General features: G+C 64.8%; 8 protein-coding genes across 9 annotated transcripts in view; 4 read left to right on the top strand and 4 right to left on the bottom strand.

The window, feature by feature from the left end:
* The first annotated feature begins 13,766 nt into the window (after positions 1-13,766).
* PLEKHG4 (pleckstrin homology and RhoGEF domain containing G4) lies at positions 13,767-111,046 on the top strand. Its single transcript, XM_054170292.1, has 26 exons — positions 13,767-13,804; positions 34,096-34,348; positions 39,888-40,682; positions 40,759-40,935; positions 48,319-49,534; positions 51,397-51,635; positions 54,312-54,523; positions 56,602-56,695; positions 61,352-61,438; positions 63,718-63,834; positions 65,554-65,652; positions 68,327-68,475; positions 70,780-70,918; positions 75,763-75,882; positions 78,202-78,393; positions 94,987-95,414; positions 95,553-95,936; positions 98,750-98,999; positions 101,669-101,758; positions 102,781-103,005; positions 104,079-104,249; positions 106,427-106,604; positions 108,838-108,954; positions 109,036-109,308; positions 110,275-110,384; positions 110,972-111,046. The coding sequence occupies exons 1-26, from the start codon at positions 13,767-13,769 to the stop codon at positions 111,044-111,046; spliced, it is 6,228 nt and encodes a 2,075-aa protein (XP_054026267.1).
* A 4,012-nt stretch (positions 111,047-115,058) lies between these two features.
* CIAPIN1 (cytokine induced apoptosis inhibitor 1) lies at positions 115,059-122,070 on the bottom strand. The gene is made up of 8 exons (XM_054170148.1): positions 121,877-122,070; positions 120,921-121,073; positions 119,635-119,711; positions 119,237-119,405; positions 118,319-118,392; positions 117,446-117,561; positions 116,815-116,884; positions 115,059-115,977 (listed from the first exon to the last, which is right to left on the bottom strand). Exons 1-8 carry the CDS (start codon positions 122,031-122,033, stop codon positions 115,867-115,869), a joined length of 927 nt encoding a protein of 308 aa, XP_054026123.1. The 5' UTR covers positions 122,034-122,070; the 3' UTR covers positions 115,059-115,866.
* A 3,229-nt stretch (positions 122,071-125,299) lies between these two features.
* On the top strand, positions 125,300-138,668 carry COQ9 (coenzyme Q9). The gene is made up of 9 exons (XM_054170149.1): positions 125,300-125,426; positions 126,558-126,723; positions 129,109-129,244; positions 129,611-129,753; positions 130,904-130,988; positions 133,435-133,539; positions 136,618-136,773; positions 137,968-138,021; positions 138,633-138,668. Exons 1-9 carry the CDS (start codon positions 125,369-125,371, stop codon positions 138,666-138,668), a joined length of 939 nt encoding a protein of 312 aa, XP_054026124.1. The 5' UTR covers positions 125,300-125,368.
* Positions 138,669-139,035: 367 nt separating this feature from the next.
* POLR2C (RNA polymerase II subunit C) lies at positions 139,036-145,770 on the top strand. Its single transcript, XM_054170141.1, has 9 exons — positions 139,036-139,177; positions 139,422-139,471; positions 140,188-140,256; positions 140,984-141,036; positions 141,814-141,942; positions 143,642-143,693; positions 144,319-144,487; positions 144,984-145,058; positions 145,609-145,770. The coding sequence occupies exons 1-9, from the start codon at positions 139,092-139,094 to the stop codon at positions 145,751-145,753; spliced, it is 828 nt and encodes a 275-aa protein (XP_054026116.1). The 5' UTR covers positions 139,036-139,091; the 3' UTR covers positions 145,754-145,770.
* Positions 145,771-149,373: 3,603 nt separating this feature from the next.
* DOK4 (docking protein 4) lies at positions 149,374-158,011 on the bottom strand. Of its 2 annotated transcripts, XM_054170181.1 has the most exons (8): positions 157,924-158,011; positions 156,621-156,728; positions 155,567-155,681; positions 155,351-155,470; positions 153,976-154,165; positions 150,870-151,008; positions 150,647-150,770; positions 149,374-149,784 (listed from the first exon to the last, which is right to left on the bottom strand). In XM_054170181.1, the coding sequence occupies exons 1-8, from the start codon at positions 157,987-157,989 to the stop codon at positions 149,660-149,662; spliced, it is 987 nt and encodes a 328-aa protein (XP_054026156.1). In that variant the 5' UTR covers positions 157,990-158,011; the 3' UTR covers positions 149,374-149,659. The 2 variants fall into 2 exon arrangements, with proteins under 2 accessions (XP_054026156.1, XP_054026157.1); XM_054170182.1 differs by lacking the exon at positions 155,351-155,470.
* A 3,742-nt stretch (positions 158,012-161,753) lies between these two features.
* CCDC102A (coiled-coil domain containing 102A) lies at positions 161,754-173,882 on the bottom strand. Its single transcript, XM_054170184.1, has 9 exons — positions 173,822-173,882; positions 171,004-171,604; positions 168,675-168,877; positions 167,720-167,828; positions 166,492-166,608; positions 166,180-166,389; positions 164,767-164,937; positions 163,879-163,982; positions 161,754-161,920 (listed from the first exon to the last, which is right to left on the bottom strand). Exons 2-9 carry the CDS (start codon positions 171,544-171,546, stop codon positions 161,791-161,793), a joined length of 1,587 nt encoding a protein of 528 aa, XP_054026159.1. The 5' UTR covers positions 171,547-171,604; positions 173,822-173,882; the 3' UTR covers positions 161,754-161,790.
* A 14,209-nt stretch (positions 173,883-188,091) lies between these two features.
* Positions 188,092-209,825, top strand: LOC104305625 (adhesion G-protein coupled receptor G1). Its single transcript, XM_054170179.1, has 14 exons — positions 188,092-188,172; positions 198,951-199,032; positions 199,496-199,921; positions 201,082-201,205; positions 201,290-201,437; positions 201,524-201,649; positions 202,368-202,484; positions 203,001-203,046; positions 203,800-203,900; positions 203,982-204,097; positions 206,728-206,999; positions 207,615-207,726; positions 209,342-209,610; positions 209,711-209,825. Exons 2-14 carry the CDS (start codon positions 198,993-198,995, stop codon positions 209,821-209,823), a joined length of 2,010 nt encoding a protein of 669 aa, XP_054026154.1. The 5' UTR covers positions 188,092-188,172; positions 198,951-198,992; the 3' UTR covers positions 209,824-209,825.
* A 6,498-nt stretch (positions 209,826-216,323) lies between these two features.
* LOC104305624 (uromodulin) overlaps positions 216,324-223,431 on the bottom strand; it is a 19,737-nt gene continuing 12,629 nt past the window's right edge. The window contains exons 6-8 of the mRNA XM_054170291.1: positions 220,875-221,034; positions 219,018-219,147; positions 216,324-216,436 (exon numbers count right to left, since the gene is read on the bottom strand). Coding sequence (XP_054026266.1) covers positions 216,324-216,436; positions 219,018-219,147; positions 220,875-221,034 — 403 coding nt within the window. The remainder of the gene's footprint in view (positions 216,437-219,017; positions 219,148-220,874; positions 221,035-223,431) is intronic.

Below are 223,431 nucleotides of genomic sequence, written 5' to 3'. Positions count from 1 at the left end.
CTCTCCCCAAGCCTCACTCCTCTAATTGCCAGCTGAGGCTGTCTCCTGGCACAGTGCTCCTCTCCCCATCAAACCAGCCCTTCCCAGTGCCATCCAGGAGCCTTCCCATCACCTCTGGAACTGCAGTCAGCAGAGCTGGCTCCAGCCTGCCCTGGGGAGAAGACCCTGCCCCCCCAGATGCTATTGGCCCTCTGCAGAGTGACTCAGAGCTCGGCCTGGAGCCTTGCAGAGCAGCTCTGTTGAGACTGAGATGGAGGAGACAGCTCTTTCCCCTTTGGTACCAGCTGGGCAAGGCTGGAGGGGAGCAAAGCAGGTCTCTCCTGTACCAGGGCAGCCCCATCACTTAGCTCTGAGCAGGCTGCCATTCCCTTGCTGGAAATACCAGCAGGGTTGGCAGTGCTTTGGGAAGCAGCCAGGGGACCCACCGTGGGCCTGGCTGAGTTCAGTGGGCAAGGGCCCAGCTGCTGCAGGCCATGGGAGGGCTGGTCCCAGGGCTCGCCCTTGGCGCTCTGGGAAGCCCTGCCTGCATGCCCACAGCCTGGGCTGCACCTGGGGGCTCTTGCTCAGCCCCAGTCAGTGCTGAGCTAAGCCAGCTGCAGGCTCTGGAGGAGCACACTGCAGGCAGGTGAGAGCTCTCCTTCTCTCTGGAGAGGCTCTGCCATGGCAGAGGGGGCGGCAGGATCTGCTGGCATCTGCTGGGAGCAGGCTCTGCGAGCGCTGGCTGTGAGTCTGGGGTCTGCAAGGGGCCAGGGGCTGGGGGCTGGGTGGGGGGTTGGCAGAGCATGCACCCCAGGGGACAGCAGTCCTGGGGAGCAGGGCTCCTGGGGCAGAGCGAAGGAGGTGCTGGTGGTCCCTGGCTGCCACCCTGGGCGCCGGCCCTCGCTCTGCAGGCCGGGGCAGAGCTGCAGCCAGCGGGCAGAGGAGGGGTCCCTGCTGCCCTGGAGTGGGGGGCCAGAGCTGGAAGCCCTCCTGGCAGCACACAGTTGGAGGTAGGTTGCTTTGGGGATGAGAAGGGAAGGCTCTCCAGCCCTTGTCTGGCGATGGTCGGTGCTTAGCACCTGTGAGAGGCGCTCCGAGGGCTGTCCCTGCTTCTCCTGGCGTGGGCTGGGGGGCAGTCTAGGTGCTGCTTGCTCTGCTGTGAGCTGGGCACAGAGCAGGGACACAAGTGAGGGGCTGCTGATGGTGCAGTGACACGGAGGGAAGTGTCTGTCTGTCCTCACAAGCCTTGCTCTGTCAGGCAGAGCTGGGAAGAGCAGCAGGCCCTGGCAGCTGGCGTGGGGGCTGCAGGGGCTGTGAGAGCCTGAGCTGCACACCCCCTGTGTCTGTGGGAGAGAGGCTGGGCAGGAAGGGTGGAGGTGCCCACTGGCATGTCTGGCTGGGAGCTGAGCATGCAGCTGGGAGCACAGCAAACACTCCACAGCCAGGGGGAAGGTAAACAGATGACTGTCCTGCAGAGGTGGGAGGCAGCCTGCTCCAGAGCCTCAGCTCCCTCCTGCTGGAGAGCTTCTGCCTCAGCTCCACTCTGACCCTGCTCTGCCTCAGCTCCAAACCCTTCCCCCCTGGCCTGGCTCCAGACCCCCCTCAGCAAAAGTCTCTCTGCAGCCTCCCTGCAGGATCCCTTCAGCTCCTGGCAGCAGCTCTGAGCTCCCCCTGGAGCCTTCTCCTCCCCAGGCTGCACAGCCCCAGCTCCCTCAGCCTGTGCCCACAGCAGAGCTGCTCCAGCTCCAGGTTTGGGCTGCTCCTCAGAGAAAGCCTGAATCTGTTCATTCCTCTGCTCAGAGGTGGTGCTGAGGTCTGAAGCAGCAGCCCTGAAACCACAGGAGGATGCCTAAGCCAAGGGCATTTTGTTCTCTGTGCCTGAGCCGCTCTGGGCTGGCTCTGCATCCCCAGAGGCCTGGCTCAGTGTCTGCCACCAGCTTCCTGGGGAATCTGGGGGTCTTCTCTCCAGGGTGGTCACATCCTGCCAACCACTGCAGCTGCCTGATGCTCAGAGACCCAGCCCCTACCCAGGGGAGTCCACCCCAGTTGGGGGGACAGCCCAGGAGGTGTCTGCTGCAGAGCAAGTGTGGGGGGGGGAGGGTACCTGACCAGGGCAGGAGGCCTGGGGTCAATCCAAGCCCAGTTCCTACCCCACACAGCATTCCTGAGGCCACTCTGCAGGAAACTGCTGTGGAGGTGTTGGGTCAGGTGCCAAGGCCTGGAGCTCCCCCCCCCCAGGAACTGCAGTCCCAAACTGCTCAGCCCCAGGCAGAGGTCTTGGGCAGAGGCACAAAGGTGCTGTGGGGCCCTGGTGGTGCTGGGCTGTTGCTGAGCAAGACCCTGGGCACCAGGGGATGCCTGGGGCAGGCCTTACATCAGCAAGTGCTCTGCATGTGTTGAGTCCAGCTGGCACTGTGCTGGCACTGTGTGCCATCAAGGTGTGCCTCCCCAGCTGCCCAGAGAGGCTGCAGGGCTGGCATTGCCCCCTTGGGTTGCTTCACAGACCCCCAGCAGGGTTGCAGCTGGGAGGGAGCCCAGCCCAAGCCCTGCCCCAGCAGGGCACCCACAGCCCAGTGCCCAGGGGCACAGTGCCCAGGGGGGGTTGGAAGCTCTCCACACCAGGAGACTCCACAACCTCTCTGGGCAGCCTGCTCCAGGCCTCCAGCAGCCTCACTCCAAACAACTTTCTCCTCCTGGCTGCCAGTCTGTGCCCTCTGCCCCTTGGCCTGGCCCTGGGCACCCCTGAGCAGAGCCTGGCCCCAGCCTCCTGCCCCCCACAGCTCCTTCAGCTCTTGCTGAGCATTGCTCAGCTGCCCCCTGGGGCTGCTCTGCTGCAGGCTCTCAGCCCCAGGGCTCTCTCAGCCTCTGCTGCTCCCAGAGCTGCTCCAGACCCCTCTATAGCTTCCAGTGGACTCTCTGCAGCAGCACTGAGCAGATCCTCCCCAGGCTGCTCTTCTCCAGGCCCCAGGTCTCTCAGCCTAGCCTAAGTCTGAGGGATGCTGCAGTCCCCTCATCTTCAGAGCCTCTGCTGGACTCCCTCCAGTGCTTCCCTGCCTCCCTTCAGCTGGAGAGCCCAGAGCTGGACACAGTTTCCTTCTGGGACTGCACACACTGAGCTTCCACACATCCTGCTTTGCACTCCCTGCCACCCTCTGGCACACACATGGGTGTCTGAGAGGCCAGAGTGGAACCTCCCTGACTTCAGACTTACAGAACCTCTCCTGTGAAGGCTCCTGCCTGCATGTGGCACTGAACAACAGCTTCAAGCGTGGCTGGAGCCCCAGCAGCTGAGGTGCTGCTGCTCCTTGCAAGAGGTGGAGGTGCTGGAGCATGTCCAGAGCAGGGCCAGGAGGCTGAGCAGAGGGCTGGAGCTGCTCTGCTCTGAGCACAGCCTGAGAGAGTTGGGGTTGTGCAGGCTGCAGAGGAGAAGGCTCCAGGGAGACCTTCTGGTGGCCTTCCAGGAGCTGCAGGGGGCTGCAGGAAAGCTGGGGAGGGACTTTGGAGGGGGTCAGGGAGGGACAGGACTGGGGGGGGATGGAGCAAAAGGAGAAGTGGGGAGCTGGAGATTGGCTGTGGGGAAGAAGTTGTTGGGCAGGAGGGTGGTGAGAGCCTGGCCCAGGCTGCCCAGGGAGGTGGTGGAAGCCTCCTGCTGATGCCTGGAGGTGTTTGCAGCCAGGCTGGAGGTGGCTGTGAGCAACCTGCTGTGGGGTGAGGTGTCCCTGCCCAGGGCAGGGGCTTGGAGCTGGCTGAGCCCTGGGGTCCCTGCCAGCCCTGCCAGCTCTGGGATTGCAGGTGAGAGCACTGGGCAGCAGCTGCTGTGGTGCAGTCTCTCCTCCTTCCTTCTGGGAGCTCACTCTATGATTATATTCTTGGCTTAAGACATTCCCTGCTCCCCCCACCGGCCCTCCACCCCCCCAGATCAGAGAGGGCCTCTCAAAAGAGGTTGCCACTTAGTGCTAATTACTTGCTTTAGAGGCTGAAATGTCTCCCGAGGATTGCAAACAGGGGATTAGCAAATTAATTAGGTAAGGCAAGATGTGCTCCTGGGCAGCCAGGGCCTCCTGTCCTTCCCATCTGCAGTGAAGCTTTCAGTGTCATTGCCCTGCCCACAGCCTGCTCCTCTCTGCCCCATGGGGAGAGAGCTGCTGCTGCTGGCTGCTGCTTCCAGTTGGGGCAAAGGGCTGCTGGAAGCTCTCCCTGGGGCTTGCCTTTGCCCAGTCTGTTTCAAGCAAATATATACTGCTGGCCTCGAGGCCCCTGCTTGTGCTGAGAGGGGTCTCATGCTGCTGAGAGGGATCCCATGCTGCTGAGAGGGATCCCATGCTGCTGAGAGGGGTCTCATGCTGCTGAGAGGGCTCCCATGGTGCTGAGAGGGGTCTCATGCTGCTGAGAGGGGTCTCATGCTGCTGAGAGGGCTCCCATGCTGCTGAGAGGGCTCCCATGGTGCTGAGAGGGCTCCCATGCTGCTGAGAGGGGTCTCATGCTGCTGAGAGGGCTCCCATGCTGCTGAGAGGGGTCTCATGGTGCTGAGAGGGCTCCCATGCTGCTGAGAGGGGTCTCATGGTGCTGAGAGGGCTCCCATGCTGCTGAGAGGGGTCTCATGCTGCTGAGAGGGGTCCCATGCTGCTGAGAGGGGTCTCATGCTGCTGAGAGGGGTCCCATGCTGCTGAGAGGGGTCTCATGCTGCTGAGAGGGCTCTCATGCTGCTGAGAGGGGTCCCATGCTGCTGAGAGGGGTCTCATGCTGCTGAGAGGGCTCTCATGCTGCTGAGAGGGCTCCCATGGTGCTGAGAGGGGTCTCATGCTGCTGAGAGGGGTCTCATGCTGCTGAGAGGGCTCCCATGCTGCTGAGAGGGGTCTCATGGTGCTGAGAGGGCTCCCATGGTGCTGAGAGGGCTCTCATGCTGCTGAGAGGGGTCCCATGCTGCTGAGAGGGGTCTCATGCTGCTGAGAGGGGTCTCATGCTGCTGAGAGGGGTCTCATGGTGCTGAGAGGGGTCTCATGCTGCTGAGAGGGGTCTCATGCTGCTGAGAGGGGTCCCATGGTGCTGAGAGGGCTCCCATGCTGCTGAGAGGGATCTCATGCTGCTGAGAGGGGTCCCATGCTGCTGAGAGGGGTCTCATGCTGCTGAGAGGGGTCTCATGCTGCTGAGAGGGGTCTCATGGTGCTGAGAGGGGTCCCATGCTGCTGAGAGGGGTCTCATGGTGCTGAGAGGGGTCTCATGCTGCTGAGAGGGGTCTCATGCTGCTGAGAGGGGTCTCATGCTGCTGAGAGGGATCTCATGCTGCTGAGAGGGGTCTCATGCTGCTGAGAGGGCTCTCATGCTGCTGAGAGGGCTCCCATGGTGCTGAGAGGGGTCTCATGCTGCTGAGAGGGGTCTCATGCTGCTGAGAGGGCTCCCATGCTGCTGAGAGGGCTCCCATGGTGCTGAGAGGGGTCTCATGCTGCTGAGAGGGGTCTCATGGTGCTGAGAGGGCTCCCATGGTGCTGAGAGGGGTCTCATGGTGCTGAGAGGGCTCCCATGCTGCTGAGAGGGCTCCCATGGTGCTGAGAGGGGTCTGGGGCACAAGGCTGGGGAGGGGTCTGGGGCACAGCCCTGGGAGGAGAGGCTGAGGGAGCTGGGGTTGGAGCCTGCAGAAGAGGAGGCTCAGGGGAGACCTTCTTGCTCTCTCCAACTGCCTGAAGGGAGGTTGTAGCCAGGTGGGGGTTGGGCTCTTCTCCCAGGCACCCAGCACTAGAACAAGAGGACACAGTCTCAAGCTGTGCCAGGGGAGGTTTGGGCTGGAGGGGAGGAGAAAGCTCTTCCCAGCCAGAGAGATTGGCCCTTGGGATGTGCTGCCCAGGGGTTGGTGGAGTCCCCAGCCCTGGGGGTGGATTGGATGTGGCCCTTGGTGCCATGGCTGAGTTAGGAGGTGCTGGGTGCTGGCTGCTAGGTTGGACTGGATGAGCTCTGAGGTCTTTTCCAGCCTGGTTGCTGCTGTGGTTGCAGAAAGACATGTGCATGCCTCTGGGCTGGTGGATGGGCAGGGTGGTGAGAGGCACAGCAGGGCAGGCAGGGAGTCAGAGTGCAGCTGTTTGACTTCTGGGCACTGAGGATGGCATCAGGGCTGTGGCCATGGGTTTTACACTCACAGGGGTTGCAAGGAAGCCACCAAATGCCCCAACACAAGGGAGCAAAGTGGCTGCTGCTGCAGGGCTCTGCTTGTGACACCTGTGGAGCTTGGAGAGACAGCTGCTGGTTCTTCTTCTGGAGCAAAACTGGAAGTGGGGAGATTGAGATTGGCTGTGAGGGAGAAGTTGGAGCTGCTCTGCTCTGAGCACAGCCTGAGAGAGTTGGGGTTGTGCAGGCTGCGGAGGAGAAGGCTCCAGGGAGACCTTCTGGTGGCCTTCCAGGAGCTGCAGGGGGCTGCAGGAAAGCTGGGGAGGGACTTTGGAGGGGGTGAGGGAGGGCCAGGACTGGGGGGGATGGAGCAAAAGGAGAAGTGGGGAGCTGGAGATTGGCTGTGAGGAAGAAGTTGTTGGGCAGGAGGGTGGTGAGAGCCTGGCCCAGGCTGCCCAGGGAGGTGGTGGAAGCCTCCTGCTCAGCCCTGGAGGTGTTTGCAGCCAGGCTGGAGGTGGCTGTGAGCAACCTGCTGTGGGGTGAGGTGTCCCTGCCCAGGGCAGGGGCTTGGAGCTGGCTGAGCCTTGGGCTCCCTGCCAGCCCTGGGGGTCTCTGACTTCCCTCTGCTGTGGTCCTCAGCACTGGGGACTTGTGAGTTGCTGCTGAGCTCACATGGGCTGCAGGAGGATGTTTCCCCACGAGCTGCTGGAGTGCAGCTCTCACTGAGTGTGCATTGCACAACTTCCCTTGGGTCAGCTGTCCTCATCTGGCACCTACAACATCTGCCCTGTGCCTCTTCCAGCACAGCTGAGTCCTGCTGGTGGGAAAGGCATTGAGCTGTCCCTGTCTGACACACAGCTGGAACCAAAGCACAGCTCTGCCTGTGTGCCGACTTCTGAGCAGAGGTCCTTTGCAGGCTCCTACCTCTGCCTCTCCTCTTCCAGCTCCCAGAGGCTCCAAGCTGTGCTACCACCTCAGGAGGCACTTGAGGAGTCCTGCAGCTCCAGACAGCACACTCAGTGAAGGGGGAGAGGGTGGGAAGAAACACAGGGCTGAGGTTACAAGCCCTGGAGTCTCAGGTGTGCTGACCACTCTCCCACTCCCTCCTCTTTCAGCTCTGGGGAGCTCCCACAGCCTTCAGACTTTGGTCTCTCATCCTTCCTGATGCCTTTTGCCATGTAGCACAGAAGTACAGATTGCATCAGGTTGGAAGGCAGCCTCCAAGGGCATCTTGTCCAACCCCCCTGCAGGCAGCAGAGCCAGCTCCAGCTGCAGCAGGCTGCCCAGGGACACAGCCAGGCTGAGCTGGAAGGGCTGCAGGGATGGAGCCTCCACCACCTCCCTGGGCAGCCTGGGCCAGGCTCTCCCCAGCCTCATGGGGAAGAACTTTCTCCTACTATCCAGGCTAAATCTCCCCTGCTGCTGGCCCAAACCATTGCCCCTTGGCCTAGCCCTTCAGGTACTGGAAGGCTGTTTTAAGGTCTCTCTGCAGCCTTCTCATCCCCAGGCTCTTCTAAGGTCTCTCTGCAGCCTTCTCTTCCCCAGGCTGTTCTAAGGTCTCCCTGCAGCCTTCTCTTCCCCAGGCTGTTCTAAGGCCTCCCTGCAGCCTTCTCTTCCCCAGGCTGTTCTAAGGTCTCTCTGCAGCCTTCTCTTCCCCAGGCTGTTCTAAGGCCTCCCTGCAGCCTTCTCTTCCCCAGGCTGTTCTAAGGTCTCCCTGCAGCCTTCTCTTCCCCAGGCTGTTCTAAGGTCTCCCTGCAGCCTTCTCTTCCCCAGGCTGTTCTAAGGCCTCCCTGCAGCCTTCTCTTCCCCAGGCTGTTCTAAGGTCTCCCTGCAGCCTTCTCTTCCCCAGGCTGTTCTAAGGTCTCTCTGCAGCCTTCTCATCCCCAGGCTGTTCTAAGGTCTCCCTGCAGCCTTCTCATCCCCAGGCTGTTCTAAGGTCTCTCTGCAGCCTTCTCTTCCCCAGGCTGTTCTAAGGTCTCTCTGCAGCCTTCTCATCCCCAGGCTGTTCTAAGGTCTCTCTGCAGCCTTCTCATTCCCAGGCTGTTCTAAGGCCTCCCTGCAGCCTTCTCATCCCCAGGCTGTTCTAAGGTCTCCCTGCAGCCTTCTCTTCCCCAGGCTGTTCTAAGGTCTCCCTGCAGCCTTCTCTTCCCCAGGCTGTTCTAAGGTCTCCCTGCAGCCTTCTCATCCCCAGGCTGTTCTAAGGTCTCCCTGCAGCCTTCTCTTCCCCAGGCTGTTCTAAGGCCTCCCTGCAGCCTTCTCTTCCCCAGGCTGTTCTAAGGCCTCCCTGCAGCCTTCTCATCCCCAGGCTCTTCTAAGGTCTCCCTGCAGCCTTCTCTTCCCCAGGCTGTTTTAAGGTCTCCCTGCAGCCTTCTCTTCCCCAGGCTGTTCTAAGGCCTCCCTGCAGCCTTCTCTTCCCCAGGCTGTTCTAAAGTCTCCCTGCAGCCTTCTCTTCCCCAGGCTGTTCTAAATTCTCCCTGCAGCCTTCTCTTCCCCAGGCTGTTCTAAGGTCTCCCTGCAGCCTTCTCTTCCCCAGGCTGCTCTAAGGCCTCCCTGCAGCCTTCTCTTCCCCAGGCTGTTCTAAGGCCTCCCTGCAGCCTTCTCTTCCCCAGGCTGTTCTAAGGTCTCCCTGCAGCCTTCTCTTCCCCAGGCTGTTCTAAGGTCTCCCTGCAGCCTTCTCTTCCCCAGGCTGTTCTAAGGTCTCCCTGCAGCCTTCTCTTCTCCAGCCTGAGCAGCCCCAACTCTTTCACCAGGCTGTGCTCAGCAGCCCCCAGCTGCTACCACCGGCAGATACTGAAGTGCTTGCCCAGGGGCAGCACTGCCCATGGGGCTCTGCCAAGCAGCTGGCTCTGGTGGAGGGGAAGCTGGAGCACCCAGAGGCCTGGTGGCAGAGCTGGCTGAGAGCAGCCTTCTGCTGTGGCTTCAGCAAGGAAACCAACCCAGAGGGCAGCGCAGGCCTGGTGCGAGGAGCTGCTGCTGCCAGGAGACAGTGAGGGCCTGTGTGTGGGAACAAGGAGGGCATTGTTGTCAGCCCCAGGCAAGGCAGGCTTTCTGACACCCACTGAAGTGCTGCCTACAGCTGTCTCCCCGGTGCTGGGGCAGGAAATGGATCCAGGAAAGGGCCACTTTGCTAGGACCCAACCCCAGAAAGCTCTGCTGGGATAGAGCCAGGAGTGAGCAGTGAGATGGTAGAACCTCAGGGCTGGAAGGGAGCTCAAGGCTCAGCCAGCTCCCAGCCCCTGCCATGGGCAGGGACACCTCACCCCACAGCAGGTTGCTCACAGCCACCTCCAGCCTGGCTGCAAACACCTCCAGGCATCAGCAGGAGGCTTCCACCACCTCCCTGGGCAGCCTGGGCCAGGCTCTCACCACCCTCCTGCCCAACAACTTCTTCCTCACAGCCAATCTCCAGCTCCCCACTTCTCCTTTTGCTCCATCCCCCCCAGTCCTGGCCCTCCCTCACCCCCTCCAAAGTCCCTCCCCAGCTTTCCTGCAGCCCCCTGCAGCTCCTGGAAGGCCACCAGAAGGTCTCCCTGGAGCCTTCTCCTCTGCAGCCTGCACAACCCCAACTCTCTCAGGCTGTGCTCAGAGCAGAGCAGCTCCAGCCCTCTGCTCAGCCTCCTGGCCCTGCTCTGGACACCTTCCAGCCCCTCCAGAGCCTTCCTGGCACAGAGGCTGCAGAGCTGGGCACAGAGCTGCAGCTGTGGGCTCAGCAGAGTGGAGCAGAGAGGCAGAATCCCCTCCCTAGCCCTGCTGGCCACACTTCTGCTGCTGCAGCCCAGCACTCAGTGTGATGTTCCTCAGTTCCATGGCATGGGAAACTGCATCACTGCCTCCAGCTGGCATGGGAGGCAGCTGAGCTTCTGCTCTGCAGCCTGCAAATCCTTGGTGCAGGAAGGTGCTCCTGAGCTCTGTGTGGGAAAGGGAGAAGGTGTGAGGCTGGGCCTGGGGCTGCTCTTGGGTCAGGCAGCTCCTTCCCTCTCTGTGTCCACAAGTGTACAGAGTCACAGACCAGCTTGGGTGGGAAGGGACCTTTCAAGCTCATCCAGCCCAACCCTGCAGCACTCATCAGGGACAGCTGCAGCTACAGCAGGCTGCTCACAGCCCCAACCAACCTCTCCTGCCATGGTGCCAGCCATGGGGCAGCTCCCAGCTCCCTGGGCAGCCTGGGCCAGGCTCTCCCCACCCTCAGGGTCCAACATTTCTCCTTCTCTCCACTCTCCATCTCCCTCTTGCAGTTCAAGCCATCACTCCTGGCCTGGCACAAGTGGCCTTGCTCCAAACCCTGTCCCCAGCTTGCTGAGAGGCTCTTTGAGCACTGCAAGGCCACCAGAAGGTCTCCCTGGAGCCTTCTCTTCTCCAGGCTGACCAAGGCCAACCCTCTCAGCCTGGCCTTGCAGCAGAGCCCTTCCAGCTTCATTGCTGTAGCCTTTCAGTGCCAGGCTGCCCAGAGAGGTGGAGCTGCCCCATCCCTGGAGCCATGGCAGGAGAGGTTGGTTGGGGCTGTGAGCAGCCTGCTCTAGCTGCAGACCTCTCAGCTGACTTGCAGGGGTTGTGCTGCACGACCTGGGAAGGTCCCTTGCAAGCCCAAGGGGTTTGTGGCACGTTTTGACCTCCCCCCAGCAGGCAGGGCCCTGAGCAGTCCCAAAGCCAAGCCCTCAGCCCTGCTGCCCTTGCTGGGGGCAGTGCTGGCAGCCCCTAGGGGCTGGCACTTTGCCCTCCTGCAGAGATGGCCTCCCCAGAGGGGATGTGACACCAGCAGGGCACCAGAGCTCAGCAGCTGCCTCGGTGCTTGCCTTTCAGTCACTGCTTGCCAAGCCTTCCCCATGAGCTCTTGGCAGCTTAGCACTTTCTCCCCACTGCAGCACCACAGCTGTGAGGACCTCCAGGCCATGTCAGGTGAGGGCAGTGGATAATCCCAAGCCTCCCTCCCAATGCACAGCCTATTGGCAGCCCCACACAGGCACCTGGAGAAGAGGAGGCTCAGGGGAGACCTAACTGCTGTCTGCAGCTCCCTGAAGGGAGGTTGCAGCCAGCTGGGGGTTGGTCTCTTCTCCCAGGCAAGCAGCACCAGAACAAGAGGACACAGTCTCAAGCTGTGCCAGGGGAGGTTTAGGCTGGATGTTAGGAAGAAGTTCTTCACAGAGAGCGAGAATGGCCATGTGCTGCCCAGGGAGGTGGTGGAGTCAATGTCCCTGGTGGTGTTTAAGAAGAGCCTGGATGAGGCACTCAGTGCCATGGTCTGGTTGATCAGTTAGGGCTGGGTGATTGGTTGGACTGGATGATCTTGGAGGTCTCTTCCAGCCTGGCTGATTCTGTGATTCTACCTGGCTGTTGTCATCCCATGACAGCTGAAGAGATTGGGGGTCTTGAGCCTTTCTTCCCCCCATATTTAACAGCAGCAGGAGAAGGAACCCAGCAGGCTTAGCCCCCAAGAGTTCACCATCTGACAATGAGCTGATGGAGCTTATCCAGAGAAGGGCAACCAAGGTGGGGAAGAAGCTGTTCCCCAGGAGGGTGGGGAGAGCCTGGCCCAGGCTGCCCAGGGAGGTGGTGGAAGCCTCCTGCTGATGCCTGGAGGTGTTTGCAGCCAGGCTGGAGGTGGCTGTGAGCAACCTGCCGTGGGGTGAGGTGTCCCTGCCCATGGCAGGGGCTTGGAGCTGGCTGAGCCTTGAGCTCCCTTCCAGCCCTGGCAGTTCTATGATCAGCAAGGGTAGCTTCAGCTGGTGGTGCATGAGCCCAGCCTGGCTCCCACCAGCAAGGAAGTGCAAGGGGTGCCCACCCCTGTCACAGCCAGGAGCTGCTGGACTGGCACAGCTCAGCCCCTCTGGTGGCTCTGCTTTCCCCAGCAAGGGACATCTCTGGGTGGTGGGGATGCAGTGCTGTGTGGTTGGTCCTCTTTGCCCTCTCTGGATCATCAATAGTGTGGGCAGCAGGAGCAGGGCAGGGATTGTGCCCCTGGAATGGGCACTGCTGAGGCAACACTTTGAGTCCTGGGCTTGGTTTTGGGCTCCTCACTCCCAGAAGGACCCTGAGGAGCTGGAGCAGGGCCAGGGAAGGGCAACCAAGCTGGGGAAGGGTCTGGAGGAGAGGGCTGGGGAGGAGCAGCTGAGGGAGCTAGGGGGGTTTGGTGTGGAGGAGTCTGAGGGGAGACCTCCTTGCTCTCTGCAGCTCCCTGAGAGGAGGCTGCAGTGAGCTGGGGTTGGTTTCTTCTCCCTAGTCTCAGGTGATGGAAGGAGAGGCAATGACCTGAAACTGTGCCAGGGGAGGCTTAGGCTGAAGATGAGGAAGAGTTTATTTGCTGAAGAGAGCGGTCAGGGATGGGAAGAGGCTGCCCAGGGAGGTGGTGCTGTCACCGTGGCTGGAGGTGCTCGTGAAAGGTGTGGCCATGGGGCTTGGGGCCAGGGTTTGATGGCCGTGGTGAGGGAGGTTGGCATTTGCTGCCCAGGGAGGTGGCCGAGTCCCCAACCCTGGCTGTGTTTAAAGATCATTTGGAGGTGGTTCTTGGGGCTGTGGTTTAGGGGTGCACCTTGCAGAGTAGGGTTCTGGGTTGGTGATGCTGAGGGCCTTTTCCAACCTGAATGTGTCTGTGATTCTGAGTGGGTGATGGTTGGACCAGATCAGATCTTGTGGGGAGCTTTCCCACCCCAAACCGCTCTCTGATTCCGTGTGGGTCCCCGCCGAGGAGGCAGCTCCTGCTCCCAGGCCACGCACCTCTTGCTCAGGGCTGGGAGGCTTTCCCCCCCCGGTGTGTCACTTCCCACCCTGCTTCCCGTCGCAGAAACCCTTTGTGTGTCGGCAGCGCCCGGGCTGGCCGCCCCCCGGCACCTGCCTGCCTGCGCCGCGGCTCAGCCCTTTCCCGCTGAGCGCTGCCGGCGGCTGCTGCCTGCTCGGTGACCTCCCCCAGCGCTCGGGCAGCACTTTGGCCCCTGGCCATTGCAAACAATTAATGGTGGGGTGGGGAAGCTCGGCCCATGGCAAATTGCTTCCTCCTTGGGGAGGGGGTGAGGTCTCGTCCCGCCTGACCGCCGTGCAGTTTGTGGCCGCCGCCTGAAGCGGTCACTGCCTCCCTCTCTCCTTCCCTCCCTCCCTCCCTCCCTCTCTCTCCTGTTTCCTCCCAGAACTTGGGGAAAAACAACCTTCGAGCGCACTCGTTGCCTTTATTTTTGGGCGTGCTTCGCAGCTTTTCGCTCCCCCTCGGCGGCCCAGGGCGTGGAGAAACTTCTCTGGACTTAAAAGCTCAGCTAAGAGGAGGCAAAGCGGGGAAGGGGGAGGGAAGGATTTTGTCGGGAAGCTGGAAACCTTCTCGGGATGCCTGCCGTGGGGCGGCTCTCCTTTAGCAGCTCTCCAGCTCTCCCCGGGCCGAGGCGGCTGCCCGCCCCGCAGCGTGGGCGCTGAGGGGCTGCGGCGGGGCCGTGGCCGAGCGCTGCTGCGGGCTGGGCGCTGCGGCCGTCAGGTGCCGGCGGGCCGGGGGCAGGCGGCGCCCTGCGGTGCCCCCCGTGGAAGTTGGCTGTCAGAGAAACCTTGGAGGTCCCCTGCGCGGCCCCGGGTAGTGTCATGAGTTAGATTAGTTGGAAGCCGTGCTGGGGGCGGTGAGGCTTGGATTACAGGGCCGGGGCTCCGGAGTGCTGCGCGGAGCAGGGCAGAGCGGAGCAGAGCGCAGGAGCCGCCCGCCCGGCCTGGCCGCACGCATGGAGGAGGAGGAGGAGAAAAAGCGCTGCCCCTGCGAGTGAGGCCGGAGACAGGAGCCCGGGAACATGGTAAGGAGACCTCTGCCCGGGCTTCTGGCCCTTGGGCAAGGGCTGGGCTGTGCGGGTGGAGTCGCTCCCGGGGCAGAGAGCCTGCCGCCGGCTCGGGTGGCACCGCTGCGCCCCTGGGTGCCAGCCCCGAGCGGCGGCTGCGGGGCTCCGCTTGGCACTGCGGGGTGCAGCCCCGCGGTGAGGAGCTGAGACGGGGCGGGCAGGGCCCCCTCCTTGGGGCTGCCTGGGTGCTGAGCTCTTCTCCTGCCTCCCGCTCTTTGCCAGCCTGGCGCTGGGGCTGTGGGCACTGTCCCCTCACAGCAGCCTGGGGAAGGCGACAGCCTCGGCTTCTCCCTTTCCTTTCTGCCAGGGTGGGCGTCCAGGGGTTTGGAGAAAGCCCTGGAGCTCTGCAGGGATCCTTCCCTCTGTGTGTTGAGCTCTCCACCTGGGAGCCCATGTTTGGGGAGGGGAGAGGCTGGAGCAGGGACCCCATCTGACTGGCGCTGCCCTGCAAACAGAGGTGGCCGAGGCTGGAGGGCATCGCTGGCCCTGTGGTGAGAGCCCAGTGGGCACCAGTCTGGCTTCTGATGGTTTGTGCCTGGGCTCAGGCTGGGATCCGTGTGCCCAGCAGCCCTAAATCTCCTGGATGTGTCCTGCTGTGTCCTGGGCTGCTCCTCCAGAGCAGAAGGAACAAAGTCCAGGGGGGGACAAGCAGCTTGCATGGCTGCTGTGCCTGGCAGGGACTGGGTAGTGCTTAAAAGTTCAGCTTCTGGGCTTGGAGAACTTTGGCTTTTGGTAGGGGATGAGTTGCTCAACTTTTGGCTCCTGCAAGCTGGGCTAAGCTGCTGGAGCTGTCTCTCCCTTCCCTGCCACCTTCCATCTCCTCTGCCATGGGGCCCCTGGCTCTCTGTACCCTCCCATGGCTGTGTCAGAGCCCTGCTGTGCTCTGCTCTCCCATCCTGCTGTGGAGGCCTGCAGGCATCTCACTGCTTCCCCTTCCCCACCCCAGGCAGGAGAGCTCCTTCCCTCACTCTGTGGCTGGTGTGTTCCATGTGGCTGGTTTTGGTCCATGCTGGTTCTGGGATGAAGCTGAGGTGGGGGCTGTGCAGGGTGAGGGCTGTGCAGGGTGGGGGCCATCCCTTGCAGGCCCATGGGCTGCGTTTTGCCACCTCTGAAGCTCTGCTGCAGGGGATCTGAGGCAGAGACTTCTGCTGCTGCTCCCTTGCTCCTGCAAGCTGGAGGTGGCTCCCAAATGCTTCCCCTCCAGCTGAGGTCCTCCTTCACCTTGTGCCAATGTGTGATGCAGAAGCTGTCTGAAGCAGGGGCCTCTGTGTGGAGCAGTGCCATGGCCAGGCCAGGTGCCAGGGTGGCTTGTGGGCGTTCAGGGACCAGGCTGCTGAGGGCAGATGTGCCCCTTGGGTGCTGAGGTGAGGACTGGAAGTGGAGCCAGGCTGCCACAGAGCCAGCAGTGGGTTCTGGCCAGCTCATGGGCATCTGCAGTCTGTGGCAGGTGTTCCCAGCACTGTGGGGAGCACTTTTGGGAGGTGTGATCTGTCAGCAGCCCAGTTGTGGCTGTAGCTCCAGGAGGCTGCTTTGTTGGGGGTTGGTTTTGGGTGTTCCTGCAGGCAGGAGCTTTGGACCTAAGTGGTTGCAGGTCAGTGTGAGGCTTCCCTGTGGCCTCTGGAAGCCTGCAGGACTCTTGGAGGCTTGGCTATTGCTGGAGGTCTGGCATGGGGCAAGGGCTGCCTGCCCTGTTCTGCATGGGGCAGGTGGTTCCCCTTCAGGCTGTGGTGGGGATGATGTGGTGTGGGTGCAGCTGGGAGATGTCTACACCACCAAGGCTGTTGGATACCTTAGGCCAAAGTTTTCCATTTCCATCAGAGCTGACTTCTGCAGCTCTGCAAACCCTGTGGTGGGAGCAAGGCAGGAGCTTGGCTGGGCTGTGCCCACCCAGCCCATCATGCCAGGGCCCTTCTGGCTGGGCACCTGGCAGGGATTTCTCCACCCTGGCAGTGGGCTTCACCTTGCCTGGTGCCTGCTGCTGGATGGGGCTCAGGCCAGGCCACACTGTGTCCAACTTGAGGAGCAGCTTCCAGCCCAGCTCTTGGGTGGGAGCAAAGCAAGGAGCAGCCCCACTGCATGGTGCAGGAGTCTGTTGCCAGCCTCTGTTGCCACATGCTGAGGGACAGCTGCCCCCCAGGAAGTCACTCAAGCTGCAGTCGCTGGCCAGGGACCCCAGGGCTGCTTTGCCACCCTCTCTGGGGTGACTGCTGCTGGCCTCCAGCGGTAGCTGGGGCACTGTGGAGCCAGCAGGTGAATGCAGTGAGTGCATCCCAGGGACTTGCCAGACTTCTCCTCTCCTGGTGCCTGTCTGGCACAAGCTGTGCCGATGCTGCTGTCACCTGCAGCGCTCAGGTGGCAGCACCGTGCTGGTAGGGTGAGGCTCAGCAGGGGGAGGGGGGATGCAGCCTTTCCTTTGTCTTCTGCTTGGGTCTTCTCCCGGGGTGGGAAGGAAGTGAGGCTGGGAATCACAAGGAGCTTTAAGCATTGGGGATCTTCTGCCTTTATTTCTCTGCCAAAGCCATGAGCAAGATGTTGGAACAGTGACAGCACCCAGAGATGTAATCCTGAGCAGATGGAAGTGGTTTGAGAGCATCTTCTCTGGGGGAGCAAGGATGAGAGCTGGTGTATGCTGCCCAGCAGCACTGGCCAGGTGGAGCATGCTGCCCATGGGGGCTAAAGGCAAGGCAGAGGCCAACTGAAGCCATGCACCTCCATCCAGCACTGTGTCCCAGGGAGCAGGTGGCAATGCAGGACAGTCACATCTGGAACACTGAGTCCAGTTCTGGGCCCCTCATCCAAGAAGGACCTCAGGGAGCTGCTTGAAAGGGTCCAGCCCAGAGGCACAGAGCTGCTGCAGGCAGGGGAAGATCTCCCTGCGAGCACAGCTGAGGCAGCTGGGAGCAGAGCAGCCTGAGGGCTGGGGATAAAGCTGTGCAGGGCTGGAGCCAGGCTCTGCTCAGGGATGGCCAAGCACAGCACCAGGGGCACTGGGGGCAAGCTGGGGCAGAGGAGGAGCCACAGGAACAGGGGGAGAAACTTTGTCCCTGTGAGGCTGCTGGGGGCCTGGAGCAGGCTGCCCAGAGAGGCTGTGGAGCCTCCTGCTCTGGAGCCTTTCCAGCCCTCCCTGGATGTGTTCTGAGTGACCTTCTCCAGGTGACCCTGCTCTGGCAGGGGCTTGGACTGGGTGAGCTCCAGAGGTCCCTTCCATCCCCTAATGTTCTGTGGGTGTTCATGGTCAGGGGTTGCAGCTGTCCAAGGAGGGCTCTGTGCTGCCTGGAGCTGCTCATCTCCCAGTGAGGCTGGGGAGAGCCTGGCACAGGCTGCCCAGGGAGGCTGTGGCTGCCCCCTGCCTGGAGGTGCTCCAGGCCAGGCTGTGGGGAGGGGTCCCTGCCCATGGCAGGGGGTTGGAGCTGGATGATCTTTGAGGTCCCTTCCAACCCAACCCATTCCAGGATCCTGTGGCTCTTGCTGCAGGTCACTTCAGCAGAGCAGCCTGCTGCTGAGTGCTGAGCACAGGCAGGGCTGCTCAGCCCCTGGGCCCCCTGGCTTCACCTCACACCTAACCCTCTGCAGGATGGAACCATCCCAGTGCTGTGAGCACAGCCTGGACCTCAGCATCACTGCTGGCTGTGCCTGGCACTCACAGACACAGGGGCTACAGCCCCTGCAGGCTCGTGGAATGGTTTGGATTGGGCTGGAAGAGGCTTTTGAAGGTCATCCAGCCCAACCCCCCTGCAGTCAGCAGGCACAGCTAGAGCAGGTTGCTCACAGCCACAAACAGCCCTGGGGCAGCTCCCAGCTCCCTGGGCAGCCTGGGCCAGGCTCTCCCCACCCTCAGGGTCCAACATTTCTCCTTCTCCCCACTCTCCATCTCCCTCTTGCAGCTCAAACCATCCCCCCTTGGCCTGGCACAAGTGGCCCTGCTCCAGACTCTGTCCCCAGCTTGCTGAGAGGCTCTTTGAGCACTGCAAGGCCACCAGAAGGTCTCCCTGGAGCCTTCTCTTCTGCAGGCTGACCAAGGCCAAGCTGTAACCCACTTTAGTACCAAAATGCTGAAGAGTCTCTGTTAAAACAGCCAAGGTGCCTTCTGCAGGAGCTTTAAGCTTACCCCACCTGAGTGCACTCAATATCAGAGCCCCCTGCCAAGGGCAGGGACCCCTCCCCCAAGCCCAGGCTGCTCAAGGCCTCATCCAGCCTGGTCCTGAGCACCTGCAGGCAGGGGGCAGCCACAGCCTCCCTGGGCAGCCTGGACCAGGCTCTCCCCAGCCTCCCTGCCAACAATTCCTTCCTCCTCTCCACTCTCCCTCTGCCCTCTGCCAGCTCCAAGCCATTCTCCCTGCTCCTGGCACTCCCAGCCCTTGCCCACAGTCCCTCCCCAGCTCTCCTGCAGCCCTTCAGCTCCTGGCAGGCTGCTGTAGGGTCTGCCTGGAGCCTTCTCCAGGCTGCACAGCCCCTTGCTGTGGCTGGCTGGTGGTGTGCAGAGCTGCAGGAGCTCAGGTGGGGTGAGCTGGGTGCCCACCTCCAGCTCTGCAGCCTGCCCTGGGCGTGTGGGACTGGCAGGGGATGGAGCTGCCAGGCTTCCTGAGCAGGTTCCAGCGGGAGGATTCCTTCCTTGAGGCTGCTCCTTGCTTCCCCACGCAGTCCTAGGGCTGGGGAGCCTCCCCCAGTGCTTCAAGGCTGTGGATGGTTTGCTGCCTGTTGTCATCTCCCTGAATACATTTACCTTTGGAACAAGGTCCTCCTCATGGGCATGGGGGGCTGGTATGCAGCCCCCATTGATGGATCAAGGGGGGAAATGCCTCTGGATGCATTCTCCTTTGTGCCTGGGCTTACCACCACCACCCCCGGGCTGGCATCCATCCCTCCCCTGCACAAAGATGTCTTTTAGCAATGGCTGCTGGAGTCCCCACCCTCCTTTGATATGTGTGGCAAGAATGGGGCTGCTGCCTGGGGGGAGAGGGAAAAGAGCTCCAAAGGCAGCAGCTTGGGAAGCCCAGGATTGCTCCTGCCCAGCTCTGGGGCTTGGCCAAAGCCAGGCCCTGACTTCATGCCCCAGGTGCCCAGCTCTCCAGGAGCCAGGTGTTAGAGATGCCTCTGAAGGCAGGGCAGCAGCAGTGTGACCAGCAGGAGGGAGGTGATTCCCTCTGCTCTGCTGTGGAAGGACCCCACCTGCAGCTCTGTGTGCACTTCTGCTGCCCCCAGCACAGGAAGAACCTGGAGCTGCTGCAGAGGCTCCAGAGGAGGCCACAAAGATGTTCAGAGGGCTGCAGAACCTTCCCCATGTGGGGCCAGGCTGGGAGAGTTGGGGCTGTGCAGCCTGGAGAAGAGAAGGCTCCAGGGAGACCTCAGAGCAGCCTGCCAGGAGCTGAAGGGCTGCAGGAGAGCTGGGGAGGGACTGTGGGCAAGGGCTGGGAGTGCCAGGAGCAGGGAGAATGGCTTAGAGCTGGCAGAGGGAGAGTGGAGAGGAGGAAGGAATTGTTGGCAGGGAGGCTGGGGAGAGCCTGGCACAGGCTGCCCAGGGAGGCTGTGGCTGCCCCCTGCCTGGAGGTATCACCAAGGTTGGAAGAGACCCCAAGGATCATCCAGTCCAACCTGTCACCACAGACCTCATGACCAGACCATGGCACCAAGTGCCACATCCAATCCCCTCTTGAACACCTCCAGGGATGGGGACTCCACCACCTCCCTGGGCAGCACATCCCCAGGGCCAACAACTCTCTCTGGGAAGAACTTTCTCCTCCCCTCCAGCCTAAACCTCCCCTGGCACAGCTTGAGACTGTGTCCTCTTGTTCTGGTGCTGATTGCTAGAGACAAGAGCCCAACCCCCACCTGGCAGCAAGCTCCCTTCAGGGAGTTGCAGAGAGCAAGGAGGTCTCCCCTGAGCCTCCTCTTCTGCAGGCTAAGCAACCCCAGCTCCCTCAGCCTCTCCTCACAGGGCTGTGCTCTCTCAAGGCCTCTCACCAGCCTGGTTGCCCTGGTGTCCCAGGCACTGGATGATGTCTGAGGTCCCTTCCCATCCAACCCATTCTGTGAATGAATGAATATGAAATGTTTTCATCCCACTCAAAGTTCCAGGCTTAGCTGCTCAGGGCCAGGAGAGCCACAGCTCAGCTCCCTGTCTCTGCTCCTTGGGAGCCAGAGCTCAGCTCTCCCTGTGTTCCTCAGGCAGCAAACCTGTCTCCCTCTGACCAGGCTGCTCAGGGCAGTGGTGGATTCTCCATCCCTGGAGGGGTTTCAGAGCCCTGGAGATGTGATGCTGAGGGCCATGGGCTGGTGGTGAGCTGGCAGTGCTGGGGTGAGGCTTGGACTGGATGATCTCAAAGGGTCTTTTCCTACCAGGGTGATTCTGGGGTTAGAGGAGCTGTGGCTGGGCTGTTGTGGGGGCCTGGGACCACAGGGTGATAGCAGCTCCCAGCTGAGTCCAGCAGCTCTCCAGCTGGAACAGGATCTTTTCTCAGTGCTGTCTGCCCTCACTTATGGAGGTTGCCTTGGCAGGGAACTCCCTGGTCCCCGTGGGAGTCTGTCCAGCAGGTCCTGCACCTTGCAGAGGCAGGAGTTGGACCTGAAGGTGGTGCAGGCACAACCTGGGGCCCTGGAGCTGGGCTGTCCATAACAGTCCAAGTGCCTGCCCTGTGCAGCTCACTTCTGGCCCCTGTCAGCTGTCCTGTTGCAGGATTATCATCATCTTGAGGCGTGCAGGAGGCTGCCCATCTGTTGGCAGATGCCCCCAGATGGGTGTCTGAACACCAAGTGTTGGCTGTGGCCTCTTGTCTCTGACCAAAGTGTGCCAGAATGAGCTGAGCAGGTGGCCCTGAGCTCACCCAGGCTGCTTTCAAGCTGGCATAAAGGTATTGTTGTCTGGAGCACCCTGGTACTGGAGAGGTGTTGGGCCAGATGGGCAAGGGGACAAGGTCCTGCTGCTCTGGTTGGTTTCTCAGGTGGGTGCCAAGGCCTGAAGTTGAGAGTGGAGCAAATGCTGTAGCTAAGGAAAAGGTCAAACAGTTCTCTGGGGTAGCAGAGAGAAAGGATTTGAGGGCAAGACAGGGAGTCTGCTGTCATGGCCCAGGATGGGCAGAGCTCAGAGCAGCCATCCGGGAGCTGTAGGGGCTCCAGGAGAGCTGGGGAGGGACTCTGGGCAAGGGCTGGGAGTGCCAGGAGCAGGGAGAATGGCTTGGAGCTGGCAGAGGGGAGACTGAGAGTGGAGAGGAGGAAGGAATTGTTGGCAGGGAGGCTGGGGAGAGCCTGGCACAGGCTGCCCAGGGAGGCTGTGGCTGCCCCCTGCGTGGAGGTGCTCAGGACCAGGCTGGGTGAGGCCTGGAGCAGCCTGGGCTGGGGGGAGGTGTAGTGGAAGAGTAAGAGGTTTGCAGCTCTAGAGGGGTCTCTCAGGGGGCACAGCTCTGCCCCAGGGCATCTTGAGGAGGTGCCTACAGCTAGCAGGGGGTGATGGATCCCAGCCCCCACGTGCTGAAGCTCTGCCCTGGCCAGGCTCTCTGAAAAGCACCCAAAGCTCTGAGTGTTAATTAATTGCATGGTCAGAGGTGTCCCAGCCCTGAGTGAGAACCAGCTCTGAGCTGAGACACTTCTTCCAGATTAAGAGGCTTAATCCCTTGATTACAGCAGAGTAAGCTGCTCTCCAGCTGCAGGCTTGGTGTCTTCTCCTCCCTTCCCTGGCTCTCCTTTCAGCTGTTTAAGGCCAAGCTTTGGGCTGCCCTCTCAGGTGCCCTCTCAGCACCTCTCTCATCTGGCAGATCAGTTGCTGGTCGAAAGTCTTACAGGCCCCTGGGGGGCAGGAGCCCTGGGTGAGATCCACCTTCTGCTCAGGTCACTGAGAGCTTGGTGATGGGCAGCACATGTGCCTGCGGGCAGAGGCTTATCTCCATCTCCCACTTCTGCTCCTCTCTGCCTCTAAGACGACATCCTTGGCTTGTGGGGCAGTGTTTCATCCCCAGTTTGGCCTCTTTCATCTGCTCAGCAGTTGGCAGCAGCTTTTCTGATGTGTCCTGCTTCAGAGGACCTGGAGGATGAAAGCCTGAAGGAAAGGGTAGAGAGGAGTAAGGTGTCTGTGGCAGGGATGAGTGCTGGGGTGTGCTGAGAGCAGGTTTGCTTCTTGTGTTGCTGTATCAGACCTGGCTTACATCCAGGTGCTGAGGGCTGGAAGGGCTCTGCTGTGAGGCCAGGCTGAGAGAGCTGGGCTTGGGCAGCCTGCAGAAGGCTCCAGGGAGACCTTCTGGTGGCCTTGCAGTGCTCAGGGAGCCTCTCAGAGAGCTGGGGACAGTCTGGAGCTTGTGCCAGGCCAAGGGGGGATGGTTTGAGCTGCAAGAGGGAGATGGAGAGAAGGAGAAATGTTGGACCCTGAGGGTGGGGAGAGCCTGGCCCAGGCTGCCCAGTTTGCTGCTCCATGGCTGGCAGCAGTGCAGCTGAGGCTTCTGAGAGCAGCCTGCTCTGAGTGCAGGGGGGCTGGGCTGGATGAGCTTCCAAGGTCCCTTCCCACCCAAAGCAGTCTGGGATTCTGTGACTCTCTGGACTCTAGTTCCAGAGCAGGAGGTCAAACTTTCAGAGCAGTCTGGGATGTCCCCCTCAAGTGAAAGGAGAGCAGCCCTGGGGGGCTCCCCCAGCTCTGGGGCTGCCTGTCACTGGCTGAGCACCCCCAGCCCTACAGCCTGGGCAGAAGCAGGACCTCAGAGCTGGAAAGCAAGGCCCTGGTTTTCCCCTTTGTTTAATTACAGGAGAGATCATGAGTTAATCAATTCCAAGCTCTTGTTTTCCTGCAGGGCCTGGAATGATAATCCCAGCTGCTGCCCAGCAGGAGCTGCCTTGGCTGCTGCAGCCTCATCCAGCCAGGGAAGGGCTGGAGAAGAGAGGGAGGCATCTGGAAATGATTCTGGGAGCTCCTTCTGTGGAGCAACCACTCCCTGCAAGGCTGCAGCAGCTGCTTGGGTCCCAGGCTGGAGGCAGCTTGCTGCTGGGGCCGCAGCCCCTGGGTGATGCTGCAAACACTTCCATGGAGTCACAGAGTTCCAGGGGGGAAGGGACCCCAAGGACCCTCTGCTCCAAGCTTTCTGGGTGATGGTGGAGTTGAAATGAGCTGGCCCAGGGCCCTGGCAAGCTGAGCCTTTCAGCTCTCTGATGTAGGGGAATCCACTGCTGCCCCTGGGAGATGATGTCCTGGGGAGACTCTGGCACAGGCTGCCCAGGGAGGCTGTGGCTGCCCCCTGCCTGGAGGTGTTCCAGGCCAGGCTGGATGAGGCCCTGAGCAGCCTGGGCTGGGGGGAGGGGTCCCTGCCCATGGCAGGGGGTTGGATCTTTAAGGTGCCTTCCAACCCATTCTGTGAATCCATGACTGCAGTGCCTGGCTGTGCTCATTGGGAAACACTTTCCTCTGGAGTCCAGTGGGAACCTCCCCAGCACTAACCTGGCCACAGGGCTGCTCTCCAGCCAGGCAGATCCCAGTCTGAGCTGCACTCCTGGGCTCTGTGTTCCCAGCTCCAAGACCCTGCACTTGTCCCTGTTGAGCTTTTCACAGTTTGCATTGTTTGGAAGGGAGCCTCCAAGGGCCCCCTGGCCAAGCCCTGCAGGCAGCAGGGCCAGCTCCAGCTGCAGCAGGCTGCCCAGGGACACAGCCAGGCTGAGCTGGAAGGGCTGCAGGGATGGAGCCTCCACCACCTCCCTGGGCAGCCTGGGCCAGGCTCTCCCCAGCCTCCCTCTGCACAGCTTCCTCCTCAGCTCCAACCTAACTCTGCCCTGCTCCAGCTCCAAACCATTGCCCCTGGGCCTATCCCCACAGCCCCTTCTCAGCAGTCCCTGCCCAGCCTGCCTGCAGCTGCCCTGCAGCTCTGCAGCTGCAGCTCTCAGCTCTGCCTGCAGCCTTCTCTTCCCCAGGCTGAAAGGTTCTTGCCAGCCCACTCCTTCAGCCTGTCCAGGCCCTCCTGGAGGGTGGCTCTCTCCTTTGCAGCCTCCCCACTCATCTTGGTGTCAGCTGCAAACGTCCCCAGGGCGCTCTTGGTCCTAACATCCAGATGCCCTCCCGGGAGGAGCTGGGTGCTGTGCTTCTTGACCTTGGAAGGCCTAAAGCAAGAGCTCAAGAGAGCAGGTAGAGCCCTCCCTGCAGCAAGGGGAATGCCTCCTTCTGCAGCTGCTCCACTTCAGGCCTTTGTTGTTTGAGCAGCACCTTCCAGAGGCAGGCAGGGTGCCGAGGGCAGGCTCCCTCCTCCAGCCTCCCCCCTCCGCTCCCAGTCAGCAGCAGGCAGGGGGGAGCTGGCACTTGCTCTGGGAAGATTTTTTCCTCCCTTGGACTCATTGCTGTTGTGATTAGAGCTGCTCAGGAAATGGGGCTGGGAGGGTCCTGCTGCCTGCAGAAGCAGAGTGGGAAACCTCACACCGGGGCAGGGAAGGGCGAACCCAACACCTCCCAGGCTCCTGCCCAGCCCGGGAGCTCCGGGCCTGGGGCTGTGGTTTAACGTCCGGGGTCCGAGGGCAGCGCAGCCTGGCTCGCAGCTCCCTGTCGGAAAGTGGCGAGCCCAGAGGGCTGTTTTGACTGGAAATGAGGTTTTTCACGTCAGCTGCGAGCCCGGCAGCCCCAGCCAGGCGGCAGAGCACCGCAGAGCAGAGCGCACGGAGCCTGCTGCTGGCGCCGGCAGCAGCTCAGCCCCTGCTCGGCTCCCCGGCTGCTTCCCCTCCCCGGCCCAGCGCTGGCTGGGGGCCAGCACCAGGCACTGGGCTGTGATGCTTGGAGCCCTGCCGCTCCCCCAGCCCCCCCCCCTCCCCCTCCCCCGGCTGATTCTGCTTCCCAGCCTGGGCTGTGGGAGGGCTGGGCTGCCTCTTCCCCTCGCCTCTGGTCTGCCTTGGCACTGCCTGGCAGCGGGTGGGCAAAGGAGAGGAGAAGGAGGTGGGTGCCTGTGGGCAGCCAGAAGAAAGAGGAGAGAGGTTTGGGAGCTGCTGGCAAAGCCTCCCTGCTGAGCAGCAGCCGAGGTGCTGGGTGGTGACTCAGAGCTGGGTGTGCCCTGGGCACTGCTGGCTGCTGCTGGCAGCCTCTCTGCTCTGCTGCTCCTGCTGCCAGGCCACAGCCAGGGCTGGGCTGCGCTGGGGCACCCTGGGATGTGTAGTTCCACTCTGGCTGCTGAGACTCACAGATTGCATCAGGTTACCAGGGACCCTCCAAGGGGCCAGGCTGAGCTGGAAGGGCTGCAGGGATGGAGCCTCCACCACCTCCCTGGGCAGCCTGGGCCAGGCTCTCCCCAGCCTCCCTCTGCACAGCTTCCTCCTCAGCTCCAACCTAACTCTGCCCTGCTCCAGCTCCAAACCATTGCCCCTGGGCCTATCCCCACAGCCCCTTCTCAGCAGTCCCTGCCCAGCCTGCCTGCAGCTGCCCTGCAGCTCTGCAGCTGCAGCTCTCAGCTCTGCCTGCAGCCTTCTCTCCTGCAGCCCCAATCCTTCCAGCTTGTCTGTGCAGGAGAGGTGCTCCAGCTGAGGGCCTTCAGCTGAATCCCTGCTGCCAGCTGCATCCTCAGTGTGTTACAGCACAGAATCATGGAAGGGTTTGGGTTGGAAGGGACCTTTTAAATGTCATCTGGTTCAACCTTCTTGCCATGGGGCACCTTGCACTAGCCCAGGCTGCTCAAAACCCTGCCCAGCCTGGCTTTGGGGATGGGGCATCCTGTCTGGACAGCCTGTGCCTCACCACCCTCACAGTGAAGAACTTCCTTCTGCCTCCTCTAAGTCTCAGTTTGAAGCCATCACCTTTTGTCCTATCACTGCCTTCCCTGATGAAGAGTCCCCAACTTCCCTGCAGGCCCCCTTGAGGGTCTCACTTCGTTGGGCCAGTGCAGCCAGCTAGAAAGGAGAACTGCCCACTACAAGCCATGGCTTAGTCCAACACTCTGGTCTCACCATATCAGCTCTTTAGGAGTCTTCAGACAGCATCTGGGCTGTCAGCAGGGGAACACTCTGCCTCTTGATGTTCTCCTTGAGCAGCATTCAGTCTTTTGTAGACCATGGAGTCAGCGTGAGAGAATTGGGGTTGTGCAGGCTGCAGAGGAGAAGGCTCCAGGGAGACCTTCTGGTGGCCTTCCAGGAGCTGCAGGGGGCTGCAGGAAAGCTGGGGAGGGACTTTGGAGGGTGCCAGGGAGGGACAGGACTGGGGGGGGATGGAGCAAAAGGAGAAGTGGGGAGCTGGAGAGTGGCTGTGAGGAAGAAGTTGTTGGCCAGGAGGGTGGTGAGAGCCTGGCCCAGGCTGCCCAGGGAGGTGGTGGAAGCCTCCTGCTGATGCCTGGAGGTGTTTGCAGCCAGGCTGGAGGTGGCTGTGAGCAACCTGCTGTGGGGTGAGGTGTCCCTGCCCATGGCAGGGGCTTGGAATTAGATGATCCTTGAGCTCCCTTCCAGCCCTGGGATTCTAGGAAAAGCCTTGAGCAAGGCCCTGACTTCTCAGCAGGGTGCTTGGGGGAGTTGTAGGGGAAATGCTGCCCAGGTTTTGTGGGCCCAGGTGGCTCCAGCAGCAGCACTGCAGCTCCATCCTTGCACTGCCTCCTGTTGTCCCAAGCCACTTGGGTTGCTGTCCCTCGTGCTTGGTGTTCAGGCCCTGCCCAGGGTGTGTGTCCTTGGAGAGCTCTGCTTCCTGGGCAGGCTGACTTCTTGTTCTCCAAACCCATAGGAGGTTCTCCAGGCTTCACACCTTAACTGGTGAGCAGCAGGTCCCAAGGAGGAAGAACCTGAGTCCTGAGTCAGAAAGAAATGCAGCTTGGCAGTTCCCAGCAGCTGGAGCTGGAGTTTTCAATATGCAGGGAGATAGGGAGGAGTACCAACAGAACCTTCACCTTGGACTTCCGGAGGGCAAACTTCAGCCTCTTTAAGAAACTTATTTGTAAAGTTCCCTGGGTACCAACCCTCATGAACCGAGGGGTCCAGGAGGGTTGGACCTACTTCAAACAGGAGCTCTTGAAGGCACAGGAACTGGCGGTCCCCATGTGCCGAAAGATGAGCCGGCGGGGAAGGCGACCGGCCTGGATGAGCAAGCAGCTCCTGAAGGATTTAAGGGAAAAAAAGAGGCTGTATCACCTTTGGAAGGAGGGGAAGGCTTCTCGAGGTATGTTTAAGGAAGTGGTTAGATTATGTAGGAATAAAATTAGAGAGGCAAAGGCCCAGTTGGAACTGAAGCTGGCCACTTCTGTGAAAGATAATAAAAAGCAATTTTACAAATATATCAATGCTAAAAAGAAGGGCAAGAAGAACCTCCACTCCTTACTGGACCTGGAGGGGAACATGGTGACCAAAGACGAGGAAAAGGCTGAGGTCCTGAACGCCTTCTTTGCCTCAATGTTTAACAGCAAGGTAGGAGTCCAGGATGAGTGGCCTCCTGAGCTGGGTAATAGGGTCGGGGAGCAGTGTAATGCCCCAGAAATCCATGAGGAATTAGTCCGGGACCTGCTGAGCCACTTGGACACCCATAAGTCCATGGGACCGGATGGGATCCATCCTAGGGTGCTAAGAGAGCTGGCAGATGAGCTGGCCAAGCCGCTCTCCATCATTTTCCTCCAGTCCTGGCTCACTGGAGAGGTCCCAGGTGACTGGAAACTGGCCAATGTGGTCCCCATCCACAAGAAGGGACGGATGGAGGAACCTGGAAACTACAGACCAGTCAGCCTGACCTCAGTGCCAGGGAAAGTGATGGAGCAGATTATCCTGGAGGCAATAACTGTGCACCTGAAGGATGGCCAAGGGCTCAGGTCCAGCCAGCATGGATTTAGGAAGGGCAGGTCCTGCCTCTCCAACCTGATCTCCTTCTATGATCAGGTGACTGTCTGGTGGATGTGGGGAGGCCTGTGGATGTAGTCTATCTGGACTTCAGCAAGGCCTTTGACACCGTCCCCCACAGTAAACTGCTGGCTAAGCTGTCAGCTCGTGGTTTGGACCACAACACTCTGTGCTGGGTTAGGAACTGGCTGGAGGCTGAGCCCAGAGAGTGGTGGTGAATGGTGCCACATCCGGCTGGCGGCCAGGCACCAGTGGCGTCCCCCAGGGATCAGTGCTGGGCCCCATCCTCTTTAACATCTTCATTGATGATCTGGATGAGGGGGTTGAGTCAGTCATCAGCAAGTTTGCAGATGACACCAAGTTGGGAACAGATGTTAGTCAGTTAGAGGGTAGAAAGGCTCTGCAGAGGGACCTTGACCGACTGGACAGATGGGCAGAGTCCAATGGGATGGCATTTAATAAGTCTAAGTGCCGGGTGCTGCACTTTGGCCACGGCAACCCCATGCAGAGCTACAGGCTGGGGTCAGAGTGGCTGGAGAGCTGCCAAACGGAGAGGGACCTGGGGGTGCTGATTGACACCCGCCTAAACATGAGCCAGCAGTGTGCCCAGGTGGCCAAGAAGGCCAATGGCATCCTGGCCTGTATTAGGAATAGTGTGGCCAGCAGGAGCAGGGAGGTCATTGTGCCCCTGTACTCTGCATTGGTTAGGCCACACCTTGAGTACTGTGTCCAGTTCTGGGCCCCTCAGTTTAGGAAGGACATCGAGACACTTGAACGTGTCCAGAGAAGGGCAACAAGGCTGGTGAGAGGCCTTGAGCACAGCCCTATGAGGAGAGGCTGAGGGAGCTGGGATTGTTTAGCCTGGAGAAGAGAAGGATCAGAGGCGACCTCATTGCCCTCTACAACTACCTGAAGGGTGGTTGTAGCCAGGTGGGGGTTGGTCTCTTCTCCCAGGCAACCAGCACCAGAACAAGGGGACACAGTCTCAAGTTGTGTCAGGGGAGGTTTAGACTCGAGGTGAGGAAAAAGTTCTTCACTGAGCGAGTCATTCGTCATTGGAATGGGCTGCCCAGGGAGGTGGTGGAGTCGCCGTCCCTGGAGGTGTTCAAGGGGAGATTGGACGTGGCGCTTGGTGCTATGATCTAGTTGTGAGGTCTGTTGGAACAGGTTGGACTTGGTGATCCTTGGGGTCTCTTCCAACCTTAGTTACTGTGATACTGTGATACTGTGATAGCTCTCTCTCTGCCCACAAAGGCAGGCAGGGACCTCAGTGCACCCAGAAAAGCCCAAGAAGCTCCAGGATGCCCCTTGGCAGCCTCCTCTCCCATCCTGCAGCAGCTGCTTGCAGCAGGAGAGGTAGATGTGTCCTCTGAGCAGGGCTGAAGGTGATCCTGGGCTCTTCTTCCTGCCTCCTGCTTGCTGGTCCTGGCTTGGGGCTTCTGCCCAGGGACTCATCAGCTCATCAGCTGCCTGCCCCCTGGGTGCTGCTGCAGCTTGTGATGGGCAGTAGAGCTTTACCACCACAGTCTTTGTTGCTCTCTTCATTCCTCAGCCTCTGTAGCTCCTGTTGAAGGCAGGGGAAGGAGGGCAGCCCACCCTCACTCCCCCCCAGCCCACCCACCCCACTCATTGCTGCCCCTCCTCGTTCCCTGCCAGCAGCAGAGCCCTGCTGGGCTCTCCCTGCTCCTCTGCCCTGCTGGGTGGGACTGGTTTGGGTTGTTCCCATCACACCTCTCTGCCCAGGGAGCCAATTTAGTCTCCCTGTGCTGCTTTCCTCTTCCCTTGCTGGTGTCCAAGCCCTGCTCTGGCAGCCAGCTCCTGGCCGGCCCTGACCTTAACCTGGGCTTTATTTAGTGCCTTGGCTTCCAGAGGAGCTATTTTAAAAGGCTGTTCCTCCCCTGGGAGGTGTGGTGAGAGTGTGGTGGAGTGGTGGCAGCGAGCTGGAGTTCAGAGGTCCTGCTGTGCTAGGTGACAAAGAGGCATTTGAGTATGGAGCCATAGTTTGCCTGGGGAGATGCTCTCTGCCTTGGCTGGAAAGGGCTCCTGCTCGTGCTGGGAGCTGGAAAGGAGCAAGGCTGCAGCAGCTTCCCTGGGACAGGGATGTGGCAGTGCTGTTGGGAGCAGGGAAGTCTGAGACTTCCAGTCCCTGGAGGAGGAGGAGGTGGTTTCTTTCTCCAGGAGGATCCTCTGCTGGGCTCTGCCCAGCTCCTTGGGGCTGCTTTGGGCTGCCTGAAGTGGAACAGTTCACAGCTTCACAGATTGCTTTGGGTTGGAAGGGAGCCTCCAAGGGCAGCAGGGACACCCCCCAACTAGAGCAGGCTGCCCAGGGGGCACAGCAGATCTGATCTTGAATGTCTCCAGGGATGGGGCCTCAACCACAGAGCTGCTCCAACCCCCTGATCATTCTCATGGCCTCCTCTGGGCCCTCTCCATCAGCTCCAGGTCCTTCCTGTGCTGAGGGCTCCAGAGCTGGATGCAGTTCCTCACTGCTGGCCTCTGCTGTGGTTCTCCTGCCTTTCCTGGAGGAAGGTGGCTTGGGTTATGTTAACCATGGGAAGGGTTTCTGACTGGCTGCCAAGGTTAATAGCTGCCCTGTGAAGGCTGTGCTCAGGCAGCAGGAGCAGTGTGAGAGCCTCCAAGCCAGGAGGCTCTCCTGGCTCCTGCAGACACTTTGCTGTTGGCTGGTTTGCTCTCCTGGGCATCAGCAGTTTCACTGGGGGAGGGGAGGGAGACCTGAAGTAATTGTGCTCAAGCCTGGGGAGAGGCACAGGGGTAGAAGACACCACAGAGCCCCTCCCAGCTGCTTTTGACTGAGGTTTTTTGGACCTGTGGGTCAGAGGGAAGTGGTTGTGAAGTGGTCCCAGCTGAGGTGGTATCCAAGCTCTTGGCTGGGCTCCCTGCAGTGGCTGCTGCTGGGGGGGAGAGCTCCTGTGTCAAGGGCCAGGTTTGTCTGGCCAGGCCACAGACACTTGGTGGGACAGGATGGTGTCCCCAGAGCTCACTGCAGCTGTGCTTGGCCTTGCTTCACAATGCTTCAGCCTAATGGCTTCACAAGAGCACAGGAGTGATGGACATGCTGAGGGACCTGGGCTTGTCCAGCCTGGGGCAAAGGGAGGCTGAGGGGAGACCTTCTGGCTCTACCTGAAAGGAGCTTGAGGTGAGGTGGAGGTTGGCATCTTCTCCCAAGGGACAGGTGAGAGGATGAGGGGAAATGGCCTCAAACTGGATCAGGTTTGGGTTGGACATTAGGAGAAACCTCTTCACTGAGAGGGTTCTCAAACCCTGCACCAGGAGCCCCAGGGAGGTGGTTGAATCCTTGGAGGTACTTAAAAGGTGCAGAGATGTGGTGCTGAGGGCCATGGTTTGGCACCAGCCTTGGTAGTGCTGGGTTAATGGTTGAACTTGATGGTCTTCAGAGTCTTTTCCAAGCAAAACAGTTCTCTGATGAACTCTCTGTCAATGTTTAGCAATGTTTAGCACAGGGAGGCTGTGGCTGCCCCCACCCTGGAGGTGCTCAGGGCCAGGCTGGATGAGGCCTTGAGCAGCCTGGGCTGGAGGGAGATGTCCCTGCCTGTGGCAGGGGAGATGGAGCTGGAGGGACTTCAGGGTCCCTTCCAAGCCAAACTATTCTGTGACTCTCTGGCTATTAGGTGGATGTCTGGGGACACATTTGCCTGCCCTGCAGCCCTTCCATGCCTTCTGTGGCAGCTCCAGGATGTAAGGGGAACATGTCTTCCTGGAGCTGTCATCTTGGCCAACTCATCTCCTCTTCTGGTTTCTGAACTCTGCTGTGTTCTCCCCTGACACCCTGCATGGGGATGGTCTTGAGCAGGGCTGTGCAGAGAGCTGCAGGCTGTCAGAGCTTGGCAGCTGTCTCTTGATCTCAGTGGTCTCTAGAAGATGTTTCTTTGAAGGGCTGTTCCTGCAGAGAAGGAACTTCCAGGCTTCTCATTTCAATTCATGGAGCTGTGTCTGAGTGAGAAGCAGCTTGTTCCAGTCAGCCTCCTCCTCCTGCTTAGGCCTGGGGTGTCCCCCTCTGCTTGGCACTGCTGAGGCCACCCCTGCCCTGCAGCCTTCATGGGGTGGTTGTGCCCCGAGTGCAGGACCCAGCCCTTGGCCTTGTTGAACCACCTAAGCCTGGCCAGGGCCCTGTGCAGAGCCTTCCTACCCTTCAAGCTTGTGTGAGGAGCAGCATCTCTGCTCTGGCTGCTGGACAGTTCAGGCTTACTCTGAGCCTTGTTTTCTCAAGGCAGTGGAGGTGTCTGGAGCAACGCTGCCTTGGAGGGCAGGGAGCAAAGCAGTTTCCTTCCTCCTGAGCCCTTCACCCTGCTGGTCCCTGGGGATGGCACAGGCTGCTGTGGCCCTGCTTTGTTTGGCTTTCTCCCCCAGCCTTGCTGTGGCACTGAGCTATGTCTTCAGGCATGTCCAGCTGGCCCTTCCTGTTCTGCAGGAGGCTGCAGGGCTGCTGGGCCAGCCACCAAATGCTTTTCTTGTCTTCAGTGAAGGTGGATTTGGATCAGAGGAGGATCTGGCCAGACACCTGAGTAAACTTTCATTTGGGTGTGGAGCAAAACTCCCTCCCACAGCTTGTAGGCTGGCCAGAGGGGTCCATTCTAAAGCAGAGTGATCCTGGTCCTCTTTTTGATGGGTTATTTTGATGAGGAGGATGATTGTTTGGCAAGGGCTTTTGATGTGCATCTATGCAAACAGAGCAGAGTTGGGCCTCCAGCGCTGGGATTGCTCCTGGCCCCCATGGGCAGGCTGTGGTTGACAAATGGAGGTGGAAATAGGGAAGCCTCTGATCCCAGGGCAGGAAGTTTTGGCATCCTCTGTATCAGTGGCCTAGCTCAGGCACCAAAGCCCACACAGGCTGGTTGTGAGGCAGAAAATCCCTGGCTCCCAAGGTGAGAAGCAAACAGCTTTGGCTAACAAGGAACTGCAGTGAGGAGCAGCTTCCCTCACTGCCAACCATCTCCAGCAGCTAACCCTGTGCAGAAGGTGAGGAGCAGCTTCCCTCACTGCCAACCATCTCCAGAAGCTAACCCTGTGCAGAAGGTGAGGAGCAGCTTCCCTCACTGCCAACCAGCTCCAGCAGCTAACCCTGTGCAGGGGGTGAGGAGCAGCTTCCCTCACTGCCAACCAGCTCCAGCAGCTAACCCTGTGCAGGGGGTGAGGAGCAGCTTCCCTCACTGCCAACCAGCTCCAGCAGCTAACCCTGTGCAGAAGGTGAGGAGCAGCTTCCCTCACTGCCAACCAGCTCCAACAGCTAACCCTGGGCAGGGGGTGAGGAGCAGCTTCCCTCACTGCCAACCATCTCCAGCAGCTAACTCTGTGCAGGGGGTGAGGAGCAGCTTCCCTCACTGCCAACCAGCTCCAGGAGCTAACCCTGTGCAGAAGGTGAGGAGCAGCTTCCCTCACTGCCAGCCAGCTCCAGCAGCTAACCCTGCTCAGGGGGTGAGGAGCAGCTTCCCTCACTGCCAACCATCTCCAGCAGCTAACCCTGGGCAGGGGGTGAGGAGCAGCTTCCCTCACTGCCAACCAGCTCCAGGAGCTAACCCTGTGCAGGGGGTGAGGAGCAGCTTCCCTCACTGCCAGCCAGCTCCAGCAGCTAACCCTGTGCAGGGGGTGAGGAGCAGCTTCCCTCACTGCCAACCAGCTCCAGCAGCTAACCCTGTGCAGGGGGTGAGGAGCAGCTTCCCTCACTGCCAGCCAGCTCCAGCAGCTAACCCTGGGCAGGGTCAAGAGTTGAGCTGGGACTCCAGAGTGTGTGTACTTGCATCGAGGAGCAGCTTCCTCCACTGCCAACCAGCTCCAGCAGCTAACTCTGTGCAGGGGGTGAGGAGCAGCTTCCCTCACTGCCAGCCAGCTCCAGCAGCTAACCCTGGGCAGGGTCAAGGGTTGAGCTGGGGCTCCTCAGTGTGTGGACTTGCATTGAGGAGCAGCTTCCCTCACTGCCAACCAGCTCCAGCAGCTAACCCTGTGCAGGGCCAAGAGTTGAGCTGGAGCTCCTCAGCGTGCTGTAGCCCAGCTCCAGCTCAACTCTTGCCCCTGCAACTCCCCTGAGCCCACCGAGGAGCTTAACGCTGCCGGCTGAGCCGGAGCCGAGTGCCAGCTGGCATCTCCAGCGCCAGGTAGGCCAAGCCGTGCCAGTCCCCATGGCACCGTGGCTGGCCTGCACGCACTCACGTGCTGTGGTAAGGCTTTAATAGCAGCCCCACCCAGCGCAGCCAGGAGCAGGACTTGCTGCGTAAGCGAAAAGCTGGGGAATCTCTGCCGAGCTCTGCCCTGCTCGCCGCCGCTCGGCGAGAGGGCTGGCCTGGGGCTTTTGCTTGGTGTCATATTTATTGGGGGGGGGGGGGGGGGGGCTGCTGTTTTTTGGGCTTCACCTGGAAGCCCCCTCCAGCCCAAGAAGGACTTGGAAAAGGAGAGCAGCATGCTGCTTCGGAGCTGCTCTCCGCCCTGGCGGGCGTAGGGCTGGCGGGGGGCAGCGGCGTGGGCAGCGCCTGAGCGCCTTCTCTGCCCGGCAGGACTCGGAGTCGCTGGACGGCTGCATCCAGAGCACCTTATCGGCTCTCTACCCTCCCTTCGAGGCCACGGCAGCCACCGTTCTGTGCCAAGTTTTTGATGTGGTGGAGAAGACGTACCGTGGGGATGGACTGCGCTACCTCATCGACTTCCTGATCCCGGCCAAGCACATCCTGCAGTGCATTCAGCAGGATGCCTGCGTGAGTACGCCCAGCCTCTCTCCCCGGGGCCGCCGCTCTCCCTTCTTGCCCGGTGAAAATGGCTGGCCGAGAGACAAAAGTGCTTGCAGGCGCAGGGCTGCCCGGCTGGGCAGGACAGGGCAGGCAGGCCGGGAGGGCGCAGCCGGGAGGCTGTTACCGGAGCTTAACGGAGCAGGGCTCGCCCGCGGAGCGAGCGCTGCCTTCGCCCGCTGCCGGCGGGAGCGCCGAGGGCTTGAGGGACTCGGGGGAAGAGGTCCTGGCAGAGGGTTTTGGATATGGCTGCCTGGGTGGCTCCTGAGCCCTGTGGCCGATGTGGAGCTCCTGCTGGTGGCAGGCGGCGTTTCCCTAGAGCTCCGGCTCCCCTCTGATGGCTGCTGGAGCCGCGGGGGCAAGGCTGGAGAGCCTGCAGGAGTCACCTTACACTTGCTGCCAGAACCACCCCAGACCGAGGTCTGCCTTGCTGCCTGGGACTGGGAGCGATGACTCAAAAGCCTCCATCGCAAACCTGCCTCAGAGTTTGCAAGATGGAGACAGCAGAACCCCAACCAACCAAGCCCCAACGCTCAGCCAAGCCCAGCACCACAGATCTAGGGCTGGTTCTAGCCTCCCTCTCGCTGAACCTAGAGGGTGTGTGCAGCCAGGCTGTGGACAGGTGTCCCCGTGGGGGAGGACAAGGGGCTCCAGAAGGAAAAGCTTTGCCTAGAAGCTGAGCTGGCCTGGTCCTCCTGTGTCTCAAGGAGGTGCAACGCTGGGGGGGGGCACCCATGGATCCACAGAACGAGCCCTGGGAGCTGGTGACATTGCTTTGGTGCAGCCTTTGCCCCACCATGCCGTAGCCAGCCCCGAGCCTGGTGCCAGGCCATGTGCTGGCGAGTCCTGGCAGAGCCAGGGCTGTGCAGGAGGATTCTGGGGGGCAGGGCAGGAGCAGGAGGGTGCCAGTGGTGTTCACCTCCCTGCACCTCCGTGCACAGCCTGGCTTTTCCCCTGCGAGGCCACAAAAGGCTTCCAAGAGCTTGTGTCAGGTGGTGATTGCTGCGAGGAGTGTCGGAGCTCTTCCCCCAGGCCACCTCCTTCAGCCGGGCAGGGCGGGGAGGAACTTCCCTGCGCCCCCAGCCCACGGCAGCGCAGCAGCACCTGGGCAGGGGCGGCGGTGGAGGGCGGGGAGGCGAGCCGGCGAGCCGAGCAGCCCCTGCCCGCCGTGGCGCGGTGGGAGCTGGGCCCACGGGAGTGGCGGGAGGGCAGCGGCAAGGGCTCTGTTCCCGCCCGGGTGGCCGAGCAGGGGCCAGAGCCCAGCGCCCACCGCAGGCCGTGGCCGCCCTGGGGCAGCCCGGGGGCACAGGCCTCCGGCAGCGGGGAGGGCTCTGTGCTGCCCGGCGGCCAATGGGGGCACAGCTGAGGCTGCGGCAGCCAATAGGAGCGCGAGTCTGCCTTGATGGGCATGGCGGCCGCGGCTGAGCTGAGGGCGGTGGGAGCGGGAGGTGCTGAGGCGGTGGGGCCGAGGTGGGAGAGACGCAGGGTGGGAGGCGCCGAGATGGGAAAGCTTGTGGGGTGGTGGGTCCTGGGGGGTCCCTGAAGTGAGAGAGGTGTGAGGGTGGGGGGTCCTGGGGGTCCCTGAAGTGAGAGAGGTGTGAGGGTGGGGGGTCCTGGGGTCTCTGAGGTAGGAGAGGTTGTGGAGGGGTCCTGGGGTCCCTGAGGCAGGAGACGTTGGGGGGGGGGGGGCAGTCCTGGGGTCCCTGAGGCAGGAGAGGCTGGGGGGGGGTCCTGGGGGTCCCTGAAGCAGGAGAGGTTGGAGGGGGATGTCTTGGGGTCCCTGAGGCAGGAGAGGCTGTGGGGGCAGAGGGCACTGGAGGGGCACAGGGTGCTGGCATGAGCCTGGGAGGCAGGGGGCTGCTGGTGGCCCAGGTGTCCCTCTGGGGGGGTAGCAGTGTGGTGGGGCTGTCCTGCGTGTGCAGCACTGTGGGGGGAGGAGGAGGGGCAGGAGCTGTGCTTGGAGCCACATCCTGCCAGGGGCCTAGGCATGGGGGAGAGCTCTCAGTCCTGCCTGGCACTCCCTGGCCTGGCAGTGCCCGCGGGGGGGGGTGTGGGGCAGACACCTCCCGTGAGGGCTGGCCAGGGCTCAGCAGTAGGTCCCAGAGGCTTTTGGTGAGGTGTGATGTGTCTGGGAGGGCAGGCAGCAAGAGGCAGAGCGCAGGCACAGGCCCCACAGAGCACAGCTTGGTGCTTGGAGCCTTTCTTCCTTCTGGCCTTGACTCCTTGTGACTTCAGTGTGGCAGTACAGGGAGATCGAGGCAAGCTCCAGGCACCTTGTCCTGCCTTTAGTGCTGGGCCCAGGCTACTCCACATTTCACTGGGAAATCTCTTGGCTTGCATTTGTTGTGGACTCCTCCAAAGCTCCCCTGTGTGTCCCTCCTCCTGTCCTCGCTGCCCCACCTCGCAGGACTGTGTCTTGCAGCCCAGAAAGCCAAACACATCCTGGGCTGCAGCAAGAGAAGCACAGCCAGCAGGTCAAAGGAGGGGATTCTGCCTCTCTGCTCTGCTCTGGTGAAACCCCACCTGGAGCTCTGTCCAGCTCTGCAGCCTCTGTGCCAGGTGCTGGAAGGTGTCCAGAGCAGGGCCAGGAGGCCGAGCAGAGGGCTGGAGCTGCTCTGCTCTGAGCACAGCCTGAGAGAGTTGGGGTTGTGCAGGCTGCAGAGGAGAAGGCTCCAGGGAGACCTTCTGGTGGCCTTCCAGGAGCTGCAGGGGGCTGCAGGAAAGCTGGGGAGGGACTTTGGAGGGGGTGAGGGAGGGACAGGACTGGGGGGGATGGAGCAAAAGGAGAAGTGGGGAGCTGGAGATCGGCTGTGAGGAAGAAGTTGGCCAGGAGGGTGGGGAGAGCCTGGTCCAGGTTGCCCAGGGAGGTGGTAGAAGCCTCCTGCTGATGCCTGGAGGTGTTTGCAGCCAGGCTGGAGGTGGCTGTGAGCAACCTGCTGTGGGGTGAGGTGTCCCTGCCCATGGCAGGGGCTTGGGGCTGGCTGAGCCTTGGGGTCCCTTCCAGCTCTGGGGTTCTTGCTGCTTGTGGGTGAAAAGCTTCATTTGCTTTTGAGAGTCTGGATGGCAGCAGCAGCATTCCCTCAGTTCAGCTGCTCCAGGGGAGCTTTTCTGGAGAGGGGGAAGAAAGGTGACCCCTGCCTGAGTGGCTGCTGTAGGAAGTCCTCAGAGAGCTAAATCTTCTCAGCCTCTGCAGTGTCAAAGATGTCAGTGGCTCCCTGGAGGCTTAGAGCAGCTGGGGGGCTTCAGCCTGCTGTGTGGCAATCCACAGCCTGGGAGATGAGGACAAGTTGAATGAAAGCTTACAAGGCCAAGTGTGGAGTGTTCAGCCTGGGGAAGGACAACCCCCATGGACCAGGAGAGGCTGGGGGCTGAGCTGCTGGACAGCCACGGAGGGGAAGAGGGCCTGGGGGTCCCAGTGGGCAGAAGGATGCCCAGGAGGCAGCAGTGTGCCCCTGTGGTCGAGCAGGCCGAGGGCATTGCTGGGGTGGGTCAGAAGAGGTGGAGGGAGGTTCTCCTTGCCCTCTAGCCTGCCCTGAGACCACATCTGGAATATTGTGTCTGGGTCTGGACCTCAGGGAGCTGCTTGAGAGAGTCCAGCACAGGTCCAGGAAGATGCTGAAGGCAGGGGAACATCTCCCTGTCAATAGAATAGAACAGAATTAACCAGGCTGGAAAAGACCTTTGAGATCACCCAGTCCAACCTCTCGCCCAGCACCATCTGATCAACTAAACCATGGCACCAAGGGCCTCATCCAGGCTCTGCCTAAACACCTCCAGGGATGGGGACTCCACCAGCTCCCTGGGCCAGGCTGAGGGAGCTGGGGCTCTGCAGCTTGGAGCTAAGGAGCCTGAGGGCTGCCCTTATTGCTGGGGATAAAGATGTGCAGGGCAGTGTGGGGAGGCTGGAGCCAGGCTCTGCTCAGGGATGGCCAGGACAAGGGGCACTGAGGGCAAGCTGCAGCAGAGGAGCTGCCATGGGAAGAGGAGGGAAAATGTTGTCACTCTGAGGGTGCTGGGGCCCTGGGGCTGGCTGCCCAGGGAGGTTGTGGAGTCTCCTGCTCTGGAGACTTTGAAGACCCCCCTGGATGTGTTCCTGTGTGCCCTGCCCTGGGTGCCCTGCTCTGGCAGGGGGCTTGGACTGGGTGATCTCCAGAGGACCCTTCCAACCCCTCCCATGCTGTGATGCTGTGACCAGAATGGGGATGCAATAAGGTCTGGTGAGGAGAAGAGCCTGGCTGCTCTCCATCCCAGAACGTGGGAGAAGTTGCCATGGAACACCAGAGCCCTGCTAAAAGGGATTTGGATTGAATCTGTTAAGTCAGGGCTAGCAACAAAGCAGAGAGAACAAGCTGAGCTCACAACAGCCTGCCCTGAGCAAGGCCTGAATGGCCTGAGCCAGGGCAAAGGGCATCACCCTTCCTCATGTGCCTTGCTCCAGGCACAGGTAGTGGCACACTGGGCTTTTTCAGCTCTTTTGGGGCTGATTCTCTCTGAGCTCCTCCACAAAGGATTTGTTATGGAGTCTTGTAGGAAAATGAATTGGCTGCATCAGAGGGCTGGAGGTCTGTGTGAGTGCAGCAAAGGTGGGGGGCAAGCTGCTGGCAGAGGCTTGGAGCTGCCCTGAGCTGGCTGCAGGAGTCACAGCTTCACAGCTTGGCTTGGGTTGGAAGGGACCTTGAAGGTCAGCTGGTTCCAGGGACAGCTCCTGCTAGCCCAGGTTGCTCAAGGTCTCATCCAGCCTAGCCTGGAACACCTTCCCCAAGCAGAATCCTGTTCAAGCTGAGCTCAGTTCCTGGTGCTGGAGCGTAGAACCCTGGAACTGCCAGGGCTCAGCCAGCTCCCAGCCCCTGCCCTGGGCAGGGACACCTCACCCCACAGCAGGTTGCTCACAGCCACCTCCAGCCTGGCTGCAAACACCTCCAGGCATCAGCAGGAGGCTTCCACCACCTCCCTGGGCAGCCTGGGCCAGGCTCTCACCACCCTCCTGGCCAACAACTTCTTCCTCACAGCCAATCTCCAGCTCCCCACTTCTCCTTTTGCTCCATCCCCCCCAGTCCTGTCCCTCCCTGGCCCCCTCCAAAGTCCCTCCCCAGCTTTCCTGCAGCCCCCTGCAGCTCCTGGAAGGCCACCAGAAGGTCTCCCTGGAGCCTTCTCCTCTGCAGCCTGCACAACCCCAACTCTCTCAGGCTGTGCTCAGAGCAGAGCAGCTCCAGCCCTCTGCTCCCCCTCCTGGCCCTGCTCTGGACACCTTCCAGCCCCTCCAGAGCCTTCCTGGCACAGAGGCTGCAGAGCTGGGCACAGAGCTGCAGCTGTGGGCTCAGCAGAGTGGAGCAGAGGGGCAGAATCCCCTCCCTGGCCCTGCTGGCCACACTTCTGCTGCTGCAGCCCAGGCTCTGCTTGGCTCTCTGGGCTGCAAGTGCTCCCTGCTGGCTGCTGCTGAGCCTCTCCTCCCCCAGCACCCCGAGGCCCCTCCTGCAGGGCTGCTCTCACCAGTCTCTTCCCTCCACAGGTGCAGTACTGCGGGCTGCTCTTCAGGCACCAGGGCTGGCCGCTCTGCGTGCACGACAAGGTGGTAGTGCAGCTGGCTGCCCTGGACCGGCGCCTCCTGCGGCCGGGAGACTTCTACCTGCAGGTTGTGCCCTACCTGAAGAAGTCTCCGCGGATTGTCCTGAAATGCTTGGCCAGGGACGAGCGCAGCGTGGAGGAGGTGCCGATCCCCGAGGTTTCCTACACCTCCATCTTCACTCTGGAGTGGCTGAGCGCTTTCAACGGCGAGCGGCTGGGGGCGGCGCTGCAGAACTGCCTGCTGACCGCCGCTGAGAGGATCTTCCGTGTGCCCTGGGACAGCCTCGTCCGCCCCGAGTTCATAGAGGAGCCCGAAGGCCTCGCAGCCGGCAGCCTCCCTGCGCGGCCAGCAGGGCGAGGCTCCCGTCCCTGCCTCCCCGCGGGCGCTGCCCAGGGCGGCTCTCCGGGGCTGGGCTCCGGGGGGCTGCCGCACGAAAAGCCAAGCGGGGACGGCCCGGCCCTCGGCGGCACGGCCCTGGTCAATGGTGCCCCTGCAGGCTCTGTGCCTCAAGAGGACTTGAGAGGTGACCTGGAGGGGGAATACGTTGAGCTGGCAGAGGTTTCGCTGCCCGGGCTCGGGCCCCGCAGAGCTTCCCTGCCCCGGCCGCCGGCGCTGAGCTACCTGCCCCAGCCCCGAGCGCCAGTGGATGTGTCCCCAGGCCTGCACAGCTTCCTCCTCGCTCAGGACAGCCCCAAGAGCCTGGCTCAGGCAGCACTGATGCAGGAGCAGCACTGCCAGGTGGATGCTTTCAGGACTCCTTCCCCTGAGGGTCTCCAAAATGCAGTTCCCCTGGAAAGCAGCAAAGTGATGGCAGGCGGAGAGCCGGCCCCGGGAGAGCCGGCCCCGGGAGAGCCGGCCCCGGGAGAGCCGGCCCCGGGAGAGCCGGCCCCGGGAGAGCCGGCCCCGGGAGAGCCGGCCCCGGGAGAGCCGGCCCCGGGAGGCCAACTGTGGCCAGCTGCCCCTGCAGACACCCCCCGGAGCTCTGCCGTGGGTGCATCCCCTGCCTGCAGGGCAGAAGGGCTCTCTGCAGCGCAGGAGAGCTGCGGCGGAGGCTCCGGCGGCCGGCAGCGCGCTCGGCGCAGCTGCGGCGCTGCTGCGGGAGCCAGCTGCATAGCACAAGTGCCTGCAGCTCCTGGAAGGCTGGGAGGAGCAAGTGGTGGTCCTAGTGCGAGTCTGGGCGATGAAGCAGCAGAGCAGAGCTCAGAAGCAGTGCTGGGAGACGCTGCTGCTGCAGAGGAGGTGGTTCTGGAAGGGCCTGGGGAGCCGCTGCCCGGGGGGCAAATCCAGGAGGCGCAGAGGGAGGTCTCTCCTGGGTCCCCCCTTGGGCCTTCAGCGCCACACTCCACGCTGCAGGAAGGCTCTGGTGCTTCTTGCCTGAGTGTCAGTGATGTCACACCAGGGCCTCTGGGCTCTCCTGAGAGCTCAGGTGGAGCTGTGGAGGAAAGGTCTCCTTCAGGGACCACGGTGGCTGTGGCAGCAGCCAGCCCTCGCTGCAGTGAGCAGGAGGCAAACCTTAGTCCTCCCTTAACTCCTCCAGAGCAGAACCAAGGGGGAGCAGATGAGGTGGTGCTGGGAAGTGCAGAGTCAGAAGAGGAGATTGAGCAAACACTGGGTGTGAATGAGAGGCAGGCTGGCCACAGTCACTGCTGTGCCAAGCTTGGGTCAGCAGGGGAAGAGCAGGAGCTGTCTGCCTGCCAGCATGAACCAGCTGAAGAAGCCCTGCTGGTCCCACCTGCTGCATCAGGAGAGGGTGACCAGGCAGCAGAGCAGCTGAACAGCAGTGACTCTCTGGGCCCTGATGCACCAGCAGAAGGCTCCAGTCCATCTGCAGGCCAGAGCTCTGGAGAGAGGTGTGAGGAACCCCAAGGACAGGTGGAAAAGCAGGGCTGTGAAAGTGAAGAGAACTCTCTGCTGAGCCCTGTTGCAGCCCAGGGTTTGCAGGGAGGGGAGGAGAACCCAGGAAGCTTTTCTTGCTGGGAAAAGGCAAAGCCTGTAGCCTTGAAAACACTGGAATCCATTGAGGAGGAGCTGGAGGTTGGCCAACTGTCCTCAGGACCTGCTGAGAGGCACCAGGAGCCCACCACTCTACACTCCCACCAGGAGGCAGCTTCTGGGGCTTCAGCTCCTGCAGGTACAGCAATGGGGTGGTGGTGTTCTTCTGTTTGAGAGCCTGGGTCAAAAGCAGAGTCCTCAAGTACCTGCCAGGACCCTCTGCTGGGAGGCTCTGGGGTGGCAGCAGAAACCACAGGGCCAGCTGGCATCATGTTGGTGGCTTGGAAGCAGGTCTCTGCTCACAGGTGGGGTGGTGGTGGGTGTTTGGGCTGATAGCTCTTTGCAGATCTCTGGTGGCACAGAACAAAGGCTGAGAGACTTCACCTGGCTGCTGCTGGCCTCCACCCATGGCAGCCAGGGCTTGGATAAGTGCCCTCTGCACTGGATAAGAAGCTGGCTGATGGCTGGGCCCAAAGGGGGTGGGGAATGGTGCCCAGTCACCAGTGGTGTCCCCAGGGCTCAGCACTGGGGCCTGCACTCTAATATCTTTATCAATGATCTGGATGAGGGCATTGTGAGCCCCCCCAGTAACTCTGCAGGTGGCCCCAAGCTGGGGGCTGTGCCCATCTGCTGCAGGGCAGGGAAGCTTTGCCCTGGGAGCTGGAGAGGGCAGGGCCAGGGCCTGCCCCTGGCTCACAACCACCCCCTGGGGAGCTCCAGCCCTGGGGATGTGTGCTTGGAGGCTGCAGCCTGCAGAGGCTCCTGGGGGTGCTGCTTGAGAGGGGACTGAACAGGAGGCAGCAGAGCCCAGGGGGCCAAGAAGGCCAAAGGCCTTCTGGCTTGGGTCAGACACAGGGGGGGCAGCAGGGGCAGGAGGTGACCATCCCCCTGGGCTCAGCTCTGGGGAGGCCACAGCTGGGAGCTGGGCTCAGCTCTGGGCCCTCCCTGCAGGAAGGACACTGAGGGGCTGGAGCCTGCCCAGAGCAGGGCAGCCAGGCTGGGGAAGGGTCTGGAGGAGAGGGCTGGGGGGGAGCAGCTGAGGAGGCTGGGGGTGTTCAGTCTGGAAAAACAGAGGCTGGGGGGAGACCTCCTTGCTCTCTGCAGCTCCCTGAAGGCAGGGGGCAGGGAGCTGGGGGTTGGGCTCTTCTCCCAGGTAAGAAGTGGTGGGGCAAGAGGAAAAGGCCTCAGGCTGCAGCAGGGGAGGTTTGGGTTGGACATTCCCTGAAAGGGTTCTCAAAGGCTGGAAGAGGCTGCCCAGGGGGGTGGTGCAATCCCCACCCCTGGAGGTGCTCAGAAGAGGCAGGGATGTGGTGCTGAGGGCCATGGTTTAGCAGCAGCCTGGAGAGAGTTAGGGAATGTTGGATTTGATGGTCTTGAGAGTCTCTTCCAGCCCAAACAATCCTCTGCTTCCTGCCCTTCCTCTCCAGGATGCTTTCTGCTGGGTGGCTCTACTGCAGGCAGAAGCTGTTCAGCTGGAGTGGGAGAGTGCAGGGAAGCTCTGGCTGCACATCTGGCACGCTCCACTGGAGTCACAGAGTGCTCCTGGGGGGAAAAGACCTTTGGGAGTGTTGAGTTCAAGCATTCTCTACCTCTGCTGAGGTTGGTGCTAAGCCATGGCCCTCAGCACATCTCAGCAGCTTGGAAACACCTCCAGGGATGGGGATCCAGCCACCCCCCTGGGCAGCCTCTCCCAGGCTTTGTGCAGCCTTTCAGGGAAGAAGTTTCTTCTAATGCCCAACTTAAACCTCCCCTGGTGCAACTTGAGGTTGTTTCCTCTTGTCCCACTGCTTTTCCTGGGGGAGGAGAGGCTCAGCAGCAGCCAGCAGGGAGCACTTGCAGCCCAGAGAGCCAAGCAGAGCCTGGGCTGCAGCAGCAGAAGTGTGGCCAGCAGGGCCAGGGAGGGGATTCTGCCTCTCTGCTCCACTCTGCTGAGCCCACAGCTGCAGCTCTGTGCCCAGCTCTGCAGCCTCTGTGCCAGGAAGGCTCTGGAGGGGCTGGAAGGTGTCCAGAGCAGGGCCAGGAGGGGGAGCAGAGGGCTGGAGCTGCTCTGCTCTGAGCACAGCCTGAGAGAGTTGGGGTTGTGCAGGCTGCAGAGGAGAAGGCTCCGGGGAGACCTTCTGGTGGCCTTCCAGGAGCTGCAGGGGGCTGCAGGAAAGCTGGGGAGGGACTTTGGAGGGGGTCAGGGAGGGACAGGACTGGGAGGGGGTGGAGCAAAAGGAGAAGTGGGGAGCTGGAGATTGGCTGTGAGGAAGAAGTTGTTGGCCAGGAGGGTGGTGAGAGCCTGGCCCAGGTTGCTCAGGGAGGTGGTGGAAGCCTCCTGCTGATGCCTGGAGGTGTTTGCAGCCAGGCTGGAGGTGGCTGTGAGCAACCTGCTGTGGGGTGAGGTGTCCCTGCCCATGGCAGGGGGCTGGAGCTGGCTGAGCCTTGGGGTCCCTTCCAGCCCTGCTAGCTCTGGGGTTCTTACCTGGGAGCAAAGACCAACCCTGGCCTTACACCAACTCCTTTCATCTCTTCAGCCCAGCTGTGTTGAGGCACTGAAGAAGGAACCCAGCAGGCATTCCAGGTGTCTCAGGCTCCTGCAGCAGCCTGTAGGCAGGCAGTGTGCAGCCACAAGGCTGTTGGTGCTGGCTGTGCCCAGCCTGGGCTGAGCCTGGGGAGCTGGGGCTGGCTGTGCCCAGGCTGGGCTGAGCCTGGGGAGCTGGGGCTGGCTGGGCTGAGCCTGGGGAGGTGCAGGTGGCACCCTGGGGTGGGGGTGGCTGGAACTTGCCATTCCTGTTTAGCAGCTCTCATTCCCTGAGACCCCTGGCTAGGCAAACTCCCTGGCTTGGAACAGCAGAGCAAGGGCTCCTGAGAGAGTGGGAGGTGCAGAGCCACCTTGCTGGGGCATGCCTGACCCTCTGGAGGAGCAGATCAGAGCCTGGGATCCTTGGGACAGTGCAGTGCATGCACAGGTCCCCAGTGGTCTGGGCAGGAGCTTGGGGCACTGCTCAGCACTGCCCTGTGGGGCTGCAGCACAGCTACTGCCTCAGGTGTCCTTGGCAGGGAGGCTGGGGAGGGCCTGGCACAGGCTGCCCAGGGAGGCTGTGGCTGCCCCCTGCCTGGAGGTGTCCCAGGCCAGGCTGGATGAGGCCCTGAGCAGCCTGGGCTGGGGGGAGGGGTCCCTGCCCACGGCAGGGGGCTGCAGCTGGCTGAGCTTCGAGGTCTCTCTCAGCCCAAGCATTCTGTGAGTCTCTGAGCTGGTAGCTGGGATGTTCAGGGCTCTGCAGCACAGGTCTCTGATGGACCCCCTGGGCTCTGTGGGGAGTGTCCCTGGGGAAGAGCAATTCAAATGGTTTGGGGATTTGGCTGTGATCTGTGCTGCAGGCTGAGGGAGCTGGGGCTGTGCAGCCTGGAGAGGAGAAGGCTCCAGGGAGACCTTAGAGCACCCTGCCAGGACCTGAGGGGGGCTACAAGAAAGGTGCAGAGGGACTGCTCCCAAAGGCCTGCAGGGCCAGGCCCAGGGGCAGTGGCTTCAGACTGGAGCAGAGCAGATTGGGATTGGATGTGAGGAACAAGTTCTTTACTCTGAGGCTACTGGAACAGGCTGCCCAGGGGGTTGGTTGTGGCTCCAGCCCTGGAGACATTCCAGGTGAGGCTGGAGAGGGCTCTGGGCAGCCTGCCCCAGCTGGGGATGTCCCTGCTGGGTGCAGGGGGTTGGACTGGGGGAGCTCTGGAGCTCCCTTCCAGCCTGGGCCATGTGCTGGTTCTGTGCTCAGCACCCAGCTGTGGTGAAGTTAAGCTTCAGGCACTGCAGTCAAAGCCCCAAACCATCATCTCAGAGTTTGCAGAGCAGAAGCAGCAGCCTGGAGTCATCAGGAAAAAGCCCCAGAGCAGCCAGCCAGCCTCTTGGGGCCCAGGGCAGCTCAAGTGGAGCAGGGTCAGCCATTCAGTCAGGCTTGATAGCCCTGAGCCCCACACGGAGCCATGCCCTGCTCTGGCCTCCTGAGGCCACACAGCTACCAAGGGAGCTCAGCCCCAGCTGAAAGGGCAGCAGCAGGTACCCTGCTCTCAGGCCTCCAGATGGATCCTTCCCCTCCAGCCCAGCACAGACTGCCAGAAGAGTTTAGGTTGGAAATGACCTCAAAGCTCAGCCAGCTCCAGCCCCCTGCCAGGGGCAGGGACCCCTTCCCCCCAGCCCAGGCTGCTCAAGGCCTCATCCAGCCTGGCCTGGAGCACCTCCAGGCAGGGGGCAGCCACAGCCTCCGTCCCCATGTGCAGTGAATTCTCTGTCCCTGGCTGTGGTTGGGGTAGTTCTGCTCCTGTGGTGTTTGGTGCCTCAGTAAGAGCAAAGGCTAAGCTGGGTGGGTTCAGGCCCCCAGCAGCAGTGGGTGAGCTGCAGGAGCCTGCCTGGTGTGCAGGGCCTGCCTGAAGCCACAGCAGCCCTCCAGAGCTGGGGCAGCCAGGCTGGCTCTGGCTCTGGGTTTTTCCCTGCCCCTCAGCTCTTTCCCCTTCCTCCCCCTCCCACTGAGCTCATTTTCTGCACAGCTCTGATCTAACTTGGAAAGATTTTGAGTGGGATCTGAGCTGGTTTGAGCTGGTGGCTGAAGAGTTGGAATCCTGGGCTGGAAAGTTGGAAGAGACCTCCAAGATCCAGTCCAGGCCTTGACTCAGCCCTGCCAGAACACCGCTGAGCCGTGGCCCTCAGCACCCTCTTTCCATGGCTTTGAAGCCCCTCCAGGGATGGGGACTGCCCTGGGCAGCCTGGGCCAGGCCTTGGTCACCCTTCTGGGGAAGAAATTGTTCCTCATGGCCAACCTAAACCTCCCCTGGGGCAACTTGAGATCCTTTCCTCTTATCCCACCACTTGTTACTAGGGAGCAGAGCCTGGCTGCAGCCTCCTCTCAGGGAGCTGCAGAGAGCAGTGAGGTCTCCCTCAGCCTCCTCTGCTCCAGGCTGAACAAACTCAATTCTCTCAGCTGCTCCTCCCCAGCCCTCTCCTCCAGACCCTTCCCCAGCTCCTCAGAGTCCTTCTGGGAGTGAGGAGCCCGAACCTGATCCCAGGATTCAGGCTGTGCCCTCCCTAGTGCCCGGTCCAGGGGCACCATCACCTCCCTGCTCCTGCTGCCCACACCATTGCTGCTCCAGGCCAGGCTGCTGGTGGCCTTCTTGGGCACCTGGGCACACTGCTGGCTCATCCTCAGCTGCTGTCAGTCAGCACTCCCAGGGCCTTTGCCACTGGGCACTTTACAGCCCCTCTGCCCCCAGCCTGGCCCATCCCTGGGGTGGTTGTGCCCCCAGTGCAGGACCCAGCCCTTGGCCTTGTTGAACCTCATCCTTCTGTCCTCAGCCTGTCCAGATCCCTCTGTGGATCCTTCCTACCTCCCAGCAGCTCAGGCCTTCCCTGCAGCTGGCTGTTGCCTGCACACCCCAGGGTGTCCTTGCCTCCTGCACCCAGCCCTCTGACAGAGCTCCTCCTGGCCCCGGGCCTGGGGGGAGCCTGTTGGCAGCCTGCTGCCATTCCCAGCTCAGGGCACTGCTGCTGTTCCCCAGGGCTCCAGTGTAGCTGCGAGTCAGCTGGAGGCTCTGCAGCTGTGGAGAGGGTTTGTGGCCTTTGGGGGCTGGGAGGTGACCTCAGTGCTCAGGCACTGGGCCCCACCGGGGGTCAGGTGCTGGGCTCAGCAGCCCCTGCCCGCGGCACTGCCTGGGTGATGCTGGCGCTGCCCAGGTGCTGTTGGCACTGCCTGGGTGATGCTGGCGCTGCCCGGGTGCTGTTGGCACTGCCCAGGGCGCTGCCTGGGTGCTGTTGGCGCTGCCTGGGTGATGCTGGCGCTGCCCGGGGCGCTGCCCGGGTGCTGTTGGCACTGCCCAGGGCGCTGCCTGGGTGCTGTTGGTGCTGCCTGGGTGATGCTGGCGCTGCCCGGGTGCTGTTGGCACTGCCCAGGGCGCTGCCTGGGTGCTGTTGGTGCTGCCTGGGTGATGCTGGCGCTGCCCGGGGCGCTGCCTGAGTGATGCTGGCACTGCCTGGGTGCTGTTGGCGCTGCCCAGGGCGCTGCCTGGGTGCTGTGGGCGCTGCCCGAGTGATGCTGGCACTGCCCGGGGCGCTGCCTGGGTGCTGTTGGCGCTGCCTGGGTGCTGTGGGCGCTGCCCGAGTGATGCTGGCACTGCCCGGGGCGCTGCCTGGGTGCTGTGGGCGCTGCCTGGGTGCTGTGGGTGCTGCCTATGTGATGCTGGCTCTGCCCAGGGCGCTGCCTGGGTGCTGTGGGTGCTGCCTATGTGATGCTGGCTCTGCCCAGGGCACTGCCTGGGTGCTGTGGGCGCTGCCTGGGTGCTGTGGGCGCTGCCTGGGTGCTGCCGGCCCGGCTCGGTGCTGCCGGCCCGGCTCGGTGCTGCCGGCCCGGGGCAGAGCTGCCGGCACGGCTCGGTGCTGCCGGCACGGGGCAGAGCTGCCGGCACGGCTCGGTGCTGCCGGCCCGGGGCAGAGCTGCCGGCACGGCTCGGTGCTGCCGGCACGGGGCAGAGCTGCCGGCCCGGCTCGGTGCTGCCGGCCCGGCTCGGTGCTGCCGGCCCGGCTCGGTGCTGCCGGCCCGGGGCAGAGCTGCCGGCCCGGCTCGGTGCTGCCGGCCCGGCTCGGTGCTGCCGGCCCGGCTCGGTGCTGCCGGCCCGGGGCAGAGCTGCCGGCCCGGCTCGGTGCTGCCGGCCCGGCTCGGTGCTGCCGGCCCGGCTCGGTGCTGCCGGCCCGGCTCGGTGCTGCCGGCCCGGCTCGGTGCTGCCGGCCCGGGGCAGAGCTGCCGGCCCGGCTCGGTGCTGCCGGCCCGGCTCGGTGCTGCCGGCCCGGCTCGGTGCTGCCGGCCCGGGGCAGAGCTGCCGGCCCGGCTCGGTGCTGCCGGCCCGGCTCGGTGCTGCCGGCCCGGCTCGGTGCTGCCGGCCCGGCTCGGTGCTGCCGGCACGGCTCGGTGCTGCCGGCACGGGGCAGAGCTGCCGGCACGGCTCGGTGCTGCCGGCACGGGGCAGAGCTGCCGGCCCGGCTCGGTGCTGCCGGCCCGGCTCGGTGCTGCCGGCCCGGCTCGGTGCTGCCGGCCCGGCTCGGTGCTGCCGGCACGGGGCAGAGCTGCCGGCACGGCTCGGTGCTGCCGGCACGGGGCAGAGCTGCCGGCCCGGCTCGGTGCTGCCGGCCCGGCTCGGTGCTGCCGGCACGGCTCGGTGCTGCCGGCACGGGGCAGAGCTGCCGGCACGGCTCGGTGCTGCCGGCACGGGGCAGAGCTGCCGGCCCGGCTCGGTGCTGCCGGCCCGGCTCGGTGCTGCCGGCCCGGCTCGGTGCTGCCGGCCCGGCTCGGTGCTGCCGGCCCGGCTCGGTGCTGCCGGCCCGGCTCGGTGCTGCCGGCCCGGGGCCGCCTCTCTGAGCCGCGCTCAAGCTGCTCCTCCTCCGGCGCTTCCTCCGCCCGGGGGCCAGGTGGTTCCTGCCAGCGCGGCAGATGCGGCTGGCCCAGCTCTCCGCCTGCCTTTTGATCTGAGGCTCCGCCGGGGGAAGGGCCTGGCCCCGGACTGCCAGCACCCAGGGGTGTGCTTGGGCCTGCCCGGGGAGAGGTGGGGCCGGCAGGGCTGCGGCCGGGCCCGGGAGCGTGGGGAAGGGAATGTGCAGGCAAGGTGGCCTGGGAGCTGTGGGACTCCAGCCAGGTTCCCAGCACAGGGAGTACTGAGTCCAGTTCTGGGCCCCTCGGCCAAGAAGGACCTCAGGGAGCTGCTTGAAAGGGTCCAGCCCAGAGGCACAGAGCTGCTGCAGGCAGGGGAAGATCTCCCTGCGAGCACAGCTGAGGCAGCTGGGAGCAGAGCAGCCTGAGGGCTGCCCCCAGTGCTGGGGATAAAGCTGTGCAGGGCTGGAGCCAGGCTCTGCTCAGGGATGGCCAAGCACAGCACCAGGGGCACTGGGGGCAAGCTGGGGCAGAGGAGGAGCCACAGGAACAGGGGGAGAAACTTTGTCCCTGTGAGGCTGCTGGGGGCCTGGAGCAGGCTGCCCAGAGAGGCTGTGGAGCCTCCTGCTCTGGAGCCTTTCCAGCCCCCCCTGGATGTGTTCTGAGTGTCCTGCCCTGGGTGAGGCTGCTCTGGCATTCCTAGCATCCTAGAGCGGGTTGGGTTGGAAAGGACCTCAAAGATCATCCAGCTGCAGCCCCCTGCCATGCCCAGGGACCCCTCCCCCCAGCCCAGGCTGCTCAGGGCCTCATCCAGCCTGGTCCTCAGCACCTCCAGGCAGGGGGCAGCCACAGCCTCCTTGGGCAGCCTGTGCCAGGCTCTCCCCAGCCTCCCTGCCAACCATTCCTTCCTCCTCTCCACTCTCCCTCTGCCCTCTGCCAGCTCCAAGCCATTCTCCCTGCTCCTGGCACTCCCAGCCCTTGCCCAGAGTCCCTCCCCAGCTCTCCTGCAGCCCCTTCAGGTGCTGGGAGGCTGCTCTGAGCTCTGTCTGGAGCCTTCTCCAGGCTGCACAGCCTCAGCTCCCTCAGCCTGTCCCCACAGGGGAGTTTTCTCCATCCCTCTGATCCTCACCTTGGCCGCCTCTGGACCTGCTCCAGCAGCTCTGTGTCTGTGGCAGCACTTTGGGCCCAGCCTCAACCACTCAGGCTCCCTTGCTGCTGAAGCTTGTGTTGGGAAGCCACTTCAAGGAGGGCTTTGTTCCTGCTCCTGCTCTTTAATGAGGCATTGGAAGCTGTTGGTAAATAAACTGAGTCAGGAGGCAGCCTTGCTGCTGCAGCAGGGGGCAGGATGCTGGCAGCCAGTTGGAAGCTGCAATTACAAGGTCTGAGCTGGCAGCAAGCAGCCAGAGCCTGCCTGGGGAGCTGGGGGCTTGGTGGCAGGGGTTGTGCTGTGCCCTGCTGAGCCCACAGCTGCAGGGCTGTGCCCAGCTCTGGGCTCCCCAGTTCCAGAGGGACAGAGACCTGCTGGAGAGAGTCCAGCAGAGAGCTGGAGGGCCTGGAACAGCTCTGCTGTGGGGAAAGGCTGAGAGCCCTGGGGGTGTTTGGTCTGCAGAGGAGAAGGCTGAGAGGGATCTGATCAATAGCTGAGGGCTGGGGGCCAGGATGGAGGTGCCAGGCTCCTTGGGATGGTGCCCAGGGACAGCACAAGGACCAACAGGTCAGAGCTGGCACCCAGGAGGCTCCACCTCAGCACGAGCAGAAACTTCTTTGGTGTGAGGCTGCTGGAGGCCTGGAGCAGGCTGCCCAGAGAGGTTGTGGAGCCTCCTGCTCTGCAGAGCTTCCACCCTCCCCTGGATGCCTCCCTGGGTGTCCTGCCCTGGGTGTCCTGCCCTGGCAGGGGGCTGGGTGCTGTGGTTCCCAGCCGAGCAGGGGGTGGTCTGCTCAGGGACAGCAGGATGGAGCTTACAGCCAGCATCATGCTGCTGCAGAGGAGCTGCGGGGGGGCTGGGGCCGTGCCCCCTCCCCAGGCCCTGGCCGGGGCGGAGCTGTGCTCCAGCTGCTGCTTTCTCTTGCAGGGCTGCCGTCGGAAGCGGCCGCGGAGCCGGCGAGCGCAGGCGCTGCCCCGCGGGGAGCCTCGGCGGCTGCCGCTCCCCCGGCCCCCCCCGTGCCCGCCTTGGCCTGGGGGGCTCGCTGCGCCCCTGCCATCGGCAGGGACGTGCACCCCCAGGTGCTGCGCAGCGGCGTCGCCTGCCTGCCCGGTGAGTACCTGAGCCGCAGCCTGCCTGCGCGGGGGGCAGCGCGGAGCAGCCTCCGAGTGCGGCGCTGCGGGCGGCTGCCGCCTCCCTCCCTCTCGCCCCAAGCTGCTGCTGAGGCTCAGGGCTGGAGTGCAGCTAGATGAGTGCCAGGGGCTCTGCACCAAGCCCTCTGCCTCCTAAAGGGAACAGGGGGGAGAGGCTGATGGGGTGGGAGAGCAGGGGAGCCAGCTGGCATGGAAAGAAGAACAGGAACATGAAATAGGGACAGAGACACAGCCCAGAGTGGAGCCCAGCCCCTGGGGGCAGTGCTGGCACCACTGGCACCTCTGGTGCTGTGGCAGGCACTGGGACAGTCTCAGCCTGGACAGGAACCAGATTCAGGAGCTGGATTGTGGGAGTGGATCCAGGAGCAGAGGGATCAGGATGGAAGGCAGAACAGGCAGAGTCCTGCTGGGGCTGCAGCCAGTGGAGCAGAGGCAGGACCCTGCTGCTCCCTCAGCTTGCTCCTGGAGATGCCATCCATGGGCTGCAGTCCCTTGGTGGGCAGCTGAGGGTCCCCTGTGCTGTCTGCTCCTTCCTGCTCCCGAGGTGGGACACAAGCTGCGGCAGGGCCCTTGGTGTGCAGAGGAGCAAGTGCAAGGCAGAGCCCTTCTGCAGCCCAGCCCTTGGCAGGGACTGTCCCCAGCAGCTTCTCCCTGCTCCTAGGAGCAGCCTCTGGCTGTGCAAAGCTGCCCTGAGCTGCAGACAGTGCCTGAGAGAGCAGAGCCTGAGCTGGGGAGGGACAGCACTGACCAGAACCAGTTCTGGTCTAGCCAGGACATTCAGGAGCAGCACCTCTTGAATCCTCTGAAGCTCCTGGCTGGGAAGGACAGGAAGCAGAACTTCCTCTCCTGAAAGCCACATCAGCTCACCTCCCAGGAGCCTCAAACCCTTAACCAGGCAGCTGTGAGTCAGAAATGCCAACCCTGTGGCCTCATAACTGGAGTTCAGGAAGGGAAGAGTGAGGGTGCAGCTGATGATGGGCTGCTGGGTCTGCCCTCAGACCTGGGCCAGGCAGTAGGAGCTGGAGTCACTTGGGAGCTAATTAAAGGACAGGGGTGCAGGAGGGGCTGCTGGACAGCACTCTCTGGAACCAGTTTGGTTCGTGGCTGATGAGCTCTGGATGCCTCCTTGGAACAGACTCCTGGAGACCTGCAGTTCAGGTCAGGTTTGTCAGGGTCCTGGACACTGGGACTGAGGCAGTCTCAGCAGGGCTGCAGCTGGCACCAAGCTGTGAGGTGCTGCTGGCACAGGGGAGGGAAGGATCCAGACAGAGGGACCTGGGCAGGCTGCAGAGCTCAGCCCAAGCCACCCTCATGGAGTTCAGCAAGGCCAAGGGCAAGGTCCTGCAGCTGGCTGAGGGCAATGCCAAGCACAGAGCCAGGCTGGGGCAGGAGTGGCTGAGAGCAGCCTGCAGGAGAAGGCCCTGGGGGTGCCAAGGTGCCCAGGAGCCAGCCCTGGGCCCTGGCAGCCCAGAGCCAGCTGAGTGCTGAGCTGCAGCCAGAGCAGGGAGAGCAGCAGCACAGGGAGGGGATTCTGCCCCTCTGCCCTGCTCTGCTCAGAGCCCCCCTGCAGCACTGCCTCCAGCTCTGGGGCCCCCAGCACAAGGAGGACCTGGAGCTGCTGCAGAGGCTCCAGAGGAGGCCACAGAGATGCTGAGAGGCTGCAGAACCTCCCCTGTGGGGCAGGCTGGGTTTCAGAGCTGTGTGGATGCAGTCCTTGAGTCCAAGAGGCCAGTCAGTGAGCCCTGCCTGATTTCTCTCCCACTCTGCCAGCATGGCAGGAGTGGCAAAGCCTCCTCCTCAAGCACACAGAGGAAGGCTTTGTCCCTGCTGTGGCACAGCTCTGGGGGGAGGAAAGCTCTGCTCCTGGGTGCTGCCCATCTGTGCCTGGACCCCTTCTGCAGCTCACGTCCTGGGAGCAGACTGGGGGCACCCCAGGGTGCTCTCTGTGCTGGGGGGCTGGCCAGCTGGGTCTGGTTTACCCAGCACCTCACAGCCTTGTCCCTGGGCTGGGGACAGGGGTGGTCCAGGGCAGTAAGTGGGACAGAGGCAAGGGGAGAGAGCTTCCTCCTAGGCTGTGGCTTTGTGTTGTGCTTGGGATTTCCCCTGCCCCTGGGTCTATGGCAGGAAATGGCTCCTGCTGCTGGGAGCTGCTCTTCACACAATAGAGGAGCAGCCCCTGCTGCCTTGGGTCCCCTTCCTGCTGGTGTGCTGAGGGCTGGGGCAGGCTCACTCCAGGGCCCTGCCAGCTTTGGCATGCTGCAGGCAGCACTGGCTCTCCAGAGGGGGTCCACTGCTCTCTGCCTCTCCTGCTGAGTGTCAGTCCAGAAATGGCTCTGTTGGAGCATCCCAGAACCACTGAGGCTGCAAAAGAGCTCCAAGATCATTCCAGGAGCTGAAGGGATCCTGCAGGGAGGCTGCAGAGAGACTTTTGCTGAGGGGGTCTGGAGCCAGGCCAGGGGGGAAGGGTTTGGAGCTGAGGCAGAGCAGGGTCAGAGTGGAGCTGAGGCAGAAGTTGTGCAGCAGGAGGGAGCTGAGGCTCTGGCCCAGGCTGCCCAGGGAGGCTGTGGCTGCCAGACTGGATGAGGCCTGAAGCAACAAGATCTGGTTGGGAGGTGTCCCTGCCCACGGCAGGGGAGGGAGGTAGATGATCTCTGAGGTCCCTTCCACTCCGAGCTGCTCTGTGCTCTGCAGGCAGGTGCTGGGGGGGTGGAGCATGAGGCAGTCACAGCTGGCAGCAGGCTCTCTCTGAGACTCTTCACTTTGCCCTCCTCTTCCCCAGGTACCAGAGACAAGTCAGGACGGGCAGTGGTCATCATAACAACCAGGAGCACAGCCTGGCTCAACCCCCACTGCAACACCACTGAGCTGGTGAGGCTTCTCCTGTACCTGCACAGCATCCCAAGGTTGGTGACCTCCTGCTGTTGTCTGCTCCTTGCCCTCTGAGCAGGTGAAAGCTGGAGCAGGGACTGGGACAAGCTGACTTTCTTCCCCTAGGAACCTGGTGCAGGCAGTCCCCAGAGTGCCCAGCTGGGGATCTCCTGCCAGGGTGCAAGCTCTGGGCTGTGCTCTCTGTGCCTTGGGTATGTGGAGACATGGAGTTAGGTACAGACTGCTGGAGAGGCTCCAGAGGAGGCCACCAAGATGATCCAAGGGCTGGAGAACCTCTGCTTTGGAGGCCCAGGCTGGGAGAGCTGAGCCTGTTGAGCCTGGAGAAGGCTCCAGGGAAACCTCAGAGCAGAACTCCCAGCACCTGAAGGGGCTGCAGGAGAGCTGGGGAGGGACTGTGGGCAAGGGCTGGGAGTGCCAGGAGCAGGGAGAATGGCTTGGAGCTGGGAGAGGGCAGAGGGAGAGTGGAGAGGAGGAAGGAATTGTTGGCAGGGAGGCTGGGGAGAGCCTGGCACAGGCTGCCCAGGGAGGCTGTGGCTGCCCCCTGCCTGGAGGTGCTGAGGACCAGGCTGGATGAGGCCTGGAGCAGCCTGGGCTGGGGGGAGGCTGGGCTGGTGTTGGCTCTGGCTGAGCTTTGAGGTCCCTTCCAACCCAACCATGCTATGGCTCTCTGGCTCTCTGTGCTGAAGGTCCCCATGCCCTGCAGGCAGTCCAGGCCATCCTTGCCTGCCTGAGCTCAGAGGATGGGGCTGGGGGCTGTGCTGGGGCAGGCATGCAGCAGTTCCACCACAGGCTGTGGTCACCTGGTAGCTTGGAGCCAGGACTCCCAGGCTAGGGAGAAGGCAGGGCCTGGAAGTGTGGAGAAAATCTGTGCCTTGCTCTGGCTGGCAGCTGGGCTTGGAGGCTGTGGGCTGCAGTTTGCTGCTCTTCCTTTCACTTCACATTCTCCCTCAGCTCATCTGGGGCTCTGCTGAGGCTTTGGTTCACCTCACAGGGTGGGAGGGGTTGGAAGGGACCTCTGGAGAGCTGCCAGTGCCAGCCCCTGCCAGAGCAGGAGCACAGCACCCAGCCCAGGGGGCACAGGAACACATCCAGGCAGGGCTGCACAGGCTCCAGAGCAGGAGACTCCACAACCTCTCTGGGCAGCCTGCTCCAGGCCTCTGGCAGCCTCCCAGCCAAGAAGTTCTTCCTCCTGCTGAGCTGGAAGCTCCTGGGCTGCAGTTTCCAGCCCTTGCCTCTTGTGCTGCCCCAGGGCACAGTGAGCAGAGGCTGTCCCTGGCCCTCCCTTCCTGCCCCCCAGCCCTCAGCTCTTGATGGACATTGCTCAGCTCCCTCTCAGTCTTCTCCTCTGCAGCCTGCACCCCCCCAGGGCTCTCAGCCTCTCCTGCCCAGGCAGTGCTGCAGTCCCTTCAGCAGCCTTGCAGCCCTGCCTTGGCCTCTCTGCAGCAGCTCCCTGTCCCTCTGGAGCTGGGGAGCCCAGAGCTGGAGTCAGGATTCCAGCTGTGGCCTCCCCAGGGCAGAGCAGAGCAGAGGGGGAGGAGAAGCTGCCTGGCCCTGCTGGCCACACTTGTGGCTGATTACACTAACCAGAGGTCAAGTGAACTCGCTGCCAGTTCCTTCTGGTTTGGTTTGAAGCTCCTCCAGCACTGCCAGAGGGAGCAGGCTTGAGCCACGAGCAGGTTGCTGCCGCTCCTGCGTTGTGCTTCTCCCTTCACCTCGGGTGTGCAGCTCCACAGACGCTGGGTCTGGCCCAGCGTGGTGGAGCAGCGTGGTAGGACCACTCCTGTCCCTCAGCACAGCTGGCAAGGCCTGGCTTTCCTGTCTGGATCAGCCAGAGCAGCTCCCAGCTGTTCTGCCATCGGTGAGCTGCGTCCCAGGCAAGGGGAGGTTGGGGAGGCTGAGGGGGCAGGGGCAGAGCTCCCCCCGGGCGGCCCAGCGGTGGTCTTTTGCTCAGGAGAAGGTGGCCACCCAGTCCCCTGTCCTTGCCTGATGGATTGGGCTCCCCCCACCCTCCTGCCAGCTGTGGCTTTCTGTTTCCCCCACCCTGCTGCTGTTGACTGGTGACAGCTGTGCCCTCTCTCCTGTGTCCTTGCAGAGCAGAGTGCCAGGCCCTGGGCCTGACGGTCCTGGTGGATGCTCGCCGCTGCTCGCCGCTCCCTGCTCTCTTCAAGGCCTTCAGCATACTGCAGGTGAGCCTTGGCCTTGGCCAAAGGGCCACACTGGGCCTCTCCTCCTTTCCACCCCCTGCTTGTGTCTGCATCTGCTCCCTGCCTTGGGGAGGTGGAGGGATGCAGCCAGCCCTAGCTGAGGAGGGGGACTCGGGCTCACACACAAAGCACAGCACTGAGGCAGGGATGAGCCTGGGGGAGAAGCCTCCTCTCGAGCCTTCAGATTTGCTGAGAGCAGCCTGTGCCCAACCCTGGGCACTGTTAGGACATAGCATGGCTGGAGATGGCCTCTGCAGGGGGCTGCTGTGTGAAATGGGAGGGGAGGGAGGGCCCTGCTGCTGCTGCCCGCTGGGAGAGCGCCGGTGGCGGTGTGGCCCCGGGCGGGAGGTGGAGTCGGAGGTGCTGGGACTCTGGCCTGCTGCAGGCCGGAGGCAGCCCCGGGGAGGGCAGGTGGGCTGCAGAGAGGCTGCCCAGGCTGCGGGAGAGCCCAGGAGGGGCTGGGCCGGGGCTGTGACCGTGCTGCAGCAGGTGCTCCGTGGGACTCGGAGCTCAGGTCCTGCAGGGCTGCAGCCATGCAGCAGGGCTCCGGTTGCGGCTGTGGTGGCTGTGCAGCGGGGCTCCGGCTCTGCCAGCTGCAGCAGGGCTCCGGTTGCGGCTGTGGTGGCTGTGCAGCGGGGCTCCGGCTCTGCCAGCTGCAGCAGGGCTCTGGTTGCGGCTGTGGTGGCTATGCAGCGGGGCTCCGGCTCTGCCAGCTGCAGCAGGGCTCTGGTTGCGGCTGTGGTGGCTATGCAGCGGGGCTCCGGCTCTGCCAGCTGCAGCAGGGCTCCGGTTGCGGCTGTGGTGGCTGTGCAGCGGGGCTCCGGCTCTGCCAGCTGCAGCAGGGCTCCGGTTGCGGCTGTGGTGGCTGTGCAGCAGGGCTCCGGCTCTGCCAGCTGCAGCAGGGCTCCGGTTGCGGCTGTGGTGGCTGTGCAGCGGGGCTCCGGCTCTGCCAGCTGCAGCAGGGCTCCGGTTGCGGCTGTGGTGGCTGTGCAGCGGGGCTCCAGCTCTGCCAGCTGCAGCAGGGCTCCGGTTGCGGCTGTGGTGGCTGTGCAGCGGGGCTCCGGCTCTGCCAGCCGCAGCAGGGCTCCGGTTGCGGCTGTGGTGGCTGTGCAGCGGGGCTCCGGCTCTGCCAGCTGCAGCAGGGCTCCGGTTGCGGCTGTGGTGGCTATGCAGCAGGGCTCCAGCTCTGCCAGCCGCAGCAGGGCTCCGGTTGTGGCTGTGGTGGCTATGCAGCGGGGCTCCGGCTCTGCCAGCCGCAGCAGGGCTCCGGTTGCGGCTGTGGTGGCTATGCAGCGGGGCTCCGGCTCTGCCAGCCGCAGCAGGGCTCCGGTTGCGGCTGTGGTGGCTGTGCAGCGGGGCTCCGGCTCTGCCAGCTGCAGCAGGGCTCCGGTTGCGGCTGTGGTGGCTGTGCAGCAGGGCTCCAGCTCTGCCAGCCGCAGCAGGGCTCCGGTTGCGGCTGTGGTGGCTGTGCAGCAGGGCTCCGGCTCTGCCAGCTGCAGCGGGGCTCTGGTTACAGCTCTGCCGGCCACAGCGGGGCTCCGGCTGTGCCAGCCATGCAGCTGTGCCAGCCATGCAGCTGTGCCAGCCGTGCAGCTGTGCCAGCCATGCAGCAGGGCTCCATGCAGTGGGGCTCCATGCAGCTGTGCCAGCCATGCAGCGGGGCTCCATGCAGCGGGGCTCCAGCTGTGCCAGCCATGCAGCAGGGCTCCATGCAGCGGGGCTCCAGCTGTGCCAGCCATGCAGCAGGGCTCCATGCAGCGGGGCTCTGTGCAGCTGTGCCAGCCATGCAGCGGGGCTCCAGCTGTGCCGGCTGCAGCGGGGCTCCGTGCAGCGGGGCTCCGTGCAGCGGGGCTCCATGCAGCTGCACCAGCCATGCAGCGGGGCTCCATGCAGCTGCACCAGCCATGCAGCGGGGCTCCATGCAGCTGCGCCAGCCATGCAGCGGGGCTCCATGCAGCTGCGCCAGCCATGCAGCAGGGCTCCATGCAGCTGTGCCAGCCATGCAGCGGGGCTCTAGCTGTGCCGGCTGCAGCGGGGCTCCGTGCAGCGGGGCTCCGTGCAGCGGAGCTCCATGCAGCTGCACCAGCCATGCAGCGGGGCTCCATGCAGATGCACCAGCCATGCAGCGGGGCTCCATGCAGCTGTGCCAGCCATGCAGCGGGGCTCCAGCTGTGCTGGCTGCAGCGGGGCTCCGTGCAGCTGTGCCAGCCATGCAGCGGGGCTCCGTGCAGCTGTGCCAGCCATGCAGCGGGGCTCCGTGCAGCTGTGCCAGCCATGCAGCTGTGCCAGCCATGCAGCGGGGCTCCGTGCAGCGGGGCTCCGGCTCTGTGGTGTCTCTGCGGTGTGCGTCAGTGCCACGCCTGAGGGCTGGGGCCGACTCCCAGCTCTGTCCTCCTGCTTCCCGGGCTGGGTGGCGCTGGCAGCTCTGTCAGGCTGCTCCTGGGTGGTGCAGGAGTGCTGCGGAGTCCTGGCTCCCTCCTGCAGCAGGGACAAGCAGATAGCAGTGGGGGGAGGCTGCCGGCGGCGGGGGGGAGGCTGCCGGCGGCTGGGGGGAGGCTGCCGGCGGCTGGGGGGAGGCTGCCGGCGGCGGGGGGGAGGCTGCCGGCGGCGGGGGGGAGGCTGCCGGCAGCTGGCCAGCATTTCCTTGCCAGTAGAATCACAGAGGGTTAGGGCTGGGGAGGGATCTCTGGGGATCCCCCAGTCCAGGCCCTGCCAAAGCAGGGTCACCTAGGGCAGGGCACACAGCAGTGCCCTGCTCAGAGCTTCTGACTGCCCGCAGAAGCACAGGGGTGATGCTGAAGGCCAGGGGCCCTGCTCCTGCTCCAGGGGGGTGGTCCCTTTGAGGCTGAAGGTGGTGCCTGGCAGCTGTCACATCTGCACAGCTGTTCCTGGCAGCCTCACGCTGTGCCAGTGGTGTCAGGCCTGGCCACGGCCTTCCCTGTGGGGCAGGAGGCCAGAGACTGCTTGAACCTCAGCCTGAGAGGGATGGAGGGAAGTGTCAGATTTCTCTCTTTGAAGAGGATGAGTATTGACCTGCTGCTTTCTGAGCCCCTGCTGGTGGAATCCTGGAGTCATTTGGGCTGGGAAAGCCCTTTCAGACCCTCAAGCCCAGCTCTACCAAGCCTGGTGCTAACCCATGGCCCTCAGAAGCACACATCTCTGCCCCCCTCTTCACATCCCCCCCTCTCTTCTCTGCTGTGCCTGGTTTAGGAGGTGAGGAGTGCACCCAGCAAGCCTGGAGCTCGTTCTTTGCTCCCAGGTGAAGCAGATACTGCTTCCAGATAGGGCTTTGCTGAGCAGGGAGCTGCAGGAGAGCTTCCCCAGGCAGCATCCTGCTGCTTCCAGTTTGGATTGCTCCAGCAGTGCTGGATCAGGCTGCTGCTCAGCTGCTGGAAGGGGCAAACACATGGTGCAAACCTCTTGGAGTCTCTGGATGAGTCCTTGGCTTGGAAGCCTCTGGACCCCTCCCCAGACAGCTTTCCTTCTGGGTGTTTCTCCAGTTTCTCTTTTCAGAAGCCACAAGGAAGGGAAGTGAAGGTTTTGGCTGCTGCTGGGACCCTGTGGCACCATCCACTGCCTTAGCCCTCACTCAGAGCACACATTTCCTGACTGCTGGAGGAGGAGAGGGGTTGTGAGAGAGTAGATGGAGTGAGGCTCTTGAAACTCTCCAGCTGCCAGTTCTTCCCAGCAGACAAATTCAGGGCTGCTGGGCCAGCTGGGAGGCCTCCACATCTGCTCTGCAGATCAGCTTCAGCATGTCCCTCCCTCAGCCTCCTTGGGCTTGGATCCTTCCTGGCCTCTGGAGCACTGCTCACACACCAGGGGACACTCCAGGCCAGTGGGAAGGACTTGCTGAGGAGAAGGAGATTGGAGAAGGCTCAGTCAAAGCTTACAGCCTTGGAAGTTGCTGCAGCTGGGATTCCTTTACCTGCCTGCTCAGAAGCATCCTGGGTTTGGAGTGGAGGAGAGAAAGAGGAGAGGAGAGGAGAGGAGGGGAAAGGAGAGAAGAGGAGGAGGAGAAGAGGAGGAGAGGAAAGGAGGAGGAGGAGGAGGAGAAGAGAGGAGGAGGAGGAGGAGAGGAAAGGAAAGGCTCTGGATCTTTGTGCTCCCTTCCTGCTGCCACTCTTCTTCTCTTCCCTCCTCTAGCAGGAGAGCTGCTGCTGGCTCCCAGTTTGAAGCAGAGCTGCCAGCTGTCCCCTGGGGCTTGGAGTCTCTCTTGGGTTCAAGGGCAGCTCCAGGATGTCAGCCCCTGTTTGGGAGCTGGCAGCAGGGAGCCTCAGCTTTGGCCCTGGGCAAACACCCAGCTTCCTTTCAGCTGGGAAGGGTGAGCAGGGAAGTGGGCAAGGAAACACTTGGACACTGAGCATGGCTCTGGGGTTTTGTTGTGCTCTTTTCCTCCCCTGAGACATTTCCTTGTGTGGAAGGTGGAGGTTGGCTCAGTGCAGCCCAGAGCTGACCTCTCTCACTGCTTCTTTAGATGCTGCAGCCCAGCCTGATCTGAAGCAAGGGCCTTGGTGCCCTGCAGAGTGGGCTCTGTGCCTGCTGTGGGCACCTGGCAGGCTTCCTGGGGCACCTCTGGAGGATCAGTGGTGTGGTGCCAGGCAGGCTGGGTGATGGATCTGTGCTGTTCTCTTGCAGGACCTGGACCCTCACTGCATCCATGGAGTGCTGCTGCTGGTGGAGAGGGATGTCACCTTCAGGCTGGAGAAGCCCCCAGCAGCACAGGTACTGGCACCACTCCTCCAGGCCTCTCTGGGGGCTCTTTGCCCTTCCTTTAACTCTCTGCCCACACCTGGAGGCTCTGCAGCTCCTCTGTGGTTTGCAGTTGTGGACTCCTAGGGGGTGGTGTCCATGGGGCTGTGAGGTGCAGAGGAGCTGAGCAGAGCTCTGTCAAGCTCTGCTTGATGCTGGGAAGGACATCAGTGACATCTGAACCCTAAGGGTGTCAGTCAGCTGGGGCCCTGCAGACACAGAGGGGGGCTGAGCACACAGGGCTGGGAGAGGAGGCCTGCAGAGGTGACAGTGTTAGAGGTTCCCAGCTGCACAGCTGGCACTGGGCTGGCAGGGAGCCTCCAAGGGCCTCCTGCCCAAGGCCAGCAGACAGCAGGGCCAGCTCCAGCTGCAGCAGGCTGCCCAGGGACACAGCCAGGCTGAGCTGGAAGGGCTGCAGGGATGGAGCCTCCACCACCTCCCTGGGCAGCCTGGGCCAGGCTCTCCCCAGCCTCCCTCTGCACAGCTTCCTCCTCAGCTCCAACCTAACTCTGCCCTGCTCCAGCTCCAAACCATTGCCCCTGGGCCTATCCCCACAGCCCCTTCTCAGCAGTCCCTGCCCAGCCTGCCTGCAGCTGCCCTGCAGCTCTGCAGCTGCAGCTCTCAGCTCTGCCTGCAGCCTTCTCTGCTGCAGGCTGCACAGCCCCAACCCTCCCAGCCTGGCCCCAGGGCAGAGGTTCTGCAGCCCTCTGAGCATCTCTGTGGCCTCCTCTGGCCCTGCTCCAGCAGGTCCCTGTCTGTGCTGAGGGCTCCAGAGCTGCCCCAGCCCTGCAGGGAGGCCTCAGCAGAGCAGAGCAGAGAGGCAGAATCCCCTCCCTGCCGTGGCTGAGCCCGGGGCCCTGCTGGGGCTGTGCTGGCAGTGCTTGGTGCTGGCTCCTGTCCAGCCTCTCACCCACCAGCACCCCCAAGTCCTCTTCAGGGCTGCTCTCTAGCCCCTCCTCCCCAGCCTGGGTTGACCCCCAGGGAGGTGGGAGAGCAGGCTGCAGAAGCCATGGAGACACTGAGCTGAGGCAGAGTGTGGGGGAGGAAGCAGAGCAAAGGCTCCCAAGGCCACAGGAGGAGTTGGAAGCATGATCACAGTGTGTGTGGGGGTGAAAGAGCTGCACCTGAGTTCCTGCTGCCTGGGCTGCCTTCCATGCTCCTGCAGGAGCTCTCCTCTCTTGTCTCTGGGCCAAGATGCAGGGAGCCCTTAGAGCAGGAGGCTGCTGTGTGGGTGGGGAGCTGGGCCCCCTCTCCTGGGCTGTGTTTCCAGGCTGTGAGGTGGGGAAGCCAGGGCTGGAGTCAGCCTCTCAGACCCAGCAAACAGCTGCAGGCTGCAGCAGGATGTGGGGCAGGGAGAGGGAGCTGTGTGTGGAGGCTGCAGGCACTGCTGCCAGGCTTCCACCCCAGCTGCTCTGCTGCCTGGGCAGCGTGCTGGGGCCTGCATCCCCACAGGCTGCCTGCTCAGCTGCACAGCAAGCTGCTCTGGGAGGGGGTTCTTGGTTGTCTCCTTCCTAGTGTGGGGCCAGGGCAGATCCATGTGCCACAGGGAGCAGGGGGCTGCAGAACCTCCCCTGTGGGGCCAGGCTGGGAGGGTTGGGGCTGTGCAGCCTGCAGGAGAGAAGGCTCCAGGGAGACCTCAGAGCAGCCTGCCAGGAGCTGAAGGGCTCCAGGAGAGCTGGGAAGGAACTCTGGGCAAGGGCTGGGAGTGCCAGGAGCAGGGAGAATGGCTTGGAGCTGGGAGAGGGCAGAGGGAGAGTGGAGAGGAGGAAGGAATTGTTGGCAGGGAGGCTGGGGAGAGCCTGGCGCAGGCTGCCCAGGGAGGCTGTGGCTGCCCCCTGCCTGGTGGTGCTGAGGCCCAGGCTGGATGAAGCCTGGAGCAGCCTGGGCTGGGGGGAGGGGTCCCTGGGCATGGCAGGGGGCTGGAGCTGGCTGAGCTCTGAGCTCCCTTCCCACCTCAAACCTCTTCCACGGATCTTTGAACCCAGCCCAGGCCCTGCCCCAGCAGGGCACCCCCAGCACAATGCCCAGGGGCACAGTGCCCAGGGGGGGTTGGAAGCTCTCCAGAGCAGGAGCTCCACAGCCTCCCTGGGCAGCCTGCTGCAGGGCTCAGCAGCCTCACCCCAAGCAGCTTCCTGCTGCTGCTCAGCTGCAGCCTCCTGGGAAGCGCCGAGCTGAAGCTGCTGACCTCCCCTCCCCCTCCTCTGCTCCCCCCCTGACTCCTCTGTGCTTCTCTTTCCTCTGCCCCTCTGCAGTTCGAGGTGCTGACCTCCATGAAGGCTCTGCACAAGCACATCGACAGCTCCCAGCTGCCCCTGGAGCTGGAGGGCAGCTTCCCCTACTGCCACCGCGACTGGCTCAGCTTCCGCATGGTGAGAGCGGGGCAGGGCAGGGGCAGGGCATGGGGGCAGGGCATGGGGGCTGGGCATGGGGCAGGGCAGGGGGCTGGGCATGGGCAGGGCATGGGGGCAGTGCATGGGGGCAGGGCACGGGCACCGGGCAGCCCTTAGGAGCTCAGCCTGGCACTGCTGAGGGCTCCTGTGAGGGCTGAGAATGCAAATCTGTGCTGGCAAAACAACCTCCTGCAGCAGGGCCCCAGGAGGCCACAGAGGGGCGAGGGCAGCCCAGGGATAGCAACCCAGGAGAGGAGACTGAGGGCAGCCCTGCAGGGAAGGCCTTGGGGGTGCTGGGGCTGGGGGGGCAGCTGGGCAGGAGCCAGCACTGGGCACTGGCAGCACAGGAGGCCAAGGGCAGCCTGGGCTGCAGCCAGAGCAGGGTGGCCAGAGCTGGAGAGAGAGGATCCTGCCCCTCTGCTCTGCTCTGGGGAGACCTCCCCTGCAGGGCTGGGGCCAGCTGTGGGAGCCCAGCACAAGAGAGACCTGGAGCTGCTGGAGAGGCTCCAGAGGAGGCCACAGAGATGCTCAGAGGCTGCAGAACCTCTGCCCTGGGGCCAGGCTGGGAGGGTTGGGGCTGTGCAGCCTGCAGCAGAGAAGGCTGCAGGCAGAGCTGAGAGCTGCAGCTGCAGAGCTGCAGGGCAGCTGCAGGCAGGCTGGGGAGGGACTGCTGAGAAGGGGCTGTGGGGATAGGCCCAGGGGCAATGGTTTGGAGCTGGAGCAGGGCAGAGTTAGGTTGGAGCTGAGGAGGAAGCTGTGCAGAGGGAGGCTGGGGAGAGCCTGGCCCAGGCTGCCCAGGGAGGTGGTGGAGGCTGCATCCCTGCAGCCCTTCCAGCTCAGCCTGGCTGTGTCCCTGGGCAGCCTGCTGCAGCTGGAGCTGGCCCTGCTGCCTGCAGGCCTTGGCCAGGAGGCCCTTGGAGGCTCCCTGCCAGCCCAATGCAATTGGTGACTCTGTGAATCCACATCACAAGGATGCACAGCACTGGCAGGGCTGCAGGAGCTCCAGTTGGAACTGCCTGAGCTGCACTTTGGAGGCTGCCAGGGAGGGACAGGCCTGGGGGGGATGGAGCAAAAGGAGAAGTGGGGAGCTGGAGATTGGCTGTGAGGAAGAAGTTGTTGGCCAGGAGGGTGGGGAGAGCCTGGCCCAGGCTGCCCAGGGAGGTGGTGGAAGCCTCCTGCTCAGCCCTGGAGGTGTTTGCAGCCAGGCTGGAGGTGGCTGTGAGCAACCTGCTGTGGGGTGAGGTGTCCCTGCCCCTGGCAGGGGCTGGGAGCTGGCTGAGCCTTGAGCTCCCTTCCAGCCCTGGGCTCTGTGATTGGAAGCAGAGGTATTTCAAGGACCTCTTGGATGTTTTTCACCTCCCAGATCCATGCAGTGCTGAACCTTAATGGAGAGCTGCAGAAGGAGCCAGAGAAGCTCCTGGGGCAGAAGGGTTCTCATTCTCTGTTGGGTAGAGCAGGGCCCAAAGCAGCTCTCAGCATGCAAGTGTCTGAGGCCCTCCCAGGGGCCTTGGTTCAACATCTGAAGGCTCTGGGGGGCTGGGGGCTGCTGCAGCCTCCCCAGCTGCTGCCCTGGGGCTGCTGGGTTCCTGGGCCAGAGCCTCCCTTGGTTCCTGGGCCTGCAGTGTTCCTGCAGGCTGTGCAGAGGCTGCTCCTGGAGCTGCAGGCAGTCAGCTCTGCTCTGCTCTTTGCCCCCTGCAGAAGCTGGAACATCTGCTGCAAGGATGCCAGGGTGCTTGTGCCTTCCTCCAGGGAGCCATCCAGAGAGTGGAGGCTGGAGACCTCCCAGCCAGGGCTGAGGTAAGAGACAGAGACAGACTGCTTGGGGTGGGAAGAGACCTTTCAAGCTCAGCCACTCCAACCCCCTGCACTCAGCAGGGACAGCTGCAGCCAGAGCAGGTCCCTCAGGGCCCCCACCAACCTCAGCTGCACTGCTGCCAGCCATGGGGCAGCTCCCAGCTCCCTGGGCAGCCTGGGCCAGGCTCTCCCCACCCTCAGGGTCCAGCATTTCTCCTTCTCTCCATCTCCCTCTTGCAGTTCAAACCATCTCCCCTTGGCCTAGCACAAGTGGCCCTGCTCCAAACCCTGTCCCCAGCTTGCTGAGGGAGCCCTGCAGCCCTGCAGGGCCACCAGAAGGTCTCCCTGGGGCCCTCTCCAGGTTGAAGATGCCCAACTCTCTCAGCCAGCCCCAGCAGAATGCCCTCGCCTCTGATCAGAGGTGGGCCAGGGACAGAAGAGAGCAGCAGAGCTGTGGCTGTGCAGCTGTGGCAGCAGGGTGTCCTGAGTGCTCCCTGGCACTGTGGGGCTGGCAGCACAGAAGGACCAGGGGAAGCTAACCCAAACTGGGCACAAACTGGAGCCCAGGAGGCTGCAGCTGAGCAGGAGGAGAAAGTTGTTTGGTGTGAGGCTGCTGGAGGCCTGGAGCAGGCTGCCCAGAGAGGCTGTGGAGCCTCCTGCTGTGGAGAGCTTCCAACTCCCCCTGGGCACTGTGCCCCTGGGCATTGTGCTGTGGGTGCCCTGCTGGGGCAGGGCCTGGGCTGGACTCAAAGATCCATGGAAGGGGTTGGGTTGGAAGGGACCTTAAAGCTCCTCCAGCTCCAACCCCCTGCCACAGGCAGGGACCCCTCCCCCCAGCCCAGGCTGCTCCAGGCCTCATCCAGCCTGGTCCTCAGCACCTCCAGGCAGGGGGCAGCCACAGCCTCCCAGGGCAGCCTGTGCCAGGCTCTCCCCAGCCTCACTGCCAACAATTCCTTCCTCCTCCCCGCTCCCAACCTGCCCTTCCCAAGCTTCCCCAGAGGTCCCTCCCAACCCTGCTCAGCTGCTGGGATGCTGCAGTGCTGGAAGCTCCTCTGGGGGTCAAAGCTGCTCCTGTGCTCCCCTCAGGATCACCCAGGAGACCTTCAGCTGTGCTTGCTGAGAGCTGCTTGCTGCAGCCTCAGTGTGCAGCCTGCAGCTGCTCCTGGCTTTGGTGTCTCCAGAGCTGAGCTGTGCTGCCCCAGCTTGGCTTCAGTGGCCTGGAGTGAGGCTGGCTGACAGCACAGACATTGTTCACTAGGCCAAGGCTGTGCCCTGGGCCCAGCTTTGCTGCCCCCACAACAGAATCACACAGAGCCACAGGATGTGAGGGGCTGGAAGGGACCTCCAGAGCTCCTCCAGGCCCAGCCCCCTGCCAGAGCAGCAGCACCCAGAGCAGCTCCCCCAGGAACACATCCAGGGGGGGTTGAATGTCTCCAGGGAGGGAGACTCCACAGCCCCCTGGGCAGCCTGCTCCAGGCCTCTGGCACCTCACAGGGGAAACATTTTCCTCCTGTTGCCATGGAGCTTCCTCTGCCTCAGCTTCCACCACTGCCCCTGGTGCTGGCATTGGGCAGCCCCCAGCAGAGCCTGGCTCTGGGCATCACCCTGCACAGCTTCAGCACCAGCAAGGAGCTCACCCTCAGGCTGCTCCCAGCCCCAGAGCCCTCAGCTCCCTCAGGCTGCTCCCAGCCCCAGAGCCCTCAGCTCCCTCAGGCTGCTCCCAGCTGCAGAGCCCTCAGCTCCCTCAGGCTGCTCCCAGCCCCAGAGCCCTCAGCTCCCTCAGGCTGCTTCCAGCCCCAGAGCCCTCAGCTCCCTCAGGCTGCTCCCAGCCCCAGAGCCCTCAGCTCCCTCAGGCTGCTCCCAGCCCCAGAGCCCTCAGCTCCCTCAGGCTGCTCCCAGCTCCAGAGCCCTCAGCTCCCTCAGTCCCTCCTTGCAAGGAAGATCTTCCCCTGCCTGCAGCAGCTCTGTGGCTCTCTGCTGGACTCTCTCAGCAGTTCCCTGAGCTCCTTCCTGACCTGAGGGCCCAGAGCTGGACACAGGATTCCAGCTGTGGCCTCAGCAGGGCAGAGCAGAGGGGGAGGAGAACCTCTCTGACCTGCTGCCCACAGCCCTTCTGACCCACCCCAGGCTGCCCTTGGCCCCCAGAGCACATGGAGGGTTTGGGGGTGGGCAAGGGGAGGAGGGTGCAGACCTCCTTGCTGTGCTGGGCAGGGGTTCCCCATCCTGGGAAGCTGCTGTGCCCCTGCCAGGGGAAGGCAGCAGGAAGCTGCTGCCAGCTCTGCACTGAGGCTGCCAAGAGTGGAAGGTCTCAGAGTGGCCTCCCTGAGCCTCTCCTGTGTGCCTCTGCCCTCTCCAGGGCCACTTGGTCCCACAGCTTGGAGCTGTGCAGGTGCCAGGCTCTGGGAGCAGCAGGGAGGCAGCTGGGGGTGGGCAGCAGGGCTGGAGGAGCTCAGCCTGTGTCCTGCCAGGGGAATGTGAGCAGTGGTAGGAGCTGGGCTGGGGCTGGGGCCTGCTGGGCAGCCCCTCAGGAGCTGCTGCTCACTTGGGGCTGGGGAGGAGCAGCTGTGGGACCCCTCCTGCCCCTCTGCCAGGGTGGGCCAAGCTGGGGGTGCTCTGTGTCTGGGGGGGTGCCCCCTGTGCCTGGGGGCTGCAGTCAGCTCTGCTGTGCTCCCTGCAGGAGGCAGCTGTGCTGCTGAGCAGCTGCAGGCAGCTGATGAAGAGCGTCCTGGAGGACTCCAGGCTGGTGAGGCTGCAGCTGGAGGGGGGAGCACTGCTGGCCAGGCTCAGGAAGGAGGAGTCTTGTGTCACCCTCACCCAGGACTACAGGTGAGCCCCCAGGGTGGGGAGAGGAGGTGTGGGAGCAGAGCAGCACTGGGAGGCTCTCTGGGAGGCAGCCACAGGCTGGGAGGGACCCCAAGGGGCAGCTGGGCCAAGCCCTGCAGGGCAGGGGGGAGCTGCAGTCAGCTGCCCTGCAGCCTGGCAAGCTGGGCACTGAAAGTGCCCACTGCAGGGCACTCCTCTGCTGCCCCTGGGAGCTGACCCCAGTGCCTGGCTGTGCCCAGGGGCAAACCTCTCCTGCTGGAGCCCAAGGGGAGTCTCCCCAGCAGGAACCTGCCCTCCTCAGCCCTGCTCTCCTCCACCTGGTGCAGGCCAGAGAGCAGCTCCCTGCAGTGAGTTGTGCTGGGGGCAGCCAAAGTGAGAGGAAGGCTGAGTTGTACTCCTCACTGCTGCTGCCTCAGACAGAAGCTCCTCTGGCTGGGCTCACTGAGCTGCTGGGGACTCCTCTGCCAGCCACAGCAGCCCTCTGCAGGGGATGGCTGCAGGCTCTTGCCCCTGGTGGCTGCTGGCTGCCCCTCTGCCACCCGAGCTCTGTGGGGGCTGTGATCAGGGCTTGGCTCCAGGGCTCTGGCCCTGGGCACTCCTCACACCAAGGGGGTCTGCAGGCATCCTCGGTGAGGAATGCTGCCACAGGCCTCCTCAGCCCTGGGTGCAGCTGGCAGGGCTGGCACAGGCAGCAGGGCCCACGGGAGGGCAGCTGTGGGCAGTGCCCAGGGCATTGCACAGCTCCTCTTTGGCCCTGCTGCAGCACCTGGAGCCTCTCAGCCCAGGAAGGCCTCTCCAGGCAGAGCAGGGCTCTGGCACCCAGCAGCTTCCAGCCCCACAGGAGCTGAGCCCTGGGGGTGGGGGGCAGGGGGTAGTGGGGGGCAGGGGGGCAGTGGCTCCACACAGCTCAGCCCTGCTCTGCTGCAGCTCCCTGCTGTGGGGACAGCTGGAAGGGCTCTGGGGCCAGGCTGGGAGGGTTGGGGCTGTGCAGCCTGCAGCAGAGAAGGCTGCAGGCAGAGCTGAGAGCTGCAGCTGCAGAGCTGCAGGGCAGCTGCAGGCAGGCTGGGGAGGGACTGCTGAGAAGGGGCTGTGGGGATAGGCCCAGGGGCAATGGTTTGGAGCTGGAGCAGGGCAGAGTTAGGTTGGAGCTGAGGAGGAAGCTGTGCAGAGGGAGGCTGGGGAGAGCCTGGCCCAGGCTGCCCAGGGAGGTGGTGGAGGCTCCATCCCTGCAGCCCTTCCAGCTCAGCCTGGCTGTGTCCCTGGGCAGCCTGCTGCAGCTGGAGCTGGCCCTGCTGCCTGCAGGGCTTGGCCAGGAGGCCCTTGGAGGCTCCCTGCCAGCCCAGTGCCAGCTGGGAAGCTGTGAGGGCCATGGTTCAGCCCCAGCCTTGGTTGGAGGGGATCAGCTCAGAAGTCTCTTGTAGTTGCAGTGCTTCTGAACTGCCTCTCTGCAGCTGCACCTCAGGGCTCCAAGGTCACCTGCAGCCCAAGCCAGGGCTGAGCAGCTCTGCTGAGGGCCTTGGTCTGCACCTCCTGCAGGGCTCCCAGTGTTTTACTGGCTGCCTCTTGCCCAAGTGCTTGGGGTGCACTAATCCTATGATTAAAAGGCAGAAGGCTGTAAATGAGTTGCAAAATGAGGTCTGGTTTGGGCTGGGCACAGGACATGCTGAGGAAGCTGAGGCTGCTGCTGTGGAGCACAGCAGGAGGAGGTTGGGGTCTTGTGTGGTGCCTGCTGACAGCTGGAGAGCTGTGTCCAGCTCTGGGCTCCCAGCTCAGGAGGGACAGGGAACTGCTGGGCAGAGCCCAGGGCAGGCTGCAGAGCTGCTGAGGGGCCTGGGGCAGCTCTGGGAGCAGCAGAGGCTGAGAGAGCCCTGGGGCTGAGAGCCTGCAGCAGAGCAGCCCCAGAGGGCAGCTGAGCAATGCTCAGCAAGAGCTGAAGGAGCTGTGGGGGGTAGGAGGCTGGGGCCAGGCTCTGCTCAGGGGTGCCCAGGGCCAGGCCAAGGGGCAGAGGGCACAGCCTGGCAGCCAGGAGGAGAAAGTTGTTTGGAGTGAGGCTGCTGGAGGCCTGGAGCAGGCTGCCCAGAGAGGTTGTGGAGTCTCCTGGTGTGGAGAGATTCCAACGCCCCCTGGGCACTGTGCCCCTGGGCATTGTGCTGTGGGTGCCCTGCTGGGGCAGGGGCTTGGGCCTGGGTGAGCTCCAGAGCTCCCTCCCAGCCCTCCCCACACTGGGGGGCTGGAACTGTGTTTGCATGGGGTGCTGGTGGTGTGAGCCTGGTGCCCAGGCCTGAGCCCCCCCCGTGCCCCTTGCAGGGACAGCCTGGAGGCTGCCAGCCTGCTGTACAACCGCCTGGACGAGGACGTGCACCGCCTGGTGCTGCGCTGCAACCAGCGCCTGCAGCGCCTGCAGCTGCTGCGCGACTGCCAGCAGGTGGCGCAGTGCCTGAAGGAGGTAAGGGCCAGCCGCCCCCAGCCCCGGCCTGGCGCCCCCCCCCCCCCAGCCCCGGCCTGGCGCCCCCCCAGCCCTGCTGCCCCCCCAGCCCCGGCCTGGCGCCCCCCCAGCCCCGGCCTGGCGCCGTCCCCCCCCAGCCCCGCTGCCCCCCCAGCCCCGGCCTGGCGCCCCCCCCCAGCCCTGCTGCCCCCCAGCCCCGCCCTGGCGCCCCCCCAGCCCTGCTGCCCCCCCAGCCCCGGCCTGGCGCCCCCCCAGCCCTGCTACCCCCCCAGCCCCGGCCTGGCGCCCCCCCCCCAAGCCCTGGCATCCCCCCCCAGCCCTGGCACACACACCCCCACCAAGCCCTGCAGGCCCTCCCCCCCCAGCCCTGCTGCCCCCCCCCCCCCCCAGCCCCCCCAGCCCTGCTGCCCCCCCCCACCCCCCCAGCCCCCCCAGCCCTGCTGCCCCCCCCAGCCTTGCAGCCCCCCTCCGGCTCCTGCCGCCCCCAGCAGCTCCCGGGCCTGTTGTTCTGCTGTGTGAAGCTGCAGGGTGCTGCCTGCAGAGCCAGGACAGAAGGCAGCTGGGGGAGGAGAGGCTCCCCAGGAGCCAGCAGGGAGCACTGCAGCCCAGAGAGCCGATGTGCATCAGGAGAGGGGTGGCCAGCAGGGCAGGAGAGATCCTCCCCCTCTGCCCTGCTCTGCTGAGCCCACAGCTGCAGCTCTGTGCCCAGCTCTGCAGCCTCTGTGCCAGGAAGGCTCTGGAGGGGCTGGAAGGTGTCCAGAGCAGGGCCAGGAGGCTGAGCAGAGGGCTGGAGCTGCTCTGCTCTGAGCACAGCCTGAGAGAGTTGGGGTTGTGCAGGCTGCAGAGGAGAAGGCTCCAGGGAGACCTTCTGGTGGCCTTCCAGGAGCTGCAGGGGGCTGCAGGAAAGCTGGGGAGGGACTTTGGAGGGGGCCAGGGAGGGACAGGACTGGGGGGGATGGAGCAAAAGGAGAAGTGGGGAGCTGGAGATTGGCTGTGAGGAAGAAGTTGTTGGCCAGGAGGGTGGTGAGAGCCTGGCCCAGGCTGCCCAGGGAGGTGGTGGAAGCCTCCTGCTGATGCCTGGAGGTGTTTGCAGCCAGGCTGGAGGTGGCTGTGAGCAGCCTGCTGTGGGGTGAGGTGTCCCTGCCCATGGCAGGGGCTTGCAGCTGGCTGAGCCCTGAGCTCCCTCCCAGCTCTGGGGTTCTCTGATTCCAACATGAGAGCCTGGCCAGGCAAGCCCTGAGCCAAGCCACTCTGGCCTGGCCTCTCCTGCTGCTGCATAATACTCTGCTGGCTGCTCTCTGGGTGTGGCTCAGCCCAGCCCCATGGAGTCCTCTGATGTTTTTCCATGCTCAGATGACCCTGGGCTGGCCCCTGGGGGAGAGGACACTTGGGAGTGGAGCATCTGCCTGTTGCTCAGCAGGAGCATCCTGCCAGCAGGGCTGTGAGGAGAGCTTCATGCTCTGGCCAGTAGATCCTGCAGGCCCTGCCAGCATCCAGCTGCTGGATGAGCTCCACCTCCTGTACCCCATCCCTGGGCTCGACCTGTTGTTTGGATTCCTGCTCTCTGACAAGCCCCAAGCTCTCTCTTGCCCCCCTGGGTGCAGCCCTGGGTGAGCTGCTGCCCCCCTGGGTGCAGCCTCAGGCTCACTCCTCCTCCCCTCTGGGTCCAGCCCTGTAAGCAGTCTCCAGGCTGGGCCCCAGCCCCTTGTCCTTGCCCAAGAGCCATTCCCACCCCCACCACTCCCCTGCACCTGAGTGGAGCTGAGACTTCTCTTCATGTGGTGCTCCTTGTAGCTCCCTGCAGCTGGGCCCTAGCTGAGGCAGACAGGAACCTGCTCCCAGAAAGGCCTTTGGAGCCTGGACAGTGGAGAGACCTTCAGAAAGCCCTAAGGGAGCTCAGGCTGCCTGATGGTCCCACAGGATCCAGGGGATGGAGCAGATTGGCTGTGAGGAAGAAGTTGTTGGCCAGGAGGGTGGTGAGAGCCTGGTCCAGGTTGCCCAGGGAGGTGGTGGAAGCCTCCTGCTGATGCCTGGAGGTGTTTGCAGCCAGGCTGGAGGTGGCTGTGAGCAACCTGCTGTGGGGTGAGGTGTCCCTGCCCATGGCAGGGGCTTGGAGCTGGCTGAGCCTTGAGCTCCCTGCCAGCCCTGACCCTGCCATGGTCTGCTCAGCCCTTGCAGGCCCCAGATGTGCTTCCTGAGCCTGACCTCAGGCTGGAGGTTTAGGAGCCCCCAGAGTCCTCAGCCAGGAGCAGCTCTGGGTGCTGCTGGCTGTGTGCACCTCAGGAGCCTTCACCCTCCCAGCTCAGGAGCAGGGCCAAGGTTCAGCACTGCTCTCCCAGGGCTCTGCCCCTCTGGGCAGGGCTGCATTTGCAAGGGAGGCTCTGGGCTTGCCTGGTTGTTTGGCCAGGCCCAGGTGGCTCCAAGAGGTTTAATGACCTCCCATTTGTAGGTATGGAATGGGATTAGAAGAGAATTAAGCAGGCTGGAAAAGACCTTCAAGGTCATCCAGCACCACCCAACCAGCTCAACCATGGCACCAAGGGCCTCATTCAGGCTCTTGCTGAACACCTCCAGGGCTGGGGACTCCACCACCTCCCTGGGCAGCACATCCCCAGGGCCAAGCTCTCTGGCTGGGGAGAGCTTTTTCCTCACCTCCAGCCCAAACCTCCCCTGGCACAGCTTGAGACTGTGTCCTCTTGTTCTGGGGCTGGGGGCCTGGGAGAAGAGCCCAACCCCCACCTGGCTCCAACCTCCCTGCAGGGAGTTGCAGAGAGCAAGAAGGTCTCCCCTGAGCCTCCTCTTCTGCAGGCTCCAACCCCAGCTCCCTCAGCCTCTCCTCCCAGGGCTGTGCCCCAGACCCCTCCCCAGCTTTGTTGCCCTTCTCTGGACACCTTCCAGCAGCTCAACCTCTTTCCTGACCTGAGGAGCCCAGAGCTGGACACAGGACTCCAGGGGTGGCCTGAGCAGTGCTGAGCACAGGGCAGGATGAGCTCCCTGCTCCTGCTGGCCACACTCTGCCTGCTGCAGGCCAGGCTGCCCTTGGCCTTCTTGGCCAGCTGGGCACACTGCTGGCTCCTGTTCAGCTGCTGTCCACCACTCCCCCCAGCTCCCTCTCTGCCTGGCAGCTCTCAGCCCCTCTGCCCCCAGCCTGCAGCACTGCCTGGGGTTGCTGTGGCCAAAGTGCAGCCCCTGGCACTGGGCTGCCCTGGGCTGTGTGTGCAGGACATGAAATGTGATGCAGGAGCCTAGGGAATACTCTTTGAGCACACAGGCATGAGGAGGACCCCAGCACAGGCCCTGCCCCCTGCCCTGCCTTCAGCTGGCCTTGCTCTGATGGGACTGAGCCACACTTGGCTGCTCCCAGCCTGCTCTGCACCAGCACTGACAGCAGCCTGCAGCAGCTCCTGCAGCAGCAGTGTCCCTCTGCAGGCTGGGACACAGCTTGGGAGCCCAGTTCCACCTTCTCCTCTTGCTGGGTTTGTTCCACCCCAGCCCAGGAGGGGCTCTCTGAGCCCAGCCCAGCCCAGGAGCTTTTCATAGAGTCACAGAATGGTTCAGGCTGGGAGGGACCTCAGAGCTCATCAGCTCCAAGCCCCTGCCATGCCCAGGGAAGCCTCTGCCCCAGGCCTGGCTGCTCACCCAGCCTGGCCTGGAACACCCCCAGGCAGGAGGCAGCCACAGCCTCCCTGGGCAGCCTGGGCCAGAGCCTCAGCTCCCTCCTGCTGAAGGACTTCTTCCTCAGCTCCACTCTGACCCTGCTCTGCCTCAGCTCCAAACCCTTCCCCCCTGGCCTGGCTCCAGACCCCCTCAGCAAAAGTCTCTCTGCAGCCTCCCTGCAGGATCCCTTCAGCTCCTGGCAGCAGCTCTGAGCTCCCCCTGGAGCCTTCTCCTCCCCAGGCTGCACAGCCCCAGCTCCCTCAGCCTGTGCTCCCAGCAGAGCTGCTCCAGCCCTGGCAGCATCTCTGTGGCCTCCCCTGGCCTCTCTCCTCTCTCTATGGCCTCCCTCTCAAGCCCTGGTGTCTTCCCTTGCTGTGGGGCTGAGCTGGGCCAGGGCTGCAGGTGGCAGAGGGAGGCAGGGCACATGGATGGTAGGAAACATGCAGCTGGTTCCCTCCCCCAGCTGCAGCTGTGCCTGCAGCAGCTGAGCTTCCTGGCCTGCTTTGCAAGGCAGGGGTGGAGGAGCTGCCCTGTCCTGCCTGGCCTCTTCTCTCTGCTCTGCCTTTAGGGCACTCCTGTGCTCAGGGCTCTCCCAGTGTCTGTGCACAGAGCCAGAGCTGCAGCAGTGGCTGGGCTCTGCCAGGGGCCTGCACTTGCTCCAGCTGCCTTCAGGAGCCCCAGAGTCAGGGAACTGGGCTGCAAGGGACCTCCAAAGGTCACTTGTCCAACAGCCCTGCAGGGAGCAAGGACTCCTCCACTGGCCCAGGCTGCCCAGGGCTGGAGCAGGGCTGGAGCCTCCACCACCTCCCTGGGAGCTGTGCAGCTGGGGAGGGTCCCTCAGAGCACTGCCCCTTGCTGGAGCTCCTGTCCTGCCAGCCAGGGGAGGGAGGTGGGGCAGGAGCTGTGGCAGCAGGGGAGCAGCAGGCTGGCAGAGCTCTGCTTAGAGCGTGGCTCAGCCCAGGCAGCTCCTTGGCCCTGGTGATGCCCCAGGCTGGTGAGCAACAGCAGAGCCCTGCAGTGACTCAGGGGGCTGCAGTGGGGCTGGGGCAGAGCAGTGCTCACAGCATTGCTGCCCCTAATGAGCTGAGCGAGGCCGGGGCAGCACCTCCCTGCCCTGGGCACAGGAGGGGCTGAGCCTGCTGAGCAGCACAGGCTGACTAACTGCAGGCTTTCTGCTTGCCTCCCAGGTCAGCAGCTGGATTGAGACTGTTGGCAGGAGGAGGCTGCAGGAGACCATCCTGGATGACTCTCTGGAGATGCTGCTCCAGACTCAGAAGCGCTTCAGGGAGTTTGATCTTGTTGCCAGTGTAAGTGCTGCTGCTGGAGAGGCTTCCTCCAGGGGCTGTGGGCCCAGGCCTCAGCTCTGCTGGGCCAGGCCTGGGGGGCTGAGCTCTGCTGGGCCGGGCCTGGGGGGCTGAGCTCTGCTGGGCCGGGCCTGGGGGGCTGAGCTCTGCTGGGCCGGGCCTGGGGGGCTGAGCTCTGCTGGGCCGGGCCTGGGGGGCTGAGCTCTGCTGGGCCGGGCCTGGGGAGCTGAGCTCTGCTGGGCCGGGCCTGGGGGGCTGAGCTCTGCTGGGCCGGGCCTGGGGGGCTGAGCTCTGCTGGGCCGGGCCTGGGGAGCTGAGCTCTGCTGGGCCAGGGCTGGGGAGCTGAGCTCTGCTGAGCCAGGCCTGGGGAGCTGAGCTCTGCTGGGCCGGGCCTGGGGAGCTGAGCTCTGCTGGGCCGGGCCTGGGGGGCTGAGCTCTGCTGGGCCAGGCCTATGGGGCTGAGCTCTGCTGGGCCGGGCCTGGGGAGCTGAGCTCTGCTGGGCCGGGCCTGGGGGGCTGAGCTCTGCTGGGCCGGGCCTGGGGGGCTGAGCTCTGCTGGGCCGGGCCTGGGGGGCTGAGCTCTGCTGGGCCGGGCCTGGGGGGCTGAGCTCTGCTGGGCCGGGCCTGGGGGGCTGAGCTCTGCTGGGCCGGGCCTGGGGGGCTGAGCTCTGCTGGGCCGGGCCTGGGGAGCTGAGCTCTGCTGGGCCGGGCCTGGGGGGCTGAGCTCTGCTGGGCCGGGCCTGGGGGGCTGAGCTCTGCTGGGCCGGGCCTGGGGAGCTGAGCTCTGCTGGGCCAGGGCTGGGGGGCTGAGCTCTGCTGGGCCGGGCCTGGGGGGCTGAGCTCTGCTGGGCCGGGCCTGGGGGGCTGAGCTCTGCTGGGCCGGGCCTGGGGGGCTGAGCTCTGCTGGGCCGGGCCTGGGGGCTGAGCTGGCACTGGAAGAGGTTCATCACCAAGGCCAGCACTGGGCACTGGCAGCACAGGAGGCCAAGGGCAGCCTGGGCTGCAGCCAGAGCAGGGTGGCCAGAGCTGGAGAGAGAGGATCCTGCCCCTCTGCTCTGCTCTGGGGAGACCTCCCCTGCAGGGCTGGGGCCAGCTGTGGGAGCCCAGCACAAGAGAGACCTGGAGCTGCTGGAGAGGCTCCAGAGGAGGCCACAGAGATGCTCAGAGGGCTGCAGAACCTCTGCCCTGGGGCCAGGCTGGGAGGGTTGGGGCTGTGCAGCCTGCAGCAGAGAAGGCTGCAGGCAGAGCTGAGAGCTGCAGCTGCAGAGCTGCAGGGCAGCTGCAGGCAGGCTGGGCAGGGACTGCTGAGAAGGGGCTGTGGGGATAGGCCCAGGGGCAATGGTTTGGAGCTGGAGCAGGGCAGAGTTAGGTTGGAGCTGAGGAGGAAGCTGTGCAGAGGGAGGCTGGGGAGAGCCTGGCCCAGGCTGCCCAGGGAGGTGGTGGAGGCTGCATCCCTGCAGCCCTTCCAGCTCAGCCTGGCTGTGTCCCTGGGCAGCCTGCTGCAGCTGGAGCTGGCCCTGCTGCCTGCAGGCCTTGGGCAGGAGGCCCTTGGAGGCTCCCTGCCAGCCCAGTGCCAGCTGTGAAGCTGTTCTTAGCTTCCCTGCTCTCCTCTTGCAGCCAAAGCCTTCAGCTCAGGTGATGTTTGCCAGCCCTGAGTAAAACCACAGCTGTCCTGCAGCAGCTTTGGAGTCACTGCCTTGCTGTGCCTGTGGCACTGGGGGATTGCCACAGAATCAGAGTGCTTGGGCTGGGAAGGGACCTTAAGGGTGCCCTAGTTCCACCCCCCCTGCAGTGAGCAGGGACACCTCCCACTGGAGCAGATGGCTCAAGAGCCTCCTTTTCCAACCTGGCCTTCAGCACTGTTCCAAGTCTGACTCCTTGGCTGCCCCCTGGCCTGGCTGAGGAGGTCCTCAGCAGCTGCTGTGTGCCTGCCAGGAGTCCTCCCAGGGGTCCTGGCAGTGAGCACAGCCCTGCAGAGCAGCAGGAGGGGCTTCCCTTCCTGTAAGCAGTACTGGAGCAGGCTGCCCAGGGAGGTAGGAAGCCTTCTCTGGGGACATTCCAAACGCTCCTGGGCATCTTCCTGTGTGACCCCCTCCAGGTGACCCTGCCTTGGCCAGGGGGCTTGGGCTGGATGCTCTCCAGAGGTCCCTCCCAGCCCCTACCACTCTGACTTGCCCTGGCTGGGGCTGACCTTGAAGGCTGTCTAGGGGGGGTTGGATTAGCTGCTCCTCAGGCCCCCTTGCAGCCCAACCCATGCTCTGATCCTCTCTCTTGTCCCTGCCAGGGCTCTCTCCTCACAGCCAATCCCATTGTTCCTTTCAGGAGTACTGCAGAAGGGGGCAGGAGGCCCTGAAGAGGATGGCTGCCTGGGAAGACTTCCCCTCTGGGGATGTGGATTCCTACAGGGGGCAGCTGCAGAGCCACAGGGAGCAGCTGGAGGAGTTCTGCACTCAGCTGGATGAGACCAGGCACCGCCTCAGTGAGACTGTCAGGCTCTATGAGTTCTTTGACAAGGTGAGGGAAGGCAGCTGCTGCACACAGGAGGCTCTGAGAGCCCTGCCTGGGCCTGCTCCACAGCCACAGCTTCTGTGTGGAAGGTGTGAAATGAGCTCTGTGTGCCCCAGCACTGGGCTGTGTGTCCCAGGGCTGTGTGCCCCAGCACAGGAGCAAAGGCCTGGGGTTCCCCTGAGAGCTCAGGGCAGCTGAGCAATGCTCAGCAAGAGCTAAAGGAGCTGTGGGGGGCAGGAGGCTGGGGCCAGGCTCTGCTCAGGGGTGCCCAGGGCCAGGCCAAGGGGCAGAGGGCACAGCCTGGCAGCCAGGAGGAGAAAGTTGTTTGGTGTGAGGCTGCTGGAGGCCTGGAGCAGGCTGCCCAGAGAGGTTGTGGAGTCTCCTGGTGTGGAGAGCTTCCAACCCCCCCTGGGCACTGTGCCCCTGGGCACTGTGCTGTGGGTGCCCTGCTGGGGCAGGGGGTTGGGACTGGGTGATGCCCAGGGGTCCCTCCCAGCCCCAGCCCTGCTGGGTTGCATGGGGACAGGCAGTGTGAGGCCCTGTGGGCTGCACAGGCTGGAAGCCCCTCTGAGAGCTTGTGCCCTGTCAGGCCCACAGCCACCTGGCTGCTCCTGCCCTGTGCTGAGCTGTGGCACAGAGCAGGGCCTGCAGCAGCCCTGGCCTGAGAGCCAGCCCTGGGGGGGCTGTCAGGGAGGGTAGCACTGCCCTGGGGGGCTCTCAGGGAGGGTAGCACTGCCCTGGGGGGGCTCTCAGGGAGGGTAGCACTGCCCGGGGGGGGCTCTCAGGGAGGGTAGCACTGCCCTGGGGGGCTCTCAGGGAGGGTAGCACTGCCCTGGGGGGCTCTCAGGGAGGGTAGCACTGCCCTGGGGGGGCTCTCAGGGAGGGTAGCACTGCCCTGGGGGGGCTCTCAGGGAGGGTAGCACTGCCCTGGGGGGCTCTCAGGGAGGGTAGCACTGCCCGGGGGGGGCTCTCAGGGCGGGTAGCACTGCCCGGGGGGGGCTCTCAGGGAGGGTAGCACTGCCCTGGGGGGCTCTCAGGGAGGGTAGCACTGCCCTGGGGGGGCTCTCAGGGAGGGTAGCACTGCCCGGGGGGGGCTCTCAGGGAGGGTAGCACTGCCCTGGGGGGCTCTCAGGGAGGGTAGCACTGCCCTGGGGGGCTCTCAGGGAGGGTAGCACTGCCCTGGGGGGGCTCTCAGGGAGGGTAGCACTGCCCTGGGGGGCTCTCAGGGAGGGTAGCACTGCCCTGGGGGGGCTCTCAGGGAGGGTAGCACTGCCCTGGGGGGGCTCTCAGGGAGGGTAGCACTGCCCTGGGGGGGCTCTCAGGGAGGGTAGCACTGCCCTGGGGGGCTCTCAGGGAGGGTAGCACTGCCCGGGGGGGGCTCTCAGGGAGGGTAGCACTGCCCTGGGGGGCTCTCAGGGAGGGTAGCACTGCCCGGGGGGGGCTCTCAGGGAGGGTAGCACTGCCCTGGGGGGGCTCTCTCTGGGCTCTGCTCCCCCGTGGTCCCTTCAGGGGCATTCCCTGCCTGCCACCCTCGGGCCCCATCCCTCGGGGGCCGTCAGCCTGTGCTGCTGCCCCTGCTGGGCTCCAGCCGTCCCCAGCCTCTGCGCGGTGCCGGCCGGGGTCCCGTCCGCCGGCAGGGGCTGGGGGAGGTCCGCGCCGCCGGCAGGGGCTCGGTCGGTCCCCGTCCGCCGGCAGGGGCTGGGTCGGTCCCCGCCGCCGGCAGGGGCTGGGTCGGTCCCCGCCGCCGGCAGGGGCTGGGGGAGGTCCCCGCCGCCGGCAGGGGCTGGGGGAGGTCCCCGCCGCCGGCAGGGGCTGGGGGAGGTCCCCGCCGCCGGCAGGGGCTCGATCGGTCCCCGCCGCCGGCAGGAGCTCGATCGGTCCCCGCCGCCGGCAGGGGCTCGGGGGGGTCCCCGGGCTCGGTCGGTCCCCGCCGCCGGCAGGGGCTGGGGAGGTCCCCTCCGAGCCCAGCCGCTGCTCCGGGGCTGTGCTGGGGGCAGCAGGGCTCTGCCCAGCTCCTCCTCACCTGCGCTGGAGCCCTGCTGGAGCCGCTCTGCCCCTGCCCCCGCAGCGCCTCCTCCTCCTCCTCCTCCTCCTCCTTCACTTTGTTCTCTGTGGCTTGCAAAACAAAGCCCTGGGCGAGTGAGGGAGGCGCCCGCCCGGCCCGGGGGAGGGCTGCTGCCCTCCTGGGCTCCTGGCAGCGCCTCCCCATCGCGGCCGCGGGAGGCCAACCCTGCTGTGCTGCGGCCCCTGCGCCAGCGCTGCCGGCCCGGGGGCTCGGGGCCCTTCCCCCCGCCGCCCCCGGCCCCTTCTCCGCCTGCCCCTGCCCGGGCGCGGCGGCGGACGGCGCGGCAGAGCCTCCCGGGAGCGCCCGGCCGGCCCCGGCCGAGCTGCCAGGTGGGTCGGGGCGGGGGGGAGCCGGCGGGAGGAGGCTCCCGGGCGCCGAGCGGAGAGCTCCGGGCGCCTGCTGCCTGTGCCGGGACGGGGCCCCGGCGGCAGCCCTGCCTGCTTCTCCTTCCCTCTCTGCAGAGCTTCCCGCCTGGGGCTGCCGGGGGGCTCCAGCCACAAGCTGCTGCCGGGGGGGCTGTGTGCTCCCAGGGCTACCCCGGGGGGCTGGCTCAGGCTTCTCTGAGAGCTTGTGGACAGCACAGGGAGGAGGCTGCTGCCCCCCGCTGCTCAGAGGGCTGCTGGGCTCCTGTCCTGAGTGAGTGAGAGCCTGCTGGCTGGCACAGTGTGCCCAGCCCTGGGAGGAGCAGCTGACCTGAGGGGTGCCAGAGAAGGAGAACTGCTGAGAGGGAAGGGATTGAACCCTGAGGAGGGCAGACTGAGAGTGGAGAGGAGGAAGGCTGAAGGTGGGGAGAGCCTGGCACAGGCTGCCCAGGGAAGCTGTGGGGAGAGCCTGGCACAGGCTGCCCAGGGAGGCTGTGGGGAGAGCCTGGCACAGGCTGCCCAGGGAGGCTGTGGGGAGAGCCTGGCACAGGCTGCCCAGGGAGGCTGTGGCTGCCCCCTGCCTGGAGGTGCTCAGGACCAGGCTGGATGAGGCCTTGAGCAGCCTGGGCTGGGGGGAGGGGTCCCTGCCCCTGGCAGGGGGCTGGGGCTGGCTGAGCTCTGGGGTCCCTGCCCCTGGCAGGGGGCTGGGGCTGGCTGAGCTCTGGGGTCCCTGCCAGCCCAAGGGCAGGGTGGAGCTGTTTGTGCCACCCTGCAGTGTGACCAGCAGCAGGGGCTGGGCTCTGTGTCACCGCTGCTGTCCTGCTCACAGCCCTGCAGCTCAGAGGGTGGCTTTGGGCCCAGCAGCCCTGAGCAGGTGAGGGCTGTGCTGGCACTGCAGGGGCTTGGCACCTCTGCCTCCTCCAGGCCTTGGCTTGGCTCTTCTGGGCACAGGCTGCACAGCATTCCCCACTAGCAGCTTCCAGCAGCCTGGCCCTGGTGATGAGGGTGATGAAGGTCATCTTGAGGGGTGAGGGACTTCTGAGGGTGCCAGGGAGGGACAGGACAGGGGGGATGGAGCAGATTGGCTGTGAGGAAGAAGTTGTTGGCCGGGAGGGTGGTGAGAGCCTGGCCCAGGCTGCCCAGGGAGGTGGTGGAAGCCTCTTCCTGATGCCTGGAGGTGTTTGCAGCCAGGCTGGAGGTGGCTGTGAGCAACCTGCTGTGGGGTGAGGTGTCCCTGCCCATGGCAGGGGCTTGGAGCTGGCTGAGCCCTGAGCTCCCTGCCAGCCCTGCCAGCTCTGTGCTGCTGTGGTAAGATGCCAGGGGCCTGCAGGGGCTGGTGCTAGGCCTCCCTGCTGCTGGGAGCTTTGCTTTCCAGAGCCAAGGAGTGGCTCAGGTTGCACCTTCCAGCTCATGGAGTGCAAGCAGCAGCCTCACAAGTCCTCAAGAGCAGCCCCCAGCCCCACATCTGCAGCCCCCCAGAGGCTCTGCAGGGCTGGGGGCTGCAGCAGCTCCCTGGGCAGGCCGTGTGGGCTCAGCAGGGGCTGGCAGCAGCTGGCTCAGCTCTGCCTCCTCTCTGCCTCCTCACTTTCCCTGCTCAGGTCGTGCCCTGGGCAGCCTGATTTGCTCTCCCGTTGCAAGGGTGTCCTCTTTCAGCCCCGGGCTGCAGGGGGAGGGGGAGCAGAGCCCCCAGGGTAGCAGCTCCATCTTCTGGCTGAGTTCATGCAAGGTTAATGCCTGAAATCTCTCCCTCTGCTTCCTGCCAGGGCTGGGCTGGAGCAGCCTTCTCCCCCGGTGACTGAGGCTCTGCTGTTTGTTTCCCCCCCAAGGGTGTTTATGGATCAGGAAGTTTCTGCTTTCCCTTGCAGCCTGAGCTGGGTCCCTGCACACCAACAGCTGCAGCTGAGCTGGGGCAGCTCTGCCCTGCTCCTCTCTCTTCCCAACCTGCTGAGCTGCAGACTGGGTTGGGAATTCCCCAGGGATTCACTGCTAGAGCACAGAGAGCCTCAGCCTGGAAGAGGCCTCAAGAGCTCCAAGCCCCTGCCGTGCCCAGAGAAGGCTCTGCCTGCCCCAGGCCTGGCTGCTCACCCAGCCTGGCCTGCAACACCCCCAGGCAGGAGGCAGCCACAGCCTCCCTGGGCAGCCTGGGCCAGAGCCTCAGCTCCCTCCTGCTGCACAACTTCTGCCTCAGCTCCACTCTGACCCTGCTCTGCCTCAGCTCCAAACCCTTCCCCCCTGGCCTGGCTCCAGAGCCCCTCAGCCAAAGTCTCTCTGCAGCCTCCCTGCAGGATCCCTTCAGCTGCTGGCAGCAGCTCTGAGCTCCCCCTGGAGCCTTCTCCTCCCCAGGCTGCACAGCCCCAGCTCCCTCAGCCTGTGCTCCCAGCAGAGCTGCTCCAGCCCTGGCAGCATCTCTGTGGCCTCCCCTGGCCTCCCTCCACAGCTCTGTGGCCTCCTGCTGCTGGGGACAGCAGAGCTGGAGGCAGGGCTGGAGGGGAGGTCTGAGCAGAGCCCAGGGGCAGGATCCCCTCTCTGGCTCTGCTGGTGCCCAGGCTGTGTGCTGGTGCCCAGGCTGTACCTCCCCAGTGTGTGCCTTGGCACCAGCAGGGCCCAGGCTGTGTGCCCAGGCTGTGTGCCCAGGCTGTGTGCTGGTGCCCAGCTGTGTGCCCAGGCTGTGTGCTGTGTGCCCAGGCTGTGTGCTGCTGCCCAGGCTGTGTGCTGCTGCCCAGGCTGTGTTCTGCTGCCCAGGCTGTGTGCTGGTGCCCAGCTGTGTGCCCAGGCTGTGTGCTGTGTGCCCAGGCTGTGTGCTGTGTGCCCAGGCTGTGTTCTGCTGCCCAGGCTGTGTGCTGTGTACCCAGGCTGTGTGCCCAGGCAGCAGGAGATGCTCCTGGTGCTCCTCCCTGGTTGCAGCCCAGGCTGTGCCCGGTGTTGCAGGGCAGCAGGCAGGCAGTGAGGGCCGGGAGCTGCTGAGGCCGAGCAGTGTGCAGTCGGAGGGAGGGCTCCAGGGGCTGGGCCGCTCCTGAGCTCCTCTCCCAGCCCTCAGGCCCTGCTGCAGGGCGGTCTGAGGCCCCTGGGGTGTGCCTGGCGTTGTGCAGGGAGCGAAGCCTGGAGCTCTGCCCGGGGCCCTCCCTCCTGCTGGGCTGGATCCTGCCCTCGCTGGGGGCACAGCAGCAGGAGGAGGCCCTGCAGAGCCAGGGGAGCGTCCTCTGGGGAGCTGAGGGCAGCCTCTGCCCTCACCCTGGGCAGGGAGGGAGTGCTCCTGGCTGGCCTTGGCTGCCTGTGAGCATCACTGACAGCTGGCTGGAGGCAGGGGGCAGCAGGGGCAGGCAGGCAGCAGGGGCAGGCAGCAGTGGCAGGCAGGCAGCAGTGGCAGGCAGGCAGCAGTGGCAGGCAGGCAGCAGTGGCAGGCAGCAGTGGCAGGCTGACAGCAGTGGCAGGCAGCAGTGGCAGGCAGCAGTGGCAGGCAGCAGTGGCAGGCTGACAGCAGTGGCAGGCAGGCAGCAGTGGCAGGATGACAGCAGTGGCAGGCAGGCAGCAGTGGCAGGCAGCAGTGGCAGGATGACAGCAGTGGCAGGCAGGCAGCAGTGGCAGGCAGCAGTGGCAGGCAGCAGTGGCAGGCAGGCAGCAGTGGCAGGATGACAGCAGTGCCAGGCAGCAGTGCCAGGCTGACAGCAGTGCCAGGCAGCAGTGCCAGGCTGACAGCAGTGCCAGGCAGCAGTGCCAGGCTGACAGCAGTGCCAGGCAGCAGTGCCAGGCTGACAGCAGTGCCAGGCTGACAGCAGTGCCAGGCTGACAGCAGTGCCAGGCAGCAGTGGCAGGCAGGCAGCAGTGGCAGGCTGGCAGCAGTGGCAGGCAGGCAGCAGTGGCAGGATGACAGCAGTGCCAGGCAGCAGTGGCAGGCTGGCAGCAGTGCCAGGCTGACAGCAGTGCCAGGCAGCAGTGGCAGGCAGCAGTGCCAGGCTGACAGCAGTGGCAGGCAGCAGTGCCAGGCTGACAGCAGTGGCAGGCTGGCAGCAGTGCCAGGCAGCAGGGGCAGGCAGCAGTGCCAGGCTGACAGCAGTGCCAGGCAGCAGTGGCAGGCCAGCAGCTTTTCCTGCCAGCAGGCTCAGCCCTGCTCAGCTGAGCTGCACCTGGGGGGCTGGGAGCTGCTGCTGGCAGAGCTCAGCTGCCCCCAGCCCGGTGCCCCTGTGCAGGCTGTTGGCTGTGGGTGCTGGGCTGGCAGTGCAGGCGGTGCCAGCCTCTCCTGAGTGCTTCTGTGCTGGCATCCAGCTGGCCGCCGGCAGCCCCCTGCGGGCTGCAGTTGCCTGCGGTCAGGCAGTGCGGTGGAGCCGCTGGGAGCAGCCTGGAGGGGAAGCTCCCCCGGGGAGCACAGATGGGGCTGGGGCTCACAAAGGCTGCATCTGCATAGCAAAGGCCTGGACAGATGGACAGAGCCCTTCCCGAGCCCCCCTGCCTCTGCCCCCCCTTGCCTCTGCCCCCCCCCCGCCTGTGCCCCCCCTGCCTCTGCCTGGGCTCTCTGGGCTGCTCCACAGTGTTGGATCCCCTGAGTACCTCCTTGAGTGCTCCTGAGCTGGGGGTTGTATCCCAGACCCCCAGAGATGGCAGGGCTGGAAGGGACCCCGAGGCTCAGCCAGCTCCAACCCCCTGCCCTGGGCAGGGACACCTCACCCCACAGCAGGTTGCTCACAGCCACCTCCAGCCTGGCTGCAAACACCTCCAGGCATCAGCAGGAGGCTTCCACCACCTCCCTGGGCAGCCTGGGCCAGGCTCTCACCACCCTCCTGCCCAACAACTTCCTCCTCACAGCCAATCTCCAGCTCCCCACTTCTCCTTTTGCTCCATCCCCCCCAGTCCTGGCCCTCCCTGGCACCCTCCAAAGTCCCTCCCCAGCTTTCCTGCAGCCCCCTGCAGGGTGCCTGGCTTCAGTTTCAAGGCAGAAACGATCCCAGCACCTCACTGAATAATTCAGTGGCCTTTGGCTCAGCTTGTCCCAGGGGAAAGGGCACTGAAGGCTACAGAGCAAGCAGCCCTGCTCCCCTCCCCTGGCCCAGGGCCCTGTGGAGCTTTCACAACCCCCAGCTGGGCTTGGAGGACCTCATTAGCAGGGAGCCAGAGCAGACAGGAACCACCTTCCCCCTCCCCTGGAGCCAGCTTAGCCCAGCCTGGCCTGGGGAGGCTCCAGCCCCAGCCCCAGCCTGGCCTGGGGAGGCTCCAGCCCCAGCCCCAGCCTGGCCTGGGGAGGCTCCAGCCCCAGCCCCAGCCTGGCCTGGGGAGGCTCCAGCCCCAGCCCCAGCCTGGCCTGAGGTCTCAGGCTGTTTGTGCAGCACAGGGCTGTGGCTGTCAGGGCAGAGTGAAGCTGGAGCATGCAAACCCCCAGCCCTGGCCCTGCCATGAAGCCTCCTAGCCCAAGGGGTTGGTGCAGGGGTCAGGCTGCTGGGGGGCAGGGTGCCAGCTGTGCTGACTCCTCTGCCTGGGACTGGGTCCTGGAGCTGGTGAGGTGAGGCCTTGGCTCTGCCCAGAGTGGAGACTTCTCCCTGTCACGAAGAGAAGGCTGCACATGTGTTGCCCTTGCCCTCCTCTTCCTCCTGCCCCCAAGCTGTGTCAGCAGCCCAGAGGGGCAGGAGGGCATCCAGAGGGACCTGGGCAGGCTGAGAGGTGGTGCCCAGGGGAACCTCCTGAGGTCCAACAAGAGCAAGGGCAGGGCTCTGCACCTGGGCCAGAGCAATCCTCACTGGCAGGGCAGGCTGGGGGAGCAGAGGGGAGAAAGCAGCCCTGAGGAGAAGGCCTTGGGGGTGCTGGTGGGGGAGAAGCTGGGCAGGAGCAGGCAGGGGGAGACTGCAGCCCAGAAGGCAAATCCCAGCCTGGGCTGCAGCCAAAGCAGCACTGCCAGCAGAGCCAGAGAGGGGATTCTGCCTCTGCCCTGCTCAGACCTCCCCTGCAGTGCTGGGGGCAGCTCTGGAGCCCTCAGCACAGGGAGGGCCTGGAGCTGAGGGAGAGGCTCCAGAGGAGGCCAGGAGAATGCTCAGGGGCTTGGAGCAGCTCTGCTGGGAGCACAGGCTGAGGGAGCTGGGGGTGTTCAGCCTGGAGAGGAGAAGGCTCCAGGGGCACCTCAGAGCTGCTGCCAGCACCTGAAGGGATCCTGCAGGGAGGCTGCAGAGAGACTTTGGCTGAGGGGGTCTGGAGCCAGGCCAGGGGGGAAGGGTTTGGAGCTGAGGCAGAGCAGGGTCAGAGTGGAGCTGAGGCAGAAGCTCTCCAGCAGGAGGGAGCTGAGGCTCTGGCCCAGGCTGCCCAGGGAGGCTGTGGCTGCCTCCTGCCTGGGGGTGTTGCAGGCCAGGCTGGGTGAGCAGCCAGGCCTGGGGCAGAGGCTTTGCTGGGCACGGCAGGGGCTTGGAGCTGATGAGCTCTGAGGTCCCTCCCGAGCTGAGCCACTCTCTGATTCACTTCCTGAGTCAAGAGGTTGCTGCTGGAGCTGCCCCGGGGCTGCCTGCAGGGGAGGGAGGGAGGGAGGGACACAGCGTCCTGAGCCGCCCCCGGCCCCGGGGGCTGTGGGCAGGAAGGCAGCTGCAGCTCCCATCCCATCCCATCCCATCCCATCCCATCCCATCCCATCCCATCCCATCCCATCCCATCCCATCCCATCCCACCCCCTTCCCTTCTCCTGTCATTAGCCTCTGCCGGCCCTGTCCGGCCTGGCTGCCCCCGGGGGGAGCAGAGAGCTTGCTGGGCTCCGGTGGTGCTCACCCAGAGAGCTGCTGCAGGAGGCTTTCCAAGCAGCTTGCTCTGGTGAGCATCCTACGGCGGTGTGCTGAGACCCCCTGCCCTGCCCGGGGCTGCCTCCCCCCTCCCCCTGCCCTGCCCGGGGCTGCCTCCCCCTCCCCCCTGCCCTGCCCGGGGCTGCCTCCCCCTCCCCCCTGCCCTGCCCGGGGCTGCCTCCCCCCTGCCCTGCCCTGCCCAGGGCTGCCTCCCCCTCCCCCCTGCCCTGCCCGGGGCTGCCTCCCCCTCCCCCTGCCCTGCCCGGGGCTGCCTCCCCCTCCCCCCTGCCCTGCCCGGGGCTGCCTCCCCCTCCCCCCTGCCCTGCCCGGGGCTGCCTCCCCCTCCCCCCTGCCCTGCCCGGGGCGGCCTCCCCCCTCCCCCTGCCCTGCCCGGGGCTGCCTCCCCCCTCCCCCTGCCCTGCCCGGGGCTGCCTCCCCCCTCCCCCTGCCCTGCCCGGGGCTGCCTCCCCCCTCCCCCTGCCCTGCCCGGGGCTGCCTCCCCCCTCCCCCGGGCATCACAGCATGGGAGGGGTTGGCAGGGGGCTGCAGAGATCAGCCAGTCCCAGCCCCCTGCCAGGGCAGGGCCCCCAGGGCCACATGCAGAGGGTGCTGGAAGTCTCCAGGGCAGGAGGCTCCACAGCCTCTCTGGGCAGCCTGCTCCAGGGCTGCCTCCTGCCCTGCTGTGGCCATCTCAGCGTCGTCCTTCCTCGTCCTGAGCTGCAGGCAGCTTGCAGCCTGCTCCTGGCCCTGCTCCCTGGGCCTCCTGCAGTGCTTGCACAGCCTCTGGCCCTGCAGGAGTGCAAATGCAGGGCCTGCAGTGTGTGTTCCTGAGCAGCTCCTGCCGGGCAAGCTGCTGCTCTCAGTGGCCTGGCCTCCCTGGGGGGCAGGGGGGAGGCCCTGGGGGCTGCACAGCCCCTCAGAAAGGCTTCAGCTCTTCATTCCAGGAGGGCTCCTGGTGTGTGGGGCCAAGCTTCTCCCAGCTGCATCCCACTTAGGAGGCACTTTGGATGAGTTTTGGGTTCTGCTGCTAATGGATCCCAGGCAGGGCTGGGGCCAGCTCTGGGCTCCTCACTCCCAGCAGGGCCCTGAGGAGCCTGGGGCAGGGCCAGGGAAGGGTCTAAGAGGAGAGGGCTGGGGAGGAGCAGCTGAGGGAGCTGGGGGGGGTTCAGCCTGGAGCAGAGGAGGCTGAGGGAGACCTCCTTGCTCTCTGCAGCTCCCTGAGAGGAGGCTGCAGGGAGGTTGGGGCTGGACTCTGCTCCCCAGGCTCAGGGGATGGAAGGAGAGGACCTGGCCTGGAGCTGTGCCAGGGGAGGCTGAGGTTGGAGAGGAGAAACAATTCCTTTGGTGCCAGAGGGGTCAGGGCCTGGCAGAGGCTGCCCAGGGAGGTGGTGGAGTCCCCATGGCTGGAGGGGTTGCAGAGCCCTGTGGCCATGGCACTGGGGGCAGGGGTTGGTGCCCAGGGTGGGGTTGGTGTTGGGTTGGATGATCCCAGAGGGCATTTCCAACCCAAAGAGTTGTGTGACCCAAGGGAAGCTTGGAGAGGCAGCAGCACAGAGAGGGGAGGCAGCAGCACGGAGGGGAGAGGCAGCAGCACTGCCTCCAGCTCTGGAGCCTCCAGAACAAGGACCTGGAGGTGCTGGAGAGGCTCCAGAGGAGGCCACAGAGATGCTGAGAGGCTGCAGAGCCTCCCCTGTGGGGCCAGGCTGGGAGGCTTGGGGCTGTGCAGCCTGCAGGGAGAGCTCAGAGCAACCTTGCAGGAGCTGAAGGGCTGCAGGAGAGCTGGGGAGGGACTGTGGTCAAGGGCTGGGAGTGCCAGGAGCAGGGAGAATGGCTTGGAGCTGGCAGAGGGCAGAGGGAGAGTGGAGAGGAGGAAGGAATGGTTGGCAGGGAGGCTGGGGAGAGCCTGGCACAGGCTGCCCAGGGAGGTGGTGGAAGCCTCCCACCCAGGCCAAGCCCCTGCCCCAGCAGGGCACCCCCAGCAAGCTTGCCCAGGGGCACAGTGGCCAGGGGGGGTTGGAGGCTCTCCAGAGAAGCCTCCCCAAGCTCTGTGGGCAGCCTGCCCCACTCCAGCAGCCTCCCACCAAACAAGCTTCTCCTTGATGAGGTGATGGGCTTGGGGGTGGCACCGTGCTCCAGGGGAGCTGCTGGCTCTGCCTTGGGGCACAGCAGGGCCCCAGAGGCCCTGGCTCCCTGGGGCAGCCTGGCAGGACCAACCTGTTGCTGACTCCTCACTCAGAGCTGCTGGATGGGGTCAGCCCTGGGTGTGCAGGAAGCAGCTTTGTCTTCAAGCCTCTAATTGAGAGCTTCAGTAACTGCTTGGCTGTAAAGATCAAAAGCTGAGGTCCAGGCTGCTTCCTGCCTGCATCCAGAGCCAGCTTCCCAGCAGAGAGAGAGCCTCCTGTGGGGTCCCAGCACAGAGAGAGAGCCTCCTGTGGGGTCCCAGCAGAGAGAGAGCCTCCTGTGGGGTCCCAGCACAGAGAGAGAGCCTCCTGTGGGGTCCCAGCACAGAGAGAGAGCCTCCTGTGGGGTCCCAGCACAGAGAGAGAGCTCCTGTGGGGTCCCAGCACAGAGAGAGAGCCTCCTGTGGGGTCCCAGCACAGAGAGAGAGCCTCCTGTGGGGTCCCAGCACAGAGAGAGAGCCTCCTGTGGGGTCCCAGCACAGAAAGAGAGCTCCTGTGGGGTCCCAGCACAGAGAGAGAGCTCCTGTGGGGTCCCAGCACAGAGAGAGAGCCTCCTGTGGGGTCCCAGCACAGAGAGAGAGCTCCTGTGGGGTCCCAGCAGAGAGAGAGAGAGCCTCCTGTGGGGTCCCAGCACAGAGAGAGAGCTCCTGTGGGGTCCCAGCACAGAGAGAGAGCCTCCTGTGGGGTCCCAGCACAGAGAGAGAGCCTCCTGTGGGGTCCCAGCACAGAGAGAGAGCCTCCTGTGGGGTCCCAGCAGAGAGAGAGAGAGCTCCTGTGGGGTCCCAGCACAGAGAGAGAGCTCCTGTGGGGTCCCAGCACAGAGAGAGAGCCTCCTGTGGGGTCCCAGCACAGAGAGAGAGCCTCCTGTGGGGTCCCAGCACAGAGAGAGAGCCTCCTGTGGGGTCCCAGCACAGAGAGAGAGCCTCCTGTGGGGTCCCAGCACAGAGAGAGAGCTCCTGTGGGGTCCCAGCAGAGAGAGAGCTCCTGTGGGGTCCCAGCAGAGAGAGAGAGCTCCTGTGGGGTCCCAGCAGAGAGAGAGCCTCCTGTGGGGTCCCAGCAGAGAGAGCTCCTGTGGGGTCCCAGCAGAGAGAGAGAGCCTCCTGTGGGGTCCCAGCAGAGAGAGAGAGCTCCTGTGGGGTCCCAGCACAGAGAGAGAGCTCCTGTGGGGTCCCAGCAGAGAGAGAGAGCTCCTGTGGGGTCCCAGCACAGAGAGAGAGAGAGCTCCTGTGGGGTCCCAGCACAGAGAGAGAGCCTCCTGTGGGGTCCCAGCAGAGAGAGAGAGCCTCCTGTGGGGTCCCAGCAGAGAGAGAGAGCCTCCTGTGGGGTCCCAGCAGAGAGAGAGAGCCTCCTGTGGGGTCCCAGCAGAGAGAGAGCCTCCTGTGGGGTCCCAGCACAGAGAGAGAGCCTCCTGTGGGGTCCCAGCACAGAGAGAGAGCCTCCTGTGGGGTCCCAGCAGAGAGAGAGAGCCTCCTGTGGGGTCCCAGCAGAGAGAGAGAGCCTCCTGTGGGGTCCCAGCAGAGAGAGAGAGCTCCTGTGGGGTCCCAGCACAGAGAGAGAGCCTCCTGTGGGGTCCCAGCACAGAGAGAGAGCTCCTGTGGGGTCCCAGCACAGAGAGAGAGCCTCCTGTGGGGTCCCAGCAGAGAGAGAGAGCCTCCTGTGGGGTCCCAGCACAGAGAGAGAGCCTCCTGTGGGGTCCCAGCACAGAGAGAGAGAGCCTCCTGTGGGGTCCCAGCACAGAGAGAGAGCCTCCTGTGGGGTCCCAGCACAGAGAGAGAGCCTCCTGTGGGGTCCCAGCACAGAGAGAGAGCCTCCTGTGGGGTCCCAGCACAGAGAGAGAGCCTCCTGTGGGGTCCCAGCACAGAGAGAGAGCCTCCTGTGGGGTCCCAGCACAGAGAGAGAGCCTCCTGTGGGGTCCCAGCACAGAGAGAGAGCCTCCTGTGGGATCCCAGCACAGAGAGAGAGCCTCCTGTGGGGTCCCAGCAGAGAGAGAGAGCCTCCTGTGGGGTCCCAGCAGAGAGAGAGAGCCTCCTGTGGGGTCCCAGCACAGAGAGAGAGCCTCCTGTGGGGTCCCAGCACAGAGAGAGAGCCTCCTGTGGGGTCCCAGCACAGAGAGAGAGCCTCCTGTGGGGTCCCAGCAGCTCTTCAGCTGTGCAGGGGAAGCTGTAGGGCTGTCTGCTCCCCCAAAGCCTCCCAGCCCCCTCCTGGCTTGGCTGAGCATGGTTTGGCAGCCCCCCAGGCCAGGGGTGACAGCAGCAGCCCTGCCTGCATGAGGCTGTTCCCTCCTGGGTGTCCCCTGCCTGGTCCTGGAGGAGCTGCCATGCCAAGGGCTGACAGGAGCAGGATCCTGGACTCAGCCTCTCAGAATGGGTTGGGTTGGGAGGGGGCTCAGAGCTCAGCCAGCTCCAGCCCCCTGCCCTGGCCAGGGACCCCTCCCCCCAGCCCAGGCTGCTCCAGGCCTCATCCAGCCTGCTCCTCAGCACCTCCAGGCAGGGGGCAGCCACAGCCCTGCTGCAGGTGGCCCCACACAGATCTGCAGGGCTTCCTAGATGGAGGAGAAGCCTCTCTGCTGCCTCCCTTCTGGGCAGGGAGGGCCCCAGCCCCAGGGGAGGCCTTCCCAGGCTGCCTGCCTTCCCCTCTGGCTGCTGTCAAGGCCAGGCTGGGGCTGCTCTCAGCACCCTCACTCGGGGTCCTGTCTACCTTTTGAGCTCAGCTCTTCCTGCCAGCGAGCAAGGGGGCTGCAGCCTTGGCCTGGGACCCCCCATCCCTCTCTGCAGCCTGAGGGCTGAGATCAGAGTACCAGAGAAGGGTTTGGCTTGGAAGGGACCTGAAACATCTCCCAGTTCCAACCTCTGGCAGGAGCAGGGGCAGGGGCAGGGACCTGGGGCAGGCTGCTCAGGGCCTCATCCAAGGTTGTGTCTCCTCAGCCCACACTGTGGCCTTGCTCTGGGCAGGGCTGGCAGGGGCTGCCCTTGGCTGGGAGGGGGCAGCTCCACACCCCCAGCAGAACAGAGCCATCTGCCCCTGCTCTGTGGCTCTGCTGCACCTCCCCTGATGGCCTCCTGCCTCCAAGGGAACCTTCCTCATCAGGCATTCATCCTCCTGGGGCTTCCTGCCCAGGCTGCCATGGCCTCTGCCCACCGCTTCCCACCCCAGCAGTGCCCAGGGGGCAGGAGAGGCAGGTCAGGGGCCTGGTGCCATGCTTGGCAGGGTGATGGCAAGAGAGGGAGCTGCTGCAGAAGCCTTTTCCCCTCAGCAGCTGCTGTGCTGTGTGAGCAGCTCCTCTCAGCCTGCATGAGTAATGCTGCTGGCTGCACGTGCCCTGCAGCTGCAGCTCCCAGCAGCCATGTGCTGAGAGAGCTGTGCTGGAACCTGGCCCTGCAGAGACTCTGCTCAGGCTGCAGGCTGCTGCCCCTCCTGTGCTGGCACTCAGCTCCCACCCACACAGCAGTGGTGGCTCCCCTGGCTGTCCCCAGCCCAGCAGCTGGGCAGGGGGATGCAGGAGCAGGCAGGAGGGTGGTGGAGCAGGCAGGAGGGTGGAGGAGTAGGCAGGGTGCTGGTGCTGGGGCAGGCAGGGTGGTGGAGGCAGGCAGGGTGCAGGGGCAGGCAGGGAGGTGGTGCTGGGGCAGGCAGGGTGGTGCTGGGGCAGGCAGGGTGCTGGTGCTGGGGCGGGCAGGGTGCTGGTGCTGGGACAGGCAGGGTGGTGGTGCTGGGGCAGGCAGGGTGCTGGGGCAGGTGCTGGGGCAGGCAGGGTGCTGGTGGTGCTGGGGCAGGCAGGGTGCTGCTGGGGCAGGCAGGGTGCTGGTGGTGCTGGGGCAGGCAGGGTGCTGCTGGGGCAGGCAGGGTGCTGGTGGTGCTGGGGCAGGCAGGGTGCTGCTGGGGCAGGCAGGGTGCTGGTGGTGCTGGGGCAGGCAGGGTGCTGGTGGTGCTGGGGCAGGCAGGGTGCTGGTGCTGGGGCAGGCAGGGTGCTGGTGCAGGGGCAGGCAGGGTGCTGGTGCTGGGGCAGGCAGGGTGCTGCTGGTGCTGGGGCAGGCAGGGTGCTGGTGCTGGGGCAGGCAGGGTGCTGCTGGTGCTGGGGCAGGCAGGGTGCTGGTGCAGGGGCAGGCAGGGTGCTGGTGCTGGGGCAGGCAGGGTGCTGCTGGGGCAGGCAGGGTGCTGCTGGTGCTGGGGCAGGCAGGGTGCTGGTGGTGCTGGGGCAGGCAGGGTGCTGCTGATGCTGGGGCAGGCAGGGTGCTGGTGGTGCTGGGGCAGGCAGGGTGCTGCTGGGGCAGGCAGGGTGCTGCTGGTGCTGGGGCAGGCAGGGTGCTGCTGGTGCTGGGGCAGGCAGGGTGCTGCTGGTGCTGGGGCAGGCAGGGTGCTGGTGGTGCTGGGGCAGGCAGGGTGCTGCTGGTGCTGGGGCAGGCAGGGTGCTGGTGCAGGGGCAGGCAGGGTGCTGGTGCTGGGGCAGGCAGGGTGCTGCTGGGGCAGGCAGGGTGCTGCTGGTGCTGGGGCAGGCAGGGTGCTGGTGGTGCTGGGGCAGGCAGGGTGCTGCTGATGCTGGGGCAGGCAGGGTGCTGGTGGTGCTGGGGCAGGCAGGGTGCTGGTGGTGCTGGGGCAGGCAGGGTGGTGGGGCAGGCAGGGTGCTGCTGGGGCAGGCAGGGTGCTGCTGGTGCTGGGGCAGGCAGGGTGCTGCTGGTGCTGGGGCAGGCAGGGTGCTGCTGGTGCTGGGGCAGGCAGGGTGGTGGGGCAGGCAGGGTGCTGCTGGGGCAGGCAGGGTGCTGCTGGGGCAGGCAGGGTGCTGCTGGTGCTGGGGCAGGCAGGGTGCTGGTGGTGCTGGGGCAGGCAGGGTGCTGCTGGTGCTGGGGCAGGCAGGGTGCTGCTGGGGCAGGCAGGGTGCTGGTGCTGCTGGGGCAGGCAGGGTGCTGGTGGTGCTGGGGCAGGCAGGGTGCTGGTGGTGCTGGGGCAGGCAGGGTGGTGGGGCAGGCAGGGTGCTGCTGGGGCAGGCAGGGTGCTGGTGGTGCTGGGCCAGGCAGGGTGCTGGTGGTGCTGGGGCAGGCAGGGTGCTGGTGCTGCTGGGGCAGCAGCGCAGCTGAAGCGCTGTCAATAAGGAGCTGTTTGTTGTGCGCTGTCAGAGCCCCATTGAGGAGGGTCCCCCCCGCCCGGCTCCTCACCCCCGGGGCCGCACACTGCTCCTTTCTCCGGCACCCAGCTGGGCTGCCCGCGGGCCGGCCCCGCTCTGAGCCGCCGCTGCCTGCGCTCTGTCCCCGCAGGCCTACGAGTGGGCGCTGGAGGGGATGCGGCACCTGGCCGGCGTCAGCATGGAGGAGTGCGGCTCCGCCGAGCGCTGCGCCGCCGTCCTGCGCTGCCTGCAGAGCTACAAGGGGCAGCACCCCGACATCAGCGACGCCCGCTTCCAGGAGATGAAGGAGCTGGCCTGCGAGCTCAAGAGCGACCGCGGCCTCAAGCAGTGGCAGTTCGCCTGGGCCAAGTGCCAGGAGACCAAGCTGGTGTTCGAGAAGAAGCTGGAGGCGGCGCTGAGGACCAGGCGCTCGCTGGAGCGCGGGGCGGCGGCCGGGGAGCAGCCCGGGGCCGCCGGCGAGCCCCGCGGCGCGGCGCGGCGCAGGCACTCGGAAGGGGCCGCCCCCGCCGCCCCCTGGGACAGGACTTCCAGCGCCGCGGGGTCCCCCTGCCACAGCAGGCCCGGGGGCTCCCCAGGGCGGCCGAAAGAGAGAGCTCCTTCCTCCTCCTCCTCCTCCTCCTCCCTCAGCTGCCCCGGAGAGGTCCCTGCTGGGGAGGAGCTGCCCTGCCAAGCTGCTCCCGGCCCGCTCGCCGGCAGGGTCCCCTCAGCCTCCAGGTCTCCCAAGCTGCCCGAGGAGAAGCCAGACCTGGAGAACATCCTGGAAACGCTGGAGGTGAAGCCCTGCTGCGTGCCCACCCCAGCCCCCGGCAGGCTGCCTGCCAGGAGGGCGCTGAGGAAGGCGCAGAGCTTCGACCTGCCCTGCGGCGAGAGCCTGTGGCCCAGCTGCCAGCGGGCGCTGAGCGAGCCGGCCAGGTACGGCAACACCGGCGTCTTCATCAAGGGGCTGGAGGTGAGCAGCACCGAGCTGGTGGACAGGACCTTCGCCCTGAGGCAGCCAGCTGTGCACAGCTGGGCTGCTGACTGCCTGCTGGAGGGACAGAGGGGCTGCCCCCCCGCCGCCGAAGCCAAGAGCTGGGGCAGGTGAGTGGCCGGCAGGCTGCGAGCGGCTGAGGGGCAGCGGCTGAGGGGCAGCGGCTGAGGGGCAGCAGCTGGGCCCCCATGGCCTGGGACCCCGGGCAGGAGGCAGAGAGCAGATCTCAGGCAGGAGAAGGGAGTCTCTGAACACAGAACCACAGAATGTTAAGGGCTGGCAGGGACCCCAAGGCTCAGCCAGCTCCAAGCCCCTGCCATGGGCAGGGACACCTCACCCCACAGCAGGTTGCTCACAGCCACCTCCAGCCTGGCTGCAAACACCTCCAGGGCTGAGCAGGAGGCTTCCACCACCTCCCTGGGCAGCCTGGGCCAGGCTCTCACCACCCTCCTGGCCAACAACTTCTTCCTCGCAGCCAATCTCCAGCTCCCCACTTCTCCTTTTGCTCCATCCCCCCCCAGTCCTGTCCCTCCCTGGCACCCTCCAAAGTCCCTCCCCAGCTTTCTTGTAGGCCTCCAGAAGCAGCAAGCTGTGGCCCCCTCACTCTGGGACATGGTTTGGTAGCCATGGTGCTGTTGGGTTGATGATGATCATCTTGGAGGTCTTTTCCTACTTGAGAGTCCAACCCCACTGCCAGAGCAGGAGCCCCTGGAATGGGTCCCACAGGAATGCATCCAGAGGGGCGTTGAATGCCTCCAGAGCTGCCTCCAGAGCACTGCTGGCACTGGAGGGCCAGGGTTTGGGGTCCCAGCAGACCAGTGGGATGGTTGCAGTGGGAGAGCAGAAGCACAGAGCAGCATCCTGCACAACTCTGGAGGGGGCTGTGGGTGGGGGGCTGCTGCCCCAGCAGCAGTGTTTGTGTTGCCCTTCAGGACTGACATCTTGCTGTGGGTGACCAGCAGCTGGCTTGGCTCTTCTCTCTCCTTTTGAGGATCTCAGCTGCCTTGCTGGTCTCAACTGCAATGTTGCCCAGGCTAGGGAGAGCCCAGGGGTTGGAGGTGTTCCTGAGGGCGGTCACCAGGCAGGGCTTTGAGCTGCTCTGGGTGGAAAGGTAACCAAAAATGAAACAAATCAGTGGCAGGGATGAGAAATGGATACTGGATTTGGGGGGGAACCACAAAGCTCCTCCACTGCTTCTGCTCTGAGCAGGGTTGCTGGGGACAGGGAAATCCTCAGCACAGGGAGGACCAGGAGCTGATGGAGAGGCTCCAGAGGAGGCCAGGAGAATGCTCAGGGGCTTGGAGCAGCTCTGCTGGGAGGCCAGGCTGAGGGAGCTGGGGGTGTTCAGCCTGGAGAGGAGAAGGCTCCAGGGAGACCTCAGAGCAGCCTGCCAGGAGCTGAAGGGAGCTACAGGAGGGATGGAGAGAGACTGTTCCCCAAGGCCTGCAGGGCCAGGCCCAGGGGCAATGGCTTCAGCCTGGAGCAGAGCAGATTGAGACTGGATGTGAGGAACAAGTTCTGCAGCAGGAGGCTGCTGCAGCCCTGCCACAGGCTGCCCAGGGAGGTGGTTGAGGCCCCAGCCATGGAGATGTTCAAGGTGAGGCTGGAGAGGGCTGTGGGCAGCCTGCTCCAGCTGGGGATGTCCCTGCTGGGTGCAGGTTGGCCTGGATGAGCTCTGGAGCTCCCTTCTGGCCCGGGCCCTTCTGTGGTTCTGTGTCAGGGACCTCTGCAGTCCTTCCCCTGAGGCTCATCCCTTGCCCTGAGGTGGGAGCACCGCTGGGCACTGAGGCAATCCTGCTGCTGGATCCTCTGGCTGGGGGGAAGCCGAGAGGCAGGGCAGGGAGGAACACCTCGGAGTGGTTGCTGTGTGGTGCTGCACTGCCTCACAGTGGAAACCTCGAGTACCTCTGAGGGATCCCTTCAGAGGAGCTGCTGGGTGCTGGGGAAGCCACAGCAGCTTTGTTTCCCCCACCCCCCCGTGACTGGGACAGACCCAACAGCAGCTGGCCCCAGAGCCTGGGGTCCCCCTAGGCCAGCACCATCCCCCACAGCACCCCCAGACACCAGGCTGCCTGGCTCCTCCCCAGAGAAGTTCTGGGTCCTGCAGGGAGTGCAGCCCTTTGTGGGACACTGTTGTGTGTGGAAGAGGGGCTGGGGGGGCTCAGGTGTGTGTCCTGCTGAGGCTGGGTCAGGACCACCCCCAGCCTGGCTGGCTGAACAAAAAAGCCTGGCACAAAGTCCTTGGAGCAGCTCTGAGCTTTGCCAGTGCTCAGGGCCACAGCATCATAGAACAGTAGGGGTTGGAGGGGGCCTCTGGAGATCATCCACTCCAAGCCCCCTGCCAGGGCAGGGCACACAGGAACACAGCCAGGGTGGCTTGAAAGTCCCCAGAGCAGGAGGCTCCACAGCCTCTCTGGGCAGCCTGCTCCAGGCCTCCAGCAGCCTCACACCAAAGAAGTTTCTCCTCATGCTGGGGTGGAACCTGCTGGGCTCCAGCTCATCCCCAGTGCCCCTTGTGCTGTCCCTGGGCACCACCCAGAAGAGCCTGGCACCTTCATCCTGGCACCCAGCCCTCAGACACTTATAGCCATTGATTATAGACATTGATCAGATCCCTCTCAGCCTTCTCCTCTCCAGACCAAACACCCCCAGGGCTCTCAGCCTTTCTCCACGGCAGAGCTCTTCCAGGCCCTTCAGCATCCTCACAGCCTCTGTGGGACTCTCTCCAGCAGTTCCTTGTCCCCCTCGGGCCAGGGAGCCCAGAACTGGACAGGGCACACCAGGGGCAGGCAGCTGGGCTGAGGGATCGCCCTCCTCCTCCTCCTCGGTGCTGGGTCTGCGGGAGCGCCTCCGCAGGGGCTGTGGCTCGGCAGGCAGCGCTGTGCCGCCGCAGCCCCCCGCCGGCTTTGTCTCCCGTCTGCAGCAAGCTGCGGCACATCATCGAGGAGATGGTGAGCACGGAGCGGGAGTACGTGCGCTCCCTCTGCTACATCATCGACAGCTACTTCCCCGAGATGGAGCGCCCGGACCTGCCGCAGGACCTGCGCGGCAAGCGCAGCGTCATCTTCGGCAACCTGGAGAAGCTCTACGGCTTCCACAGCCAGTACTTCCTGCGGGAGCTGGAGAGCTGCTGCAACCACCCGCTGCGCGTCAGCCACTGCTTCCTGCGACACGTAAGCCCCGCCGCTGGGCTGGGCTCTCCGGGGCGGGGCGGGGCGGGGCTCTCCGGGGCGGGGCGGGGCGGGGCTCTCCGGGGCGGGGCGGGGCGGGGCTCTCCGGGGCGGGGCTGGGCTCTCCTCGGTTGGGCTGAGCTGTCCTCTGGGCTGGGCGCTCCTCGGCGGGGCTGGGCTCTCCTCGGCGGGGCTGAGCTGTCCTCTGGGCTGAGCTCTCCTCGGCTAGGCTGAGCTGTCCTCTGGGCTGGGCGCTCCTCGGCGGGGCTGGGCTCTCCTCGGCGGGGCTGAGCTGTCCTCTGGGCTGAGCTCTCCTCGGCGGGGCTGAGCTGTCCTCTGGGCTGAGCTGTCCTCTGGGCTGAGTTGTCCTCTGGGCTGGGCGCTCCTCGGCGGGGCTGGGCGCTCCTCGGCGGGGCGGGGCTCTCCTGGGCGGGGCTGGGCGCTCCTCGGCGGGGCTGAGCTGTCCTCTGGGCTGGGCTCTCCTCGGCGGGGCTGGGCTGTCCTCTGGGCTGGGCTCTCCTCGGCGGGGCTGGGCTGTCCTCTGGGCTGGGCTCTCCTCGGCGGGGCTGGGCTCTCCTCGGCGGGGCTGGGCTGTCCTCTGGGCTGGGCTCTCCTCGGCGGGGCTGGGCTCTCCTCGGCGGGGCTGAGCTGTCCTCTGGGCTGGGCTCTCCTCGGCGGGGCTGGGCGCACCTCGGCTGGGCTGGGCTGGGCTTGGCTGGGCTGAGCGCTCCTCGGCGGGGCTGGGCGCACCTCAGCTGGGCTGGGCTGGGCTAGGCTGGGCTGGGCTCTCCTCTGCCTGGAAAGCTGGGCACTAAAAGTGCCCACTGCAGGGCACTCCACTGCTGCCCCTGGGAGCTGATCCCAGTGCCTGGCTGTGCCCAGGGGGAAATCTCTCCTGCTGGAGCTCAAGGGGAGTCTCCCCAGCAGGAACCTGCCCTCCTCACCCCTTGTCTCCTCCCTGGGGCTCCTTGCAGCCACCCTCCATGCACTGCTCCGTGCTGATAAGGTCTCCCCTAAGCCTTCTCCTCTCCAGGCTGAACCAGCCCAGCTCCTGCCAGCCTGAGCAGTTTGTCCCCTGGCAGCTCAAATGCTTGGTGGGACTGGGATGGCTTTGCAAGGCTTTGCCTTCACTGTTGCTGTTTGCTGCCAGAGAGACACTGCCAGGGAGGCCAAGTGTCTGCTCCTTAGAGCCCAGCTGCCTCTGCAGGGCCCTCCTCACCCTGGCTGCTCTCTGTGCTGTCCCTGTGCAACAGCTCTGAGTGGAGAGCTGCAGACCTGCTGCCCTTCCTGGGCAGGGCTGCTGGGGGGAAGCCTGGGGCTCTGCTCTTGAGCTCAGCTGTTCCATGCCTTGGCTGCTACCAGCTGAACAGCTCCTGTTGGGCTGCTGGGGGGGCAACAGAAGAGTGGGATCAGAAAGTCCTAATTGCTGCAGCAGCAGGAGGGCAAAGACCACTCCCAGAAGGAAAACCACTCCTGGTATCTCCCAGGAGCAGCCTGCCCAGGGCAGAACGCACTACAGTGACCCAGCCAAGGCCATGGCTGCCACTGTGTGCTGGCTGTGGCCCACAGCGGGTGGGGGTGGCTGACAGGGGGTGGCAGTGGCTCCCAGGGGGTGGCAGTGGCTCTCAGGGGGTGGCTGTGGCTGACAGGGGGTGGGGGTGGCTGACAGGGGGTGGCTGTGGCTGACAGGGGGTGGGGGTGGCTGACAGGGGGTGGGGGTGGCTGACAGGGGGTGGCAGTGGCTGACAGGGGGTGGCAGTGGCTGACAGGGGGTGGCGGTGGCTGACAGGGGGTGGGGGTGGCTGACAGGGGGTGGGGGTGGCTGACAGGGGGTGGCTGTGGCTGACAGGGGGTGGCTGTGGCTCTCAGGGGGTGGCAGTGGCTCCCAGGGGGTGGCTGTGGCTGACAGGGGGTGGCAGTGGCTGACAGGGGGTGGCTGTGGCTGACAGGGGGTGGGGGTGGCTGACAGGGGTTGGCTGTGGCTGACAGGGGGTGGCAGTGGCTGACAGGGGGTGGCTGTGGCTGACAGGGGGTGGGGGTGGCTGACAGGGGGTGGCTGTGGCTGACAGGGGGTGGGGGTGGCTCACAGGGGGTGGCTGTGGCTGACAGGGGGTGGGGGTGGCTGACAGGGGGTGGCTGTGGCTGACAGGGGGTGGGGGTGGCTGACAGGGGGTGGGGGTGGCTGACAAGGGGTGGGGGTGGCTGACAGGGGGTGGCAGTGGCTGACAGGGGGTGGCAGTGGCTGACAGGGGGATGGCTGTGGCTGACAGGGGGATGGCTGTGGCTGACAGGGGGATGGCTGAGGCTGACAGGGGGTGGTGGTGGCTGACAGGGGGTGGCAGTGGCTGACAGGGGGTGGCTGTGGCTGACAGGGGGTGGCAGTGGCTCTCAGGGGGTGGTTGTGGCTGACAGGGGGTGGCTGTGGCTCTCAGGGGGTGGCTGTGGCTGACAGGGGGTGGCTGTGGCTCTCAGGGGGTGGCTGTGGCTGACAGGGGGTGGCTGTGGCTGACAGGGGGTGGCAGTGGCTGACAGGGGGTGGCTGTGGCTGACAGGGGGTGGCAGTGGCTCTCAGGGGGTGGTTGTGGCTGACAGGGGGTGGCTGTGGCTCTCAGGGGGTGGCTGTGGCTGACAGGGGGTGGGGGTGGCTGACAGGGGGTGGCTGTGTCTTGCAGAAGGACCAGTTCGGGATGTACGCTCTGTACAGCAAGAACAAGCCCAAGTCGGACGCGCTGCTGGCCAGCCATGGGAACAGCTTCTTCAAGGTAAGGCCCAGCACCTGCACCACCCTTCTGCTGCCCCTGGCCTCCCTGAGCTGCCCAGCTGGAGGCCCAGCACAGCCTCTTCTCCTGGCACAGCTCTCTGCTGGCCCGGGGGGCAGAGGGGTGCTGAGTGGAAGGGAGCCCAGCACACAGAGTCACAGAATAACCAGCTCAGAGCTCAGCAAGTCCAACCTGTGACACAGCACCCAACACCCCCTGAGCACTCAACATGGCTCCAAGTGCCACATCCAAGCCTTTTCTGAACCCCTCCAGGGATGGGGACTCCACCACCTCCCTGGGCAGCACATTCTCACAATGTGGTGAGGCTACAGCTGCAGCTCTGTGCCCAGCTCTGGAGCCTCTGTGCCAGGAAGGCTCTGGAGGGGCTGGAAGGTGTCCAGAGCAGGGCCAGGAGGGGGAGCAGAGGGCTGGAGCTGCTCTGCTCTGAGCACAGCCTGAGAGAGTTGGGGTTGTGCAGGCTGCAGAGGAGAAGGCTCCAGGGAGACCTTCTGGTGGCCTTCCAGGAGCTGCAGGGGGCTGCAGGAAAGCTGGGGAGGGACTTTGGAGGGTGCCAGGGAGGGCCAGGAGTGGGGGGGATGGAGCAAAAGGAGAAGTGGGGAGCTGGAGATTGGCTGTGAGGAAGAAGTTGTTGGGCAGGAGGGTGGTGAGAGCCTGGCCCAGGCTGCCCAGGGAGGTGGTGGAAGCCTCCTGCTCAGCCCTGGAGGTGTTTGCAGCCAGGCTGGAGGTGGCTGTGAGCAACCTGCTGTGGGGTGAGGTGTCCCTGCCCATGGCAGGGGCTGGGAGCTGGCTGAGCCTTGAGCTCCCTTCCAGCGCTGGGGTTCCAGTGGCCAATTCTCTTTCTGTGAGGAACTTTCTCCTCCCCTCAAGCCTAAACTGCCCCTGGAGCAGCTTGAGTCCGTGTCCACAGCAGCACTGCTGCTGGTTGCCTCTCGCTGTCCCAGGCAGGGCTGCAGGCTGGGGCTCGGGGCGGGCGGCTGCCACCCTCACGCCGCTGCCGTTCCCAGTTCAAGCAGGTGCAGCTTGGGGACAAGATGGACCTGGCCTCCTACCTGCTGAAACCCATCCAGAGGATGAGCAAGTACGCCCTGCTGCTGAAGGACCTCACCAAGGCGTGCAGCGAGGCGCAGGAGCAGGAGCTGGGCTACCTGCGCGCCGCCCAGGAGATGGTGAAGTTCCAGCTGCGCCACGGCAACGACCTGCTGGCCATGGACGCCATCCGCGACTGCGACGTGGGTCCCCCTGCCCCCCAGCCCCTTCCCCCTCCCCAGGCCTGGGGGCTTTGGATGGGGGGGGGGGGTGAGCTCCCCTCCCCCCCCCCCCCCAGCTCAGCCTGCCCCCATGGCCGGGGTGCCGCCTGCCGGCACAGGGTGGGCGCGGGAGGGCGCGGGGGGCTCCGCTGGGGCAGCTGCTGGGCACACTCCCAGCTGCTTGCTGGGGAGGTGAGGCAGCCTGGCAGCCCTTGCAGCTGCTGTCCTGCTGGGCCCTCTCATCTCTTGTGAGCTGGGGAGAGGGCTCTCAGGCAGCTTCTTAGGCTGCTTTGGGGAGGGACCTGTCAAGGTCATCCAGTCCGACCTCGCTGCAGGCACCAGGGGCAGCTGCAGCCAGAGCCCCCAGACAGCCTCACCTGCACTGCTGCCAGCCATGGGGCAGCTCCCACCTCTCTGGGCAGCCTCAGCCAGGCTCTTCCCACCCTCAGTGTCAAATATTTCTCCTCTCCACCCTGCATCTCTCTCTTCCATTGCAAACCATCCCCCCCTGGCCCTGCTCCAAACACTCCCGGTCTGACAGCTCCCTTTTCCAAGAGGGGATGTAAGCTGAAGGTGATGCCCCAGGGCTAGGCCAAAAGCAGCTAGGTGGCACTTCAGGGGGAAGCATGACCAGTGCAGCACTGGAGCAGGAGAAACCCCATGGCTCAGGCTGGAGGAAGCTGGCCCTGGGGCAGGGAGAGCTGCCTGCCCACCCCGGCAGTGTGACAGAGCTCCTTTCCTCTGCAGCTCTCCCCTGCCCCTTGTGCTAATGCTCTGCCTGCTGGGCCTTGTCCCAGATCTGCAGGGGGTGACAGCAGAGGGCCAGGTGTGGGCTGTGCCTGGGGGAGAGGTGCAGCTCTCCCCTGAGCTCTGGCACCGGGGCCCCTGGCAGTGCCACCCGGCCCTGCCTGCTGAAGAGCCCTTCTAAGGTGGCCGGGAGCCGCTGCTGCTCCACCAGCCGGGCCGCAGCCCCGTGGCTCCCCTGCTCTGCAGGCTGAGGCTGCCTGGCCCTGGTGCTGCTGCTGGGGTGGTGAGCAGCTTGCCCCTGTGTGCAGGTGAACCTGAAGGAGCAGGGGCAGCTGGTGAGGCAGGACGAGTTCACCGTCTGGCTGGGCCGCAGGAAGTGCCAGCGCCACGTCTTCCTCTTCGAGGACCTCATCCTCTTCAGCAAGCCCAAGAGGATCGAGGGTGGCTTCGATGTGTACATCTACAAGCATTCCATCAAGGTAAGGACAGCCCTGCAGCTCCCCCTGCTGCACCGAGGGACCCTGCCTGCTGTCCCCGCGGCTGCCTGGCTCTGGAGGAGGCCAGCAGGAGGCCCTTCAGCAGCAGAGCTGCTCACACCGGGGCTAAGCCTTCTCCAGAAGAGAGTACTGCTGGCAGCAGTCAGTGCTGGGGGGTGTGGGGCCAGGATCTTCTGAGGGAAGGGCAGAGAGTGTCTGTGTGTCTCTGTGTGTGTCTGTGTGGCAGGGAGGTGGTGCTGGCCCTGGTGAAGCACCAGGAGCTCGGTGCCTGCGGTGTCACTGCTCAGCTGTGGCCAGCCCTGTGCCTGCCCAGACCCTCAGGCTCCATCCTGTTGGGTCTGCTGAGCTGGGGACAGCTCTGATACAGGGCACAGGCAGAGTTTCCCCTTCCTGCTCCTGCTGGAGTCCCACTTCATAGAATCACAGAATGGTTGGGATTGGAAGAGAGCTCTGGAGGTGGAGTCCAACCCCCTGGCAGGGCAGGGCACCCGGGGCAGGGCACACAGAACACATCCAGGGAGGGGCTGGAAGTCCCCAGAGAAGGAGACTCTACAACCTCTCTGGGCAGCCTGCTCCAGGCCTCCAGCAGCCTCACACCAAACAACTTTCTCTTCATGCTGAGGTGGAGCCTCCTGGGCTCCAGCTCATCCCCTTTGGTCCTTGTGCTGTCCCTGGGCACCACCCCAAGGAGCCTGGCACCTCCCTCCTGGCCACCAGCCCTCAGCTATTTATAGATCCCCTCTCAGCCTTCTCCTCTCCAGACCAAACACCCCCAGGGCTCTCAGCCTTCCTCCACAGCAGAGCTGTTCCAGGCCCTTCAGCATCCTCACAGCCTCTGCTGGACTCCCTCCAGCAGTTCCCTGTCCCCCTTGCCCTGGGGAGCCCAGAGCTGGGCACAGCCCTGCAGCTGTGGGCTCAGCAGGCAGAGCAGGGCAGGAGAACCTCCCCAGCCCTGCTGGCCACACTTCCCTTGCTGCTTTCTGAGTTGATTCTCCTGGAGGCCTGGAGAAAGTCCTGTGAGGAAAGGCTGAGGGAGCTGGGGGTGTTGAGGCTAGAGAAGGGGGGACAGAGGAGACCTTCTCACTCCCCACAAGTACTGAAAAGGGAGTTGTAGTCAGGTGGGGGTCAGGCTCTGCCCCCAGGCAACTAGGGACAGGCAAGAGGGCATGGCCTGAAGCTGTGCCAGGGTAGGTTTAGGTCAGATATTAGGAAGCCCTTCCTTACAGAGCTGAGGGCTCTGCAGCTGGGAGCAGCCTGAGGGAGCTGAGGGCTCTGGAGCAGCCTGAGGGAGCTGAGGGCTCTGGGGCTGGGAGCAGCCTGAGGGTGAGCTCCTTGCTGGTGCTGAAGCTGTGCAGGGTGATGCCCAGAGCCAGGCTCTGCTGGGGGCTGCCCAATGCCAGCACCAGGGGCAGTGGTGGAAGCTGAGGCAGAGGAAGCTCCATGGCAACAGGAGGAAAATGTTTCCCCTGTGAGGTGCCAGGGGCCTGGAGCAGGCTGCCCAGGGGGCTGTGGAGTCTCCCTCCCTGGAGACATTCAACCCCCCCTGGATGTGTTCCTGGGGGCCCTGCTCTGGGTGCTGCTGCTCTGGCAGGGGGCTGGGCCTGGAGGAGCTCTGGAGGTCCCTTCCAGCCCCTCACATCCTGTGGCTCTGTGTGATTCTCTTGTGGGGGCAGCAAAGCTGGGCCCAGGGCACAGCCTTGGCCTAGTGAACAATGTCTGTGCTGTCAGCCAGCCTCACTCCAGGCCACTGAAGCCAAGCTGGGGCAGCACAGCTCAGCTCTGGAGACACCAAAGCCAGGAGCAGCTGCAGGCTGCACACTGAGGCTGCAGCAAGCAGCTCTCAGCAAGCACAGCTGAAGGTCTCCTGGGTGATCCTGAGGGGAGCACAGGAGCAGCTTTGACCCCCAGAGGAGCTTCCAGCACTGCAGCATCCCAGCAGCTGAGCAGGGTTGGGAGGGACCTCTGGGGAAGCTTGGGAAGGGCAGGTTGGGAGCGGGGAGGATGTGCTCTGTGTGACCTGCTCCAGGTGGGGCTGGGACCCGATGAGCTCTGCAGGTCCCTCCCAGCCCCTGAGATCCTGTGGGATTCTGTGACCCCCCCCCGAGGTGTTTCCCAGCCCCGGTGGCTGCAGCTGCGCTGCTCTCCCCCTGCTGCTGCAGACTGCCGACGTGGGGCTGACGGAGAGCTGCGGGGACAGCGGGCTGCGCTTCGAGATCTGGTTCCGGCGCCGCAAGTCCAGCGACACCTACACGCTGCAGGCCAGCTCGGCCGACACCAAGCAGGCCTGGACGGCTGACATCGCCCGGATCCTCTGGCAGCAGGCGGCCCGCAACAAAGGTGCGGCTCCTTCCCGGGGCGCCTGTGCCGCCCGGCCTGCGGGAGCCCCCCGGAGGCTTGGAGCCTGGCGCGCAGGCGGCTCCTGCGCGGCCGGCGGCTCCCTGCGGCCCCTGCTGGCCGGCGGCCCCCGCGGCATGCGCTGGGCTCGGCTGGCCGTGGCCCTCCCCTGCCCCCCAGCCCTGCTCCCCAGCCCTGCCCCCCAGCCCTGCCCCCAGCCCTGCCCCCCAGCCCTGCCCCCCAGCCCTGCCCCCCAGCCCTGACCCCCAGCCCCGCTCCTCAGCAGCTTACAGTCACAGAATGGTTTGGGTTGGGAAAGACCTTTAAGGTCATCAGGTCCAGCCCGGCGCTGCCAGGGCACCACGTCCTGGCCCCCAGCACCAACGTCCTGGCCCCCAGCACCACGTCCTGGCCCCCAGCCCCACATTGTGGCCCTCAGCACCACAGCTCCAGGGCTTTGAAACCCCTCCTGGGCTGGGAACTCCACCACTGCCCTGGGCAGCCTGGGCCAGGCCTTGACAACCCTTTTGGGGGGCAAAGTGTTCCTCATGGCCAACCTAACCCCCCGCCCCGGTGCAACTTGAGGCCGTTTCTTTGTTCCTGTCTTGTTGCTTGGGATCAAAATCCGACCCCCCACCTCACCCCAGCCTCCTTTCAGGGAGCTGTAGAGGGCCAGAAGGTCTCCTCTCAGCCTCCTTTCCTCCAGGCTGCACAAGCCCAGGTCCCTCAGCTGCTCCTCACGAGAGCTGTGCCCTGGCCTCCTCACCAGCCCCACTGCCCTCGTGTGGGCACGCTTCAGTGTGACCAGCGCAGGCTCTCTGAGACTGCAGACACCCACCTGGCCTCCAGGAGAGGCCCAGGAGATACCAGCCCTGTGAGCTTGGGCTGTGCTCCTGAGAGGCCCCCTGCCCTCCAGGCTGCTGCTGGGGTGGCATCTGTCAGCTCGTGGTTTGGACAGCAACACTCTGTGCTGGGTTAGGAACTGGCTGGAGGCTGAGCCCAGAGAGTGATGGTGAATGGTGCCACAGGCAGCTGGCAGCCAGGCACCAGTGGTGTGCCCCAGGGAGCAGTGCTGGGCCCCAGCCTGGTCAATATCCTCATTGATGATCTGGATGAGGGGATGGAGTCAGCCAGCAGCAAGTTTGCAGCTGACAGCAAGCTGGGAGCAGATGTTGGTCAGTTAGAGGGTAGAAAGGCTCTGAAGAGGGACCTCGACCGACTGGACAGATGGGCAGAGGCCAACAGGATGGCATTTAACAAGTCCAAGTGCCAGGTGCTGCACTTTGGCCACAGCAACCCCATGCAGAGCTACAGGCTGGGGTCAGAGTGGCTGGAGAGCTGCCAAACAGCACCCAAACAGGGACCTGGGGGTGCTGATTGACAGCCACCTGAACATGAGCCAGCAGTGTGCCCAGGTGGCCAAGAGGGCCAATGGCATCCTGGCCTGCATTAGGAATAGTGTGGCCAGCAGGAACAGGGAGGTCATTGTGCCCCTGGACTCTGCATTGGTTAGGCCACACCTTGAGTCCTGTGTCCAGTTCTGGGCCCCTCAGTTTAAGAAGGACATTGAGAGACTTGAAGGTGTCCAGAGAAGGGCAACAAGGCTGGGGAGAGGCCTTGAGCACAGCCCTGTGAGGAGAGGCTGAGGGAGCTGGGGTTGCTTAGCCTGGAGAAGGATCAGAGGTGACCTCATTGCCCTCTACAACTACCTGAAAGGTGGTTGTAGCCAGGAAGGGGTTGGTCTCTTCTCCCAGGCAACCAGCACCAGAACAAGGGGACACAGTCTCAAGCTGTGCCAGGGGAGGTTTAGACTCGAGGTGAGGAGAAAGTTCTTCACCGAGCGAGTCGTTCGTCATTGGGATGTGCTGCCCAGGGAGGTGGTGGAGTCCCCAGCCCTGGAGGTGTTCAAGGGGAGATTGGACGTGGCACTTGGTGCCATGGTCTAGTCGTGAGGTCTGTTGGGACAGGTTGGACTTGATGATCCTTGGGGTCTCTTCCAACCTTAGTGATACTGTGAGACTGTGATCTGCCCGAGCCAGGCCGGCTGGGTGCCCGCCGCCCGCCCCAGGCTCCCCGCCCGGCAGGGGGCGCGCGGGCGGCGCAGCGGCGAGCCGCCGGCTGGGCCGGAGCAGGGCAGGGCTGCTTGTGCCTGCACCCCCCCAGGGCAAGGGCAGGGCTGGCTGGGGCAGCAGCAGCCTGGCCCAGGGGCTGAGGCCGTGGCTCTCGTCCCCCGCAGAGATCCGCATGCAGGAGATGGTCTCCATGGGGGTGGGCAACAAACCCTTCCTGGACATCCAGCCCAGCGAGGCAGCCATCAGCGACCGCGCCATCGACTACATCATGAAGGGCAGGGGTAGGTGCCGGCCCTGCCCGCCCCCTGGGCCAGCTGGCCGGGCCCGGTGCTGAGGGGGGGCTGGGGGCCCTCTGCCGGCAGGTGCCAGGACCAGAGCCTCCATCGCGGTGTCCCTCTTCGACCACTCCAAGCCCTACCAGAGGACGCAGGCGCAGCTCTCCGCCGGCAGCAGCCCCGCTGCCTACAGTCCTTCCTCCTCCTCTTCCTCCTCCCTGCTGGGACCCCTCAACCTCCACATGTACCTGGACCAGGCCCTGCTGCCCAGAGTGCTGGGCCCCGGCCGCCCCTTCGACGCCGGCGCCTGCATCGAGGAGGACGAGCTGGAGCACGAGACCAGCAGCCAGCCCTCGCTCAGTACGTGTGCCCCGGGGGGGGAGGCCTGGCCCTGCACCACACCAGCCTCACAGCGGGCCCTGTGCTGTGCCCATGCCCCCTCCCGTGCCAGCTCTGGCTTTGGCTTGCGTGGAGGGAGCTCCTGGGGGCGCAGGGGGTGGGCAGGGACCCGCAGCGTGCCCCTGGCGGAGGCTTGGTGCCGCACACTGGCCTTGGAGACAGCCGCTCCTGGCTCTGCCCTTGCCCTCACCAGCTTGGGCCACTGACCCCTTTGTCTTCTCCTTTGTGGCCTTCCCTGCCCAGTCTGTACCCACCCCCAGCCTCCCCTGGGGCCCTTCCCTGGCTTGGCTCATTGCCTGTGGCTTTGAGAGAGGCCCAGGCCAGGAGCGTGGCTTCTCTGTGGGCTGCTGTGGCCAGCAGCTCTGCAAGCAGATCCATTGGGATCTGGGGGATTGGAGGGGGAGCAGAGGGCTGGAGCAGCTCTGCTCTGAGGGCAGGCTGAGGGAGTTGGGACTCTACAGCCAGGAGACCTTCTGGTGGCCTGCCAGGAGCTGCAGGGGGCTGCAGGAAAGCTGGGGAGGGACTTTGGAGGGTGCCAGGGAGGGCCAGGACTGGGGGGGATGGAGCAAAAGGAGAAGTGGGGAGCTGGAGATTGGCTGTGAGGAAGAAGTTGTTGGCCAGGAGAGCCTGGCCCAGGCTGCCCAGGGAGGTGGTGGAAGCCTCCTCCTGATGCCTGGAGGTGTTTGCAGCCAGGCTGGAGGTGGCTGTGAGCAACCTGCTGTGGGGTGAGCTGTCCCTGCCCATGGCAGGGGCTTGGAGCTGGCTGAGCCCTGGGGTCCCTCCCAGCCCTGCCAGCTCTGGGGTTCCAGTGGCCAATTCTCTTTCTGTGAGGAACTTTCTCCTCACCTCAAGCCTAAACTGGTGGGCACAGAATGGGCTGGGAGGAGCCCTTCCCAGAGCAGAGCTCTCTTCCTCTCTGCCCCTCAGCCACTGAGAGCTCCGGGTCCTCTCACTGCATGTCGGGCAGCGGCTCCAGCGGCTCCGACAGTGGCTGCGTCTCCAGCGTCCCCCAGGAGAGCTTCTGCGATGAGCTGGGCTCTGCCCCCTGCAGCCCTCTGGGCCCCCAGCACCGCTCTGCCGTGGAGGAGAAGCCCAGGTTCCCCAGCAGCCAGTACATCTCTGCAGTAAGTGCTGCTGCTGCTGGCCACAGCTCTCTCTTGGCGCTGCCTGTCCCTGCCCCGCCGGCTGCGGCCGCCGCCGCTGCCAGGGCAGCTGAGGATGCTGCTTCGGGGCTCGGGGTGACGCTGGGGAAGTGACCTCTGCCCTCTCACAGAGACTCAGCTCCTCTGGGGCAGCCCCTCTCTTGTGGGAGCCCTCCCCCTGGCACGGCCAGGGCCCTTGAGGAGAGGCACTGGAAGGGCCCCGCAGTGCTGGAGGCTGCCGACAGGAGCTTCAGTGCACGGAGAGCCTGCAGGGGGCCTGGGGCCAGCCCCTCTGGGGCTCTGCTGCCGGTGCTGCCGAGCTCCTTCCCCGGCAGCAGGGCTGGGGCCTCCCTGGGGGGCAGCCTTGAGCTGGAGGAGCAGGAGCCTGTTGCTCAGAGGTGTCAGCACTGCCTCCTCTGTGGGTCCCTGGCAGTTCTCAGCCGCTTGCCCCGGGCTGTGTGCTGCTGGCCCTTGTGCCCTAGCCCTGCCCTGAGGCTGGCTTCTCTCCTCTGCAGCAGGCAGGCCAGGTCACCATGAGCCCCTCGACGGTGGTGTGAGCCCCTCTGCACACCTTGCCCGCCTCAGGAAGCGCAGCTCTTGTAAGTAGCCCCCGGCAGGGGAGCTGCCAGCAGCTCTGCAGTGCTGCTCAGCTCTGTCAGGAGGGCCTCACCCTCTCTGCTGCTCCCGGGGAAGTTTTGCCCCACACCTTCCTGACCCTGCCTCTGAGGCTCTGATTTCAGCTGCCCAGAGGAGGGCAGCTCCCACGGAGCCCTCGCCTGCAGCAGGCTTCTGCTGCTGCCAGCAGGAGCCAACTGAGCACCAATCAATCCCTTGCAGGTGGCAGAGGCTCAAGCACCTCCTGTCCTCAGTGTGCAGACAAGCTGCTGCCCTCTGAGTGCTGCCCACCTCTCTAACCCCTCATCTGCTCCCTGTGGCTGGGGGCTAGAGTCCTGCTCTTCCTTTGTCCCCTCTGAAGTGCCTTGGGCAGTCCCTGGTGTGCCCCCCCAGGGCTGGGCTGGTCCTACAGCTTCCTCTCCAGCTCTGGGGGAAGCTTGCACAGGACAGGCAGAGGAACCTCCCAGGCTGTGCTCAGTGTGTGCCCCAGGGGAGCTGCCAGCTGCTGCTCCTGCTCTGCAGAGTGCCTCAGCTGCAGGGAGGTCGCTGCTGAGGGCTGAGCCCTGCTCACCCCTTCCTGCACGTCTGGGTGCCAGCCCTGGGGCCCCCTCAGACTCCCCTGCTTCTGGCTCAGCTTTCCCCTCTCTGCCCTAGGAGTGAGGAGGAGCAGAGGGCTGTGAGGGTGAGGCAGGCAGGGCTAGGGGGTGCACAGGGTGGCAGCTGTGGCACTCTGGGGGTGTTCTGCACATGCAGGCCTGCGGCTTGTGCCCTGCAGGTGCCAGGGTTCAGATGCCCCCAGCCAGCTGTGGTTAGCAGTGGGGGTCCAGAGCCTTTCTAGGAGGGGAGGGGGACACAGGCAAGGCTGTTGCAGGGCCCACAGAGGCAGGGGGGGGTTGGTGGCTCAAGCACACAGCCCGGGGGCCAGACCTGAGGTGCAGCTGCGGGGCAGAGCCAGGCTGCTCCTGCCAGGCTCTTCTCCTGGCCCCACCAAAGCCCAGCTCTGACCTGCTGCTGGATCCCTGCTGGCCAGGCCAGGGTGGCTGCAGGCTGGGAGCCCAGCTGCTCTAACCCCAGTGCCTGCTGCTATCTTCCAGGTTTGAGTGCCATTTCAACCCCCCCCTGAAGACCCCAGGCCTCTGACCTGCAGGAGGGGAGAAGCTTCAGCAGGAAGAGAAATCCTTCTCAGCCCTAACCTGGCAGACAGCCCCAGGCCTGACCCTGGGGGCAGCAGGCTGGGCAAGCCAGGAGGGTTCCTGTAGGTAGTAGCTTTGGGTGTTGGCTGGGACCTTAGGCAGCCAGAAGTCATCAGCTCAGTCTCTAGGGGTAGCAAATAGCCTGGAGGCCTGGACACACACAGACCCCAACCAAAACCCCAGGCCCAGGCCTTGCATTGCTTGGCCACCTCTGAGCTGCACAGATCTGTGTCCTGAGTGTCTCTGTTCCTCTTCTGTCCTGTGAGCTGCTTGGGTTTCGGTTTGGGAGGTTGTTGTTGTTTGTTTGGGGTTTGTTTCTTGGGGGGGGGGGGGGGGGGGGGGAAGGGCTTGGAGAGAGCCTGAGGTATTTAAGAGTAGTATTAAATGCTTCAGGGTTTGTCTTGAGCTGGAGCCCTGAGGTTCAGCCTCCTCCCTGCCTCCCAAAGATGTCTATGAGAGCAATAATTTATTTTCTTGGCTTTAACACTTCTGGGTTAATAAAAGAGGTTTCATTGGTCCCTTGAACCCTTCCTTCAGGTGGTTCCTCCAGTGCCTCAGGGCTGAGCTTAGCCCTGGCTTAGCTCCCTCCCAGCTCTTGCCTCTCTCTCTCTCTCCCTGTGCACTTCCTGCACTAACCAACTGCAGCTCAACTCTCAGCCTCTTCCCCTGGAGAGGAAGCCCAGGAGGAGACTTCCCTCCCTCCTGCTGGGAAGGCAGAGGTGGAGCAGGGAGCACAAAGCAGCCAGCAGAGACCTTGCTAGGAGCTGCCTGCCCCAGGGCCCTGGCTCTGGTTGGGAGCCACTTAGCTGCTGCCTTGTGTCTGTGTCTCCATGGGGTCAGGTTCCAGCTGCATGAGGTGCAGGGGGCCAAGGCCAGGCCCCAGTGTGGGCCTTGGGACAGCAGCCAGGCTCTTCCCCTCCTAGCTTTTGGGGGGGTCAGAGCTGGCTGCTTGCTTCCCCTCTTCAGGTACTTCACTCCTCCCCTTGGGGCTTGCTTGAGGAGCTGTGGCTGCTGCTGGCACCTGAGCCCAGCACCTTTGGAGCAGCCTGGGGTTGATGCTAAATGCCCTTGGGCTGCAGTGGCACAGGGGAAGGGCAGGATGGAGGTGCCCTGTGCTGCCCAGCTGCCTGCTGTGGAGCAGCAGCAGAGCTCCCAGCCTGGCCATGAGCCTCCAGCCCCCTCCTGGGAGCAGATGAGAAAGGAAAGCTCAGCAATCTGGGGAGGCAGAGCTCCCTGCTGCCAAGCCCCAGCCTGGCTGCTGCTGCTGTGGCCATCAGCCCCCTCCCTGAGCTGGGAGAGCAGCCCTGCCCCCCCGGGGCTGAGGCAGAAGCTGGAGCAGGGGCAGCTGCAGCTGGCAGTTTGCTTGCTCCTGGCCTCACAGCCTGAGCTGCCCTGCACCTGACCACCCCCTGAGGGTTCCTGAGTGACTTTGCTACCCTGGGGGTCATTTTTTTTCCCCCCCCCACCCCTGGTTCTTTCTTTCTTCAGGCAGCAGAGAGAGGCCAACTTGGCAGCACTCTGCCCAGGCCCTGTGGGCACCAGGCACAGGTGGGGATGGCACTGGTGTAGGACACTTGGCTCATGCCAGGGCACCACAGCTCAGGTCACAGGGTAGGGAGAGAGAGAGAGAGAGAGAATTCATTCATCCATGCACCAGGAGGAAGCCTTCTGCAGGTCTCCAGTTGCAAAGGTTTCTGCAGTGCTGGAGCCCTCCTCAGGGCCATGCTTGCCTGCCCCTGGGGTGTTCTTGGTGGGGTTCCCCCAGGGGTTGATGAGTTTGTCTAATAAAGGTTATTTTCTTTACATGAACCTTCTCTGCTTGCTGCTGAGGCCTCCCAGGCTGGGCTGCACCCAGCTGCATGGAGAGGTGGCTGAAAGAGAGCTCAGCAGGGCTGGGAGCAGGGCTGGGAGCAGGGCTGGGAGCAGGGCTGGGAGCAGGGCTGGGAGCAGGGCTGGGAGCAGGGCTGCAGGGGCCAGGTGGGAGGCCTGGAGCTGGTGGTGCTCTGCAAGGCTCAAGGCCTGGGGCCACTCTCCTTCAACATCAGCAATGACCTGGAGGGCTCTAGGGTTGTCCAGCCTGGGGAAGAGAAGGCTCCAGGGAGACCTCAGAGCAGCCTCCCAGCACCTCAAGGGGCTCCAGGAGAGCTGGGGAGGGACTCTGGGCAAGGGCTGGGAGTGCCAGGAGCAGGGAGAATGGCTTGGAGCTGGGAGAGGGCAGAGGGAGAGTGGAGAGGAGGAAGGAATTGTTGGCAGGGAGGCTGGGGAGAGCCTGGCACAGGCTGCCCAGGGAGGCTGTGGCTGCCCCCTGCCTGGAGGTGCTGAGGACCAGGCTGGATGAGGCCTTGAGCAGCCTGGGCTGGGGGGAGGGGTCCCTGGAGCTGGCTGAGCTCTGAGGTCCCTTCCAACCCAACCTCCTTCTGTGATTCCTTCAGGAGCTCCTCCCTGCAGCTTGTTCTGTCCTTGCCCCAGCCCTGAGCTCTGTTTTTCAGGGGATCAATTCATGGGGAGCCCCAGGCCCCAACCCAGCCCCAGAGCTGGTTCCAGCCCTCCAGGCCAGGCACACTCAGAACCACTTCAGCATTGGTCACTTTATTGCAAGAACCTTTTGCCCCAGCCCCTTCCCTCCCTGCAGTGCAGCACAAGCAGCAGCAGTCAGCCCCTGCAGAGGCTCCAGACCCTGCTGAGCTGCTGGCTTGGGCTCTTCCTCTCTCCCTGCCCCCTGTGAGGAGCCAGCCTGGCACAAAGATCAAGAGCCCCCTCAGCCAGGTGGCTGCTTCCCTGAAGGCAGAGCTGCCCCAGGGGGGGACCACAGCTCAGCCAGGAGTGAACTTATTGCTATGCTCTTACTGCCAGGACAGTGCAGGTAAGCACCCAGGGAGGTGCCAGCCTCAGCTTGCCCTGCTGGGCAGCGAGGTGGGGGAGGCCCAGGCTGCAGCTGAGTCCTCTGTCATGTTGATGGCAGCAGGTGGGAGCAGGGGAGGCCATGGGCAAGGTTGCCACAGCCCTTGGAAAACTCACCCTGGCTGCCAGCCTTGAGCAGGGCCTTCACTGCAGTGTCCTCCCTGTGCTCCTGCCTCCAGCAGAGGCTGCTGAGCCACCTCCACAGGGCAGGGGACTGCAGCTTGGCAGTGCCAAGAGAGCAGGAGCCTGGTGCTGTCACCTTGGAACAGCAGAGCCAGAGCTGCTGAGGCACCAACCACAGCTGGCCACGGGCAAGCACCAGGCCTGCTCCTGCCACAGCAGCAGGAGGGCAGCCTGGCACTTGGTTCCCCTCCCCTTCTGCTGCTGGCACCTCCTGTGCTGTGCCACTCTCAAGCTGAAGCCAGCTCAAAGAAGGTCTAAGGTGAAGCTGAGCAGAGAGCAGGCCACTTGCCACCAAAGATGAGCAGCTAGCCCATGGCTGGTGCCAGTGGGGAGCTCCCAGCAGTGCCTGTACCCGCAGTGGGCCTGGGCCACCAGGGGCAGGGGCTGCAGAGGATGAAGCTGCAGAGGTGAGGAGCAGGAGGAGGACTTGCAGGAAGGGCCTCAGAGTGCTGGGGAAGCAGAGGAGTCCCTCATGATGCCCTCCCTCAGGCATCATGCAGCTGGTTCTCCTGCAGGAGGACCTTCTCCCCAGGCTTGAAGGCAGGCATGCCCAGGTAGGGGCAGCTGGCACAGCGGAAGGCATCCCCCAGGTAGCACTGCCAAGAGAAGGAAAAGCAGCTCCTGGAGGCAGGGGCACAGCTGGCAGCCCAGGGGCATGGCTGTGCCAGCCTCAGGGCAACACTGGTGGTGCCCAGCAGGGATCAGCAGCACAGGCACAGCCCAGGGGCTGCCCTGCTGGGAAGCAGCTCCATGGAGGAGGAGCTGGGAGTGCTGCTGGGCAGCAAGGGCTGCAGGCCACAGCCAGGTGCCCCTAGGGCCCAGAGAGCCAAAGGCATCCTGGGGGCATTCAGAACTGTGGCCAGCAGGGCTGGGGAGGTTCTGCTGCCCCTCTGCTCTGCCCTGCTGAGACCTCCCCTGGAATCCTGTGTCCAGGTTTGGGCTCCCCAGCTCCAGAGACCTGCTGGAGGGTCCAAGGGAGGCTGTGAGGAGGATGAAGGGACTGGGACAGCTCTGCCATGGAGAAAGGCTGAGAGCCCTGGGGGTGTTTGGTCTGGAGAGAAGGCTGAGAGGGATCTGAGCAATGCCCACAAATATCTGAGGGGTGGGTGGCAAGAAGGAGCTGCCAGGCCCTTGAGAGTGGTGCCCAGGGACAGGGCAGGGACCAACAGGGACAAGCTGGCACCCAGGAGGCTCCACCTCAGCATGAACAGAAGCTTCTTTGGTGTGAGGCTGCTGGAGGCCTGGAGCAGGCTGCCCAGAGAGGCTGTGGAGCCTCCTGCTCTGGGGACTTCCAAACCCCCTGGCTGTGTTCCTGGGTGCCCTGCCCTGGCAGGGGGTTGGGCTGGAGAGCCCAGGGAGCAGCCCCTAGGGAACAGAGCTTGCCAGGCACAGATCCTGGCCTGCAAAGCACAGAAACCAGGAGGAGTATTTACATTTCCACAGGCAGACTTGGGCTGGGAGCTCCTCTTCTCCTGCTCCAGCTCTTCAGCCAGGCCACAGGTGCTGCAGGGAAGCAGAGGAAGTCAGCTGCACCTTGCTGCTCGCAGGCTGGGAGCCATCAGCACCGGGCCCAGCCCTGCCCACAGGCACCAAGCCCTCCCCTCTCACACCACAGCTCACCCCAGGCCCTACACTGAGCTCTTCCACACCATGGCTGGCACAGAAGTGCTGAAGCTGAGGGCTGGGTGGGAAATGACTCTGCAGCACCAACTGTGTGCTGCCTGCCAGGACCTGCAGGGAGGCTGCAGAGAGACTTTGGCTGAGGGGGTCTGGAGCCAGGCCAGGGGGGGGGAAGGGTTTGGAGCTGAGGCAGAGCAGGGTCAGAGTGGAGCTGAGGAAGAAGTTGTGCAGCAGGAGGGAGCTGAGGCTCTGGCCCAGGCTGCCCAGGGAGGCTGTGGCTGCCTCCTGCCTGGGGGTGTTTAAGGCCAGGCTGGGTGAGGCCTTGGGCAAGCTGTGCTGGGGGGAGGGGTCCCTGCCTCTGGCAGGGGTTGGAGCAGATGAGCTCTGAGGTCCTTCCAAGCTGAGCCACTCCAAGAGCTGTGGTGTGCCCCTCCCAGCACTGACCAGTTCTTGCAGGCTTTCTTTTTGCCCAGCTCTTTGCAGGAGGCAGCTCTGAGGGATGATGGATCTGGCTTCTTCAAGTCCTCTGCATCCAGCAGCTCATCAGAGTCCAGAAGATCCTGGAAGAGAGCCCAGGGAGCAGAGCTGCCACCTGCCCCTGCCTGCTGCGGCCCAGGACAGGTTGTGGCCACTGGGAGGAACCTGCAGCCCTTTGCCAAGGGCTGCAAAGCTGCTGGGGGGACTGGAAGAGCTCTGCTGGGAGCCAAGGCTGAGAGCATTGAGGCTCTGAGCCTGGGAAGGAGCAGCCTGAGAGGGATCTCAGCAGTGCTGAGCAACACTGCCAGGGGGGCTGGCAGGAGGCTGGCACCAGGCTCTCTGCAGTGGTGCCCAGGGACAGCACAAGGGGCACAGAGCTGAAGGGCAGAAGTTCCACCTCAGCAGGAGGAGGAACTGCTGGGATGGAAGGGTGGCAGAGCCCTGGGGCAGGCTGCCCAGAGAGCTGCTGGAGCCTCCATCTCTGGACCCATCCCAAACCTGCTCGGTCCTGCTCCTGGGTCACCTCCTCTGGGTGACCCTGCCCTGGCAGGGGGCTGCCCTGCATCATCCCCAGGGGTCCCTCCCAGCCCTGGGATTCTGTGAAATGCTATCTGTGGCACTGGCACTGAGCTGTGCCCTCCCCTCCAGCTGTCCTGCTCCAGGCCCTCAGCTCCCCACCCCTCTGGGCTCCCAAGGCCTCCCACAGCAGAGGAGAGATTTTGCCCTGGGGGAATTCCTTTGACCTTTTACAAGCTGTAAAGCTTCCCTGGGGGCAAGGACTGAAATGGAGCAAGGAAGGGGAAGGAAGCACAGCAAAGCCTCACAAATAACACCAGATACCATCTCCTCATCATTCATCTCACTGGCAGAGAGAGTCCACAGCCTGGCAGCAGCTGGGTCCACAGAGGGCTTTCCTGGAGCCAAAACAAAGAGGCAGCAGCTGTCACTCCTGTGCCCTGCCTGCTCCCTCCCAAGGGGAGTTCCAGCAGCTTCAGAAAGCCTCATTCCCAGCTTGCACCACAGCACTCCCCAGCCCAGAGCTGCCTCCCTGGCCAAGGGATGGATGAGAAGCTGGGCAGGAGCAGGCAGGGGGAGACTGCAGCCCAGAAGGCAAATCCCAGCCTGGGCTGCAGCCAAAGCAGCACTGCCAGCAGAGCCAGAGAGGGGATTCTGCCTCTGCCCTGCTCAGCCCTCCCCTGCAGTGCTGGGGGCAGCTCTGGAGCCCTCAGCACAGGGAGGGCCTGGAGCTGAGGGAGAGGCTCCAGAGGAGGCCAGGAGAATGCTCAGGGGCTTGGAGCAGCTCTGCTGGGAGGCCAGGCTGAGGGAGCTGGGGGTGTTCAGCCTGGGGAGGAGAAGGCTCCAGGGAGACCTCAGAGCTGCTGCCAGGAGCTGAAGGGAGCTACAAGAGGGATGCAGAGAGACTGTTCCCCAAGGCCTGCAGGGCCAGGCCCAGGGGCAATGGCTTCAGACTGGAGCAGAGCAGATTGAGACTGGATGTGAGGAGCAAGTTCTTTACTCTGAGGGTGCTGGAACACTGCAGCAGGCTGCCCAGGGAGGTGGTTGGGATCCCAGCCCTGGAGACATTCCAGGTGAGGCTGGGGAGGGCTGTGGGCAGCCTGCCCCAGATGGGGAGGTCCCTGCTGGGTGCAGGGGGTTGGACTGGAGGAGCTCTGGAGCTCCCTTCCAGCCTGGGCCCTTCTGTGCTGCTGTGGTTCTCTGCTGCCCAGCCCAGAGGCAGGCAGCCCAGGCACTGCTCACCTGAGGGAGCTGCTTTCTTGGCAAAGGGCAGCTGGAGCTGGCTTGAGGACCCCACCTCGAAGTTGGGCTTCCTGGCCTCCAGCTGCACACTCAGCAGGTCCTTGCCTTGGTAGCCCAGGTGCTCCTGCACCGCCTGCACCTCCTCGGGGCTCAGGGCTTCCCTCTGCAGCTGCAGGGTGAGGCAGCAGCTCAGCCCCAGGCAGAAGGCCTCATTCCAGCCCTCCAGTGAGCACAGGCAGTGCTCTGTTCCACCCTGCCCCCCCCCTAGCCCCCCACTGCTGCTGCAGCTCTGGGGGTGCAGGCAGCCCCCAGCGAAGGAGGAGAAGCAAACTGGGCTGTGACCCAGCAAGGCCCCAGGGGGCTCCAGCTGTGCCTGCAGGCCCTGGGGCCACACTCACCTCCTTCACCTCCACCAGCCCAGAGAGGGTCAGAGCTGTGGGCAGCCTGGCTGCTGTCTTCAAGCTGCTGTTGTTGGCTGGAAGACACAAAGGCAGGAAGAATAAACTGAGAGACCTGGGAGGGTTTGGAGCTTCAGAGGGCAGCGTGGAGAAGCCAAAACCCTTTCTGCTGCCCCTTCCACCCCCAGCTTCAGCACTGCAGGCTGTGCCCCTGAACCACCACCAGCACACTGCCACCTGCTTAGCAAGGGGCTTCTTGTTTCCCACCTCCACCCTGGACCACCTCCCTGTGCCAGCAAGGGATGGGTGCAGGACAGGAAGAGAGGGCAATCAGCTTGGGGGCAGCCCCTTGGGTGCTGTTCCAAGGCAGGGGCTCTGCTTTCCCCTTCAAATCCAGCCCTGAGCCTTCTGCCCCCTGAGCTGCCCCAGGGAAGGGCAACCAGGATGGGGAAAGGTCTTAAACACAGCCTGGGAGGAGCAGCTGAGGGACCTGGGGTGGTTCAGTCTAGAGGAGAGAAGGCTGGGAGGAGACCTCCCTGCCCTCCACAGCCCCTTGAGAAGAGACTGGAGTGAGTGGGAGGGGGCTGGGAGGGGAGGATGGGAGGGGGCGGGGAGGGGGGGGTGGGGAGGAGGGGATAAGGGGGGGGCGGGGAGGAGGGGATAAGGGGGGGGCGGGGAGGAGGGGATAAGGGGGGGGCGGGGAGGAGGGGATAAGGGGGGGGGCGGGGAGGAGGGGATAAGGGGGGGGCGGGGAGGAGGGGATAAGGGGGGGGCGGGGAGGAGGGGATGGGGAGGAGGCGGGGATAAGGGGGGGGCGGGGAGGAGGCGGGGATAAGGGGGGGGCGGGGAGGAGGCTGGGATAAGGGGGGGCGGGGAGGAGGCTGGGATAAGGGGGGGGCGGGGAGGAGGCTGGGATAAGGGGGGGGCGGGGAGGAGGCTGGGATAAGGGGGGGGCGGGGAGGAGGCTGGGATAAGGGGGGGGCGGGGAGGAGGCTGGGGTAAGGGGGGGGCGGGGAGGAGGCTGGGATAAGGGGGGGACGGGGAGGAGGCTGGGATAAGGGGGGGACGGGGAGGAGGCTGGGATAAGGGGGGGACGGGGAGGAGGCTGGGATAAGGGGGGGACGGGGAGGAGGCTGGGATAAGGGGGGGCGGGGAGGGGGGGGCTCAGCAGCAGGGTCGGCACCGGGCGAGCGGCTGGGGCTGGACCATCTCCGAGGCCTCTCCCCAGCTCCGCGGCTGGCCCTGCCCTGCCCTGCCCCGCAGCGGCCCGGCCGCAGCTGCCTCACCTGCCCCGGCCAGCACAGGCTCCCGCAGCAGCACTCTGCCCCCCGGGCGCAGGACCCGAGCCACCTCGGCCAGCAGCGGGGCGCTGTGCTGCGCGGCGCCGCCCGGCACCAGCCCCGACAGCACCACGTCGAAGCTGGACTCCCCGTGGCGTGCTGCGAGGCAGAGCGACAGGAGTCAGTCCTGCACACACACACACACAGAGCCTGCTTCAGCCCTCCCTCCCTCCCTCCTCCCCCCTGCTGCTGCTGCGGGGACACAGCAGACGCTGCACACAACGCGGAGCGCACAGCGCCGGCAGGGAGCTCAAGGCTCAGCCAGCTCCAAGCCCCTGCCCCGGCCAGCTCCCAGCCAGCTCCAGCCTGGACTTCAACACCTCCAGGGATGGGGCTGGGATGGACTTACAGCCCAGGACCTTCACAGAATGCATCAGGGTGGGAGGGAGCCTCCAAGGGCCTCCTGGCCAAGGCCTGCAGGCAGCAGGGCCAGCTCCAGCTGCAGCAGGCTGCCCAGGGACACAGCCAGGCTGAGCTGGAAGGGCTGCAGGGATGGAGCCTCCACCACCTCCCTGGGCAGCCTGGGCCAGGCTCTCCCCAGCCTCCCTCTGCACAGCTTCCTCCTCAGCTCCAACCTAACTCTGCCCTGCTCCAGCTCCAAACCATTGCCCCTGGGCCTACCCCACAGCCCCTTCTCAGCAGTCCCTCCCCAGCCTGCCTGCAGCTGCCCTGCAGCTCTGCAGCTGCAGCTCTCAGCTCTGCCTGCAGCCTTCTCTGCTGCAGGCTGCACAGCCCCAACCCTCCCAGCCTGGCCCCAGGGCAGAGGTTCTGCAGCCCTCTGAGCATCTCTGTGGCCTCCCCTGGACCCCTTCCAGCAGCTCCACACCACCGAGGTGCCAGCTCGCAGGACAGACCCCCCCCCAGCCCTCAAGCACAAGATGGGACCCGAGGCTGATGCTCACACTGGAGGAGCTGGTTGACATTCTCCACACAGACTTTGTTTTCAGCTCCCACCACAGCCTGGACTTTATCCACCAAGGCCTTCAGAGCTTCCACTGGGGAGGAGCTGTCCCAGAGGATGGCCACGCGCTGGCCGGGCACCACGCCGTACTCGCCCATGGCCACAGCTGCACCGAGCCTGCAGAGGGAGGAAGAGGTCAGGGCAGAGAGAGAGAGAAGGAGAAAGGATGAGAGCCAAGGGCAGCAGGGGATTCTATGGCCTGTGCCCTAACCACAGGGCACTGACTTGGCTTCATCTGCTCTGCCCTGGGGAGGCCACAGCTGGAATCCTGCCTCCAGCTCTGGGCTCCCCAGCTCCAGAGGGACAGGGAGCTGCTGCAGAGAGGCCAAGGCAGGGCTGCAAGGCTGCTGAAGGGACTGCAGCACTGCCTGGGCAGGACAGGCTGAGAGCCCTGGGGGGGTGCAGGCTGCAGAGGAGAAGGCTGAGAGGGAGCTGAGCAATGGCCATCAAGAGCTGAGGGCTGGGGGGCAGGAAGGGAGGGCCAGGGACAGCCTCTGCTCACTGTGCCCTGGGGCAGCACAAGAGCCAAGGGCTGGAAACTGCAGCCCAGGAGCTTCCAGCTCAGCAGGAGGAAGAACTTCTTGGCTGGGAGGCTGCCAGAGGCCTGGAGCAGGCTGCCCAGAGAGGTTGTGGAGTCTCCTGCTCTGGAGCCTTCCCAGCCCTGTCTGGATGTGTCCCTGTGCCCCCTGGGCTGGGTGCTGTGCTCCTGCTCTGGCCATCTGGGCACACTGCTGGCTCAGCTTCAGCCAGCCCTCAACCACCCCCCCAGGTCCTTCTCCACACAGCAGCTCTCAGCCACTCTGCCCCCAGCCTGCAGCACTGCCTGGGGTTGCTGTGGCCCAGGTGCAGCACTCAGCACTTGGCCTTTGCTGGATCTCCTGCAGCTGACCTTGGCTGAGCCATCAGAGCCTCACAGCCTGCTGCCATCTGCAAACCTGCTGAAGCTGCACTCAATAGGAAGGACATTAAGGACAACTGCCCCCAGCACTTTGGGCAGCAGCAGAAGTCCCCCTGCAGCCTTCCTGGGGGATCCTGGCAGCAGCTCTGGGGTCCCCCTGGAGCCTTCTCCTCCCCAGGCTGCACAGCCCCAGCTCCCTCAGCCTGTGCTCCCAGCAGAGCTGCTCCAGCCCTGGCAGCATCTCTGTGGCCTCCCCTGGCCTCCCTCCACAGCTCTGTGGCCTCCTGCTGCTGGGGACAGCAGATCTGGAGGCAGAGCTGGAGGGGAGGGCTGAGCAGAGCCCAGGGGCAGGATCCCTTCTCCTGACCCCCAGCTCCAGACTGCCAGGACCAGGCAGGCTCCACGGCCCCAGGGCTTGGCTGGCCAGGGCTCACTGAGGAGCCAAGGAGTCCACCTCCAGCACACCAGCAGCATCCCCACCACGCCAGGCAGGAGGCTGCATGGCTGGCCCCATGCTGGCTGCGGGGGCAGAGGCCTTATCTGCCCTTCACACACTTCTAACAGGCCTTGAGGAACAACCCTGCCCCAAACAGGGCGAGGAAGGGGCCTGAGACACTACTGCAGAGGTTATTCAGCTTCAATGGATGAAGGATCACAGAATCAACCAGCTTGGAAAAGAGCTCAGAGCTCATCCAGTCCAACCCAGCACCCAACCCCTGCTGACCACTCAGCCATGGCTCCAAGGGCCACATCCAACCCTCAGGGCTGGGGACTCCACCACTCCACCACCCCGCTGGGCAGCACATCCCCAGGGCCAATCTCTCTTGCTGGGAAGAATTTCCTCCTCACCCCCAGCCCAAACCTCCCCTGGCACAGCTTGAGACTGTGTCCTCTTGTTCTGGGGCTGGGGGCCTGGGAGAAGAGACCAACCCCCACCTGGCTGCAACCTCCCTGCAGGGAGCTGTAGAGAGCAATGAGGTCTCCCCTGAGCCTCCTCTTCTCCAGGCTCCAACCCCAGCTCCCTCAGCCTCTCCTCCCAGGGCTGTGCTCAAGGCCTCTCCCCAGCCTCGTTGCCCTTCTCTGGACACCTTCAAGTCTCTCAATGTCCTTCTTAACCTGAGGGGCCCAGACCTGGACACAGGACTCAAGGTGCTGAACAGAGAGCTCCAGCGCACAGCACCAAAGCCTCCAGAGCCTTCCCTGCCTTGTGATACACAAGGGGCAGCCTCCAGCGGCCAGGACGCAGCCCCAGGCTGTGGGCAACGACCGCCCCGGCCCCGCGGCAGCTCGGGAGGCTAAAGACAGCTCCCGGAACACCCGGCAGGGACCGGCTCGGAGGGACGAGGAAGGAGAAAGGCGGAGGAAGGGCACAGCCGCCCCGGCAGCCGCCCCGGCGGCCGCCTCGGACCCGGCCCTGAGGAAGGCTTTTTGCGCTCGCCCCCGCTGCCTGCCCCTCGCCCCCCGCCCGCCCTCGCCCCCGCTGCCTGCCCCTCGCCCCCCGCCCGCCCTCGCCCCCGCTGCCTGCCCCTCGCCCCCCGCCCGCCCTCGCCCCCGCTGCCTGCCCCTCGTCCCCTTGCGTGCCCTCAGCTCAACCTCGAGCACAGCCTCGGCCCCGCTCGGCGCCGGCCGCTCTCCGCAGCCCTGCTCTCGGCCCCGCTCTCTGCTCACCCCCGGGCCCGCTCCCGGCCCCTCTCTCCGGTCACCCCCGGCCCCGCTCACCCCCGGCCGCTCTCTCCGCTCACCCCCGCTCCCGGCCCCGCTCTCGGCCCCGCTCGCTCCCGGCCTCGCTCTCCGCTCATCCCCGGCCGCTCTCTCCGCTCACCCCCGCTCCAGGACCCGCTCTCGGCCCCGCTCGCTCCCGGCCGCTCTCTCCGCTCACCCCCGCTCCCGGCCCCGCTCGCTCCCGGCCCCGCTCTCCGCTCACCCCCGCTCCAGGACCCGCTCCCGGCCCCGCTCGCTCCCGGCCCCGCTCTCCGCTCACCCCCGCTCCAGGACCCGCTCCCGGCCCCGCTCGCTCCCGGCCCCGCTCTCCGCTCATCCCCGGCCGCTCTCTCCGCTCACCCCCGCTCCCGGCCCCGCTCTCCGCTCACCCCCGCTCCCGGCCCCGCTCTCCGCTCACCCCCGCTCCCGGCCCCGCTCTCGGCCCCGCTCGCTCCCAGCCCCGCTCTCCGCTCACCCCCGCTCCCAGCCCCGCTCTCCGCTCACCCCCGCTCCCGGCCCCGCTCTCCGCTCACCCCCGCTCCCGGCCCCGCTCTCGGCCCCGCTCGCTCCCAGCCCCGCTCTCCGCTCACCCCCGCTCCCGGCCCCGCTCTCCGCTCACCCCCGCTCCCGGCCCCGCTCTCGGCCCCGCTCGCTCCCAGCCCCGCTCTCCGCTCACCCCCGCTCCCAGCCCCGCTCTCCGCTCACCCCCGCTCCCGGCCCCGCTCTCTCCGCTCACCCCCGCTCTCCCCGTCCCGGCCTGGCGCCGTCGCCGCCGCGTGCCGTCACCGCGCGTGCCGCCCCCGCAGACGTCATCGCCCTCTGCCCGCTTCCAAGATGGCGGCGGCGGGCAGCCTGCGGCGGGCGGGCTGGGGGCTGTGGCGAGGCCGCGCGGGTGAGGGGCCCGGGGGGTGGGGGAGGCGTGAGGGGCGGGGGTGGGGGGGGGGGATGCGCGGCCGGGCCGGGAGCGCGCTCGCGCTCGTGCCCGTGCCCCCGCCGGCAGCGCGGCGGGCGGGGCCGGGCGGGGCGGGGGAAGGTGAGGTGAAGGGCAGGGGCAGGGCGCCGCCAGGGGGCGCGGTGGGGCCGGCCCCAGGCCCCGGAGCAGGCCTGAGGCCTGGCTGCCAGCACCGCAGGGCCTGGCCCTGCCAGGGTCTCTTCCCTGAGCGCAGTGCAGGGGCAATGGGGGGAGACCCCCAGCAGCGGGCTGGGGGCCTGCCCGCCCCTGGCAGCCCCCTTGGCCCTGGAGCTGCCCCAGGCGGCGCGGGGAGGGAACCAGAGCCGGGGGGAGAGGGATTGAAGGGAGGGGGTTTGAAGGGGATTGAGTTTGAGGGGAGGGGGTTTGAGGGGAGGGGGTTTGAGGGAAGGGGGTTTGAGGGGAAGGGGGTTTGAGGGGAAGGGGGGTTGAGGGGAGGGGGGGTTGAGGGGAGGGGGTTTGAGGGGGATTGGGTTTGAGGGGAAGGGGGTTTGAGGGGGATTGGGTTTGAGGGGAAGGGGGTTTGAGGGGAAGGGGGTTTGAGGGGGAGGGGGTTTGAGGGGGAGGGGGTTTGAGGGGAAGGGGGTTTGAGGGGAGGGGGTGTGGGGGGGTGCTTTGTTGGGGTGGGGTTTCAGCGTGGGCCATGCCAGCCAAGCCTCAGTGCAGTCCAATGGGAAGCTCTTGGAGAGCTTGGGACCCCCAGGGCTGCTAGCACTGCCCCCTCCCCAGGGGGCTGCTCACCTCTTGCTCAGGGCTCAGCACCTTCCCTCCAGCTGCCCCCAGAGGGAGGGAGGGAGGGGGCTGTGCTCCGGGGGGAGCTTTGTTTCCAGTCCAAGCCTGGGAAACTCCTCTCTGCTTGTGCCAGCTGCCTCCCTGGCAGCACACCTGAGCCCGGCTGGCAGGGGCACTGCTGGGGAGTGTAGGCCAGGCTGGCTCTGGGCCCCTCTTGCCCTTTTCAGCTGTGCTCCCTGCAGCTCTCTCCTTTGCCTTTCTGCGCTGTGCTTCCCCCTCGGGGCCCCGGAGCTGTCTGACTCTCCTGGTTTCCCTTTGCAGTGGTGAGGTGGCAGCCCTGCCCCCTCCAGCGTGCTCTGCAGGCCTCAGCCGTGCTGAGGAGCAGCTCTGGTGGGCAGCAGAAGGAACCTTTTGCCTCTTCCTCTCAGTTTGAGTTGCACCCAAACGATTACCAGCCCGAAGGGGAGCCCCGGGGCCCCCACCCCAGGTGAGGCTGGGAGCCTGAGAGGCTTTTGCTTCCTGGAGCTCCCACCTGAAACCTGGAGACAATGAAATCCAGAGTGAGAGGAGCCCCCAGGCTGCAGGAGCTGGAGAGCAGCCTGCTGGGGTGCTGAGAATTCCATTGTCCACCCCTGGAGACAGGAGGGGATTTGCATCCAGGAGGGAGCCTCTGGGAGCTGCAAGGCACAAGCCCTCGCTGCTGGACTCCTGTGGCAGTCCACACCACACGTGGACAATAGATGTCCACAAGCCTAGGGCTGTGGAGCACCCCTGGGAGATTCCTTACAGCTGGGGGCTTGGGGGGGGTTGTTTCACTCCAAGGAAGGGGAACCTGAGGCTGCTTGGTGTCCAGGATTGAGCCCTGGGAGATTCCTTACAGCTGGGGGCTTGGGGGGGTTTGTTTCACTCCAAGGAAGGGGAGCCTGAGGCTGCTTGGTGTCCAGGATTGAGCCCTGGGAGATTCCTTACAGCTGGGGGCTTGGGGGGGGTTGTTTCACTCCAAGGAAGGGGAGCCTGAGGCTGCTTGGTGTCCAGGATTGAGCCCTGGGAGATTCCTTACAGCTGGGGGCTTGGGGGGGGTTGTTTCACTCCAAGGAAGGGGAGCCTGAGGCTGCTTGGTGTCCAGGATTGAGCCCTCTCTTATTTTATTCTCTCCTTTCATGGCAAAGGTTCCTTAAGAAGCCTTTCTCTTGAAAGGGGAGGAGGAGGAGAGGGGGGAGGAGGAGGGGAAGAGGGAGTGGGAGGAGGAGAGGGAGGAGGAGGAGGAGGAGAGGGAGTGGGAGGGGGAAGAGGAGGAGGAAGGGAGGAGGGGAGGAGGAGGAGAGGGAGGAGGGGAGGAGGAGGAGAGGGAGGGGGAGGAGGAGGAGGAGAGGGAGGAGGGGAGGAGGAGGAGAGGGAGGAGGGGAGGAGGAGGAGAGGGAGGAGGAGGAAGAGGAGGAAGGGGGGAGGAGGAGGAGGAGGAAGAGGAGAGGGGGGAGGAGAGGGGAGAGGAGGAGGAGGAGGAGAGGGGGGGGGAGGAGGAGGAGGAGGAGGAAGAGGAGAGGGAGAAGCTTGTCCTGAGCAGCTCTGCAGGCGTGGCAGCAAGCGAGTGGCCCAGCCTAGGCTGCTGGTGGCTGCTGGGGCCCTGCCCCGCCCTACCCCACCCCACCCTGCCCTGCCCTACCCCACCCCACCCCACCCTGCCCTGCCCTGCTCTCACTGCCCCAATCCCTTCCAGCTGCAGTGGCCAGGGGGGGCCCTGCTCTCACTGCCCCAATCCCTTCCAGCTGCAGTGGCCAGGGGGGGCCCTGCTCTCACTGCCCCAATCCCTTCCAGCTGCAGTGGCCAGGGGGGGCCCTGCCCTGCTCTCACTGCCCCAATCCCTTCCAGCTGCAGTGGCCGGGGGGGCCCTGCTCTCACTGCCCCAATCCCTTCCAGCTGCAGTGGCCAGGGGGAGCCCTGCCCTGCCCTCACTGCCCCAATCCCTTCCAGCTGCAGTGGCCAGGGGGGGCCCTGCCCTGCCCTCACTGCCCCAATCCCTTCCAGCTGCAGTGGCCAGGGGGGGCCCTGCCCTGCCCTCACTGCCCCAATCCCTTCCAGCTGCAGTGGCCAGGGGGGCCCTGCCCTCACTGCCCCAATCCCTTCCAGCTGCAGTGGCCAGGGGGGGCCCTGCCCTCACTGCCCCAATCCCTTCCAGCTGCAGTGGCCAGGGGGGGCCCTGCCCTCACTGCCCCAATCCCTTCCAGCTGCAGTGGCCAGGGGGGGCCCTGCCCTGCCCTCACTGCCCCAATCCCTTCCAGCTGCAGTGGCCAGGGGGGGCCCTGCCCTCACTGCCCCAATCCCTTCCAGCTGCAGTGGCCAGGGGGGGCCCTGCCCTCACTGCCCCAAACCCTTCCAGCTGCAGTGGCCAGGGGGGGCCCTGCCCTCACTGCCCCAATCCCTTCCAGCTGCAGTGGCCAGGGGGGGCCCTGCCCTCACTGCCCCAATCCCTTCCAGCTGCAGTGGCCAGGGGGGGCCCTGCCCTCACTGCCCCAAACCCTTCCAGCTGCAGTGGCCAGGGGGGGCCCTGCCCTCACTGCCCCAATCCCTTCCAGCTGCAGTGGCCAGGGGGGGCCCTGCCCTCACTGCCCCAATCCCTTCCAGCTGCAGTGGCCAGGGGGGGCCCTGCCCTGCCCTCACTGCCCCAATCCCTTCCAGCTGCAGTGGCCAGGGCGGGCCCTGCCCTCACTGCCCCAATCCCTTCCAGCTGCAGTGGCCAGGGGGGGCCCTGCCCTCACTGCCCCAATCCCTTCCAGCTGCAGTGGCCAGGGGGGGCCCTGCTCTCACTGCCCCAATCCCTTCCAGCTGCAGTGGCCAGGGGGGGCCCTGCCCTCACTGCCCCAATCCCTTCCAGCTGCAGTGGCCAGGGGGAGCAGGAGTCTGAGGACTGTGAGAGCGAGGAGCAGCTGCAGCAGCGCATCCTCTCGGCGGCGCTGGACTTCGTGCCTCGGCTGGGCTGGACTGCAGAGGCCGTTGCAGAGGGAGCCAAGGTGTGTGGGGAGGGAAGCAAGCAGCCCCTGGCAGGCTGGAGGGAGTCCAGAGCCAGCCAGGCCCGCATGCTGCCCCACAGGCTCCCGGGTGGGGGGGGGCAGCTCGTGGTGCTGGGGCAGGAAGGTGCCCAGGCTCACCCTGCCAGGGCGAAGCTGAGGCAGGCTGGGCTGAGCCTGCAGCCCAGGAGGCCTTGGGGAGGGCAGTGCTGCTTTGCTTAGCCTCTCACAGCTGCCTGGATGGTGCTGGCTCACGGGGTGGGCCTGGCCACCAGGCTGGGCAAGGCCTCTGAGGTGATCTGGGGAATCAGGGCAGGGCTGGCTGCCAGCTGGGTCTTGCTCAGCAGTGTGCTTCTGCCTCCCCTGCAGAGCCTGGGGCTCTCTGTGGCTGCTGCAGGGATGTTCCACAGCGATGGCAGCGACCTGGTCCTGCACTTTGTGTCTCAGTGCAACACCAGACTGGCTGAGCTGCTGCAGCAGGAGCAGAAGCAGGTGCAGCTGGGTGAAGCACAGTGAGTACTGCCCAGGAAAGGGCATCTCTGGGGGTTGCATGGACAAGGGGCCCCTGGGGGCACAGACACCTGAAGTAAAAGGTGTCCTTTGGCCAAGTGAAACGACCTTAGCAGCTGCAGAGCTGGGCCAGAAGCCTGGAGGTGGCAGCTGAGGCAGGCAGGAGGTGGATCTGAAAGTTCCACTGGAGTTTAACTTGGATGTTCTTCATCTCATGCAGTCAGAGGAGGGCAGGCTTTGGAAGGGACCTCTGGGGATCACCTGAGCCCAACCCTCCTGCCAGAGCAGGGCCACCCAGGAGCACATCCAGGTGGCCCTTGAGAGGCCTCTGGAGAAGGAGGCTGCAGAAGCTCTCTGGGCAGCCTGCCCCAGGCCTCTGCCATGCTTGGAGTGAAAAAGTTTTCCCTCATCTGCAGGTGGAACTTGGCTGTGTTCCACTGTGCCCTTTGCTCCTTGACCAAGTCCTGACTGCTGTAGCTCCCCCCTCCCCGTGGGGTGTGAGTGCTCCTCTCCCCCTGTGGGGTGTGAGTGCTCCCCCTGTGGGGTGTTAGCTCCCCCCCTGTGGGGTGTTAGCTCCCCCACTGTGGGGTGTGAGTGCTCCTCTCCCCCTGTGGGGTGTGAGTGCTCCTCTCCCCCTGTGGGGTGTGAGTGCTCCTCTCCCCCTGTGGGGTGTTAGCTCCCCCCCTGTGGGGTGTGAGTGCTTCCCCTGTGGGGTGTTAGCTCCCCCCCTGTGGGGTGTGAGTGCTCCTCTCCCCCTGTGGGGTGTGAGTGCTCCTCTCCCCCTGTGGGGTGTGAGTGCTCCTCCCCCCCTGTGGGGTGTGAGTGCTCCTCTCCCCCTGTGGGGTGTGAGTGTTCCCCCTGTGGGGTGTGAGTGCTCCCCCCCTGTGGGGTGTGAGTGCTCCCCCCCTGTGGGGTGTGAGTGCTCCTCTCCCCCTGTGGGGTGTGAGTGTTCCCCCTGTGGGGTGTTAGCTCCCCCCCTGTGGGGTGTGAGTGCTCCCCCTGTGGGGTGTGAGTGCTCCTCTCCCCCTGTGGGGTGTGAGTGTTCCCCCTGTGGGGTGTTAGCTCCCCCCCTGTGGGGTGTGAGTGCTCCCCCCCTGTGGGGTGTGAGTGCTCCCCCCTGTGTGCAGCTCTCTGTCTGTGTCCCTCCCCCAGGAGGAAGCCTGTGGATCAGTTCCTGAGGGATGCTGTGGAGGCCAGGCTGAGGATGCTGATCCCCTACATTGAGCAGTGGCCCCAGGTACCACGCTGATGGCAAGGCTGTCTCCTCCTTTGTGTCTGTGGGAAGCACTGGCAGGCACTGCCACGGGCTGCCCAGGGAGGCTGTGGCTGCCCCCTGCCTGGAGGTGCTCAGGACCAGGCTGGATGAGGCCCTGAGCACCCTGGGCTGGGGGGAGGGCTCCCTGCCCGTGGCAGGGGGCTGCAGCTGGGATGAGCCTTAAGGTCCCTTTCCACCCAACCCCTTCTGTGCTCTGCAGCAGAGCGGTTTCAAGGCTGAGAATGAAACCCACCCTGGCTTCAGCTGAGTTGCAGCCTTCCTTTGGAAGGAGGCAGTGAAAGGTGGTCTCAGAACAGCTCTTTCTTGCAGCTCTGGAAAGGCAGAGCCCCCCCAGGGTTCCCCCCCCAGCTAGGGTCCCCAGGGCACAGGCTGTGCCTCTGGAGTCTCAGCCCTCCTTGCAGTGCCACAGGATCACACAGTGCCAGGCTGGAAGGGACCCCAGAGCTCCAGAGAAGGCTACCAAGGTGATCAGAGGGCTGGGACAGCTTCCCTCTGGGGCCAGGCTGGGAGAGCTGGGGCTGTGCAGCCTGCAGCAGGGAAGGAAACTCAGAGCAGCAGGCTGCCAGCACCTGAAAGGGCTCCAGGAGACCTGGGGAGGGACTCCTGACAAGGGCTGGGCTGAGGGAGAATGGCTTGGAGCTGGGAGAGGGCAGAGTGAGAGTGGAGAGAGGGGAAGGAATTCTTCAGAGGGAGGCTGGGGAGAGCCTGGCACAGGCTGCCCAGGGAGGCTGTGGCTGTCCCCTGCCTGGGGGTGCTCAGGGCCAGGCTGGATGAGGCCTTGGGCAGCCTGGGCTGGGGGGAGGGGTCCCTGGGGTTGGCACTGGAGGACCTCTGAGGTCCCTTCCTACCCAAACCATTCTGTGCCTCTCTGATGATCTGGTCCAGCCTGCAGGCAGGCTCCTTGCAGCCTTGTTCTGGCTGCACTGGGAGCCTGGTGTGGCAAAGCCTCAGCAGCCTGAGGCTGTGGTCTCAGAAGGCTCAGTGCTTCAAAGTGCAGATTCCAGTCTCCAGCCATGTGGCACAGGGAGGGGAAGGGAACTGAATGGTGGCCTCAGGAGCAAGCAGAGCTCCAAACCTTGGGCTGCAAGGGTGATGGCTGCAGAAGCAGCCCCTGCTGCCCTCTGGGCAGCTGGAGCCAGGGCTCCTCACAGGGAGGAGAGGAGTCCTGGGTGTGCTCCAGGTCCCCAGGGTTGGTCTGTGCCTCTCCTGGCACTGTGTTCAAAGGCTGCAGGGTGCCCCAGCAGCTCTGGGCGGGGGGGGGTGGCTGCTCTGCCCCTGGTAGCTGCTTTGAGTTCAAAGAGGCCTGAGAGCTTTGACTCCCTGCCTGCAGGGCCACAGCAGCAGTGGGAGGCAGCTCAGCCTGGGCTGTGTCTGGGTGCCTGGAAAGGCAGCTCAGAGGGGGGCACAGCACAGAGGGGTGGGAGCTGAGTGGGATGCTGTGGGCTCCACCTCCACAGGAGGAGAAACTCCTCTGGTGTGAGGGAGGCCTGCAGCAGGCTGCCCAGAGAGGTTATGGAGTCTCCTTCCTTGGAGGCTTTCAGAACTCAGGGGCCTGAGCTCAGCTGCCTCACTGAAGCCATGACCCACAAATGCTGCAGCCTGGGCAGGAGCCTGCAGTGGGCACTGGCAGCCCAGAGAGCAAAGCACAGCCTGGGCTGCAGCCAGAGCAGCCTGGCCAGCAGTGGGGAGAGGGGAATCTGCCCCTCTGCTGAGGCCCCACCTGCAGCTCTGCAGCCAGTTCTGCTGTCCCCAGCATAAAGGGGGCATGGAGCTGCTGGGGCAGGGCCAGAGGAGGCCACAGAGATGCTCAGAGGCTGCAGGACCTCTGCCCTGGGGCCAGGCTGGGAGGGTTGGGGCTGTGCAGCCTGCAGCAGAGAAGGCTGCAGGCAGAGCTGAGAGCTGCAGCTGCAGAGCTGCAGGGCAGCTGCAGGGCAGCTGCAGGCAGGCTGGGCAGGGACTGCTGAGAAGGGGCTGTGGGGATAGGCCCAGGGGCAATGGTTTGGAGCTGGAGCAGGGCAGAGTTAGGTTGGAGCTGAGGAGGAAGCTGTGCAGAGGGAGGCTGGGGAGAGCCTGGCCCAGGCTGCCCAGGGAGGTGGTGGAGGCTCCATCCCTGCAGCCCTTCCAGCTCAGCCTGGCTGTGTCCCTGGGCAGCCTGCTGCAGCTGGAGCTGGCCCTGCTGCCTGCAGGGCTTGGCCAGGAGGCCCTTGGGGACTCCCTGCCAGCCCAGTGCCCTCTGTGAAGCTGTGGAAGGAGCTCTGCCAGCTGAAAAGAGCTGGGAGGACTTCTCAGTGGGAGCTGGAGCCAGGCCCCCAGCAGCAGGCACAGGAGAGCAGAGCACTGTTAGGCTGCTTTGTTGCTGTGTTCTCCTCTGCCCAGCTCCCCATGTGTCTGTGTGTTCCCTCTGCAGGCTCTGAGCATCCTGCTGCTCCCTCACAATGTCCCTGCCAGCCTCAACCTCCTCACCAGCATGATTGATGACATCCTGCACTATGCTGGAGACCAGGCCACAGATGTAAGTCTTGGTGCTTGGCAGGCTGCCTGCTCCCAGGCTGGAGGCCAGGAGGCTGCACCTCCACAGGAGGGAAACTCCTTGGGTGTGAGGGAGGCCTGGGGCAGGCTGCCCAGGGAGGTTGTGGAGGCTCCTCCTGGGGAGGCTGTCAAACCCCCCCTGGATGTGTTCTGTGTGGCCCAGGGGTGATTCTGTCCTGGCAGGGGCTGGGACCTGCTGCTCTGTGGGCTTGATGATCCCTTCCAGCCCTGGCATTGTGTGGTTCCACCACCCCACTTTGGAAAGGCAGCAGGCTGCACTTGAACACCTCTGGGGTGAAGCAACCTCTTGGTTGGGCAAGGCAAAGGTCCCCAGAGGCACCCAAGGGCCCTTAGGGGCTGTAGCCTGAACTTCCACAGGCATTCAGGGGCTGAGTGCAAATGAGTGCCAGGGGGATGAAGGCAAATCCAGAGGCTCTGAGGTCCAAGGAGCTTGGAAATGCTTTGGTTTGAAGACCAAACTGGGAGGCAGGGCTGAGGGAGGGAGCCCTGAGCTCAGCACTGGGGGCAGGGCTGAGGGAGGGAGCCCTGAGCTCAGAGGGAGGGAGCCCTGAGCTCTGCTCTGGGGACAGGGCTGAGGGAGGGAGCCCTGAGCTCAGAGGGAGGGAGCCCTGAGCTCAGCACTGGGGACAGGGCTGAGGGAGGGAGCCCTGAGCTCAGAGGGAGGGAGCCCTGAGCTCAGCACTGGGGACAGGGCTGAGGGAGGGAGCCCTGAGCTCAGAAGGAGGGAGCCCTGAGCTCAGCACTGGGGGCAGAGTTGAGGGAGGGAGCCCTGAGCTCAGAGGGAGGGAGCCCTGAGCTCAGCACTGGGGACAGGGCTGAGGGAGAGAGCCCTGAGCTCAGAGGGAGGGAGCCCTGAGCTTTGCCCTGGGGACAGGGCTGAGGGAGGGAGCCCTGAGCTCAGAGGGAGGGAGCCCTGAGCTCAGCACTGGGGACAGGGCTAAGGGAGGGAGCCCTGAGCTCAGAGGGAGGGAGCCCTGAGCTCAGCACTGGGGACAGGGCTGAGGGAGGGAGCCCTGAGCTGAGAGAGAGGGAGCCCTGAGCTCAGAGGGAGGGAGCCCTGAGCTCAGCACTGGGGGCAGAGTTGAGGGAGAGAGCCCTGAGCTCAGAGGGAGGGAGCCCTGAGCTCAGCACTGGGGGCAGAGTTGAGGGAGAGAGCCCTGAGCTCAGAGGGAGGGAGCCCTGAGCTCAGAGGGAGGGAGCCCTGAGCTCAGCACTGGGGACAGGGCTGAGGGAGGGAGCCCTGAGCTGAGAGGGAGGGAGCCCTGAGCTCAGCACTTGGGGCACTCCCACACTTGAAAGCCTTGGCAGGAAGCTACCTAAGAGCCCCAGGAGCTGATTAAAGCTTTCATCTCTCCTGGCAGGAAAGCAAAGTGAAACTGCAACCTTAATTAAAGCAATTAATAAAATGCCTTTTAATCCACAGAGAGGTAAGGGGGGGGGAGGGGAGGGGAGGGGAAAGCTGAAGGAAGAGCTCCCAACAAAACTACTTTTCATGAGCTGCTTTTCTCTGTGCATGAAAGAGGAGCTGCTGCAGTGAGAGAGGAAGCAGGGGACAGGGACATTAAAGGGGATGAAAGCAGAAGAGGGTTGAAGGACTCTGAGCTCCTTGGGAGTTGTGAAAGTCAAGTGGAGTCTCTGTCTGCACTGAGCTGCTCCTGAAGTCTCCTCAGCACTGCAGGGCTTAGCAGAGGGTCTCCAGTTTTGATCCTTGCTCCTTCTTGACCACCTAGGGGAGACTCCTTGGCAAGCTGTGCTGCTGAGCCCCCTGTCAGGAGAGGTTCTGCAGTTTGCCTTCTGGCTGCACCTTCTGGCCACTTAGAGCTGGCAGGGCTGGAAGGGAGCTCAGGGCTCTGCCAGCTCCAAGCCCCTGCCATGGGCAGGGACAGCTCACAGCACAGCAGGCTGCTCACAGCCACCTCTGTGCTGCTCACACCTAGAGCCTGAGCTCCTTCTCCTGCCCTCCCCCAGGCTGGCTGCACATGAGAGGATTCCTTGTGAGCTGCTGCAGGCTCCTGCTGGGGGAGGTTGTTCAGGTTGAGGGCTGTGGCTCCTCCTGGTGCCCTGGGAGCAGCTGAGCTGTCTCAGCTGTGGCTGGTGGCCTGCTGCATCAGCAGAGCTGCAGAGAGGAAGGGATGTGCAGGGTGCCTGCTGCTTTGCCTTGCTGTGCTCTGCTTGCCTGAGCAGTGTCACAGCATCACAGCCAAGCCCCAGCTGGCAGAGGCTTCCCAGCCCCTCCAGCCCAACCTTCAACCCAGCCTAAGGCCAAGCCTAAACCCTGTCCCTGAGCCCCAGCTCCACAGCTGCTGGAGCAGCCCCAGGGCTGGGCACTGCAGCACTGCCCTGGGCAGAGCATTTCCAGTGCCTGAGAAGCCTCTCTGGGCAGAAAGATTCCCTGGCAGCCAGCCTGAGCCTCCCCTGCTGCTGCCTGCAGCCTTTGCCTCTGGGGCTGCTGCTTGGAGGCTGCCCCCCTGCAGCCTCCCCTCAGGGAGGTCTCCCTCAGCCTCCTCCTCTCCAGCCTGATCACCCCCAGCTCCCTCAGCCCTCCTCCAGCCCAGGGGCTCCAGGCCCTTCCCCAGCCTGGCTGCCCTGCTCTGGGCAGGCTCCAGCCCCTCAGTGTCCTTCCTGCAGGGAGGGCCCAGGGCTGAGCCCAGCTCCCAGCTGTGGCCTCCCCAGAGCTGAGCCCAGGGGGATGGTCACCTCCTGCCCCTGCTGCCCCCCCTGTGTCTGCCCCAAGCCAGGAGGCCTTTGGCCTTCTTGGCCCCCTGGGCTCTGCTGCCTCCTGTTCAGTCCCCTCTCAAGCAGCACCCCCAGGAGCCTCTGCAGGCTGCAGCCTCCAAGCACACATCCCCAGGGCTGGAGCTCCCCAGGGGGTGGTTGTGAGCCAGGGGCAGGCCCTGGCCCTGCCCTCTCCAGCTCCCAGGGCAAAGCTTCCCTGCCCTGCAGCAGATGGGCACAGCCCCCAGCTTGGGGCCACCATCTGGTGTCCTGGATGTGCTCTGAGCTCACAGCTGGCCCTCTCTCTGCTCTCTTGCCCCTGCAGTTCAACTGGTACACGAGGAGGGCAGTGCTCACTGCCATCTACAGCACCTCAGAGCTGGTGATGCTGCAGGACTCCTCCCAGGACTTCCAGGACACTTGGCACTTCCTGGAGAGCAGAGTGGCTGATGCCATGAGCATGAGCAGCACAGCTGAGCAGGTAAGGCCAAGGGCAGGCCACACACAGAGTTCACACAGGGGCTGGAAGGGACCCCTGGGGGTGATGCAGTGCAGCCCCCTGCCAGGGCAGGGTCACCCAGAGGAGGTGACCCAGGAGCAGGACCAAGCAGGTTTGGGATGGGTCCAGAGATGGAGGCTCCAGCAGCTCTCTGGGCAGCCTGCCCCAGGGCTCTGCCACCCTTCCATCCCAGCAGTTGCTCCTCCTGCTGAGGTGGAACTTCTGCCCTTCAGCTCTGTGCCCCTTGTGCTGTCCCTGGGCACCACTGCACTGAGCCTGGTGCCAGCCTCCTGCCAGCCCCCCTGGCAGTGTTGCTCAGCACTGCTGAGATCCCTCTCAGGCTGCTCCTTCCCAGGCTCAGAGCCTCAATGCTCTCAGCCTTGGCTCCCAGCAGAGCTCTTCCAGGCCCCCCAGTAGCTTTGCAGCCCTCTGCTGTCCCTCTGCCCTTCTGGAGCTGGGGAGCCCAGACCTGGCCCCAGGCCTGCAACTGTGGCCTCCCCAGGGCAGAGCAGAGGGGCAGGAGAGCCTCCCTGGCCCTGCTGGCCACACTCTGCATGATGCACCCCTGGGAGCCCTTGGCTTTCTTGGCCACAAGGGCACTCTGCCCCTCATGGGCGTCCTGTGGGCCCCCAGCACTCCTGGGTCCCTCCCCCCCAGAGCTGCTCTGCCCACAGCCTGCTCCCAGGCTGGCCTGCTCCATGGGGATGGCTGTTCCCCAGGTGCAGGGCTTTCCCCTTGCCCTTGCTGCAGTCCATTTGGCTTCTCCCCAGCTCCCCCTGCACATGCAGCACTCAGGGTGAGGCTCAGCAAGGCTCTGAGCAGCCTGACCTGGTGGAGGGCTGCAGGGGGGGGGTTGGACTGGGTGGCCCTGGGAGGTCCCTTCCAACCCAAACCACTCTGTGATTGTATCCCCAGTCCTGCAGGCCACACAGGCAGCTGCTGGGGGAGCTGCTGGCAGTGCTGGGAGCTGTCAGGAATGCTGCTGGTGGCTCAACACCAGGAGCTGCTGCTGTGTCACCCAGAGCTGCCCTCTGCATGCTCAGGGACACTGCCCAGGGAGTCTCTTCCATGTCCCTGTCTCTGGCCATCATCTGCCTGCAGGCCTTGGACTCTGGCACCACCTCTCTGCAGCAGTGTCCAGAGGAAAAGCCAAGCTCCTGTTCTTGTGCCTCCTAGGTGCAGTCCACTGGAGCAGCAGTTGTGCAGGGCCTGATGGGAGCTGCAGTGACTGTAAGTAGTGCTGGGAGCAGCAGAGCTCTGCTCTCCCTTCCCATGCTGAAGGCCACCCAAGCCCACCCTGGCCACCAAAGCCTGGCCCCCAGGGCCATGGCCACAGGGCTCTGCAACCCCTCCAGCCATGGGGACTCCATCACCTCCCTGGGCAGCCTCTGCCAGGCCCTGACCCCTCTGCCACCAAAGACATTTTGCCTCCTCTCCAACCTCAGCCTCCCCTGGCACAGCTCCAGGCCAGGTCCTCTCCTTCCATCCCCTGAGCCTGGGGAGCAGAGCCCAAGCCCCAACCTCCCTGCAGCCTCCTCTCAGGGAGCTGCAGAGAGCAAGGAGGTCTCCCTCAGCCTCCTCTCGGGGAGCTGCAGAGAGCAAGGAGGTCTCCCTCAGCCTCCTCTCAGGGAGCTGCAGGGAGCAGTGAGGTCTCCCTCAGCCTCCTCTCGGGGAGCTGCAGAGAGCAAGGAGGTCTCCCTCAGCCTCCTGCCGGGGAGCTGCAGGGAGCAGTGAGGTCTGGGCCCGGATGTGTAACCCGCAGGGCTGGGCAGAGGCCGTGGCGTCCCGGGAGCGCTGCCTCTCCCCCGGGCTCACCGCTCCCTTCTCCCTCTGCCCCGCAGATGCGCAACCTGGTGGGGCTGAACCAGCGCCGGTGAGGAGGCGCCGGTGGCGCGGCGCGGGGCTGGCCGTGCCCCAACCCTCGCCCGGACCAATAAAGCCGACCCCCAGCCTCGCACGGACTCCTTTTGCGGGCGCACCGCCGCGGCGGGGGGGGGGGGGGGGAGCGCAGCGGGACGGGGACTGAGACTGGGACGGACCGGGGGGCGGGGCCAGGCCTCAGGAGCTTCCGGGCGGCGGCGGCGCAGGGCCGGGAGCGGGGCCGGGCCTCGGGAAGAGCCTCCGGGAGCGGGGCCGGGAGCGGGGCCGGGCCTCGGGAGGAGCCGCCGGGAGCAGCGCCGGGAGCGGGGCCGGGCCTCGGGAAGAGCCTCCGGGAGCGGGGCCGGGAGCGGGGCCAGGCCTCAGGAGGAGCCGCCGGGAGCGGGGCCGGGCCTCGGGCAGCGCCCCGGGAGGCAGCGGCCATGCCGTACGCCAACCAGCCCACGGTGCGCATCACCGAGCTGACGGACGAGAACGTGAAGTTCATCATCGAGAACACGGACCTGGCGTGAGCAGCGGGGCCGGGCACCGAGCCGGCCGCCTTCGGTCCCGCGGGTGGTGCCCCCCGCGCCCAGCTTCCCGCCGCGGCCGCCCCGGGGATCCCCACCTGGGCTCTCCCGCGGCCGCTCCGGGGTCGGGACAAGCCCCGGGGCCGAGCGCGGGGCGCCGTGGCGGGCAGGCGGAGGGGGCGGGGGGGGAGTCGCGGAGCTGCCGCTCCCCTCCCGGCTGAGCAGGGCTGCTTCCCTCCGCAGGGTGGCCAACTCCATCCGGAGAGTCTTCATCGCGGAGGTGCCCATCATAGGTACCGCAGCCGCTGGCCTCGGCCGCGCTCCTCTCTGCCCTGCGCCTTCCCTCCGCTGCCGGCCGGGGAGGTTCTGCTGCCCCTCTGTTCAGCTGCCCCTCTGCTCTGCCTGCTGAGCCCACAGCTGCAGGGCTGTGCTCAGCTCTGGGCTCCCCGGTTCCAGAGGGACAGGGAACTGCTGGAGGGAGTCCAGCAGAGGCTGTGAGGATCTGATCGATGTCTGTCAATAGCTGAGGGCTGGGGGCCAGGAGGGAGGTGCCAGGCTCCTTGGGGTGGTGCCCGGGGACAGCACAAGGATCAAAGGGGATGAGCTGGAGCCCAGGAGGCTCCACCTCAACAGGAGGAGAAAGTTGTTTGGTGTGAGGCTGCTGGAGGCCTGGAGCAGGCTGCCCAGAGAGGCTGTGGAGCCTCCTGCTCTGGGGACTTCCAAACCCCCCTGGCTGTGTTCCTGGGTGCCCTGCCCTGGCAGGGGCTTGGCCTGGGTGAGCTCCAGAGGTCTTTTCCAACCCCTAACATTCTATCATTCTGTGATTCCTCCTCTGTCTCCAAGCTGTCTTCTGCTCAGCTCCCCCATTCCCAGCCCCTCCTGTGTGTCACCAGAGCTTGTCTCAGCTTCACTCTAACCTGCATGAGGCTTCTGTGCCCCCCTGAGCTGCTCCACTCTTCCCCCCCCCCAGAAGGCTCTCTCTCACCTTGTGCCCTTTCCCCCTCTGCAGCCATCGACTGGGTTCAGATAGATGCCAACTCCTCCGTGCTCCACGATGAATTCATTGCACACAGGCTGGGTGAGTGCCAGGACCTGGAGGGGCTGGTTGGCAGCAGCTGAGGAGGAGGCAGCAGTGTGCCCAGGGGGCCAAGGAGGCCACCAGCAGCCTGGCCTGGAGCAGCAATGGTGTGGCCAGCAGGGGCCTGGGGAGGGGATGGTGCCCCTGTGCTGGGCACAAGTGAGGACAGCGCTTGAGTGCTGTGTCCAGTGTGGGGGCACTGCAGTATAAGAAGGCCATGGAGGTGCTGGAGCATGTCCAGAGAAGGGCAGCAAAGCTGATGAGGGCTTTGGAGAGCAGCTCTGGTGAGGAGAGGCTGAAGGAGCTGGGAATGTGTAGCCTGAGGAGGAGGAGGCTGAGAGGAGACTTCGTTGCTCTCTGCAGTGACCTACAAGGAGGCTGGGGGGAGGTTGGGGTTGGCCTCCTAAGTGACTAAGAACAGGACAGAAGGAAATGGCCCTGAAATTGTGCCAGGGGAGGCTCAGGTTGGAGCAGCAGGCTGCCCAGGGAGGTGCTGGAGTCCCCATCCACAGAGGTGCTCGAGGGCAGGAGCAGAGGTGGCACTTGGGGACGTGGCCCGGCGGTCATGGAGGTGCTGGGGGGGAAGATTGGACTTGATCTTAAAGGTCTTTTCCAACCTTGGTGATTCTCTGTGCCAGGAGGCTGCTGCCCCCCCTGCTCTGAGGGCAGGAGGCTCAGTGCTGCTCTGGTCTCACTCAGATGTTCCTCCATTTCCTTCTCCCCACAGGTCTCATCCCACTCACCAGCGATGACATCGTGGATAAGATGCAGTACTCCAGAGTGAGTCCAGGCCAAGCCTCTGGGGGCTGCTCCTGGGGGGTGCCTGATCCTTGTCACACAGCTGGCAGGGCTGGAAGGGAGCTCAGGGCTCAGCCAGCTCCCAGCCCCTGCCCTGGGCAGGGACACCTCACACCACAGCAGGTTGCTCACAGCCACCTCCAGCCTGGCTGCAAACACCTCCAGGGCTGAGCAGGAGGCTTCCACCACCTCCCTGGGCAGCCTGGGCCAGGCTCTCACCACCCTCCTGCCCAACAACTTCTTCCTCACAGCCAATCTCCAGCTCCCCACTTCTCCTTTTGCTCCATCCCCCCCAGTCCTGGCCCTCCCTGGCACCCTCCAAAGTCCCTCCCCAGCTTTCCTGCAGCCCCCTGCAGCTCCTGGAAGGCCACCAGAAGGTCTCCCTGGAGCCTTCTCCTCTGCAGCCTGCACAACCCCAACTCTCTCAGGCTGTGCTCAGAGCAGAGCAGCTCCAGCCCTCTGCTCAGCCTCCTGGCCCTGCTCTGGACACCTTCCAGCCCCTCCAGAGCCTTCCTGGCACAGAGGCTGCAGAGCTGGGCACAGAGCTGCAGCTGTGGGCTCAGCAGAGTGGAGCAGAGAGGCAGAATCCCCTCCCTGGCCCTGCTGGCCACACTTCTGCTGCTGCAGCCCAGGCTCTGCTTGGCTCTCTGGGCTGCAGGTATCCCCTGGCTCTGTATAGGAGGTGCTGCTGCTGGCTGGCTGGCTGGGAGAGGCTGTGGTGTGCCAGCCTTTGCCCTGTGTGTGTGTGTGTGCCCCCAGGACTGCACCTGTGACGAGTTCTGCCCCGAGTGCTCGGTGGAGTTCACGCTGGACGTGCGCTGCAACGAGGACCAGACGCGGCACGTCACCTCCCGCGACCTCATCTCCAACAACCCCCGCGTCATCCCGGTCAGTGCCAGCCCCCTGCCTGCCCTGCCCCCCTCCCCCTGCCCCTCCCCAGCCCAGCCTGCTGCGGTGGGCTCAAATGACAGCCCCCAACCCCCCAAACTAACTTGGAGGAACTACCCCCAAAGCAACCGGCCCCGGCTGGGCTCGGGGCGGGGGGCAGCGAGGGAGGCTCTGGAGCTGCAGCAGGCTGACTGCAAGGGAGGAGCTGCAGTCAGTGGCTGCAGAACAGGCAGTGGATGTACACTGCAGGTACAGACTGGCCATTGATAAGCAGCACAGAAGCTCCTCAGACCCCCCTCCCCTGGATGGCTGCAGGGGGCCTGCTCACCTCCTCCCCCACGGCCTCCCTCCTTCCTGTAGCCAAAGCAGAGACTCCCCCAGCAAGGCCTTGGGAGGGAGAGAGAAGCTGCAAGCAGAAGTGACAGAAGAGGGAAAGGGAGAGCAGGAGGTGTTTGTACCTCTGCTTTGCATCCCTCTTAGCAGCCCAATGAGTTCCCTACACCTTAGCACTGTGTCTGTATCCAGGGCTGACTTCCTTTCCCTTCCAGCCTTTGCAGTCAGGCCCTAGGCTGGAGTTCCCCTTCACCCTGGAGCAGAGGTGGGCAGCACAAGGCCTGCAAGCCTGAGGCCTCCCTCACAATGCAGTGCTGTGACCCACAGCAGGAAGGGCTGCAGGAGCAGCAGCCTGGGCCAGGGGCTCCTTGGGTTTGCCCTGCTCCTTTGTTCTGTGCCCTGTGGTCCTTCCTGTGCTGTGTGATGCTGCCAAAGCAGCGTGGCCTGGACACAGCCTCATCCTGGGCCTCTCACCTCAGGCTCTTGGGAGGCTTTAGTGCTGGCCCTCCACTGCACCTCCAACCCTTGAGCCCTGCTGCTGGGGCTTGGGCAGGGATGGCCTCTTGAAAGGCTTGGCAGCAACCCAGAGGCCTTTGGCTTGCTGGTTCTTGGCTCTCAGCACAGCAAGGTAGGAGGATCCCAGGCCAGGCCACTGCTGCCAAGCACAGGAGCAGGGGGGCCCAGGACCAGGGAGTCCCAGGATGGTCTGGGTTGGAAGGGAGCTCCAAGGCTCAGCCAGTCCAAGCCCTCTGCACCCAGCAGGGACATCCTCCCCTGCATCAGGCTGCCCAGAGCAGCTCTTGCCCTGGGCAGGCTTGCTGGAGCCAAAGCACAAAGGCTGCAAAGGGACTTCCCAGGCAGTGCTTTCAAATGCTCTTGAGGCCACATCTGGTGGTCAGCAGCAGGGGGAGGCTGCTGCTGGGGGCTGCTGGCAGCCTGTGCCTGGGCAAAGCCCAGCTGCAGGCTCCTCCTGGCCTTGCTTAGCTCAGCTGAGTGCTGGGAGTGCTGCATGCCAGCTGCCAGCAGCCTGGGGGGGCTCTGGGCTGTGGCACTGGGCTGGGCTGGGAGGCTCTCAGCCCTGTGGGGGTGAGCAGTGAGCTCTGCCCTGCCTAGCTGCAGCTTCCTCAGCAGCAGGGTGGGCTGGATCTGTGGCCAGGAGTCAAGCCAGCTGGGCTGGGGGGAGGGCTCCATGCCCACGGCTGGGGGGGTTGGAACTGGATGATCTTTGAGGTCCCTCCCAACATAAACCATTCTGTGAGCCTGTGGCACAAAGCCACACTTCAGGAGGGGCTCTCTGCAGCCTCTTCAGTGCTGGGGCAGCTGCAGAGCTGAGCTGGCCCTGAGTGCTGTTGCTTCTGCTCTGCAGGTGACCTCTCGCAGCAGGGACAACGACCCCAATGACTATGTGGAGCAGGATGGTAGGTGCTGCTGCTGCTGCTCTGCTGAAGGCAGAGACCACAGGGAGGCTGGGGAGAGCCTGGCCCAGGCTGCCCAGGGAGGCTGTGGCTGCCCCCTGCCTGCAGGTGTTCCAGGCCAGGCTCGATGAGGCCTTGAGCAGCCTGGGCTGGGGGGGAGGTTGGAAGGGACCCTCCAAGGGCATCCTCTCCAACCCCTCTGCAGGCAGCCCAGGGACACAGCCAGGCTGAGCTGGAAGGGCTGCAGGGATGGAGCCTCCACCACCTCCCTGGGCAGCCTGGGCCAGGCTCTCCCCAGCCTCCCTCTGCACAGCTTCCTCCTCAGCTCCAACCTAACTCTGCCCTGCTCCAGCTCCAAACCATTGCCCCTGGGCCTATCCCCACAGCCCCTCCCCAGCCTGCCTGCAGCTGCCCTTCACAGGGTCTCCAGGCTGCACAGCCCCAGCTCTCCCACAGCAGAGCTTCTCCATCCCTCTGCTCATCTCTGTGGCCTCCTCTGGAGCCTCTCCAGCAGCCCCAGGTCCCTCCTGGGGTCCCTGCAGCCGCCCCCAGCGCTGCGGCTGAGCTCTCTGCGGTGCTGCTCAGGGTCCCCTCCAGCTGCCTGTGCCCAGCCTGTGCTTCCCTGCAGACATCCTGATTGTGAAGCTGAGGAAGGGGCAGGAGCTGAGGCTCAGAGCTTATGCCAAGAAGGGCTTTGGCAAGGAGCATGCCAAGTGGAACCCCACGGCCGGGGTGGCCTTCGAGTACGACCCAGACAACGCCCTGAGGCACACCGTGTACCCCAAGCCAGAGGAGTGGTATGGCCTCATCTCCCTCTGGGCTGGGCACTGCAGGAAGCTGCCAGCAGCCCTCTGGACTTGGGGGGGGGGCTGCTTGGTGGCCACCTCCTGGCCCTCCCCTCACCTGCTGCGCCTGCTGCTTGGCCTCCTGTCTGTCCTTGCCGCGGCGCAGGGCGGGCATGGCCTGGGGGGTGCCAGGGCAGGGCTGGGATGGGCAGGAGGGAACACTGCTGCAGGGGCTGCCAGGCACTGGAGCAGGCTGCTTGGGGTTGGAAGGGACCAACAGCAAGGCATCCAGGCCAAGATCCCTGCTCTCAGCAGGGGCATCCTGCTCAGAGCCCTGTCCAGCCTGACCAGGAGCAGCTCCAGCTGGGGGGGGGGGCAGCTGCAGGCTGCCTGGGGGCTGGTGGGGGGCAGCTGGAGGCAGCCTGGGGGTCAGGGGGAGCAGCTGCAGGCAGCATGGGGGCTGGGGGCCATGGGCTGTGTGCTGCCCTCCCCTGCTCTTCGCTTCCAGGCCCAAGAGTGAGTACTCAGAGATCGATGAGGAGGATGCTCAGGCTCCCTACGACCCCAACGGGAAGCCAGAGAGGTAGGTGGGAAGCTGCAGCTGCAGCTGCAGCTGGGAGGAGCTGCAGCAGCTGGGAGGAGCTGCAGCAGCTGGGAGGAGCTGCAGCAGCTGGGAGGAGCTGCAGCAGCTGGGAGGAGCTGCAGCAGCTGGGAGGAGCTGCAGCAGCTGGGAGGAGCTGCAGCAGCTGGGAGGAGCTGCAGCAGCTGGGAGGTGCTGCTGCGGCAGCTGGGAGGTGCTGGGGCCTGGCCTGGATGAGCTCCCTGCTCCTGCTGGCCACACTGCTCCTGCTCCAGGCCAGGCTGCCCTTGGCCGCCTGGGCACACTGCTGGCTCCTGTTCAGCTGCTCTCCACCCCTCCCCCCACCAGGTCCCTGGCTGCTCTCAGCCTCTCTGTCCCCACCCTGGGGTGGCTGTGGCCCAAGTGCAGCCCCTGGCTCTTGGGCTTGCCGAGTTCTCTGCCTCGGGGGCTGGGAGTGCCCCAGCAGCCAGGCTGGGCTGGGGGGGGGTCCCTGGCAGGGCAGGGGGTCCCTGGCAGGGCAGGGGGGGGCTGAGCCCTGCCTGGGTCAGCTCAGGTTTTACTACAACGTGGAGTCCTGCGGCTCGCTGCGCCCCGAGACCATCGTCCTGGCTGCCCTCTCCGGCCTCAAGAAGAAGCTGAGCGACCTCCAGACCCAGCTCAGCCACGAGATCCAGAGTGATGTCCTCACCATCAACTGAGCTGGCCCCTGCTGGGGGGGGGGCAGGGCTGGATGGGCCCCAGGAGTGCCTCCCCCCCTCCCCCCTCTGCCCCCCAGGGGCGGCTGCCGGGAGGGGGGGAGCAGGGAGGGGGTTGGGGAACAGCCTCTGGGCTCTGGGTTGTGGCCATGGGGGGGCCTGGGGAGTGTGCTCCTCAGCTCCACAGCCCCAGCTGCTTTGCATGGCTGAATAAAACCTTTCCCCTCCTCACTCTCGGCCCTGAGAGCTCCTCCAGGGCTGCAGGAGCTGTCCCATCCTTTACCTCTCTGCTTGGGGGGAGCACAGCTCCCAGCTCCTGCCTGCTGCACCTGAAATCATCTCAGGAGAGCAGAGCCGCCCCCCCAGCGCCCCCCCACTGCTTGGAAGCAGCTGTTTGAGCCTGGCCTTGCTGAGGGGCTGCAGGGGAGCCCAGCTGGGCCCAGCCAGGCTTAGCTGTGCTTCAGGACTGCCAGGGAGCAGGCTCTGCCCCTGCCCTGCATAACCTCTGTGTTAGGAGCAGGGAGGGCAGGGAGGGGCGTTAGGAACCCTGGCATTAGGAGCCCTGCCTGGCAGCCTCCACTGTGCCCACAGGGCAAGGCTGGGCAGGAGCTTGGTGCAGGTCCCAGAGGCACAGAATGGTTTGGGTTGGAAAAGCCTTCCCAGGCCAGGCAGCAGCCCAGCCCCAGCCTGGGCACCAGCCCCTGCCCCCAGTGCCATGGCCACAGGGCTCTGGGACACCTCCAGCCATGGGGACTCCACCACCTCCCTGGGCAGCCTCTGCCAGGCCCTGACCCCTCTGCCACCAAAGACATTTTGCCTCCTCTCCAACCTCAGCCTCCCCTGGCACAACTCCAGGCCAGGTCCTCTCCTTCCATCCCCTGAGCCTGGGGAGCAGAGCCCAAGCCCCAACCTCCCTGCAGCCTCCTCTCAGGGAGCTGCAGAGAGCAAGGAGGTCTCCCTCAGCCTCCTCTGCTCCAGGCTGAGCCACTCCAGCTCCCTCAGCTGCTCCTCCCTCCCCAGCCTTGCTCTCCAGACCCTCCCCTGGCCCTGCTGCAGCTCCTCAGGGTCCTGCTGGGGGTGGGGAGCCCAGGGCTGGCCCTGGGCCTCGAAGTGTGGCCTCAGCAGTGCCCAGTGCCGGGGGCGGGGGGCAATCACTTCTCTGAAGTGGTCCCAACCCACAGCCCCTGGACAGCAGCTGGAGGGCTGCAGCCTGCTGGACTTGCCCAGGTCACTCTTCCGTCTCCCCTCTGGCAGTGCCCAGCAGGCCCTGGGAGGAGCTTCCCTGGGGAGATGTACTGCTGCCTCCCCTTGGGGGCTGGGAGGGAAGGGAAGGGAAGGGAAGGGAAGGGAAGGGAAGGGAAGGGAAGGGAAGGGAAGGGAAGGGAAGGGAAGGGAAGGGAGGGAGGGAAGGGGAGGGAGGGGAGGAAGGGAAGGGGAGGGAGGGGAGGAAGGGAAGGGGGGGGAGGGGAGGAAGGGGAGGGGAGGGAAGGGGAGGGAAGGGGAGGGGAGGGAAGGGGAGGGAAGGGAGGGAGGGAAGGGGAGGGAGGGGAGGAAGGGAAGGGGAGGGAGGGGAGGAAGGGAAGGGGGGGGAGGGGAGGAAGGGGAGGGGAGGGAAGGGGAGGGAAGGGAAGGGAAGGGAAGGGAAGGGAAGGGAAGGGAAGGGAAGGGAAGGGAAGGGAAGGGAAGGGAAGGGAAGGGAAGGGAGGGGAAGGGAGGGGAGGGAGGGAAGGGAGTGTGTGTGTGTGGCACGGAGCTCATCCCAGCACGGCTGGGGGGCCGGGGGAGCAGAGCTGGCTGCTCAAGCTGGGGAGAGCAGCCCCAGGGAGGAGCCAGGCTGAAGCCCGGCCCGGGAGGGAGCTGTGCCCCGGCTGCTGCGGCCGCTCCTGCCGTGCCGAGGCACAGGCGGCCGAGCCGGCAGCGCCCGGGGAGCGCAGAGCGGCTCCGAACTCCTCTGCCTGGCTGCCGGGAGCCAGCGCTGCCCTGGCGCTTCCCCTCCCCTACCCTTCTGCCCTCCGCGGCGGTTTCGGCCCTGCCCCGGCCGTGTCCTGCCCGTGGCTGGAGGCAGAGCAGAGCTGTGAGCCCCAGGGGCTGCCAGGAGCTGTGGCAACCCTTCCCCCGCCTCCCCCTCGGCGCTTCCCGCACTGCCCCGGCCAGCGCCTGGCGCTGGAGCGGCCAGGGAGGAAGGGAAAGGGGTGGGGAGCGGGGAGGGGGGGCCCAGGGTTGTTTATTCTCTCAGCAGCTCCTTAGAAACCACCAAAGGAAGAAGAGGAAAACCCAACCTGGGCTCTTGTTTGGGGGGGGCCTAAACGTGAGCCCCTCCTGTGTGCCCCAGCTGAGCCCTGTGCACAGCCAGGGGAAGGGCAGCTCAGTGCCACCAGAGGTGCCCGAGGAGCCCCCCAGCCCCCAGGGGCAAGTGTGCTGCAGGGAGCCAACCCCCCAGGGCCACCGACCCCCCCCTCCAGGGCCACCGACCCCCCCTCTAGGGCCCCCATCCCTCCTCCAGTGCCACCATCCCCCCTCCAGTGCCACTGACCCCCCTCCAGGGCCACCAACTCCCCTCCAGGGCCACCAACCCCCCTCCAGGGCCACCAACCCCCCACCCCCCATGCCCCCATCTCCCCTCCAGTGCCACCATCCCCCCACCAGTGCCACTGACCCCCCTTCCAGTGCCCTCACCCCCCCTCCAGTGCCACCATCCCCCCACCCCTCCACCCCACCCCCACCTGAGCCCCTCTTTCCAGACCACAGGCTCCCACCACACTCCTTGTGTCCCCCCCCCCCCCAAACCTCCCCCCCCGCCCCCCAAGGCCTGGAGCTGGGGCAGCAGGCAGCCCCCCAGCCGCCCCCCCCCCAAGCCAAAGAAGACTCCAAGGGAGCAGCCAAGGGTTTTGCACAGCAAGAGGAACTTAGCCCTTCAGAAAAGGAGGTCAAGAAAGAGAACTGCAGGCCCAGAGCTCTGCTTCTGGAGCCCAGCTGCCCCCACCCCCGGTGGGGGTTGGGGAGAGCAGGGCCTGGGAATGCAGACACAGAGCTCTGCCCCACCCCCACCCCTGGCACAGCCTTCTGCCCAGGGGCTCCTGTGTCTGCCAGGCTGCCCTGGGGGCACAGCTGCTGCTGGCCAAGGGCTGGCCCCAGGCTGCCCAGCAGCAGGGCGAGGCAGAGGTGTCCTGCCCGAGGGGCTGCAGGAGCAAAGGGGCCTGGGGGGGTGGGTGGGGGGCAGCCTTAGGCAGGGCAGGGGCTCAGCTCTGCCTGGCTGCTGCCCCTGCCCAGCTCCCCTGGCAGGGAGCTCAGCTCCTCCCGAGACAGCCTCAGCTCTGCAGCAAGAGGGTTTGAAGAGCCTGGGGAAGTGCAACCCAACAAACAAATAGCAGCTGGGGGGGGCTGGGGCGGCCCCAGGAGACCCCCCCCCCCGTCCCAACTCCTCCCAGGGGGCAGGGGAGGTGCAGGGAGCCTGCAGCTCCGGCCTGGCACAGCCTCCCCCTGCTGCAGCCGGCAGGGAGCTGCTGCAGCCTGCCCTCCCTCCCCCCACCTTGCAGGACAGACACCGCACCTCCTGCCACCCCCTGCCCCCTCCCACCCCCTCCCTCCCTCCAGCCCCTGCCCCCCCCAGCTGGCTCCCCGAGAGTCCAAGCCCTCTGAGGGCTCTGCAGCAGCCTCTTGGTGTGAGAAGGGAGAAAAATCTCTTCTGCTTCCTTCAGCAGGTTCCAAGTCCCAGGCCGGGGCCGGGCAGCCCTCACCTCCAGCACCCTCAGCCCAGGGCACCCTGGCACGGAGCATGCCCCCAGCTGGGGCCCTGCTGGCTGGGGGGGCAGCTGCCTGCGCCCTGGCCCCTCCTCAGGGAGGACACAGGGAACCCTCCCTGGGGCTCCTGCTCCCCCCACAAGGCCCCCAGCCCCTCCAGCTGGCAGCTCAGGGGGTGGATGTGGGCTCCCTGCTTGCAGGCTGGGCGCTGCCGGAGGACTTTGGCTTCAGCAAGAGGAACCTGTTGAGGAGGTCGGTGTCCGAGCTGGCCTGGGGCCCTGCACAGCCTTCCCCTGCGGAGGGAGCAGAGGCTGGAGCTGGGGGCAGCTGGGGGGAGGTGCCCCAGGGGCTGCAGGGGAGGGGGCAATAGGTGCAGAGTCCTGCAGCTGGGCAGGAAGAGCAAACTGCAGCAGCAGAGGCTGGGAGGGGATCTGCTGCAGAGCAGCCCCCAGGAGAAGGAGCTGGGAGTGCTGGGGGGCAGCAAGGGCTGCAGGGCACAGCAATGAGCCCTGGGGGCCAGGAAGGCCAAGGGGGTCCTGGGGGGCACTCAGCAGAGTGTGGCCAGCAGGGCCAGGGAGCTTCTCCTCCCCCTCTGCTCTGCTCTGCCCTGGGGAGGCCACAGCTGGAATCCTGCCTCCAGCTCTGGGCTCCCCAGCTCCAGAGGGACAGGGAGCTGCTGCAGAGAGGCCAAGGCAGGGCTGCAAGGCTGCTGAAGGGACTGCAGCACTGCCTGGGCAGGAGAGGCTGAGAGCCCTGGGGGGGTGCAGGCTGCAGAGGAGAAGGCTGAGAGGGAGCTGAGCAATGGCCATCAAGAGCTGAGGGCTGGGGGGCAGGAAGGGAGGGCCAGGGCCAGGCTCTGCTCACTGTGCCCTGGGGCAGCACAAGAGGCAAGGGCTGGAAACTGCAGCCCAGGAGCTTCCAGCTCAGCAGGAGGAAGAACTTCTTGGCTGGGAGGCTGCCAGAGGCCTGGAGCAGGCTGCCCAGAGAGGTTGTGGAGTCTCCTGCTCTGGAGCCTGTGCAGCCCTGCCTGGATGTGTTCCTGTGCCCCCTGGGCTGGGTGCTGTGCTCCTGCCCTGGCAGGGGGCTGGCACTGGAGGATCTCCAGGGGTTCCCTTCCAGCCCCTGGCACCCTGGCTGGGGCAGCAGGGCACTCACCAGCATAAGAGGAGGCCTCAGCCATGTTCTGGGAGCCGGTGATGTGGTGCCAGTAGGCGCTGCGGGGCAGCATGGTGGTCGGGGTGCAGGGGTAGGAGAAGTGCTCGGTGCCCTTGTTCAGCAGCTGTTGGGGGGTGAGAGGGGGTTGAGGGGGGCACACAGGGCACCCTGAATCCCCCCCAGCCCCTCCCAGCCCACGTCCCCAGGCTGGGCTGGAGCTCACCCTGACGTTCTTCTCCATCTCCAGCAGGACCCTCTTGTGCTGCTCGGCGATGGCCAAGGTGGCACTGTGCACCCGCTGGTAGATCTGCTCCCCCTCCGGGGTCTGGAAGGTGTAGAGGCCTTCCCCTGCGTCACACATCCTGGGGGGAGCACATGGGGGGAGGCATCAGCCTCCCCAGCAAGGGAGAGGGCAAAAACAAACCTCTCCCTGCCCCCCCAGGGTGGGTCAGAAGGGCTGGGGGCAGCAGGTCAGAGAGGTTCTCCTCCCCCTCTGCTCTGCCCTGCTGAGGCCACAGCTGGAATCCTGTGTCCAGTTCTGGGCCCTCAGGTCAGGAAGGAGCTCAGGGAACTGCTTAGAGAGTCCAGCAGAGAGCCACAGAGCTGCTGCAGGCAGGGGAAGATCTTCCTCAGGAGGAGAGACTGAGGGAGCTGAGGGCTCTGGGGCTGGGAGCAGCCTGAGGGAGCTGAGGGCTCTGGGGCTGGGAGCAGCCTGAGGGAGCTGAGGGCTCTGCGGCTGGGAGCAGCCTGAGGGAGCTGAGGGCTCTGGGGCTGGGAGCAGCCTGAGGGAGCTGAGGGCTCTGCGGCTGGGAGCAGCCTGAGGGAGCTGAGGGCTCTGGGGCTGGGAGCAGCCTGAGGGAGCTGAGGGCTCTGGGGCTGGGAGCAGCCTGAGGCAGCTGAGGGCTCTGGGGCTGGGAGCAGCCTGAGGCAGCTGAGGGCTCTGGGGCTGGGAGCAGCCTGAGGGAGCTGAGGGCTCTGGGGCTGGGAGCAGCCTGAGGCAGCTGAGGGCTCTGGGGCTGGGAGCAGCCTGAGGGAGCTGAGGGCTCTGGGGCTGGGAGCAGCCTGAGGGAGCTGAGGGCTCTGGGGCTGGGAGCAGCCTGAGGGAGCTGAGGGCTCTGGGGCTGGGAGCAGCCTGAGGGAGCTGAGGGCTCTGGGGCTGGGAGCAGCCTGAGGGAGCTGAGGGCTCTGGGGCTGGGAGCAGCCTGAGGGAGCTGAGGGCTCTGGGGCTGGGAGCAGCCTGAGGGTGAGCTCCTTGCTGGTGCTGAAGCTGTGCAGGGTGATGCCCAGAGCCAGGCTCTGCTGGGGGCTGCCCAATGCCAGCACCAGGGGCAGTGGTGGAAGCTGAGGCAGAGGAAGCTCCATGGCAACAGGAGGAAAATGTTTCCCCTGTGAGGTGCCAGGGGCCTGGAGCAGGCTGCCCAGGGGGCTGTGGAGTCTCCCTCCCTGGAGACATTCAACCCCCCCCTGGATGTGTTCCTGGGGGAGCTGCTCTGGGTGCTGCTGCTCTGGCAGGGGGCTGGGACTGGAGGAGCTCTGGAGGTCCCTTCCAGCCCCTCACATCCTGTGGCTCTGTGGGAGCCCTGCCCAGCTTCCCTTTCTTTATGTGCTGCCCCCATGACCCTTCCACAGCACCAGCAGCAGTCCCAACCCTCCCCAGCTCTGAGCTGTCCTGTGCAGGCTGTGGCCAGCTCCTAGACTCATGGAAGCACAGCAGGGGTTGGGTTGGAAGGGACCTCAAAGATCATCCAGTTCCAACCCCCCAGCCGTGGGCAGGGAGCCCTCCCCCCAGCCCAGCTGGCTTGACTCCTGGCCACAGATCCAGCCCACCCTGCTGCTGAGGAAGCTGCAGCTAGGCAGGGCAGAGCTCACTGCTCACCCCCACAGGGCTGAGAGCCTCCCAGCCCAGCCCAGTGCCACAGCCCAGAGCCCCCCCAGGCTGCTGGCAGCTGGCATGCAGCACTCCCAGCACTCAGCTGAGCTAAGCAAGGCCAGGAGGAGCCTGCAGCTGGGCTTTGCCCAGGCACAGGCTGCCAGCAGCCCCCAGCAGCAGCCTCCCCCTGCTGCTGACCACCAGATGTGGCCTCAAGAGCATTTGAAAGCACTGCCTGGGAAGTCCCTTTGCAGCCTTTGTGCTTTGGCTCCAGCAAGCCTGCCCAGGGCAAGAGCTGCTCTGGGCAGCCTGATGCAGGGGAGGATGTCCCTGCTGGGTGCAGAGGGCTTGGACTGGCTGAGCCTTGGAGCTCCCTTCCAACCCAGACCATTCAGTGGTCCTGATTCTGTGCTTGGCATAGGCCTGGCCTGGCATCCTCACACCTCAGCTGTGGCCTCAACAGCATTTTAATCCACTCCCTGTGAAGCCCTTCTGCACCCATCCAAACCTGGCCTTGTACAGCTGCATGGAGAGGACATCTCCACACCCAGGCCAGCCCTGGGATGATGGCAGCAGGACACAGCCAGCAGAATGGATCCCAGAGCTGGCAGGGCTGGAAGGGACCCCAAGGCTCAGCCAGCTCCAGCCCCCTGCCATGGGGCAGGGACACCTCACCCCACAGCAGGTTGCTCACAGCCACCTCCAGCCTGGCTGCAAACACCTCCAGGGCTGAGCAGGAGGCTTCCACCACCTCCCTGGGCAGCCTGGGCCAGGCTCTCACCACCCTCCTGCCCAACAACTTCTTCCTCACAGCCAATCTCCAGCTCCCCACTTCTCCTTTTGCTCCATCCCCCCCAGTCCTGGCCCTCCCTCACCCCCTCCAAAGTCCCTCCCCAGCTTTCCTGCAGCCCCCTGCAGCTCCTGGAAGGCCACCAGAAGGTCTCCCTGGAGCCTTCTCCTCTGCAGCCTGCACAACCCCAACTCTCTCAGGCTGTGCTCAGAGCAGAGCAGCTCCAGCCCTCTGCTCAGCCTCCTGGCCCTGCTCTGGACACCTTCCAGCCCCTCCAGAGCCTTCCTGGCACAGAGGCTGCAGAGCTGGGCACAGAGCTGCAGCTGTGGGCTCAGCAGAGTGGAGCAGAGAGGCAGAATCCCCTCCCTGGCCCTGCTGGCCACACTTCTGCTGCTGCAGCCCAGGCTCTGCTTGGCTCTCTGGGCTGCAAGTGCTCCTTGCTGGCTGCTGCTGAGCCTCTCCTGCCCCAGCACCCCCAAGGCCGATCTGCATCTCCCCATTTCTGGTTGTGCTCCATTAGGAAGGTACTCGGGGGGGGGTCCCCGTGCCGGGGGAGGGGTGTGTGGCCGTGCCGGGGGAGGGGGGTGTGGCCGTGCCGGGGGAGGGGGGGTGTGGCCGTGCCGGGGGAGGGGTGTGGCCGTGCCGGGGGAGGGGGGTGTGGCAGCTCACCGCCCAGCCTCGAAGGTGAAGCGGGTGGCGTCGCGGCCGTAGCGGCGCAGGGAGCAGAGGGGCCAGGAGAGCAGCTTGAGGCGGGGGTTGTGCCTGTCCCAGAGGTAGATGTTCTCGTGGGTGATCTGCAGCTTGCACTCGCCATAAACATCCAGGTTGGGGCAGGGCAGGAGGAAGACGTTGAAGCGGTCTGGGAAAAGGGGAAGGGGGGAGAAGGGAAGGGGGGAGAAGGGAAGGGGGGAGAAGGGAAGGGGGGAGAAGGGAAGGGGGGAGAGGGGAAGGGGGGAGAGGGGAAGGGGGGAGAGGGGAAGGGGGGAGAGGGGAAGGGGGGAGAGGGGAAGGGGGGAGAAGGGGAAGGGGGGAGAGGGGAAGGGGGGAGAGGGGAAGGGGGGAGAGGGGAAGGGGGGAGAGGGGAAGGGAGGAGAGGGGAAGGGGGGAGAGGGGAAGGGGGGAGAGGGGAAGGGGGGAGAGGGGAAGGGGGGAGAGGGGAGGGGGGAGGAAACAAAGTAACAAAATTAATCCCCCCCAAAACAACAAAGGAAACCAACACAAAACGCAACAAAAACCAAACCAAACCCAAAACAAAAGCAGCCCTGGCAGGCACCCAGCAGTCCCAGAGGGCACCCAGCAGTTCTGGCAGGTGCCCAGCCCCAGCAGGCACCCAGCATTCCTGGCGGGCACCCAGCAGCCCCAGCGAGCACCCAGGAGGCACCCAGCAGCCCCGGCAGGCACCCGGCATTCCCAATGGGCACCCAGCATTCCTGGCGGGCACCCAGCAGCCCCAGTGAGCACCCGGCAGCCCCGGCGGGGCACCCGGCAGCCCCGGCAGGCACCCGGCCCCAGTGGGCATCCAGCATTCCCAATGGGCACCCAGCATTCCTGGCAGGCACCCGGCAGCCCCAGTGAGCACCCGGCAGCCCCGGCGGGGCACCCGGCAGCCCCGGCAGGCACCCGGCCCCAGTGGGCATCCAGCATTCCCAATGGGCACCCAGCATTCCTGGCAGGCACCCAGCAGCCCCAGTGAGCACCCGGCAGCCCCGGCAGCCCCGGCAGGCACCCGGCCCCAGTGGGCACCCAGCATTCCCAATGGGCACCCAGCATTCCTGGCGGGCACCCGGCAGCCCCGGCGGGCACCCGGCATTCCTGGCGGGCACCCAGCAGCCCCGGCAGGCACCCGGCATTCCTGGCGGGCACCCGGCAGCCCCGGCAGGCACCCGGCAGCCCCGGCGGGCACCCGGCAGCCCCGGCAGGCACCCGGCAGCCCCGGCAGGCACCCGGCAGCCCCGGCAGGCACCCGGCAGGCACCCGGCAGGCACCCGGCAGCCCCGGCGGGCACCCGGCAGCCCCGGCGGGCACGCCGCTGCCAGGCTCTCACCCGTCTGCTCGCTCTGCACGCCGGGCGCCAGCAGGTCTGGCTCCCCCAGGCTGATGTCGCTGGGGCGGGCGCCCAGGCACTCCACCGACAGGGTCTTGTACCACTCCTCTGCCTCCAGCTCTGCAAGGCACCACCGCAGCCCTAGGGCGACCCTGCCCGGCACCAGCCTCCCCCCCGAGCCCGCCCCCCCCCCCGAGCCTGCCCCCCAGCCCCTACCCGAGTCGCAGGTGAAGGTCCTGGCGGAGTCGTCGGTGAAGACGATGGCCACGGCCTGGCGCTTGGTCTCCTTGGGCAGCCTGCTGATGCACTTCACGTTGCTGACCTCCGTGACCTGCAGGGGGGGCGAGGGGGGGCGGGGGGCTGCAATCAGACCCAGCCCCACTGCACCCACAGCCCAGCGACACCCAGAGCCCAACCACCACTGTACCCACAACCCAACCACCACTGCACCCAGAGCCCAGCGACACCCAGAGCCCAGCGACACCCAGAGCCCAACCACCACTGCACCCAGAGCCCAACCACCACTGCACCCACAGCCCAGAGCCACCCAGAGCCCAACCACCACTGCACCCACAGCCCAGAGGCACCCAGAGCCCAACCACCACTGCACCCAGAGCCCAGAGGCACCCAGAGCCCAACCACCACTGCACCCACAGCCCAGAGACACCCAGAGCCCAATCACCACTGTACCCACAGCCCAACCACCACTGCACCCACAGCCCAGAACCACCCAGAGCCCAACCACCACTGCACCCAGAGCCCAACCACCACTGCACCCAGAGCCCAGTGACACCCAGAGCCCAACCACCACTGCACCCACAGCCCAGAGCCACCCAGAGCTCAACCACCACTGCACCCACAGCCCAGAGACACCCAGAGCCCAGTGACACCCAGAGCCCAACCACCACTGTACCCAGCCCCTGCTGCATTCAAACCCCAGCTGCTGCACCCAGAGCCTGGCAGCACCCAGAGCCCCAACCACTGCTGCACCCAGAGCCTGGTGGAACTCATCCCCAGAGTGGTGCACCCTGATCCAGCTGCCATGGCACTCGGATCCCAGCTGCTTCACCCAGAGCCTGGCAGCACCCAGAGCCCAGCTGCTGCTTCTTCACCCAACCCCTGCCTGCTGCACCCAAACCTGGCCCCTCCAGATGCCAGCTGCTGCACCCAGTCCCAGCTGGATGCCAGGGGAGCGCAGGGGGGCAGCAGCCACCCGGCTCCATCACGGGGTGCCAGGCAGAGGGCAGCACCCCTGCAAGCCCTCCCTCACCTTGGGGCACCCCCGCAGGCAGGCAGACTTCTCATCCGGGTACTTCTCGAGGCGCTGGGGCCCTTTGCTGGAGGACTTGCGGAAGACCAACCAGCAGCGCCGGTAGATCTGCGGGGCACGGGGGATGGGGCACGGCCGGAGGGGGCACGGGGGATGGGGGCACGGCCGGAGGGGGCACGGGGGATGGGGGCACGGCGGGATGGGGGACACGGCGGGATGGGGGACACGGCGGGATGGGGGACACGGCGGGATGGGACAGAGAGGGATGGGGGGCACGGCAGGATGGGACAGGGAGGGATGGGGGACACGGCGGGATGGGGGACACGGCGGGATGGGGGACACGGCGGGATGGGGGACACGGCGGGATGGGGCCGTGCTCCACGGCCCCCGCTGTCCCCTCTCTGTCCCCAGCACCCCTGTCCCATCCTGCTGACCCAGCCCCGCTGGCCTGGCGACAGGAGAGGCCGCTGGGGGTGGGCATAAATTCCAGCGCTGCCATCACCCCCCCCACCTCCCTCCCCCCCGCCCTCACCCCACCAATGCTAATTAGCAAGACAGGGACCAGGCTACCAAGGGAACCGATCCCCCCAGCCCCCCAGCCCCAGGCTCGGTGTCTCCACAGCCCCAGGTTCTGGGGGTGGCAGGGCTGCGTGTGCCCCCCCCGCCCCCTCCAGCCCCTTCCCTCTTTGTTCTCCCTAATTAGCGTGAAATTACCCAGCATGCTCCGTGCTGCCGGCTGCCAGAGATGGGGGCAGGCGACCACCAAACCTTCTGACACCCCCCCACCACCACCACCACCTGTGGGTGCTGCATTCCAGCACCCACCCCCCCTTCACCTGCAGCCGGGAGCTGCCCACCCCCCACCCCCGCCCCGCAGCGTGAGGCATTCCCAGTATCAAAACTGGGCGCGGAGGGAAACTGAGGCACAGGGAGGGGGGGCTCAGGAAATGTGTGTGTCCCCCCCCCCAAATCCCAGCCATGACCATTCTGCAAGGGCGGGGGTGGTAGGGGTCCACCCTCGCAGTGGAGGATCCAGCCCCCCCGGAGCTGCTGGATGATTTGGGTCCCAACAAGTGGTCTGCCGCCCCCCCTTCCCCCCCCCCCAGCCCCCAAAATGCTGCTTATTCAACCCACCCCCCTGCTCGCTGCCAGGGGGGGAGGCGGGGGGGGGGGGGGGGGAGGGACACGACGACACTCAGCCACGTTGCCTCTCACAGCAACCAGTGCCCCAAACCCATGAGTGCCCCCCCCGCCCCCCACCATGATTCCCTGACACCCCCTCCCCTCGCCGCGCCTGACTCACCCCCAGCTTCTTGCTCTTCATCCTCACGTAGCCTTGCTTGATGATGTCGTTAAAATTGGTCGCCATGGTGATGGCCGATGCGGGGGGGGGGGTGTGAGGTGGGGGGCTAATATTTGGGGAGGGGAGGGGGGGGCTGCCTTCACCTTCGCCTCCCCCCCCTCTCCATCGTCCTGCTCCGCTCCCTCCTCGCCTCACCGCCGGCCCAGCCTGCTGCTAGCAGCGTCGCCCATCCCGGCTGGAGAAGAGAAATGACAGATCGACGGGTGACATCTTCCTCCTCCTTCCTCTCCTCCTCCTCCTCCTCCTCCTCTTCCTCCTCCCTTCGCTGCCTCAACCACCCGAGCGGAACAGTCCGGCGTTAACCCCTGCCAGCGCGGCGGTGCCAGGCCGGCCCCAGCCGTGTGCCCCAGCCGTGTGCCCCGGGGCACCCCGCAGGCCGGACCTCCCCCCTGGGGCTCCATCGCCTCCCTCACTGCTCCTCCTTCCTCCCAGGCTGCTCGCGGGGGGCAGCAGCCTGGCCCCGGCCGCTGGGCATCAGTAGGGCTCAGTGTTAACAACCTCCTGCCAGGCCAGCTCCCCCGGGGGGCGGTGTTCAGCCCCAGCCCCAGATGCCGAAGAGACCCCAGCTCCCAACCTCACCCCCCTCCCAGCACACCCCAGCCTCCCTCCAGCCCCACTGCTAGCTCAGCCTCGCTCAGCCTGGTCCCCACCTGGTCCTGCTGCCGCGGGGTCCCCACCCAGCCCCAGGCGGTGGAGCCAAATGGGGGCCAGGTCCTTTCCCAAGCACCCAGGGGGGCGTCCGGAGCCATCCGCTCCGGAGCGGGGCCATCCCCCTGTGCCTACACCCTAGTGCCTCCCTCCGGCCACCGCCGCCACCACCACGGCCTGCCCAGACGCCCCCAGGCTGGCTTGTGTCCCCCCCCCCCCCGAGCCAAGCTGCCTGGGACCCCTCGCCTGGTGCCACGGCGCGTTGGGACCGGGCAGTGGCGGTGACGGGAGATGGGGCAGCACCCTGGGGTCCCCTGGCTGTGCCGAGAGGGGCTGGGGCCAGCGCTTGCCTCTGAGGGGACCACCCTCCTCTCCACCCCCCACCTCATCATACCAGCACCCCAAAACACTTCAGAGATGCTGGTGTGTCCCCCCCCCCAGCCTCGGCATGTGTTCCTCCTGCCCCCTCCTACCCAGTGTGTGCCCCCCGAGCTGTCGCCTCGGTGGTCCCCAAACCCCAGCCCCCACCGTCACTCTCACCGGTATCCTGTGCCCCCCACGCCGTCGCCCCCCCGCCGCCCCCACTTGTCAGCCGAGCCCCGTCCTGTGTCACCCCCTCAGCCTTACCGGCTCCCCCCGCACGGCTGCAGGCGGCAGCTCCGGCGTCCGGCTCCGCGCCGCTGCGAGCCCCGGAGCCTCGCGGCCCCTCCCGCTCCGGCCCCGCCCTGACCACGCCCCTCCAGGCCCCGCCCCCGGCCCCGGCCCCGCTTCCCCAACACCCGCCCGGCCACCTCCGTCCCTCCGGGCTCAGCCCAGCCCGGCCCGAGCCCAAACCGGCCGCCCTGGAAAGGCTTTTCCTGCGTGAACCTCATTCGGCTTCAGAGTGAACGCCCGGCGGCCACTGCCGCCTCTCGCTGGGCTGCTGGCCCTGGGCTGGCCCTAAGCTCAGGCAGATGCCTCCTCATCCCCAGCCACCCTCCTCTGCCCCTCCAAACTCTTGCTTTTTTTGCCCCCCCCCTTCCCCCCCCCCCCCCCCCCCCCGCCCCAAACCCGCTCGCGGGCACCTCCCCCCCCCCCCCCCCCCCCCCCAGCCTGATTTGTTGGGCCATAAAAAAGATGAATAATGGCTGGGAGTAAATAAAAGAGCATTAACCAAGGAGGCAGGAGCAGCAGAGAGCTGCCCCTGCTTTTAGCCAATCCATTAAAAGGCAGCAGGAGAGACTCAGCTCAGCCAAACATCCATTTTTAATAAGGTTGTGCCTGAGCCTCTCCAGAGCCCCTTGAAGCTTTGCTCTGGGGGAGGTGGGGGGGCTGGGCTGCAAGGATCTGGGCTGGGGTGGTCAGCACCCATGGGTGAGCACCCCTGTGCCCCATGGGTGAGTGCCTAGACAGGCTGCAGAGGTGCCTGAGCAGAACCTCATGAGGTTCAATAAAGCCAAGGGCAAGGTCCTGCACCTGGCTTGGAGCAATCCTCATTATCAACCCAGGCTGGGGGTGAGGAGACTGAGGGCAGCCCTGCAGGGAAGGCCTTGGGGGTGCTGGGGCTGGGGGAGCAGCTGGGCAGGAGCCAGCACTGGGCACTGGCAGCACAGGAGGCCAAGGGCAGCCTGGGCTGCAGCCAGAGCAGGGTGGCCAGAGCTGGAGAGAGAGGATCCTGCCCCTCTGCTCTGCTCTGGGGAGACCTCCCCTGCAGGGCTGGGGCCAGCTGTGGGAGCCCAGCACAAGAGAGACCTGGAGCTGAGGGAGAGGCTCCAGAGGAGGCCACAGAGATGCTCAGAGGGCTGCAGAACCTCTGCCCTGGGGCCAGGCTGGGAGGGTTGGGGCTGTGCAGCCTGCAGCGGAGAAGGCTGCAGGCAGAGCTGAGAGCTGCAGCTGCAGAGCTGCAGGGCAGCTGCAGGCAGGCTGGGCAGGGACTGCTGAGAAGGGGCTGTGGGGATAGGCCCAGGGGCAATGGTTTGGAGCTGGAGCAGGGCAGAGTTAGGTTGGAGCTGAGGAGGAAGCTGTGCAGAGGGAGGCTGGGGAGAGCCTGGCCCAGGCTGCCCAGGGAGGTGGTGGAGGCTCCATCCCTGCAGCCCTTCCAGCTCAGCCTGGCTGTGTCCCTGGGCAGCCTGCTGCAGCTGGAGCTGGCCCTGCTGCCTGCAGGGGTGTTGGCCAGGAGGCCCTTGGAGGCTCCCTTCCAGCCTGATGCATTATGTGATTCTATCTCTGCACCTCCCCAAGTGAGCCTCCCCCTGCCCCCACTATCACCCCTGCACCCTCAGGTGAGCACCCATGCACGAGCAGCTCTGCACCTCCGGTGGTGGGGAACCCCTGCACCTCCCCAGGGTGGGCACCCCTGCACCCATGGGTGCAGCTGCTGTGAGCATGTGTTACCAGCCAGCTGCTTCGTGGTTCCCAGGCACAGGGATGGGATTTACCCAAGAGCTGGGCTCAGACAGCCTCACAGAATGGCTTGGAAGGGACTTCAGAGATCATCCAGCTCCAACCCCCCTGCCATGGGCAGGGACCCCTCCCCCCAGCCCAGGCTGCTCAAGGCCTCATCCAGCCTGGCCCTGAACACCTCCAGGCAGGGGGCATGAAAATACAGAATGCTTTACAAGCCTGTTTGGGGCAGCAAAGGCAGCAGGGGGACAGCAGCAGTGTCCCCCCCCCACCCAGCAGTGTCCCCTCCACCCTCCCTCCTGCATGGGGACAGAGCAGCACAAGCCACCAGCAGAGCCTGGGCCCCTCTGGGCTCTGTATTTATCGTACACCCCCCCTCCCCCCTATACAAATAGATACATATATATATATATACTATATAAAAGGAGGGGCAGGGGAGCAGGGCTGGCTGCAGGGCTGGCTGCAGGGCTGGCTGCAGGGCTGGCTGCAGAGCTGGCTGCAGGGCTGGCTGCAGGGCTGGCTGCAGGGCTGGCTGCACCACCCCCCCGCCCTGCACGTCGTCCCCTTGGGCTGCTCTCGGTGGCGCCGGCTCGGGTGGCCACATCCATGCCCCAGGAGGTGCTGGCGGCGGAGGGGACACCAAGGCACTGCCGCGGCGGCAGCAGGCTGGCAGCAACCCCCCCCGGGAAGCCGCAGCTCCGCCGCTCCCCGCACCCATACCCAGGTCTCTGATCACCACCAGAGGTCCCCGCAGCGGCGGCAGCCGGCCCCGGGGCTCTAGGGCACCTGGATCTGCAGGTCCTCGTCCTCGTCGGGGTCGCTGGTGCCGTCGCCGGCGTCGTCGTCGGGGCCGAAGCGGGCGCTGCGCATCTTGCCGAAGAGCGGAGCGCTCTGCTGCCGCCGCAGCCTGCCAGCAGGGCACAGCGGCTGCCGGGAGGGCCCTGGGCACAGCCCCGGGGGGGCTGCCCGAGCCGGCACCCTCCCCTCCCACCCCTCCGGCACGGCTGCAGCCTGCTGGCACCTCACGTCTGCGGCTGCCGCTGGGCTCGGGGTACAGCATCGGCCCCCAGCCCCGGTCTGGCACTGACCCTCTGCTGCGAGGCCGGGGAGCTTGGCACAAGGTGGGCACTGAGTGGGGACCCTAGGGGCTGGACAGCTCCATATTGGGCTGGGGGTGGTGCTTGGCACAAGGTGGGCACTGAGTGGGACCCTAGGGGCTGGACAGCTCCATATTGGGCTGGGGGTGGTGCTTGGCACAAGGTGGGCACTGGCTGGGACCCTTGGGGCTGGACACCTCCATATTGGACATCTCAGCCCCAGCTGAGAGCGGAGAGCAGGGAGGAATCTCCCCCCTTAAAAAGGGGTTTCCCCCATAAAAAATCCCACCCCAACCCCCAGAGTCCCTGTTCCTGGGGTGGGGGTTCAGCTCCTTGCTCACCATTTCTACCCCAACCTCCATCCACCCACACTGGTGAAGCAAACTCAAGCCCTGAAGGCCCAGGCCCAGCTCAGGTCCCACCACTTTGCTGCCTTGTTACTGGAAATGATGAATTATTAAAGGAGGAGGGGGTGGGGAGGCTGGGAGAGGTGGAGGGAGGGCTGGAGGGGAAGGTGAAGCCTCCATTATTCCTCCATGATTTAATGAAGATGTCCCAAGGAAAGAGAGGAGGATGATAAACACAACCTCCCCCCACCCCCCGGCTCCCCCAGCGCCTCCTGGAGCCGCCGGCATCGATCTCCCAGCACCACTGCAGCTCTGTGCTGCTGGAGAGGCAAACTGGGGCCAGGGAAGAGGCCTGAAGGGCAATCAAACTGCAGCCCCTGCAGCTGGGGCAGGGCAATGCCAGGCACTGGGCAGGGACTGGCTGAGAGCAGCCCTGGAGCAAAGGCCTTGGGGGTGCTGGGGGAGGAGAGGCTCAGCAGCAGCCAGCAGGGAGCACTTGCAGCCCAGAGAGCCAAGCAGAGCCTGGGCTGCAGCAGCAGAAGTGTGGCCAGCAGGGCCAGGGAGGGGATTCTGCCTCTCTGCTCCACTCTGCTGAGCCCACAGCTGCAGCTCTGTGCCCAGCTCTGCAGCCTCTGTGCCAGGAAGGCTCTGGAGGGGCTGGAAGGTGTCCAGAGCAGGGCCAGGAGGCTGAGCAGAGGGCTGGAGCTGCTCTGCTCTGAGCACAGCCTGAGAGTTGGGGTTGTGCAGGCTGCAGAGGAGAAGGCTCCAGGGAGACCTTCTGGTGGCCTTCCAGGAGCTGCAGGGGGCTGCAGGAAAGCTGGGGAGGGACTTTGGAGGGGGTGAGGGAGGGCCAGGACTGGGGGGGATGGAGCAAAAGGAGAAGTGGGGAGCTGGAGATTGGCTGTGAGGAAGAAGTTGTTGGGCAGGAGGGTGGTGAGAGCCTGGCCCAGGCTGCCCAGGGAGGTGGTGGAAGCCTCCTGCTCAGCCCTGGAGGTGTTTGCAGCCAGGCTGGAGGTGGCTGTGAGCAACCTGCTGTGGGGTGAGGTGTCCCTGCCCATGGTGGGGGGTTGGAACTGGCTGAGCCCTGAGCTCCCTTCCAGCCCTGCCAGCTCTGGGGTTCTATGAAACTCACCTCCCCCCCTGCAATACCTGGGGAGGGATGCTGAGAACCTGCCCTTGCCCTGGGTACTGCCAGGGGGAAGCTCAGTCTGGGCTCTAGGGGTCTGTGGGCAGCCCTGTGCTGGTTTAACCACCCAGCAGGGCACAGGATGCTGGGAGGCTCTTCTGGCCATGCTCTGCCCAGAGGTCAAGCAGGCAGGTGCTGGGTGAGGGGGATGGGGGGCAAAGGATAAGAGCAGCCCAGCCCTGGGCCCTGGCTGGTGCCCAGCCTGGGGCTGTGCCCAGGCTGGTGCTGTGCTCACCGGGACTGGAGGTGCTCCAGCTGCACCTGGAAGCTCTCACTCTGCTCCGTCTGCTCGTCCAGGGACCGCTGCAGCTTCCGGCTCTGGTTGTGGGCCTCATCCAGCTGGGGCAAGGCATGGGGGGGGAGGGGAGGGGAGGGGGTGGGGTAGGAGGGGATGGGGTGGGAGGGGGTGGGGTAGGAGGGGATGGGGTGGGGTGGGAGGGGATGGGAGAGGAGGGAATGGTGGGGGAGGGGAGGGGATGGGGTGAGAGGGGATGGGATAGGGTGGGAGGGGAGGGGATGGGAGGGGAGGGGACGAGGTGGGAGGGGATAGGGTGGGAGGGGATGGGGTGGGGTGGGAGGGGATGGGAGAGGAGGGAATGGGGGGGGAGGGGAGGGGATGGGGTGAGAGGGGATGGGATAGGGTGGGAGGGGATGGGGTGGATGGGGCGGGGATAGAGTGGGAGGGGATAGGGTGGGAGGGGAGGGGATGGGGTGGGAGGGGATGGGGTGGGGTGAGAAGGGATGGGGTGGGACGAGGTGGGGTGGGAGGGGATGGGGTGGGAGGGGATAGGGTGGGAGGGGAGGGGACGAGGTGGGAGGGGATAGGGTGGGAGGGGATGGGGTGGGGTGGGAGGGGATGGGAGAGGAGGGAATGGGGGGGGAGGGGAGGGGATGGGGTGAGAGGGGATGGGATAGGGTGGGAGGGGATGGGGTGGATGGGGCGGGGATAGAGTGGGAGGGGATAGGGTGGGAGGGGAGGGGATGGGGTAGGAGGGGATGGGGTGGCAGGGGAGTGGACAGGACGGGACAGGACAGAATGGGACGGGGGCAGGGCTGTTGGCAGCTGCAAAGGGAGCAGGGCTTCCCACCCCTGTCCCCCTCCAGCAGCAAGGAGCTTCCCCACCTCGTCCTCGGCTTGGGCCAGCTCCTTCTTCAGCTCCTCCACCCTCAGGCGCAGCTTCTTCACCTCGCCCTCGTGCTGCTCCACGCGGCGGTTGGCATGGGCCAGCTCTGCCATCTTCTCCTGGTACTGCTTCTTCAGCTTGGTGTGGACATGCTTCAGGTCAGCCAGCTCCTGCAGAAGGCATGGGGTGGGTGGGGAGGGGGGGGCTGAGCACATGACAGCCCCCCCCTCACTGCTGGGTGCCCCCTTCCCAGGGACTTCTCCCACCAGCTCTTCTCCACTGCACCCTGGGATAGGCCAAGAGGCAAGGGCTGGAAACTGCAGCCCAGGAGCTTCCAGCTCAGCAGGAGGAAGAACTTCTTGGCTGGGAGGCTGCCAGAGGCCTGGAGCAGGCTGCCCAGAGAGGTTGTGGAGTCTCCTGCTCTGGAGCCTTCCCAGCCCTGCCTGGATGTGTTCCTGTGCCCCCTGGGCTGGGTGCTGTGCTCCTGCTCTGGCAGGGGGCTGGCACTGAGAGCTCTCCAGAGGTCCCTTCCAACCCCTCACATCCTATGATCCTATGATCTGATGGAGCAAGTATGAGGTCACCACCACCCCTGGACTCAAGTCTGGACTTGAGAAGGTCCTGGGGAATGCTGAGCCTCTGCTGAAGTGGCAAGAGTCAAACAGGGGGGGAAATGGGACCCCAGGGTCAAGCAGGGAATATGGGACCCCAGTGTCAACCAGGGGGGGATGGGACCCCGGGTCGAGCAGGGGGATATAGGACCCCAGGGCTGAGCAGGGGGGATGAGACCCCAGGGCTGAGCAGGGGGATATAGGACTCCAGGGCTGAGCAGGGGGGACGGGACCCCAGGGCTGAGCAGGGGGATATAGGACCCCAGGGCTGAGCAGGGGGATATAGGACCCCAGGGCTGAGCAGGGGGATATAGGACCCCAGGGCCGAGCAGGGGGATATAGGACCCCAGGGCTGAGCAGGGGGGATGAGACCCCAGGGCTGAGCAGGGGGATATAGGACCCCAGGGCCGAGCAGGGGGATATAGGACCCCAGGGCTGAGCAGGGGGGATGAGACCCCAGGGCTGAGCAGGGGGATATAGGACCCCAGGGCTGAGCAGGGGGGACAGGACCCCCGGGCCGAGCAGGGGGGACAGGACCCCCGGGCCGAGCAGGGGGATATAGGACCCCAGGGCCGAGCAGGGGGGACAGGACCCCCGGGCCGAGCAGGGGGATATAGGACCCCAGGGCCGAGCAGGGGGGACAGGACCCCCGGGCCGAGCAGGGGGATATAGGACCCCAGGGCTGAGCAGGGGGATACAGGACCCCAGGGCAGAGCAGGGGGGACAGGACCCCCGGGCCGAGCAGGGGGGACAGGACCCCCGGGCCGAGCAGGGGGGCTGGCAGCAGCCTGGCAGGGGCACCTTGTTCTTCTCGAAGAGCTCAGCCTGGATGGTCTTGAGGTCGGTGTCCAGGGCGCTGGCAGCCTGGCGCCGCTTGCGGGCCAGCAGCTCCTCCAGGTCCTCGATCTGCGCCCGCAGCTTCTTGTTCTCCCGCTCCAGGTTCAGCTTCTCCGTCTCCAGCCGCTCCCGCCGGCCCCACTCGGCCGCGTTCTCCGCCTGCAGCCTCTCCATCTGGCACCGGGGGGGGGCGCGCCGGGGGAGGCTCAGCGGGGGGACGCCCACCCGCCCCCAGCCCACCCCCCCGTGGGTGCCGGCGGGGCCGGGCCGCCTCACCTCGGCGCGCAGCTCCGCCAGCTTCTTGTCCATGCTGGAGCGAGCGCCCAGCTCGTCCTCCAGGTCCTCGGAGATGCGGCCCAGCTCGTCCTGGTGCAGCTCCTTCAGGATGTTGAGCTGCAAGGAGCAGGGGAAGGAGGGGGAACACATAGCACCCAGGCTGGGCTCGGGCTGGGAGCTTCAGGCTCTGCCTGGAAAGCTTCCCACAGGTCTCGAACAGAAAGGGGCAGAGTGGAAATAAATGGCTGTGGGGAGTGAGAAAGGGCAAGAAAGGTCCAGCCCTGAGCAGCCCTGCTGCAGAGAGCGCAGCCAGAGGAGCTCCTCTGGGGAGCACTCAGGGAGTCATGGTGGGCAGCGTGCTTGGCTTGGGGGTCACAGGAGAGCAAGGGGCACAGTGGTTGCTCTAGGAACAGAGAACCCCAGGGCTGGCAGGGCTGGAAGGGAGCTCAGGGCTCAGGCAGCTCCAAGCCCCTGCCATGGGCAGGGACACCTCACCCCACAGCAGGTTGCTCACAGCCACCTCCAGCCTGGCTGCAAACACCTCCAGGGCTGAGCAGGAGGCTTCCACCACCTCCCTGGGCAGCCTGGGCCAGGCTCTCACCACCCTCCTGGCCAACAACTTCTTCCTCACAGCCAATCTCCAGCTCCCCACTTCTCCTTTTGCTCCATCCCCCCCAGTCCTGGCCCTCCCTCACCCCCTCCAAAGTCCCTCCCCAGCTTTCCTGCAGCCCCCTGCAGCTCCTGGAAGGCCACCAGAAGGTCTCCCTGGAGCCTTCTCCTCTGCAGCCTGCACAACCCCAACTCTCTCAGGCTGTGCTCAGAGCAGAGCAGCTCCAGCCCTCTGCTCAGCCTCCTGGCCCTGCTCTGGACACCTCCCAGCCCCTCCAGAGCCTTCCTGGCACAGAGGCTCCAGAGCTGGGCACCGAGCTGCAGCTGTGGGCTCAGCAGAGCAGGGCAGGGGGGGGGGAGTTTTGCTTGTGACCACAGCTTCATTTGCTTCCAGCTGGGCTGGGCTGACAAATTTAATGCTGGGGGGGGGGGAGGAATTTTCAACCCACCCCAGGCAGCAAGCCCCCAGCCTGCACCCTTGAGCTCTGCCTGCACCTATGGCTCAGCACTACAGCCCTGCCTGCAGCTGGGGAGGGGGCTGTGGGTCAACGTGTCCAACCACCCAGGCCAAGCCACCCCCCTCCCCTGGGCACTCCTGGTCCCCAGGCACCTTGCTCACCTGCTTCATCACCTCCTGCTTGTTCTTGTTGAGCTCCTCATACTTGATCTTCCACTGGCTGAGCTCGCCCTCCAGCTTCTCGATGCTCTTGCTGAGTGCCAGCTTGTCCCTGGGGAGGAGACCACAACCATGGCAGCAGCTGGCAGGACCCCAGGGGATGTCCCTCCCTGGAGGCGACCTGGCTGGGCTCAGCCCCCAGGGGATGTCCCTCCCTGGTGGTGACCAGGCTGGGCTCAGCCCCCAGGGGATGTCCCTCCCTGGTGGTGACCTGGCTGGACTCAGCCCCAGGGGATGTCCCTCCCTGGTGGTGACCTGGCTGGACTCAGCCCCCAGGGGATGTCCCTCCCTGGTGGTGACCAGGCTGGGCTCAGCCCCAGGGGATGTCCCTCCCTGGTGGTGACCAGGCTGGGCTCAGCCCCAGGGGATGTCCCTCCCTGGTGGTGACCTGGCTGGGCTCAGCCCCCAGGGGATGTCCCTCCCTGGTGGTGACCTGGCTGGACTCAGCCCCCAGGGGATGTCCCTCCCTGGTGGTGACCTGGCTGGACTCAGCCCCCAGGGGATGTCCCTCCCTGGTGGTGACCTGGCTGGACTCAGCCCCCAGGGGATGTCCCTCCCTGGTGGTGACCTGGCTGGACTCAGCCCCCAGGGAATGTCCCTCCCTGGTGGCGACCTGGCTGGGCTCAGCCCCAGGGGATGTCCCTCCCTGGTGGCGACCTGGCTGGACTCAGCCCCCAGGGGATGTCCCTCCCTGGTGGTGACCTGGCTGGACTCAGCCCCCAGGGGATGTCCCTCCCTGGTGGTGACCTGGCTGGACTCAGCCCCCAGGGGATGTCCCTCCCTGGTGGTGACCTGGCTGGACTCAGCCCCCAGGGGATGTCCCTCCCTGGAGGCGACCTGGCTGGACTCAGCTGGCACCCAGCAAGGATGCTGCTGCCCCCCTGCCCGAGGCACTCACTCCCGCTCCTTGAGCAGCACTTTCTGGGACTCATCCAGCCTCAGCTTCAGGGCAGTGACTTTGGTGGCCTCCTCCTCCACGACGCTGACGTCCTCCCAGAGCAGGCGGCTGCGCTCCTGCCGGGCGAAGGAGGCCCTGGGGCCCCGCTGCTCCCAGCCCTCCTCCTGCTTGCTCATCAAGATGTTTTCCATCAGCTCCAGCTCCTGCCGTGCCGTGGGTGGCCCAGCACAGGGGACAAGGGTGAGGGGGCAGCCCTGGCTTCCCACCCCCTGCCAGCACCCAGCTGTCACTCCATCACCCAGAGCAGAGAACCCCAGAGCTGGCAGGGCTGGAAGGGAGCTCAGGGCTCAGCCAGCTCCAAGCCCCTGCCATGGGCAGGGACACCTCACCCCACAGCAGGTTGCTCACAGCCACCTCCAGCCTGGCTGCAAACACCTCCAGGCATCAGCAGGAGGCTTCCACCACCTCCCTGGGCAGCCTGGGCCAGGCTCTCCCCACCCTCCTGGCCAACAATTTCTTCCTCACAGCCAATCTCCAGCTCCCCACTCCTGGTTTTTGTTCCCCCACTCCTCTAATCATCTGACACCCTCAAGAGTGCCTCCCCAGCTTTCTTGTAGCCCCCCTTAAGCATCCCTCCAGCCACCCCTCTCTGGTCCCCAGGGAACTGCTATGGGGTGACCAGAAAGGGACTCATCCTCCATGGGGGGCTCCCACACAGCACCAGGCTCTGCTGCCAGCTCCCTGCCTCGCTGGGAATTTGGGATGAGCACCATCCCCATTTCTGGCACAACCTCACCAGCACTGCCACAGGGGCAATCCTCTGCCAAGCTCCACGAGCTGCAAAGGCTTCCAGGGGAGGGGACATCCCCAGGCACCAAGCAGGAAGCCCTCAGGGAGTGCTCAGATCAAGCTGAGATGTGCTGCTCAGCAGCCATGCCATTATGGAAGGAACTGGCACAGATGAGTTCAGTGTCATGACAGCAGCAGAGATGGCTGGAGCAGCTGGGAGCATCCCTGCAGTGGCTCTGTGGTCCCCTCCTTCCTTCTCTTCCTCCTGCCTTCCGCACAGAGATCCCCTGGAAACTCACTTGGGCACCCTGGCATTCCAGCTCTCACTGGGAGATGCCACTGGCACAGCCAAAGCCACTGTCCCCTGTATCAGCACCCCAAGTTTTGCTGAGTGCCCAAGAAAGCAATCAGAGCCACTGCTGCACAGGGCTGTGGAGGTCCTGGACCCCCCATGGTACTACTCTGAGAGGGGTCTGACCCCCTCAATGCTGTTCCAAGAGGGGTCTGACCCCATGGTACTGCTCTGAGAGGGGTCTGACCCCCACAACACTGTCCCAGGAGGGGTCTGACCCCATGGTACTGCTCTGAGAGGGCTCTGAGCCCCTCAATCCTGTTCCAGGAGGGGTCTGACCCCATGGTACTGCTCTGAGAGGGGTCTGAGCCCCTCAATCCTGTTCCAGGAGGGGTCTGACCCCATGGTACTGCTCTGAGAGGGGTCTGACCCCCACAACACTGTCCCAGGAGGGGTCTGACCCCATGGTACTGCTCTGAGAGGGCTCTGAGCCCCTCAATCCTGTTCCAGGAGGGGTCTGACCCCATGGTACTGCTCTGAGAGGGCTCTGAGCCCCTCAATCCTGTTCCAGGAGGGGTCTGACCCCATGGTACTGCTCTGAGAGGGGTCTGACCCCCACAACACTGTCCCAGGAGGGGTCTGACCCCATGGTACTGCTCTGAGAGGGCTTTGAGCCCCTCAATCCTGTTCCAGGAGGGGTCTGACCCCATGGTACTGCTCTGAGAGGGCTCTGAGCCCCTCAATCCTGTTCCAGGAGGGGTCTGACCCCATGGTACTGCTCTGAGAGGGCTCTGAGCCCCTCAATCCTGTTCCAGGAGGGGTCTGACCCCATGGTACTGCTCTGAGAGGGGTCTGACCCCATGGTACTGCTCTGAGAGGGCTCTGACCCCCTCAATCCTGTTCCAGGAGGGGTCTGACCCCATGGTACTGCTCTGAGAGGGGTCTGACCCCCTCAATGCTGTTCCAAGGGCAGGGGTCTGTCTGTCACTCCCCTTGTGCTGCCCCAAGAAGGTTCTGTGCCTCCCACCCTGCTCTAAGCTGTCTGACCCCCTCTGTACTGCTCCAAGAGGGCTCTGCCCCCTCACACTGCTGCAGGAGGGCTCTGCCCCCTCACACTGCTGCCCACTGTTGATGTCAGGCAGTAATCTCGTGGTCACCCACAGGCAGTGGTGCTTTGGGGTGAGGAGGCCCCCCCGGCACCCCACCAGCCCTTGCCAGGCTGGGCAAGCCCCACTGTCCCTGCCTCACCTTGACTTTCGGGGGCGTCTCGGCCCCCACATCCCGCACAGGCTCATGCTCAGGGTCAGCCTCTCCCTCTGCCTCGTCGGCGTCGGGCGGGCAGCCGGCGCCAGGCTGGCCGTGAACCCGCGGCGGGCGGGCAGCCGGGGACCGCTCGTCGGGCCGGTCGCGGTCGCGGTCGCGGTCGCGGCGGAGGCTGGCCAGCTCCTTGGTGAGCGCCTCCAGGCGGTGCCGCAGCTGCCGCACCTCCTCCCGGGCGCGGTTGCGCTCGGCCCGCACCTTGCTCCACTTCTCACGCCAGTTGGCAGTGCAGTCCGACCACCACCGCATCGTCTTCTCCATCTGCGCCGCCCGCGCCCGCGCCTCCTCCAGCTCCCGCAGCCGCAGCTCCTCACGCCCTTCCCAGTCCCCTTCCAGCAGCGCCGGCGGCGGCCCCGGCGAGGGCGTCCCGCTCGGAGGGGACGGGGAAGGCTCGGGGGCCAGCAGGGCCAGCAGCGAGCCCCCCGGCAGCGGCGGGGAGCCGGCCAGGCGTGAGGCGCCGCTTTGGCTCATGCTGGGTCTGCCCTAGGACGTGGCCATCACCGCTGGGGCAGTGCCTCTGCCCGGGCGCCTGCGAGAGACAAGGGAGGGTCAGAGGGGTTCTGGGGGGGGGGGGCTGCAGGAGGTGGCTGGAGGGAAGCGGCGGTGCAGCGCCTGCGTTTGGAGGGTAGCACAGTGAGTGATGAGGTCGCTGGCATGGACTCTGGTCAGGTCTCTGGGGGTGGCCACAGCCAGGTCCCTATGGTGACCCTAGAGAGGAGCAAGTGATGGCCACAGCCAGGTCTCTATCATGACCCTAGAGAGGAGCAAGTGATGGCCACAGCCAGGTCTCTATCGTGACTCCAGTGAGGAGCCAAGTGATGGCCACAGCCAGGTCCCTATGGTGACCCTAGAGAGGAGCAAGTGATGGCCACAGCCAGGTCTCTATCGTGACTCCAGTGAGGAGCCAAGTGATGGCCACAGCCAGGTCTCCAGCAAGACCCCAGTGAAGTCCTCATCAAGGACCCCTAAGCAGGGTCCCCACTGAGGGCTGCTGGTGAGGTCTCTGGTGCTGGTTCCAGCAGCACCCCCAGAGGAGGTCCTGTGTGAGGCCACTGGCACCTTGCTCCTCTGTGCAGCCAGCACCAGCGTGGCCAAGGCCACCTCAGCCGAGGCACTGGAGGCAACATCTGCATGCCAGCTGCGTGATGTCACCCCATGAGATCATCTGCATGACATTATCTCCGGGCCTCCAGGACCATCCTAGCTGCTGTGGCAGGGGGGACCTGGCTGCACCCCAGCAGCTCCAGCGAGGCTTGAAGCCCAGCCCCGGCGCCAGCGAGGCAAGCGCAGCTCCAGCAGACCTGCCCGGCCCTGGTGGCAAGGACGCAGCCGAGGCGGCCGGGCAAGGTGGCTCTCCGCTGCTGCCGCAACAAAGGGCTGATGCCGATGGCCTGCGTCCTGGCACGGACCTCCCACCCCGGCCGGGCCGGGCGGGCAAACCGCCCCAGGAAACCTTAATGGGAGGCTGCTGGAAGCCCCTAATGGGATAAGTACAGAGGCCGGCCGCGGCCAGCCCGCAGCCTCCCGGCGGCTTTCCGGCACGGTGCAGCCTGAACCTGCTGCCAAACTCGGCCGTGCCGTGCGAGCCGGGGCCGGGGCCGCGGCCGGTGGCAGCCGTGGGCTCTGCCCTGGGGAAGAACCGGGTTTCTCTGAGGGGATTTGCTGACATGGTGAAGTTTTGGTCAACCCCGGGGAGCGGGGTGGGGGTGGGGAGCGAGCCCCGGCCAGCGCTCTCCTGATGCCCCGGAGAGGAAAGCCAGGACCCAGCTGGACACGGCACCGGCTGCCCGCCCACCGCGGTATGATGCCCACGGGTGCACGGGCATCCGTGCAACACCCTCCGGAGTCCCTGAAGAGCACCGGCACACACGCAGTGCCCACGGGAGCGCGGCACCCGTGCCACACCCACGGGAGCACCCGTAGTGGCCCAACAGCCTTGGAAGTCCCCACAGAGCACTGGCACCTCGGCGTAGTGCCCAGGGGAGTCTGCCCACGGGAGTCTCCCCACGGAGCACCGGCAGCGGTGCAGCACCCCCGGGAGCACAGACGTAACGTGGGCACCCGTGCAGCATACACAGGAGTCCCCGTGGAGCACCGGCACCCACGGGAGTCCCCATGGAGCACGGGAATCCACGCAGCGCCCACGAGAGCGCCCGCACCCGTGCAACGCCCACGGCAGTCCCCACGGAGCGCCGGCACCGGGGAAACCCCTCACGGGAGCTCCCACGGAGCGCTGGTACTCGTGCAACACCGACGGCAGCGCCCCGCCGCCGCCGCCGCCGCCGAGCCCCGCACCGCGGCCCCCAGCCCAGGCAGGCGGCGTGGCGCGCGCCCCCCGCCCCGTCCCGCGCTCCCGGTGGGGGCGGGACCTCTCTGCCCCAGAGCCTCCCCATTGGCCACGGGCGCTGGCACTCAGCTGCGGGCGGTGACGCGCCCCGGCCCGCGGGACCCGCCGCATTCCTCCGCGCCCGCCCCGCCCCGTCCCGTCCCGTCCCGTCCCGTCCCGCACGGCCCGGTATGGCCGGTACCGCACGGCACGGCCCGGCTCGGCTCGGCTCGGCCCGGCCCAGCATCGCGCCGCTCGGCTCGGTACCGCCCGTCCCGCCACGTCCCGACGCGGCCGCCCCCGCTCCCCGGGCAAAGTTTCCCGCAACTTTCGCCGCGGCTCTGCCGCCGCCGGTACCGCCCCACGCGCCGGCCCGGCCCGGCCCGACCCACTCCCCCCTCCTCCCCTCGCCTCCCTCACCGGTGCCGGTGCGGCGGCGGAGCGGGCAGCCCGGGGCGCTGCCGGCCGAGTCTCCTCCTCCCCCTTCCTCCTCCTTCTCCTCCTCCTCCCGCCGCCGCTCCCGCCCTCCGCCCGCGCCCATGGCGGGGTCGGTCCCGCCGCCGGGGCCCATCCCGGGCCCGCGGGTGCGTGTCCTGTCTGCGCGGGGGCTGCGGCCGTGCTTTTGCCACGGGGAACGAGCGGATCCCCCCCTTCACCCTGCCCCGGTTTAGTCGGGTGCGTTCCGGGGGGGGCTTTGCTCCTGCCGGGGTTCCCACGCGTGTTTGCACAGAGGGACCGTGCACGGCGATGCACACGCGTGTGGGGCGTGGGTGCACCTTGGCATCCTGCACATGCGTGTGTGTGGTTGGGCCTGGGGGTGCCCACTGGCATCATGCACACGTGGCGTGGGGTATGGGTGCCCACTGGCATCTTGCACGTGTGTGGTGTGGGTGCCCACTGCCATCATGCACACGTGGTGTGGAGTGTGGGTGCCCACTGGCATCTTGCACGTGTGTGGTGTGGGTGCCCACTGCCATCATGCACACGTGGTGTGGAGTGTGGGTGCCCACTGGCATCTTGCACGTGTGTGGTGTGGGTGCCCACTGCCATCATGCACACGTGGTGTGGAGTGTGGGTGCCCACTGGCATCTTGCACGTGTGTGGTGTGGGTGCCCACTGCCATCATGCACACGTGGCGTGGGGTATGGGTGCCCACTGGCATCTTGCACGTGTGTGGTGTGGGTGCCCACTGCCATCATGTACACGTGGTGTGGGGTATGGGTGCCCACTGGCATCTTGCATGTGTGTGGTGTGGGTGCCCACTGCCATCATGCACACGTGGCGTGGGGTATGGGTGCCCACTGGCATCATGCATGCGTGTGGTGTGGGTGCCCACTGCCATCATGCACACGTGGTGTGGGGTATGGGTGCCCACTGGCATCATGCACACGTGGTGTGGGTGCCCACTGCCATCATGCATGCGTGTGGTGTGGGTGCCCACTGCCATCACGCACACGTGGTGTGGGTGCCCACTGCCATCATGCATGCGTGTGGTGTGGGTGCCCACTGCCATCACGCACACGTGGTGTGGGTGCCCACTGCCATCATGCACACGTGGTGTGGGTGCCCACTGCCATCATGCACATGTGGTGTGGGTGCCCACTGCCATCATGCACACGTGGTGTGGGTGCCCACTGCCATCATGCACACGTGGCATGGGGTATGGGTGCCCACTGGCATCTTGCATGCGTGTGGTGTGGCCTGTGGGTGCCCACTGGCACCCTGGACACGTGTGGTGTGGCGCTGGCCCCTGACCTAGCAGCAGAGCCCCACACCAGCGTCTGCCTGCAGCATTTTCCCCAAGGGGGGAAGCGTCCAAGAGGAGTTTGTGCCCCACGGGGTGTGGGAGGCTGCCGTGGGGGCAGCGGCACCCAGGGTGGAAAGGGAATCAAATCCAAGCAAAGCTGCAGGTGCCTCCAAGCTCTGCATTTTTCCAGTGGAAAAAGAGGAAGAAAAACAATCATCCCCCCCCTCCCCCCCAAAAAAAAAGCTGGAGCTGGGGGCTGCTTTGCTCTTCCCCCACGCCCCCATCCCCTGCCTTTGGTGCCAGGGCAGCCTGAGCGAGGAGACTTCGCTTGCAGCGGGGAAGTGATTCTGCAGGCGGCTCGGACACTGCTGCTGCTGCTGCTGCCTGCTGCAGGCCAGGGGGAGGTTTGCACAGAGCCACTGAGCCAACCAGGCTGGAAAAGACCTCAGAGATCATCCAGTCCAACCTAGCACCCAGCACCCAACCCCTCCTGACACCTCAGCCGTGGCTCCAAGTGCCACATCCAATCCACCTCCAGGGATGGGGACTCCACCACCCCCCTGGGCAGCACATCCCAAGGGCCAATCTCTCCTGCTGGGAAGAACTTTCTCCTCACCCCCAGCCCAAAGCTCCCCTGGCACAGCTTGAGACTGTGTCCTCTTGTTCTGGTGCTGGGTGCCTGGGAGAAGAGCCCAACCCTCCACCTGGCTGCAACCTCCCTTCAGGGAGTTGTAGACATCAATGAGGTCTCCCCTGAGCCTCCTCTTCTGCAGGCCAAGCAACCCCAGCTCCCTCAGCCTCTCCTGCAAGGCCACTTGTTGAATGCCATCCTGTTGGACTCTGCCCATCTGTCCAGCCCTGCAAGGTCCCTCTGCAGAGCTCTTCCTGCTGGGAAGTGTGGAGGATCCAAGAGCAGAAGGGGCAGGCGAGGAAGGAGTGTGTGAGGGTGCTGGGGCACACCTGCCTGCTGGGCATCACCTGGGCACCAGCCTTCTGCAGCTTTGGCATCTTCCTCCTGCCCCAGCTCCACCTCTTCACCATCCTCAACGCCCTGCGAGGTCAGTGGGCACCACGGGAGGGGGCAGAGGGGGGAGTGGATGGGACTGGCACCCCCTGGTTGGCAGCAGCAGGACCTCGGGGGCAGGGAGGGGGATTTGATGGAACTGGCACCTCCTGGTTGGCAGCAGCAAGGTCCTCATCACCTTCCTGCTCCTCACCTGACCTGGGTGCAGCCCCGGCAGTGACCACCCTGGCACCCACCCACAGGGCTCTTCATCTGCCTCTGGTACTTCACCCTGCAGTGCCAGGGCCCCGTTGGCAACGCCTCCAGCCAATGTGCCCCAACACCAGGGTGAGAGGCTGCCAGGGCAGCTCCGGGGCTGCTCCCCAGGGACATGGCACAGAGGTGTGTCCCGGGCTGGCCAGCTGGCACCACGGGCACCACGGTGGGCTGCAGGTAGCAGGAGCTGCCCGCTGCTGGGGAGGCTGTGTCCTGGGGCCCTGCGGGTGATGCCCTCCCCTGGGGACTTGGGCTGCCCCGGTGCCACCCAGACGCCAGCTCGCAGCCCTGCCATTGGCATCTGCTGAGGGTGGAGACTCATGAACAGCATCAGGGAACTGCCAGCGCAGCTCTCCTCCACCCCTGGAGAAGTGCTGCAGCCTCCCGATGCCACCCGGGCATCCCCCAGCCCTCGGCGGGCAGAGCCAGCAGCCACGCTGTGCCTTGCCATGAGGGAAGGTCCCACTAGATGGCACAAGGCTCTCGACGATGGTGCCAGCTCCGGACAGTGCCCACTGCAGAGCCAGACCGCGGCACTGCGGCCGTGCTGGCGGGCAGTGCCCAGGGGGTGGTGCTGGTGAGCGCTGGCAGTGAGTGGAGATGGTGAGAGATGCTGGCGTGGGGTGCCAGTTAGTGCTGCTGGTCGGCAGTGGCCAGGGAGTGCTGCCAGTGAGTGGCACTGGCGAGTGGTGCCAATGAGTGGCGCTGGTGAGTGGTGCCAGTGAGTGGTGCTGGTGAGTGGTGCCAGTTAGAGGTGCTGGTGAGTAGTGCCAGTGAGTGGTGCTGGTGAGTGGTGCCAGTTAGAGGTGCTGGTGAGTAGTGCCAGTGAGTGGCGCTGGTGAGTGGTGCTGGTGAGTGGTGCCAGTGAGTGGTGCTGGTGAGTGGTGCCAGTTAGAGGTGCTGGTGAGTGGTGCCAGTTAGAGGTGCTGGTGAGTGGTGCCAGTGAGTGGTGCCAGTGAGTGGTGCTGGTGAGTAGCGCCAGTGAGTGGTGCTGGTGAGTGGTGCCAGTGAGTGGTGCTGGTGAGTGGTGCCAGTGAGTGGTGCTGGTGAGTAGCGCCAGTGAGTGGTGCTGGTGAGTGGTGCCAGTGAGTGGTGCTGGTGAGTGGTGCCAGTGAGTGGTGCTGGTGAGTGGTGCCAAGCTGCCCACCTACAGCCTGACTGGGACATCTGAGCCCTCTCGTGGGGCTGCCACCTGCACCCCTGGGTTTGCTTTCCCTGTGCCTGAGGTTCTGGAGCTGGGCATCCTGCTGTGCCCCTTGGGATGCAGAGCAGCATCCCAGCACGGTGGCACTGCCAGGGCCCTCACCCCATTGCCCTCTGCAGCTCCATGGCAGGAAGCTGGAGCCAGCTGGGGGTTGGGCTCTTCTCACCTGCACCAAGGGACAGGACAAGAGGAACAGCCTCAAGCTGTGCCAGGGGAGGTGCCAGGGGAGGCTCAGGTTGGAGATGAGGAACAGTTTCATCCCAGGAAGGGTTCTCAGGCCCTGGCTCAGGCTGCCCAGGGAGGTGGTGGAGTCTCCATCCCTGGAGGTGGTGCTGAGGGAGGTGGTTTGGTGCCGGTGGCTCAGCAGCCCCGGTGGCACTGTGAGCTCTGGGGGAGAGGGTTGGGGACTTGCTGATCCCCAAGGTCTCTTCCAAGCTCAGCCGCTCTGTCCCAAGCTGCCTGTCCCTGCCCTCTCCTGGCCGAGCGGCGTCTCCCTCCCTGCCGCCCCCCGCAGCCTGGCTGTGGGCAGCGCCGGGCTGCGGCCGGCTCTTGTTCTTTGTTCCGCGCACAAAGGGCAGCCAGCGCCGCCGCTGAGCTTCCCTCCCTCCCTCCTTCCCTCCCTCCCTCCCGCGGATGCTCAGGACAAAAGAGGGCCGTGTGCCCCCCCCCATGCCTCCCAGCCCGCCGGGCAGCGGGGTGCCCACAGCCCGCAGCCACGTGGGGATGAGCTGTGCCTTGTGCCTCATCGCCCCCCCGGCTGCCTTCCCTTAGTCAGTAAGAAGCTTGGGGGCTTGGAGAGGTGCCAGGCGCCCCGGCTTGTGCCCCCCCTCACCGCGGGAGCCTCACGTCCCGGCCGAGGCAGCTCCAGCCCCTTGGCTGCTCTGGGGATGTTTTCCACCTCCCTTTCCCCCAGGGCAAGGTTCTGAGGCTTGCTGTGTGCCAAGCACCAGAGTCGGCCTCTGGGTCTGCCTTGAGCTGGTGCCTGGGGGCAGGTGGAGGGGGAAATCATTTGGTAGTTGCCCCATGGCAGCAGGAGCACAGCAGCTGTGGGATGTGGTGGTGCCTGGGGAGGTGAGGCTGCTGGGGAGCGGTGGGATGTGGTGGTCCCTGGTGAGCTGAGTCAGGTAGGGACCAGTGGGATGTGGTGGTCTTTGGGGAGCTGAGCCCATTGGGGACCAGTGAGATGTGGTGATCCCTGAAGAACTGAGCCTGCTGGGGACCAGGGGGGGTGTGGTGGGCCTCTGGAGTTGAGGCTGCTGGGGACTGGTGCGATGTGGTGGTCCCTGGGGAGCTGAGCTCCTTGGGGACTGGTGGGATGTGGTGGTCCCTGGGGAGCTGAGCTCCTTGGGGACCGGTGGGATGTGGTGGTCCCTGGGGAGCTGAGCTCCTTGGGGACTGGTGGGATGTGGTGGTCCTTGGGGAGCTGAGCTCCTTGGGGACTGGTGGGATGTGGTGGTCCCTGGGGAGCTGAGCTCCTTGGGGACTGGTGGGATGTGGTGGTCCCTGGGGAGCTGAGCTCCTTGGGGACTGGTGGGATGTGGTGGTCCCTGGGGAGCTGAGCTCCTTGGGGACTGGTGGGATGTGGTGGTCCCTGGGGAGCTGAGCTCCTTGGGGACCGGTGGGATGTGGTGGTCCCTGGGGAGCTGAGCTCCTTGGGGACTGGTGGGATGTGGTGGTCCCTGGGGAGCTGAGCTCCTTGGGGACCGGTGGGATGTGGTGGTCCCTGGGGGAGCTAAGGCTGTTGCTGGTGACTGGGCACAGCAGAGGCACATTTCCCCCTCTGCCACCCCGGGAGCAGACTTAAAACACTTCCCGAAGGTCCCCTGGAAGAGCAGTGTGGGATCCGACCTTCCACCGGCCCCGGTGCCCGCCCCAGCCCTGGGGCACGGCGGGCAGGAGGAGGAGGAGCCAGCCCATCTCACCTCCCTGAGCACGAATCGCCCTGTTTGCCTTTCCCTCTGCCTTATCGGGCAGGAGGCCCCTGCTGAGCTGCCCGAGGGGCTTGTGCCCTCCTTTTATCCCTAGGAAAGGAGGCTTGGCATCAGCACGGTGCCTTCAGGCTGCCAAGTGCCAGCTCTTGGCCCAGGGGCAAAGCTCTGGAATCCCTGCACGCCCTCCGAATTTGGTGGTGGTGGTGGTGGGGAACAAGCAGCCAGGGAAGAGATTAAAGGGAAGAGAAGGGAAAATTTGGGACAGACCTTGGCTCCACTTTGGGATCCAGCTTTGGGACTTGACCTCCAGAGGTGCCCTCCAACCCCTGGCACCCTGTGAGGCTGAGGGGAGACCTCCTTGCTTCCTACAGCTCCCTGAGAGGAGGCTGCAGGGAGGTTGGGGCTGGGCTCTGCTCCCCAGGCTCAGGGGATGGAAGGAGAGGACCTGGCCTGGGGTTGTGCCAGGGGAGGCTTAGGATGGAGAGGAGGCAAAATGTCTTTGGTGGCAGAGGGGTCAGGGCCTGGCAGAGGCTGCCCAGGGAGGTGGTGGAGTCCCTGTGGCTGGAGTGCTCCAGAGCCCTGTGCCCAGGGTTTGGTGGCCATGGTGGGGTTGGGCTGCTGGTTGGAGTGGAGGAGCTGGGAGGGCTTTTCCAACCCAAACCATTCTACGCCTTGGTGCCTGTGGAGCAGACAAGGCTGGGAACATCCCAAGGGAGCCTCCTCGCCCAGCCTCCCCTGACCTCACAGGGGTTGGCTTGCACCCAGGCAGGTTTATTGCCCTCTCTACTGTTGGGTTTTACAGCCCTGGCGTCTGCTGCCTCCCTTGCTGCCCGACAGAGAAACCCCAGGGTGGGGCTGGGGGGTTCGGGGGGCACCTCCCCATTTGAGGGAGCAAGGCTGAGGGAGCCCAAGTGACGCCGAAGGGGGGCAGGGAGGACACCCAGAGGCTGTGCAGCTTCCCTGGGGCTCTCCTGGGATGAGCATCCTGAGGTTGCTCAGCAGATGTGGATGGGGGCAGGGGGATGGGGGGGGGGGAAACCTGTGGGCCCCTCCCTCCCGCCAGCACTCTGCTGCTTCATCCTCATCATCCTCATCAGAGCTAAGCTGAGCCCCACTTGGGAGCACCCAAAGGGGGTTTCGGGGTGAGGGTGGGAGAGGCTCTCAGCACCCTAGGCTGGCACCGTCACCCCTTGGCAGCGAGCCCGGCGCTCAGTGGGGCACCTCTGCCCCTACTCGCCTCCCCCGGGCTGCCAGCTCGCCTGGCAGGATGTGCCCTCACTTGCCAGAGCCCGCCCAGCCCAGCCGGCTGCCACCGCGCTCCCTCCGCCTGCCCGGCGCCGGCCCGGCAGCGCGCCTGGCGTTCTGGGGGGAGTTTGGGGCCTTTTGGGGTCGGGTTTTTTTTTTTTGGTTAGCTTTTAGGAACTTTGGAAGCCTTTAGGAACTTTCAGGGAGCTCAGGACGTCGTGAAGGTGGCTTTGGAGGAAGCTTTGGGGCGCTTTAAGGGGAGTTAGGAGTTGGGGTGGGGGCGGATTGAGGAAGCTGTTAGAGCTTTTGGGAGTCGTGAGGAGCTTGGAGGAGATTTAGGAACTTTTGGGGGGTTTAGGAACTTTTAGGGGGGTTAGGAATTTTTAGGGGGGGTTAGGAACTTTTGGGGGGTTTAGGAACTTTTAGGGGGTTAGGAATTTTTAGGGGGGGGGTTAGGAACTTTTGGGTTTAGGAACTTTTAGGGAGTTTAGGAACTTTTGGGGGGTTTAGGAACTTTTGAGGGGGTTAGGAACTTTTGGGGCTTTTAGGAACTTTTGGGGGGTTTAGGAACTTTTAGGGGGTTAGGAATTTTTAGGGGGGGGAAGGAACTTTTAGGGGGGGTTAGGAACTTTTGGGGCTTTTAGGAACTTTTGGGGGGGTTAGGAACTTTTAGGGGGGGTTAGGAACTTTTGGGGCTTTTAGGAACTTTTGGGGGGTTTAGGAACTTTTAGGGGGGGTTAGGAACTTTTGGGGAGTTTAGGAACTTTTAGGGAGTTTAGGAACTTTTGGGGGGTTTAGGAATTTTTAGGGGGGGTTAGGAACTTTTAGGGGGGGTTAGGAACTTTTGGGGAGTTTAGGAACTTTTAGGGAGTTTAGGAACTTTTAGGGGGGTTAGGAATTTTTAGGGGGGGTGTTAGGAACTTTTGGGTTTAGGAACTTTTAGAGAGTTTAGGAACTTTTGGGGAGTTTAGGAACTTTTGAGGGGGTTAGGAACTTTTGGGGCTTTTAGGAACTTTTGGGGGGTTTAGGAACTTTTAGGGAGTTTAGGAACTTTTAGGGGGGTTAGGAATTTTTAGGGGGGGTGTTAGGAACTTTTGGGTTTAGGAACTTTTAGAGAGTTTAGGAACTTTTGGGGAGTTTAGGAATTTTTAGGGGGGGTTAGGAACTTTCAGGGAGTTTAGGAATTTTTAGGGGGGGTTAGGAACTTTTGGGGGGGTTAGGAACTTTTAGAGAGTTTAGGAACTTTTAGGGGGGGTTAGGAACTTTTAGGGAGTTTAGGAACTTTTGGGGCTTTTAGGAACTTTTGGGGGGTTTAGGAATTTTTAGGGGGGGTTAGGAACTTTTGGGGAGTTTAGGAACTTTTAGGGAGTTTAGGAACTTTTGGGGGGGTTAGGAACTTCTGGGGAGCTTAGGAACTTTTAGGGGAGTTTAGGAATTTTTAGGGGGGGTTAGGAACTTTTGGGGAGTTTAGGAACTTTTGGGGGGTTTAGGAACTTTTGGGGGGGTTAGGAACTTTTGGGGGGGTTAGGAACTTTTAGAGAGTTTAGGAACTTTTAGGGGGTTTAGGAACTTTTAGGGGGGTTAGGAATTTTTAGGGGGTGTTAGGAACTTTTGGGGAGTTTAGGAACTTTTGGGGAGTTTAGGAACTTTTAGGGGGGTTAGGAATTTTTAGGGGGGGTTAGGAACTTTTGGGGCTTTTAGGAACTTTTAGGGAGTTTTGGAACTTTTGGGGAGTTTAGGAACTTTTGGGGGGTTAGGAACTTTTGGGGAGCTTAGGAACTTTTAGGGAGTTTAGGAACTTTTGGGGCTTTTAGGAACTTTTGGGGGGTTTAGGAATTTTTAGGGGGGGTTAGGAACTTTTGGGGGGGTTAGGAACTTTTGGGGAGTTTAGGAACTTTTAGGGAGTTTAGGAACTTTTGGGGCTTTTAGGAACTTTTGGGGAGTTTAGGAACTTTTAGGGGGTTTAGGAACTTTTAGGGGGGTTAGGAACTTTTAGGGGGGGTTAGGAACTTTTGGGGAGTTTAGGAACTTTTAGGGAGTTTAGGAACTTTTGGGGCTTTTAGGAACTTTTAGGGGGGGTTAGGAATTTTTAGGGGGGTTAGGAACTTTTGGGGAGTTTAGGAACTTTCAGAGAGTTTAGGAACTTTTAGGGGGGTTAGGAATTTTTAGGGGGAGTTTAGGAACTTCTGGGGAGTTTAGGAACTTTTAGGGAGTTTAGGAACTTCTGGGGAGTTTAGGAACTTTTAGGTCTTTTAGGAGCTTTTAGAGTTTCCAGGATCTTTAAGGACATTCAGGAAGTTTTAGGGCTTCCAGAGGCTTCTTTTTAGGAGCTTGAAGAAGAGTTAGGAACTTTCTGGGGGGGCTTTGAGGAACTTTTAGGGGGGGGTTGGAGAATTTGAAGGGGTTTTTAGGAAGCTTTGAGGGGATTTGGGAATTTTGAAAGGGGTTTTAGGAAGCTTTTGGAGCTTCTGAGAGTTTTTAGGAGTTTTTAAGGACATTTAGGAACTTTGAGGGGCTTTTAGGGCATTTTAGGTCTTCAAGGAACTTTTAGGGCGTTTAGGAGCTTTTAGGTCATTTAGGAGCTTTTAGTTTTGTTTTTTTTTAGGAGCTTTTAGGGTTTTCTTTAGGAGCTTTTAGTTTTTGTTAGGAGCTTTTAGGTTTTTTTTTGGAGCTTTTAGGGTTTTTAAGGAGCTTTTAGGGTTTTTTTAGGAGCTTTTAGGGTTTTCTTTAGGAGCTTTTAGTTTTTGTTAGGAGCTTTTAGGGTTTTTTTTGGAGCTTTTAGGGTTTTTAAGGAGCTTTTAGGGTTTTTTTAGGAGCTTTTAGGGTTTTTAAGGAGCTTTTAGGGTTTTTTAGGAGCTTTTAGGGTTTTTAAGGAGCTTTTAGTTTTTGTTAGGAGCTTTTAGGTTTTTTTAGGAGCTTTTAGTTTTTGTTAGGAGCTTTTAGGTTTTTTTAGGAGCTTTTAGGGTTTTTTAGGAGCTTTTAGTTTTTGTTAGGAGCTTTTAGGTTTTTTTAGGAGCTTTTAGTTTTTGTTAGGAGCTTTTAGGGTTTTCTAGGAGCTTTTAGGGTTTTTTTAGGAGCTTTTAGGTTTTTTTAGGAGCTTTTAGGGTTTTTTTAGGAGCTTTTAGGGTTTTCTTTAGGAGCTTTTAGTTTTTGTTAGGAGCTTTTAGGGTTTTTTTAGGAGCTTTTAGGGTTTTCTTTAGGATCTTTTAGTTTTTGTTAGGAGCTTTTAGGGTTTTCTAGGAGCTTTTAGGGTTTTTTTTAAGGAGCTCTTAGGGTTTTCTTTAGGAACCTTTAGGGTTTTTTTAGGAGCTTTTGGGTTTTCTTTAGGAGCTTTTAGTTTTTGTTAGGAGCTTTTAGGAGTTTTTTTAGGAGCTTTTAGGGGTTTTAAGGAGCTTTTAGGTTTTTTTTAGGAGCTTTTAGGGTTCTCTTTAGGAACTTTTAGGCATTTTTAGGAGCTTTTAGGGTTTTTTAGGAGCTTTTAGGGTTTTCTTTAGGATCTTTTAGTTTTTGTTAGGAGCTTTTAGGGTTTTCTAGGAGCTTTTAGTTTTTTTTTAAGGGGCTCTTAGGGTTTTCTTTAGGACCTTTTAGGTTTTTTTAGGAGCTTTTAGGGTTTTTTAGGAGCTTTTGGGTTTTCTTTAGGAGCTTTTAGTTTTTGTTAGGAGCTTTTAGGAGTTTTTTTAGGAGCTGTTAGGGGTTTTAAGGAGCTTTTAGGTTTTTTTTAGGAGCTTTTAGGGTTTTCTTTAGGAACTTTTAGGTATTTTTAGGACCTTTTAGGGTTTTTTAGGCGCTTTTAGGGTTTTCTTTAGGATCTTTTAGTTTTTGTTAGGAGCTTTTAGGGTTTTCTAGGAGCTTTTAGGTTTTTTTTTAAGGAGCTCTTAGGGTTTTCTTTAGGACCTTTTAGGTTTTTTTAGGAGCTTTTAGGGTTTTTTAGGAGCTTTTAGGGTTTTCTTTAGGAGCTTTTAGTTTTTGTTAGGAGCTTTTAGGAGTTTTTTTAGGAGCTGTTAGGGGTTTTAAGGAGCTTTTAGGGTTTTCTTTAGGAGCTTTTAGGTTTTCTTTTTAGGGGCCTTTAGCTTTTTTTTAGGAGCTTTTAGGGTATTTTTTTAGGAGCTTTTAGGGGGTTTTTTTGGAGCTTTTAAGGTTTTTTTAAGGCGGTTTCAGGGCTTTTTAAAGGAGCTTTTAGTTTTTATTTAGGAGCTTTTGGGGGGGTTTTAGGAGATTTTAAGGCTTTTTAAGAGTTTTTAGGGGTTTTTTTGGCTCATTTAGGGTTTTGTTAGGAGCTTTTAGGTTTTTTTAGTAGCTTTTGGTTTGGTTTTTTTTAGAAGCTTTTAGGTTTTTTAGGAGCTTTTAGGGTTTTTTTAGGAGCTTTTAGGGTTTTTAAGGAGCTTTTAGGTTTTGTTAGGAGCTTTTAGGGTTTTTTTTAGGAGCTTTTAGGGTTTTATTTAGGAGCTTTTAGGGTTTTTTAAGAACCTTTTGGGTTTTTTTTAGGAGCTTTTTGGGGTTTTTAGGAGCTTTTAGGATTTTCTTTAGGAGCTTTTAGGTTTTCCTTTTAGGGAATCTTTGGAGCTTTGAGGAGTTTTGGAGGTTTTGGGCACTTTGAAGGCTTTTAGGAACTTCAACTAAGAGCAGGAACTTGGAGGGCTTTAGGAGCTTTTAAGGCACTTTGGGGGATTTTAGGAGCTTTTACAAACTTTAAGAGCATTTAGGATTTTTTGGAGGGCTTTAGGACCTTTGGTGGGGGGGTGTTAGGAATTTTAAGGGGTTTAGGAGATTTTAGGCCTTTTAGGAGCTTTAAGAGTATTTAGGAACTTTTAGGGCTTTAGGAACTTTCAGGATGTTTAGGAACTTTTAGGATGTTTAGGAACTTTTAGGGTGTTTAGGAAACTTTTAGGGTGTTTAGGAACTTTTAAGGTGTTCAGAAAGTTTTAGGGCTTTATTTAGGAACTTTTAAGGCATTTAGGGACTTTAAAGGTATTTAAGAACTTTTAGGGCTTTATTTAGGAGCTTCTGCAGAGCTTTCAGGAACTCTCAGGGCTTTGAGGAATTCCCCACCTGGAGCAGCAAATCCTCCCGCGGCTGAGTGTGTGCCGCTGGCCGGGACCCAAAGGCAAACGTCCCCTCCTGAGGGGACAGCACAAGGATTTCCTCCCTCTCCACGCTCAGCCAGAAGCAAGCAGCAGGGCCCTGATGCCTGGCAGATAATCCCAACAGCATCAGCGAGCGCAGGCTTCCACCTAAAAATAACTCCCGGTAGTGTCAAGCGCAGACAAAAGGCCTTTTGTTGTTGTTGTTTCGTTCCATAAACATCATCAAAAAGATGTCCTGAAAACGTCCTCTCGGTGCGGGGCACGGCCGGTGGCACCTGATCCCCTCCCCTCCAGGAGGAGCCTGACCCTGCTCAGCTGCTGCTGGGCTTTGGCTGCGTTCTTCCCGGGAGCGCGGATCGATGGTGCTCCCCAAAGGAGCCAGCTGGGATGAGCCGCAGCAGGAGGCTTGGCTCACCAGGGCGCTCCTGCAGCTCCGGCTGCCCTCAGCCCTGCCTGGGCTTCAAACGAGGTCGCATTAGCCACGGTCTGGCCGCGTGAGCTGCTTCCCGTGGGAGCCTCTTCCCGTGGGAGCTGGGGAAAGTCAGGGCTTGGAGCTGGCAATTAAGCACAGCTGGATATTGAACCGAGCATGGGGCACGGCCCCCGCCGCCCGCCTCCCGGCGCAGCCACTGGCACCTCTGGTGCCACGGCAGCCTTTTATCTCCCTGCGCCTTCCCTGCTGGAAGGGGAGGTTGCTTCCACCCTTCCCCCATCCCCAGCAGAAAGAAAGGGGGGAGGGGGGGGAAGTCTCATTCAAGCCATTGAAAATATCTCCAAGAGCAACTATTTACCCAAGGCACTTCCCGGAGCCCTCCCTCCTCCCCACGGCTTTCTCCTTTCTCCTGCCCGCCTGCTTTTCAGGAGGCACAAAGAGCTGGCGCGGCTGGATGCTGGCACGGCTGGATGCTGGCACGGCTGGATGCAGGCAGCTTTGTCTGCTCCCGAGGCACCCACTGCTGTCACAACGCTTCCAGCCTCAGCTGCGCCATCATCACAGGACTGCGTGGACTGGGAAATGACCTTTAGAGATCATGGAGCCCGATCAGGAGCCCAACGCCGGCGAGCCCTTGACCGAACCACGTCCCTCAGCACCACATCTTACACGGCTCTGAAACCCCTGCAGAGAGGCTGGGCAGCCTGGGGAGAAGCCAGCCAGTGAAGAGATTTACCCTAAACTCCATCCTAAGCCTCTCCTGGCACAGCTTGAGGCCATCTCCTCTCGTTCTTTATTACTTAGTTAAGCAGGCCGACCCCCAGCCGGCTCCAGCCTCCTCTCAGGGAGCTGCAGAGAGCAAAGAGGTCTCCCTCAGCCTCCTCTTCTCCGGGCTGAACAACCTCAGCTCCTCAGCTGCTCCCCACAAGACCTTAGGTTTCTCCCAACCCTTCACCAGCTTTGTTAGCCTAAACCACGAGGTTCCCAAGGCTGAGGGGCCAGGGTGCCCATCCCTGCCCTCGGGATGGTGGTGGGAGCTCCGTGCCCAGGCTGGGGGAGACTTCATCCAGGCTCTGCACCCCACATCCCACCCCAGCTCCTACAGGGTCATGCCATAGGGGACACAAGGCGCCCCACCCTGCCAAGCTCTCCTGCTTCAGGGCCTGGGCTCCTTGCCCTGGGTCCTGGCTTCTCTCATTTCCTGCGGGAGCAGGACAAGGTTCACCGGGACGCTGCGTCCCGGCTGCTTTCCCATTTCATTGTTGTTTTTCAATCGTGCTGCCAGCCAGGCGTGCAGCCCCTGGATGCCCGCCAGCGCCAGCTGAAGGGCAGCGGCACAGGGCACCCTGCCTCCCAGCTACCCCCCTTCCGCCCCCCGAGCTGTGATCCCCCTGCCCACCCCAGTCCCGAGCCCCGGTTCTGCTCCGGGTGGCAGGCAGGTGGGTGGGGCAGGGCAGCCCGCTGCTGCCAGCTCGGTGCTGCCAGGCAGAGCCGGGCTTAGCCGAGCCGGGCTGGGCTGAGCTGGACAGAGCCGGGCAGGTGCCGTGACCGCGGATTGGTGCCCTCGTAGCCCCCGCAGCAGCGATCCCCGGAGGGTCTCGGGGCGGGGGGGGTGTCGGTGCGGCGCGACCGGTGCCGGTCCCGCCCCGCTGAGTCACCGCGCCTGCCCCGGGGGGCGGCGGGGCGGGGCGGGCGCGTTTGTCCCGCTGTGCCGAGACGAGCCGGGTTGGGCTGGACTGCAAGGTGTCGAGCGGGGCTGGACCCGATCGAACCGAACCGAACCGAACCGAGCGGTGCCGAGCTGGGCTGGACTGCAAGGTGCCGAGCGGCTCCCAGCCGAGCCGCAAGGTAGGGAGCTGAGCGGTGGTAGGGAGCTGAGCCGTGGTAGGGAGCTGAGCCGTGGTAGGGAGCTGAGCGGTGGTAGAGAGCTGAGCGGTGCCGAGCCGCAAGGTGCCGAGCCGGGCTGGGCTGGGCTGGGCTGCAGGGTTCCGAGCAGAGCTGTCCTGAGCCGGGCAGGGCTCCAGGGTTTCGAGCCGAGCAGAGCTGGGTAGGAACAAAGAGCTCAGCCCGAGCCGGGCACGCAGGTATCGGGAGAGGGAGGAGGAGCAGCGAGGCTGGGGGTTCGGTGTTTGCTTTCGGGGTCCCAAAGGCTACGGTAAGGAGTGGTGCCTGGCACGGTTTACTGGGGATGCTGGGAGGGCATGCTGCGGGGTTCCCGGGGCAGGGGGGAGGGAAGGGCAGGGGGCACCCGTTGGGAGTGGGAGCGAGTGAGGTGGGCATCCGTCACCTCTAGGGCAGAGCCCTGGTGCCCTCCCAGTGCTGCTGGGCTGGCCAGCCCAGCAGCACTGGGAGGGCACCAGGGCTCTGCGTGGTTGGAACTGGTGCCACTGCTCAGGGTCTTGGGGTCTCTGGGGCAGGGAGCAGCCCGTGGAGAAGAGGCTGAGGGGAGACCTCGTTGCTCTCCACAACTGCCTGAGAGGAGGTTGGAGCCAGGTGGGGTTGGTTTCTGCTCCCCAGTCTCAGGTGATAGAATGAGGGGAAACAGCCTGGAGTTGTGCCAGGGGAGGCTCAGGTTGGAGAGGAGGCAAAATGTGTTTGCTGCAGCGGTGGTCAGGGCCTGGCAGAGGCTGCCCAGGGAGGTGGTGGAGTCATCATGCCTGGAGGTGTTCCAGAGCCCTGTGGCCATGGCACTTGGGGCCAGGGTTTGGTGGCCGTGGTGGGGTTGGGCTGCTGGTGGGAGTGGATGATCTGGGAGGGCTTTTCCAAGCCGAACAGCTCCACGGTTCTATGAGGCCAAGGGGACGGTTGCCTGCCTGTGCCTGAGCAGTGGGTGTGACATGTCAGTGTGGACGGGGACTTGGGCTCTTAGCTCATGGCCACGGTGGAACAAACATCCTCGGTCAAGTGTGGCTGCCCCTCGCCTGCCCCGCAGCCAGGCTGAATTCTCAGCCCCTGGAGCCCCCGGAGTCACCCAGGACCAGCTGTTCCCAGCACAGCTGAGCCCATGAAGGCCCTGGCCTGGGTCCTGTCTCTGGCTGCACTTCCTACCCTGGGAGAGCCACCAGCACCCCCCTGTACCTCCTCCTCCCCCATGGCAGAGGGTGCAGCATACCCATGGGACCGCTGGCATGTCTCAGGGGGGTGATCTACCTTCCCTACAACATCTCTTGGTGGGGGGAGGGAATTCCTCCTGCAGTATCTCAGCTCCCTGCTGCCGGTCCTGGCATGCTGCTTGCTAGATGCAGGATGCTTGGGGGGGGAGGGGGAGCTCCCTGCCCACAAGCTGCCTGAAGTGCCCCTCTGGAGGGACCAGCTGGAGAATTGAAATGAAGTCTCCTGGAATAACCTCCTGGCAGCAAATCCAAATGGTCGCTGGGGAGGGAAGGCAGCCAGAGGCCGTTTCACGGTCTGAGGGCTGCGGTAAGCTCCCTCCGAGCTCCGCTGCCAGCCAGGGAGCCAGGAGTGGTTCGGAGGTGATGTGGGTGGGGGGGGGCGAGGGGGGAAGGGGCAACTCCCTTTAAGCCCGGCCCTGCGGCCGCCGAGGGGCTTTGCCCTGCCCCTGGCTGGGCTCGCAGCTCCCACGTGAATTAAGGCGAGGACTAAAAATGCTACATTCTTGGGTGCAGTCCAGCTCCTAATCCCGCGGCCCGGGGGCTGCTATTCGCAGAGCAACAGGTTCGCAAGCAACTGCAGGCTGCCAGCGCGGGGGACCTCCAGGGGCTTGGCCGGCCCCCCACGCCGTGGGGCGGCACCCGTGGCGGGGCAGCGGAGTCGCGGGCGGTGAGCTGGGTGCCTCCTGGCACGGGCACCGCCCGGTGGTGCCCAGCTGGGCAGCGGCCTGCCAGCGCTCGGGGTTTTCAGCAGGGCTCCCAGTCCCAGCAGCAGCTGGGGGTTGGCAGGGATCTGAGGGGTGCCCCACGGCCTCTCACCTGGATCCTTGGGTGGTGCAGGTTTTGCTCTGACTCTGCTTGCCTGCCGGGACCAGGCTCTGCCTCGCTGGGCGCCAGGTTGGCTGCTTGCTCTGCCAGGATGCCTGGGGAGCCTGATTTGGGGTGGTCCTGGGCTGCTCTGCACCACCCTGGACCTCCTTTCCCTGCAGGCAATGGGAGCCTTACTGATACGGAGCGGGCCAAGACCTGGGAGGGGACAGGCTGCCCAGAGAGCTGCTGGAGCCTCCATCTCTGGAGGCATTCTAGACCCCCCTGGAGCTGTTCCTGTGTGACCTTCTCCAGGTGCCCCTGCCTTGGCAGGGGGATTTTGGACTGGGTGATCTCCAGAAGTCCCTTCCAGCCCCTGCCATCCTGTTCTTGGGTGGTTTGGGAGCTGTTTAAAAAGCCAAAGGGGTGGCATGGGTGGAGGGAGGGGAGAAGGAGAAGGCTCCTGAAGAAGGCTGAGGGAGGGCTGGTGCTGTGGCATGGGGTGCCAAGGGAAGGCAACCTGTGCCACTCCATTCTCATGTCCCAGCAGCCATCAAGCCTGAGGGATGTGAGGTGATGTGAGGGTGATCAGCCACTGGCACAGGTTGCCCAGGGAGGTTGTGGACACCTCCTCCCTGGACGAAGCTTTGAGCGACCCTGGGCGGTGTCCTCTGCCTGTGGCTGGGGGGGGGTTGGAACTGAATGATCCTTAGGGTCCCTTGCAGCCCGTTCCAGGAGTCTCTGATCCACTGCCCGCAGGCAGAGCTGGTCCCTTGCAGGGCATTTGCTGAGCCCAGGTGGTGCCGGCCAGGCGCCGGGGCTGGGGAGCTGCTGCTTGACTTCGCTGCCCCGTTCCTGATCGCGGTGGCTTTGGGGGCTGGAACCTCTTGTCGTGAGCCAGCTTGAGGCAAAGACATCCACCTGGAGCAGCCTCAGACGGCAGCAGCCTGCCTGTGCCAGCCTCCCCGGGGCTCTCCCCACGTCGGTCGGGAAGGGAACGTCCGCCTGGCAGGGAGCGGTGCCCCTCCCCGGGGAATCTTTAGCGAGCCTGGGTTTGTCTTGTTGGCACAGCTCGGCTGGGGGGTGTGGAGGGGTAGGTGCTGGGTGTTGGGTGCGACCCCGCGGCCTGAGAGAAGCTGATCCCCGCAGGCAGCAGCTGCTCCGCTGCCCCCTGGCAGCGGCGGACGCCGCGGGTCGGACCCCGCCGCCCGGCGGGCATGGGAAAGGCTGGGATGCCAACGCTGTGAATAACGGGCAGGCTGGCCCCTGGGGCACGGGCTGCTGGCCAGAGACAAGGCCGCTTTGGGAAGCAGCCGGGTGACCAAAGCTGGGGCACCCCCTCTGTGTGTGGGGGGAGGGTCCTTAGCAGGGTCCCCTCCTCCCAGCAGCTCCAGCTCCGGGCGGTGCTCTCTGCGGTCCCTGCCCTGGGAGCCAGCGGTGCAGAGCTGTTGGGCAGCTACAAGAAGGACGTTGAGGTGCTGGAGCAGCTCCAAAGGAGATAAAACAGAAGAGTTGAGGCTGTTGAAGCTGGAGAAGGCTCCAGGGAGACCTCAGAGCAGCCTGCCAGGACCTGAAGGGGCTCCAAGAAAGCTGGGGAGGGACTTTGGGCAAGGGCTGGGAGTGCCAGGATGAGAAGGAAGGGCTTGGAGCTGGGAGAGGAGAGACTGAGAGTGGAGAGGGAGGGGGAAGAAGTTGTTGGCCAGGAGGGTGGTGAGAGCCTGGCCCAGGCTGCCCAGGGAGGTGGTGGAAGCCTCCTGCTCAGCCCTGGAGGTGTTTGCAGCCAGGCTGGAGGTGGCTGTGAGCAACCTGCTGTGGGGTGAGGTGTCCCTGCCCAGGGCAGGGGCTTGGGGCTGGCTGAGCCCTGAGCTCCCTTCCAACCTGGGGCTGGGACCTAGGACTGTTTAGTGTTCAGAAGAGGCTGAGGGAGACCTTGCTCTCTGCAGGTCCCTGAGGGGAGGCTGGAGCCACGTGGAGCTTGGGCTCCTCTCACATGCAGCAGGGGACAGGAGAAGAGGAAACAGCCTCAAGCTGTGCCAGGGGAGGCTCAGGTTGCATAAACTATTCCCAGGAAGGGTTCCCAGGCCCTGGCCCAGGCTGCCCAGGGAGGTGGTGGAGTCTCCATCCCTGGAGGTGTTTCAGAGCTGCCTGGAGGTGGTGCTGAGGGAGATGGTTTGGTGCTGGTGGCACTGTGAGCTCTGGGGGAGTGCTTGGGCCTGGGTGAGCTCCAAGGACTCTTCAGCCTCAGCAGCTCTCTGAGCTCAGGGAGCCCATCCTGGCTTGTCTTGCTGTGCCTCAGTTTCCCCTCTGGTTCCCAAGTCCTTCCCTGGCCAGCAGCCATGGGTGAGGAGCTGCAGGCTCACTGCTGGCTGCAGGGACAGAGTCTCCATCTGCATTCCCAACGGACCTGCAAGGCCAACAGGGAGAAAAGTCCCTGGATCCCCCTGCTTCCTGTCTTTGTGTGAGGCCTCCCAGCATCTGCCCCGCTCCTTGGGACAAGAGCCACATCCAGAAGCCCTGTGGCACCTCCCAGAACCTGTCTCCCTGCTGCCAGCTCAGCCTGGGAGCAGGGGAGTGGCAGCAGACCCCAGGAGGTTTGCTCTCTGAGGGCTTTCAGTGACATTTGGTTCCCAGCCCCTCCTGTTTGTCTCCAGGTTTAGAGGCTCTCAGGGCTCAGTGTGCTCCTGGGGTGGGAGGGTAGGCAGTGCTGGTGGAGCCTGCTCCTCCTGCTCTCCTTCCCTCCCCACCACCTCCCCCTCTCCTTCCCTCCCCACCACCTCCCCCTCTCCTTCCCTCCCCACCACCTCCCCCTCTCCTTCCCTCCCCACCACCTCCCCCTCTCCTTCCCTCCCCACCACCTCCCCCTCTCCTTCCCTCCCCACCACCTCCCCCTCTCCTTCCCTCCCACCACCTCCCCCTCTCCTTCCCTCCCCACCACCTCCTTCCCTCCCCACCACCTCCTTCCCTCCCCACCACCTCCTTCCCTCCCCACCACCTCCTTCCCTCCCCACCACCTCCTTCCCTCCCCACCACCTCCTTCCCTCCCCACCACCTCCTTCCCTCCCCACCACCTCCCCCCCTCCTTCCCTCCCCACCACCTCCCCCCCTCCTTCCCTCCCCACCACCTCCCCCCTCCTTCCCTCCCCACCACCTCCCCCTCTCCTTCCCTCCCCACCACCTCCCCCTCTCCTTCCCTCCCCACCACCTCCCCCTCTCCTTCCCTCCCCACCACCTCCCCCTCTCCTCCCCACCCCCTCCCCCTCTCCTTCCCTCCCCACCACCTCCCCCTCTCCTTCCCTCCCCACCACCTCCCCCTCTCCTTCCCTCCCCACCACCTCCCCCTCTCCTTCCCTCCCCACCACCTCCTTCCCTCCCCACCACCTCCTTCCCTCCCCACCACCTCCTTCCCTCCCCACCACCTCCCCCTCTCCTTCCCTCCCCACCACCTCCCCCTCTCCTTCCCTCCCCACCACCTCCCCCTCTCCTTCCCTCCCCACCACCTCCCCCTCTCCTTCCCTCCCCACCACCTCCCCCTCTCCTTCCCTCCCCACCACCTCCCCCTCTCCTTCCCTCCCCACCACCTCCCCCTCTCCTTCCCTCCCCACCACCTCCCCCTCTCCTTCCCTCCCCACCACCTCATTCAGCTGACCTGGGGCCAAAGCAGGAGGTTGCTGGGTGGTTGCTCTCAGAGGAGCTCTGTGCTCCAGCTGGGGCAGTAGGTTAGAGCCACCCTGCCTGGGGAGGGGGTGGAGGGGAGGTAGGGTTGGGGGTCTCTGAGTGGTGACCATGATAGTGTGGAACTGTGGAAGGCAGGGGGCACAGGGAAGCTGCCATGGTGGCAGTGGGGCTGTGGAAGGCAGGGGGCACAGGGAAGCTGCCATGGTGGCAGTGGGGCTGTGGAAGGCAGGGGGCACAGGGAAGCTGCCATGGTGGCAGTGGGGCTGTGGAAGGCAGGGGGCACAGGGAAGCTGCCATGGTGGCAGTGGGGCTGTGCAGCACCCAGGGGTGGTTGTGCTGTGTGTCACCAATGCTGCCCAGGGCTGGGCAGATTCTTAGAGTCACAGACTGGGTTTGGTTGGGAGGAACCTCAGAGCTCAGCCAGCCCCAGCCCCCTGCCATGCCCAGGGACCCCTCCCCCCAGCCCAGGCTGCTCAAGGCCTCATCCAGCCTGGGCCTCAGCACCTCCAGGCAGGGGGCAGCCACAGCCTCCCTGGGCAGCCTGTGCCAGGCTCTCCCCAGCCTCCCTGCCAACCATTCCTTCCTCTTCTCCACTCTCCCTCTGTCCTCTGCCAGCTCCAAGCCATTCTCCCTGCTCCTGGCACTCCCAGCCCTTGCCCACAGTCCCTCCCCAGCTCTCCTGCAGCCCTTCAGCTCCTGCAAGGTTGCTCTGAGCTCTGCCTGGAGCCTTCTCTTCTCCAGGCTGCACAGCCTCAGCTCTCTCAGCCTGGCCCCACAGGGGAGGCTCTGCAGCCTCTGAGCATCTCTGTGGCCTCCTCTGGAGCCTCTGCAGCAGCTCCAGGTCCTCCTTGTGCTGGGGGCCCCAGAGCTGGAGGCAGTGCTGCAGGGGGGCTCTGAGCAGAGCAGGGCAGGGGGGCAGAATCCCCTCCCTGTGCTGCTGGTCACTGTTTGTGGTCTTGGGCAGGGTCCAGCTCCGGGGTGGGCTCAGTGCCTGTCACTGCCAGGGGTGCAGACCTCATTTCCCCCCCTGTGAAACCATTTGGGGGGGGGGGGGAGTCGTGTGCAGGGTTTTTCAGGGCATTTGCTGTGGCTATTGTTTGGCTCAGGAAGCAGCAGCAGGGCTGAGCTGCACCACGTAGGCCTTGGAGGGGAAATACCAACTCCCCACCCACATCCCTGCAGGGATTTCTGCTCCCGGCTGAGTAACCCTGGGAGGGACTGATCCTGTCCTCTGAGCACCCCAGGCTGATCCCAGTGGAGCCAGCACAGCACCATGGCCTGAAGCCTCCTCTGGAATGCAGCCTTGCCCCCCTGGAGGTGATGCCCTCCCAGCACGCCAGCTCTGTGCCAGGGTGGCCATGGTTGGCAGTGCTGGGAAGCAGTCCAGGATGGCTTCCAGCCCCAGCAGCTTGCTGCCACCCCAGCTCTGTGCTGTTTGGATGCATGGCCATCACCATGAGCAGCCTTGGTGCCCAGTTTGCCACCCCTGCATCCCACTCCTGTGCTGCTCTTCCAAGCATCCTGCTCAGGACTCACTGAGGGGCTGGGTGCTGTTGGGGGGCAGGCAGCAGAGCACTCACCAGCACCCCCTCCAGCAAGCCCTGGGCCTCTCCCAGGCACCCAAAGGTCCTCAGATGGGGGCTGCAAAAGAGCTTGCTTGCAATGCAGCCCTGGAGGTGATGCCCTCCCAGCACACCAGCTCTGTGCCAGGGTGCCCGTGGTTGGCATTCACCTGCTGCTCCCTTGCTGGGAAGCAGTCCAGGGGGTTCCCAGCCCCAGCAGCTTGCTGCCACCCCAGCTCTGTGCTGTTCTGTTGGGATCACAGGCTGGCTCAGCCTGGAAGTGGCCTCAGAGCTCATCTGCTTCACCCCCACCCCTTGCCATGCCCAGGGGCACCTCACAACCAGGCTTGGTTGCCCAAAGTCTCACCCAGCCTGGCCTGGAGCACCCTCAGGCAGGGGGCAGCCACAGCCTCCCTGGGCAGCCTGGGCCAGAGCCTCAGCTCCCTCCTGCTGGAGAGCTTCTGCCTCAGCTCCACTCTGACCCTGCTCTGCCTCAGCTCCAAATCCTTCCCCCCTGGCCTGGCTCCAGACCCCCTCAGCCAAAGTCTCTCTGCAGCCTCCCTGCAGGATCCCTTCAGGTCCTGGCAGCAGCTCTGAGCTCCCCCTGGAGCCTTCTCCTCCCCAGGCTGCACAGCCCCAGCTCCCTCAGCCTGGTGGCAAACAGCCTGCACGAAGTCACTCTCCCTGTGGGCAGCTTCCCCCCAGCAGCACAGCTCCCTGCGGGCAGCACGGACCCGGGACACATCCTGCACCTCACCATGGACACTGCTGGCCACCCTCAGCTGCTGCTGGCAGCAGGGAAGCGCTGGGAGCTGGGGCTGCAGGTTGTTAATTAACCTGCTGCCATGGTTAGCACTCAGGGTGGTGCTGAAGAGGTTTCCCAGGGTGGGCTGGGAGGGCAGGAGCTGGCTGTGCATGGAGCTGGCATCTCAGTGCCTTGCTGTAGCCAAGCCCTGAGGGGGAAGCCTGGGGGGGGGGTGCTGAGCAGCCCCCCAGGAGCCAGCAGTGCCTCCTGCAGCCCCCAGGCAGCTGTGTGCTGGGCTGCAGCCAGAGCAGGGTGGGCAGAGGGCAGCAGAGGGGATCCTGCCCCTGGGCTCTGCTCAGCCCTCCCCTCCAGCCCTGCCTCCAGCTCTGCTGTCCCCAGCAGCAGGAGGCCACAGAGCTGTGGAGGGAGGCCAGGGGAGGCCACAGAGATGCTGCCAGGGCTGGAGCAGCTCTGCTGGGAGCACAGGCTGAGGGAGCTGGGGCTGTGCAGCCTGGGGAGGAGAAGGCTCCAGGGGGAGCTCAGAGCTGCTGCCAGGAGCTGAAGGGATCCTGCAGGGAGGCTGCAGAGAGACTTTGGCTGAGGGGGTCTGGAGCCAGGCCAGGGGGGAAGGGTTTGGAGCTGAGGCAGAGCAGGGTCAGAGTGGAGCTGAGGCAGAAGTTGTGCAGCAGGAGGGAGCTGAGGCTCTGGCCCAGGCTGCCCAGGGAGGCTGTGGCTGCCTCCTGCCTGGGAGTGCTCCAGGCCAGGCTGGATGAGGCCCTGAGCAGCCTGAGCTGGGGGGAGGGGTCCCTGTCCATGGCAGGGGGCTTGGAGCAGGTGAGCTCTGAGGTCCCTTCCAGGCTGAGCCACTCTGTGCCTCTGTGGCCAGAGGACAGGATCAGCCCAAACTGGGCTTTGGCCACTGGCAAGCATTTGGCTCTGCTGGCTGGTCCAGCAGCCCCCACTGTGATGCTGGCCTGCCCTTAGAGGGGGTCCTGCTGGTTGCTGGAGCCTGGCAGGATGAATCCCACCACCCCTCACTGGGGTGGCAGCAGGGTGAGGAGGAGGTGAAGCTGGGTGCACTGCAGCAGTGCAGCAGGTGCAGTCTGTGGGGTGGCTGGGTGGCTGCAGCAGCACCACGGGGTGCTCAGCACCAGCCTGAGTGCAAGTTCCAGGAGCCCTGACCACACATAAAGGCGAAGAAGGGGGTGGTGGAGCAGGGTGCCTGGGGAAGGGGTGGGGAGGGGGCTGTGGAGGACACTGCCCAGCTGCTTGGGAGGGTCAGAAGAGGGTTCTGTAGCCACAGTTTCTTCAGGGAAGAGGAGGTGGCCCTGTGCTCAGCACTGCTGGGGCTGCACCTCCAGTCCTGGGGTCAGCTCTGGGCTACTCACTCCCAGGAGGGTATTGAGAGGATGAACCAGGTCCAGGCAAGGGCAACCCAGCTGGGGAAGGGTCTGGAGAGCAGGGCTGGGGAGGAGCAGCTGAGGGAGGTGGGGGGGGGGGGTTCAGCCTGGAGCAGAGGAGGCTGAGGAAGACCTCCTTGCTCTCTGCAGCTCCCTGAGAGGAGGCTGCAGGGAGGTTGGGGCTTGGGCTCTGCTCCCCAGGCTCAGGGGATGGAAGGAGAGGACCTGGCCTGGAGCTGTGCCAGGGGAGGCTGAGGTTGGAGAGGAGGCAAAATGTCTTTGGTGCCAGAGGGGTCAGGGCCTGGCAGAGGCTGCCCAGGGAGGTGGTGGAGTCCCCATGGCTGGAGGTGTCCCAGAGCCCTGTGGCCATGGCACTGGGGGCCAGGGGCTGGTGTCCAGGCTGGGGTTGGGTTGGTGTTGGCCTGGCTGATCCTGGAGGTTTCTTCCAACCCAAAGCATTCTGTGATTGGCATTGCCAGGGCAAGCCTGGGGAGCTCATTTCTGCCGGGGGTGGAGTGGTTTGCAGGGTGCTGAGCTGCTCAGCTGGCCTGCAGGAGCTGCAGGCACCCCAGCAGATGGGGGAGGGGGGGTTGGGAACTGGCTGCTTCCGGCTGTTGCTGTCCCTTGTGATAAGAAACCGAAGCCCAAACCGAGATACGATGCAGGCAGGGGAAGCAGGGACCTGTGCTGAGTCGTTGGTGCTTGGCCCCTCTGCTGGGTGACCTTCTCTGTGCCCAGAGCCCAGGGACCCACCCTGCTGGTGTCCCCTGTGCCTCCAGCCCCTGCCCAGCTGCTGTCACACTGGCACAGCCTTTACTCTCCATGCCCTCCCCCCACAGCAGCACAGAGCTGGCAGGGCTGGCAGGGACCCCAGGGCTCAGCCAGCTCCCAGCCCCTGCCACGGGCAGGGACACCTCACCCCACAGCAGGTTGCTCACAGCCACCTCCAGCCTGGCTGCAAACACCTCCAGGGCTGAGCAGGAGGCTTCCACCACCTCCCTGGGCAGCCTGGGCCAGGCTCTCACCACCCTCCTGCCCAACAACTTCTTCCTCACAGCCAATCTCCAGCTCCCCACTTCTCCTTTTGCTCCATCCCCCCCACTCCTGGCCCTCCCTCACCCCCTCCAAAGTCCCTCCCCAGCTTTCCTGCAGCCCCCTGCAGCTCCTGGAAGGCCACCAGAAGGTCTCCCTGGAGCCTTCTCCTCTGCAGCCTGCAGAACCCCAACTCTCTCAGGCTGTGCTCAGGGCAGCTCCAGCCCTGCTGCCCCTTGGTGCCCGTGGGGGTGCCCAGCTCCTCACCTGCCCTCTCTCCTTTCTGCCCTTCCAGGCTCTGCTTTCTCCCCGGAGGCCAAGCTGAGAGCCACCTGGGATGAAGGTCCTCCTCCTGCTCCTTCTCTCCCCTCTCCAAGGTAGTCTGCCCCAAGCACTCCTTGCCCTGGGATGCTGAGCCAGGCTTGGGCAGCTGGCAGCAATTGGCAGCCCCAGAGCTCGGTGCAGGAGGGCACCCAGCTGGGGGCTCCCCGGTGGGGGGAAGCAGCTTGTGGGGTCTCTAGGACAGGATGGATCCTTCCCAGGGAAAGGAGATGCTCTCCATCTATCATTTGCAGGCATGGAGAGGTCCTCTGCCAGCCTCTGCTGATGCAGGCAGTGGCCCCTGGCAGGGGGTGGTGCCCAGGGACAGGAGGTCCTGCAGCCCCCGGAGCCTACCGTGGCCACGGGAAGGGCACGGAGGAGGTGGCCAGTGGCCCCCCACCCCCTCAGCCCATCCAGGAGAGGCTCGTGGGGGGTGCCACCTGGGAGGGCTGTGGTGCCAGGGGGTTTTGCCAGGGCTTGGGCACCCCTGCAGCTCAGCCACCTGCTTGTGCCACGCAGGGGTGGGAGGCAGCAGCCAGCGCCGAGAGGACTTTCGGTTCTGCGGCGACCGGAACCAGACCCAGGAGAGCTTCGTGGTCTACGAGCATGGCCCTGCCACCATCTCCATCCAGAACACAGCCCAGGCCCTCATCATCAAGAGGCCCTTTGTGCCCAGCAGGAGGAACTCTTCCTACAAGTACCTCCTGCCCCCTGCCCTGGGCAGGTACCGCTTCTGCCTCTACTGGTTCCAGGCCAACCGGACCCTGCGGCTGGCGTACGGGAAGCAGAGCTTCCTCCTGGGTGTGGACCTCCCCAGCAGCATCCCCCAAGGGAAGGAGAGGCAGGGGGCTGAGAGGACCAGCACCTCCATCTTCAACGTGTCCTACATCTCCAAGGGTGGGAAGAACACCTCCCTGGACAGTGCAGCTGAATACTTCTTCCCTGGTAAAAAGCCCTTCGGCGCCGTTTGAAGCCCAGGGAGGGAAGCCCCAGCCCAAGGGGTGCTGCTTGGCAGCACCTGGAGTTGAGCCAGCAGTGTGCCCAGGTGGCCAAGAGGGTCACCAGCAGCCTGGCCTGGAGCAGCAATGGTGTGGCCAGCAGGAGCAGGGAGGTGCTGGTGCCCCTGGGCTGGGCACACCGCCAATCCTGGGTTCAGTTCTGGGCTCCTCGCTGCCAGCAGGAGCCTGAGGGGCTGGAGCAGGGCCAGGGAAGAGCAACCCAGCTGGGGAAGGGTCTGGAGAGCAGGGCTGGGGAGGGAGGAGCAGCTGAGGGGGGTTCAGCCTGGAGCAGAGGAGGCTGAGGGAGACCTCCTTGCTCTCTGCAGCTCCCTGAGAGGAGGCTGCAGGGAGGTTGGGGCTTGGGCTCTGCTCCCCAGGCTCAGGGGATGGAAGGAGAGGAACTGGCCTGAGCTGTGCCAGGGGAGGCTGAGGTTGGAGAGGAGGCAAAATGTCTTTGGTGGCAGAGGGGTCAGGGCCTGGCAGAGGCTGCCCAGGAAGGTGGTGGAGTCCCCATGGCTGGAGGGGTTGCAGAGCCCTGTGGCCATGGCACTGGGGGCCAGGGGTTGGTGCCCAGGGTGGGGCTGGGCTGCTGCTTGGCCTGGAGGATCCCAGAGAGCTTTTCCCAGCCAAACAGTTCCGTGGGTCTGTGACTCTCTGGCCAGCAGCAGAGCTTTGGTGGTGTCCTCTGTGTGTGCTGCAGCACAAGCATGTGAAGGCAGAGCTGCAGGGGGGTGGGGGGGGGGGACACACACACAGCTTTGCTTGGAGGAGCCCAGAGGCAGCCCCTGGCACCCAGGCTCCCTAGAGACGAAGCCAGAGGTTTTCAGCCGTGCTTTGCCCCCTAGGGCCCTGGGGAGCTCTGTGCTCTGAAGAGGTCTGAGTGTCCTGCCTGCCGTGCCAGGCACCTTACTGGCCCTGGTGGCTTTGGTGTGGGAGCCAGGCTGTGTGTGTGACAGGAGGAGCCCCTGTGGGTCGGGGTCCTCACGCTCGGGGGGGTCACCTCGAAGCCTTCCGCTTCGTGCCGCGGCGCCTGGCTGGTCTGTGGGGCGCCGAGGAGCCAGCCCCTGGCCCTGTCTTTGATGCCACTTCCTCTGGTGTGACCACCAGCCTCTCCAGAGAGCCTGCCTGTGTGGGAGGAGGAGGTGGAGCAGCAGCTGAGCACCTTGGACACCCTCCTTGCCCGGCCCCCCCTGCCAGCCACGGCAGCCACGGAGCAGCAGCTGCTTCGGCGGTGGGTTCCCAGCTCCCACCCTTCCTCCTCCTCCTCCTCCTGCGCCCTGCTGCATCCCCCTCAACTGCTTCCCTTCCCCAACAGCAAACTGGAGGAGCTGGAGGAGGCCCTGGCCAAGGTGGAGCTGGAAGGGCAGGAGCAGACCTTCGGGAAGGCCACGGTGCACGCCACCGTCCTGCGGGTGCAGCCCTCCGGGGCTCCCCGGCCCCTGGCGTTCGCCTCCCCCCGAGAGGTGGGTGCTGGGCAGCCCGCCCTGGCAGCCAGCAGCCGGGCTCTGCTGCTCCCCAGGTCGTGCCTGTGACAAGGCTCTGCTGGCAGGCAGGGGCAGAGGTGCACGGCTTCGCGGTGGACCTGCCCGGCAGCCTCTTCGTGGTGCTGAAGGAGAGGGAGGAGGTGGAGCACAGGGTGCTGCTGGTGGACATCAACAGCCAGACCATGTTCCAGGTAACAGCGCCCCCCCCAGGCGGCCTGCTGCGGCTGCCCTCCCTTGTGCCAGGGGTCTCTGGTGGCACAGGGCAGCAGGGATGTTGGCCAGGCCCCGGGGGCTTGGTTGTAGAGGATGCTTAGATGATGAGCTGGAAGGAGAAGAGGCACAGGGAGGCAGCTTCATGCCTGGCAGGGCTCCCTGCCCCCCTGCTGCCACCATGGCTGCTGAGGCCACGCCTGGAGCCCTGTGTCCAGCTCTGGGCTCCTCAGGTCAGGAAAGAGGTTGAGCTGCTGGAAGGTGTCCAGAGAAGGGCAACAAAGCTGGGGAGGGGTCTGGGGCACAGCCCTGGGAGGAGAGGCTGAGGGAGCTGGGGTTGGAGCCTGCAGAAGAGGAGGCTCAGGGGAGACCTTCTTGCTCTCTCCAACTCCCTGCAGGGAGGTTGTAGCCAGGTGGGGGTTGGGCTCTTCTCCCAGGCCCCCAGCCCCAGAACAAGAGGACACGGTCTCAAGCTGTGCCAGGGGAGGTTTGGGCTGGAGGGGAGGAAGAAATTCTTCCCAGCAAGAGGAATTGGCCCAGGGAGGTGGTGGAGTCCCCAGCCCTGGGGGTGGGTTGGATGTGGCCCTTGGAGCCATGGCTGAGGTGTCAGGAGGGGCTGGGGGCTGGGTTGGACCGGATGAGCCAGGAGGTCTTTTTCCAAGCTGGTTGATTCTGTGGTCTCCTCTGCTTCTCCCACAGGATGCCAACAGCAGCCAGGTGCTGGGGGACAGGGTGGTTGGCATCTCCCTGGTGGACAGGGTCGTGACCAACCTCTCCGAGCCGCTGCTCCTCACTTTCTTCCACGAGCAGCTGCCGGTAGGTGGGGAGACAACCTCCTGACCCTGATCCCAGCAGCAGTGGAGGCTCAGAGGAGGGCTTAGGCCCTGCCAGCTTTAGAGAAGGGTCACAGTCCAGCAGGTCCTTGCCTTGTCCTGCCCGGGCTTTGCTTCATCTCCTGGGGCTGTAGCGTGATCGTGGCTTCGCCGCTGGCGGCGCTGCCTGTGCCAGCTCAGGAGGTGCTGCTCTGCAGATGTGTGGCCTCCAGGGCTGCAGAGTGCTCTGGGTTAACATTCCCTTGGCTCAGGCATGGCCCTGGCAGCTTCCTGCTCGGAGCTGAGCTCTCTGCTGGGAGCGGGGGGATCCGGGAGGGAGGGAGGGAGGGATCCGCTCCCCGGCTGCCTCTTGTCTGCAGCCTGCTCTCCTGCCGCGAGATGCTTTTGTCTCCTGAGACCCCTCTCTCCTCCTGCCCCACTCTCTGCCCTGTCAGATGTTGTGGTGGGGCAGCAGGCCCCCAGCTGCTGCTGAGCAGGGGCCCTGGTTCTGTCGTTGCAGAGGAACGTGACCCCGCTCTGCGTCTTCTGGCAGGAGGGCGCCGCGGGTGAGTGCTGCTGGGCGCCCCGCAGCCAGGGGCTGCCCTGCCTGCTCCCACAGGGGCTCTGCACCTCCCTTCCCTGCCCCAGCCCCACAAACCTCGCCCATGGGCATCGTTGCAGCCTTTCCCCTCCCCCTGCCATAGGTGACCTAAGAGCTTTAGGAGGGGCCTGCTGCTGAGGGTGCTGAGCGGGGACTTGGCATGGGACAGGCTGGGAGCTTCACCTTCAGAGTCACAGAGCTGCCAGGGCTGGAAGGGAGCTCAGGGCTCAGCCAGCTCCAAGCCCCTGCCATGGGCAGGGACACCTCACCCCACAGCAGGTTGCTCACAGCCACCTCCAGCCTGGCTACAAACACCTCCAGGGCTGAGCAGGAGGCTTCCACCACCTCCCTGGGCAGCCTGGGCCAGGCTCTCACCACCCTCCTGGCCAACAACTTCTTCCTCACAGCCAATCTCCAGCTCCCCACTTCTCCTTCTGCTCCATCCCCCCCAGTCCTGTCCCTCCCTGACCCCCTCCAAAGTCCCTCCCCAGCTTTCCTGCAGCCCCCTGCAGCTCCTGGAAGGCCACCAGAAGGTCTCCCTGGAGCCTTCTCCTCTGCAGCCTGCACAACCCCAACCCTCTCAGGCTGTGCTCAGAGCAGAGCAGCTCCAGCCCTCTGCTCAGCCTCCTGGCCTCCTCCCTGCCCCCTTGCCCTGAAGATCCATCCCCCCTGAGCAGGTGTTGCTGCTCACCAGAGACTCTTCCTCTCTCTTGCACAGGCAGCTCTGGCAGCTGGGACAGCTATGGTTGCACCACCAGGGTGAGGAGCAGCCAGACAGAGTGCAGCTGCAACCATCTCACCTACTTTGCTGTGCTGATGGTGGGTAGCAGCCATCCTGCAGCTCTCCATGCCATTCCCACTGGCTGCTCTTCCTCACCATCTCCCCTTCCTCCTCCTCAGGTGTCCTCCCCAGAGATCACCTCCATCCACAGGGATTACCTGAGCATCATCAGCTACATTGGCTGCCTGATCTCAGCTTTGGCCTCCATCTGCACCATCCTCTTCCTCTACTTCAGGTAGGAGCTGACAGTTCCACCCCACACCTCTGTCTGCATCTATGGATATCATCTCTGCCCCTGGGCTGGGCACAAGCTCTCCCAGTCATGCCATGGTTTGGGTTGGAAAAGCTCTCCCAGATCATCCAGTCCAACCAGCAGCCCAGCCCTGCCATGGCCAGCACAGAACCACAGGGCTGGAAGGGACCCCAAGGCTCAGCCAGCTCCAGCCCCCTGCCATGGGCAGGGACACCTCACCCCACAGCAGGTTGCTCACAGCCACCTCCAGCCTGGCTGCAAACACCTCCAGGCATCAGCAGGAGGCTTCCACCACCTCCCTGGGCAGCCTGGGCCAGGCTCTCACCACCCTCCTGGCCAACAACTTCTTCCTCACAGCCAATCTCCAGCTCCCCACTTCTCCTTCTGCTCCATCCCCCCCAGTCCTGGCCCTCCCTGACCCCCTCCAAAGTCCCTCCCCAGCTTTCCTGCAGCCCCCTGCAGCTCCTGGAAGGCCACCAGAAGGTCTCCCTGGAGCCTTCTCCTCTGCAGCCTGCACAACCCCAACTCTCTCAGGCTGTGCTCAGAGCAGAGCAGCTCCAGCCCTCTGCTCAGCCTCCTGGCCCTGCTCTGGACACCTTCCAGCCCCTCCAGAGCCTTCCTGACACAGAGGCTGCAGAGCTGGGCACAGAGCTGCAGCTGTGGGCTCAGCAGAGTGGAGCAGAGAGGCAGAATCCCCTCCCTGGCCCTGCTGGCCACACTTCTGCTGCTGCAGCCCAGGCTCTGCTTGGCTCTCTGGGCTGCAAGTGCTCCCTGCTGGCTGCTGCTCAGCTTCTCCTCCCCCAGCACCCTCAGAGCCTTCTCCTCTCCAGGCTGCACAACCCCAACTCCCTCAGGCTGTGCTCAGGGCAGCCCTCTGCTCCTTCTCCCTTCCCTTCCCTGGTCCCAGAGGGCCACCATGGCAGTTCCCTGAGCACCTCCGGGGGTGATGCCTTCAGCACCTCCCTGGACAGCTCCCTCCCAGGCGCAGGCCTGGCTGAGGCACTCTGGAGCCCTGCTGGAAGGCAGCAGAGCTCCTGCTCAGCTCTCCTGCTGGCTGCTCCGAGCGCTGCCTGTGTCCAAGGGTTTGGGAGGGTCTCTCTGGTGGTTGGTATGCATCTGGCAAGCAGCAGCAGCAGCAGCACACAAAGACCTTCCCAGGGCCCTGCTGGAGAGGAGGAGAAGCTTCTGAGTCATGCTTCTGGTCACAGGATGGTTCAGAGGTGAAATGAGAGCACTGCTCACTTCCTACCCCCTGTGACCTAGACCTGAAGGCAGGGCTGGCTGAGGGGACCTCAGCTTGCAGGGGCAGAGTGTGGTGGTGCCAGCCTGGGGGGATAGGCTCCCAGTCCTCTCAGGTCTGGGGGATCACAGCACCACAGAGCCACTGAGGCTGGGAGAGACCCTCAGGAGCACCAAGTCCAACCCAGAGCCCTACCCTGCAAGGCTCAGCCCTAAACCACAGCCCCAAGCACCACAGCCAAACCACCCTGAAACACAGCCAGGCCTGGGGACTCCACCACCTCCCTGGGCAGCACTTTCCAACCCCTGCCCACTCCTGCTGGGGAAAAAATCTTTCCTACTGTCCAGCCTGAGCCTCCCCAGGGGCAGCTTGAGGCCATTGCCTCTTCTGTCACTGATTCCCTGTGAGAGTACTGAGGATGTTGATGGCACCAAGCTGGGAGGCTTGGCTGAGCCAGCTGCAGGCTGTGAGGCCATGCAGAGCCTTGGGCAGGCTGAGAGCTGGGCAGGGAGGAAGCTGCTGAGGCTGAAGCAGGAGGAGAGCAGAGCCCTGCAGCTGGGCAGGAAGAGCAAACTGCAGCAGCAGAGGCTGGGAGGGGATCTGCTGCAGAGCAGCCCCCAGGAGAAGGAGCTGGGAGTGCTGGGGGGCAGCAAGGGCTGCAGGGCACAGCAATGAGCCCTGGGAACCAGGAAGGCCAAGGGGGTCCTGGGGGGCACTCAGCAGAGTGTGGCCAGCAGGGCCAGGCAGCTTCTCCTCCCCCTCTGCTCTGCTCTGCCCTGGGGAGGCCACAGCTGGAATCCTGCCTCCAGCTCTGGGCTCCCCAGCTCCAGAGGGACAGGGAGCTGCTGCAGAGAGGCCAAGGCAGGGCTGCAAGGCTGCTGAAGGGACTGCAGCACTGCCTGGGCAGGAGAGGCTGAGAGCCCTGGGGGGGTGCAGGCTGCAGAGGAGAAGGCTGAGAGGGAGCTGAGCAATGGCCATCAAGAGCTGAGGGCTGGGGGGCAGGAAGGGAGGGCCAGGGACAGGCCTCTGCTCACTGTGCCCTGGGGCAGCACAAGAGCCAAGGGCTGGAAACTGCAGCCCAGGAGCTTCCAGCTCAGCAGGAGGAAGAACTTCTTGGCTGGGAGGCTGCCAGAGGCCTGGAGCAGGCTGCCCAGAGAGGTTGTGGAGTCTCCTGCTCTGGAGCCTGTGCAGCCCTGCCTGGATGTGTTCCTGTGCCCCCTGGGCTGGGTGCTGTGCTCCTGCTCTGGCAGGGGGCTGGCACTGGCAGCTCTTTGGGGATCCCTTCCACCCCCTGGCACCCTGTGGTGCTGTGGGGCACTGCAGATGCTGGCCAGGCCTGGTGGTGAGCTCTGCCCCTCTGTGCCCCCTGCAGGAGCAAGCAGCGGGACCAGGTCACCAGCATGCACATCCACATCAACCTGCTGGGGGCCATCTTCCTCCTGGACGTCTCCTTCCTCCTCTCTGAGCACTTGGCCTCGGGCAGTGAGGCCACCTGCAGGGCTGGGGGGCTGCTGCTGCACTTCTCCCTGCTCAGCTGCCTCACCTGGATGGGCATTGAGGGCTACAACCTCTACAGGCTCGTGGTGGAGGTCTTCAACGCCTACCACGACCACCTCCTCCTCAAGCTCTGCCTGGTGGGCTGGGGTGAGCACGGGGGTGGGGGTGGGGTGGCAGAGGCACCCTCAGGCCCTAGGGCACGGTGGGGGTGGGCACCAGGCTGAGGTCAGACCCTCCCTCCATATCTGATGCCCAGGAGGGGGTGGAGGCACAGCTGTGCCCTGCAGGCAGAGGGGGCTCTGTGTCAGGAGCCCCAGTGGCTGAGAGCAGAAGCTGATGCTGGAGCAAGGGAGGTGGGGAGGGGGCACCCAGGAAGGGAGACCACCCTTGGTGGGGGTGGGGCTTTAAGTACTGCCTTTAAGTTCCCTCTTTCTGAAGGAAGCCCCCAGGACAGCCCAGGGAGCGTGGGCTGGGTGCAGGAGGCACCCAGGCAGCTCTGCTGGGCTCGGGGCAGGAGGCTGTGGTGTGGATCTCCAGCATCTCCCCTGGCCTCTGGAGCCCTCCCAAGGCTGGCACTGGTGCAGCACAGCTGGCTGCCAGGCTGGGGCTGGCTGCCAGGCTGGGGGCTGCCAGCAGCTGCCCTCGCTGGGGGCTCCCTCCTCGGTTCCCCCCTCGGCAGGGAGGACCTTGGGTTGTAGCCTGCAGGGTGCCAGGGGGCCCAGGGGGGGAGGGTGGTTGCTTCACTCTCTTCTTGCCCCTCAGGGCTGCCCTTCCTCTGCGTGGCACTGATCTTCCTGAGCAGCTGGGCACACTATGGCCCCTTCTCCATTCCCATCCACCAGCCCTCGGGTGCCAAGGCCACCACTGCCACCATGTAAGTCCTGGCACCCTGGCTGCCTGCTCGCTGCCCTCTGCTGACCACAGGCAGCTGCTTGGACCTTCAGCAGGACCTTCCTGAGCCCCCTGTGGCTTTCCTGGGGGGTGGGGGTTTGGGTGGCTTTTCTGGGGGGGCACTCAGCAGAGTGTGGCCAGCAGGGCCAGGCAGCTTCTCCTCCCCCTCTGCTCTGCCCTGCCCTGGGGAGGCCACAGCTGGAATCCTGCCTCCAGCTCTGGGCTCCCCAGCTCCAGAGGGACAGGGAGCTGCTGCAGAGAGGCCAAGGCAGGGCTGCAAGGCTGCTGAAGGGACTGCAGCACTGCCTGGGCAGGAGAGGCTGAGAGCCCTGGGGGGGTGCAGGCTGCAGAGGAGAAGGCTGAGAGGGAGCTGAGCAATGGCCATCAAGAGCTGAGGGCTGGGGGGCAGGAAGGGAGGGCCAGGGACAGCCTCTGCTCACTGTGCCCTGGGGCAGCACAAGAGCCAAGGGCTGGAAACTGCAGCCCAGGAGCTTCCAGCTCAGCAGGAGGAAGAACTTCTTGGCTGGGAGGCTGCCAGAGGCCTGGAGCAGGCTGCCCAGAGAGGTTGTGGAGTCTCCTGCTCTGGAGCCTGTGCAGCCCTGTCTGGATGTGTTCCTGTGCCCCCTGGGCTGGGTGCTGTGCTCCTGCCCTGGCAGGGGGCTGGCACTGGCAGCTCTTTGGGGATCCCTTCCACCCCCTGGCACCCTGTGGTGCTGTGGTGGTGGTTGGGGGCTACCTCCTCCCTGTCTCACTGCAGCTGGGTGGTTGCAGCACATTTTTGTGCTCCCCCCCAGCTCGTGTCCCCATGGGGTGACCGAGAGAGCTTTGCCCTCTGCCCCTCGCTCCTGGTGCAGTGCAGAAGGCCACCAGCACCCTGCCTGGCCTGGGGCAGGGGCAGTGTGGGCAGCAGGTCAGGGCTGGGATTGTCACTGCTGAGGCCACACCTCGAAGCCTGGGGTCAGTTTTGGGTCCCTCACTCCCAGCAGGACTCTGAGGAGCTGGAGCAGGGCCAGGGAAGGGCAACCAAGCTGGGGAAGGGTCTGGAGAGCAGGGCTGGGGAAGGAGGAGCAGCTGAGGGAGCTGGGGGGGGTTCAGCCTGGAGCAGAGGAGGCTGAGGGAGACCTCCTTGCTCTCTGCAGCTCCCTGAGAGGAGGCTGCAGGGAGGTTGGGGCTTGGGCTCTGCTCCCCAGGCTCAGGGGATGGAAGGAGAGGACCTGGCCTGGAGCTGTGCCAGGGGAGGCTGAGGTTGGAGAGGAGGCAAAATGTCTTTGGTGGCAGAGGGGTCAGGCAGTGGTTGGTCTCTCACCTGCAGCATGGGACAGGAGAAGAGGAAGTGGCTTCAAGCTGTGCCAGGGGAGGCTCAGGTTGGAGCTGAGGAACAGTTCCTTCCCAGGAAGGGTCCTCAGGCCCTGGCCCAGGCTGCCCGGGGCGGGTGGTGGAGTCTCCCTCCCCGGAGGGGATTCAGAGCTGCCTGGAGGCGGTTTGGTGGCAGTGGCTCAGCAGCCCCCGAGCTGTGGTGGGGGGAAGGAGAGGGTTGGGGTCTTGGCTGAGCTGCAGGGCCCCCCCAGGCTCCCCAGCTGTGTGCTTTCCTCCTGCAGCTGCTGGCTCACCAGCCCCCTGCTGCACAAGGTGGTCAACCTGGGCCTCTTCAGCCTGGTGCTGCTCTTCAACTCGGCCATGCTGGGGGCCATGCTGCGGGAGCTGCTGCGCCAGAGCCAGAGGGGCCACAAGCTCCAGCACCTCCTGGCCCTGCTGGGGCTCAGCACCCTGCTGGGCATCCCCTGGGCCTTGATCTTCTTCTCCTTCGCCGCCGGCGCCTTCCGCATCGCCTCCCTCTACGCCTTCACCATCATCAACTCCCTGCAGGGTGAGCCCTGGGGCGCTGCAGGACCCCTGCCCCTGGCCCTCCCTGCTGCCCCTGGCCCTCCAAGGGGCCTTCCCTCACCCTTCCTGCTTCCTCTCCCCAGGCTTCCTCATCTTCCTCTGGTACTGGACCATGGTGCTGCAGGCCAGGAGGTGCCCTGACTCCCAGAGCAGCTCCGACAGTGCCAAGCTGCAGCCCCACAGCAGCCAGAGCTGAGCCTGGGGCTGCCCAGGCTGTGCCATGCCCGGGGGCTGCCCGTGCAGGGGGTGCCCCCGGGAAGGTGGCAGCCAGGCTGTGCCATGCCCGGGGGCTGCCCGTGCAGAGGGTGCCCCCGGGAAGGTGGCAGCCAGGCTGTGCCATGCCCGGGGGCTGCCCGTGCAGAGGGTGCCCCCGGGAAGGTGGCAGCCAGGCTGTGCCATGCCCGGGGGCTGCCCGTGCAGGGGGTGCCCCCGGGAAGGTGGCAGCCAGGCTGTGCCATGCCCGGGGGCTGCCCGTGCAGAGGGTGCCCCCGGGAAGGTGGCAGCCAGGCTGTGCCATGCCCAGGGGGTGCCCGTGCAGGGGGTGCCCCCGGGAAGGTGGCAGCCAGGCTGTGCCATGCCCAGGGGGTGCCCGTGCAGGGGGTGCCCCCGGGAAGGTGGCAGCCAGGCTGTGCCATGCCCGGGGGCTGCCCGTGCAGGGGGTGCCCCCGGGAAGGTGGCAGCCAGGCTGTGCCATGCCCGGGGGCTGCCCACCTGGAGGGTGCCCACGGGAAGGACCAACGCTGGCTGCTTTGTTACTGCCCCTTAGGGACCCGCGGCGGGGCCGAGCCCCTCCCCTCCGCCTGCCCCCTCCCCACGATTCCCATCCAGCAGCTCCCAGCCGGGCAGCTTGGCATCCCTCGGCTTGGCATCCTCGGGGGCAGGGAGGGAAGGCTGCAGGAGGGACGGGCAGGGGCAGAGCTGCCGCTGGCTGCCCCCTCCCCGCGCTCCGGGGCTCCATCCTCCTGCTGGCCGCCCCGGGAAGGCTCTGCCCCCGCTGCCAGCCTCCGGCAGCTGCAGCCCTCGGGCTCGGTGGTTGCGTTGAGTGTCTCTGGCTGGTGTGGAAGCTCCCCGGAGTGTGCCCATTAAAGTCGATCCTGCTTGGAGGATGGATTGCTGGGGGTCTCTCTGCCCTTGGGGGGGGGTCTCCTCCGTGGGGTCAGGCCCCTGGCCGGGCTTGCCCCAGCTCTGGTCCTGCACCCTGCGCCTTGTGCTGTGGGATCCTCTTGAGCTGGGACCAGGAGTGGTGCTCCTGGCAGAGCGCTAACAGCGCAGGGAGGGAGGGGGAGGGGGGCTGGAAGAGGAGAGAGGGGCAGGGAAGGGGAGGAAGGAGAATGGAAGGGGGCTGGAGGAGTATGGAGAGTGATGGGAGGGGGTGGGGGGATGGAGTTGGAAGGGGGATGGGGGGTTGATGGAGGACCCGGAGGGGGATGGGGGTTGATGGGGATGGAGAGTGAGGGGGAGGGGTTTGGAGGGCGCTGGAAAGGGAGGGAGGAGAATGGAAGGGGCGGGGGGGGGGGTTGGTGGAGGATTATGGAGAGTGATGGGGAGGGGTTGGAGGGGCTTGGAAGGGGGTAGAGGAGATTGGAAGGGGGATGGGAGTTGATGGAGGGGCAGGGAGGGGGGCTGGCAGGGGCTGGGGGGGATGGGAGGGGGGATGGGAGGGGGCTGGCAGGGGCTGGGGGCGATGGCACAGGTCAGGAAGCTGTCGTTGCCCAGCAGAGGGAGGGAGGCAGAGGATGGGAACCCAGGGAGGGAGGCTCCCAGGGTGGGAATCGCCTTCCTCGGTGGCTGTGGGGCCAGGCAGAGCATGGCTGCCCTGGCTGTGCCACTTGGAGCTTCATCCCCCTCCATCCCCCCCCCCCCAGCTCCTGGCTGGGCCGGGGGCACTTTGCCGAGGAGCAGGCTCCTGGCTGGCAGCGATGCCCGGGAGGGTGCCCGGCTTGGGACGGGGATGTCCCTGCACGCCTCTGGGCTGCTGGGGGCATCAGCCTGGGTCTTGGCAGGATGAAGGGGACAAAGGGAAGGAAAAGAGCCTCGAGTCAGCCAGGGGAAGTGGGCAAGGAGGAAACGGCACAGCCCTGATGGTTGGCACCGCCGCTCCTCGCTGGGGGAGGGCACGGTGCCAGCGCACAGGGAGGCACAAGGGGGGAAATGAGGACACAGCCCTGGCCTCAGGAGCAGCCACAAACCCCCCCTGGGGAGCCTGAGGAGGAGAGGCACCCAGAGAAGGGAAGGAGAGCATCATAGCATGGCCAGGGGTGGCCAGGAGAGCCCACAGAGCAGCATGAGCCTGCTGCTGGGCACTGTCCTGCTGCTGGGCACTGTCCTGCTGCTGGGCACTGTCCTGCTGCTCCTGCTGGTGCCTGGTGAGTGGGGGGGAGAGGGGGACCTGGGCATCCCCAGTGTGAGGTCTGCAGGAGCTTGGGGACTACACTGTCCCAGGGGAAAGCTCTGACCCAAAGGCCATGGCAGGGTTTCACCAGGGGGGCACTGTCCCTGCTCCCCCTGTGCCCGGCGCAGGCCTGGCGGGAGGCTGGAGCGGCAGTGGATGTGCCACCCAGCCTGGGCACCAGGGGACAGCCTGCTCCTGTGACCACCTCACCTTCTTCACCCTGCTGCTGGTGACAATCCCACCCCCCCCCAGCTCCTGCTCCTACCCTGTCTGTGCTGCCTGCCCCACCTCGGTGCCCCCTCAGGTGCCAGCTGCTGAGGGGCAGCCTGCAGCTGAGCTCAGGTCCCAACCTCCAGCTTAGTCCCAGCTCAGGAGAGCAGCTGCAGGGTGGAATGGCCCTGGGGCATCCCAGGCTCACGGGGGGGAGGGGTTGGAAGGGACCTGTGGAGCTCTTCCAGTCCAGCCCCCCCCCATGCCAGAGCAGGGCCACAGAGCCTGGCACAGGAAGCAGGGCCTGGGGGCTCTGGCTGCTGGTGGAGGTCCCCAAGGAGGGGGCTCCTGGTGCTGCACATCAACAGCCCCTCAGTGAAGCAGAGAAGTGGTGTGGTGGGGACAGACCTGGAAGGACAGCCCTTGACACCCCCCCACCCCCCCCAGGAGCATCACAGCTCACCCCTCACCCCCCCAGGGGCATCACAGCTCACCCCTCACCCCCCTGCCCCAGGGGCATCACAGCTCACCCCTCACCCCCCTGCCCCAGGAGCATCACAGCTCACCCCTCACCCCCCTGCCCCAGGGGCATCACAGCTCACCCCTCACCCCCCTGCCCCAGGAGCATCACAGCTCACCCCTCACCCCCCTGCCCCAGGGGCATCACAGCTCACCCCTCACCCCCCCAGGAGCATCACAGCTCACCCCTCACCCCCCTGCCCCAGGAGCATCACAGCTCACCCCTCACCCCACCAGGGGCATCACAGCTCACCCCTCAACCCCCAGGAGCATCACAGCTCACCCCTCACCCCCCCAGGGGCATCACAGCTCACCCCTCACCCCCCCAGGGGCATCACAGCTCACCCCTCACCCCCCTGCCCCAGGAGCATCACAGCTCACCCCTCACCCCCCCAGGGGCATCACAGCTCACCCCTCACCCCCCTGCCCCAGGGGCATCACAGCTCACCCCTCACCCCCCTGCCCCAGGAGCATCACAGCTCACCCCTCACCCCCCTGCCCCAGGAGCATCACAGCTCACCCCTCACCCCCCTGCCCCAGGGGCATCACAGCTCACCCCTCACCCCCCTGCCCCAGGAGCATCACAGCTCACCCCTCACCCCCCAGGGGCATCACAGCTCACCCCTCAACCCCCCAGGAGCATCACAGCTCACCCCTCACCCCCCTGCCCCAGGAGCATCACAGCTCACCCCTCACCCCCCCAGGGGCATCACAGCTCACCCCTCACCCCCTCCCCCAGGAGCATCACAGCTCACCCCTCACCCCCCAGGGGCATCACAGCTCACCCCTCAACCCCCCAGGAGCATCACAGCTCACCCCTCACCCCCTGCCCCAGGAGCATCACAGCTCACCCCTCACCCCCCCAGGGGCATCACAGCTCACCCCTCACCCCCTCCCCCAGGAGCATCACAGCTCACCCCTCACCCCCCCAGGAGCATCACAGCTCACCCCTCACCCCCCCCAGGGGCATCACAGCTCACCCCTCAACCCCCCAGGAGCATCACAGCTCACACCCCCCCAGGATCATCTCCTTCAAGCCAGCACTGCCCTCTCCCCCCCCCAGCACTGCTGCTGGGGCCAGGCAGGAGCCCCCCGTGGCCCCCAGCCCTGGGAGCTGCACTCAGGCCTCCTTAAGCTTGGTCCAAGCCCTGCCTAACCCCTTGTGCACCTTTGGCAGAGCCCAGCTCTGGATCAGCCCACAGCACACCCCCTGCTGGCCCTGGCCTCTGCTGGCTGTGGGGCAGCCACAGCTTTCTCCACCCTCTCCATAGCCCTTCTGCATCTTCCCGAGGCAGGGCTGTGCCAGCAGCCCCCCGGGGCTGGGGCAGGCTGGGCTGGGCAGGGGGCAGCTCTGGTGGCCTCCTGCTGGGGGTGGCACTGAGTGCACCCTCGGCAGCTGTGCTGCCAGCACCAAGCTGTGAGCTGCAGCAGAGAGAGGCTGGGGGGGAAGGAGCCAGCCAGAGGGTCCTGGAGGGGCTGGGGGGGGAAGGAGCCAGACAGAGGGTCCTGGAGGGGCTGGGGGGGGAAGGAGCCAGACAGAGGGTCCTGGAAGGGCTGGGGGGGGGGGGAAGGAGCCAGCCAGAGGGTCCTGGAGGGGCTGGGGGGGGAAGGAGCCAGCCAGAGGGTCCTGGAGGGGCTGGGGGGGGGGAAGGAGCCACCCAGAGGGTCCTGGAGGGGCTGGGGGGGGGAAGGAGCCAGCCAGAGGGTCCTGGAGGGGCTGGGGGGGAAGGAGCCAGCCAGAGGGTCCTGGAGGGGCTGGGGGGGGAAGGAGCCAGCCAGAGGGTCATGGAGGGGCTGGGGGTTTGGGGGGAAAGGGAGAGCTGGGCACCTTGGCATCCCTCAGCTTGGCCATTTCATTGCCACTCCAGCCCAGCCCAACGACCTCACAGGCTGGGCAGGGTCTGGCTGTGATTCTGCCTCTCTGCTCCACTCTGCTGAGCCCACAGCTGCAGCTCTGTGCCCAGCTCTGCAGCCTCTGTGCCAGGAAGGCTCTGGAGGGGCTGGAAGGTGTCCAGAGCAGGGCCAGGAGGGGGAGCAGAGGGCTGGAGCTGCTCTGCTCTGAGCACAGCCTGAGAGAGTTGGGGTTGTGCAGGCTGCAGAGGAGAAGGCTCCAGGGAGACCTTCTGGTGGCCTTCCAGGAGCTGCAGGGGGCTGCAGGAAAGCTGGGGAGGGACTTTGGAGGGGGTCAGGGAGGGCCAGGACTGGGGGGGATGGAGCAAAAGGGGAAGTGGGGAGCTGGAGATTGGCTGTGAGGAAGAAGTTGTTGGGCAGGAGGGTGGTGAGAGCCTGGCCCAGGCTGCCCAGGGAGGTGGTGGAAGCCTCCTGCTGATGCCTGGAGGTGTTTGCAGCCAGGCTGGAGGTGGCTGTGAGCAACCTGCTGTGGGCTGAGGTGTCCCTGCCCCTGGCAGGGGCTTGGAGCTGGCTGAGCCTTGGGGTCCCTTCCCCCTTGGAGCTGGAGGGGAGCTCCCAGCCACATCCACAGCAGCCCAGGTGGGTTCTTCTCCCCCAGGGAAGCCTTTCCCCAGCAGGGCAGCCCAGGGCTTGTCCTGGCTGAGTGCCTCAGCTGAGGGCTGGGGAGGTCCTCCTGCAGCAGTGTGCTGGGGGAGCGCTCTGGGAGCAGCAGGGCAGCGCTGGCAGCCTCCTGGCAGGCTGCTCCCTGGCACCTCCTGCTGCTGCTGCATGGCTGCCTGCCTTCCCCTGCAGGCATCTTCATCTTCCTCTGGCTGGTTGTCCTCTACTCCCCCAAGACAAAGGAGACCACAGGCTCCAGCACCAGCAGGCAGGACAAAGCCCCCACAGCCCCCCCAGGGCTAGCTGCTGGCTGTGCCTCCCTCCTGCCTGTGCCCCTGCTGAGGGCAAAGCTCCCAGCCCCAGGGAGGAGGAGGAGGAGGAGGAGGAGGCCTCAGTGCCTCAGTTTCCCCTTCAGGGGCCATGGCCCACCCTCAGGAGAGCTTTGTGCCTTCCTGGTGGCCTGCCCTGGGCAAGGAGCCCCTGAGCTGCCTCTTCTGCCCCTGTCAGAGGATCCTTAGGGTTGGACAAGCCCCTGAGGACCATCAGCTCCAACCTGCTGCCCAGCAGGACCCCTGCCCCCCCTCCCCAGCTGCCACCTCTGCCCCAGGGCTGGTGACTCCACCACCCCCACCCCCCACCCCCCGGGCAGCCTCTTCCAAGGCCTGGCCAAGGAATAAAGCTCTGGAGCTTGGTGCAGCCCCCAGGCAGCCTCCTCTGTGCCAGGCAGGACCCCCAGGGCCCAGCTTTGCTCAGCAGGCAGCTGCTGGGGGCAGCACCCAGGACTCGTGGGGGGCAGCAGCAGCAGGGGGCTCTGGATGGGGGTGCTCAGAGCTGTGGGGTGGCCAGCTGGCTGGGGGGTGATTTGGGACCCCCCTCCCTGCCTCCATGCCCAGCAAGGGGCATTGTGCCCAGGCTCTGCTGGCAAGCAGAGAGCAGAGCAGGGCTGGGAAGGAGCCAAACCCTCTGGAGCCAGGGCAGGCAGCTCGGGGGGGCTGCTGCCAGCACCTCCCTCCCAACCCCCCCCTGGAAGGACACAGGCAGGAGCCCCCTCTGCTCCCTGCTCTTTATTGGGGGTCAGCCCTTCGCTGCTGCCTGCCACTGATGGCCACAGCAGCTGTGCTCAGCGCCCCCAGCACCCCCAGCAGGATGAGGCCCCCGAGCAGCCACGGGCTGGGTCCTGCAAGGAGCAGAAGGGTTGGTTACACCCCTGGGGGGCTGGCAGCAGCAGCCCCTGGGAGGGGGAGGCATAGGATGGGCTGGGCTGGGCTGGGCTGGGTTGGGCTGGGCTGGGCTTGACTGGGTTGGGTTGGGCTGGGCTGGGCTGGGCTGGGCTGGGCTGGGCTGGGTTGGGCTGGACTGGGTTGGGTTGGGTTGGGCTGGGCTGGGCTGGGCTGGGCTGGGTTGGGCTGGGCTGGGCTGGGCTGGGCTGGGCTGGGTTGGGCTGGGCTGGGCTTGACTGGGTTGGGTTGGGCTGGGCTGGGCTGGGCTGGGCTGGGCTGGGTTGGGCTGGGCTGGGCTTGACTGGGTTGGGTTGGGCTGGGCTGGGCTGGGCTGGGCTGGGCTGGGTTGGGCTGGGCTGGGCTTGACTGGGTTGGGTTGGGCTGGGCTGGGCTGGGCTGGGCTGGGCTGGGTTGGGCTGGGCTTGACTGGGTTGGGTTGGGCTGGGCTGGGCTGGGCTGGGCTGGGCTGGGTTGGGCTGGGCTGGGCTTGACTGGGTTGGGTTGGGCTGGGCTGGGCTGGGCTGGGCTGGGCTGGGTTGGGCTGGGCTGGGCTTGACTGGGTTGGGTTGGGCTGGGCTGGGCTGGGCTGGGCTGGGCTGGGCTGGGTTGGGCTGGACTGGGTTGGGTTGGGCTGGGTTGGGCTGGGCTGGGCTGGGTTGGGCTGGGCTGGGCTGGGCTGGGCTGGGCTGGGTTGGGTTGGATTGGGCTGGTCTGGGTTGGATTGGGCTGGGTTGGGCTGGACTGGGTTGGATTGGGCTGGTCTGGGTTGGATTGGGCTGGGTTGGGCTGGACTGGGTTGGATTGGATTGGGCTGGGTTGGATTGGGTGGGATTGGGCTGGGCTGGGCTGGGCTGGGCTGGGCTGGGTTGGGCTGGGCTGGGTTGAGCTGGGTTGAGTTGGATTGGGCTGGGCAGGGTGGGGCTGGGCAGGGCTGGCTTGGGTTGGATTGGATTGGGTTGGGTGGGGCTGGGCTGGAAAAGCCTTCTGGGAGCATCCAGGCCAGCACCAACCCAACCCCACCCTGGGCACCAAACCCTGCCCCAGGGCCATGGCCACAGGGCTCTGGGACACCTCCAGCCATGGGGACTCCACCACCTCCCTGGGCAGCCTCTGCCAGGCCCTGACCCCTCTGGCACCAAAGACATTTTGCCTCCTCTCCAACCTCAGCCTCCCCTGGCACAACCCCAGGCCAGGTCCTCTCCTTCTGTGCCCTGAGCCTGGGGAGCAGAGCCCAAGCCCCAGCTGGCTGCAGCCTCCTCCCAGGGAGCTGCAGAGAGCAAGGAGGTCTCCCTCAGCCTCCTCTGCTCCAGGCTGAGCCCCCCTAGCTCCCTCAGCTGCTTCTCCCTCCCCAGCCCTGCTCTCCAGACCCTTCCCCAGCTCTGTTGCCCTTCCCTGGCCCTGCCCCAGCTCCTCAGGCTCCTGCTGGCAGTGAGGAGCCCAGAGCTGAGCTCAAGATTGAAGCTGTGGCTTCACCAGTGCCCAGCACAAGGGCATGGCCCCTGCCCTGCTCCTGCTGCCCACCCCACTGCTGCCCCAGGCCAGGCTGCTGCTGGCCTTCTTGGCCCCCTGGGCACACTGCTGGCTCCCCCTCAGCTGCTGCCCCCCAGCACCCAGCTTCTCCTGTGGAAGGGAAGAGCCACCAGAGCTGGGGACACCTCAGGGCCCTGAGGGGCACTAACAGGAGCTTGGTCACCTCAGTGCCTCACCTGGGGGCTCTGCCCAAAGCCCAGGGGCTCTCATCCCAGCCTCACTCCCACCTGCTCTGAGCTGCAGGCTGGGTGGGCTCCCTCTAGCCCTGCTCCAGGACCCCCTGCCTGGACCTTGGTGCTCAGGAGAAGCCTTCCCTGCCCTGGGCTGCTGTGAGGGTGCAGGGTGAGCCCCCAGCCTCCTCCCCTGGGCTGCTGTGAGGGTGCAGGGTGAGCCCCCAGCCCCCTGCCCTGGGCTGCTGTGAGGGTGCAGGGTGAGCCCCCAGCCCCCTGCCCTGGGCTGCTGTGAGGGTGCAGGGTGAGTCCCCAGCCCCCCCTGCCCTGGGCTGCTGTGAGGGTGCAGGGTGAGCCCCCAGCCCCTTCCCCTGGGCTGCTGTGAGGGTGCAGGGTGAGCCCCCAGCCCCTTCCCCTGGGCTGCTGTGAGGGTGCAGGGTGAGCCCCCAGCCCCTTCCCCTGGGCTGCTGTGAGGGTGCAGGGTGAGCCCCCAGCCCCTTCCCCTGGGCTGCTGTGAGGGTGCAGGGTGAGCCCCCAGCCCCCTCCCCTGGGCTGCACTGACAGCCAGAAGGTTTCTGGTCCATTCCCACCCCAGGTCCCTGCTCCACCTGCAGCAGAGCTGCTCAGGCACAGCCAACAGCTCTGTGCCTGCTGGGCTTCTGCAGCAGGATGTGCATGGCCTTGGCAGCTGCAGGGCTGCAGGCAGGGCTGCAGGCAGCTGCAGGGCTCCATGCTGCCATGCAGGGCAGGGCCAAAGCAGCCTCCTCAGTCAGCTGCTGTCAGCTAGAGAGCTGCAAGGGTCTGGGAGCTGCTGCCCTGCCCAGAGGGTCTCACATACCCTTCAGGTCCTGCTGCTCAGAGCTGGAAGGGGTCCCTGCTCCAGCAGCCAGCAGGATGGGGCCATAGGAGACAACCTTATTGTAGTCATCCTCCAGTGCCCTCTTCTTCCTCCTGAGCCTGGGGCATTGCTGTCAACAAAGCCAAGGGAGGGCTGATGAGACCAGAAGGCAGGGAAGAAGCCCACTGCAGGGGGCAAGAGCTGTGCTGGGGGTCTCTCCCTGGCACAGGCACATATGGCTGCAGCCTGGGAGCAGCCAGGACCCCCGAGCATGAGAGGAGCTGGTTCCTGAAGCACCTTAGCATGTCAGGGCTGGAAGGGAGCTCAGGGCTCAGCCAGCCTCAAGCCCCTGCCATGGGCAGGGACACCTCACCCCACAGCAGGTTGCTCACAGCCACCTCCAGCCTGGCTGCAAACACCTCCAGGGCTGAGCAGGAGGCTTCCAGCACCTCCCTGGGCAGCCTGGGCCAGGCTCTCACCACCCTCCTGGCCAACAACTTCTTCCTCACAGCCAATCTCCAGCTCCCCACTTCTCCTTTTGCTCCATCCCCCCCAGGCCTGTCCCTCCCTGACCCCCTCCAAAGTCCCTCCCCAGCTTTCCTGCAGCCCCCTGCAGCTCCTGGAAGGCCACCAGAAGGTCTCCCTGGAGCTTTCTCCTCTGCAGCCTGCACAACCCCAACTCTCTCAGGCTGTGCTCAGAGCAGAGCAGCTCCAGCCCTCTGCTCAGCCTCCTGGTCCTGCTCTGGACACCTTCCAGCCCCTCCAGAGCCTTCCTGGCACAGAGGCTCCAGAGCTGGGCACAGAGCTGCAGCTGTGGTCTCTCATAGCCAAGAGAGAGAGGGAAGAGAGGAAGGAGCTCTCTGGTGTGCTCAGGTCCCTGCAGCTTTAGTGGAGGGTGCTGAGGAGAGCTCCTGCTGCTGGGAGGTGGTTGTTGTGCTGAGGAAACTGAGCCCAGAGCAGAGCCTCTTCAGAGAGCAGCCCCAGGGAAGGAAGGTGCCCCTGGCTGGCCTGGGCACAGGGCAGGCTGCTGGCATCCTGGGGGGCACTCAGCAGAGTGTGGCCAGCAGGGCCAGGCAGCTTCTCCTCCCCCTCTGCTCTGCTCTGCCCTGGGAAGGCCACAGCTGGAATCCTGCCTCCAGCTCTGGGCTCCCCAGCTCCAGAGGGACAGGGAGCTGCTGCAGAGAGGCCAAGGCAGGGCTGCAAGGCTGCTGAAGGGACTGCAGCACTGCCTGGGCAGGAGAGGCTGAGAGCCCTGGGGGGGTGCAGGCTGCAGAGGAGAAGGCTGAGAGGGAGCTGAGCAATGGCCATCAAGAGCTGAGGGCTGGGGGGCAGGAAGGGAGGGCCAGGGCCAGGCTCTGCTCACTGTGCCCTGGGGCAGCACAAGAGGCAAGGGCTGGAAACTGCAGCCCAGGAGCTTCCAGCTCAGCAGGAGGAAGAACTTCTTGGCTGGGAGGCTGCCAGAGGCCTGGAGCAGGCTGCCCAGAGAGGTTGTGGAGTCTCCTGCTCTGGAGCCTGTGCAGCCCTGCCTGGATGTGTTCCTGTGCCCCCTGGGCTGGGTGCTGTGCTCCTGCCCTGGCAGGGGGCTGGCACTGGGAGCTCTTTGAGGATCCCTTCCACCCCCTGGCACCCTGTGGTGCTGTGGTGGTGGCTGGGGGCTACCTCCTCCCTGTCTCACTGCAGCTGGGTGGTTGCAGCACATCTTTGTGCTCCCCCCATGGGGTGACCGAGAGAGCTTTGCCCTCTGCCCCTCGCTCCTGGTGCAGCACAGAAGGCTACCAGCACCCTGCCTGGCCTGGGGCAGGGGCAGTGTGGGCAGCAGGTCGGGGCTGTGGCTGTGTGAGGCTGGGCAGGGCTTACCTTGGCACAGGGCTGCAGGGCGGCCGGGGGGCAGAGCCGCACTCGGCAGTGCAGGAACAGCTGCGGCTGAGCCACGAAGCGAAACATCTGGAAGCTGAACCTGGCAGCTGTGCTCTCCCCACTGGCACTCAGCAGCCTCACTGTCTCGTCCCGAGGGCACCTGAGGCGGGGGGGAGGAGCGGTCAGCAGCTGGGCAGGCAGCAGGAGGAGCGGCGCAGCACCCAGCACGCTGCGCCGCAGCCCCCCGGGAGCTGCCCAGCAGGATCGGTCCCGCGGCGGTGCTGGCGGGGGGATGCCCTTCCTGGGCACCAGAAGTTCCACCTGAAGATGAGGAGGAGCTGCAGGAGCTTACAGGTGCACTGGGGAAGGCTGCCCAGAGAGCTGGTGGAGGCTCCACCGCTGGAGACTTTAAACCTGCCTGGTCCTGAGGGACCTTCTCCAGGGGAATCCTCCTTGGCAGGGGGCTTGGACTGGATGAGCTCCAGGGGTCCCTCCCCACCCCTGCCCCCCTCTGATCACCCTGAGACCTCCAGGGGTCCCTCCCCACCCCTGCCCCCCTCTGATCACCCTGAGACCTCCAGGGGTCCCTCCCCACCCCTGCCCCCCTCTGATCACCCTGAGACCTCCAGGGGTCCCTCCCCACCCCTGCCCCCCTCTGATCACCCTGAGACCTCCAGGGGTCCCTCCCCACCCCTGCCACCCTGTGGTCCTGCCTTGTGCCCAGCTCAGGGCTCATGTCCTGCCCTGTGAGGCCGCAGCTGCCCTGCAGGGGTGGGGTGAGCTTGGCTGTGGCTCTCACTTCCCTCTTCTCCAGGCTCCTGCCCTTGGCTTGGCTGCAGGCAGCTCCAACGCCTGCCAGCAGAGACCTCTGCACACCCCAGCAAGGTCTCCTGTCTCCTCTCCTGGCCCTTCACCTCCTCAGCTGGCCAGGAGTGATGCTGGCAGCTGAGAAGGGTCAGGCAGAGGGGTCTCAGGCCAGAGTGGGTAAGGGGCTCCCCTGTGGAGCTGTTCTACCAGGCCAGTGATGCTGCCCGGCACAGGCTCTGCCCCGGGGCAGTGGCACTGGAGAGAGGAAAGTGAAGGAGGTGAGAGCCTGGCCCAGGCTGCCCAGGGAGGTGGTGGAAGCCTCCTGCTCAGCCCTGGAGGTGTTTGCAGCCAGGCTGGAGGTGGCTGTGAGCAACCTGCTGTGGGGTGAGGTGTCCCTGCCCATGGCAGGGGCTTGGAGCTGGCTGAGCCCTGGGGTCCCTTCCAACCTGAACCTTTCTCTGAGCCCCCCCAGAGGAGTGGCTGCGCTGGTGGTGCTGAGCTGTGCTGTGCGGTGGTGCTGAACTGTGCTGGTGGTGCTGAACTGTGCTGGTGGTGCTGAGCTGAGCTGGCAGCAACGCACTCATCCCTCCTCGATGAGCCTGTGCTGCACCCCTTGGCAGGGAGCTGCGTGGTGGTGCTGAGCTGTGTGGTGCTGAGCTGAGGCGGCAGCAGCGCACTCACCCCTCCTCGATGAGGCTGTGCCGCAGCCCGCCGTCGGGAGCGGGGCTCGCCGTGGCCCGGCGGTGGTGCTGAGCTGTGCTGCGCGGTGGTGCTGAGCTGTGTGGTGCTGAGCTGAGCTGTGTGGTGGTGCTGAGCTGTGGTGCTGAGCTGATCCGGCAGCAGCGCACTCACCCCTCCTCGATGAGGCTGTGCCGCAGTCCGCCGTCGGGAGCGGCGCTCGCCGTGGCCCAGCGGTGGTGCTGAGCTGTGCTGTGTGGTGCTGAGCTGTGCTGTGTGGTGCTGAGCTGTGCTGCGTGGTGCTGAGCTGTGCTGCGCGGTGGTGCTGAGCTGTGTGGTGCTGAGCTGAGGCGGCAGCAGCGCACTCACCCCTCCTCGATGAGGCTGTGCCGCAGCCCGCCGTCGGGAGCGGCGCTCGCCGTGGCCCAGCGGTGGTGCTGAGCTGTGCTGTATGGTGCTGAGCTGTGCTGTGTGGTGGTGCTGAGCTGTGTGGTGCTGAGCTGATCCGGCAGCAGCGCACTCACCCCTCCTCGATGAGGCTGTGCCGCAGCCCGCCGTCGGGAGCGGCGCTCGCCGTGGCCCAGCGGTGGTGCTGAGCAGTGCTGTGTGGTGCTGAGCTGAGCTGTGTGGTGGTGCTGAGCTGAGCTGTGTGGTGGTGCTGAGCTGATCCGGCAGCAGCGCACTCACCCCTCCTCGATGAGGCTGTGCCGCAGCCCGCCGTCGGGAGCGGCGCTCGCCGTGGCCCAGCGGTGGTGCTGAGCTGTGTGGTGGTGCTGAGCTGAGCTGCGTGGTGGTGCTGAGCTGTGTGGTGCTGAGCTGAGGCGGCAGCAGCGCACTCACCCCTCCTCGATGAGGCTGTGCCGCAGCCCGCCGTCGGGAGCGGGGCTCGGCGTGGCCCAGCGGTGGTGCTGAGCTGTGCTGTATGGTGCTGAGCTGTGCTGTATGGTGCTGAGCTGTGCTGTGTGGTGGTGCTGAGCTGTGTGGTGCTGAGCTGAGGCGGCAGCAGCGCACTCACCCCTCCTCGATGAGGCTGTGCCGCAGCCCGCCGTCGGGAGCGGGGCTCGCCGTGGCC

The sequence above is a fragment of the Dryobates pubescens genome, chromosome 19 (assembly GCF_014839835.1).
Source record: "Dryobates pubescens isolate bDryPub1 chromosome 19, bDryPub1.pri, whole genome shotgun sequence".
In the NCBI taxonomy this organism is placed as follows: Eukaryota; Metazoa; Chordata; class Aves; order Piciformes; family Picidae; genus Dryobates; species Dryobates pubescens.
Note: the sequence above shows the minus strand (reverse complement) of the source record. Positions and strands in the feature narration are given on the sequence as shown.

Bases quoted from the DNA above. Each gene is read 5' to 3' on its own strand.
- CIAPIN1 (XM_054170148.1), bottom strand. From the start codon at position 122,033: ATGGGCGAGTACGGCGTGGTGCCCGGCCAGCGCGTGGCCATCCTCTGG. The intron at 119,406-119,634 runs GTGAGTGTGGCC...CTCACCCTGCAG, and splicing joins GGCTGGTGGAGGTGAAGGAG to CTGCAGAGGGAAGCCCTGAG. The intron at 115,978-116,814 runs GTAAATACTCCT...TTCTCTTGGCAG, and splicing joins CCAAGTCTGCCTGTGGAAAT to TGCTACCTGGGGGATGCCTT.
- CCDC102A (XM_054170184.1), bottom strand. From the start codon at position 171,546: ATGAGCCAAAGCGGCGCCTCACGCCTGGCCGGCTCCCCGCCGCTGCCG. The intron at 167,829-168,674 runs GTGAGTGCCTCG...TCTCCTCCCCAG, and splicing joins GTGCTGCTCAAGGAGCGGGA to GGACAAGCTGGCACTCAGCA. The intron at 166,609-167,719 runs GTGAGCAAGGTG...TGCTCCTTGCAG, and splicing joins AGCAGGAGGTGATGAAGCAG to CTCAACATCCTGAAGGAGCT.
- COQ9 (XM_054170149.1), top strand. From the start codon at position 125,369: ATGGCGGCGGCGGGCAGCCTGCGGCGGGCGGGCTGGGGGCTGTGGCGA. The intron at 129,754-130,903 runs GTGAGTACTGCC...TCCCTCCCCCAG, and splicing joins GTGCAGCTGGGTGAAGCACA to GAGGAAGCCTGTGGATCAGT. The intron at 133,540-136,617 runs GTAAGTCTTGGT...TTGCCCCTGCAG, and splicing joins CTGGAGACCAGGCCACAGAT to TTCAACTGGTACACGAGGAG.
- LOC104305625 (XM_054170179.1), top strand. From the start codon at position 198,993: ATGAAGGTCCTCCTCCTGCTCCTTCTCTCCCCTCTCCAAG. The intron at 199,033-199,495 runs GTAGTCTGCCCC...TGTGCCACGCAG, and splicing joins CCTTCTCTCCCCTCTCCAAG to GGGTGGGAGGCAGCAGCCAG. The intron at 207,727-209,341 runs GTAAGTCCTGGC...TTCCTCCTGCAG, and splicing joins AAGGCCACCACTGCCACCAT to CTGCTGGCTCACCAGCCCCC.
- POLR2C (XM_054170141.1), top strand. From the start codon at position 139,092: ATGCCGTACGCCAACCAGCCCACGGTGCGCATCACCGAGCTGACGGAC. The intron at 139,472-140,187 runs GTACCGCAGCCG...CCCCCTCTGCAG, and splicing joins CGCGGAGGTGCCCATCATAG to CCATCGACTGGGTTCAGATA. The intron at 143,694-144,318 runs GTAGGTGCTGCT...GCTTCCCTGCAG, and splicing joins TGACTATGTGGAGCAGGATG to ACATCCTGATTGTGAAGCTG.
- DOK4 (XM_054170181.1), bottom strand. From the start codon at position 157,989: ATGGCGACCAATTTTAACGACATCATCAAGCAAGGCTACGTGAGGATG. The intron at 156,729-157,923 runs GTGAGTCAGGCG...CGTGCCCCGCAG, and splicing joins TGAAGAGCAAGAAGCTGGGG to ATCTACCGGCGCTGCTGGTT. The intron at 155,682-156,620 runs GTGAGGGAGGGC...CCCCCCCTGCAG, and splicing joins GCCTGCGGGGGTGCCCCAAG to GTCACGGAGGTCAGCAACGT.
- PLEKHG4 (XM_054170292.1), top strand. From the start codon at position 13,767: ATGGAGGAGGAGGAGGAGAAAAAGCGCTGCCCCTGCGA. The intron at 63,835-65,553 runs GTGAGAGCGGGG...TGCCCCCTGCAG, and splicing joins ACTGGCTCAGCTTCCGCATG to AAGCTGGAACATCTGCTGCA. The intron at 110,385-110,971 runs TCTGCCCCCTGC...CTTGTGCCCTAG, and splicing joins GCTTCTGCGATGAGCTGGGC to CCCTGCCCTGAGGCTGGCTT.